The sequence below is a fragment of the Malaya genurostris genome, chromosome 2, assembly GCF_030247185.1.
Source record: "Malaya genurostris strain Urasoe2022 chromosome 2, Malgen_1.1, whole genome shotgun sequence".
In the NCBI taxonomy this organism is placed as follows: Eukaryota; Metazoa; Arthropoda; class Insecta; order Diptera; family Culicidae; genus Malaya; species Malaya genurostris.
The window spans coordinates 29,655,823-29,901,269 of record NC_080571.1 but is presented as its reverse complement, the minus strand read 5'-3'; the positions used below and the strand labels follow the sequence as shown (position 1 = coordinate 29,901,269).

Below are 245,447 nucleotides of genomic sequence, written 5' to 3'. Positions count from 1 at the left end.
ATAAGAGCGTATAAACTTTTAACATTGAGCCTCAAAATAGTAAATAAATGTAAGATATTATTAGTATGTAACCAATAAAAACGGCAAGGCACACACATATTCAAAAAAAAAAATGCTTTCAACGAAACAGTTTATTCGTTACGAAATTTTCATAAAAAGGATAATGTTTATCATAAAGCTGATTTTAAAACCTTCTTGAATTTGAAATCATTCCGAAATAGATTTGACATACGTTTGATGCTTCATTTTGTTTCATAACGCATATGAAAAATGGTCTACTAGGTTGTAATATAATCTCATAATGGTTTTATTACGATTTAGAGGAGTTTAAAATTGTGACTATTGATTTATTGATGTATTGGATATTTATCGTTTATTATTACCACATGTGCATTCAAAATATGAATCATAATGTGTTCTAAATCCATTTCAACAATAAATTTCCTTGTTATTGAAAAAAGAACAATATCTCAAAAGTACTGATTTTATGTGCAAATATGAATATATTGATTTCCTTATTTGTATTTAAAAACTTCACCAAATTTATGATCATTTCTTGGTTTGACTGCTTTTTGAAAATAAGCTACAACGTTGATGAAGTGTATAAGTTTTATATTGCTGGTTAACATTTTCCATAGATTTTTGGTTGTTTATTATTTGATACTCGGAAGAAGGAAACATACACCCTCACTCTTGTTAACCGTATGCGATACGTTCGAAAGTATACCAAATTCGTATTCCCGTTTACGTTCGAATCAATCAATATTTTAAACATCGCACATGCATAAAAACAACGCCCATCCAACTTTAAACTATCAGTTCTGGTACAGATTTTAGTTGTAATTAAAAATCTTTGCTATCATTTGTTATTTGAGTTGTTTTTTTGCCCTGACTTTGTATTATCATTCTTGCTTACGTCCGTATCAACCATACGACGAACACATGCTTTCGAACGAATGCGAACAAGCCATTCTTGTTTTCACTCGAACGTGTTCATACGCGACTCCTGTGCAAAAGAAGGATCGGCAGCGCAGGTAGTTTTTTTATAGGAAGATTCCAAGCATCAAGGAAATGACGAATGCTACATAATAAATAAATATCGTACACAGGACCAATTGTATTCAAGCCGGTAAATGAAATTTTCAAATTAAACTTCGTGCAAAATAAAAAAAGGAGTCCGATCAGCAGAGATGTCCATCTCCTCTGTGTGACGAAGAGCAAGCAAAATTTCTCCCCTCGCACTGACAACTTCAACGAGAGCTCTTCTCTTTCACATTTATACACCACTGTTGTGTAATGCTTATGACAGACATGTGATATCGGAATCACTGTACACCGTGAAATCACATGTCTGTCGCCCTAAATCACGGTGGTATCACGCGAGCATCATGATACAACGGTGATTTCCGTACTACGGTCATTCAACGTTGTACTGCGCAAAATCACATCACTGTTTACTGCTACCAGCGCCATTGACGAGCGATGGTGAACTCAGGAAACAATATTTCCTTCTTCAGAGTATCAAATAATAAACAACCTTTGTTTTATTTTGAAAAAAAAATCTGTAAAATACTAACCAGTAGCATAAAACGTATACACTTTATTAACGTTGTAGCTTATTTTCAAAAAGCAGTCAAACCAAGAAATGTTCATAAATTTGGTGAAGTTTTTAAATACAAATAAGGAAAACAATATATTCATATTTGTACACAAAATCAGCACTATTGAGTTATTGTTTTCTATTCAATAACATGTAAATTTATTGTTGAAATGGATTTAAAAAAACACATAATGATTCATATTTTGAATGCACATGTGGTAATAATAAACGATAAATATACACAACATCAATAAACCAATTGTGTAGTCACAATTTCAAACTCCTCAAAATCCTAATAAAACCATTATAAGATTATATTCTAGCCTAGTAGACCATTTTTCATAAGCGTTATGAAGTAAAACGAAGCATCAAGCCTATGTCAAATCTATTTCGGAATGATTTCAAATTCAAGAAGGTTTTAAAATCAGCTTTATGATAAACATAATCCTTTTTATGAAAATTTCGTAATGAATAAAATGTTTCGTTGAAAGCATTTTTTTTTTGAATATGTGTGTGCCATGCCGTTTTTATTGGTTACATAATAAGAATATCTTAGATTTATTTACTATTTTGAGGCTCAATGTTAAAAGTTTATGCGCTCTTATTTTTATTGTGAATATGCGGGTATAAAAGGAATTATAACTGAACAACTTGAATTTTTTGCGGATTTGGCAAAAGTCGGCATGATTTACAAACAAAATTCGGTGATTAATCACCTTTTCGGTACAAATCAGCTTCGTTGCGTAAAAAATAGTGCTAGTGTTCCGAAAATTAGTTCTGAAAACCTTTCATACTTCCTCCATTTTCTATTTTTACTTGGTTTTACGGTAGAACATCAAAATTGTGCACATCAAATTTTCCCTAATGCTAATTACATTGAAATAGTGAAGGTAAAAATCATGTATCCCAGAACAAACGTGTCAAAAATGTACCTTAAAACCATAAAATTAGATATGAGTGAAATTGTCATCCGAAGAACGCTTACACACAAAATTAGTTTTAATTCAGAGAGGCAATGATTATATCTGTCATAAATCAGTTACTAGGAATACACTTCAAACCGCAAAAATTATTGGTTTCTATATTATCGATCATCGGAATTGGGAAATTAAGTAAAGTTTTGAGTTGTTTCGTTTCACTGTATATTCTTTCTGTGCGCAAAACATGTCTGTCACCTCATCGTTGTACGCATACAGCGTTGTACAGAAATCATTGTACGGAAATCACATGTCTGTCAGTGGTATAAAGTGTACACGCATCATGAGTGCGTTTGTTTATTTCCTTTTACCTCTTCCACTGAATCGCACCAAAGTGCTAGAGCATTAGCTAATAAATTCTCTGAGGTGGATGCAGATACTTTCACAGAGGTGTACACGCCGGTGAGCACTCTGCTGTATGGTTTTCGTAGATGAAGCGTGGACACGCAAAATCAGCAAAATAAAACAATTTATCGTAAAATTTTCGGTTTTCCTTGCAAATTTTTCATAGCAAGGCCAGATCTACTCTCTATTAATTGAAGTTCACAGAAGTGTTCGCTCACCATCACGCACCAGTGGTCACTTGGGTGTATTTAGACGAGAGCGCGTGTGAGCGATTCATGCGAAGAGAATGTGTTTCACTCGCGCCAGCTGCTTTAACCACAAGCACACACTCAAATGCTGTTCATTCGACACTGAAAAGAAGTGCGCTTTCCTCTTTGTGCGATGCTTCGTTTTTTGCATCCTCGGTGTGGACAAGAATCTGACGCCAGCTTGTATCACTCTGGTGAAATGCCATCATTTAATATGAAATAAAGCATATTTGCCCATGGCGCATTTTCCAGTACCTAATAGATGTAAAATTAGAAGCCGTTAAACTTGGAACCGAGCATATATTCGAAGGCTCGCCAGAGAAAAAGAGTATTTTACTATACTGCTATGCTTTCTAAATGTTTTTTGCAAAACACAAATTTATGATTTGATTACAAATCACCTTTAGATTCAAAAATAAGTTTGTTGGAAATCGGTCAAAACTTTTTTCAATGTGTTCGAACGGTTGATTCGCAACATTAAACTGACGAATCGAAACCACGGCATTTCGTCTATTCGTCCGTAAACGAGAATGGGACTTTTCGTTCGTACGAATGATGTTCGAATACACGTATCGTTTGAAGCTAAACTGGCATACATTCTAGTGTTTCGTATATGGTTAATCACAGGAATTGAACTGATTTCATCAAGGCTTAGCATTTATTGGAAGAAGTTTACTGGTTTTTGTATATTTTGTGGCAAACGAGTCGCGTTCGAATTCATTCGAGTGAAAACAAGAATGGCTTATTCGTATTCGTTCGAAAGTATCCGTTCGTCGTATGGTCGATACGGACGTAAACAAGAATGAGGGTGATTGTTTCGTGAGTTCACCATCGCTCGTCAATGGCGCTGGTAGCAGTAAACAGTGATGTGATTTTACACAGTACAACGATAAATGACCGTAGTACGGAAATCACCGTTGTATCATGATGCTCACGTGATACCACCATGATTTAGGGTGACAGACATGTGATTTCACGGTGTACAGTGGCGTAGAAAAAGAATCTAGAGTTAGGATTCCATTGTAAAGAGTCCGGAATCCAAATCCATTGTCTGCAGAGTTTGAAGCCAAGAGTTCAGAGTTTAGAGCCTGGAATCCCGAATCTAGAGCCTAAGGTCCAGAGTCCAGAGCTCAGATTACTGACTAGCAGTCCGATGTTGAAAGCAGAGGTGGAAATCAGCCCATTTTGCGCACGAAAATGTGAATCAAGATTTCTGATTGTGAATCAAAAAACCGAACACCGTGAATTACAAAATTGGGTAACAAAACTAAAATTGAGATTATATTTTTTTTAATTGTTAGAATTGTATATTACACAGAGTAGCAGTAGACCTTATGCGCTCTTTTCATTGCTCTGAGACAAATTTGTTCTCATTCTCAGAAGACAACCATGCACAGGCGAAGAGCTTTAGCTGCTCTCATAAAAACTCGTTCGCGCATTTATGTGCCGCGGCAGAAATGAAGGTGCAACGCTTCGTTCGCTCTCGGCGCATTTAGCCAAGAACGAGGTACAAATGCTCCATTTTAATAAGATTTGCACAATTTTGTAAGAATATTAAACCCTACATTTTTTGGCAGTGTTTTCTAAGACTTGTTTATTTACTTTCCTTGGCGTACGGCACAATTGTTAATAATTAGGTTTTCAAAAGCGGGAAAAAGTATCTGTAACTATTCAATCATTCTAAAGCATTTTTATCTACTTTTTAAAAATCCTTGTGCGATCTTGCTCAACATCACCTTAAGATTTTTTGAAAATTTTTTGCGTGCTCATACATAAAAACTATTCAAATACGATCAAGAATTAAATATAGTAATCTCGTTAGTAATTTCAATTATATAAAACTACTTTTTGAACCTGATGATATCGATAATTAGTGTAATTTTTTACACTTGAATGAATTTTTTTTCCCAAAAAAATATTTTGATAGACATATATTATCGATCATAATTCGTCAAGATAAAAATATTTAGTTTCTATACAATTAGATTAAAATGAAAGGTTCGTCATCAATATCCAGTATTCAAAAATCTTTTAGATTTAAAACAACTTGTAGGTTGAATAGTGTGGAATGAGTCCCGCAGCCGAGGGAAACACGTAGAAAGTTTCCATGCAAAAATCAACACATTTGCTCTAAAAGTACCGGCTAAGATTTTATCCCATTTTATCGGTTATCCCATTCAAAGTTTTTTTTTCCGGTTGTCGCACTAAAATGACTTTAAGCGTTTTCTGCTCTGGAAAGTTCCAGTCCGTTTTTGGCACACAAAATATTAATTCGGTTTTCGTATTCAAAACTACTTAAAGGGGGTAACTCTGCGAACGTCCAAAATTAGGTTAAAGCCGGATATAAATGAACGATATGAAAAAACTTGCAGAGTTTCAATTGTAACGCACAATCACTTTTTGAAATTTGCTTTGTTTCAATATTTTTTTCACAAACATAGATTCAAAGTTTGAAAGGTGCGTTTGAATTGGTGTAGAAAAATCCTGCACTCCTGTTACTTCTGTGTATGATATTCAAGCTAAATAGGGTGCATCGCACAAAGATTGGACATGTTGTTCTTATTATTATAATTATTATTCATTGCAGCATGTATTAGCTGTTTTTATTGATGATATTACTCCACAACGACGGTATTGCTGACGCATGGAATTTCGATGCGACCGACGAAATAAACTCTCCCAACGAGCCCAAAATTATTGATATCCGATAATCCATATCCGATAAAATTGAGTGATAATCAGCTTTGACGTTTACGTCACTTCTACCATTATATCACCGGAGTGACAGCCATTTAAATTTAGCATTAAAACGAGCCTAACTTTGTTGAAATGTTGATTCCGAATCAGATAGTGATACTGATAACGATGAAGACATTTTTAAATTTGAGGTAAAACCAAAATTGATTAATAATAATTTGGTTTCAAAATTCATTATAATATCTACAATAAATATGTGATATGAAAAGATAATACTGACTATTTTTATTTACTGTGAATAAAAAAAATTGTTTATTTCCACCCCTGGTTGAAAAAGCAGAGTTTAGATTTCTGAGTTCAGACTCCAAAGTCCCGTATCCGGAGTTCACAATCCTAGTCTAAAATCCATTGTCCCGAGTCAAGAGTCCAGAATCTCTAATACCAAAAGCCATGGTTAGAGTCAACAGTCTAGTGTCTATAATCTAGTCATTGCAGAGAATTCGGAATGCAGAGCTCAAGGTCCGGATTCCTAGGTCCAGTGTTCGAAGTGAAGAGTCAATATTCCATAACAGTGTTTAGAATCTGGATTCTAGAGATCCGAATCCTGAGTCCTGATCTGTGGAGTATAGAGTCTAGAGTTTAAATGTATACCATTGTTAAAAGTTCCAGAATCCTGATTTCTGTTCTGGAGAGTTTAAAGACAGGAGTTCAAAATCCAAAGCCAAAGAACTTAGAGTCCTGATTTGTGATTAGCAGTGTTAAAAGTGCTGAGTCCAGAGCTTGAATCTGAGTGCCTAGAGTCCCGAGTCAAGAGTCCAGAAACAAGATTACTAGTCGGTAGAACCTACAGAATATATAAAAAATTGGTTTGCAAGACACTTTGAACAACTCAGCACTGTTAGAAGTAACCGAAATAGATGATTTCGAAATGTTTCAATTCGTTTTTTATCAACAACTCCCACACTCGTGTTCTACTTTTTTTTTTATTTGTTTATACAACAGCAGCTTCTGATGACTGGGGATTATGTGTTCATATGAATAAACATATAAATAGTAAAAAAAAAGTATAACAAAGCTCAGTCAGTCAGCTTCTTCTGCATACTAGTTATGTTTTTCAGACCCGACTAACACACCCGACTCACTTTCACTTTGCTAAAATCAGAATAAAAGTGACACTAGCTCTTCCGTGAAGGTTTTCTATTCTAGACTTCTAGAGATGCCTGTTTGTATGCTCTATTCATTCCGGCATTACTAATCAATAGGCTCTAGCTTTGCAATGGTGTTCGATTCTGTAATAAATACAATGATATTTGTGTAGATTGAAGTGACAGGAAATCGTGAGTCTTCTGTTAGTGGGTTCCAAAATCAATGTCATATTCAAGCAACACTAGCCACTTAAACAATGCTAAGTTCGGTTATACAGCGGACAAGTGCTTGTTACTAGTTTTGTCGATAGAATGCTTTGGGGAATAAGAATAAAGAGATTGAATTGGAACCTATACACGATGTTTAATACGTGGCACTGCTCTGCCAGTTGAGCTACTCTGAAGGAGTGATGACTTTGACGGCATTCCAAAGCTTTGTTTTGTTTTAGGTTTTTCTTGTGCTATTTTTTTGTTATATCGTCCAATTAGTCTAAAGTGATGGCGCATCTGACAATTCAGCATCAGGCAACCTCTAACTGAATGAAAACAAGTTTGACGAAATTCTTCTAAGCAACTTCTTGTAATTACTGGGAATGGCAGTGGCAAAAAAACGGAGTAAATACTGCCAGAACAGTAGAATTGTTAGAAAGAGTAGTACGTTTACATTATTACTGGTAGTTTATCAACAACTAATGGTTTATACAATTGTGTAAAAACAAGTCTAACCTTAAAACTTATACTATTTGAACATGTTCACCACCAGGTGAAGTGGTGAAAACAGAAGTAAAATTTACATCAGTCATGGATGTCGAGAAACGAATCAAACTATGATTACACAATATCTTACTCAACACGTTTGCCTTTCTACTACGTAGGTAAATACAAATTACGAACAGATCTTCAACCATGAATGCTACGGTCCGCGGGGTGTCTAAGCAGTGTAGATTGTGCTTCTCCAGATCGGCCGTCGGCTGGTGCGGTTCCGCTTCGATCCACTGTGACTGACGGTGCCACCACCGAAGAACTCACTGCTCTGACTAGGAAACTGTTCCCCACTGCGGAACATTGGCTGCGGCTGGTGATTGTGGTGGTGGTTCTGACCGCCGCCTCCGTTTGGTCTTTGCTGTTGCTGCTGCTGCTGCTGCCAATGTTGCTTTCGCTTACCCCATCTGTTCGAACAAAAAAGATTAATTGCAAATTTGAGCCAAGTATTCAACGTCGGAAGAAACATACTTGATTTTCTTCTTCGGAGTACTGGTCTGCATGGCGTCAAAGTCCGAGAAGTGGACGGGAATGTTTCCGGTGGCAGCTGAAATGAAAGGAGAATTGATTCGTCTTAGTAAAATGCTTGGAATACTTCGTGGAATGAAATTAATACTTAACACTAGAATCAAGCTTTCTAGCTTCCAGATTGATTGATCACTTGGATCTTCTAACCAAACCATAATGTGTCTTCACTGCTTGAAACTTCCGAGTAGCTTTACCATCACATCTAACATTACTCAAGGCAGCCATCTTGCGCCACTATTTTTCATACTTTTCTTAATGACCTATACGATAAACGTATGTCTTTTGAGAGTATCTATTCAGATGAGCTAGACTACATTTCCGGTTCGATCATATAAAGCATCCAGAATGTTTTATTTACTTATTTATTTATTTGGGACAGGCCCGTGCGCAGGGGGGGGGGGGGGGGGGTGTTTGGGGGTTTCAACCCCCCCCCCCCCCCATGAAGAATTTTTTTTAAATTAAGTTTCATGAACAATGGAGTACTTATTATATTAAAGTGCAAATAACTTGACAATTCATATTGTGATGAATATTCAATATTGTGATGATGAAACTTTATTTTTCAAATTTTAGCGCCTTTCCCACTGTAATTTGTAATGAAGACGCGTTTCCAAATGTCCACCAAATGCTTCGCGTTCTGGCAGTTTTGCCGGTAACAACGGCGACGAATGAACGGTCTTTTTCAACATTGCGTCGTCTCAAAACTTACCTCAGGTCGACAATGGTTGAAGAGCGGCTAAATGGTTTAGCCTTACTCAATATTCATCGCGATGTCGAGGTGGATACCCAAAGAGTTCTTGAAAAGTTTTTTTCAGTACCACGCAGAATTAATCTATTGACGAATTGTAACTGAGCACTTTAATACAATAAAATGTCTTCATTTGAACAAAAAAGTACAATTTTTTATCAATTTATAAACTGACATAATTTGAGCCCCCCCCCCCCCCCCTTCCCCCCCACTTTAATGATTTCTGCGCACGAGCCTGACATAATTCGTTTTACATTGTCAATATAGTGGATGAGGCGCCTTTTCGCCTTTTCAGGCACGAGCCTGATTTGGGAGCAGGGATAAACTTTCTGGAGATGGAACTTATCTCTTTCTCCAAAAGGCATAAAACCTCCTAATCTTTTATACCAACAAATTAAAAATATACAAGGTTTAAGGTTTATATTAAACTAATTCATATAAGAAATTAGCTGTATAGTATTCGCTTGACAAACTACTCTAGATTTACAACTCAATCACTCCATGGTAGATTGCGAAGTGCGAATCTAATGAATTTGCGTTGAATAGCTTCTACACGGTCGATGTCGATTTGATAATCGGGTGTTCAAACAATAGCCGCCGGCATATTCGAGTGTTGAACGGATTAGTGCACAATAAAGTGCTTTCAAGCAGTGTAAGCTACGAAAACTTTTAGCAACCCGAAAGATGAAACCTACGAGTGTGGAAGACTTTAAAATTATGTAATCGATGCGATTCCTGAAATCAAGTTTGAAGTTTAAAATAACTCCTAAGTCTTTCACAAAGGGTTCAGGTTTAAGAACGTTTTGCGAGAGATTGAAAGGTTGAGCGCTTTCGAGAGAAGGATATAACGGAACATTTAAAGGCATTCATGTATCATCTTGGCCATTCGTCAGATGATATAGATTGAAATCATCAGCGAATGATAGATTGGAGCCTTTCACCGTGAAGTTGAGATCGTTGAAATAGAGTAAGAATATAAACGGTTCTGAATGGCTTCTTTGAGGCACTCCAGAACTAACAGCAAATGATGTTGTTATCCTGTTTCCTATTTTCACAAACAGCTCCCAACCAGTTAGATATGACTGCATTCAGTCCAGTAGAATACCGGTAAAGCCAAGTCTGTCATGTTTAGCTATTGCTTTTTGATGGGATATTTTATCAAACGCCGCAGTGAAATATGTGTAAATTTCGTTGACCTGTAGACGCGTTTGTAGACATCGAACGATAAACGATACTAAATTTGTAGATGTACATCGTTTAGGCATGAATCCGTGTTGCGTTTCAGATATGTAGTTGAGTTTCCTTACAATGTTCTACGATGAACATAAGACTAAATTTGTCATTAACGTAGCCGCAGAATTGCTATCGCAAGTTGACAGTACCGACCTCCAGTTCAACGAAAGCAGGAACTGATTCATAACATTGAAGTTATCTTTCTTAAAATCGTAATAGATAGTCTCAGAATTTTTCTCATAGAAGGCTGGTTTACAATCCGAAACCTGCTTAAAAAACTGCTCCCGAAACTGCTCCAAAAACTGTTCCAAAACTGCACCAAAAACTACTCTGAAAAAAAGCTAAAAAATCTATTCGAAAACTGCTCCAACGCCAGATCCGAAAATTGTTCAAAAACTGTTCTGAAAACTGCTAAAATCAGCTCTAAAAACTGCTAACTGAAAATGCTTGTAAACAACTTTAAAAACTGCTTTTAAAACTGCTCCAAAAACTACTCTAACAACTACTTAAAGATCTGATCGAAAGCATATAATGATAATAAGTCCAATATCAAATATGAATACCACATAGCGGGAGTATAGGAAATAATAAACAAATTCTTTATAAAAACGCATGCGCTATACAAACTAGTAAGCATTTGAACTAGAGTAGTTTCACAAATCAGTAAGAATATTCTGTGAAGATTATTGATTCGAAAACTACTACAAAAACTGCTTGATAAACTGCTTCCGAAACTGCTCTAAAAACTGCTCCAAAACTGCTCCGAGAATCGCTTTAATAACTATTTTGAACTGCTGAAAAACTGCTCCAAAAACTACTCTAAAAATTGCTAAAAAAAAATCTGCTCGAAAACTGACCCAAAACCAGCTCTAAAAACTGCTATCAAAACTAATTAAAGAAATGCTTACAAAACTGCTCTAAGATTGTTTTCAAACTGCTCCGAAAATTGCTTTAATAACTGCTAGAAAACTGCTACTAAAACTGCTTGAGAACTGCTTCAAAAACTACTCTAAAATCTGCTCTATTCAAAAACTGCTAAAGCCTAAAGCTTTAATACAGATCTAAAATCTATTCTAAAAGCTGCCTAAAACTATTCGAAAATTGCACCCAAAAGTTATCCTAAAACCTGTTGAAAAAATTGTACAAAAACTGCTCTAAAAACGTTTTAAGACTGTTTCAAAGCCGCTCCGAAAACTGCTTCAAGTACTGCCTAAAAACTGCTTTCAAAACTACTTCAAAACTCCTTTAAAACAGCATGAAAACTACTCCAAAATCTACTCTAAAAACTGCTTGCAAAACTGTTCTAAGAACCTGCTTAAAAACTGCTTCAAAAACTGCTTTAAAGCTGTTTAAAACTGCTCGAAAACTGCTATAAAAACTATTCTAAAAACTGCTGAAAAATTTGTACAAAAACTGATCTGAAAACTGCTTAAAATCTAGTCTAAAAACTGCTCGCAAAACTGCTGAAAAACAACATTGAAACTGCTCTAAAATCTGTTCGGAGACTGCTCTAAAAACTGCTTCAAAATTACTTACAAACTTTTTGAAAATTGCTCAAGAACTGCTTTAAAGCTTTGAAAGTCTTTGAAACAGCTTTAAATTCACTCTATAAACTGCCTAAAACTTCTCGAAAATAGCTCCAAAAGTTATTTTGATACCTGTTTAAAAATTTGTACAAGAACTGTTCTAAAAAAAGTCTTAAAAATTGTTTCAAAACTGCTCCAAAAACTACTCTGAAAACTGCTTTAAAATATATTCAAAAACTGCTTGAAATTGCTTATAAACTTCTTAAAAACTGCTTAAAACAGCTTCAAAACTACTCTAAAAACTGCTTACAAAACTGTTCTAAAAACTGCTTAAATACTGCTCCAAAAACTGCTCCAAAAACTGCTCTAAAAACTGTTTAAAACTGCTCGAAAACTGCTATAAAAACTACTGTAAAACTGCTTAAAAAGCTGATTGAAAACTGCTCCCAAAAATGTTCTGAAACAGCTTAAAACTGTTCGAAAATTGCTTCAAAAATTACTCTAAAAACTGTTAAAAATTTGCTTAGAAACTTCTCTAAAAACGTCTGCTCCGAAAACTGCTCCAAAAACTATTCTAAAACTGCTAGAAAAAATCTGTTTAAAAACTGCTTAAAAATGCTCAACAAAACTGCTCTAAGATTGCTCCAAAACTGCACTGCTCCACAAACTACTCTGAAAACTGGTTTGAAATCTATTCGAAAACAACTCTAAAAACTTATTGAAATTGCTTACAAACTTCTAAAACAACTTAAAAACTAGTTAAACAGCTTCAAAACTACTTCAAAGTTAAACAGCTTCAAAACTACTTCAAAATTTACTCTAAAGGCTGCTTGTAAAACTGTTCTAAGAACTGCTTAAAAACTGGTTTTAAAACTGCTCTAAAACTGTTTAAAACTGCTCAAAAATTGCTTCAAAAATTACTCTAATAACTGCATAAAAATTTGTGCAAAAACTAGAAAATTGCTCCAAAGACTACTCTTAAGAACTGCTAAAAAAACTATTCAAAACTGCTTCAACTGCCAGGTCTGAAAACTGTTTTAAAAATGCTCACAAAATTGCTCTAAAACTGCTTAAAAACTGCTCTGAAAACTACTAAAATCCGCTCTAAAAACTGCTTTAAAAACAAATCGAAAATTGCTAAAAACTTCCTCAGAAAACTACTTAAAAATCTGTACGAAAACTGTTTTTAAAACTGGTCGAAAATAGCTTAAAAAAATACTCTGAAAAATACTTAAAAATCTGATCGAAAACTGCTCTAAAAACTGCTTGAAAATTGCTAACAAACTTTTTGAAAACTGCTTAAAAGCTGATCTAAAATTGCTTTGAAACCGCTCTAAAACTACTTTAAAAAATATACTCTAAGAGCTTACAAACTTACAAACTACATAAAAACTGCCCAAAACTGCTCTTAAATCCGCTTTCAAACTATTTCAAAAACTTCTAGAAAACTGTTCCAAGAACTACTCTAAAACTGCTAAAAAAATTGGTTCGAAACTGGTTCAAAACCAGCTCTGAAAACTGTTTTAAAACTGCTCACAAAAATGCTCCAAAATTGCTTAAAAAGTGCTCCGAAAACTGCGCTGAAAACTACTTAAAACTATGGTCATTTAGGGGTTAGCCAAATTTTGTGCTAGGGCACATAACCGTTTTTTACTTAAAACTACTTAAACAACACCATTGAAACTGCTCTCATAACTGCTCCAAAAACTAATCGAAAACTGCTCCAAAAATTCTTCTTAAAACTGTGCGAAATCTGTACGAAAACTGTTCCTAAAACTTCTTCAAAATGCTTGAAAATGGCTCCAAAAACTACTTAAAAGACAACATTAAAACTCCTCTGAAAACTGATTGAAAACCTCTTCAAAAACTATTCGGAAAAGTACCTAAAAATTTGTTCGAAAAAACTGATCTAAAACTGCTTGTTAACTGCTTCGAAAACTACTCTGAAAAATGCCTAAAAATCTGTTCGAAAACTGCTCTAAAAACTACTTGAAAATTGCTAACAAACTTTTTGAAAACTGCTCAAAAGCTGATCTGAAAAATACTCTAAAAACTGTTCGCAAAACTGCTCCAAAACTGCTCTAAATTTATCCAAAAAACTGCTTAAAAATCTGTTCAAAAACTGCTGCTAAAACTGCCCTAAAACTGCTTGAAAATGCTCGAAAATTGCTCCAAAAATTACTTAACAATTTGTACAAAAAGTACTCTAAAACTGCTCTAAAAACTTGGAGCTCCAAACCTATTTCGAAAATTGCTTGAAAACTACTCTAAAAACTGCTCGAAAAACTACTCTAAAAACTACACAAAACTCTGATCGAAAACTGCTCCAAAAATTACTTTGAAACGGTTCTAAAATTGCTTTAAAATTGCTCTAGAAACTGCTCTAGGAACTGCTCAAAAACTGCTCCAAAACTGCTTCAAAAACTGTTCTAAGAACTGCCTAAAACTTCTCGAAAATTACTCCAAAAACTACTCTAAGAACTGCTTACAAATTTGTTCAAAACCTGCTCTAAAAACTGCCTAAAAACTGATCTGAAAGTTGCTTTAAAACTGCTCTAATAATTGCGAAGATCTGTTCTAAAGCCTGTTCGAAAAACTACTGAAAAAAACAAAATTAAAACTGCTCTAAAATTTGATCGAAAACTGCTCTCAAACTACTACTTAAAAATCTGCTCGACAACTGCTCGAAAATTGCTCCAAAAATTTTACATTTTAATTGAACTGCTTGCAAATTCTTACAAAAACTGCTTCAAAACAGTTCGAAAATTGCTCTTAAAACTGATTAAAAAACTGCCCGACAACGATACAAACGGTTTTCCTTTCTCACACCACTCGACTCAGTTCCTCGAGTTGAACGATATCTCTGTGTGCGTATGTGTTAAATAATACCGATCAAATTTCTCAGAGATGGCTCGACAGAATTTCACAAACTTAACGGCAAATAACAGGTCTTATAATTCCATAAGTTGCTATTGAGCTAGAACTAGAGAGTAAAGTGTGCTGAAAATTCTAAACCGCAGGCACTCAAAGCAGTTCAATAACGGAATCAGTTCCAAGATCCAGGCTTGATTGGTTCAAATCGATACGTAGAAATATTCAAACCAAATCAAATCAATTTCATTTACTCCAAATTACCTCCAGTAGGATCCCTGTGATGCTTTCGCTTTCCGGTACCGGCTCCGCTCGCCACCGCCGGCAGTCTCCCATTTGCCGGTAGCATCGGAATACCATCCGTTTGACTGGCCAACCCGTTGTGCTGATATCTCGGCAGTGTACAACTTTTACCACGACAATTCTTCATGTAATCCAAAGTATCGTGAAGGACTGCCTTTTCCTCCGGGGTAAGCGATGATTCACGGTTCTGTGTTTCGAATGGATCTAAAATCGGAAGACGAATTTAAGGATGCTGGAGTGCCAAAAAATCCTTGTTCCCATGTTCGTAACTTACCAATCCGTAAATTATAGTAGGTAACCAATCCCGTCGTAAACTCACAGTACAGGAAGTTGTGCGTTTGATTGATGGTCCGCAGACAGGAATAGGTATTGTTGTTTGCATTCATGCAGAAACAGAACGGCTTATCGTCCCACAGCGGTGCCGTCCGCCAGTGGTTTGCGTCGTGACTGAAGCAGTTCATTCGCTCCGACAGGCATTCCTTCTCGAGTTTAGCCTTCCGGTGCCGTTTCCTTTCCTTCTTCCGCTGCCGTTCTTCCTTCAATCGGCGACGCGTTTCGCGAGCCAGTTCTCTTTCGTCCGGTATTGGTCTACGAAAAAAAAAAAAAAAACAACGGATAAAACTACCAACTTGAAACGCTGGTGACGAACGTGAAACTTACCCTTGCACTTCCGGTTCACAGTAGCACTCGGCTGCCGGTAGCATCGGATCATTTTTCACCACCGGGATTTGATTGTGCGTGATGGCATCGACGCCGAAAATCTCGTTCGCTACCGTTGTCATTTTGTTGGGCGTACTTTCGATGTGGGACTCGGCATCTTCTTCCACTGTTTCCGGTTCCGCGTCGGGATTAGTTGGATCAACCGGACGGGGTCCTGGTGGATGGTGGATGCATGAGAAACGGTTGATGATTAGTGATATTAAATCGGTACAAACCTTCAAAGGACGTTGAAGCTTCCGTAGAGATCGGCCGATGAGTCATCGGTGTGCTACTCGTCGTCAAATCACTTTCAGTTCCTCCAATCGTTGACACGGAACTAGCTGAGCTGGAAATCTCTTCATAACTTACCGTTGTCGTACTAACAATAGATTTAAGAATGTCCTCTGTGATCTCCAGTATGGATTTCCGACCGGTAGGGGAGGTGACATCATCTATCCTATCAGTTCCGGCGAAGATTTCTTCGGTTGTACTTGAACTTGGACTGCTACTGGTAAACTGCGCCGCTTCTGAACGACTACGATTGCGATGTTTTCCGTTGAAACCCACGGATTGACCATTGTTCCGATGTTTATTTTGTTGACTAGATCTGCCATTCGACGGTACAGAATCCGGCAGAACTTCCTCCCGATTAGCACCATCCTCGAAAAGACTCATATCGATCAGCGGTCCTTGATTGTCGTCGGTTCGTGCCGGTTTCTGACGGCGTCTGAAGCCACCATTGTTTTTCGGTCGTTTTCCCAAACCCGTCCGGTTGAACTGCTCCTTTCTTGGAATCACATTTTCAACGAAAGGAAGCAAAGTCGTCGGGACAACGGTCGATGTTGTTGTGCTAGTGGTAACTTTTAAATCGAACTCCAGCTCGACAGATTCACTGTGTGTTTCATCTTCCCCGTCGTCATCGCCATCTTCGCCATCATCCCGGAAACTCGTCGGTTTATGTTCCTTCAAATACCTCCGAATATCTTTCAAATCATTAATTTTACTCTTCAAAACCTTTATCAGCATGTCCACCTGACTTCTACTGCGTTTCCAGCTGCTTTCATCTTCATAAATCACATTCGAACAGTTCACCTTCCCAATAGTCGTGACGAAACATTTGGATCCTGCCCCAGCACTTTCCTCCGTTTCCGTCGAATGGTTGTACCGCTTCAAAATTGTATTCTGCTCAAAATTCCGTTCGATGTTCTTCAACGTGCTCTGCAGTTCCTGGATAATATTTTCAATCTGACTGCCGCCACCGACATCTCTCTTACTTCTACCGTTGCTGTGACTAGACTGCAGTTCACCTTCCAAATCCGCCATCGATTTGGCAACCGACAGCAGTTCGACCATCTCCGGATTAGCCTCGAAAAATAGTTCCACGTGGGAGGTAGCGTCCCGTTTCTGTCTCCGGTGCCGATATCCATCGAATCGTCCCAACACGTGATGTTTGTAGTCCCGCTTAGACTTGATCTTAGTGTAGATCAACCCGTCGGGGGTGAAACAAGCGCAGTTGCGCTTGTTCTGACTAGAAAGTTTATTGATCTCGGCCAGATGATTCTGCAGCTGAAGGTGAAACTTGCACTTGTGCCGTCGCCAGCGACCATCTTCGCTGACGCAGCGCCACTTTTGACCCGGCACGCAGTTCTGCTGGACCGACGGATTGGAACATTCGTTGTTCAGACGTTCCATCTTCGACCGGAACGGTGTCATCGGTAGGCTGTTGTCCAACGAGTCGTGATGAGCTGAAAAAAAAAACAAATTTTTATCAGATTCTGTTTGAATTATTACCGGATCCGAGTGGCAGTTCCGGAGATATGGATTGATAAGCGATGTTCGTTATAAAATACTTCAGGCTCAAATCATTGTAAATTGTTTAAAGTCTCGAAAGTCGTAATTAAGTGGGTCCGAAAAAAGGCTTAACTTTACTCTTGCTTTGCTTTTGCGTTGCTTTTGCTTTAATCTTGCTTTTCTTTTCCTTTGCTCTTGTTTTGCTTCTGCTTTACTTTGCTTGCTTTGCTTGCTTTGCTTGCTTTGCTTGCTTTGCTTGCTTTGCTTGCTTTGCTTGCTTTGCTTGCTTTGCTTGCTTTGCTTGCTTTGCTTGCTTTGCTTGCTTTGCTTGCTTTGCTTGCTTTGCTTGCTTTGCTTGCTTTGCTTGCTTTGCTTGCTTTGCTTGCTTTGCTTGCTTTGCTTGCTTTGCTTGCTTTGCTTGCTTTGCTTGCTTTGCTTGCTTTGCTTGCTTTGCTTGCTTTGCTTGCTTTGCTTGCTTTGCTTGCTTTGCTTGCTTTGCTTGCTTTGCTTGCTTTGCTTGCTTTGCTTGCTTTGCTTGCTTTGCTTGCTTTGCTTGCTTTGCTTGCTTTGCTTGCTTTGCTTGCTTTGCTTGCTTTGCTTGCTTTGCTTGCTTTGCTTGCTTTGCTTGCTTTGCTTGCTTTGCTTGCTTTGCTTGCTTTGCTTGCTTTGCTTGCTTTGCTTGCTTTGCTTGCTTTGCTTGCTTTGCTTGCTTTGCTTGCTTTGCTTGCTTTGCTTGCTTTGCTTGCTTTGCTTGCTTTGCTTGCTTTGCTTGCTTTGCTTGCTTTGCTTGCTTTGCTTGCTTTGCTTGCTTTGCTTGCTTTGCTTGCTTTGCTTGCTTTGCTTGCTTTGCTTGCTTTGCTTGCTTTGCTTGCTTTGCTTGCTTTGCTTGCTTTGCTTGCTTTGCTTGCTTTGCTCGCTTTGCTCTTACTTTCCTCTCACTTTGCTGTTGATTTTGTACTTGCTTTGCTCTTGCTTTGCCCTTACTTTGCACTTGCTTTGCTCTTGCTTTGCTCTTTCTTTGTTCTTGCTTTGCTCTTGCTTTGCTCTTGCTTGCCTTACTTTGCATTGTTTGCTTTGCTTTTATTAATTGCGTTAGCTACTTTACTTACTTTCTAACTTTGTTACTTTTACTGTTTTGCAGTTTCTACTCACTTTCATACCGTTTCTATTCATTTTATAACTTTCCCAATCTTTATTCATTTAATATTTTTCTTATTGAATTCCTTACTTTTCTTATTCCCGTCCTCACGATTTATGTTAACTTTCAAACTTTTTCGCTTCAATTTTTTGTTCAAATCTACTTTTAATCTTATCCGTTTCACTTGATTTAATTTAGAAAATCACTTTGTATTTTCCTCATTTCCTATCAGGTTTTTCTTGTTATTTGCCTTATTTGTTTGATATTCTTTCCTATTTTCTCCATCCACTGTTTTATCTTTATTTTTTATTCTTCATTTTTCTATGCACTTTTCATTTTTCATTTTTTTTTGCTGTTTTTATTATTCCAATTCTGCTCATTATTTTTCTTATCACTTTGATTAAAAAACAGCATTAAAACTATTCTGAATACTGATCAAAAGCTGCTCCAAAAATTCCTCTACTCTGAAAATTGCTGTGGCGGTTCCGGAGATATGGATTGATAAGCGATGTTCGTTATAAAATACTACAGACTCAAATAATTGTAAATTGTTAAAAGTCTCAAAAGTCGTGAGTCCAAAAAAAGGCTTCGCTTTTGCTTTGCTTCGCTCGTGCTTTTGCTTCACCTTGTTTTGTTCTTCCTTTCCCCTTACTTTGCATTTGGATTTCTCTCACTCTGCTCTTGCTTTCCTCTTGCTTTACTCTTGCTTTGCTCTCGTTTCGCTCTTGCTTTGCTTGATTTAGCTGCTTTACTTACTTTCTAACTTTATTACTTTTACTTTTGTACTGTTTCTACTCACCGTTTTATACCGTTTCTATCCATTTTATAATTTTTCCATTTTTTTCACTTTCTTATTTTTACTATTCATTTTCATTCTCATTCTTACGATTTCTGTTAGTTTTCATACTTTTTCGATTCACTTTTTTATTCAAATCTTATTTTAATCTTATTCTTTTCACGTATTTTAGTTTTAAATGTACATTTTTATTTTCCTCATTTCCTGTAATGTTTTTCTTGTCATTTGCCATATTTTTCTTATTTCTTCCACACACTTCCTTATTTTTCTTTTTTTATTTTTCTATGTTCTCTCCGGTCTTTCTAATAATTTCATTCACTTTCTTATTTTTACTATACTGCTTCTTACATTACTTTTTATTTTTCTTACATTTCTTACCAATTGTCAATCTTTTTCTATTCAAACATTTCATATTTTTACTTTCATACTAGTCAACTTAGTTTCATACTTTTTCAATGTGCTTCCTTATTTTTTTTATACGCTTCACCATTTTTTTCTATTAACACACTTCCATTTTTATGTCTGACTTCCCTTATTTTCATTCAACTTTCTTTCTCTCATACATGTATTCATTTTTTTACTTTTCCTATTCATTTACTTACTTTTCCCATTCCCGTTCTTACGTTTCTTTCATGGTTTTAATTTTTATTCAAATTTACCTCTCTTTCCTTTTCACTTTTCTACGTTTCTAATGAACTTTTTTTTATTTTTTCGTTTCCTTCCTTGTTTTTTGTTGTTGTTTATTTTCCTTATATCTGCCTCACACTTTAGCACTTTTTAGTCTTCCTGTTATATCTAATCATTTTCTAGTTATTTCTATCTTGTTTTTACTTTCTTATGCTTTTTGTCACAACCCCCATTCACCATCAAACGTTTCCTTTCAAGGCACGACTACAATACTATTTCTATTTATTTTCATACTTTTCCAATTTACTTCCTTATATTTCCTATACCCTTTCTTAATGTTTTTGGTGACTCTAACTTTCTTTATTCTTAACATATTGAACAAGTATTATAACAAAATGAATGGAATAAGTGTTAAAGTGCTAAAGAAAAACATAGGAAAAAGTTTGAATCTGAGAAGAAGTTATGAAAGTAGTAGCAAAAGTGAAGTGAATGGAAAAGTACAAACGTAAATAAAATAGGAGAAAACGAACGGGAAAACTGAGATACAAAACAAGGAAATTAATTGGCGAAAGATCAACAATCGGCTAAAACCGGGGATAAAATACAATTCAAAGGAAATATGTAAAAAAAGAATGTGCAAAGTAAAAGTAAAAAAGCGAATTGTAAATTAAAAGAAGCACACGAAAAAAGTCTGAAAGTGCCCAGAGAAACTATTCATGTTTACAGGAAAAACGAAGAAGTACATATAAAAGTGAACAAATCAATAAAAAATGGAAGAAGGAGGATGGAGCGAACAAGAAAACGAGTAAGGAAGGTTAGCAAGAGCGAGAAAAAAGACAATGGAAATAAAAAAGAGAAATGAATAAAAAAGAGAAAAAAGACAATGGAAATAAAAAAGAGAAATGAAATAAAAAAGAGAAATGAATAAAAAAAAGTGAATAGTTTTCAAAAACACTGAATAAAAACTTTGGGTCAGAATTGGAAAAATCTGTAAGTGATCTTTATTCTTTCTCACGTTTCATTCTTTCAAATAAAATTACCTTTCTCCCTTTTCCTATTCGTGTACTTACTTTTCCCATTCCTGTTCTTACGTTTCTTCTACGGTTTCATTTTTATTCAAATTTACCTATATTTTCCTTTTCACTTTTTTTCGTTTCTAATGAATTTTTTATTGTTCTCATTTCCTCACCTGTTTTTATTGTTCTTCATTTTCTTGATACTTTTCCCTATTTCTGCAACACACTGTCTTATTTCTCTGTACTAACAAGTCGTCCATTTTTTTCTATTCATTCTCTTGTTACTTCTATTCTGTTTCTTACTATCCTTATTCTTCTTGTTGCATTCCCCATTCATCGAAAATCTTTTCCTATCAATGCACTTAATACTTTTACTTAAATATTTTATCTGTTCACTTATTTATCTTTATTACGTTTCTTGCTTAGTGAGGTAAATAAGAAAGTGAATGGAAAAATTATAAAAGGACTTGTATAACGAAAGTAAGAATTTAAATTGAAATAGTAAGAAATTAAACAAGTAATAACAAAAGGAATGGAAAAAGTGTGAATGTGAATCAGAGAAGAAGTAAAGAGAGTAGCAACAGTAGGAAAGTTGATAATGAAAAGAAGAAAAAGAATAGAAAAAAGTAGTACAAACATTAAAAAAAGAAGTGAATTGTAAATTGCAAGCGTAAATAAAAAAGGAAATCAAGTAAAACAGAAAGAAAAAGGTTGGGCGAACAAGAAATCGTATGAGGAAGGTAAGCAAGAGAAAAAAAAGAATAAAAAACTTCCACCTAGTGGTGTAATGAAGCCTTTCTCATATCAATCATACTATCATATATAATACTGCGGTATTCTTCAAAATTATTTTTCTTCGATTCTTAAAAGAATAACCGAAATCGGTTTGTTTGACCGTCTAGTGATAAAAACCATCAAATTGGAAAAGATTTGAGGTCGATTTAGAAAATTTTTTAAGGTTTTTCCCCATTTTCAGTGATGGTATACAATTTTTAACCCACTTTACCCTATATTTTCGGATCCGGAAGTCGAATCCGCATGAAATTCAGGAATATCGCATGGGACCACAGGACCTTTCATTTGAATCTAAGTTTGTGAAAATCGGTCGCGCCATCTATGAGAAAAGTTAGAACACATATTTTATTTTTTTTGGCGCATTTTACCCCATAACTCCCGAACCGGAAGTCGGATCCAAATAATATTCAGGAATTTTATATGGGACCACAAGACCTTTCACCTAAGTTTGTGAGAATCGGTTCAGCCATCTCCGAGAAAAGTTAGTGCAAAAAAACGTTACGTACACACATACACACACACACTGATTTTCCTTATTCGCTTTCTTATTTCTCCAATCAACTGTCATTTTTTATTCCCTGTTTCACTTTTCTTATTCTCTTTCTTACTTATCTTTTCACTTGTTACCATTTCTAACGAACTATTTTTATTTTTCCAATTTCCTTCCCTGTTGTTCTTGTTATTCTCCTTATTATTCTTATACTCTTGCTTACTTTTGCCACACACTGTCTTATTTTTCCTGTTCAATTTGAACTTTTCCTTTCAATACACTTAATACTTTTACATCAATATTTTTTCTATTTACTTTCATACTTTTTCCATGCGCTTCCTTGTTTTTCCTATACGCTTTCTTATTGTTGTTGGTGTCTTATCTAACTTACGTTATTCCCTTTCTTACTTAGTGAAAGTAAAAAAAATGAGAAAAAAAAGAAAGTGAATGGAAAAAAGTATGAAAGAATTTGTATAACAAAAGTTAGAATTTATATTGAAATAATAATAAATTGAAAATGTAAAATAATCAAACAAAAGGGAAAAGTGTTAGTGTTAAAGAAATGTTGTGAATAAAAAAACGAAGTAAAGAGAGTAGTAACAGTAGAAAAGTAAATAGTAAAAATATTAAGAATAATAAAAAAAAAGAAAGTAGTAAAAATATTAAACAGAATAGAAGAAGTGAATGGAAAATTGCAAAAGTAAATAAGAACGGATGAAAGTGAATGGGAAAAGTGATAGAAAACAAGGAAATAAATCAGCGAAAGATCAACAATCAATTAAAGTCGAGGTACAATACAAAAATACAATTCAAAGGAAATATATAAAAATGAATGGGATAACGAAGAGTGAAAAAGCGAATTGGAAATCTCAGAAAACACATGTAAAAATTCTGAAAATAAACCAGAGAAAATATTCATGTTTACAGGAAAAATGAGCAAATCAAGTATAAACGAAAGAAACCGTTAAAAGAAAATTAACAAGAGAAATATAACCAGTATGGAAAAAACAGAGTGAATTAATAGAAGAATTTTTTCAAAATAAAGTGAATCGAAAATTTAAGAAAGCTAATTGGAAAAATTTATAAATGAACATTTTCTTTTTCTTACGATTCGCTTTCTATCTTTTTTCGCACTCTTACTTTTCCTATTCATTTTCCTACTTTTTCCATTCTCGTTCTTACGTTTCTTGGTAACTTTCCTGCTATAACAGTTTGCATTTCCATATGCAGTTTCTTTTTCTTCCTTATTTTCTCTTAATTATTTCTCACATCCACATTTACTTTTATATTCATTGTTCACTTTCCCTATTCTTTTAGTTATCCCATTTACTCACATGCTTTTCCTATTACTTTAACCAGAATCCTTTTTTTTTTATTTTTATACATTCAATATTCTCATTTGCACTTTTTCGTTTACTTACAAATTTTTCTGATTCTCTTCCTTAAATTTTCTATTTATTTAATTTAGGAAAAAATATCCAGTCGTTTTCTTACTTTTTTTTTTGCTTCTGTTTTCATTATATTTTATTTTCTCTTGCTAGCCTTCTTTAGAATATTTCTTTTTAATCTCATTCTCTTTCTTTAATCTTTTATGGATCTGTTTAATTTTACAAGCATTTCTTTGATTTTCCTGTAAACGTCAATATTTTAACATGTTTTCCAATTCGCATTTTGAATTTTTCTTTTTACATACTTGTTTCGCAACATCCTTGTTTTCTCTTTCATACTTTTCTTTCAGTTGTATACTTTTTCTCTTTACGGTTTTCATTTTTCCATTAACTTTTTTACACTAACTTCTTTTTACTTCTTACTTTTGCTATTCCTTTTTCATATATTTATTATTGTCGTCCTCATGATTACTGTCAGTTTTCATTTTTTTATTCTAATCTGCTTTCAATCATTTCCCTTTCGTTTTTTATTTTCCTTGTTTTCTTGTTATTTATTATGTTGTCCTTAAACTCTTTCTTATTTTTCCAACCCACTGTCTTACTTATCCTATTTATTTTGTACTTTTCCGTGAGCTTTTTAGTCTTTCAATTATTTTTTTTTTGTTTATTTCATTCTCGTAGCAACGTATTCTACTAGATCTCCTATATTAGCGATTCCCAGTTTATATTTTTATCCTTTTCCATATTTTTATCCTCATCACTTTCACGTTTAGAATGCACTTTTCGCTTTCGTAATTCTCCCATCCACAGTCACTTTTTATGTTATGCTATATATTATTCCACTTTTCTTATTCTCTTTCTTACACTTTTATGCTTTTCCTATTCATCTTACAGTTTTATGCATTTCTTACTATTTTCACTTTTATGCTTTTCCTATTCATCATGCATCTTTCTATGCATTTTTTCTGTCCACTCAATTCCACACCTTTTCATTTAATTTTCATACATATTTTTTGTTTCAGTTATAGACGTTTTAACACCTCAAGGTCAGGCCTCTTTGCACCAGAATATCTTTCTGACGCTTTGTGCGGGGTTGGGAATAGAATCCAGGTGAGCTGCGTGGAAAGCATAGACTATCCCATCACGATATACCCCTCCCCATTTTCATACATTTATTATTCTCATTGTTCACTGTTAAATGTTTCTTTGTTCACTTTTTTTCAATTGTCTTTCTGAATTGTTCTGTTCTTTTTTTTGTAAGAACTATTTTCTTTCATAATCACATTCCCTCTGTAACTTGTTTTTTTTTTCAAATTTGTTTTCTTTTCCATCGCTAACTTTCTTTATACGATTTCTAGTTTTTCTTTTTAATAACTTTCCCTCTGTACTTTGTTTTTTTTTTTCATTCTGTTTTCTTTTCTCTTGGCAACCTTCCTCATACTATTTCTTGTTTGTCCCATGCGCTTTCTTCAATTTTTTTATTGTTTTGCTCTCAGTGACATACCTATTCGCCCGGAGCGAAATATGACTTACCGCCCCCATGTTTTCAAATTCACTCTTTTACTTTGGCTTTTCACGTTCTTTTCTTTTGCTATTCGCTTCGTTGATTTCCCTATTTTCTAGCTTACTTTTTCTGTTTGTTTTTTTCTAATTTTCCTGTTTACGTTTTTACTTTTTCATACATTCTTCTACATTCTCTACTTCTTCCTATCTTCACTGTTTACTTTCTTTTTTTTTTCTTCAACACTTTGATATTTCGTTCTGGTTTACATCTTTTTCAATTATTCACTACTCAAATCTCTTTCCTTTATTTTTTGCCTTTCTCACTTCTCGCTGTGAAAACCGACTTTTTAACCGAGGCCCGAATGGCCGAGTGTCATATACCATTCGACTCAGTTCGTCGAGATCACAAAATGTCTGCCTGTGTGTATGTGTGTGTATATATGTGACAAACATTGTCTCTAAATTTTCTCAGAGATGGCTGAACCGATTATTACAAATTTAAATTCAAATGAAAGGTCTTAAGATCCCATAGAAAGTTTTTATTACTAGTCTTCCTGTTTCCTTCTTGTCCTCCAACCTGTCTGCTTTAGTGTTATTCTGTTTTTCCATTTTCTGCCTTGCTACCTTCTTACCGTTTCGGCTTCCTGGACATTTTGTGATTTAGTTTTGTGCGCCGTTCGCTTCGCACGAGAGACAACTGTTGTTTTTTTCGCATTGGAGAAAAACGCAGAATGGGTTCGACCATGAGGTGTTGGATGAATGTGATCATTGTCGTTCTTACGTGTCTTACCAGCTGCGATTATCATTTTTATTTAATTGTATTTTTATCGTTTGCCTCCTTTTCATTTTCACGTTTACGATGCACTTTTTTGTTTTCCTTATTTCTTATTGTGATTTTCTGATTTTCCTTATTTGCTTTCATGTTTCTCCCATCCGTTGCCACTTTTTTATTCACTGTTTTACTTTCCTTATTCCCTTTCTTACTCTCCCTTTCACTTTTCTCTTCCTATTTATCACGTCTCTTTTGAAGCATTTTTTTAATGTTTTTTACTTGTCCTGTAAACTTACATATTTTCTTTATCCACTTTTGTTATTTATGCAGTTCATTTATTTTACTTTTCAAGTTCTCTTTAATATTTTTCCTTCTCGCTGCCTTACTTTTCACTCTAAATTTATTACTTTTCTTTTCAACTTTCCCTGACTTTTATTCTTGATATCTAGACTTTTTATCTTGGTATCTAGATTTTCTATCTTGTTATCTTCCTACCATTTCTGCCATTTTGCAATTCTGTCTTCGTGTTTCCATAGCATCCTATCTTGCTGACTTTCTACCTTTCTATCATCTGGCCTTTCAATGTGCTGCCTTTGCTGACGTCTTGTCTAACTCTCCTCTAGACTTCTTACCGTTCTTCTGGATATCTGAATTCTACTCTCCATAATTTACTGGTTTCCTGCCAATTGCTTCGAACTGGTTGTCTTCTAGTCTACCTGCTTTCCGATCACCTGGCTTAGTTTATGTCTTTCTGTTTGCTTGGCTTGTCTCCTTTCAGCCGTCTTGTTTGCTTTCTTTCTTACCTACCTACCATTTTCCTTCTACCAGTTTTTCTAAGTTCTAGGCTTCGTACCTTCATATATTTTATCGTCATCCTGCCTTTTGGTTTTCGTACTTTTCAGTTCTTGCAACTTCTTCTCGTGGCTTCCTGTCTCCCTGCATTCTTGTCTCCTTAGTTTTCTACCTTCTGTCTTCTCGATTTTCCTACCTTCCTACTTTACAGTCTTCCAATCTTCCTGACCTCCTATCTTTCTGTATTCCTGTTTTTATTAATTTCATTCTCGCCATTCAAAAAACTTCTACCTCCTTAACTTCTTGCTTTTTTATCTTTTTGTCACCCTACCTTATCATTTTCTAACTTTCCAGTTACCTTTTTGTTTTGCCAGCTGCCTACTCACCTGTTAGTCTATTTGTCCGTCAACCTACTTTCCAATCTTCTTGTCATCTCGGTATAATTCTTTCCTGACTTCCTGAACTCTTGTCTTTCTGTCTGCCTATCTTTCTACCATCCTTTGTTCTTTCATTGCTACCTTCCTGACTTCTTGCATTACTGCCTATCTTCTTGCCTTCCTAGCCTTCTGATTTCATGTCTTCTGGTATTCTTAGTTTCATGTCTTTATTCTTTTTGGCTTTCATACCTTTCCTTTTTTCGATCGTTCCGAGTTACAATAAGGAGTGTATCGAAAAGTAGTTAACAACATTGATTATTGAATAAAAAAGCGAAAAAAAAACATATTTTGACATCTGTTTTCGATACATTTTTATGCATTTCACTGATTATATTGAAGAAAATCCTAGTTTCTGTGAAACGCTCGCACTTTGAACTTGACATTCTTCATTAAATTCTGCACAGTTACTTTTGTGACTTTCCTTCCGAAAGTGCCACTTGACAATTGCCCAATACCTTTCAATTGGCCGAAGATTCGGGCAGTTCGGTGGGTTGATGTCCTTTTCCACGAATTGTACATTATTTTTTGACAACCACTGTAGAACGGAGTTGGCGTAGTGGGCTGAAGCCAAATCCGGCCAGAAGAGAGGAGGAGCCTTATGCTTTTTGTACAGTGGCAGCATTCTCTTCTTCAAACATTCTTCCTCGTACACCTTGGCGTTAATTGTGCCCTTCGTGAAGAAAATCGACGACCGCAAACCACAGGTACAAATTGCTTGCCAGACCAACACCTTCTGCCCAAACTTTTCCATCGCCACCGTGGTGTCAGCGTCGTCCAGGTCCTGGTACACCGATTTCGTATAATATTGCGGTCCGGGCAGCGCTCGAGAGTCTTCCTTGGCGTGGGTTTCGTCGTCAATCAGGATGCATCCGTCTTTATTCTGTAGAATCCGGTTATACAGTTTTCGCGCTCTTGTTTTCGCCTGAACTTGCTGTACCAGGGACTTTTTCGGCACCTTCTGTTTCATGTACGTTTTCAGGGAGCTCCGAACTTTGATCCGTTGAATCATCCCGATGCTGGTGTTGAACTGCTTGGCCAGATTCCGCGTCGACGCCGATGGGTTTTTCCCGATGTACTCAACCACTTTTAAGTCCCGGCCGGGCTGGCTGGGGCCCGTTTTCCTACCGGATCGGGGTAAATCCTTCATGGAAAGGGTCTTACCGAACTTCTCGATAATATTTTTGACACTGGTTTGGTGCACTTTCACCCGTTTTGCAATTCCGTTGTACGTGACACCACTCTCTGAGCACCAAGCGTACCGAAACCAATCGATTGTGCAGCTGTTATTGACATGTAAACAAACATGTTACCGCAAAACACGCTGCAAAAAATTGAGCCATTTCAGAGTAAGATGATGCTAACTACTTATCGATACACTCCTTTTCCCGAATTTTATGCCTTCCCGATCACTATATCATATCCGAACTATTTCTCGTTTTGATGCTTGATAGAAAATGTTGTTATTTTAACTACTAACGAAATCAAACCTATATCAGCACTTGCAATGAGGACAGCTTTTTGTTATAAACTTGTTACGGTTTGACGATCGAAATCTTATCTTTCTGTTTTATTATCTTCATATTTTCCTGCCTTATTTATCTATGTCTTCTTGTCTTTCAAATTTCCAGTCCTCTAACCCTCCTGGTTTTCTAAACTCTTGTGCCACTATCCCTCTGCCTTTCTTCACTCCTGTCGTCACGCTTTTCCTGAATTCCGGCATTCTTATTTATTTCTGTCTTCCTGTGTTCTTGACTTGTTATTTTCCAGAATTTTCAAATTTTCTTTTTAGAACACACAATTATCAATCCCAAACGTGTTTTCGCATCTGATTGATGCTGTCCAAATGTCGCGTCATCTTCGTACCTTCGCTCATTCCAAAGTGTTGTGCCTCCTGGTGATCGATGACATAGTCTTCATGGTCCTGCCGTGCCTCAGCATGTTCCGAGTTCAAATCATCACCATGATGATCGTCATCTAATAAAAAAAAACATAAATGTACGTCAATAATCATTGACAGCAAATGCTAAATTAAACCCTTACCCTCTTGATCCGTATCATGATCCTCGTCATCATCGTCGTGTTCGTGCGAACCGAAATCCAGTGTCACGTCCTCCCGCTTTTCGGCTTCGGTTACCGTTTCCAGTGGTGCGATTTTTTCCCGTTCCGACAGCGTTCCCGCCGTTCCGTTGGTTCCCGCATTCAACCGAGCACTGTACCTTGCGGCAGCGGCTTTCATCCGTTGCTCCTGCATCTGCTCGGGCGATTCTCGTCGGCCGGAACTTTCAATGAGGAACGTATCGGGCCATTTATCGACGGCATTCCGGTGACGGTTCAATATCAGCGGCAGAAAACTGCGACCGTCCATGTGCGGCGGTGGAGCCACACCTCCAATGTCCAGGAAAGTCGGTGCCAGATCCACGTTCAGCACAATTTCATCAACCCTAAAATTGAATAAAATAGGATTAAAATTAACAAAAGATGAAAGCACGAACAAAAATGAATTTTACTAACACACTGGCCGGTTCGATGCCGGGACCTCGCATCAGGAACGGAACACGAACGTCAAACTCGAACGGGAAGCTTTTGCCCTTGATCAGACCAAACTGACCGAGGTGATAACCGTGATCGGACGTGTAGATGATGTAGGTGTTGTCCAGTTCGCCCAGATTCTTCAGTTCCTGGTAGACACGTTCCACGGCCACATCCACCGATTGTAACGTTTGAAGACGTTTGGTCATCAGCAGATCCGTGAATTTACGATGGATCGGGGCCATCGGTTGCGTCACCCGCAGAATCCACTGTTTGTCCGGATTGGGAGCATGATCGTAGGCGGGGGTGCTGTGGAAGAAAGAAAAAAAACAGATCGAATTCAGTACCAGTGCAATTCTAATCGTCGTCTAACTAATGAATGAATAAGTAATTGGGATTAATTCCTCGCAGACAGTCCCATAAATCATTCCTCGGCAAGTGGCACGATATGCAAATCCCTCCGCCGTTCGGCCGAGGAGTCGCAATTGAACTGCTTCCCCATAGGCCTTCCGCGATGGCAACGAAATGCTTTAATTCTAGGGAATGCGAAAGGAGATTTACTTAATTGAATGGATTTCATGCAATCAAATCCTGGGGACGAAGCGACTCTAACGCGTCTTTAACTTTAGAAGGCAGTTGTGGTTTGCTGTTGCTTTCGTTTTAACGACTATTAATGCAGACAGAAGAGGGTCAGGGCAGTTGAACAGTTTGATTTATCACTGAAATATTAATGGAGTGAAATATTAATAAAGCGAAAAATACCACACAGCTAGTGAAACTAGAACATTTAACTAGACCGCCACATTTCTATTCGGAAGCTGAGTCGAACATCTTCCGAGGTGGCTCAATTAGCAGAGCAGTTCTACGAATTGAAGGACCATTGCAGGTTCGAGTGTCGTTTTCTATAATTTATTCAAAGAAACATCTCGATAGAAAATCCGAATGTGCTCTTTTCATGATGACTGTGATCACCAGCAAAAGCACCAACAAGTCGTACAATATCATCAATCAGAATATTTTCCTGTTATTCGCTCGGTAAAGATATGTGAGATTTTATTGTACCCAACCAGCGAACAGATACCGAGAATAATTTCATTTATTGAAAAAATAAGAAACAGGGACGAAAAAAGAAGTTTGAGCAATATTAAGGAGCTGTTGATTCTGTAGATTACACCGTGTGATAGAGGTTTCGAGAGTTACGTGATGGCAGCGACAGGCCCTACGAAGCAGATCAGAGTCAAAACCACATAAAATGAAGGATGAAACCGGGGTAAAATAAATGACAATAATAATAATAATACATAAAATAGTAGTTTAGTCGCTCTTTTGTAAGTTATAGGTGTTACGAAGCGTTACATGCGTTACTTTTTTGTGAAGTGTAAGCGTTACGGAGCGTTACATGCGTTACTTTTTTGTAAATTATAGGTGTAACGAAGCGGTACATGCGTTACTTTTTTGTGAATCGTAGGTGTTACGAAGCGTTACTTTGTTGTAAATTTTAAGCACTCCGAAGCGTTACATGCGTCACTTTTTTGTAAATTATAGGCCTTACGAAGCGTTACATGCGTTACTTTTTTGTAAGTTTTAGGCGTTACGAAGTGTAACTTTTTTGTAAATTACGAAGCGTTACATGCGTTACTTTTTTAGTGAATCATAAGCGTTACGAAGCGTTACTTTTTTTGTAAGTTGTAGACGTTACGCAGCGTTACATGCGTTCCATTTTTGTAACTTATAGGCGTTCCAAATCGTTACATGTGTTACTTTTTTAAGCTATAGGCGTTACGAAGCGTTACATGCGTTACATGCATTACTTTTTTGTGAATCATATGCGTTACAAAGCGTTACATGTGTTACATTATTGTAAGTTATAGGCGTTACGAAGTGTAACTTTATTTTTAATCATAGGCATTACAAAGTGTTTACTTTTTTGTGAATCATATGCGTCACAAAGCGTTATTTTTTTGTAAGTTATAGGCGTTACAAAGCGTTACATGTGTTACTTTTTTAAGCTATAGGCGTTACGAAGCGTTACATGAGTTACTTTTTGTGAATCATAGGCGTTACTAAGCGTTACTTTTTTGTAAGTTGTAGTTGTTACGCAGAGTTATATGCGTTACTTTTTTGTGAATCATAAGCGTTACGAAATGTTATTTTTTTGTAAGTTATAGGCATTACAAAGCGTTACACGCATTACTTTTTTGTGAATCATAGGCGTTACGATGCGTTACTTTTTTGTAATATATAGGCGTTACGAAGCGTTACTTTTTTGTAAGATATAGGCATTACAGGGCGTTACGTGCGTTACATGCGTTACTTTTTTGTGAATCATATGCGTTACGAAGCGTTGCATGTGTTACATTTTTGTAAGTTATAGGCGTTACGAAGTGTAACTTTTTTGTGTATCATAGGCATTACAAAGCGTTACATCCGTTTCTTTTTTGTGAATTATATTCGATACGAAGCGTTACATGCGTTACTTTTTTGTAGGTTATAGGTGTTACGAAGCGTTGCTTTTTTGTAAGTTGTAGGCGTTACAAAGCGTTACATGTGTTACCATGTAAAGTTATAGGCGTTACGAAGCGTTACATGCGTTACTTTTTTGTAAATTATAGGCGTTACGAAGTGTATGTTTTTTGTAAACCATAGGCATTGTAGAATATTTTGATAAAATGATGTGAAATTTAATATGCATTTAAAATAATTTTCAATTTTAAGAGTTATAAAAATCTAAATTTGCTTAGCCTATAATTTTATGTACAATTGTCTATGAACTATTGCTTATATACCATACAATGACACTCCGTGATTTGTGAGATCAAACAATTATAAGAGAGATAGAAGATAACTATTGTTAAAACAGCAGAATAGAATTCGGCTTGATGAGTAAATTAAAACGACACAGCCGACAGTACAAGTTGATCACTAGAAGTGTGCACAATAAAAATTGAAGATCGCATAGCACCCAAGTTTATTACCCTCGCTTTGCGGTCCCGCCTAATTGGCATTCCGTAATCTCGTCAAGAAGTAATCTTTTCGATTGTGTCCGTCACTAGCCTCCGGCTAGTCGCTTTCGCGAATTAAGAAACCCTTCGACCCGGCGTTACGAGTCCCGTTGGCTCGAACAGGCATTACAAAGCGTTACATGCGTTACATTTTTGCCAGTCATAGGCGTAACGAAGTGTTACATGCGTTACTTTTTTGTGAATCATAGGTGTTACGAAGCGTTACATTTTTTGTAGGTTACGAATGTGTTACTTTTTTGTAAGGTTCAGGTATTACAAAGCGTTGTAAGTTATAAGCGCTCCGAAGCGTCACATGCGTTACTTTTTCATAGATTATAGGCGTTACGAAGCATTACTTTTTTGTGAATCATAGGTGTTACGAAGCGTTGCATGCGTTACTTTTTCCTGAATTATATGAGTTACGAAGCGTATTACAAAACGTTGTACAAAACGTTGTAAAGGTACAATTGTTACGAGACGTTACATCCGTGACTCTTTTGTAACTTTCGTGTGTTCCGAAGCGATATATGTGTTACTTTTTGTAAGTTATAGGTGTTAAAATGCGTTACAAGCTTCGGCATCCCAATTTTAACATATCGAAGAATCACCTAATTGTAAAATCTACTGGAAATGTAAAAATTATGAAATGCTTAGAAATAATCCTACAATGTCATGGAATACACTGATAAAAATTAGTACGGTGACATATCTTATCGAAACGAAAACTTGTATCTAATTTTGAAGGAATCTGAAATAATGTTCAGCTATTCAGTCCATGAAGGAATCATTAGTTCTGTTCTTGATATGAGAGTATTCAGTAAATTGAAACAGCCACGTACTCAGAGGGGAGAGGGGGGAGGGGTGAACGAGGAGCTCTGGCCCCTCCCGTAATAAGAAACAGAAACTATAAAAGAAGTTTGAGAAATATTATGGAACTGTTGATCCTGTAGGTTACACCATGAGATAGAGGTCTTAAGAGTTACGTGATGGTTAAAACTCCACTGCCGATAAAACGGCGGGCCCTACAAAGCAGAACAGAGTCAAAACCACATAAAATGGAAGATGAAACTTGGGTAGAATAAATGCAGATGTGAAATATCCCGTCGCTGAATCCCGCATATACTTATTTAGGGCTAGAAAGATGAACGCAAGCGCACTTCGAGTACGTGTTTGGCTTCACCCTCGTTCACCTAATTTGACTTCCTCCGAATATATACCAGTATAGCCGAAGTAAATTAGTATGAGCACAAATTTTATTTGAATACTCCATAATGACAGTTCCAGTAGAAAAGTTTAAAGTGTATGTTAAAAATGTCGGTAAAAGGCACACCGAGAATTAGGGACATAAGTAACATTATTTTTGATATCTGAGGGCTTACACGCTATACAAAATTGAACAAGGCACGCTGTGTGCTAGACCGGTGCGTTTTCTTCTTCTTCGGTATCAGCACCTTTTACCAGCCAAGCAGATGCATGCTTCTGTGGCTCAGTCGACTAACAGACGTACTATTTTAGATACAATATGTTCTTCCACATAAATTTGAGTGAGCTGCAACGCTCCATTTATGTGCATCTAATAAGATGTAAAATCACAGGTTTTTTTTTAAAGTGTGTAACTACTTGATTTTTCAAATGACGCAATATTCCACGCACACAGAATTTTCTACGTTCCGAGTGTAATTTGCACTCGGTTACCAATTACCGCTGTATGGATATATGTATCAATTATTCAGCCAGCAGATATGTGCTTCTGTGGTTCAGGCGATTAAACGATGTGCTTTGTGATCTAACGTTTCTCGGTTCAAGTCCCGCTGTGGCTATTGATCTTTTGTTTTTTATTTCATTCGAGTTTAAGATATGTAGTTTTCAAATCACACAATTTTACATAAACATTCTTGAACATAAATTTATGTGAAATACGACGCTCCATTTATGTGCATCGTATAAGATGTAAAATCACACGATTTTTTCGAACTGTGTACCTAAACCAATCTGACTGAATTTATATAAAAAATGGGCCCAAATTCGTGTCAGAGGTAAAAAATGTTTCAAAGAGACTGTGAATCCCGAAGAGATCCCAAAGAATTCAAAAGTTTGAAATATGAAATTTAACTTTAATGGAGAGTTTCATTTTTGCTCTAGAATCTCTAGACACTGTTGAAAGATGAGTCAGTAAACGTGTCCAGTGACTACTCGCATCCCGAACAGACAAATCCCAAGAGCCAATGAAAACCTAAATTATGCATGCGTAGTTGGATTTCAATTTAAGAGTGTTAAATAAATTATACGCTATGGATTACGGTCTGCCCATTCGAGCAAATGGCAATGCTGGCGACAGACACGACTGCAAACCGTTGGAATCCGAAACCCACATCAGGACACCAGACCATATCGTCATCAGCTGACGCGACTGGACCGGGCTTCCCTTCAATCGGATGGTTTTCCGACATGTATGTGACAGTGTGTGTATTCCAGATTGGTTCCACCCAATTAATTAATTATCACAGACTGCCTCCGGACAGGGGGGAGACAGCGAGATACCCACCCGCATGCTGTTTCTGGCACCGAGGATGACCTCCTCGGTCATATGTCGCCATGTGGGTGCTGCTCGTTTTGACCGTTTCGTTCGTTTCGCCCAACCGCCTGTGCCTGTTAATTCGCGAACGAGCCTCCTGTCTGTCGGATTCGTAGTTTGCCCAGTCATTCAATCGACCGACAGCGTGATTAATTTTGAATAAACTAATTTGTAGCGAGTGCCGTTTGCTCGCAGCTTCCATTTTGGTTCGTTGAATTTTGATCCTAGTCCGATCTCTACCACCGGTCACAGTTTGGTTGGTTGGTTGTTTTGGGGGTGGGTTCTGTGACTGTCACAGTAACGACTGATGCCTGGTTTAATGTGACCTCTGAACCGGCATGGATTGTAATCACGGAGATGAATATGCTAAATGGATGTAGAAATAGTGAACTTTGACTGATAGTATTGAGCTCCTAAAGAACTTATTGTTATAATAATTCAGATTTAAAAAATTATTAATTTATTCAAACTTTCCAATGGATCCTGTAATACGATTTCAGTGACCAGCAAATTAAAATCAAATCACTCATTTGTCATTATCACTACGGGTTGCCGATTGCCGCAGGTTTTCAGTCATCGTTCAAATCAAATATATTAGATATTAAATTAGTTCGGTTGACTGCGCGATTTCCATCAGGTCGATGCTTAACATATGCCGATTCGAGACCAGATTATGTAAAGTGGACAACAAATTAATTAAACTAGCATCCGGTTTAGTGGGTGCACAATCACATCGCCCGGAAGATGTTAAGCTGGTTGAATCTATAGATCGAACATTGATGTTTATTCAATCTGTAATTCAGATGACATAATTTTCCCAAAAACTATCATCGGTGCAAATGATGGATGAATGGACTCGTTACTCCTATCCATGGAAATGCAATACCATCGAGCTACCTAGAAGATGCGAGAAAATACTTCATAGAGCGATGGAACAGCGCACCGTTCTCTGTCCAGTTGGTAATATTCTCTTTTTGTCAGCTCTATTGGCTTTACAACTTAACCAATGTTTGAACCACAGTTTGCACTTGTATCTTATCCAACGCAGTTGAAAGTTGAGACGAATTTGGGCGGATAGATAAAAAAGGCGGGTGGATAATGTCACAGACATAACTGGTGGACGTGCGGTCGAATAAAACTAACATGCTTTTATTCATACTTCCGAATATAGATAATCGTTCGTTTGAGTAGATTGTGTGGAGTTTGCGACTTTTATTGATTGTAACGGTACATCTATAGTATACTGAAGCTCGACTTTTTCACGACAAACATATTTTACGATAAAATAAGATTTTCTTACTTAGACACTTCGTACAATCCTGTAAGGGTTTTAATGGTTCTGAAAAAACCGATTTACGTAATTTATCCAATGTTTACTACTGTTGAGTATTTTTGCCATCATTAATTTCTTCAAAACTAAAATTCTGGATTGCTGGTCTGGATCAAATCTGGGACAGGCTCAGAATTCAGATGCAAAATTCTGGTTTAGGTTTAGGTTGGTTTTTCTTCAGAGGACAACACTTAGATTTTATGCTCTTCGATCTTAAGTTGGGCAAGAAAGGAACAATGAAAAAAAAGGTAAAACTTTCATCTAGTGCACGGGATTCCATTCGTGGCGTTACGAAATTGTTCTGATAGTTTGTCTGTTCAAGTTTACAAAAGTGGAATTCCTGCTTTGTGCGCTGTGTCAAAGTTGTTTGAAGTTACCAATCATCACATAACGATAAGTCAAGTAGACTGAGATCTAACGGATCATTTTTGAATTGATTTCGATCATATCATATCATATCACCTTATTACCAAAACGATATCCAACGCATTGAAGCGGTTTAACGCAAATTTGTCAGATTCGCTCTCCGACGGGCTCCGGGTTTAGAAATTCTTTAAAAAGTCCCCGAAAAGTTAATCTAGATCCGACTTCCGATTCCGGCATTACAGCGCGTTAAGTGAAAAATTTAAAATGTCAGTAGTTTTTCACAAGTGATGACGAAACGAGGTGCTTATATTTTCTTATAAAAGTTACTGGTAGTAATAATTTAACTTATTGGTGTGACATTTTGTTGATCTTACACCAATTAGTTAAATTATACAACTGTTCTTGTATGAATTCGGTGAAAGATAATATCATACACTTGATCGAAAAATTTAGATAGTTGAGATACAATAAAAATATAAACGGTCCAAGGTGACTTCCTTGAGGAACAACAAATGGTGAGATTGTAAAGTCTTCTGTTTTCATTATCATTTCACGACCAGTTAGATATGATCGAAGCCAATTCAAAAATGATCCGTTAAATTTCAATCTACTTAACTTGGAGATCGTTATGTGATGATTGATTTTGTCGAACGCAGCAGAAAAATCGGTGTTCATAAAATCTACTTGTAGTCGTGCTTGTAAAGAAGATATGATAAAGAAAGTATTTGGCACGAATCCTTGCTGAGTCTCAGATATGTAGTCAAAGCAACTATGTGTTCTAAACTCCAGAACTATAATTTCAAACAACTTCGACACAGCGCACAAAGCAGCAATTCCACGGTAGTTGGATACTTTTGTAAACTGGAACCAACAAACTATCAGAACAATTTCGTATCACCAGGGATGGAATCCCATCGGGTCTAGCACTAGATGAACGTTTTAACTTATATTAATTTTTATGAAAGTTACTGGTAGTTTCATCTCGTTGGCAGACCTTGTCAGTTAGTCGATATATAAATCTACATTGGGACTACTAGTGCCCGGTTTTCGCTTTCGAACGCACCGATAATAGTGAAGAAAAGCTCCAAAACCCGAACTCACTTCGATTTCTCAGCAACCGTTAAACCGATTTTCAAAATTCATGATTCAAAAAAATTGCTTGTCTTAAAATTCTTTGTCTTAACAAAATTCGTGAAATTTCATCCAGATCCCCAACTTCTGGTTTCTTTTATATATATATATATATATATATATATATATATATATATATATATATATATATATATATATATATATATATATATATATATATATATATATATATATATATATATATATATATATATATATATATATATATATATATATATATATATATATATATATATATATATATGGCGATGAGTGTCAAAGCTTTCAAATCGTCATATAAAATGACGATGCAAAACCGGTACGCATCGGTACGTACCGAAGAAGAAGAAAACACACCGGTCTAGCACATAGCGTGCTTTGTTCAATTTTGTATAGCGTGTAAGCCCTCAGATATGAAAAATAATGTTACTGAAGATTTCTTATGTCCCTAATTCTCGGTGTGCCTTTTACCGGCATTTTTAACATACACCTTAAACTTTTCTACTGGAACTGTCATTATGGAGTATTCAAATAAAATTTGTGATTAGTAGATGCTCATACAAATTTACTTCGGCTATACTGGTATTCCAAAACGATACTCACATAAATTTCACAGGGATAAATTACCGTTTAGAGCACAGATAAAAGTACGAGGATGCCAAATTAGGTGAACGAGGGTGAAGCCAAACATGTACTCGAAGTGCGCTTGCATTCGTCTTTCTAGCCCTAAATAAGTATATGCGGGATTCAGCGACGGGATATTTCACATCTGCATTTATTTCACTCCAGTTTCACCCACCATTTAATGTGGTTTCGACTCTGTTCTGCTTTGTAGGGCCTGCCGCTTTATCGGCAGTGGAGTTTTGACCATCACGTAACTCTTAAGACCTCTATCTCTACCCCTTAATCTATAGCAAAATTAAATTATTTGCCCTTTCAAATTACCAAATAGAAAATACTTAAATCGATATTTAGTTAACTCGTCGCATGCGAGGAAAATGCTCTCAACATTGTTCAACTTCCAAGGCTAGTAAACTGATTCCAAATAACGGTTTTCGACATTTTCTACCATTGATCTTCTCAAATCTGCGATAAAATAATCAGTTGAAAAACATTCCGATTTGTATTTCTTTTTATTAACCTTAGCACCACCTTTACGGATGAATATGCATAGCGACGCGAATATTTAAAATTGATCATTCAGGAGTTAGCCTTATTTTGTGTTTAGGACCCATAATCGTTCCGTATTTGTATTGTGTATTGTTTAAATAAAAAAAGTTTAAAATTGAGTTAATTCCCCACACTAAGCAATGAGCGGTTTACCGAAAGGCAATTTCGTTATGTCGCATAGCACTGTAATGCGGACTTGCGTTCACAAAAAGGCAGTGAAACGATTATTATGATTATTTGTTGTGTACGCTATTCTAACAAAATGGGTAACGATTATTTTCATGAACATTAAGCAAAACCGTTGCTTTTGTGGAAGCAGTACTGCTCTCTATTCATCAATAGAGAAATTTTACAAACCGGCCTTCAGAACTAATAAATGTTTCCCTAAGGAATAAAATCGGAATTAGCAGTTCGCTAAAAATTAGCATAAGCTATTCAAAACAAAAACGTAGTCATCCGTCAAAAAAATGAAAAATCGCACCTAATATTGTTTTTGAAGTACATTTATTCTGAACCAGATTTCAAAGCCAACATTTCGGTATTATCATTTGACTAGGGCATATCGTACGTTTGAATTTTGCGAATTTTACAAAATAATTATAACGTTCATTGTTCGGCTCTACAACTTTCATTCAGACAACAATCGATAGAATCTCGTTGATGGAAGAACAATCTGCGAAGTAAAGCACAATATGTTTGAACTCCTTGTTAAATAACCGAGTAATTTGCATAATTTTTGTAACTTTCAAAAGGGCCTATCGCACGATATCTAATCACATAAAAAGTCTTGGCATTACATTCCTTTTGTGGAATTTGGCCTTTCTGTTTCAACAGACTTCGCAGCCGATTCTTAGTGTACAGAATCATTGCATGGCTAGTACTATGGATCCTACTGACACTAAGAACCCTTCCAGGTCGGGGCTCGAACATACGACAACTGGCTTGTAAGACCAGCGTCCTATGCATTGAACCGCCAACCCGGGGTAAATCTAATCACATGTTACTAACGAATTGACGTTTGATTGATGGTTTTTTAGAATCAAGGTAATATTGGGTATAATTTTAATTTTTCTCGGTTCGATTTTTATATTCCTATAAATCTTTGAGCTTATTTTTTCAAAAAAACACCCGTGCCCGTTTGATTTCTTAGAATGTCTTCTTGGGCACCAATTCTGAACAATTATTAGTTTCCGAATTGTGATTTCAAGCAAGAACGGAACAATTCTAAGAAAACCTGACCTAACTAACCAAAAGTTCCTAAAAAATCAGAATGAAAGACACTAATAAAATTAACATAGAATGTTTGCTACTATAAAAAATTGAAAAAAATTATTGCAAAAACAAAAAGTGATAGGTTTAATTTGTGTTTTTCTAAAAATTGTTCTAATATTTATTAAAAAAAATCACATTTTGCGGTGTATGAAATGTCTAATTGATTTTCTACGAATTTTTATAGAACACCATTTACGAAGAGGGTCATGAAAAACCCGCATTCGCCTTTCTCGGAAGAAAGGTAACAGAATTTTTGAAAAAAATGACTTTCGAACACAGCCTCAAAGACCCACAGTGCTATTGTACCATTCGACTCAGCTCGACGAAATGATTGTGAGTGCACATTTCAAAGGTTTTTTCACCGCTCAATTTTCTCGGAGATGTCAGCACCGATTTCAACAAGCTTAGAGGCTCGTTTGAAAGCAACTATTAAACCATTGTTCAAGTTCAAAGATAAAATTGATGCCACCTCTAGTTTTGAAGATATAATGGTAGAGATAACGTAACCAATGTTTTTTACCAATCAATTTTCTCAGAGATGGCTGAGCCGAATTCAAAAAATCCAGGCTCATTTTAAAGCTTCCATTGAAGATCAAATGGCTATTATTTTCGGTTCCGGAGATACAATGGTATAAGTGGCGTAACCGACAAAATGCGTTGTTTTTTACTACTGAATTTTCTCAGAGATAGCTAAACCGATTTTAACAAGCTAAAACTCGTTTGAAAGTAACTATTGAGAAATCGATTAGGCTCGAAAATCCAATAGTTGTCACTTCCGGTTAAGGAAATATAATGATATAAGTGACGTGACCGACTAACCATCCATTTGGCATCGGCTGAAATTTCTCGAAAATGACTCAACAAATTTTTTTGTTCAAGCAATTTGAAAGCTAACAATGTTGATTAAATTTGAAAGGGTTAAGGCTAACATTTCCGGTTCGAGAGACGTAATGTTATATGTGACGTAACCGAAAAATCTTAGTATCTTTCAACGCGCTGAAGTTTCTCGGAAATGAAAGAATCGATTTCGAAAGACTTAAACTCATTTGAAAGTAATGATAAGGTTATTTGATAAGCTTACAATACTAATGACCGAAGATAGAGTCTTATAAATATTTCAATGATACTATTTGTATGGCAAAAGCAAGGCATAATCACACCACTATGTGGATTAGGAAGGGTTTAAGAGTCATAGTTGAGTCGAGTCGGTCTCTCTATCCAAGACAAATTTATTGATTTGCTATACTGACGACTAGCAACATATTGAAAATCAGTTAAAAATAAGCTGTCGGTGCAGTGTTATTCTAAAATAACTTAACTTTCCATAACATAAAAATAAATAGAAGGAGTTCTCAAGCACCAGTAAGCACTAATAATGGCTGAAAAATAGCCTATTATGAACACAGAAAATGATTATAGCTCTATATCTGCAATATAAAAGCTCAACTGTTATAAATCAATCAGAATCCAGCTTTCTGAATGCGCGCTAGCCATAAATAAACATGATCTATAAGTATATTTTTCCAAAGTCGGCCTGAATTCTGCGATTGTTTGTTGTCATAATGCGAGCGCAACATCGTCAGCAAGTCTCGAACACACAATAGGCGTAGTGTTTGAATGGCGCGTTTGATTTATCATAGCGGTTGTCTGCGCTCCTGTTACTTCTGCGCACGTTATTCAAGCTGAATGGCATGGCAATATTTTCTAATCAGCTGCATGCCATGCTTTGTTATTGTTTGTATTATCATTACAGCTATTTTAAATAACATCGCAATAATGATGTAGTGCCGAATAAATTTCAAATACATCACCATTATTGATCCACTTATTAACCACCCTATGCACACTGAACATTTTCAGAAAGGTTCAGTTTTTGTTCATTGGCGAATTTATTCATCATGTATTCTGCAAAGGGCTGAGATACAACTATGAAAATTATTTCCCAAAAATCTTCTGTTCGAGAATCATATCAGATATGTTCAATGTGCGAATCTTTTTCTTAAATTCACAACTGTTTTTTTTTGCCTCTACCCTGTAACTATCCCTGTAATCTACAGATCAACAGCTCCATTATATTTCTCAAACTTTTTTTTTAGTTTCTGTTTCTTATTACGGTAGGTGCTAAGGCTCCTAGATCAACGACCCCCCCCCCCCCCCCCTCCCGCTTCCCCCTGAGTATGTGACTGTCGGTAACATTTAAAATATTGAAACCGTTGAATCATATGAAACAACATGCAATTTACTGAATACTTTCATATCAAGAACAGAACTAATGATTCCTTCATGGACTGAATAGCACTTGAATAATATTTCATATTCCTTCAAAATTAGATAGAAGTTTTCGTTTCGATAAGATATGTCATCGTACTAATTTTGATCAGTGTATTCCATTTCGAAGTAGAATCATTTCTAATCGTTTCATAGTTTTGACATTTCCAGTAGAGTTAAGTGATTTTCTCGATATGTTAAAATTGGGATTCCAAAACTTGTAACGTATTTCAACACCTATAACTTACAAATAGTAACACATATAGCGCTTCGAAACACACAAAATATACAAAAAAGTAACGGATGTAATGCCTCGTTACGATTGAACCTTTTAAAAATGTAGCACATGCAACGTTTTGTAATACCAAAAAATTACAAAAAAACATGTAACGCTTCGTAACGCCTATGATTAACAAAACAGTAACGCATGTACGGCTTCGTAGCGCTTATAACTTACAAAAAGTAACGCTTTGTAAGGGATCAGGGTCATTTCACCGAAAGCCGTTTCGCCGTAAGCCATTTCGCTGAAAGGGTTATTTCGCCGAATCCTGAAATCGCCTTAATATTGCAGCCGGAATGTATTTAAAATAAAGACAAATGAATGATTATAGCGTTAACGCCCGTTTTGTCGACCTACAATTGTACTTCTTGAATAAAGATTGATTTTTGAACCTCAGAGCGGAGTTCCCATGAAAACATGTTGACTAATAGCTACTAAGCATCAAAGCAATTGCATAGGTATGTGGCAAATGTATGTGGTATTTTCGGTTCACTAAGTGAAAATGAAAAAAAATATCTAATGCGGCTTCGCCACATCGTTTTGGTTCGTGTGCTGTCAGACCTCGCTGCCGCTAGTTCGGACCTAACTAAAGCGAAGAAACTTAGCTCTGAGTAGTTACAGGTTTGTATGCAAGAGACCGCCGCTTCCGACGGCGGTTCGGCGGCCAACTAAGCTGGTGTCGCCACGGCGGCTTTGTGCCGCTGAGCCATCTTAGCTTCGGTTATGTGGCTGCGCCACATCAGTTGTACGAGAGACGTAATAACTTAAAAAATAATAATATGATGTATTCGAAATTACTCTTTTGGCGAAATGTTTTTTTCGGCGAAATGACCTATTCGGCGAAACAACTTTTGGCGAAATGGCATTCGGCGAAACGACTTTCGGCGAAATGGCGTTCGGCGAAAAGACCCGTCCCACTAGAAGTTTTAACTGGAGTAAATCATAAAATATTCAATTTAAAAAAGAAATTAGAGGGTTGTATTCAAGACACGACCGAGCACAATAACATTAAAAATGAAACGTTTCTAGGGTCTTCATACTAAATACAAAAATAAAGATGATAATGATGATGATACACTAAACTTCACTACACTTTAAAGTTACTTGAAAGCTCAATTTTAGATACAAACAACCTAAAGATTTAAACCTAAACAAATGAAACTATTTTATTGTATGATGATAATTTTCGAGAAACGTACAAACTTATTAATTTGATTTGATTTATATCGTTTATTTACCCCCAGTTTTAACCTAATAATGGTCGTTCACTGGGTGGACTTATTAATTTTATAAACAATTAATCGATCCAAGAGAATGTTGCACCAGTAATCTCAGTAATGGTGTAATTTTATTAATCCTTCAAAATCGTCGATAAACTTCGGAAAGTGTCGGTAAATAATATGGCAACAATACGAGGAAGAAAACATGTGAAACAGTCCGCATAAAATATTTAGTTACTTACATTGATTTTCGCTTTGGCATATTAGGAATATACGGAATGGATACGCAACAAAATTCCGAAATTTTTTTTTAACACATGAATAAACATTGTCATAGTTACAACGCGTGTAGCCATCAGACGCTTATTGTTTTGAAGCAAATAATAATTCAACTGAAACGGGTCATTAACTAAATTCTCCGAGGGTTCATATTCAAACGATACATGTAAAATTTGTTCGTATGGGAATGAAGATTTAAGTATGCAAACCGATCCGTTGACAAATTAAAACATTTTTAAGCGTACAATATTGAAGCTTTGGAATCATTTAAATTAGGAAAATCCATTAATAAATCATCGAGGAACAAGCGCTGCAAAATAGATCCGGAAAATCTATCGCCGATAATTCTAAATTGGCCTGATAGTTATCAGAGAACCAAAATAAAATACTCAATTCAAACCAATTTTTCAATGGTATGCAAATGAAATATTCAAATGACGTTATCTTATAAGTTTAAGTTAAATGCTTCCGAATCGATTGGTTGTTGAATTAAATAAATCCATCAACAAATGACTGAGTTATAAGCGTTCAAAATTATGACAGAAAAATGTTACGCGATTAGTTTTGCATATTTTAAACTGACACCCAGCCTCGGGAATAGTTACTGGCTTATTTCTGTAGACTTTAGACTTGACGTAGCCCCACAAAAAATAGTCTAAAGGCGTCAAATCGCATGATCTTGGTGGCCAACTTACCGGTCCATTTCTTGAGATGAATTGTTCTCCGAAGTTTTCCCTCAAAATGGCCATAGAATCGCGAGCTGTGTGGCATGTAGCGCCATCTTGTTGAAACCACATGTCTACCAAGTTCAGTTCTTCCATTTTTGGCAACAAAAAGTTTGTTAGCATCGAACGATAGCGATCGCCATTCACTGTAACGTTGCGTCCAACAGCATCTTTGAAAAAATACGGTCCAATGATTCCACCAGCGTACAAACCACACCAAACAATGCATTTTTCGGGATGCATGGGCAGTTCTTGAACGGCTTCTGGTTGCTCTTCACTCCAAATGCGGCAATTTTGCTTATTTACGTAGCCATTCAACCAGAAATGAGCCTCATCGCTGAACAAAATTTGTCGATAAAAAAGCGGATTTTCCGAATGGACCACCTAAGACGCAGCCGCGGTCAACATTTAAATGAAATTATCTTCAAAAAGTAAATGTCATGTACCAATCTAACGTTTAAAATAAAGAACCGATGAGATTTTGCCAATTTTATGCGTTTTATTGTTTAAAAAAGTTCTCAAGCTCTTAAAAAATCACCCTTTACTTGTTTCATTCACAGTCAAACATCAACTAGGCAAAGAAATATTGTGCAGCCTATATTTATAGATTTCTCTTCATACTAGGCATAACGATACGGTGTTTTTTATGCATGACGCAAAGCCTCCTATGCCGAACAAAAAGTTGACGTCATTTTGTACAACAGGGATTGGTGGATGAAAACATAGGTCGATTCCAACCATTTTTTCAATAGTACGCTATTGAAATACTGAAACGACGTCGTCATACATATTTAAGTTAAAAGTTTCCGAATCGATTGGTTTTTAAATTATAACAATCCATCAACAAATGACCGAGTTATTAACGTTCAAAATTATGACACAAAAAGGTTACGCGACTATTTTTGAAATTTTTAATTGACACCCGGCCCCATATAGTGAAGAGTAAGGCATTTTTAATGCCAAAAACTCCTACTTACTGATGGGTGGTCACATTGAAGAACAAATGGCTGTACTGCGGTGCCGAATCCTCCGGTCCGTGCGGTGCCGGGAAACTCATCGTCAGCAGCACCGGTTTCCGGTGGTTCTGATGTTTACTCTGCCGCAGGAAAGCGATCGAATCGTTCGCAATCAAATCTGGATAGTAATCCTTTCCGTAATCGAACCCGTGCTTAATTTTCTGCCCATTCATGTTGATGCTGTAGTTGTAGTACTTGGAGTTCATGATGAGACCACCCCATTCCCGCCAACCCGGCGGAATGTACGAACCATTGTACTTGTTCAGATACTTGCCAAAGTAACCGGTTCGATAGCCGGCATTCGACAGGTAGGTGGCAAACGAGCGAGTTTCGTGGGTGGTTTGCCAGGTAGTACTGGAGCAGTTGTCATTGTTGGTGAAGACATTGTGGTTATGCACATACATTCCGGTCAGGATGGAGGACCGTGCCGGGCAGCACATCGGAGTGGTCGTGTAAGCATGCCGGAACTCGGCACCACCTTCACGAAGTAATCGCAGCGTCCGGGGCATAAAATTCAGTGATCCCAATTCGACGTCCTGATCGTCAGTCAAAATAAGTATGATGTTCGGCTTACGTTCCCGAGCCTGCCGGATGATGTCGTTGATGGGTGAGTCCTGCGCCAGAATACCCTCCACCACGTCACTCTTCTTGACCCGTCCTCGGCCATCGTGTGGTGCCCGGACTCGCCGATAGGACGATCGTCTCTGGTGACCTTCCCGATAGTGATGACGCCGCCTCGGCTGGTATGGATTTTGGTAGTGACTGTCCATTTGGAAGTCACCGTCGACCGCCAATGACGCAACGGAACCACTTCTGCCTCCACCGGCCGATACTTTGCTCGCACAATAAATTACAACAATAAAACCCGCCAACACTAATCTATATTTAGCACACAGCTTGAGCCAACGAAGCGCCATTGCCGCGTTCTTGCCACGGAGCACCCGGGTTAACCGCACAGATTCTTCTTCTTCTTCTTCTTCTTCGACCTGCCACTTATAAATATCACAGTCACTGGGTGCGAACGAGGCAGCAACGAAGTAAACCACCAAACTCCACCGGTGACCGCCGTTAGTTCGTTAACTTCGCTGGCGGCCCTTCCGCAGCGGAACTCACGAAACTCGCGAAACACTCACCTTCCGGACTTCTTAGGCAGGTTATTATTGAAATATTTCCTCTTCGTTTGCGAACATTTTCCACTTAATTACATTCATAATAATAATCAACTTGATTAATGGCATTATGCGCGCGGAATTAGTCGTCCTCGTCGTTCCGCCGTGGCACGTGGGTTCCGTTTATTGGTGTGTAAAAAACACGAAACGGAACAAAGAACCAGGGCCGGGCAGATGCGATGACCGTTGCGAAACCGAACTAATTTTGTCAATAACTTCCCCGATTCGACGTTTAACGTAAAACCGTCCCTAGTGCTAGCCCCAGGGGCCTCTGAAAGACAATTGATGATTCAGATGTGTTTCCGATCGAGGACCGGCCGCGACTCTCGGGCGAACTCCAAGCTTAGACGTGGTGACGTCTCCCGAAATGATGAAACTGTGGAATGAGAAAATCGATAAAGATTTGAATTAGTTAGTGGAAAGGAACGATTGAGATATCAAATTTCTTTTTTATACCGTAAATATAAGATACTAATATAAGGATTTTAAATTTTATTTTTTATTTATTTAGGAGCCAGGGACAAAACCCGCTGAAGCTGAGATTCTCCTTCTCTAGCAGGCATAAAACCTTCTCATCTTCTCTTCATCTTCTGTCCAAATGATACATAACCTAATCTTAAATGACCCTTTTATTAAGCTACAATGCTAACTAACAACTATTCATATCGACTAATTATCTTAATAAAACAAGTGAGAATAGATTCGGAGAAGACGGTTTCTAATGATGTTACGAAATAATTTGAAATCAAATTCATCAGAGCAAATATTGAATACGCGACACATACTCGAAAACGATCGATGAAAAATTATTCCTTTCGAAAATACACGCTAGTCTTATTTTGGGCTGCCGATGGGGGCTGGGGTCCACTAGGAGATTGATAGTAATTATTAGCTCTCTCCGGCAGGGCTTGCAAATTGAAGCAACGAATATTAACAAAAGGGTTTCACCGACGACACGACCAGACACTCCGAATAAAAACCGGAATAAAATGTGCACTTGAGCAAATCACCACCAGTTACCATAACATTGGATAACCCCTTGGTAATATGATAAAATAAATTCTCGAGCAACACTGTCCTGGTTGCTACAAACTAGTTACCTAGAGACCTCAACAATGCAAATAATAAATAAATTGTTCTTTCGTTAGAAGCAAACCAACAAACCTAACTCAAATAATACTTCAAATTTTAATGTAGTTCTAGGAAAATCTAAAAATTTTAACTATAGTATAGCAGAATCTAACACGCCATATTTATCTTTTTTCCAGACTGATTGATTGTCCTGAGTTGTCCTCTAACTTGAACACTTTTTTCGTCGGTTAACTTGCTTGTACGAAAACTGTTTCTAATAACATTTTCGCTAGAAGTAAAACCCAGGCTTCCCAGCAGTACTGCTCTTCAATGACATCCGCCACGAGATAGCATGAACTGTCTGAGCGCAAAGTCGAAAGCTCAGTCTACAATATGTGTGAAGCATACGCCGAACTGTAATGGCAACAGCGCTCGCATGCCTAAATGAATGCTGTCACTGAGACAGTTTGTACTCGCCAGATTGATGAGAGTATTCTATCCGGAGAGTAGTCAAACAGAACGGGCTGTTTGTATCCTGTTTCTTTATGTTAGCTCATTCGCATGAACTGTTACGGCGACATCCTTTGAAAATCGAAGACATCCTTTGATTTTTAGGGAATTACTGTTACGAAGGGCTGTCGCGGGCCGGCTGTCTCATCAATTTCTCTTGAAGCAATAAACCGGCTGTTTCTGGAGACGTGCTGTGGTTCATAGTGCGCTCGCACTATTTCGATTGCCTCAATGAAACGGGACTAGTACATACGATTGCGTTGTTGGGATTACCTTTGCAGGAAACATTAGGGTTTCATTACACATTACCATTGTGAAATAAAGAAATTGTTTTAGATTTATATATACTGTCGGCGAGGGCAATGAATTTTAATAACTACATTAAAAGATAAGCACTGAGTTTTGTGTAACGGCTCATATATATGAATTTCTAAAATATTCATCCTTAGTGCTTCCTTCTTATTCCTAAAGAAACAGATACACTTCCATTCATTAATAATACTCCGAAAATGTCTTATTCACCCTTATCCTGAATAATGACGTTTGATTTTTGGATCGAATCGTAGCTACTTTTCACAACTATTTAATTATTTAGTGTATTTAACGTTACTCTACCAATTGTCGGCACACTTTGGTACCCGTGCCTCACCGATTTCGTTGAAACTATAGAATATGATACTCTTAACCCAAATAAGATGTTTGGTGCACTTTGAATAGTTTTCGACCATAAAATTGAATGAGCAACTTTTATGTTTATATGTGAACATGTGCTTTCAGATTTTCGATAAAAGTGTTTTAAAAAGAAATATATGATGAAACCATCATTTATCCCAAAAGCATCAAATTTTTTGGTTTACCCCAAACTTTGTTACAAATTTAGTATTCTCAATTGTTCTTTTTCACATAGGAATCAATCAACTAATAGCTTAAATTTATTTAAAATAGCTTAAATTTAGTTGTTCATTTAACATTCACATAGGTTTTGCAGCAGTTGAAGGAATGAGAATATAAAAACGTTGAGTTCTTAATTTGTTACTACCTTTGAAAACCGATCTTCAATAAACCTCTTTTGTTTTCATAAATATCACAAAACTAGAAAAATAGGTTTATAATTTTGTTATATGGAATTCAGTGCCTATTAATATAGCTTCATTGCGGCTGAAATTGACTTTCCCTTTGCTCTCATTGCAAGTTTCTATGTACTCCCCGGACCTTGTAATTGAGCTCTTTTTCGTTGAGATGGTAGATCTTTTAATACCATCTACACAAATACAGGGTCCGCAACCATGAAGTTGATTGGGGGAGCCCTCAGATAAAAAGTAGTTCAACAGATGGTTGTTTATGTGAAGAAAAGTTCAGAAGAAATTTTCAAATCGCAAATCATTTAATTAAAAGCCTTCCATTTAGTTTCATCCATATCCAACTTCTTGTTTCGAAATTAAGAGATGATCAGTACCAAAACTGGGAATTTAAAAATTTAATTTTTGAATTTTAAATAAATGAAAGCCAAATTCGTGTCATATACTTCTGTTTCTCCTAGGATAACTAAAACAATGAGTTTCTTAGGGCCGGAAATGACTGCTACAATATTATTATTATTATTATTATTTTTATTATTATTATTATTAATATTATTATTATTATTATTATTATTATTATTATTATTATTATTATTATTATTATTATTATTATTATTATTATTAGTATTATTAGTATTATTAGTATTATTATTATTATTATTATTATTATTATTATTATTATTATTATTATTATTATTATTATTATTATTATTATTATTATTATTATTATTATTATTATTATTATTATTATTATTATTATTATTATTATTATTATTATTATTATTATTATTATTATTATTATTATTATTATTATTATTATTATTATTATTATTATTATTATTATTATTATTATTATTATTATTATTATTATTATTATTATTATTATTATTATTATTATTATTATTATTATTATTATTATTATTATTATTATGATTATTATTATTATAATTTTTATTATATCTTTTATTTATTCCCGGTTTCAAACTTAATTGTTCACCGGGGATTTACACCTACATTTTTCAGAACATAATTTCTTTTCAGAAAGAAAACTGTTTAATATGTGCAATGAACTCGGCTCTCAGAATGTTTCACTATTTAGTTACAATATTTATAGTTCCAAACGTTTGATTTTTTTTAAATGCAGACACAAGCTACTAAGCCAATTCGATTTTAGAAAATTTTCGACATTATTAGACTTGTAACTGCGGAAGTCGGATCCGAATTAAATTCAATAGTTCGCTTTGCTATTCACGAACAACTTTCCTTTTCCGTGAGAGCCTACTCAAACAGAAAACCAAAAATGTGTACGAGAATTGTAGCAAGCGCATATAAACTGGATGTGCTGTTTGAAATTTCAATGCACCGCATCTTCTTCTGCGTGCGGCTCGTGATTGCAACATCTACATTTCCAAAATTGGATTGAGCGTAAAAGCACATAGAGGAAATGATTGAGATACTTCTAGAAGTTTACATGAAATTGTCCTTTTAACTGTAGATATAAATTTGGGCCTCAGTTACTTTTATAGCAAGTTTTGTGGCAAACAACGACATTAAGTTAAAGAATTCAAAATATACTGAATACAAGCTTCTACTTGATGAAAGATACGCTTTAACCGAGATTCAAATTTTACAATGTAAAGTGACAGTTTCAACGTGTGTAAAAGTCGCGAACTTCTGGTAGCTATGACCAAAATAATGTAATAGTTAATATGCTGTTTCTGGAAATAAGATAATTCTATGCATAACAGGAAGAAAATGATTCAGCAGATTATCAGCACAACCTTATATCATATAAGTAACCGTACAGTACCGATATGTATTTTGGAATATATTCCAGGGTAATAGAAACACTATACTATTCATATATAGAAGAGAACTTGATATGTCTGGAAAGCTTGAGACCACATTACTCAAGAAAGACATTATTACATAACTTGGGGAATTAAAACTTTTTTTTTCTAAATAAAACAAAATAAACATTCGAATCTGTTATGGGCAACCATGCTGCATTCCACGCTTGGAAACATATTTTTTGGAAGAACCGGAATTTTCCATTCAGTTTTTGCATTCAAAGCTTTGTTGTACGGTACCTGAAAATAAGATGTTTCTAAATGATTTTTGCCTTGCAAATTCCGACTCCAAAATTTACACTCAAGGTTTTTATTCGATTGGTGGTTCAATGTATAACGAACTTAACGAGCCAGGTTTTGTATGTTTCAGTCCTGACTTGAAAGGATTCTTAGTGTCCGTAGTATTGCAGCACTGGCCATGCAAAAGTCCCGTAGACTTACAAGTCGACTGCAAAGCTAACACTAACGAGTATCGAATATGGAATCTTTGATTTGAATATATCTTTCGCTACCAACATTTATTTACCGTTAACATATAAATCTAAAATCTGATTCAATTGGCTTATACACTCGTATAAGGAACGATCGCGTCTTTACTACCCTGAAGGAAGAGATAAAGAGGATGAAAATAATGCTCCACGCACATCAGTACGCGCATACACTATGAATGTTACAGCCCACAAACCGACCGCAAACTGCCTGAAAGGAGCACGCCGAACTGTCTCAGCTATTGAAATATATTGCTCTTTAATTAATCGATCGATCGATTCATAGAAGATCGACCAAAATATAAAAATTAACTTTCATTAAAACCAAAGTCCGTTCTTCAATCCGTTTCGTATTAGTAGTTTCGTATATTATTAATTATCAATTATATTGTTATCAATGCCCTAACAACGGTGATTGCTATGTGCAATGATCAACCGTTGCGCAAAGCAATCACCAAAGGCAAAACTAAAAACCCCCATGTTGCCTCGAATCGTCATATCAAACCTAGAGAAATATATTCGACCGCACCGGCTACTGTCGCAGACCTGGTCAAGGGAGAGTAATATTTTGCTCTCGACAGAAACAACGCAGTGACTGATACCCGAAGTTAACTGTTGCAATAGCGAGAACTTCATGCTTCTTCGGCTGTCGTGGACCACGACAAAATGTCTTGAGATGGAATGAACTGTCGAACGAAGTGAATGACGGCAACGTTGGCTGTACAGAACTATTTGTCTAAGGGCTGTCGTGATGAAACCTATCACAAGGCTGTCATGGAAAGAGTAGCATGACATCCTCAATAATAATGTCGCGCGGCGGTACATTTGGGAAGCCTGGTAAAACCAAACCCACTTGGGGTTGGATCTGAGTTTTGACTTCAAGCGAAAACGACCAAATTATTAAGAATCTTCGAGTATTTTGCCCTTTTTAGCAGTCAGCGGGCGGTAAAGTAAGGAGCAACTCATGAATTGTAAATTAATTTAAATCACATTGCTTATGATTTTTATCTATAATTTTCAGATGATAAGATCTAATTCGGTAAAATACACACTACATCACTTTGTAAAACGACGGCACGTCCTCGTTTACACTCGGCGGTAGAACCGTAGATATGATATTCTTGACTCGACTACCGCGATGGTAGATGAATTGAAATTCATCAGAAATGTCCATGGTCCCTACAGAAATTAAGTCTCAGTAATAAGCAGCTTGGCAATTCGGTCCACGATTGTCCGTAGCCGTTTCGTTTTCTTGAGTAGGTTTCAGGTTGACCGTAGTCTAAAAAATTGTCAAACAGAAAATTACTCAATACTTCCACACAAAGACTGCTAATTCTGAGTTCTTCACGTCGAAAACAAAATAATCATTCCGACATAAGAACAAATTATAAGATTTATCTTTCGCCTTTTTCATATAAAAAGGATATTTTTAATTATTTACTCTTTCTTCTATCGCTCTACTCACATAATTGCTTTGCTTTATTTACATTTTTCAATAGAAAAGAAAACGTAACCAAGGCTGTATTATCCAAAAATAAACAATTTACCAATCTGGGTTGCTAGTTTTAGACATTTTCATGGGATTTTAGTTTTGACATTACAAGTTACTGAGGGGTAGTTAAATTTACGATAAAGTTTTAATAAACGAGTGGCAGGTAGTGTCGTCTGTTTCACCATCTGTGCTATTCACACACATTCGTATGTCAGGTAGAATTCATAGCGCAACCCAAGCAAGGAGAGCTGCTTCGTTCGTTCATCAGTTCATAAATATGCCCGCTTGCTGAGACCTATGCTTCATGAGGTTAGCATTTGATGAATGGTTCTCATATTGTAGATGCCTATGAGGAAACTAGATTCATAACTTTTAGTTCCGATGAATATTAATTTAAACAACATTGCTTTTAGTGTTTCTAGGATATATACACAATGTGTAAACTGCCAAGAAACAAATTGATCGTTTTGAAAATGGGCTCAAATGCAAAATTTCTGCTATAAAATGTTTAAAGTATGTGTGAAATGTGATCAAATTTGGTCTTGGAATGCGAACATTATGTTAAAAATGATTCCTATAAACCTACACTTTAAAAATAAATCGTAAACATTGCCTATATGACTTTGCTTTGCGTCTTGTAGCACGCCGTGAAGCAAGGTTTTCTTTTTCGTACAATACTAACGAGAGCGAACCCTTCATTTCATTACAATGCCATAGATTGCTTAGTTCATGTGTTAACTGAGACTGAGAGCACAGGCAATTTATTATAGGCAAGGGATTATTTGATTATTTGATCTGCTCAGTAGCATATACTCTCACGCATCCAGTTTCTCTCTAATATAGGTCTCTTATTCAGCTATGTCAAGCATAGTGTTCACAGCAGATGTTTTTTGTTGCTTCGTTCGTTTGAGGATTCACAAAACAAGCCCTGCTCTCCGGACAATACTAGCCTAGATGCCGTGTGGAATCCGACGGAAAACAACTGTTTAGAATACGAGGTCTGTTCAAAAAGTTCCCGGAATTTTTTAATTGCGCGCGTCTGGAGAGTCCGGTGGTCAAATTTTTTTTTTATTGTGTTGGTACATATGTCCCTAATGTATGGTGAAATTTTCAGCTGTATTCATTGTTTACATTCTGTCTTGTAGCGGCTGGTGTAGACGTGTTTTTTTGAGCTCGGCGATTTTTGTTAGTTTAAACAATGGAAGAATTGAAGAATTTGTATTAAATTTTGCGTGAAAAATGAAATAAAGTGTAACCAAGTGTGCGAAATGTTACAGAGAGCCTACGGTGAGTCTGCTATGAAAAAAAAAACAAGTGTTTACGAGTGGTATAAGCGTTTCCAAGATGGCCGCGAAGACGTTGAAGACGACGAACGCTCCGGTCGACCCAGCACGTCAATAATCGATGAAAATGTGGGAAAAGTGGAAAAAATGATTATGGATGATCGCCGAATCACTGTTAGATGAGTTGCTGATGAAGTTGGCATATCAGTTGGCTCATGCCATCATATTTTTTCAAATGTTTTGGGCATGAAACGAGTGGCAGCAAAATTCGTTCCAAAACTGCTGAATTTTGATCAAAAAAACAAACGCATCACCATCGCTCAGGAGCTGTTAAACGACGTCAACGACGATCCAAATTTACTTGAAAGGGTCATAACTGGTGATGAAACATGGGTGTACGGTTATGATGTCGAAACAAAAGCACAATCGTCCACGTGGAAGCACCCAACGTCACCAAGACAAAAATCGCCGAGCTCAAAAAAAACACGTCTACACCAGCCGCTACAAGACAGAATGTAAACAATGAATACAGCTGAAAATTTCACCATACATTAGGGACATATGTACCAACACAATAAAAAAAAAAATTGACCACCGGACTCTCCAGACACGCGCAATTAAAAAATTCCGGGAACTTTTTGAACAGACCTCGTATGTCAATGCAACGAATCATCTATTTTGTCTAAATACTATTCACTCGTTTATTTTGTATCACGTTATTTCATTTATGAAAAAAATAGGGAAGTTTTTATTCTTCACGCGATAGTATTGCAAATTTTTCTTCAGTTTATAGAAAAAGAGCTGTGAATCAAGACTTCCCGGGACTTCAGTATCGGATATTGTTGAAACGTTCACTCGGGAAATCAGTGAGTTTAGTGGTGCATTCGAGCATCTTGAAACCGGAACATACGGAGTCGCGCGCGAATAATACCAATACTGAAATTTTTACTAACAAATATCCTTCTCTCGTGACACTTGTGGTGTGCGCAGTAGTATATACGGCCTCTAGTAACAACAAGTGTTGGACTGACATCCCTTCCCATTCCTTAGACGATCTACGTTCGGGCCTGGCCGCGCCGGTACTGATCAATGAATGCTGGAATTACCAGAAGATGTTTTACCTGTCCCAGGTCGGATCATCTAGAACCTCTCCGTACAATTTCAGCTAATCCCGATCAGTAACGGAGCAGCAACTCGTATTTGTCAATCAGCAGAAATTATGATGATAGCAGTGCGCAATCCGCCAAGACCAACATCACAACGCAACGGCGCAGTTTCAATTAGTTGAACTCCATATACTCTGGATTTCTTACTCTAGATTTTTGGGCCAAAAACGTGTTGAAAAAAAAATCGACACCCGTACCCGACACGAACTCGACAAACACATCTTTTTATGTACCCGAACCCGACCAATACCCGTTGGGTTCGGATTAAGTTTCGGGTACAAATATACCCACCGGTGGGCAAGGTCAAAAAAAGAATCTGCACAACAGGAGACTTAATTACACCATGATTTGATTATTTCCGTTGAGTATTGATAGAAAGTGTTGCTCCGTTCACCACGAATTTAAACATTCTGCTGATTCTAAGTACGTAATAAAATATGATTTAGTACTACAAGTGAAAATGTTGATGTTGCGATGTATTTGAACTATCGTGTGCAAACCCATTAGTGATCATTTGGCATGCGGTGAGAGCTTGTGAGTATGTGAACATCATAAATTGCATACGTTTTAAATAGGTAAAATTTGTATTTAAACAATCTCATTTGGAGGACCTCTTCGTCGTGTGATTGAGTCAGATATCCTCTCTTGCTGTTATGCCTTGTCAGTAGCTAGCACTAATTTAACTGCATATGAAACTAATTATCTTTTTTTTTGTAAAAGAGACAATCACACTAACGCCTCTTGGACCCCAGCTGATGTCGATATCGATACAGCCGCACATCGTCCCCAACGTGTTTGGAATTAATTTGTTTACTTCCTGTCGAGATCGGTCTCTCTGCAGATTTCGGACTAGTTGACCTCATTCCGTCAGTATCTTGATTTTATTATTTTTTCTTCTTTACTCCAAGCTTCTCTCCGACCGGCTATTCTTGGTCTTGCTCGGCACCGAACTTCGACGACGGGACATCTCCAAGTGAAATGTTTGTTTCCGCATGTTTCCAATTCGTATGACAATCGTTTGTCTGTTAATAATTAACAGTTTTTGCCACATCGCCACCCCGAGCAAAGTCAAACATCAAAACGAGAGCAAATCGAAATCTTATTATGATAGCAACATCACATTGAAATCTTAATTTGATCTCAGCTCATCAATTTTTCAATTGATATCACATTATGTTATCATTTTGCTGTTACTTTTAGAAAAAAAAAAACTTGGGAGGCAAACATTTTGGGAAACTCCAAAAATGATTATTCAAAAGCATTAACTTAATAACTGCATCAAAATAGGACTAATTCCATTAGGCGTTACAAAAATGCAAAAATAAATTTTAATGGAACAATTATTCCTTTAATTCTATGTTGCGTTTTTCAAAAATGCTTCCTGTGGCAGTTGTCCGGAACCTAACCATGATCAAGGAAAAGATTTTTCTCAACACTTTTGCAGATTTTACACCAATAATTCTCTATATTTTTACTTGTGAGATTATTGTTTTAGCACCACATATCTGGAGGACATTGGGTAGGTTGACGATCATTGGTGCCACGTCTATCTGAAGCTAGTTCATCTCCTTTAGCGATCTCCTGGCATACTGGGCCTTCACCAGATCCGGCCAAAAGGCTTCATTCTCTTTCGATAACGAATAGCGGCTTGGGCATTCTCATCTCGCTGATCGTCAGCCACAGAAAGACCTTCGTCAGGAACTTGATATGAAAAATACATTTGACGTCAACGATTTCCTTCTGGTGGGGTACGTTAAATATCAGATTCTCTAACAGTTTTCGCGTTTAGTTAAAAAAAAGATGTTAAATATTCTGACTATTATTTTCGGTTGATGTTTTGACCGTTATTGTCTGTGGTTCAGAATTCGAGTGAAGTGATTGTGAAATTTTGCCAAAGTGATTGTTTTTTCGTGCATCAACTAACAAGTTTTTTGAATAATACGCTCTTCTTTATATCATACTAGCTGAGATACCCGGCGTTGCTCGGAAATGTTTCGTAAATACAAGGCGCAAAAACAATTTTAGGAATTTTTCTGACCATTGAAATACTCAGAGCGTAGTGAAACACAACCTATTTCCACGTAATCACTTAGTTGCTAGAAATATGCAGTACTAGTCAAGAAGTATCATTTTTTCATGAAATACGATCAATTCACTTTATACTTCCCATGTTTGGGGCACTTGCTACACTGCTTCCTTGAAATAACCCTTTAATCTATTTTGATGTGAAGGTAGTATCTGTATTAATCAAGAAGTATCGTTTCTCGTCCAATGAATTTTACATTAAACTCCTCTTTTGTTAGTGAACTTGCAACAGCTCTCTGCCCTCTGAGTAGTGTAAAAAGTATCTGTGCTCGTCAAAAAAAGAGGGGGGGGGGGGATGAAAATTGATTTTCCAGACTCTTTTCGCCTTGTCTATATCCTCCGGCTTCCCTCGTTTGTCGTCAAATAAGATAAATTTAACAATAAACCTCTTTTTAGAGGCACTTGCTACAAACTCCAACCTTTTATTCACCTATGCAATGAATATCTGATCTCGACAAGAAAAAATAATTTTATTACCACCTCTGAATTGCAAAACGTTCCTCTGCCAAGTTTGATGATAATTTGCTGAGTTGTTATGGAATTATTCCGATATTTACAAACAATTGAACTGAGAGCTTCTTCAATAGACACTTGTTATCTTTTCACGCGTATAAATATTCTTACGATCATCTCTTAGTTGTAATAAATATCTGTGTCTGTCGAGAAATTTCGATTTCGTAAAACTCGAAACATTTTGACTCAAATTCCCCATGTTAGCAAACACTTACTGCAACCACCACCTCTCCCACCCCCCTCCTCATATAAATATCTCCTATAAGAACCTATGAAGAGCAAGAATTACATGTGCCAAGAAAGTTAATAATCTATTGAGTTGTTTTGGAGTTATGTTCGATCATATACACAATTTATCCTTTGCATGTTTGAGTTTAATCTCCTGTTGAAGACCCTAGCTAGGCCTCCTTCTCCATAAAAATACACTTATGACCATCTCTGAAGAGCAAGAAGTATCTGTGCTAAATTTGATAGCAATCCGTTCAGTAGTTTCGGAGTTATAACATTAAAAACATTACACCCCCCTTTTCGAAGGCACTTGCTGCATTCACCCCTCGTCAATTCTAAGGTATGCAAAATGTTTCTATGATCTTCAAAACGTGTCGATTCTCGTCAAGTTATGTGAAATCCTCTTCCCCCCATCCCTTCTTTTTGTCCCAACCCTTTAAAACATCTCTAAACAGTTTGAATATTTGATTGCATTTTAGCGCCACCAAATCAAAGAATTTTATTAGCTCCAATCAACAACGTTATAAATCATCATGTTTCAGAGATATAGCGCAATATGTCTTCTATCAGAAACTTTCGAGCGCTGTAGGAGCGCTTGGCGATTAAATTCCTAACTAACATATTTTTAATAATGTAGACCTTGACATCCCGCACAACTTTCCTCAGAAAAAAAAAAGCTTTGGAGATTTCAGGTTCTGAGCTAGATCATATTTTAGCACACCAGCTCCATATAGTACAGCGATTTTGCATTAATATTTGAAAAACTTAGAAAACTAGTTTGAAAACCCTATTCTCCATGATTACATGAATTATCTATGTTTAATCCATTTTATCTAAAGCATGCAAATGAATTGCTTAAGGTGAAATGTAGCGGAATGCGAAAATCGCGTTTTTGATCAATTATTCAAAAACTAGACCGATTTTCGAAAAACCAAAAACACTTAAGTTTTCGAAATCAAATTTATCATAACTAAGTACACTGAAGTCTTTTTTTATGCGAATTTACGTACCGCATAAAAAAAAACCGCATAAAAAAAAACCGCATAACTCTGAAAATTCGAATAAAAAAAACCGCATAACTCTGAAAATTCGCATAAAAAAAAACCGCATAACTCTGAAACTTCGCATAAAAAAAAAACCGCATAACTCTGAAAATTCGCATAAAAAAAGTCGCGTAAAAAAAACCGCATAAAAAAAGGCCGCATAAAAAAAGACCTCAGTGTATTCTTAGAATTTTGAAATGTTGCTTTGCCGAGCCGTAATTGGTTTTTGAAATGTATAAACGGTCACTGTTCCGTCCCACGGGGATTATTTTAGAACTGAAAAGTAGTGTTTGTAGCAGAATTTCACAAAGAATCTCAAAATGCAACTCAAAATTATAAAATTTTAGCTAAAACAACCGAAAATTGAAAAAGTTTAAATAAACTTTTTTGCATTTTTTTATTGCTTGCGCGCTGCTGTTTCGTATTGAGGTGGTGTGAGAAATGCACGGTGGGCACGGTGGCATTATATCGTGAGCAAAAATACATATAAAATTATGACGCGAATTTATGCAGCATTGGGTTTTGTGTTAAAATAGAAACGAGTTGAATACAATAAATTGTAAGAAATTGTTTATTTTCTAAGTAACTGTCATTTATAATACTAATAATGTCCAATTCTGTTGAGTTCAATGCATTGATGTTGCTGAAGCAATAAAGCCTGGCTGTGTGATATCGTATAACAGGTATTATTTTAGATTGTAGCAAGCTACTGAATGAAATGAATACAAGCCAAGCATTATCGTTCATTAACATGATATACAAACAAAGTGATAAACATTGAGGGTAAGCTTCGAGCCAGTCAGCATGGAAAACTTATTGGAATTCATTGGTTTTTCAATTATTATGAATACAATGAATCAACGCTTGATTTTGCTTTCAAAATCGATTGAATAATAAAGAACTACGAAATAATTTTATATTCAATTTCGATCCCCAAATATGTGTTTGAGAAAAGATTCACTAAATAATTTTAACTGCATGGTATGATGAACTATTAGTTATAATTGGAATGTATTAAAAATGTAATCTATGAAATTATTATTTGATGATTTCTGGCACCGGAGGCCAGAGGCTGTTTGGTCTTCGGTTCGTTATCGTTGAAACAGACATTTCTAGACTATATAGTTCCAAAAGTCGCTTCCGGAAAAAAGTTAATGGTAGTTTATGGTACTATAAAGTTTGTTCATTTCAATCTAAGTTCTCACAACCCAAGCTAGTGATGTCCGAGAAAATGTGCCGCTTTTTATTATTGCACACACATGAGTCGGCTTCTTTGGCTTGGTTTGAAATTTCTTCGGCTGTGTATGTGAATATTTCATCATACCGGTTGCACAAACTATGCTTTGAGTGCAAGTGTTAGTAGATCAGGGCCGCTTTTACACAGGCCCCGGGTCAATCGACCAAAAAAATAAATTAAATGATATAACCGGGACCTTTTTTGCTCTCATCACTTGTTCTCGGGGGTTCTCACACAAATATTGCTTGAGCCCGGACCCATTGGAACGTGAAAGCGGCCCTGTAGTAGATGGATTTTTATTCTTGAAACAAGACGCACAAAAGGAAACAGACAGTTCGTCATTTCGTATTCAGCAATTCAGTTGGTCAATACATATACATATAACCTCATGTTAGTCACTCATAATTACTCCTGATTTATAGCTCTAGTGTAAGAGGGATTGAATTAGGATATATTCAAAGTGTGAAGAATTCAAAAATCCATTACGTCCAGTCTTTTTTACAAGCCAATATAACGAGAGCTAAGCCCACTGCGCTCAATCATTGTAAAAAGTTCTTGTTTCCATGTGTCCGTTTTTCGTGGTATGCTTTGTGCGACGGTTCGTTCAACTGAAGCGGATGAAATTTTGCGCGCATTTTATGACGCTACATTTCACCTTAATGTTCGCTCCGAAATTAATCTTCATCGAATGATCCCGAATTTAAGTCTACACAAGAATTAAAAATTTGCTAAATCAGTGTGATGCTGTCTGTGAGCAGAAGTGAGATACTCGTTAATTGTCCCAATTAGTCGAAATAAGTAAGATATTTTTTTGGAATCGAGACAATATATGATCTGGGATTGCTTTTTGTCAGATTCCTAATGCATGTCTTCAGTGAGCCTTTGCTGTAAAAGACTTCACTCTGAAGCACTCGCTCTCCTGAGCCTAGAAATTCGTATTTCAAAGTGATTACATACTCGAGTAGAGTGAGATCAAATAAATAACTCAATTTGTTATTATGATGTTCACATGCTACAGTTTCTGGATACGAGAAAGACAAAGAGCACATTTTCATACCTATCAAATAGCCGCACTTCCATATATGATGGTTGCGGGACGGATGCGACGAAACGAGTGCGCGTCGGCTAAAACTACCTGTATATAGCTTTGTGAATCAACACAGCTTGTCATATGATCGAAAATTCTCCATCTACTTACAGCTTCACGTCACAGTCCATAGCATTCGCAGAGAGTTCGAAATCCAAATCACCTAGGTTCGAAACCCAAGTCTCTCTTTGTGGAGGTGTTGGTGCTTTTGACGCTTTTTTATTGTTGCAAGTAATATCGCCTAAAGGTATACTATCCCTGGTCTTTCGCCCAATCTATTTTTAGCTTATGCTCGCGGCTTGTTTGTTTTCAGTAATGTCTTTTTAAAGCGAATCAATAACTGATTATGCATTCCAGTTTTGTTTTCGTTGTTTGATAATAACTTCAAATTGAAAACTAGTTTTGCTATCAACAAGAAAAATTCTATATCTTATTTAGATTTCAGTTTGCTTTCGCTGTTAGCAAAAATAGTTTTCTTTTTGCTATCATTGGGATATTTTTTTGCTTTCGATTTTGATGTTTTGCCACTTAAAACGACCAAAACAACAGCAAATTGAGTAATCGATAAATGCGAACATCACAACATCAAAATGAGTTTTCTATTTGATCTCACACTCTGCTCGGGACGCTGACCACATCTTAATGTACAAGCCGACAGCTTCGGGATTATGGTTTCAAACTGTTACCGAGCAGTTATTTCCTGCCACATCTTAATTATTGTTATATGTTTACCTGTCATAAGCTGTCAATCCCTCGGGAAATTTACTTTGTCTCAGCCCCCAAATCGGGAACGGATGTGACCAATCCGACAAAAAAAAACATACCCTGTTATGATATGATTTATAATTAGCAGTTCTACCCTTTTCGTTCATCCGACTTCGATTGGTGGGAAATCTAGAACAAATTAGCAGCTGCACTAAATTAATAAAACGGTTGACTAAATCGTCTATATTTCGGTAGCGAGAGAAATTTTGCAGTCAACCAACATCGATCATCAAAAGTGGAGCACCATTCGACGGATGCTGTCTTCATATGGTTGACAGAGATAGCATGGAAGATTATTATCTTCCACGGCTTCTTTTGCTGTCCTTTGAAATGCTCAACCACCGGATAGATCAAGCATGTGAAGTGTTGACACAATTGAAGTACTCCCGTTGGGTTGTCCATCGGATTCGGGCTTAGTATTTGATGGAGAAAATGATTGCATGAGTGTCAGTTTGATTTATTCACCGCCGGGATGAAATAGTAATTACATAATCGAAAAAATCTCTGCACTGTGGGTAAAAAATACTAAAACAAACTCGATCAAATTATCCAATTATTCGGTAGAAAACGAAGCTGCTGTATCATTTCGAGCGTAGATTAAAATAAAAACTATATAGCACAATGTGGAAGAGGTCATTTTCGCAGTTTAAATAATTGATAATTTCAATTTAAATAATTTATAATTTATTAATTGAAAAAACTGCAAATTCAAAACTCAAACAAAAGAGTGAATCAATTCTTCTAGTTTACAGGTCTTGTAAGTTGAAGATCACAAAAACTCACATCGGGTGTATCCGAATACCGAAAGTACCAGAAATAGTGGTCGAAAACTCCCAAACGGAAATAAATCACTTTTCTTCGCGACGGCTGATCCGGTTTTCTTAAACTTAAAATAAAATGAAAGAGCTTATGGTACTTTGTAGAACTGCTGAATTTGATCTGGATCTGACTTCCGGTTCCGGACTAAGAGGGTGATTAGTGTTCGAAATTTTATGCCATCGTATAGTGAGAAGACGCAATAGAGGGAAATCATCATCACACCACTAGGTCGATTAAAACAGATTGTGTTGTATTTGAGATTTTTATAGAACACCGGTTTTTATTTTTTAAACGATTTTTACAAAAATTATTACAAAATTTGCAAAATTTTAGTTTTTGTTTTAGCTGCCCCTCGAACGGAAATTAAATTGGTTGTGTCATACATTACAACGTTAAATGATCTGTAGTAATAATTTTTGTACCCCCAATATATCATGGAACTTGCCGCCCCTGTTTACGTGTGAAATATGAACTGAAAATAAACTGTTTTAACTCGTGTATTCGTGTAAATGGCAGACCACCAGACGTAACCGCCTTCACATACTTTGATACAGAAATTGAAATCCATCCTGATAGTCACTTTGGATTTCACAAGGTCACAGATGTCCATTGCGTTTTCCGTATAACTCTGAGCTAGCTCGGGAAACAACTTATGAACAAATTGAAGATGACGCTTCATATTACTGAACTTATTTGAAATTTCCTTGTTACAATTTAAACACAAAGTCCTTTGGTTCTCTGATTTGAAATGGTCCTGGATGATCTGTGACGATCGAGAAATGTTCTCCTTTTGTTTTTTTATTTTTTGCTGACATCGTAGAAATTGAGAACCATAACTATTTACGTTCGAAGATTTAAAAAAACACGCATGAAGAATGACAGGAAATGTTTAAAACCGAACTATTTATATCTGCGCCCAATGTTGCCAATTTATTCATATGTCAGCAGTTTTTCAAACCAGGGCGAAACTAACACTGACAGCAAATGGAGAAAAACATCGGTGAATGCTTCAAATGTTTTAATTCCTATTTAGAAAATAACGTTTATTATCAGATAAATTTTTCATAAGTCGATGAATTGTTGGCTTATCTTCAAAAGATGAAAATTGAACCGGTTTCATAGAAGGAAACTGAATAAATCAACATAAAAAGTGTTCCGCTCTTTTTCGATTTATTTACTTCTATGCCTCCTGTGTGAATAATGAAATTGGTGCATTCCTCAATTAGGTTTAGCACGATGACGACACAAATGAGCTGTTGATGAATCAAATTCATTGTTGACAGGACGAGAGGCGGTATCGGTCAAACTCGCTATGTTAAAGTTGAAAAATGAAATGCCTTGACTTGACAATTCATACTTCGTTCTCCGAATTTGTTTTATAGTGTCCTCATTTGAACAAGAAAAGTCTTATCAACTTATAACTTATTCAGTATTGTAAATCCTTCGTTAATAGGTCATACTCATTTGAATGCACACGATTATTCATCATCAATAGCATTGTCAAAATGTCGAGTATTGACAATAATATCACCTTATGTGAAAGCCACTAATCATTTGGATTGACAATAATATTGATTTGTGTAGTCCACCTACTGACAAGAGACAAGACAAGAGTGGACACTGTGTGCCTGAAAATGATGTTATATTATTGAATGAAAAAAAATGAACGGACACTCAAGTAAGGAAATGAGCTAGCACATGAGCCAGCTCACGAGCTAGAACCCAATCCAGAAGAATGTGCCAGAAGAAGAGCCAGCACACCAGTTGAATTGCGAGCTGGTTCTACGAAGCACACGACTCTCGATTTAGTAGCAACACGGCACACGAGCGTGTGCTTCAGACTTCGTGTGCGTGTTTTCTGCTAGCTCGCGTGTTTCGTATTTCAGCGAGCTACGAGCCCTATCGATACGGCTCTCTTTTCTTGCTAGCACACGCTCAATGAGTCTGGTTTGAAAAAGCACAGCACATGAGCTTCATAGGCTCACACAGCAGGTATAGAGCAGCTCGTGTGCTGAGCTAGGACATCACTGGCTGGCGCACCTTCTTGCGAACGTTCCTCATTAAATTCCGTACAGACTTCTTGGCGACAAGTTTTGACATTTTTTTCCAATCTTTTTCGAACTGTTGAATGGTTTCGGCTGCCGAGGCTTGTTTCCTAAGATATGCCTTCGTTAATGCCTAAAATTCCTCAATTGGTCGAAGTTGTGGGTAATTTGGTGGATTCATGTCTTTTGGGACGAAAGTGACATTTTTGGTAGTGTACCATTCTACCGTTGATTTCGAGTAGTGGCAAGAAGCAAGATCTGGCCAGAAGACAACAGGATCCTTGTGGCTTTGAATCATGGGTAGAAGTCGTTTTTGTAAACATTACTTGATGCACATTTCGCTGTTCAATGAAGCAGTGGTGATGAAGGGTTTCAAAATCTTACCGCAGCTACAAATTGCTTGCCAGACCATAGCTTTCTTACCAAATTTTTCGACTTCAATCGATGTCTCGGACTGATTTAACACTTGCCCTTATCGCACCGTATAATATTGTGGTCCCGGCAAGGATTTGTGCTCGAGTTTCACGTAGGTTTCGTCGTCCATGATTATGCAGTTTAAATTTCCAGCAAGAATCGTATTGTACAGCTTTCGAAGCCTCGGCCTGATCGATGCTTCTTGTCTCGGACTACGTTTTGGTTGTTTCTGCTTCTTATAGGTTCGAAGATTCAAACGTTCTTTAGCACGAAGAACATTTGACTTCGAAGTGCCCACTTTTTTAACCACATCCCAAACTGGAACCTCCTTCTTTTGCTCGAACGCCTTCAGTATACGTTTATCCAACTGAGGGTTAGCAGGACCTTTCTTTCGACCCGTTTTCGGTTTATCCTTAAAGGTGTTATCCTCACCGAACATCCTGATTGTATTTCGTACGGCTTTTTCACTTACTCCTTCCATTTTTGCTATCTTTCTCAGTGACAGTCCGCGTTCTGTGCACCAATTGTACACCATTTTTCGACGTTGTTCTGCTGAAAGTCCATGTATTTCGAAACAAACTAATGGAAACGAATAAACAACTACACAAGTGGTTAGAGAAGAGTGTAACCAACAGGATGCAGCCATAAAAATTGACAGATTCTGAACCATTGCGAAATGGCAGCGGTTTTTGGTTGCGTCCATACTATCTGGGACAGTCTTTAATTATCTCAAGACGTCAGAGAGTATATGGCACATCGTGAAATATCCCTAAAGTGTCACATAAATTGTGTGAATCTTGCGTCAGCTTAGCGGTCCAAATTGAACTGCTAGGCGGAGATAGCAGTTCAATTTGAATTACTTTAAGCACTGATGAGCCGAAGGTGAAACACGAAGAAATCGAAATGTACTTATTGTACAAACCCTAAAAATTCAATTAATAGTAAATATACTACACGGCGTTGTTAGATCGTTTGAATGCAAAATTCGAAAAAGAATAACCCCATATATCAAAGAAAAAACCAATTTCACTCAGACATTTCAAACTTCTAATTATTTCCTCATCCACCGTATAGCCGAGATCTGGCCCCCAATAATTACTGGTTATTTGTTGAGCTCAAAAAATAGAATGCTCGCCGGTAAGAAATTCAATTCAAATGAAGAATCAAGCCAAAGTACAAATCCTTCTACAAGCACGGCATCAAGAAGTTAGAGAAGCGTTGGAATGAAGGTGATTACTAAGAAATACTCTTCGATTAAGTCAAACTTCATTAGCACGGAACAAAATTGAATCCTGTTTCGGGTTTGTTTTGATTGCTGTTAGAAGTTGTCGGACAAAAGTCGCACTACAACAGGTCCCGCCGGCATGTTTGTGGGTGGCAACAAAATGATCGGACTAATCCTTAGTTATGCTGATGGCTCATTTGCTACGCTCCATCGTCGTCGACAGCCCAAAACCCGCCATCAACGGACTGCCGGTTTGTACGACGGTCGCTAAAAGGCGGCGTAGGAGTTGATCTCGTAAAAGCACTAAATCTGATTATTATCATCGCCTGTGTCCCCATCATCGTTCGCTAACTTTCATAATCTGCTCTCCTTCTGCAACCTGCCAGAAGTGCTTTGTCCGGTCCGGTTCGGTTGCTGTTGTTTAGTAAAAATTTGCTCCGGTCGCCTTTTATGTTAATTTTTTTTCCTGCTTTGGGGTGGCATAATGGAGACAACGGTGATGATTAGCATCTTCTCGTTCTTCTACTGCAGCGAATGTTGTGATTTTTGATTGGATTCGATTTGCAACGAAGGGGACGGGGCAAATGTCCGCCGTACAGAATCCCATCGTCAAACCGACCGGTTGATGACCGTTATTAAGAAACCATTTGTTTAAATTACGCCGCACAGACAGACTTACAGGCACAGAGAGAGAGACGAACTAAGAAACGGCCGGCAAACCTCCCAAGTCGCGTTTAACACCTCATTACTGGCTGTCATGCCTTTCGCATCGCTTAACTTCTTCTCAAGTCATTCCGGTTTGGGTTTTTTTTACGCGCTTTATAGTACTTGAATTACCTTGCTTTGCCAGTTTTGCTTCTGTCCTTTCTTCCTTTTCCGAGACTTTCGGAACATTCCACGATGGAGAGAAATTATCCGGAAAACGTCACCGATTGGGCCTCTCTGCCAGCCGACCTTCGCCCACCTAACCTTCTTTCCCAACAACCGGTTTCTCGTAGGCCAAGTCGCCAAGCCGAAGAATTTCAATAATTCAACGCCTTTATTCTATTATCGCCTGTGTCACTTAAAAAGTGCGAATAACTGTCACTCGCTAACGACTTTATAAGACGTACATAAATTATTCAATCTGCGCGTAAATTTATCCGCAGCTCGCACTCGACAATAGAGCTCAACATCGAATCCGATCCAGTAGCTTCTGTCCTGTCCTGCCCCGGACCTGGATGATGGAGATGAAACTATTTTCGGTGGGTCGTCGAGCGGTTTTGCTTGATTGGCCTTGCCCGCTGTCGGTCGGCAGTTTGATTGGTGAGCGGATGTTTTGCCACCGGTTTTGGTTTAGCTCGAGCGAGCCACTAGCTGAAGCTGTCAGTCAATCAAGTATAAATCAGATTGCAGATAGTTTTCTCTTTTGTTCTGTTGATTATCATCCGGAGGAGGTGGCAACGAACGACAGCGATTCGGACATTTTTGTGGATGCTTCCAGGAAGGTCGCCGGATGAACGTTAATAACACCTATCATAAGAAAGCTTTTGAATAACACCGAAGTAGTAACTGTCTTGATCGAATAATTTTGATTGAAATACGTCAATTAGTAAAATATAAAAATACACCCACAAAACTTATTCTATTGCTGCTTCTATCAAACGATTCCAGCTGCTGAAAACTAAAATCTAAAAACTAAAAACTAAAAACTAAAAACTAAAAACTAAAAACTAAAAACTAAAAACTAAAAACTAAAAACTAAAAACTAAAAACTAAAAACTAAAAACTAAAAACTAAAAACTAAAAACTAAAAACTAAAAACTAAAAACTAAAAACTAAAAACTAAAAACTAAAAACTAAAAACTAAAAACTAAAAACTAAAAACTAAAAACTAAAAACTAAAAACTAAAAACTAAAAACTAAAAACTAAAAACTAAAAACTAAAAACTAAAAACTAAAAACTAAAAACTAAAAACTAAAAACTAAAAACTAAAAACTAAAAACTAAAAACTAAAAACTAAAAACTAAAAACTAAAAACTAAAAACTAAAAACTAAAAACTAAAAACTAAAAACTAAAAACTAAAAACTAAAAACTAAAAACTAAAAACTAAAAACTAAAAACTAAAAACTAAAAACTAAAAACTAAAAACTAAAAACTAAAAACTAAAAACTAAAAACTAAAAACTAAAAACTAAAAACTAAAAACTAAAAACTAAAAACTAAAAACTAAAAACTAAAAACTAAAAACTAAAAACTAAAAACTAAAAACTAAAAACTAAAAACTAAAAACTAAAAACTAAAAACTAAAAACTAAAAACTAAAAACTAAAAACTAAAAACTAAAAACTAAAAACTAAAAACTAAAAACTAAAAACTAAAAACTAAAAACTAAAAACTAAAAACTAAAAACTAAAAACTAAAAACTAAAAACTAAAAACTAAAAACTAAAATCTAAAAACTAAAAACTGAAAACTAAAAACTAAAAACTAAAAACTAAAAACTAAAAACTAAAAACTAAGAAAACTACAAAAATGCAAAACTTCAACACTAAAATCTGAAAAACTTCAAAACATGAAAACACAAAAACAAATTAAAATGCTGAAGAGCCTATCAACTAAAATAGTAAAACCCTGGAAAAATAAAAAAAAATATCTAAAAAAATACAAATCAGAATATCCAAAGACTAATAACTAAAGGACCTAAATACTAGAAACGATAAACTAAAATCTAGAAACTTAAACTAAAAATTTAAAACTAAATCTACTCTAGTAAATAAATGAACAATACATAAAACCGAGCCCATTCAGACTCGATCGTAAAATCCAAATTAATTATAGATATACTAAAACCAAAATTCAAAAAAAGTCAAAGAAATGAATAAAAATATCGAGAAACTATATCTAAACTAACAAAGAAAAAGAACTTGAAAACTAAATAAAAATAATAACCCAAATGTTATAAAATAAAAATTTAAAAAACTAACAACTAAAAACCTAGAAAACTAAATAACAAAAAAAAAACAGATAAATCTTAAAAAAAAAACAGGCAACTAAAAACTGAAAACTATTCACAAAAATCTTATAACTGAAAACTAGAAAACTAAAAGCTTAAAATCTAAAAAACTGGAATAGTAAAAGCAACTAAATAACTTTAAGGCTAAATTAACAAAGAAAAACTATTAAACAAAACTACTGAAATACTCTAATGCTAAAATACTAAAATACTAAAACATTCAAATACTGATATACTTGAATACTGAAATACTGAAAAGCAATAAATTTTTTTTTAAAATTAACAACGAAAAAGATAAATAACAATATATATATATATATATATATATATATATATATATATATATATATATATATATATATATATATATATATATATATATATATATATATATATATATATATATATATATATATATATATATATATGAATCTAAAAACAGACAACTTAAAACTGAAAACTATTTACGAAATCTAATAACCGAAAAACCTGAAAACTAATCATTTCAAATCTAAAAAACTCGAAAACCAAAACCAACTAAATAACTTTAAAGCTACATAAATCAATAAACAAAAAATAGAAAACTATACACTGAAATACTATAACGATAAAATACTAAAATATTCAAATAGTGATCTACTTAAAAACTAAAATACTAGAACACGAAAAATCACAAAAATTGAAAATTACTTAACATAAAAATAAAAAACCGTAAAAAAAATGTAAATAAACAAACTGAGAAACTATAATATAAAAATTTATAAATAACAACTGGAGAACTAAAAAGCTAAATAACAAATCTGAAAAACAGGCAACTGTTCACCAAAATCTAAAACTAGAACTAACTAAACAACTTTAAAGCTAAATAAAGAATAAACCCATAAACTATAAAACAAAAACACTGAAATACTAAAACGCTAACACCTAAAATGTTAACTGATACATTCAAATACTGATATACACTGAAGTCTTTTTTTATGCGAATTTACGTACCACATAAAAAATACCGCATAACTCTGGAAATTCGCATAAAAAAATGAATAACAATGAAACTTCGCATAAAAAAACCACATAACTCTGAAAATTCGCATAAAAAAGTCGCGTAAAAAAATATCTCAGTGTACTTAAAAACTAAAATACGAAAATATAAAATAAAAGAATACAAAAACACAAAAAATATATGTTAAAAACATTCAAAATACCCAAGTACTAAAATATAAAAATACCACAATGCTAAAATGCAAAAAAAAATTAAAAACAAAACTTACCTTCGAAAACTATAACACTGAAAACATAAGATAATGAAACACTAAAAATTAAATAACTAAAACACTAAAGAAGGAAAATATTTAATATATACTAGAGTGTCAAAATTCTGAAATACTGAAATACTAAAATATCCGAAAATACTAATATACACCAATTAAAAAATGCATAAATACAGATATACAGAAATACAGAAATACAGAAATACAGAAATACAGAAATACAGAAATACAGAAATACAGAAATACAGAAATACAGAAATACAGAAATACAGAAATACAGAAATACAGAAATACAGAAATACAGAAATACAGAAATACAGAAATACAGAAATACAGAAATACAGAAATACAGAAATACAGAAATACAGAAATACAGAAATACAGAAATACAGAAATACAGAAATACAGAAATACAGAAATACAGAAATACAGAAATTCAGAAATACAGAAATACAGAAATACTGAAATACTGAAATACAGAAATACAGAAATACAGAAATACAGAAATACAGAAATACAGAAATACAGAAATACAGAAATACAGAAATACAGAAATACAGAAATACAGAAATACAGAAATACAGAAATACAGAAATACAGAAATACAGAAATACAGAAATACAGAAATATAGAAATACAGAAATACAAAAAATTAAAGCACGAAAATTGAAATATTAAACAAAAATATTTAGATTTAAAAGCACAAAAACCCTTAAATTTAGGAAGTTACAGATGAACAAAATATGAAAGAAAAAAACAAAAATATCTATGCAGTATTAATACAAGTATAAAAAATTCAACAGCACTATAATACAAAATACAGAATCACCAAAATTAAGAAATACAACAATTCTAAAATACACAAATAATAAAATATTGAAGTACTACAATACCAAAATACTGAATAACTACAAGTATAAAACAAAAACAGTACAAAACTTAAAACTAGTAACTAAGAAACTAAAATACTAAATAAAACTTAAAACACAACACTTAAAATTAGAATATAATAAATCATTCTTTCAGTATAGAATAATTACATCTTTTTGTAAGAAAAATCAAAAATATTGTTTACAAGTTATACTTGAGAAAATTTATATGTCCAATTTTCAATTCCAAATTTCCATTTCTATGTTTTCCAGTTTCGATGCCCAATATTCAACTTTCAGTTCGTAGATTTACATTTTTCATTTTTGCATAACCAATTCCCAATTTCAACAACATAGTACGATGAAACCCTACGTCAAGACAAACTTAGAACAACTTTCTACGCCAGTAACATTATACGACAACCGAAAGAGGAAAGGCGACAGCGGTTTTAAAACATACTAATTTGAAAACTTTTGTTTCGATCGACTTTTACAATCTTAAATACAAAACTGTTGTTTATCGAACAAACAAAGCATAGGTAAGTATATTAAGTTGTAAAGGAAAATATAGACCTAGATAGATTGCAAGTAAATAGTTTCTTTTATTAATGCAAACCTCATATGTATTTTTCTTGGAAAGTATTAGAGTGAGCATTTCTTGAACACATTTATTAGGATGTGGAATGCTGAACAAAAAAAAATGAATGGTAAAAATGATGGCAAAAATAACTTATCTCATTGAGTAATATGCCGAATATTATCGGATCGAGGTGACTTCCTTATTGTTTTTTTATTGTCACGAATCGATAACACGTTTTTTTCCATTGTGAAATGAGTTTACTAATTTACTATTAGCTTCAGCAATTTCAAACGCTTGACAGTTTGGGTGCGACACGGCAATGACCACTCATTTACCAGGCAGATGCAACAAACAAGCGGCCAAGGGTTGTGCCGTTCAAAGCGAGAACGAACTCTGACACAACGAAAATGAACGATGTAAACATCACGCATACCTTGGTGCAACGGCACCGTCTCTTCTAACCTATATTTGCAGCAACTTGGTGCCCTGATTGCGGCACGATTCCGACAGTAACGAGCCGGAAAGTGTAGGAGTGTCAAACGACAACAGTAGGGTGATGGTTCTGCATAGTGCAGTGACCTGGTTTTTGAAAACCGGTGAACAAACTAGTGCAGTCAAGAGTCGTGAGTGTCAGTGTGAGTGTGTATGTGAACGTTTGTATTTGCAATTTTACTTTAGAGAGGCAAAACAATGCCATGCGATAGTTCTTAGCAGAACAGGTAATTTGTTAATTTTGTAAAGTAAATAGAAGATTGACAGATATTTAAATTCCAATGGCAATTGGTATTGCAAAAAAATGGATACTTCATTGATTGTCATCGTTCCTAACGATACAGCCTACTGAGATCTCCTGAAAACAGTCGCCCGACTAAGCTGTTTCACACTTGACATGTTCCAGCAGTAAATAAAAAGTTTATTACATAAATATCGTTTTTCGTTTGCAAAAACCCATCGAGTGTTAGTATAAATAAACTCCAATCCCAATCGGTTGCCACAGACCGCATCTCGGGGTTCTTGTTGTTCATCTGAGCCTAAGCCCTTCAGCTTTTCGATCAGTATCGATGTGATGACTGCGAAGAGCAAATCTGGTGCTGAACGTCTTGGAAACTAATAATAACAAATCCGGTGACTCAACCTGTTCAAGACCGAACGGTTTTCAGGGTTTACAGTATTTTGTTCCGACTAAGATTCCGTTTGTTTTTGTACGTCAACGAAGAAGTTCGTAAGCGGTGTTTACTTTGAGAAGCAATTGTAAACAACTCAATGTGTTTCCCGTTTTCTGTCAACCTAACAGAGACCATCGGAACCTAATGGGTTCTGAGTTTGCAATCTTCGTTATACAGCATGTAAACTGTGAGCAATCATCACCATAAGACGACTGCGGAATAAAAAATAACATGAGCAACGTGAGCGGGATTAGCATCGATTCGAGGTGTCAAATGAGCTTCACGGCTTTATTGTTGTTGTTGTTGGGTGTCGCGCCGGATTCGATAAATTGTGATTAATGGTGGTCAACTTTCGTAACCGTAGCACGACTAGTGCCCGGCGTGATGCGGATGCGGATGCGTTCGGCACGGGCCTCTCAGGATCTGTTTGACATCGGACACTGGGCTTGTTGTTGTTTTACGACTGGTTGCATTCCTGCGGTTGTTGCTGTTTGACTCGTAAATTTCATTTGTTCGATTGTGATTATTGTTTGTGCTTCGATACAACCATGAAGTTATGGAATAAATTCTTTTGATAAACTCGAACATGGAAAACGACTTGATTAATCTAGTAGACTGTTTACTGGAAATGAATAAATTAGATGTTGGTAATAAAGTTCGATTCGCATAATATCTGGCGGCACTGTCAATGTTCTACAGCGCTCCAAGTGGTCGACACTGAAGCGGTTTTGACAGCGAGTTGTTCGCACGCTTAGAAAAAGTTACTCAGAGTTTGAGTACTAATTACTCATTTTCAAATGATACATGGAAACGTCAACGTATTTTTTGTTGGAGAGATCTATTTCAAGGGTGAGTCGCTTAACACAAAAAACGGAATGATAAACTGTGCTCTTGGTTGTGCAATCGACGCAGATATTGCGTCCAGGAGTGCTCCGTATTGTGCTTCAGAATGGAAACGAATATGCTCAAATGTCATTTATGAGAAATAAGTGTCTGATTGGTGCCTGAGCATTACTAACATGTATGTTAATGTACGATTGATACACTACTCCAAGCGACCGCCACTTGATATGATGTCTCGAAGTTAGAAATCAATTGTAAACGGAATAATAAATAAACACACTAGGGTTATTTCAAGTATTGCGTGTCAATTACTTAATATTTTAATACTATACACTCAGAAAAGGAGCAATTTTGGTATATGTGGAATAATGCTTCAGAATGGAAACGAATATGCTCAAATGTCATTTATGAGAAATAAGTGTCTGATTGGTGCCTGAGCATTACTAACATGTATGTTAATGTACGATTGATACACTACTCCAAGCGACCGCCACTTGATATGATGTCTCGAAGTTAGAAATCAATTGTAAACGGAATAATAAATAAACACACTAGGGTTATTTCAAGTATTGCGTGTCAATTACTTAATATTTTAATACTATACACTCAGAAAAGGAGCAATTTTGGTATATGTGGAATAAATTTTCACTCCAAATTTGAGTACTACATGTACAAATGAAGCTTTACTCAGTAAAAGAGTATATTTTACGAAAACATCGTTTCCAATGGAAGAACTCGATTTTGAGTAACTGAGGAGTTACTCTAAATTAGAGTTGTACAACTTTTTCTGTAGATGAGTGTAATCTTACTCATTTTTGAGTAACTATTTTTAAGTGTACGGATAGTTAAGATTGCCTATAATCACAGTGACGACGATGTAAAGCTGGCCACGACTCCGAGAAATATAACTAGAAAGTTTATTAAAAAGCTTTACAATTTTATAAGAAAGTTTCTCCAGTTCACAATTGGGGACAAACAACATAATTATTGGATCATAGATTCTAGATTTTGAATTGTTGATTATAGATTTTTATGTTTACCTTTTGCCTTTTGGAGTTTGGAATTTGGCATTTGGAATTTGGAATTTGGAATTTGGAATTTGGAATTTGGAATTTGGAATTTGGAATTTGGAATTTGGAATTTGGAATTTGGAATTTGGAATTTGGAATTTGGAATTTGGAATTTGGAATTTTTAATTTGGGATTTTTAATTTGGGATTTGGAATTTTTAAGGGATTAGGAATTTGGAATTTGAGATTTGGAATTTGAGATTTGGAATTTGGAATTTGGAATTTGGAATTTGGAATTTGGAATTTGGAATTTGGAATTTGGAATTTGGAATTTGGAATTTGGAATTTGGAATTTGGAATTTGGAATTTGGAATTTGGAATTTGGAATTTGGAATTTGGAATTTGGAATTTGGAATTTGGAATTTGGAATTTGGAATTTGGAATTTGGAATTTGGTATTTGGAATTTGGAATTTGGAATTTGGAATTTGGAATTTGGAATTTGGAATTTGGAATTTGGAATTTGGAATTTGGAATTTGGAATTTGGAATTTGGAATTTGGAATTTAGAATTTAGAATTTAGAATTTAGAATTTAGAATTTAGAATTTGGAATTTGGAATTTAGAATTTGGAATTTGGAATTTGGAATTTGGAATTTTGAATTTGGAATTTGGAATTTGGAATTTGGTATTTGGAATTTGGAATTTGGAATTTGGAATTTGGAATTTGGAATTTGGAATTTGGAATTTGGAATTTGGTATTTGGAATTTGGAATTTGGAATTTGGAATTTGGAATTTGGAATTTGGAATTTGGAATTTGGAATTTGGAATTTGGAATTTGGAATTTGGAATTTGGAATTTGGAATTTAGAATTTAGAATTTAGAATTTAGAATTTAGAATTTAGAATTTGGAATTTGGAATTTAGAATTTGGAATTTGGAATTTGGAATTTGGAATTTTGAATTTGGAATTTGGAATTTGGAATTTTTAATTTGGGATTTTTAATTTGGGATTTGGAATTTGGAATTTGGAATTTGGAATTTGGAATTTGGAATTTGGAATTTGGAATTTGGAATTTGGAATTTGGAATTTGGAATTTGGAATTTGGAATTTGGAAATTGAAATTGAAATTTGGAATTTGGAAATTGAAATTTGGAATTTGAAATTTGGAATTTTTTATTTTAATTTCTCGAATTCTAAGTTTTTTGAATTATCATTTAGCATTTAAGATTTAGATCTGAGGATTTGAGATGTTGGCTTTTTGGTGTAAATTTTGTGTTTCAAGTTACGGATTTAAAATGTCTGGTTCTGGATTTATTGATATTTCATATAATTTCATATTTTCATATTTTCATATTTTCATATTTTCATATTTTCATATTTTCATATTTTCATATTTTCATATTTTCATATTTTCATATTTTCATATTTTCATATTTTCATATTTTCATATTTTCATATTTTCATATTTTCATATTTTCATATTTTCATATTTTCATATTTTCATATTTTCATATTTTCATATTTTCATATTTTCATATTTTCATATTTTCATATTTTCATATTTTCATATTTTCATATTTTCATATTTTCATATTTTCATATTTTCATATTTTCATATTTTCATATTTTCATATTTTCATATTTTCATATTTTCATATTTTCATATTTTCATATTTTCATATTTTCATATTTTCATATTTTCATATTTTCATATTTTCATATTTTCATATTTTCATATTTTCATATTTTCATATTTTCATATTTTCATATTTTCATATTTTCATATTTTCATATTTTCATATTTTCATATTTTCATATTTTCATATTTTCATATTTTCATATTTTCATATTTTCATATTTTCATATTTTCATATTTTCATATTTTCATATTTTCATATTTTCATATTTTCATATTTTCATATTTTCATATTTTCATATTTTCATATTTTCATATTTTCATATTTTCATATTTTCATATTTTCATATTTTCATATTTTCATATTTTCATATTTTCATATTTTCATATTTTCATATTTTCATATTTTCATATTTTCATATTTTCATATTTTCATATTTTCATATTTTCATATTTTCATATTTTCATATTTTCATATTTTCATATTTTCATATTTTCATATTTTCATATTTTCATATTTTCATATTTTCATATTTTCATATTTTCATATTTTCATATTTTCATATTTTCATATTTTCATATTTTCATATTTTCATATTTTCATATTTTCATATTTTCATATTTTCATATTTTCATATTTTCATATTTTCATATTTTCATATTTTCATATTTTCATATTTTCATATTTTCATATTTTCATATTTTCATATTTTCATATTTTCATATTTTCATATTTTCATATTTTCATATTTTCATATTTTCATATTTTCATATTTTCATATTTTCATATTTTCATATTTTCATATTTTCATATTTTCATATTTTCATATTTTCATATTTTCATATTTTCATATTTTCATATTTTCATATTTTCATATTTTCATATTTTCATATTTTCATATTTTCATATTTTCATATTTTCATATTTTCATATTTTCATATTTTCATATTTTCATATTTTCATATTTTCATATTTTCATATTTTCATATTTTCATATTTTCATATTTTCATATTTTCATATTTTCATATTTTCATATTTTCATATTTTCATATTTTCATATTTTCATATTTTCATATTTTCATATTTTCATATTTTCATATTTTCATATTTTCATATTTTCATATTTTCATATTTTCATATTTTCATATTTTCATATTTTCATATTTTCATATTTTCATATTTTCATATTTTCATATTTTCATATTTTCATATTTTCATATTTTCATATTTTCATATTTTCATATTTTCATATTTTCATATTTTCATATTTTCATATTTTCATATTTTCATATTTTCATATTTTCATATTTTCATATTTTCATATTTTCATATTTTCATATTTTCATATTTTCATATTTTCATATTTTCATATTTTCATATTTTCATATTTTCATATTTTCATATTTTCATATTTTCATATTTTCATATTTTCATATTTTCATATTTTCATATTTTCATATTTTCATATTTTCATATTTTCATATTTTCATATTTTCATATTTTCATATTTTCATATTTTCATATTTTCATATTTTCATATTTTCATATTTTCATATTTTCATATTTTCATATTTTCATATTTTCATATTTTCATATTTTCATATTTTCATATTTTCATATTTTCATATTTTCATATTTTCATATTTTCATATTTTCATATTTTCATATTTTCATATTTTCATATTTTCATATTTTCATATTTTCATATTTTCATATTTTCATATTTTCATATTTTCATATTTTCATATTTTCATATTTTCATATTTTCATATTTTCATATTTTCATATTTTCATATTTTCATATTTTCATATTTTCATATTTTCATATTTTCATATTTTCATATTTTCATATTTTCATATTTTCATATTTTCATATTTTCATATTTTCATATTTTCATATTTTCATATTTTCATATTTTCATATTTTCATATTTTCATATTTTCATATTTTCATATTTTCATATTTTCATATTTTCATATTTTCATATTTTCATATTTTCATATTTTCATATTTTCATATTTTCATATTTTCATATTTTCATATTTTCATATTTTCATATTTTCATATTTTCATATTTTCATATTTTCATATTTTCATATTTTCATATTTTCATATTTTCATATTTTCATATTTTCATATTTTCATATTTTCATATTTTCATATTTTCATATTTTCATATTTTCATATTTTCATATTTTCATATTTTCATATTTTCATATTTTCATATTTTCATATTTTCATATTTTCATATTTTCATATTTTCATATTTTCATATTTTCATATTTTCATATTTTCATATTTTCATATTTTCATATTTTCATATTTTCATATTTTCATATTTTCATATTTTCATATTTTCATATTTTCATATTTTCATATTTTCATATTTTCATATTTTCATATTTTCATATTTTCATATTTTCATATTTTCATATTTTCATATTTTCATATTTTCATATTTTCATATTTTCATATTTTCATATTTTCATATTTTCATATTTTCATATTTTCATATTTTCATATTTTCATATTTTCATATTTTCATATTTTCATATTTTCATATTTTCATATTTTCATATTTTCATATTTTCATATTTTCATATTTTCATATTTTCATATTTTCATATTTTCATATTTTCATATTTTCATATTTTCATATTTTCATATTTTCATATTTTCATATTTTCATATTTTCATATTTTCATATTTTCATATTTTCATATTTTCATATTTTCATATTTTCATATTTTCATATTTTCATATTTTCATATTTTCATATTTTCATATTTTCATATTTTCATATTTTCATATTTTCATATTTTCATATTTTCATATTTTCATATTTTCATATTTTCATATTTTCATATTTTCATATTTTCATATTTTCATATTTTCATATTTTCATATTTTCATATTTTCATATTTTCATATTTTCATATTTTCATATTTTCATATTTTCATATTTTCATATTTTCATATTTTCATATTTTCATATTTTCATATTTTCATATTTTCATATTTTCATATTTTCATATTTTCATATTTTCATATTTTCATATTTTCATATTTTCATATTTTCATATTTTCATATTTTCATATTTTCATATTTTCATATTTTCATATTTTCATATTTTCATATTTTCATATTTTCATATTTTCATATTTTCATATTTTCATATTTTCATATTTTCATATTTTCATATTTTCATATTTTCATATTTTCATATTTTCATATTTTCATATTTTCATATTTTCATATTTTCATATTTTCATATTTTCATATTTTCATATTTTCATATTTTCATATTTTCATATTTTCATATTTTCATATTTTCATATTTTCATATTTTCATATTTTCATATTTTCATATTTTCATATTTTCATATTTTCATATTTTCATATTTTCATATTTTCATATTTTCATATTTTCATATTTTCATATTTTCATATTTTCATATTTTCATATTTTCATATTTTCATATTTTCATATTTTCATATTTTCATATTTTCATATTTTCATATTTTCATATTTTCATATTTTCATATTTTCATATTTTCATATTTTCATATTTTCATATTTTCATATTTTCATATTTTCATATTTTCATATTTTCATATTTTCATATTTTCATATTTTCATATTTTCATATTTTCATATTTTCATATTTTCATATTTTCATATTTTCATATTTTCATATTTTCATATTTTCATATTTTCATATTTTCATATTTTCATATTTTCATATTTTCATATTTTCATATTTTCATATTTTCATATTTTCATATTTTCATATTTTCATATTTTCATATTTTCATATTTTCATATTTTCATATTTTCATATTTTCATATTTTCATATTTTCATATTTTCATATTTTCATATTTTCATATTTTCATATTTTCATATTTTCATATTTTCATATTTTCATATTTTTATATTAAGCAGCTGTGTATCATCTCGGTAAGAAAAGAATTAGTTCGACATAATTTAAAGCGTAGTATCGAAGTAAATCGATCTTGTGGTAACTAAAAATAACACAAACAATTAGCAATTCCGAACAACATTCCTAGAATGGGTAATAAATATTCATTACATAATCATTGTATAAGTTTATGCTCTAACTTGCAGGAGCTGACCGACCCAAAGACCGACTGCGACTGGCAATTATTGAGTGCTAATAGCGCGGCTCTGCCTCTCGCAAACATCGTTGTCGGTCGGTCAGTCGGTCTCGTGTTTAAGAGCGTGTGTCATAACTGAGCATGAAAGGAAAAAAACCTCGGTAAAAGGTGACCACTTACTAACTAGACTAGAGCCGCAAAACAACCGCATCACAAAACAGTTCATAACTTTTTTTATCCCTCGATCATCGACAGAACATAAACATCGGCCGGTCTGTGAAAGAGAGGGGGGTAATGAGACTTGGCACCCGTTGTCGCTTTCAATCACTCGGTACGCGTTTTACTTCGAACGAGAGAGAGAGAGAGAATGAGAAAAAACATACTACAAATGTACGATGGTAATTCGTTTTTCCGCAGACTTTCGCGCATTAATTTCAACGATTCGAAAAATCTAATAATAATTTCGGTATGACTCATTTGCGCCGACGAAACCGTTTTTGCAGGCTACAACCAGACAAACGGTCGAGAGTACCAAAGAAAATGGCATCAACCGGCTTTTGGGATGGAATTTTTCACTTGCAGAATCATGAAATCACGTGCACTGAATTCAGACACTTCTTCGGTAAATTGCAGTCTTCCACTGGCCAACGGATGCACTCCGTTCGATGGACGTTGGATGCTTTCTTTAGCAGAGTGGAAAACGATTTTTTAAGCCATGCTGAAAAGATTTTCTTGATTCTGCTCTGAATTTGCTTGAAAATATGTAAATTATCCAATGACGCACTCGTCAAGCAAAGAAAAAAAAATTAGTAAAAGTAGGTGATAATTTTGCAGATTGAAAATTTACCAATCCATCGACACTTCTGTGATAACAAATGACAAAACGACCCAAATGATATGCATTAAAAAAAATCGAAAACATCTTAATTCCGCAACCAATCATCGGATCCCATGGAAACCTCGTGGAGCCGAAAGTCTCTCAACCGCGCAGCAGTTTGACCAAGAGACTGACTGACTGACTGCTGTCTGCCCACGGGGAAACGGCATCGAATCTTCGGTCTCCTGGCTCTCCTTTGCACCCGGCCGGCCAATATATCAACTTAATGGCAAAGTGTGTCGTCGCGATGTCTGGCCCGATGTCGGAATTAGAAAGAAAGAAAGAAAAGAAAAAAGACAGCGGAACGAAACAAAGAACGCAGCATGCCACGAGAAGAGCCAAACAAACGAAAACTGCTTACCGGGTGTTGAAATTTATGACAACCGAAGTCAGCAGCAAAGCCTGGCACCGTCGCGACGGTTGCTGATGGAAACAAACAAATTGGCCACTGCATTCTATCGGTTGTTTTGTTTTGATCTCAGCCCGGTTGAATCTTTCGATTTCGGCAGTGGGATGAGGTGGAAAATCGAGTAGGGAACTTTTCCGATTATTTTTCTAGCTAACTTTAACATCGAACTTTACAGCAGTTGATTTTACATAAATTTCTCACTACATCGATCAGAATGACACACTTATATTGTATAAACATTTAAAGTTTTTTGTTACAGAGTTTTTTTTTGCAAAAAGCACAAAGTTTCTCATTTTCTTCACTTACTCACTCCCATAGGTTCTAGCAGTTCCTAGCGGTTTATGTCGAACCGTTAGGTGGTGTTAGCAAATCAATATAAACTGCTAATGCCCAGATGAGTCAACGACTCAGTTTCTCAGTGATGACTGAACCGATTTTAAAAAAGCTACTCTTGAGCCAATAATCAAACTCGAAAATCAAATGGATGTCACTTCCGGTGCTGGATATATAATGACATAACATGTTTTTTTTACCGTTAATTTTTCTTAGAGATAACTGAGCCGATTTTCACAAGCCTAGGCTTGTTTGACGCTACTATTTCATTGTAAACCATGTTCGAAGATTTCCGGTTCGAGAGATGTAATGTGATGAATATGATGAATTTCACGCCAAACCGTATTCGTTTTTTCCAAAATTGATCTAGACTGCCTTTCAGAGCTAAAAATTGTCACACACTCTCAATGAAAGAAACCATTCCAACAGTCTCATTTTCAATGTTTTACTGTCTCATTCGTGAATGACCGGCACCAGAACAAACGAAGAGAGACGAAGCATTTTCGTTTATCATCGAAAAAATGAGAGAGTATAATTGCCAACGTCACTCTTTCCCCTGTGACAAGACGAAACCAAACTAACGTCTTCAGGGAGCATCAGCAGAATTTCAATTCTCATTCGATGTATTGAAAACCTGTGACGTTTGGCTATAAATAGTGACCAAAATATGACAAATCGAAGTATTCGCTTCCCAGAACCTCTTTGGAAACCAAAACTACTACAAATTCGAGCACCAACAGTTAAAACTTATTGTGAAACCTTTTTCTGTCATTCTCAATTCTCACAGCTTCGGTTGAATATCGACACTGCATACTATGGGCTTTTCACTGAAAACTGCAAATGACTGAAAGGGCTAATGAAAGAGAAAACACAATTTTGAAACTACTCTACCACTTATGTCATTGACCGGACATGGATTTCGTTCTCATAGTTTGCAAGCGAAGCTGAGAGTGACAGTAATTTCTTGTCATTTTCGTCTATTTTTTAGTCAATGAAAATTACTTTTATTAAGGCCAAACTTATCTTACCAATTTCTTTTCAAAGAGTAGGAAAATAACAAATCTTACAAGAAAGTGTTGTATTAGTAGGTTTTACAAAATCAGTCATATTTTTAAATAGCTGAAAGAGTTCATCAAATCCATCTAAATCAAAACTAATGTTTTTTTTTGTAAATCAACTTAAAATTTTTAAAATCGTTTTTCAAAGTAGTATGGGATTGGTAATTAATCCTATATTTCTTTTTCAACTAATTTGACTTATTGATCACTAGTACAACACGTTGGTGTAGGATTTGTTATTTTTCGACTATAACAACTTCGAAAAAATGATGGAGAAAAATTTGGCCGTTTTCAAAAGAAGAAAAAAAATATGAAAAGCGCTTTCTGTAACAAATCCTACATGTCCAGAAAATTTCAAAAAAATTGAGAAAGTGCCGGCACCATTTGTCCGAATTGCCGCGAAATTAGTTATATGCATTTTCATACATTTTGTGATGCGTTGAATTTTCCATACTCTTGTACATCGGTAAACTGTGCATTAGCAGTTTATGTTAAACTGCTCATACCACCGCAAGATTCAACGTAAGTCGCTCATCAGACGGACGTGAAGTAAACATTAAAGGGTGATTTTTTGCTGGTATCTTTTTGGCAACACTGTTTTTGATAGATCAAACGTGAATCGTGTCGTGTGTCACAGTCAAACTTGTTCAGTTTGGTCTATAGTTTAATCATGAACCATCGTTCAAATCTATAATTTAATCATGAATGGGCGCTGACAAAGTTGGAGGAAGATCCACCTTTTTATCGAAAAATTGTATTCACCGCAATAGCTCATATTTGGTTGAATATGTACGTCAAAAAACAAAATTTCTGCATCTGGAGTACATCCCAAAAAAGACACTGTTTGGTGTGAATTATTGGCCGGTGGCATTATTCGTGACATACCGGCCGATAACAATGTTCCCAAAATTGGAAAAACATTCTGTTTCTCTTTTACTCCATCAGCTATTATCAGAAATCTTGAAAAAATCTTCTGAAAAACTTCTTGAAAACTGATCGAATTGTTCCGAAATCTTCCGTTTTGAGATTTCCAACAAAAATTAAATCTACTTCGGGAACATGTTTTTAATTTTTTGGAATATAAATACGTCCTTCATTAATTATTTGTATTTTCATTTTTTCTACTTTTTTTGAAATTTCTTTTGAAAGCTTTCTGAAATCTTCCATAATATCCAGCCATGTTCTAAATTCTTCTGAATGAATTTGAGTTATTCTAAAATCTTTCAATATCTTCTAGAATATAATTTCTGATTTTTTTTATAAACTTCTACAATTTTCTAAAATTTTATGAAAAATTCAGAAAATCTTGAAATTTTTTGATATTTTCATAATCATCTGAATTTTTTGAAAACCTATAAAACCTCCTTAAATCTACCGAAGTCTTCCAAAATTTTCTTAAATCTTCTGAAAATCTCTGAAAGTTTCTGAAATTTGGTGGAATCTTTCAACAATCTTCTAGAGCCTTCTGAAATCTTCAGAAATCCTCTGAAATTATCCGAAATCTTCGAAAATCCTTTGGAAGCCTTACTAAACTTTCTTGAATCTTTTGAAATTTTCTAAAGTATTATGAAACGTTCTGAGGTCTTCTGAAATCTTCAAAGAAACTTCCACATTCTTTTCAAACCCTATAAACCCTGAACCTAAAAACTCAGAATTTGTTCACAATTTTCTAAGAAATCCGATAATTCTCTGAAATCTTCTAAAGTCTCCTAAAGTCCTCTGAAAATGGCTGGAAAACTCGAAGGATTTTACGAGTCTTATCAAAAATAGCTCTGAAAAATGAGCATTTTTGTGATCTTTCACAATTATTTGGAAAAATAATGCGATGATATGAAATTTTTTTTCAAATGAACCTTATGCTCGCTACAAGAATACATTCAGACACATTTTTGGAAAAGCTTTTCAGGCTTTTCAAGGAATATCAACGAATTTCATACAGCCGATTTCATTGTATTCGGGAGTACTAAATGAAATACATATTATGTTATCTCGCAACGATGCTAATTCAATTTATAAACGGAATAATGTTAGTTTTGTAAAGTTTTTCTAAGTTTTACACAGAATAAGATCAATTTTGCAATGAACTGAAGAAAATCCCCTTAAGTTTGAATACAAAAACACTCATTTTTCAGAGCTATTTCTGAATTCCTTCGAATTTTCTAGTCATTTTCACCCTGCAAATAGGTATAAGTTTTTCAAAGGTCTGTATGTTTTTTAATTGGCAAATTTATCCATATTTACGTCGAAAATTTCCTAAAACCACTCTCGCGCATGGTACTAGGACGATGGCTTTAAAAATCTTTTTCCGAAATCTACTAAAACTTCCTGATATTTTCTGAAATCCTTCGAAATCTTCTGAAATCTTTAGAAATCTTCTGAAATCTTCTAAAATCATCTGGAATCTTCTGAAAATCTTCTTGAATTTTTTTAAATCTAAAAATATTCTAAAATTTTCTGAAATCAGAAATCTTCAAAAATTAAAAATTGTCTGTAAATCTTCTGAAATCTTCCGAAATCAGAAATCATCTGAAATCATATGAAATCTCTTAAAATCTTCTGAAATCTTCTAAAATCTTCTGGAATCTTCTGAAAATCTTCTTGAATTTTTTTAAATCTAAAAATATTCTAAAATTTTCTGAAATCAGAAATCTTCAAAAATTAAAAATTGTCTGTAAATCTTCTGAAATCTTCCGAAATCAGAAATCATCTGAAATCATATGAAATCTCTTAAAATCTTCTGAAATCTTCTGATATCTTCTGAAATCTGAAATCTTCTGAAATTCTCCGAAATCCTCTGAAAATTTTCTGGAATTTTTTGACATCTTCTAAAATTTTCTGAAATCTTTGGAAAATGTTCTGAAAATCTTCATAAAACCATCTGAAAATCTTTTGAAAATCTTCTGAAAATCTTAACATCTGAATAAATCATCTTAAATTTTGTAAAATCTCTGAAAATCTTCTGAAAATCTTCTAAAAATCTTCTAAAAATCTTCTGAAAATCTACTGAAAATCTTCTGAAAATTTTCTGAAAATCTTCAGAATTCTTCAGAAATCTTCAGAAATCTTCAGAAATCTTCAGAAATCTTCAGAAATCTTCAGAAATCTTCAGAAATCTTCAGAAATCTTCAGAAATCTTCAGAAATCTTCAGAAATCTTCAGAAATCTTCAGAAATCTTCAGAAATCTTCAGAAATCTTCAGAAATCTTCAGAAATCTTCAGAAATCTTTAGAAATTTTTAGAAATCTTCAGAAATCTTCAGAAATCTTCAGAAATCTTCATAAATCTTCATAAATCTTCATAAATCTTCAGAAATCTTCAGAAATCTTCAGAAATCTTCAGAAATCTTCAGAAATCTTCAGAAATCATCTGAAATCTTCTGAAACCTTCTGAAAGTCTTCTGAAATCTTTTGAAAATCTTTCGAAATCCTTTGAAAATCTTCTAAAAATTTTCTGAAAATCATCTGAAATTTTCTGAAATCTTCTGGAGTTTTCAAAAATATTTGGAATTATTCTGCAATCTTCTAAAATCTTCTGAAATGAAATGTTCTGAAATACTCTGAAATCTTCTTAAATTGTAAAAAAAAACTGGGTTTGGCTAAAGGTCGTTTTCTTCCATTAAGGAATATAACCGTTTCACTATTCTTTTCGTTTCGTCTTCGACTCGTCAGTGCAGAGCAGCTCAAATTGAACTGCTTAGTGCAGTTCTATTTGAACCGCTTAGCCGCCGTCCAATTTACCAGTCTGCTTAACGTTTCAAATTGAACTGTTTAAGTAACTGCACTAAGCAGCTTAATTTGAACTGCTCTGCACTGACGAGTCGAAGACGAAAGGTGAAAAATAAAACTTTCCGAAATCTTCCAAAACTTCAAAAATCTTTTAAAATTTTCTGCAAAATCCTAAAAACTTTTGAATTTTTTTTAAAGTTTTCTAAAACCTTTGAAAATGTTCTAAAATATTCTACGGTATGTTTTATGACATCTCAAGTATAGTTCAATTGGCAGCTTTGAGAAACCGATCCAGATTCGAGCATACGTCCTACAAGTTTTAATTACCGCAGTTTTATTCAAAATAAAAAATATTGAAGTTTTTTAAATAGTCCATTCATAGTCCAACCATCTGTTTACGTGTTTTACATCATGTTGAATAAAAAGAAAATAAGAATTTCGTTCTCTCATAAAGCATAGTTTTTGAGAGACAATACGGATTATACCGGGAAACATTCATTCCGAGAGTTTTGTGACGATCGAAACTCTCCTGCCGATGAAGTCCACAGCGACCGGTCTTCCGATGTGGTTACACAAGACATTGTCAAAAATATTCATAAAATGGGATTTGGCCCAAAACTGTGGCAAGTGAAGGTGTGCAAGTTAGTAGATGCCAAACAATTTCAAGCAAAAATTATCCTGCCACCGGTTATAACGCATGCCGAAACCAGCAAACGCGAGCGCACTTCGGAAGCGTGATTATTCATTTTGATACGAAATAGGGTAGAGTTTTATCATCGTTTGATGAAAGCGGGATTCACGATTGCACATTAGAAAACAGAACAAATGTTCGGCAATGTAATAAAGTCGAAAGGACATGGAAAACTTTTCATGGACTACTTCGAACAAGGAAAGAACATACGATTATACTTCTCAGATCGAACTTAGATCTTCTAATTGTGTCACATCCAATTCTGTCTAACGCGTAAGAAAGTAATGGCCGAGACGCGATCAATATAAGCAAAGTCTTGGTATTACATTCCTTTTAAGTGGTTTCATCATACAGTTTTAACAAGCATCGCAGCCGAAGCGTACACACACATAGAGCAATAATAATCCTTACAATATGGAGTATCCACAAGCAAAACTCTAGAATTTGTCCGAAAACCTATAAAAAAATTCAACGGAATCGAACAAATTTCGCGTTTGACATCTACGCCTACTGCGATTCCGTTCTCTTTTCACAAAGTGTTAGCAATCAAACTAATTAAAGTAAATACGATAAATTCTTTAAATTGAAATTTCCAAAACCAATTTTTACATCGCGTCTGGTCAAACTCCATAAGTACAGATATAATTAGAACAATCCTAATAAATGCAATGCCATTTCTCCCAACGTTTAACAACGTTCTACTTTTTGAAGCAATAATTCACTAATGAAAGTAAAGAGCGGAAATAAAACAGACAATTATTCCTTGACCTGTGATCCAGTTCTAATTTTAAGCACACACACACACACACACACACATACACAGACAGAAACCGCACAGTTCAGCACAGCATATTTTCCTCGCCACACCGGGAAATGGACTGCAGTACCGAAACTGCGCCAGATCCGTTTTCACCTGTCAAGTAGCGGAAAAAAGGCCACACCAGTCAGCCCCCCTCCGGTAGTGGCAGATTGTGAATAATGAATTATCCCTGCACATTCAAATCGGACTAGCAAAAGCGGTAGCAAAACCCTGAACCTACGTGTGAACCCTTTTTCCGGAAAAATACAGAATATCGGAAGTACAATCGAAAACTTAAAAGCGAACCGACGGAATGTGTATTTTAGAACCGGACACCCAACAGTTTCGACTGAACACGAACTAACAATTCGGTGGACACCGCTGAAAAGGCACCGGAATGGAATGAAATGGAAAAAAAGTCCTTGCGAAAAAGTAAACCATTATGCTCAAGTCTCCCAACGCCTTGCCGGTTCCGTTTTGGGGTTTTCCCGCTAGGCTTGCTTCGACCATCAAATGAGTAGTACGTCGTAGTAGGCTCTAGCAATTGAAATGCTCAAACGAAATGTGCCGTGGTGTGTCCTACATTTCGTGCTAAATAACGGTGGCCAATGTGATTCGGTGCCATCCTTTTTCTCATGTGCAGAGCGCCCGCGGCAAGTAACAAGCCATGAAGCATGCCACTCGACATTACCCGGACCGCGCCCGGTTGGCTAAGCGTTGAAGAATTTAACATCCTTTGTCAGATGGCGTTGGTGATGTGTGTGTTGGCTTCAAAAAAAAAAGAAAAGGATACGGAACGAGGTACGGGTTTCGCACAGTACAATACGATTAGCATACGTGAAGCGAAGGCAGGTTGAATTCATTTCCGACAGCTGCGCTAATTCGTGTCAACCGAAGTTCGGCATGATGCTTTTCCGTTTTGGCTTGGAACCGCGAACGATGTCTGGCTTGAGTGCCACGGTTCGGAAGAGCTTATAAATATTGGATGTGATTTTCATTTGCAAATTCGCTTTCTCTCTCTCTCTCTATCTGCACCAGCAGTTGGAAGGAATTCGAAAGTTCGTTGAATGTGTTTTTCGTCAGCTGGAATTATTTAGATTCCAAGTTCCGAACTATTTTTTGCTCAAAAAATAGTTTCTAAGGAACGGAAATTGTCATGCTGTTCTAATTTATGTTGCTGTCAATCTGTCCTGAACAGAACTTTAGTTTCGATAAAAAATTTTAGTGTGTAACAGAACTTGTTGATGATTGTGATAATCGAAAAATTCACGAATATTTCCAGATATCGGGTTCACTCAGCAGTTACGTACCCAGAGAGTGAAGCGTTAGACAACTATTTTTATGCGGGTGATAATTTACGCAGTACTTGAAAATTCACTTAAATATAATTTAAAATTCTGCATAAGTTTGCCATATGAACACAATAAATTAGTCCGCATACAGCACGTCACTTCGAGAAACCCCATGAAAACGATTCCATTTTTATTCTCCATCTTTTTCGATGTCCTTAGTTAAGGAGCAAGACTTTTTGCAAGCGTATGAGTAATGTCAACAATATGTGCGTAAAACCACTTCCAGCGCTTCTTTTCCTGATTTTAATCAATAAATCTTCCATATGGTTGAAAAATAAACCAATCAGTTCATTCTGCTTAAAATTGCAATTCAAGAAAAGTGTCTTAGTCAAGAACTCTTCGGTTTTCCTTAAAACTGCTCGAGAAAAATTATCTCAGTTTCAGCTTACTTCCACTGACACATTTGATTAGCAACAAACACATTCCTATATGGATTTCCTCTTGCAGAATTTTTTTTCGTAGCTTCTATAAGTAAACCCGTAAAATAGGAACCTTTAATTTAACATGCGAAAGACAATGGAAATGGCATGTTGTAGTAAAACTGTTTATTTTTCCGGAAAACTACTTTTGTAACAGAAAATGTTTAGTTTTGCTTATTTTGTGTAGCTCAATCTAATACAAATCCAATAAAGCAGTGTTGCCAACTTTTTTATTAGGGAATTAAAATCTACATTCATAAAATGTAAGCAATTTTCCATCAAACGTTGGTGAAAAATTGTTCAAAACTGATATTTCATACAAAATGTCAGGCTTAACATTCATTTGAGAATAAATTCTTGTTAAAAAGATTGTTTGAAACTCAATCCTGCAAGTCACTTTAATAAACTCGTTGCACTGCATATCTCAATCTGAACTGAATAAAATGTACGTAATACACAAAAATTACCAACACAAGTTAACTTGGTTTACTCTTGATCCTTAAATAATACTCTCTGATGTACGGATAATGTTACAGTAAAAATAAAAATGCTTACAATTGTGATTTTGAAAGAAGTTAAACAGATTTCACCGAAGATATTTTTTTGCTCTTTGCTTCTTTTTGCTCGGCAAACATTTCCTTCTTGGTAAGAAGAATTTCAAGGTAGACCACATCAGGATGATCTGATTCACTCTTTTTAATTTCAGTTTCAATTATAATAGCGCCTTCTTCTGTTGTCAGATTTTACTCTGAATGTCTTTCTTTTCCTTCTCATATTTTATATTTTTATTTGGATCAGGGAAAAGCCCACTGGAATTAGTTTCTGTCAAACTTGTTCTCCAGCAGGCATAAAATCTCCTCATCTTTTGCATCAATAGATCAAAATCATCCAAATGATACACTTCCCCAAATCTAGTGCTTCTATAGTAACTAGATCTAATGAAACAGTAACATAAGAAACCATTTCTTGATAACAATACGTGATAAATGAAAGTGCGCTTCGTAAGCATGTCGTGTAAATTTTGCTTTAAGAATGCGATTTTTATCATAAACAAAATTTGTTACCATATTATTGAAGAATCGCATTCCATTTATTATATGAGGTCTGTTCAAAAAGTACCCGGAATTCTCATTTTTCTAAAAAAATATTTATTTATTCGTCTACATCTATATGGTCCTCTTCAAAGTAATCCCCCCTAGATATAATACACTTATGCCAGCGTTTTTTCCAGTCTTCGAAACACTCCTGATAGTCACTTTTTGTAATGCTCTGTAGCACTCTCAGCGATTCTGCCTTTATCTCTTCAATCGATGAAAAACACTGTCCTTTCATGGGTCTCTTCAACTTTGGGAACAGGAAAAAATCACACGGAGCGATATCTGATGAATAAGGAGGCTGGGGCATGATTAAAGTCTTGTTTTTAGCGGTTTAGCGTTTGTTTTTTTGATCAAAATTCAGCAGTTTTGGAACGAATTTTGCTGCCACTCGTTTCATGCCCAAAACATTTGAAAAAATATGATGGCATGAGCCAAATGATATGCCAACTTCATCAGCAACTTCTCTAATAGTGATTCGGCGATCATCCATAATCATTTTTTCGACTTTTCCCACATTTTCATCGATTATTGACGTGCTGGGTCGACCGGAGCGTTCGTCGTCTTCAACGTCTTCGCGGCCATCTTGGAAACGCTTATACCACTCGTAAACACTTTTTCTTTCATAGCAGACTCACCGTAGGCTCTCTGTAACATTTCGCACACTTGGTTAGACTTTATTTCATTTTTCACGCAAAATTTAATACAAATTCTTTGACTCTTCAATTCTTCCATTGTTTAAACTAACAAAAATCGCCGAGCTCAAAAAAACACGTCTACACCAGCCGCTACAAGACAGAATGTAAACAATGAATACAGCTGAAAATTTCACCATACATTAGGGACATATGTACCAACACAATAAAAAAAAAATTTTGACCACCGGACTCTCCAGACGCGCGCAATTAAAAAATTCCGGGAACTTTTTGAACAGACCTCGTATTCTTTGCATTATTGAATGTATTATCACTGAGACGATATCTTCCATCTGACATCAATATCCTTGAGTGCAAAATGTTGAAAGAACTTGTATCACTTGAGATCGAAAAGCATAAAATCGAAATTTTGTCCACTGAAAAAAACATTGGCTAGAAGCCCCTTCTAGTAAATTTTAGTTTTATCAAGGTAAAAATTCGGCCATCTCGACCAATTGCTGAAACGCTCGCTTTTAATTTTTTAGGGTTTCGCGCGAAATCCGCGCCATAGCATCCAAATCTTAGCAGAAACCGCGCCAAATCCGCGAAAATCGCGAAATCCGCGAAAACCGCGAGATCCGCGAAAACCGCGAAATCCGCGAAAACTGCGAAATCCGCGCGACCGTAACAACCCTGCATATGCACAAAATTACTCTCGATGGGCCGGGTGACCAGAAAAGTTTCAATATTTTCGGTTACAAGTTTGCATAAACTTTGTCTGCAGCCAATAAAGTTACCGCTTGTTTTGCAGCCTTGCTGAGTCGATCTTATTTCTCTCTCATGTTTCGTTACATTACCAGGACGCTGGAGCAGAGAAAATGGCACGTGCAGAGAAATTGACTTACCTTCACAAAAATAACATTCACTTCAATTTTATCGCGACAACATCTATGTTTTTATGCACTAATCGCATCTAAATTAAATTATCTAGACATTGTCGGGATAGATTTTTGATCCATGCTTTTGAAGGCGAAATATTCAATGAACAAGTTGAAGACGGCGTTTTCAGCTATGCAATTCTTCCTTCAGAAAAAAGACTTTCCCGATCGCTAAAGTCAATGAATCATTCTGAAATTTTCACAAAATAATCTAAACTAATTTTCTAAGTGATTGTCAGTTGGGTTTTATGATATTCGTCACCGTTTCTGAAAGAATCAGATTTTAAGCGTAAAAATAGCACTCTAAAACGCCCTAAAACACACCGCCCTCATCCCTTACAAAACGGTAAAAAGAGTTAGATTCTTGCGGCAAACGAGTTACGATGCGTTACTTTTAAGGAAGTTATAGGCGTTACGAATCGTTACATGCGTTACTTTTTTGTGAATTTTAGGCGTTACGAAGCGTTACATGCGTTACTTTTTAGTAATTATAGACAGTACGGAACGTTACATGCGTTACTTTTTCGTAAATTATAGGCGTTACGAAGCGTTACATGCGTTACTTTTTTGTAAGTTATAGGCATTACGAAGAACTACAAACGTTACTCATTTGTAAGTTACAAGGGTGACATACGTTGCTTCCTATTAGTTTTGAGCGCTACGTAGCGTTACGTGCGTTACTTTTAAGTAAGTTAAAGGTGTAACGAAGTGTTGCATGTGTTACTTTTTCGTAAGTTATAGGCGTTACAATGCGTTACATGCGTTACTTTTTTGCAAATCCTAGGCGTTACGAAGCATCACATGCGCTACTTTTTTGTAAGTTATAGGCGTTGCGATGCGTTAGTTTTTTGAGAATTATGGGCGTTACGAAGCACTACAAGCGTTACTCATTTGTAAGTTACATACGTTGCTTTCTATAAGTTTTGAGCATTACGAAGCGTTACTTTCTAATAAGTCACATATGTTACTTTCTAATAAGTTTTGAACGTTACGAAGCGTTACATGCGTTACTTTTTATGAGTCGTAGACGTTACGAAGCGTTACTCGTTTGTATGTTACAAGCATTCCGATGCGTTACTTTTTAGTAAGGCATTACAAAGCGTAACCTATTGTACGTTACAGGTATTATGAAGCGATACTTTTTGTGTTACTCTGCGTAAGTTTTTGGGATTACGAAGCGTTACATGCGTTAGGTTTTCGAGAGTTGTAGGCGTTATGTGCGTTACTCTCCTGAAAGTTACAGGCTTTACGAAGTTTTAAATACGTTATTTTTTTGTAAGTTAGAGACGTAACGAAGCATTACATTCATTATTTTAGGTAAGTTTTAAGCGTTACGAAGCATTACAAGTGTTACTCATTTGTAAGTTATAGATGTGTTGTTACTTGAATATCAAAAATGCAACGAACGCCAACGATCATCGTTCGCTTCCCTTCGCCTATGTTCGATAATCGCCATGATATTCGGACTTGTTTGTAATTTGGGTTCGAACGAAGCCGACGCTGCTTCGTTGCTCGCACGAAGATCTATTCCTTGTAGCTGTTATTCGCATTAAACATTCCGATGAATGAGTTAACGCAAGTGTGGAACGAATATTCACGCAGCGATCATCGTCAAAACCTAATTCGCGATGATCGTTCGTGCTGTCTTTAAAACAAGAAAGTTAAGACGTTTTCCTCTATATTAGTACCATAGTCTAATGTGTGTGTGTGACGAACCATACCGCAATACCTTATGAGATATGATGAATTCTTTAGATGAAGAATGCTTCGCGAAGAATGGTATCCAACGATCACCGCATCGCATATAACTTCGAAGAGTAAAGTAAATGAACGAATGACAAACGAATGTACACGATGTATACCAGCAGCGAACAATGGATCAGTATATTCGGGTTCTTTACAATTATTGCTTATTCATTCTCACCATTTTCTCTTCCGTGCAGTGAATAGTTCAACATTATTCGAGAAGGGCGAGGGTAGTAGAAGGATATCCGCGTCGAAGATGGATGAATGAATTAGTTACACGAAGAGTATGTGCAACATTGGTTGTAGGGGAAAAAATGACAAATCTTACCAAAAAACAGTTCAATAAAATTTTCGAGTACAAATACTGGAAAGTACTTTGAAAAATTATGTAAAAAATTTAAAATCGATCTACGAAAAAACAAACCATTTTAGATTTTGAAAAAAATTTGCCCATTTTCCAATGTATGAACTTAGGTTGGTAGGGAACATAATTACCTATCTTGGGATAAAATTTTATCGAAATCAAAAATGGCTTTTTTTTTGTAAATCGAGTTCAAATTTTGAAAATCGTTTTTTTTTTCAGTATATGATTCGAATACACTGAGGTCTCTTTTTACGCGGGGTATACGTACATCGTAAAAAAACCGCTGAACTAAAGAATTAATACAATCGAAGATTTTTACAGCGTCAATAAAAATTTATGGAATCGAAAAACCCCGGTAGTATATTATTTAAATCAACGCCTGGCAACGCTGGCCTGCCGAAAAATAATGCAATAATTTATGTACACGGCATGAAATCCAAATTGCTGTTGGTTTATTAATAAAGAAAAATTTACTACAGAAACAGCCCCGAAATGAAACGTAATTTTTATTTCCTGCGGCAAATTATAATTCGAGAACAAGGGCGTAAAGAAATGCATGAAACGTCCAGATCTGGTATAATCTCAAAACAAAAAAAAAATAAAAAACTTCGACTTTAGGACTAAATTTTGAGATTTCCGAGATAGAAATTTGTTTTCTAATGTCAAAGGTCCGCATGAAACGTTAAGATTTTGTGTAATCTAAAAAAAAATTTTTTTTATCGACTTTGAGAGAATTTGAGACCGCATAACTTCAGAAATCCGGGTGGAAAAAATCTGCAAAATTAAAGATATTCTTTTATGTCAAATGTCTTAGAAATGCATGAAACGTCCAGATCTGGTGTAATCTAAAAGAAAAATAATTTTTTGAAAGAAATCGAAAGAGAGTTAACTTAAACAAAAATTCGGGATAACACCAGATCTCTACGTTTCATGCATTTCTAAGACAAACCAAGAAAACCGCGTAACTTCGGAAATTCGCGCAAAAAGCCGCGTGAAAAAACGCGTAAAAAATACCTCTGTGTAGACGAATTTCGGGCCAAATCATGATTGAATTTGGCCACGCCTACTCAGATTTAAACGAAACTTTCTCGACATATACCCAGTGAAATTTGTCGACCCGTATAAGTCCGATCATCGGCCCGATTATCGGACCGATTGAGCACGATATGGGGCCGATCGTAGCGCTTCGATTGGCCCGTCATCGGACAATTCTGCACCATTTGCATCAACCGCGTCGATCTAAAAAAGATTTATGTTTACATTATGTATCGCTAGAGAAACAGAGCGAAGGAATATCAAACAAGGCATTTTCGAGCCAACGTCTCACCGATAGGATGTGAAAGAGTGTTAACATTCTTTGTTTCGATAATAGAGGCTTTAACCTTGAGGTCATTCGCCTCTTAGGGCCAGAAAAACTCTGGTTCTATGTTCGGGGTTGGAAATTCAGCCCCGATATATCCCATCCCCTGAGTATCAGACATCCGCTCTCTGCTTAGGTATATCTTCACTCTTTTGTTCTAGCGATACACTGTGTAAGCTTGAAACGCAATCAAAAGCTTTCGTGCACGATGCGTCCGATGTTCGGATTTACTGGGTAGACTTCTGATCTAGACTGTCTTTTGAAAAGGGCTAGACTTCGTTTTACCAGTTTTTTGGAACAATATATAGACGAAAAATGAAAAATCCTACAACAAAATTGTACTGGTGATGTTCACAAAATAAGTCAAGTTTTTTAAAGAAAAGACTGAAAAACATACTTATCTAATCCTACACAGAAAAAATCTATATTAAAAATTTGAAGTCATAATACAAAAAACACCTTTCTCAATTTGAATGAATTTTCTATGCTTCAACATGGATAATGTTTCCAGTCAACCTTCCATAGCTTGAGCGGAAGAATAGGTATAAAGCGAGAAGACTAGTGTTTGATGGACAGAGAATATGTTTGGATGTATGGTATCGGTCGGGTGACGGCCAGGCTGTAGACCATGATCGATGTACGTTCTACCATGTCTGACTGCGTTTTAGAGTGTCTATAACAAAGTTCAGAGTGGTGAAATGGTAGCGCGTAAGCACGGAATGCATAAGAACGCAGGTTCGAGTCCTGTCTCTGTGCATATCTTTTTTCCACTAAATCATCTTTTCTGTTAGTTTCCATTCATTTGGCTTCTCCAATATTTGTTTCCACTCAGTCATTGCAAAAAACTGATTTTTAAGGAAAAATAGTTTTTAAAACAAAAAACATTTTATTATCCAGCTTAGATACTTTTTTTAATGTCGACAAACTAGCAATAGGGTTTTCAGCAGTATTGGTGATGGCCGATAATTTGACAGAAGCTGCTCGACATTTCTCTACATTGTATACAACATTTTCAATCCGGTAGAAGATGTACAAGAACTCGTGTCTCTCGAGCATGAGACCATGCATGAGCCTCGAGAGAATTTTTCTACATTTCTTCGTTTCACTTCATACTCTAAGTATTTCACGGCCCTTGAAAAAAAATACAGTCTGATATTGATCGGTGCTGTGTGGAATTTACCAAGAGAGAATCGCAAGTTGAAAATCGAATCGATGATTCGACTTGATGATTCTCACACTAGGTTGCAATATTTCAAAACCCTTTTGTGGAGCATTCACAGACATTTTCATACACATAACTTATACAAAGGTTATATGCACATAGTTAGAATAAGCGGCAATGGTAAAATGATTCTACCGCAATTATCCACTGCCCATACAGAATCGAATCGCGAAACGAGAACAAGCGACCGTTTGTTGCTTCAAAGAGAATCCCCACAGCAGCGTGCTAGCTAGTGATGCTCAGACGGGTCATCGAGAGAAATTCGCTTTCGCACTAGTGTTTATTCTATGTTAAATGAATCATGCTTTTATTGCTGCGATGATATCCGTCTCTCTTTGATAGCACTGATTGAATCGTGTGAAGAGTTGCTAAGGAGCGTTCTTTGATATGGCTTTTATCCTTGGTTTTCGGTGTAGTTTTCTCACAAATCGAGTTCCATTGGAACCTTGGATGACTTTCAGTTAGGTTTGGTTTTCGATAAAAATGCACAGGATAAAAAATCAGTTTGGACGAAAAATTGTTTTTATTAGAAAAACTAGTTCTCCATCTTGCCATGTATGAGCTTTTGGTAGAGAACTTGATCGAAATCAAATTATAGTTTTATTTTGTTCTGTAGGAATTGTCGTTTTTCCACGACGATTATTTGAAGAAAATAGACTGATTCTTTTCAAAAGGAAGTCTAAGGAGTGTATCGAAAAGTAGTTAGCAACATTGATTATTGAATAAAAAAGCGAAAAACAAAACATATTTTGACATCAGTTTTTGATATATTGTAGAAAAATTACATTTATTTTGGATTTTACTGATTATATTGAAGAAAATTCTAGTTTCTGTGAAACGCTCGCACTTTGGACTTGACATTCTTCATTAAATTCTGCACAGTTACTTTTGTGACTTTCCTGGTGGCAGCTGTCCAGTTTTTTTTATAACTCCTGAATGTTTTGGGACACTGTACCTTCCTTCCGAAAGTGCCGCTTGACAATTGCCCAATACCTTTCAATTGGCCGAAGATCCGGGCAGTTCGGTGGGTTGATGTCCTTTTCCACGAATTGTACATTATTTTTTAACAACCACTGTAGAACGGAGTTGGCGTAGTGGGCTGAAGCCAAATCCGGCCAGAAGAGAGGAGGAGCCTTATGCTTTCTGTACAGTGGCAGCATTCTCTTCTTTAAACATTCTTCCTCGTACACCTTGGCGTTAATTGTGCCCTTCGTGAAGAAAATCGAAGACCGCAAACCACAGGTACAAATTGCTTGCCAGACCAACTCCTTCTGCCCAAACTTTTCCATCGCCACCGTGGTGTCAGCGTCGTCCAGGTTCTGGTACACCGATTTCGTATAATATTGAGGTCCGGGCAGCGCTCAAGAGTCTTCTTTGGCGTAGGTTTCGTCGTCGATCAGGATGCATCCGTCTTTATTCTGTAGAATCCGGTTATACAGTTTTCGCGCTCTTGTTTTGGCCTGAACTTGCTGTACCAGGGACTTTTTCGGCACCTTCTGTTTCTTGTACGTTTTCAGGGAGTTCCGAACTTTGATCCGTTGAATCGTCCCGATGCTGGTGTTTAACTGCTTGGCCAAATCCCGCGTCGACGCCGATGGGTTTTTCCTGATGTACTCAACCACTTTTAAGTTTTCCTACCGGATCGGGGCAAATCCTTCATGGAAAGGGTCTTACCGAACTTCTCGATAATATTTTTGACACTGGTGTGGTGCACTTTCACCCGTTTTGCAATTTCGTTGTACGTGACACCACTTTCTGAACACCAAGTGTGCAGAATTTTCTCTCGCGTTTCCGGATCAATCATTGAAACGATAAACCGTACCGAAACCAATCGATTGCGCAGCTGTTATTGACATGGTATAAACAACCATGTCACCGCAAAACACGCTGCAAAAAAAAGGCCTTTTCAGAGTAATAACTGTTTGAATGTTGCTAACTACTTATCGATACACTCCTTACATTAATTTTGGAAAATGCAGTGGTTTTTTGTGATGAAGTATCCATGTTCGGAAAGTTTCATTCAAATCTGAGAGGGTGCTGCCTACATTTATTCGTGTTGGCGCAAAAGTCGGCAAATCAATTTAAAAGAGAGGTAATAATTTCACAATCAGCTGATGGAAAAATAATTGCCTTATCCAAACAACTGTGGAATGCCGTTCCGCAAAAAGGGTAAGAATTTCGAATAAATACCAAACCGGCGGAATGTGCAACTTTCCTCTGCCACCCACCTCCCTCCGCAGGCAACTAGCAAAAGGATTTCTAGCATCTCTACTAGCACTTTGCTTCAGGTGCCAAATGGAACAGAAAACACTTCTCTTCCTGTCGACCGCAGCCGGATTCACGAGTACCCTGGTGCTAGTTATGGAGCTATAACTTCGTGGGAAATAAAAAAAATGCATCATAAAAATTCTGCCGGAAAAGTGCCGTACCGCACTTAGCGTCAGGCAGTCGAGGTTAGTGTGCCAGTGCCAAGCCCGAAAAAACAAAGGAGAAGAAGAAGAAAGAAGCAAAAAAAAGCAGGTACATTCAAGTGATTTTTGCTCCAATTCTCAGCGCTGTTGTTGCTACTGAAGCCCATTGAAAAAAGAAAAACGCGATGGGCCAGTTTAGTAGCGAGCTTCACAGGTGCCAGAAGAAAAAAAACACAAGCTCAGGTTCAGAAGTGACACCGGAAAAGCGATTGAATCAGTTGCGATGTGAGCCGTATTGACTCGCACTTTACCTGCCATTTGGGGCTAAAAGGTATTTCGATTTCTTTTTTTCAATTTTACGAGTTCGTCGCTTCCATTTATTTCAAATCATCGGTTCAAGGCAGAATGATAGAAATAAAATTCAATCAAAATAAGAAATGTTCCATACGTGCAAGTCCGAACATCCATCCGACACAGCAAACCCCCCCACGAAAAACGTTCCGAGTAAAAAGTAATCAGTCTAATTACGGGTCGAGAACAAAATAAAAAATTTATCCAGGTGAAAGTTCGCCGAGTAGGCTGAGGTTTTTCCCGGTTGCTATCGATGCCAACGGTGAGCGCATTCGCTGTTCTATTCGGCACATGGATGGCAGAGTTGAGGGAGGGGGAGCATTGCCTCGGACGTATCCGGACCGACCGAAAGAACTTTAAATGATTCGGAATGCGGTCGTTCTTGAGGCGTAGTTAGTTGATCAAGTTTTCTTTCGCGTTCACGTTCGACGGGCCTACTTCGACTATCTACGAGCTGTCAGGCTGGACTGCGGAGTTGGTGGTGTTTACAATTTTACCTCCTCCGAAAGTGGGCTCGTTTCCAATGTGGGCACTCGTCGTCGTCGTCGGAAAGCGCATTAACTTGATTAATGTGAAGGAGAAGAGCAATATTACCGATGGGATGCTGCCGTTGGGCTAAATTGGGCACGAAAATAGCACAGAACAGCATTTTGGATTGTGGGGCTGGGTGGCTTCCTTGAGAAGGGCGATAGTGCGGTTGATTCCTATTTGTTGAAAACGGGTCTGACATTAAATACATTTTCGCTTGGAATGTCGGATGAAAAATTGGTAAAAGAGGCCGGAAACCGGAATGATGTTAACTGCTAGTACACGTTTAGTAACTATTTGATCGAGAAAATTATTAGACTCTCTAAATAGCTCTTCCACCAACTCTGAATTTCTACGTAGACTTTTCGTTTTCACAAAACATGATAGAAATTATGGTAAATATCGGTGACAAATAGTGACGTCATTCGCTGATGGCTACACAGTTCGAAATGGGTTGAAATCGAATTAAATAAAAACCAAAAGATCGATAGCAACAGTGCGACTTGAACCGAGAAACATTAGATCAAAAAGCACGCAAGTTAACCGACTGAGCCAGAGAAGCACGTACACGCTTAATAAATAATCCATACGACGGCACTTGATAGCCGAGTGCCAATTACACTCGCAGCCTGTAAAATTCTGTACGAATGGAATGTTGCTCCATTTGATAATTTCAGTAGTTATGATTTGTATCGTTTGTAGAATAATGTCACCTGTCAGTAATGTCAGTAATGTCAAGAGTTCAAGAGTTCAAGAGTTCAAGAGTTCAAGAGTTCAAGAGTTCAAGAGTACAAGAGTTCAAGAGTTCAAGAGTTCAAGAGTTCAAGAGTTCAAGAGTTCAAGAGTTCAAGAGTTCAAGAGTTCAAGAGTTCAAGAGTTCAAGAGTTCAAGAGTTCAAGAGTTCAAGAGTTCAAGAGTTCAAGAGTTCAAGAGTTCAAGAGTTCAAGAGTTCAAGAGTTCAAGAGTTCAAGAGTTCAAGAGTTTTTAGAGTTTTAGAGTTTTTGAAGCTAGAATTTTGTATTGAGATAAGTTTTGAGTCTTGAATCTTCAGCCTCGAGTTTTGAGCTCTAACTTTGAAAGTAATGATTTTCTTACTTTCGATTTTTGTGAGAAATCTTCAACTCTTTATCAAAGTGATTCCCACAAGACAAAATAAAGCAAAGCACGTTCCCCACGGCTGTTAGGTCTTTGTGTTGCACTCATTTTCCACCATAATATCCGTTTTCAACGTCGTCGAACGGTTTCCGGCAATTATCTTCCTCCTTTTGCGGAACTATTTCTTTTTTTTTGTTGTTTTCTTCGTCCCTTGTATGGATTTCCACTACCGCTCGAGCTCCACATGATGAACATAATTACTCGAAAGACATGTCGTGAACAGAAAACGAAAAAAATAAATACTTGGTTTCTTACGTCGCATATTGCAACAGTGCCTAAGCCTAGAAACAAGGGCGAATTGAAGTAACAAGTTCGAGTTAAATTTAATCCTTTACAACGAAGTAAAAGGACAGAGAAACTTTGTAATCCCTCGAATAAATTCCAAGTACAGAAGGTTGGCAAACTGCACAATGAACCGTCGCTTGAAACTACGACGGCGGCGATGACCACGGCATTAATCCCGTGAGAACTCCCTCATCCTATCCAAAATAAAATACTAGTCCAACTAGTCCTCCACGGGTTGCGCTTTCATTCCGACATCGTACGAACGTATTAATGCCTTCTCCGGTATAATTGATGCCCTTTTTGGTCCCAACTTCGAATGAATGAACGAACGGAAGGCAGCATGAATGGCTGTGACTTCGGTTGGCTTCAGCCATCGTTTTCAGCCAGCCGAACCGGTTGGTGGCTGATTAGACAACAAACCCAAACCGGGCACCGGAGACAAACCAGTTTTTCCCATGCCGAGACCGAACGAGCTGAATGAAAAATATGTTCGATTTAGTTGACAGTAACGGATGAAATGAGGAAAAATGGTGGTGAGAGTGACTGAAAATTAGCTTCATTCACAGAGATTTCGACGACCACCGGTCGTCGGTCACACAATACTTGTCAACTGGGACACCACTGGGATGATGATGATGATGATGATTCATGAAACGGAATGAACGGCGATGTCACGTACCCACGACGCAAGGTCATCGTTCGGTTCGAGTGAGAAACAAGACGTCCCGGTTCACGTTCACATCTAAGTACTGTGGTTTTGCAACTGAAAGCCCGGGCGTCATCCTCCGGAATCAGCTAGGTAAGGTTGAATGATGGTAGGTAGAGTACAAGTAAAAGCACTTGCCCATGCCAAGCCGGACCCAAATAGACACTTACTGGCAACGAAAAATTGTTACTTTACGAAACGAATGTTGATATCTGGATGGAAGCGTTCAGCACTTAGTAAATCCGATTGCCGGATTCGTGACCTACCTTTATCTCGATTTCATTCCAATCGCGTGACAACATCAAAACAAGATCTGTAAAAAAAATAAATAAGAAAAAGATCCATAAACATTGCATTGAATGAAAACATAGGTCAAACGAAAAACAAAATATGAACACTAGATTATCAATAAAAACATTTGGCGCGTAACGAACTGTTTTGGGTGGAAATTTTACTAAGCCTACTACAGCCTGGTTCGAAATAGTGAAGCACATGGATCTCCACTATTTCGAACCACATGCCTTCATTTGGTTTGTAAGGAGTGTATCGAAAATAAGTTACCACAAATTTTTTTTTCAAATTATGATAAAAAACGATATTTCATTCAAACTAAAAATTGATCCTTTATTATACGAGGTTAAACTTGACCATAATGAAAACCGGATGAAATTTAAGTTATTCCTTAATGAATTTTCGAACTTTTGATCAAGTTCCGGACAAGTGTTGCATCGCATTTTTTTTTTGGCATTAAAAATGCCTTACTCTTCACTATACGGGGCCGGGTGTCAATTAAAAGTTTCAAAAATAGCCGCGTAACCTTTTTGTGTCATAATTTTGAACGTTAATAACTCGGTCATTTGTTGATGGATTGTTATAATTTAACAACCAATCGATTCGGAAACTTTTAACTTAAACATGTATGACGACGTCGTTTCAGTATTTCAATAGCATACTATTGAAAAAATGGTTGGAATCGACCTATGTTTTCATCCACCAATCCCTGCTTTACAAAATGACGTCAACTTATTGTTCGGCATAGGAGGCTTTGCGTCATGCATAAAAAACACCACATCGTTCTGCGTAGTATGAAGAGAAATCTATAAATATAGGCTGCACAATATTTCTTTGCCTAGTTGATGTTTGACTGCGAATGAAACAAGTAGCTCGTCCAGTGAGCTGACTGGATTGTATATGCGTTCACTTGCTGGATTGTCGCTTTTGCATTATGTGTTGGTGAAACTTCCTGCTGTCTGCACAACACCGCTTCGTGTTTGCTTGAATATCTTTTATATCATCTAGCTATTGAAGAACCGAACCAGCATGGTTATCGGTTCTTTTGAAACATCCCATGTATTTAGCAAATTGTTGGTCGATTTTGCCATTAAAAATGCCTTACACTTCGCTTCCCGAGGCTGGGTGTCAAATTAAAACATGCAAAACTAATCGCGTAACATTTTTCTGCCATAATTTTGAACGCTCATACCTCAGTTATTTGTTGATGGATTTATATAATTCGATTCGGAAACATTCCAATCGATTCGGAAACATTTAACTTAAACTTATGAGAAAACGTCATTTGAATTTTTCAATTGCATTCCATTGAAAAATTTATTTGAATTGAGTATTTTTTTTTTTGTTCTCTGGTAACTATCAGGCTAATTTAGTATTATCGGCAATAGATCTAATTCGGATCTAATTTACAGCGCTTGTTCCTTGATGATTTGTTAATGGAATTTCCTCATTTAAATGATTCCAAAGCTTCAATATTGTAAGCTTAAAAATGTTTTAATTTGTCAACGGATCGGTTTGCATACTTAAATCTCCATTCCCATACGAACAAAACGGTGGCGCGAAAATGGATTCAGTATAAAGTTGTGTTATTATGATAATCATAGAAACTTCTTCTTCATTATATGTGACTGAACAAGTTGTTGTCCCACCAGGTATTAAACGCTTCAAAAGATTCAAAATTAAATTCTGAAACTTATTTAAAAGCGGTCTCCTTGGTTTAGTAGTGTAAATGAGTTCCACAGGCTCACATATACAGTACAATTAGATACAATATCATATAGTATCAAAGATAAACTAAAGGTAAGTTTACTTGCGATTTTATATGTATCGTTTGAATAGCAACCCTCGTAGAATTTGGTTAACCGCCAGTTTCAGTTCAATTATTATTTGCTTCAAAACACGCGTTGTAACTATGACAATGTTCATTCATGTGTTAATAACATCAAGTTACAATATGAACAAAATTTCTGAATTTTGTTGCGTATCAATTTCGTATATTCCTAATATGCCAAAGCGAAAATCAATGTGAGTAACTAAATATTTTATGCGGACTGTTTCACATTTTTCTTCCTCGTATTGTTGCCATATTATTTACCGACACTTTCCGAAGATTATCGACGATTTTGAAGAAGGATTAATAAAATTACACTATTACTGAGTACAACATTTTTCGTTAAAATAAATAAAATCTTCTCTTGGATCGATTAACTGTTTATAAAATTAATAAGTTTGTATGTTTCTCGAAGATTATTGTCATAAAATAAAACAGTTTCATTTGTTCAGGATTAAATCTTTAGGTTGTTTGTATCTAAAATTGAGCTTTCAAGTAACTTTGAATTCTAGTTAAAGGACGTTATTCAAAATCTTAACAATGTAAAAAATTGTGGAAAGGGATCAAAATTGAATATAATAAATTATCAAGAAAAAATCTAATTGTCAATTTTATCATTCGCCAACAATCTAAGCGCTTAAACTAGAGCAAGTTTGTAATTAGTCAATTGAAAAAGTTTTTAGTTTAGTGTATCATCATCTCTTTATTTTTGTATATATTATGAAGACCTTAGAAACGTTCCATTTTTAATGTTATTGTGCTCGGTTGTGTCTTGAATACAACCCTCTAATTTTTTTGACGCTTGAGCTCACATTTTTTTGAGCTTCTGCATGTTCCCAACTTCCTTACCAGTCTTCTTGAAGACCCTCTTCACGATTGCACAGTACCGTTCGATGGATCGAAGCTGAGAGCAATTTGGTGGATTGATATTTTTCTCAACGAAATTTATACCCCTTTTCCGCAATCCAATTGAGAGTGGTTTTGGCGTAGTGAGCCGACGCTAAATCCGGCCAAAACAGTGGAGGTGAACTATGCTTCTTGTATAAAGGCCGCAATCTCTTCTGGAGACACTCAGATCGATAGATTTCTGCATTTATAGTTCCGGTAGTGTAAAAAATGGTTGACTTCAAACCACAGGAACATATTGCTTGCCATACCAGTACCTTTCGTCCGAATTTTTCTACTTGAATCGACCTTTCCGCATCGCTCACATCCTTCCCAGTGACGACAGTAAAGTATTGTGGACCTGGAAGGGTTTCTGAGTCCTCCTTTACATAAGTCTCATTGTCCATCAAAACGCATGCATCCGGACACTGCAAAAGACGCGAATACAATTTCCGGGCAATTGTTGCTGTTCGCTATTTCTGTTCTACACTTTGTTTCGAGATTTCCTGTTTCTTGTAGGTCATGCACACGTTTAATGTCCAGCTGCATTTGCTCCTTAAAATCCAGCTATGCATTTGCTCCTTAAAATCAACAGAAATATGACTAAACCTCAACATGATTTTTGCTCAAATCAACTATCAACATAAGTTCAAATAAAAAAAATGTTATAATGTATAAATAACGACTTAGGTCACATCCAACATTTTTATTTAGTTGTAATCATTAAAACTCAACATCAACAAATATAATTTTTAAAATCTACCAGTAAATACTGTTGAATTTATGAACACCTTCTGTTGAAAACAGCATTTTATTTTTCTATTTCAACTAAAAAATTGATTGAATGGATTTGGAGTGTGTCTTAACTAAGAAATGACAGCACGTTTAGTTGGTGAATTCAACTAAAATATTAGCCATTTCAACTAATATTTTATCATTAACAATTTTTCTCGCCAAAATGCTGATTTCGGTCTTTCCGTGTACAAACTCATCAAATGCGCTCAAAGTTTTCAAGACCTTTCACCTTGTGATTCCGAAGCCGAATGTTTTCTCAAACTTTTGGAAACAATGAAGAAAACTTATCAGCTTGTTTGCCTTTCTCGGCGACGACGATTTCTAGATAGTCAGATACGAATCTGTTCCAATGTTCAACTGGATTAGTATGAAAGGTAAACCATGCTTGAATATCGATAGTTTATTCTTGTGCTTCACATGGAACTGGAAGTCGTGATGAGGACCTAGGGTTACCACCTTATTCAACTTTTCTTGTTATGCCGCAAATATCATAAAATCGTTGTGATGTAATACCTGATGCTAGATTTCACTAGTGTAAGTTTCATTTCTACACTGCGGATGCATTCGGTGGGCTCCACACAAAAAGGAAAGGGCACTTCTTCTCAGTGTCCATTGAACAGACTTTGAGAGAGTGCTTGTGTTGAAAGAAACTGGTGCGAGAGAACCACATTCTCTTCGCATAAATCGCTCTCGCCTGAATACACCCAAGTGATAACTGACGCGTGATGGTGAGCGAACACTTTTGTGACTTTCAATTGACAGAGAGTAGATCTGGTCTTGCTATGAAAAACTTGCAAGGAAAAACGAAAATTCAACGATAAAATGTTTTATTTTGCTGATTTTGCGTGCCCACCGGCGTGTACAGCTCTGTGAAAATATCTGCGTGCACCTCAGAGAATTTGAGTGCGCTGCTCTAGCACTTTGGTGCGATTCATTGCTGAAGGAAAAAGAAAATAAACACGCGCACTCATGATGCGTGAACACTTCATACAACAGTGGTGTATATATGTAAAAGAGAAGAGCTCTCGTTGAAGTTGTCAGTGCGAGGGGAGAAATTTCGCTTGCTCTTCGTCACACAGAGAAGATGGACATCTCTGATGGAGTCGTACTTGAGTGTTCATTACAATATATTATTCGCACTTTGCCAGGGGTTTACGTTTTCTACTAGGGAATCGAATTGCCTAAAGATCTATGATGCTTAGAAGATCCGCATGATTCTGTCTGAGTGGGCTAATTATGTTCTCGATAACAATTTTTCATCCGATGGGAGTTATGATATTTCATCAGATCGAAAGTTTTATGTCGCTCACTTATTGTAACATTGATCGAATATTCCGATTCATTCGAGAAGGAAGCAATAACCCAAATAAGAGCCAAGTAGGTTGTTCTTCATTTTAATAAATTAACTTAAAACCAATAATCTTATTTTCAACATGCCTTTAAAAACCATAATATTTTGATCAGAATTAAATACAGACAAAGACATTTTTCGATTTTTTAATTGAAAATCAACGTCCCCATTTTGGAAGCGAATAGCTGTAACTCAACTACAAGAGCAATGACAAATAAAATCAGTTTTTATGTTTTTTTCTAAATGTCTTTATCGGGCGAACGATAGGAGCAAAAATATATCAAATATTGCGTGTAGTTTGTGGATGCTTGCTTGTGATATCAAGATATGCGAATATTATATAAAATACAACTACATATAAACAAAAAAGACTTCCTGTTTAGTCGAATTGTTTTCTGATATGTGTTTACTCGCAACCTAGGATAGTTTAAATAATATAACTATACCATTTATTGAAAAAGATTTGCATGCTCGAGTCCTGTCTCTGGAAAAAATGTTTTTTTGTCGTGAATACGACTTACTTTACTATGGGGTGCCTTTTCAAAATTTACCCTCTGAGAGAGTGATAAGTTTTTGATCGTGAATATCTCTCGTTGTATCTAACGAATCAACATAATTTTTGCTACATGCCATTGGAAATATGATCACAATTTTATGATAAAATTTTCAGTTGTGTGGCATAATCTCAAATAGTTCAAAATTCAACTTTTCTGAAATGTTTGGTATAAACGAGTATCAAAGAGGATAATTCATATGGCGCGTTTGCCTTTCTCGTATTTTGAAAGCTCATAGCTCAGTGATCTGTGGAAGGATTTATATAATCATGTCAACACCAGCCAATCAGAACGCGTTCTGAGGAAGAGAACAACGTAGCTGCTGCTGTACAACAAATCGTCCGAGAAAAATGTTCCGAAAAGTGGTGAAAATCGCAGTGAGTTCCTCAATTTGGTCCTTCTGAATGCTAGAAACGAATCCCTACAGCATATTGATAGTTTCTTTCAATAAATTATGCAAATCCGAAATGAAATAATCGACTTTAAAATTCTATATGCGGCTATTTTTATAGCCGTTAGGACCGCCCATTAGTGAAAAAGCTACAAACGAAATCAGGTAGAAACAAGCCTCTCAACAAAACTTGAATCAGTTTGGATTGTATCGCCACTAGGGATGGGTATCGAGAGGTAAAGTATCGATACTTGGTATCGCGATACCGTTTTGTAATTTCAGGTATCGGTATCGATACTATAGAAAAAGGAATCGATACTTATTATCGGTATCGGTATCGATCGAAAATGCAAGCTAGGCCGACTAGTCTTCAAATAATGACCTCCCCAAAGATCCAAAACGCTGTTGATTGGTTTTGAGATCCTTTGTTCACCTTTTGAGCTACAGACAATTTCAGTTATTTGAGAATATCTTTTGCAATTGATCAAGAACTTTTTTTATATTTCAATACCTCGCGAGAATACCTTTCCAACGAGATATAGATGAATTTTATCAAACAAGTTCGCGCTTGCGGAGTTATTAAAAACGGTATCATCTCACTTCTTAGTTGATTGAGTCTGTTTCTTCAATGAAAACCAAAATTTGTTATCCAAACTGGATAAGAACACTCATTGAAAGTGAAAGTGAAAGACGTCAAACGACAACTTTTGTCGCACATTATCCTACTGACTAATGAAAATAGGCGTACTGATGGTACTGAGATCCCCAATACTGAAGTATTTTTTTTCTAATTGATATTAATGAGGAAACTGATGGCAAGTCGATTCCCATGTATGCAGAGGGTTGCAAGTTCTTGGTACCGGGTTTCTGTTAAAAAAAACCTTCATTCAAATTATATGTTTTAATAGTTAGGTCGATTATTTTAAATTATATGCTCTTACAAAACTTCGATACATACATCAGAAATCATTTTAACAATAGGAATGATCTTACTAAGAGTTGTATACTTTTCTTTGGACATTTCTTTGGTTGCCAGACAGAATGGGCGCTTTTGGTGTCGCTAGTTGCTCTTTGATTGACTATTAGAGTGGGATCTAGATAATGTTTACTTTAAGCTAGTATCGACAGGTATCGACCATGAAAATATCGATACCACGCGATACCACTTTGCACGGTATCGATCCTAAAAAATCGATACTTTGGGCTTAAGTATCGATACCTTGAAGTATGTGTTTTGTGTCGTCTGCACAACTAGTTTCGCTTTCGACAAGAGCGATTACGTCACAGCTGCCAGTCATTAGCATTGGGAAAAAACAACGGTGGAAAGCATTGCACAATATCAGCCGTTCTAATGGCTCTAAAAGTTTTCTAAAGAACTATTAGGATTTGTTGTTTGCAAATCGTAGGGAAATATCCTCAGTTTACTGCAAATCAAGAACAGTTTCCTTAGATTTGTGCACTTTTCGCTGTGTGAAATTCACAGTAATCGAGATCAAGTGAAGCTTTCTTTGTTTTTGCGAAAAATGTGAAAAAGGGGAATGCGTGCATAATTCATACAATTGATATTCGGAAGTGTTAAGGAACATGTCAGTTGTTTTCGTATTCACGACATCCAGTTATGTCTCTGACATTACCCACCCGCCTTTTTTTTTCAATACCATCTTATCATCGGTCGCATTGCAGCCCGGCAGATACTACCGAGCGAGGCCCCTATGAGGACCTGCCACCAACAGTAGCAACAACAGACCTTCTGTGTGGTTGAAGCATCAAACGCTCAGGTTGCGCTCTCATTTCCTTCTCGGACGTCGTGGCGAGCAGTCGTTTTCAACTAGTAGCAGCAAAAAACAGATTATCAGACATTCAACTTCTGAATACTGGATTTGGATTCGGGAACTAAATTTTGGATTGGATTTTGGAAAAAAAAATCCTGATCCACCTGAATGTGAGCTTAATTACAGGTTTAGAATTTTCTTTCTGAATTTAGTTCCAGATTACAGATTAACTATGAATGACTCTAGAACTGAATCCTAATTCTGGATTTTGGACCTGCTTTCTTGACTAGATTTTGGAATTTAGTTCCGTAATTTATGTTGGAGATTCGAATCCAGAATTCTGAAACTAAATTCGAAATATGAAAACTCTGGAACTGAGTGTTAGATCTGAACTCCGCATCAGAATTTTCAATATTTAATTCCTGAATTTAGTTTCAGGATTTAATTCCAAAGTCAAGTGTCACAATTAATTTCTAGAACTTCGACTCTGGAGCTAGATTTTGAATCGGACTTCAGTTCCTTTATTCAGGTTTAAAGTTTGAATTCAGAATTCATTTCAAGAACTTCTGGATTCTGAAAATGACTTCAGTTTCATAATTACAGAACCATTTAAATATTTTCAAAACCGGAATTCTAACCCAGATAATATTCAGAAACGTTGTATGAAACTATAAAACTTTTCATTAAAATCTTAGTTTGTAACATGGGGTACAATTGTTAGCTTCATTGATTCGTCTTCCCAATAGTTAAATGCTATTTTCTCAGTCGACAGGTTCATTGTTAGCAGCAGCGGACATACCTTGTTGTGCAATGGTTGTAGATGATGGTTTCGTTGATGAGAACGTTTTATCGTGGTTCTAACTCACCAATATTGGGGTTACTTGCAACCGAAGACGAAGTATCTCCATTGTCCTTGGGTGTAGATCAGTTTTTGTCCAGTTTATCAAAAGATTTACCAGCGTGAACGACTTTTCGACAAAATTGACATTTTGCCAGCTGATTGTCGTAGGTGACCAGCAATTCACATGGAATCTTTGAATTCTGACATAGAAGCAATTCCGGAAAGGGCTGAAAGCCCTTAAGTTTTCACGCGAACCCAGATTTGGATAAAACTTGACACACGCGTTCAGCATTGCAGACAAGTTGTTTTGCACGACGTTTTTTTTTCAACCACACTAGGCTACATTAGCAAATACTGTCAAACAGATGTTAAATAAATAAGGTAGACTAGAATACGATCAAAATTGATCAGTTTTATTCGTATTTAAATCAATGCGGCTGTCGCACACCTATTTCGAGGTTTCGTCCAAAGTTTCCATGAAACTGATTACATCGAAAGACTAACTGTATGATAATTTACTAACAGCCACGGTTCAAAATTTTCGATAGTTTCACCGTCATTTATTTTCGTCTTTCCATTTTATCATCATTTGTCATTCTGAGCACTTGAAAATTATTTGCACCATCTTTCAACAGCACGGAACCAAACCGGTAGCGCAGGTAGCCGAGTTTCTTGACGTTATCACATCGAAAAAGCGGAAGCAGGATGATGCATTTGTTGGTTTGCGCCATATTTCCGGTGGTGCAGTTGGAAGAAACTGCACGTGCAAACTGAACACGATCGAGTCAGAAAAAAACGAAACGATGAACCGAGTCGGAGACAAAGACAGGGAGCACACAGACAGCAAATTGATGCCAGAGCTCGTTCGTTGTGCCAGCGGTGAGTAAATTGTTTCATGAGTGCTTTTTGCGCAAAATGCTTTAGTACATTTCGTCCGTAATTAGAGAATAAAATACACATTTTACCAGCAAACGCCTTCCCCACCACCCTTCCATCCGGATCCCTTTTTCATCCTTTTTTTTTTCTTGCAACATCATACATTACGGACAACATTGCATCGTCTCGAGAAAAGGTAAATACACTGTCATTACGGCAACCCCGTCCCCAACCGAGTAGGTATTTTATCTAGGAAAAGGGACTTGAAATTCTGGCACTGGCAACCGGAGAACCGAGTGGTCGGTCAACCGAAAACGGTGCCACAGTCCCACAGAGCTGAGACGACGAACTGACCGATTCCCTCCGGAATTGAATAAGTAATGTGCATTCAGGAAACCCAACACGTTTCGTTCGTTTTTACGGTGGTTCATTTCGGTTCATCTAACTTGAGAGCTCAATGGCAGGATCGATCGATTTTACGAGTTGTGTTTTGCTAGCTTTGTGTATGAATTTCCGTTGCCGTCTTTTTCCGGTTAATTTTATAATACTCTTTTACCGAGTCTACGTTGCTACAGCTTCGGACACTGAGTAGCTTCAGAAATCAAGCGATTCACAGTGGAAGAATTGCACAGTCAATGGTGGCCAAATACTTGTTAATCTTTACCATTTCAACATCTAAAAATTACGTTTTATCAACAGAAGTTGATAACTTACGCGACTAATGTTCAACCAGACACATTTAATAACTAAAATAGTTACGTTTCACTTTCATGCTTAATATGATCATGCTTCTTCGAAGTATAGTTAGGGGGCATGCAGCGCCCCTTACTTTTACTATTATGTTGCAGCTCCAATTTTCCAAGACTAAAAACTTAATTACCTTCATTAAAATGAAGTGTATTACATTGCAGTTATCCTCCATAAGAAGACTTAAAGTCAACGGCTTATTCCTAGGATATTTTGCTTTGCATTTCGCGCTTCGCTAGTTTTTGTGTAAAACTTAGAGTAATTTGCACACGCATTTGCAGATTTTGATGAACAACAGTCAGCATTCTCATTCACCCGGAAGACGGTGGGAAATATTGTCCCTATAAAGCTGAAATCCATCAATAATATGAAAGTAATTTATTCATAACTACAATACTATTCAATAGAAGCGTGTATTTCACTCCTACCCTAAACACCATTAAAAATATTGCTTCTTAATTATTGCAAGTCACCAATCATATAGCACAGAGTCAAATTTCTAGCCTGAAATCGAATTCCTGAATTTTATCCGGATCTAAATACCGCTTTAGCAACTACAAGGTGAGTAGTATGACTTTTTTCGGAGGTGGCTAGATTGATTTCTACAAATTTGATTGTAATGATAGGGCCCAGGATCTCGGACTCTATCTCCGGTTCCGGAGTTGCATGGTAATAAGTGCAAAAAAAAGGCGGGTGGGTAATGTCAAAGACATAACTGGATGTCGTGAATACTAAAACAACTGACATGTTCCTTAACACTTCCGAATATCAATTAGTTGATCAATTGTAAGAATTATGCAAGCATTCCCCTTTTTCGCAAAAACCAAGAAGGTTTCACTTGATCTCGATTACTGTGAACTTCACACAGCGAAAAGTGCACAAATCAAATCAAACAGTTCTAGATTTGCACTAAACTGAGGATATTTACCTTCGATTTGCGAGCAAGAAATCCTAGTTCTTTGGAAAACTTTTAGAGCCATTAGAACGGCTGATTTTGTGTGATGCTCTCCACCATTGTCCCCTTTTCGTTGTTTTTTCACCAAAGCAAACGACTAGCAGCTGCGACGTAATCTTGTCGGAAGCGAAACTACCTTTGCAAACGGCACAAAATACATCTGCTCGCAGTGGCGATAGAATCCAAACTGATCCATTTTTTAAGAGGTTTCTTTTTACGTGATTTCGTCTGTATCTTTTTCACTAATGGGCGGTCCTAACGGCTATAAAAATAGCAGCATATAGAATTTTAATTTCGAATAATTCATTTCGGATTTGCATTTCATTGAAAGAAACTATCAGGATGCTGTACGGGATTCATTCCTGCCTTTCAGAAGGACCAAATTGTGGAACTCACTACGATATTAGGCACTGTTCGGAACATTTTTCTGGAACGATCTCTTCCTCAGAACGCATTCTGATTGGCTGGTGTCAAATGAGAAAGGTTTTTCAATAGTGAAATACTTCAATGCTGTACACGTTTAAGTTGAAAATTTTGATTCTATTGGTAGTTAGATTATATAAATCCTTTCACAGATCACTGAGCTATGAGCTTTAAAAATATAAGAAAGGGAAACGCGCATCATGAATTATCCTCTTTGATACTCGTTTATACAAACATTTCAGAAAAGTTTAATTTTGAATGATTTGAGATTGTGTCACACAACAGAAAATTTTATCATAAAATTGTGAACATATTTCCGATGGCATGTAGCAAAAATTATGTTGATTCGTTAGATACAACAGGAGATATTCACGATCAAAAACTTATCACTCTCTCAGAGGGTAAATTTTGGAAAGGCACCCCATTGTAAAGTAAGTCGTATTCACGACAAAATTAATTTCAGGAGTGATTTTCCATAATTGACTACATATTCTCTCACATATTCTCATATGTAAATGTAATGGTATTCTTCAAAATAAACTAGTATAACCTACAGAGTGAAACAGTACTCAGGTACTTCCGAAACCGGAATCTGGGAACTGGTATAAGCGAAGTTGGTTCAAGAAAAGCGACTGGGATCCATTTTGGAGTCTATGGCTACAATCTTCGGTCGTTCTTAAAAAAAACCCAAGAACAAGGAAAGCCAAATTTATGTTTGGCCGTCTACTGACAATGACTACCGATCGGAATAGTTTCAAGGCAAGTTAACAAAATTTTTTACGTGTTTTGTTCCGCCGCTTCAAGGGGTATCCAATTTTAAACACATTTCACCATATAATTCCGGAACCGAAAGTCGGATCCAGGGGAAATTTGGAAGTTTTGTATGGGACCATACTTGAAATCGGTCACGCCATCTCTGAGAAAATTGAAGAAGTAATTTGAAATAAGAACTTTTTCACTAATCACCCTGTAACTCCGGAACCGAAAGTCGGATCGAAATAAAATTCAAGAACTTTGTATAAAACAATTGTATCTTTCATTTGAATCCAAGTTTGTGAGAATCGGTTCAGTCGCCTCTGAGAAAAGTATCAGGTGTACAACTTTACTTCCGCCGTTTTCCGATAGGTGGCTGTACCGGCTGAGGCTGGTTAAAATAAATAGATGATAATGCCTTTAAAGTGAGTGTGTACAGTGCCTAACGAGTTGTCATCGCCGTTTCAGTGACAGTTGTTCTTGTTTTCGTATTATTCACGCTCGAAAAGGTCTGTTTATGTGCCCAATTCTCGCTATTTGCGGGAAGTTTTACTTTTCTGTTACAATTCGAAAAAAAAATGCAACTGAAGCGCATCGAATGCTTTCAGAAACTTACGATGATGCTGCTCTGAGTAATAGAACGTGTCGGGAGTGGTTTCAACGTTTTAAAAATGGTGATTTCGATGTCGAAGACAAACATTATGGTGGAAGAGAAAAAACCTTCAAAGATGAATAACAATTTACTGCGAGCTCTTAAAACCGGGTGAAACCATCACAGGAGATCGCTACCGAACGCAACTGATGCGCCTTAGTCGCGCGCTAAAAGAAAAGCGGCCATAGTATCAAGAGCGACATGGCAAAGTCATCCTCCAACACGATAATGCTCTGCCTCACGTCGCAAAAGTGGTCAAAAAGTACCTGGAAACGCTGAAATGGGAAGTCTTGCCCCACCCGCCGTATTCCCCAGATGTCGCCCCTACTGACTTCCACCTATTCCATTCGATGGGACACGGCCTGGCAGATTAACATTTTCAATCCTTCGAAGAGTTGGAAAAATGGAGTGCTTTATGGATAGCGTCAAAAAAGGACTCCTTTTTTCGAGCCGGGATCCGAAAATTTCCGGAAAGAGGGGAGAAAGTTGTCGCTAGCGACGGACAATACTTTGAATAATACATCTGTAAGAACTTTTTCGCAATAAAGCTTTAAATTTTGGAAAAAACGGCGGAAGCAAAGTTGTACACCTAATAAGTGCACTTATTTTCATTTTTTTTGCACATATCAACCTGTTATTCTGGAACCGGAAGTCAGATCCAAATAAAATTCAGGAACTTTGTGTGGGGTTACAAGACTCCATCCATTCAGCCATCACCGAGAAAAGCGATTAAAAAAAATGTAACATACATAACACACACACACAGAGAGAGAGAGAGAGAGAGAGAGAGAGAGAGAGAGAGAGAGAGGCGTTTTGTGATCTTGACAAACTGAGTCGACTGGTATATGACACTCGGTCTCGGTTCAAATGTAGGTTTTCACAGTGATTGCATAACCTTTCCATATGAGAAAGGAAAAACGGATTTTACATAACTGATAAGCAAAATTAATTTAGTTTGTTGATGGCCCTTCAAACTTATTTCTAGGTTATGAATCAGCTTTTCAGTTTCATTTTATTTCTTCCAACGTTTCGGTTCTTATTGGGCCTTCTTCAAGGAATCTGTGATAGTTATTTTTTAAATTGTATTTACTATTTTTTACAATTCATATAAAAATTATGGTGTTTTCGTCTTTTAGTACTCGCTGAACATAAAGCTAGGACTAAGAAATAAAAATGGATAAAACGGAGTTTAAACTGAAAAACCTGTACATAACCTATAAACACCCGGTTCCCGGTTCAGAGAGTACCGAAAATAGCGATTAAAAACTCCAAAATTAAAAAAGCTTCGATTTATCGACGAAAGTTAAACCGATTTTTACAAATTTCGAAGAGAGTAAAACCGACACAACACAAACAAATAAATATAATTTTATTCGGTTCCGACTTCCGGCTCCGGAATCACAGGGTAGAGAGTGTTGAAAAAATCGTACTACCATGTACGATGGCGATGCAAAACGTAAAAACTCCGCGAGACTACTAAAAATATTCCAATATACTGCTGACCAAAAAAAAAGGGTTTTGGTATTCCAGTCTCCAGTGTTCTCTTCTGGAACTATCGGAAAAAAGCCTAAAGCATCTGTTGGAGTAAAGATGCCTTTCTCATATTATTATTTCTTTCCTGTATATTACAGTAGAATTTATCAGAATACTACAAAAACAAAAAGGTTTAGGAAAATGATTCGAACATTTCTTTTGCATAATACTGCTACATTTATATACCACGTTTGAATTTATGTGAGTGAAAATCGATTTGAGTAAATTGAGTGAACTCCATTTTAACCACTATTCCGAAATGGTACTTCCGAAACCGAAAATTTGATACTGGTATAGTGAAAAAAGGTTCATTCAACCTTAGTTGATGGAAAATACAAATTGGAAAAAGTTTAGAGCCGAACTTAGCAGATTTTTTTATGATAATCTATCAGGAATCAGAACAAATTGGCTCAAATGGCACGTTCCCCTTGATATTTGGAGATTTGTGCCTTGCCATCAATTTGTTTTTAGCATCATTTTCCCGATATATAAGAGGGAAGGATTGAAAGGAAATGGTAAGGGTTGGACTAGGAGGATGGGAAAAATTGACGACACAAAAACACATAAAAGCAGAAGTAAATTCTGCACCCCTAAGGGATGCTGAACAATCTGCTGAGGATAACATTTAGTGGAAGCAGAAGGAAATTCTGAACCTCTACGAGGTCCCGAACAGTCTGCTGTTAATAAAACCTCCAACCCCCGAGAGGATTTAGAGATCTTACAAAAGCGACACCATTCTCGGAAGAATGCAGAACGACTCGCAGTATGTACGAGCAGAAGTAAATTCGGTACCCCCCAAAGTATGCCAAACAATCTGCTAAACCCTATTTAAGGTGAATACAGAAGGGATTCATTCACTCCAGGAAGAACGATGAACCCTTCTGACTATAGCTCCTTACCACATTGGGTGAGAAACGAGAGAATATCCTTCAATTTTAGCTCCGCATACACAGACTCAACCATGTATGGAGAACCAAAAACCCGGATACGTAGCTGCGTCAATGCGGGACAGTTACATATCAGATGATATGAAGTACCATAATCGCATTCACACAAATCACTAGGTTCCATAAAAGTGGGGATAGTACACCACCTTGAGGACACCCACGGACACTCAGCTTTCTAATCTCTGCTTGCCGAAGCGATGAACAAAGAAGTCGATTGCTAAGCATTGCGTGTATCCAGTAAGGGAAAAACCCAAGATATTCCGTTCACGACTGCATTGTTTAACCTCCTGCAGCCATTCAGCCATCGGCACGGAAATACACCTTGACTTAGGAGTTCCTATTTTTGTGGCCTTTTACGACATGGAACAGGAAACCAGTGGATCAATTCTTGGTAAAAAATAATTCCGCCGGATGCCACACGGCTTACCTGTTTGGTGGACTTATACCATCGGTACAGGTGGACCGTAGCGTTATTCTTAGCCAGTTGGGAAACCGCTACCGACACTACACGGCTATCTAGGCTGCTCAGAGAGGGAAAGTTGACATTGATGGTCAACTTCCATGGATGACCGAGCAGCCGAAAATTTGATACTGGTATAGTGAAAAAAGGTTCATTCAACCTTAGTTGATGGAAAATACAAATTGGAAAAAGTTTAGAGCCGAACTTAGCAGATTTTTTTATGATATTCTAAGGAGTGTATCGAAAATAAGCTATCCACAAATTTTTCTTTTAAATTACGATGAAAAACGATATTTTATTCAAACTAAAAATTGATCCTTTATTGTACGAGGTTAAACTTGAGCATAATGGAGAACGGATGAAATTTAAGTTATTCCTTCACGAATTTTCGAACTTTTGATCGAACGCTCTTCATTAAGTTACGGACAAGTGTTGCATCGCATTTTTTGGACGCTTGAGCCCAAATTTTTATGAACTCCTGCATGTTTCCAGCTGCCTTAACAGTCTTCTTGAAGATCCTCTTCATGATTGCCCAGTAACGTTCGATGAGTCGAAGCTGAGGGCAATTTGGTGGGTTGATATTTTCTCAACGAAATTGATACCCTTTTCCGCAAGCCAATTGAAAGTGATTTTGGCATAGTGAGCCGACGCTAAATCCAGCCAAAACAGTGGAGGTGTACTATACTTCTTATATAAAGGCAGCAATCTCTTCTGGAGACACTTAGATCGATAGATTTCAGCATTTATAGTTCCGATAGTATAAAAAATGGTTGACTTCAAACCACAGGAACATATTGCTTGCCATACCAGTATCTTTCGACCGAATTTCTCCACTTGAATCGACCTGTCCGCATCGCTTACATCCTCTCCAACGACGACAGTAAAGTATTGTGGACCTGGAAGAGTTTTTGAGTCCTCCTTTACATAAGGAGTGTATCGATAAGTAGTTAGCAACATTCAAACAGTTATTACTCTGAAATGGCTTAATTTTTTGCAGCGTGTTTTGCGGTGACATGGTTGTTTACATGTCAACAACAGCTGCGCAATCGATTGGTTTCGGTACGGTTTATCGTTTCAATGATAAGTCGAATTGATCCGGAAAAGCGAAAGGAAATTCTGCACACTTGATGCTCAGAAAGTGGTGTCACGTACAACGAAATTGCAAAACGGGTGAAAGTGCACCACACCAGTGTCAAAAATATTATCGAGAAGTTCGGTAAGACCCTTTCCATGAAAGATTTGCCCCGATCCGGTAGGAAAACGGGTCTCAGCCAGCCCGACCGGGACTTAAAAGTGGTTGAGTACATCAGGAAAAACCCATCGGCGTCGACGCGGGATTTGGCCAAGCAGTTCAACACCAGCATCGGGACGATTCAACGGATCAAAGTTCGGAACTCCCTGAAAACGAAGGTGCCGAAAAAGTCTCTGGTACAGCAAATTCAGGCCAAAAAAAGAGCGCGAAAACTGTATAACCGGATTCTACAGAATAAAGACGGATGCATCCTGATCGACGACGAAACCTACGCTATGGGAGACTCTCGAGCACTGCCTGGATCGCAATATTATACGAAATCGGTGTACCAGGACCTGGACGACGCTGACACCACGGTGGCGATGGAAAAGTTTAGGCAGAAGGTGTTGGTCTGGCAAGCAATTTGTACCTGTGGTTTGCGATCGTCGATTTTCTTCACGAAGGGCACAACTAACGCCAAGGTGTACGAAGAATATTTGAATAAGAGAATGCTGCCACTGTACAGAAAGCATAAGACTCCTCCTCTCTTCTGGCCGGATTTGGCTTCAGCCCACCACGCCAACTCCGTTCTACAGTGGTTGTCAAAAATAATGTACAATTCGGGGAAAATCAATCCACCGAACTGCCCGGATCTTCGGCCAATTGAAAGGTATTGGCAATTGTCAAGCGGCACTTACGAAGGAAGGTACAGTGTCCCAAAACATGCAGGAGTTCAAAAAAAACTGGACAGCTGCCACCAGGAAAGTCACAAAAGTAACTGTGCAGAATTTAATGAAGAATATCAAGTCCAAAGTGCGAGCGTTTCACAGAAACTAGAATTTTCTTCAATATAATCAGTGAAATGCATAAAAATGTAATTTTTCTACAATATATCGAAAATTGATGTCAAAATATGTTTTTTTTTTCGCTTTTTTATTCAATAATCAATGTTGCTAACTACTTTTCGATACACTCCTTATATAGAACAAATCAAAAGTAACTTATTGAAACATGCGGCTTATTAAAATAGGTTTGTGTAGGATGTCAAACCTTCAAGGGATCACATTTCGGAATCGTACTGGTAAATAAAACAACATTTAATACAAAAATACGAATTAGAATAAATCAAACCAACTAGCAACTCCATGGAAAAGTCAGCGAAAACAACTTGAAATACCCAAAGTGTACCAACAGTACAGCAAACAGTTTCTCGAGCAAAAATTTTCGATACTCTAGGGAAAAACCGCCGGCACGGTCGCCGGGTGACTGAAGCTCTTAGTTCACTGTCAAAATCGAAGCAACTATAAACAGGAAGATTTACGAGCACTTGCCGGAGATAAACGAGGGTCGTATAACAGAGTTCTTTTTTCTTTCGTTCCTCTCGTTTTTCCCCCAGTGGCTTGTGCCGTGAGCGCCTAGTGCCATTTGAGGTTTTTCACTCGCTAGCTACCACTGCGGCTAATGGAGTTGTTCTGGGGGTACTTAAAGCTTAATCGCATTATGGCGTGAATCTGCGTACCCCCCGACCAACGGTTTCCGGATTTTATTATGGTAATTGTAAACGAGTCCGGCACGATCGGTTAGGTGATTCTCTAAAGGTTCTGAATTCAATCTTTTTTACCACATTACATAGCAGTAAAATTTTGAACTCATTGCCTGTTTAGCAATAAAACGCCGTTCAATCATTAAAACATTCAATTGCAATAAAATGCAATCGATTTAGGCATGTCGTAAAATGACACACAAACCCAAAGCGGTTCCATTCTAATTCATCTGACAAAAAGATGCATAGCAAGTCATGAGTCTGGTGTTTAGGTAGAAAAACCATAGCAACGGCATCACTGTGAGGGAATCCTTTCCGGTGAATAGTGAAAACAATGTGCCAAATGGACCTCGAACCGAAACCGGTGCTAGAAGAAAGTGCTACGTTAATTTCGATCCCTCACTGTGTCAAAATTTTAGTGGATAGAGTGCAATTTGAGAGCAGTAGAAGAGAACACTTTAGACAGTTCTTCATTCTCCATTCAGCCAGGACGGCTCTATCAGATAAACAAATAACGTCTTGATTGCCATAGCGCTGTCCAAATAACAACTCGATTCTTCGTTGTCAGGTCCGGAAGAGTGAAACGATTCAGTGATGAAGTCATGCTTCACAACCGGCAATATTATTTGGGGACGTTTGGAACGACGAAAGCTATCCTGTTTCGGGCCATCTGCCACCGGTCACTGGATGAAAACAAAATTCAATAAAGAAAGCTCTACAAAAAAACAGCATTGGATCTCCGACCCTGACTCCAATGGGAGACTATAGTCTGGTCGGGGGGACATGCGAAACCGATAACGACAAGATGACGCCAGAGTCGAGAAGGCTCCGCTTCACTGGAGATGACTGAATGAAGCGAACCCGGACCGGTCCGAGTCGATGGTGGAACGAGTTCATACATCACACAGAACCACCGACGGCCGACGACGTCACGGACGAAATCAAGCGCGCACAATACGATCGGCGACACACGCCGATATTGATTTAGTAGTTATGGATGTTGATGCATCAAGTCGGGCGGAAAATGTGAATGTGGCAAGGGAACGAATCGGAAAATGGGTTTACACTCCGGCAGGCCGGCTGTGGAAGTTGTTCTGCACTATTGCCTATTCGTCTAGCTAAATGAACAATTGATTTATCGAAAACGGTATTATTTCTTAACGAAAAATTCTCAAGCGTGCCAAGAGCAAGCTGCAGTGCGTAGGTAAAGGGTGCATTCGATAAAGCTGACACACCGAAAATCTTCTTTAACCCATGAATCGTATGAGCGAAAACCATATCATACAAACAGTCTCATTGAAACATACTTTTGTCGTGAATACGACTTACTTTACTATGGGGTACCTTTTCAAAATTTACCCTCTGAGAGGGTGATAAGTTTTTGATCGTGAATATCTCTTGTTGTATCTAACGAATCAACATAATTTTTGCTACACGCCATCGGAAATATGATCACAATTTTATGATAAAATTATCAGTTGTGTGACATAATCTCAAATAATTCAAAATTAAACTTTTCTGAAATGTTTGGTATAAACGAGTATCAAAGAGGATAATCCATAAGGCGCGTTTGCCTTTCTCGTATTTTTAAAGCTCATAGCTCAGTGATCTGTGAAAGGATTTATATAATCTAACTACCAATAGAATCGAAATTTTTCAACTTAAACGTGTACAGCAAAAGCATTGAAGTATTTCAATAGTACACTATTGAAAAACCTGTCTCATTTGTCCCATGTCAACACCAGCCAATCAGAACGCGTTCTGAGGAAGAGAACAAAATATCTGCTGCTGTACAACAAATCGTTCGAGAAAAATGTTCCGAAAAGTGTTGAATATCGTAGTGGGTTCCACAATTTGGTCCTTCTGAAAGGCAGGAATGTACAGTATCCTGATAGTTTCTTTCAATAAATTATGCAAATCCGAAATGAAATAATCGACATTAAAATTCTGAATGCGGCTATTTTTATAGCCGTTAGGACCGCCCATTAGTGAAAAAGCTGCAAACGAAATCACGTAAAAAGAAAGCTCCTAACAAAAATTGGATCAGTTTGGATTCTATCGCCAATGCGAGCAGATGTATTTTGTGCCGTTTGCAAAGTTTGCAAACTAGTAAATAACCAGTTCTTCTTAGAATTTCAACATAAACTGTTGAAATTCGCTGTAAATTAACAAAACGGCCTACTTTAGTCAGCATCATCCATTCCTCTAGCTATAGTGTAGTAAAATGGCTTAAGTCGCCTAAATTTTACACTAACACATTCATAATAATAATAAACTTAAGAAAATGGTTATGTGCACCTAGCATAAATTTGGGGGTAAAAACAAGCTTTTTCCCCTTCAAATTACCATTCATAATATTCAATTACATTTATAATGTCACTGTCAATCGGGTCGATCGAGCAGCCAACTCAGGCGAAAATTCTAGCACAATTCCCCAGCCATTAGTACGAGTACGAGTTTAAACGAGTGTAAGTCTTTCGAAATCGATTCTTTCGTCTCCGAGAAATTTTATTGCATTGGAAAACATTGAGTTTTGTCGGTTACGTCACATATAACATTAAATCAAGTTTATCGAAATTCGTTGAGTCAATTTTGAGAACATTCAACCGATGAAAAATGTGCGGTTACGTCACTTCTACTATTCTATCTTCAGAACCATTTGATTTTCGCACTCGATCCACAATTCAAAAATAGTTTTCAAACGAGCCTAAGCTTGTTGAAATGGGTTTAGTCATCTCAGAGAAAATTGAGCAATGTTTTATTCAACGCGTTTTGTCGCTTACGACACTTATACCATTATATTTCTGGAACTGGAAGTGATTTGATTTTTTGTTATTTGATCTTCGAACTTGATCCACAATTCAATAGTAGTTTTCAAGCGAGGCTTGTTAAAATCGGTTCATTTTCACGGATCTGAATTCAGATATAAAATCTAGTTCCAGAATCCAAGTTTCGAATTTAATTTCAGCATGTCAGTTTTTTTTTTTTCAGTTCTGAAACTGAATTAAAGAATTTTAAAACTGAGCTCAGAAATTCAATTTTGTTTGAGGCTATATATATCTCTTATCTGTGACTAGATCTCAATAATTTTAGCGTTTCAAATGGATTATTAAATACAAACCAATTCACACCCTCTCATTCCGCTACTAACGCAGAAGGCTGTAGCACCCAATCGAGACCGTAATATTAACCAAATGTCATCATAGACACACGGGGAGACATGAGATAGGAACATGTTATCTCACCCTTTGACGATCTCCAGAAGTCTGAAGTTGAAATTATAAATAAAAAAAATTGTACTCTGATCACTCTTCAATTGTCGAATCAAAAAAAAATTGATTCGAGTTTCGAGTTGTTGTTGCTGCTGGTTGAGAAGGCAACTGCTCTCCACGAAGTCCGAAAAACGAATGAAAGGGTGACTTGAGCGTTTGTGGCTGTAGATCACACAAAAGGTCTGTTGTTGGTGCTTTTTTGTGGAAAGTCCCCATAACGACGTGCAGTTCCATGTAAAGCACAAGAAGAAATGATTGATTTTCAGTTTCAGTTTAAATTATGTCTATTCTCTTTTGACGTGAATACGTCTTACTTTACTATGGGACGCCTGTTCAAAATTCGTCCTGTCGAAGAATGGGTAGAACTTAATCGTAAATATTTCGAGTAATATTAAACGCAATGGCACAATTCTTTCTCCATGCCATCAGAAATATGAACAGCAATTTACGTTTAAATATTCAATTGTGTGAGATATTCACAAATAGCTACAAAATTAAGTGTACTTAAACTATTGCAAACAATGAGGAAAGCTGATTTCGCTTGAAACTGAAATTGTGGAAAGACCTTCCACCAACAGTTGAATTGGATTCTGGAACAGAATTCAGAACCTGGACTCTGGTCCACCCGAATTCTGAATTGGTTTTTAGGCTCAGAACTTAGTTCCGGAGTAGAGGTTCAGAATTTAGAACTAAGACACTGGAAACTCTCTTAACTGAAGCTAAATTTTAGTTATGAACTCGAAATCTGAATTTTGGAACTCGAAGCAGTAAAAGTAGCAAAACTCACATAATCAATCAACTACAACGAACGATAATTGATATTCGGAAATGTGAAAGAAGCATGTAAATTTTATTCGTATGCACGTCTTCCAGTTATGTCTGTGACATTACCTACCCGTTTTTTTTTTAAATAAGATAATTTCTGACACGGATTTGGGATCATTTTTGACAAATTCATTAAGATTGATTCGGGTAGTTCATAAAAGTGTGCTTCAGCGCTTACGTCACATGTTCGATCACATTCTCCAAACCAATAGTATCAGCAATAATGCATTTGAGCTTGATCATTGGTTATATTCTGAAAAAAAGAAGTGCGGATGAAGAAAAAAAAACTTGGAATAGGTAATGTCAGAGGCGTTGACAGATTGACGTTGGACTGCATTCGAAATGTGTATAGATATTGGCCCTTATCACGGGGATCACTACACGGTGAAAATTGAGTGAAGTGAATTTAGGTCCTTAGCACGGATATCGCTTCAAAGACAAAAGTAATTATTTGGATGAACTTGATGTAATTATGAACATCACGCCACCAACATTTCGTTGAAAAAATGAGTTTTTTTTTTCACTACAGTGATCACTTCACTATGCGTGGTACTGGTAATAGGTAAAATCGAGTGAAGTGAGACGTAAGTGAAGTGAATGTGAAAGTGGAAGTGAGAACAGTAATAAGGGCGTCTGAATAAAGACGTATCGTTTTTTTCGATCGTATTTCATTAGTATTCCTAATAACGCAAGCAAAATCAACGGTAGCTAGGATTCGACCGAACCATATTCAATCGAAAAACCAATACGTCGTTGTTCAGAATAAGGGCGAATTTTTGAATGAATAAACTTTGAAAATTCTGTACGGGACTCATTTCCGGTTTTCAGAAGGGCCAAACTGTTCAACTCTCTACGATATTGAACACTTTTCGAACATTTTTTTCGAACGCGAAACAGCCAAATGCTAGCTTTATTAGTGTTCGTTTGGTGCGAATTTCGCACTGCGTAAAGTGCACAAAGCTAAAAAATTATTCTCGATTTGCACTAAACTGATGATTTTGCCTCCGATTTGCAAAGAAGTAATCTTATTAGTTTTTTAGATAACATTTAGAACTATAAGAATGGCTGATTTTGTATAATGTTTTCCATCGTTGTCCACTTTTCTTTTTCTCCAATGCAAACGACCAGCAGCTGGATGAAACAATCGCTCTTGTTTGAAGCGAAACTCACACTGTGAACATCTAACAGTAGATATGCTCACAGCAGAACTAGTAGTTGTTATTCTGCGTTTAGTTTTTTGTCATTGACGGAAGCACCAGTTGAGTGATGCCGGGTGTAGTTCCATTGTCTTGACGTAGATGGGGGCCGGCACACTCGATGTGTCTCCGTTCATAGATTAACACAGACTGAAGCTAACAAACCCAAACGTCCAACAGGGTATATTTATAGATTCGATTGATTTTGATGTTTTGTGTTTGGATCTATTTTTTCACTATTTAAACAATGTTTACGTAATAAACGTGGTATTAACGTATTAACAACAACCTTACACGTTCTTCCATTCGTTTCGCGAAAGAATTAGATAAAATACTCAAAGTTATTAAGAAATCAAATCTGGACTAATTTCGTTACACTTCCGTAGCATAGTAAAGAAAGACGTAGTCATTCGTAAAAAAAACGCGTTATGTCGGTTACGGCGCTTATGCCATTAAATCAGCGGAATCAGATGTGACAGCAATTCGAACTTGGTCCACAACGTAAAAGAAGCTTTCAAACGAGCTTAAGTTGTTTACAGGAACGATGATCTGGTCATCACCATTAACTAACTATACCCAGGGCTTGAAATTGTCACGCTACAGCCTGTCCCATTCGTAAATGACAGCATACAAAACAAACGAAGAGAGACGAAGCATTTTCGTGTCTCATTCAAACAAAAAAGAGAGTTATTGCCAACGTCATTTGTTCCTCTAAGACAAGACGAAACCAAACTAACGTCTTCAGGGAGAATCTCAATAGAATTTCAATTCTCATTGTTTCCCCGGTTTATTGAAAACCTGTGACGTTTAGCTATAAAGAGTGTTTAAAATATGATAAATCGAGATAATTACATCCCAGAACCTTTTCGGAAACCAAAACTACTACAGACTACAGGTAAAAATCAGTGTGAATCGTTTTCTGTCATAATCGATCATCAAAGCTTTGGTTGAATATTGACAGTGGATAATACTCGGTCTTCACTGAAAACCGAAAATGACTGAAAGGGCAAATGAAAGAAAAAACACAATTTTGTAAGCAAATTCCTACAAAAATCGATGCAATCTTCAATTGAATCGATTCGCTTTCTGTATTAGTTAGTAAGTTAGTATATAAGTTCCTTTTCCCCATTACACAATACAAGTAGGTTTAGAATTTTCCCTACACAAAAATCTCAGAATTGCGGAAGCAAATAATGTCCTCATGGTAATAACCAAATCATATATATAATAGGGCTGAAAAGTAACCACTTGTGGCTGAACACCCAATTTAAATCTTAATAATTTAATTTTAACTCATATTCCAATAAATAGTTATTTAAAAAAAAACACAATTTTGAAACTACTATTCCGCTTTTATCGTTGACTGGGCATAGATCTCGTTCTCATAACTTGCAAGCGTAGCTCGTCATTTTCATCTATTCCGAGTAAAAAATCATTTCTTTGAATATTGAATAAGAATGAAAATGACTTTTATTAGCTCGGACCATATCTACCTTCAGATGAAATTCAACTCAATAATTGGTGAGTGAATACGTGCGTGCCATTTTTATCGAATACACCCTTTAGTCCAACTCGAATCGTTTTCTCACATTCGAAAATTCATTGCAAATCACAGTAGGCGTGGGCGTCGGACGCACACTGGTCGCTCATATAAAAATCTTAAATACGAGAAATCTTTGCATCGTCTAGAATCTAGCCAATGGTTCGGGTTTTACACAGCGTCCAGAAGCTTTCCATGACTAATTTTTTGAGTTATATAAATGATACGGGAGACGAAAGTCGTTTCTACGAAAGGGTCATTTTTTTGGGTCAAGAATATTTTTTGGCTTTAAATTTCCGGACAAAGCCGCTGAGGCGACGCCAGCTGAGTTCCGACCCGCCGTCGGAAGCGGCGGCCTCTTGCATACAAACCTGTAACCGCCTCGTTTGCCCGGTCTACTCAAAGCTGTTTTTTTTTACTTCAGTTAGGTCCGAACGAGCGGTAGCGAGGTCGGATAGCATACGAACAAAACGATGTGGCGAAGCCGCATTACATATTTTTCCATCTGCACTCAGTTATCGGAAAATACCGCAAACAATTGCCTGATAGCTACACTAATAAAGTCAACAAGTTATTTTGGGAATTCCGTTCTGAGGATCATGAATAAACCTACAAAAATTATTCATGTCTCTGGATCATATCAGAAGTACGATAGTAGGTCAACAAAACAGGAGTAAACATAATCATTTTTATTTGTCTTCTTTTATCAATTCCAATTACGATATTAAGACTAATGACGAATTCGGCAAAATTACCCTTTCGGCGAATTGTCTTTCGGCGAAATGACCCTGATCCAAATTATACATATGAACACCAAATGAAACATATGTTTTGACAGGGTCAATTACGTCGTAATCACTAGCCTGAAAACAGTGGAATAATGCCAAATTCTACTAAACAACGTATGAATTACACTTTGGAGCCAAATGAAGTATTTCGAATAAAAGCAGGGCCGACTTCAATCTTGATTGTTGTTTCAACCATTCGTTGAATCAAATAAGAAATTTTATTATTATATTATTCCATATAAAAAATCGTTTTCGTGACCTAGCATTTTATTTCGACTTAGTTGATGAAAATCGTTTACGACATTTTCTCGGTAATACGTTCCGTTCAACGCACCCAACAAACGCACTTCATATGCTACCCGTGTTTGCCGGTTGACGTGATTGACTGTGGATTGTTGTCAAAATAAATGCTGTCTCTTATGTCGTTTTCGCTTGATGCCAAACCTAACCCAGTTTCCACTCTAACTGCTGTCAAACCGTTTGTTTGAAACCAGTTTCGAACCTAGTTTCAACGCTGTTGAACTGAAAATCGAGTCAGTTTCGAACCTGGTTTTAATATTAGGTTTGCTTAAACCCTCGTTGCTAATGTCGTTTTCGCTTGAGAAACCCGAAACTGACCCAGGGTAGTTTCATCAAACAAACAGTTTTCGCCAAACGGTGTTGATTTCGCACTTAGCAACGGGGGTTTGAGCAAACCTGATATAAAAACCAGGTTCGAAACTGACTCGGACTTCCGGTGAAACCCTCAACGAGTGAACACGTCGTATCGTGTTAGTGCGGTGAAAATTCGAGTATTTCGCGAGAAAGAAAGGATTTTCATCCGTACTTCGGTGACTCCACGTTGTCACATAGCGAGGGTTTCACTTGTAGTCCAGTGAAAAGAAAGTCCATTGGACTATAAACGAAAGCTAACTGGCAATATAGCTAAATCGCTGTGCCATCAATCGGCGTCATCTCAAGTGAGGTGACGCCACCAGAAGTGAAGAAGAAGAAACTGACTCGATTTTCAGTTCAACAACGTTGAAACTAGGTTCGAAACTGGCTTCAAACAAACGGTTTGACAGCAGTTAGAGTGGAAACTGGGTTAGGTTTGGCATCAAGCGAAAACGACATAAGGGCGAAATCAACACAGTTTCGTGAAAAGTGTTTGTTTGATGAAACTACCCTGGGTCAGTTTCGTAGGTTTGCAATAAATATAACTGAATGACAATGCCAGCGGTCGGAGATTTAGAATGAGCAAACTGCGTTTGCCATTTACCGATCGATCATCGATTCATTGCGGTTGGAATGGATCAGAACAAACCATAATATTACAACCTCGGCGATTCACCGATGTTTATACATACATATTAAACATTTTTATTGGCCCTGCAACTCGTAAAACAACACAAACGAAAAAAATAACATTGGAGTAATTTGATCAGCACAGCAACCCGAACACAAAATAATCGAAACGGCCTATGCGTCGCGGCTGTTCTGAACCACAGACAAACGGACGTGTTGTCTTTTGTGATAAATTTCTATTGGTCCCAGTAGAAAAAAAAAATGACAGTGACTCAAGAGGAGTAAGAAAGGACCTTAATGGAAACTTGTGAGCTAGAATGGTGTGGCAAAGTAGTCCAAAGTGTGCGAAGATTTTTATTCAATAATTTTAAATTTATTATATTAATTTATTTACAGTTTTTTTTCCTTATTTACATTTTTCCTTTTATGGGCTACTCTGTCCGAGGGCGGGGGTTCCAAGGAATATCTCAAACTGATAGATAATCAAGCATAAAGGAATTATAATAATAATAACAGTAATAATAATAATGATAATAAAATTAGTACCGATACCGACCTGGATCGGAAAGGTTTGAAAGTTCTTTAACGGTTCATAAGGTGTCAATTAACTCTTATGCCTGATAATAATAGTCCTCTTTTTTGATTTTAATTCACCAGTTCAGGACGAATGTGATACATTAATATTCATCTTAATTGGATCCAGATAATTCAAATTGGTGACCAATTCCAGGCATAAGAATGCTCGAAACCACCTAATGACCTATTGTCAATTTCAAGCAGTATTAGTCCTGTCCACTCCGGGATCGATCCAGATAACATAATAATGTTCATTTTTTTACATTTATAAGCGAACGATCGATCTCGGTAGAATACAAGTTGTATTCGAGACACGTTTCTGTGATGTTATGATGATTAGTGCATAGAAACATAGGTGTTGTCGTGATAAAAAGGCGGGTGGGTAATGTCAGAGACATAACTGGATGTCGTGAATACGAAAACAACTGACATGTTCCTTAACACTTCCGAATATCAATTGTATGAATTATGCACGCATTCCCCATTTTCACATTTTTCGCAAAAACAAAGAAAGCTTCACTTGATCTCGATTACTGTGAATTTCACACAGCGAAAAGTGCACAAATCTAAGCAAACTGTTCTTGATTTGCAGTAAACTGAGGATATTTCCCTACGATTTGCAAACAACAAATCCTAAGGGTATATTCAGGAGTGTTCTAGTTCTAGATGCATAATTTATGTCAGTTTTAAAATTTAAATCTAGAAATTATAACAAAATAATCTGGCAGCCCCAGCAGAGTTTTATCTGTGTTTCAAATATAGAAAAAATAGAACGGCAGTGTATACCAGTTTTAAATTTGACAGTAGAACTGGTCGAATAAATAAAACTGAAACGGATTGCTGGGGATACGTTTGTTTCAGTTTCATTTACATTATAGACCACCCATATGAATCTGGCAGCTGCTGAATTTGCTCTAATAGTTCTTTAGAAAACTTTTAGAGCCATTAGAACGGCTGATCTTGTGCAATGCTCTCCACCGTTGTTTTTTTCCAATGCTAATGACTGGCAGCTGTGACGTAATCGCTCTTGTCGAAAGCGTGCAGACGACACAAAACACATCTGCTCGCAGTGGCGATTGAATCCAAACTGATTGAATTTTTGTTAAGAGATTTCCTTTTATGTGATTTCGTTTGTAGCTTTTTCACTAATGGGCGGTCCTAACGGCTATAAAAATTGCCGCATACAGAATTTTATTGTCGATTATTTCATTTCGGATTTGCATAATTTATTGAAAGAAACTATCAATATGCTGTAGGGATTCGTTTCTAGCATTCACAAGGACCAAATTGAGGAACTCACTGCGATATTCACCACTTTTCGGAACATTTTTCCCGGACGATTTGTTGTACAGCAGCAGATATTTTGTTCTCTTCCTTAGAACGCGTTCTGATTGGCTGGTGTTGACATGGAGCAAATGAGACAGGTTTTTCAATAGTGTACTATTGAAATACTTCAATGCTTTTGCTATACACAATTAAATTGAAAAATTTCGATTCTATTGGTAGTTAGATTATATAAATCCTTTCACAGATCATTGAGCTATGAGCTTTAAAATTACGAGAAAGGCAAACGCGCCTTATGAATTATCCTCTTTGATACTCGTTTATACCAAACATTTCAGAAAAGTTTAATTTTGAATTAATTGAGACTATGTCACAAAACTGAAAATGTTAATCATAAAATTGTGATCATATTTCCGATGGCATGTCGCAAGAATTATGTTGATTCATTAGATACAACAATAGATATTCACGATCAAAAACTTATCACTCTCTCAGAGGGTAAATTTTGAAAAGGCACCCCATAGTAAAGTAAGTCGTATTCACGACAAAATGATGTGAATGTTATTTTTGTGAAGGTAAGATTTCTCTGCACGCGCCATTTTCTCTGCTCCAGTTTCCTGGTAACGTAACGAAAAATGAGAGAGAAATATAATTGGCCCAGAAAGGCTGCCAAACAAGCGGTAGTATTATTGGATTTTTTTGTGATGTAGTCAAACTTGTAACCGAAAATATCAAAACTTTCTTGGCCACCCGGCCCATCGAGAATCATTTTGCACATATGCGAAAGAACATGGAGAGAAATGTAATATGCAGAGCGACATAAGGCTGCCGAAGAAAAACTGAAATAATTTCGATTTTTGTGTAGTGAAAATTCTAAACCTACTTGTATTGTGTAATGGGGAAAAGGAATTTATAAACTAATTTACTAACTAATACAAAGAGCTAATCGATTCATTTGAAGATTGCATCGATTTTTGGGAGGACGCTTCAAAATCATTTTCAGAATTTTATTCTGAATCCTTTGAAGCGTTTTCTTCCTGGTGAAACAACAACTTAACCAAATTGGTACTGCATAAAGCATGGCTGGCCTGAAAATTTGTTTATAAATTAACAATTTGTTTTTTAGATAGAGCTTACAATTTCTGTTTATAAGAGAATATAAACATTTAATATATTTATTACACTTTGCCTGGATTCCTTCAATGTGATCCTTGAAAGTGAGTTTTTTGTCATACGTTAAACATAAGTATTTAGCTTGATCAGACCATGTCAATTCCAAGCCATTCAATTTGAGAATGTGATTATTGTTTGGTTTAAGAAAAGAAGCCTTTGGCTCATGAGGAAAGATAATTAATTGCGTCAAATCGTTGAACCACATAATGCGGATTGCTTTTCAATTTGACATTTGGTTTACGAAAAGTTTCTGTCACAATGGCAATATGGATTTTGTGAACTTTGAGGCAATCATAAAATTCATCTTCACTCGATTTTAAAGATCAAGCTTTCGAATTTAAAATATTCAAATAATTATTTAACATCACTGTTAAATTTTAAATTCATTATAATATTATTTGCAAATTGCCATCCGATTTGAAATGCTTCAAAAAGTGATGAAGTCGAATTCATTCGGATGATCATTTGAAAAAGTTGATCTTGTAGGTAGATCATTTTATTTTCAGTTATATCGCCTAAATCGACTTAATTTAAAGAAGCGAATGGCATTGAAGGAATATTGGTAGGCAGACTGCCATTAGAACTGCCACTAGAAGAAGATGATTTGGCCGATCTACCTATTAATAAATTGTGTTCGTTAGAAGATGAACTGGAAGGCGTTCCTGTGTTTTAATTATTTACATTACAAGAATTAAGAGATATTTGTCTACCTGTTACCAAAGCGTAACTGTCATTATAAGAAGATGATGACGAGGTCGATCTACCTGTTAATAAACTGTTTTTCGTTAGAAGACGAATTGGAAGGCGTACCTGTTTTTTGTTTTAAATTCGAAGAAATAAGTACCTTAGAAGAATTAGGCGTGGCAATTGTAATGGTTTTTTGATTTTCAGGTATGTTCTGTAAATTTAAGGTCATTGATTTGACTTGTTGTCTAATCGAACGAGCGTTTAAAAATTTTTTCCCTGACAGGACATTTCAAATAATTCGATTTATGATTTCCATCGCAATTTGAACATGAAAATTTATCAGTGGTTTCATTCATTGGACAAACGTATTTCGAATGCGATTTACCACAATTCAAGCATCGTATATCCATATGACGGAGTAGAAAAACTTTCCGGTCCTATGTGCGGAGTTAGGAATCGAACCCATTTAGGCTAAGACTTTCCCATCTAGCTATTCCCGTCTCCAAAACAATTGTTCAAGCGAGTATCGATTATCATAACTTATTCGTCTTGGCTAGATGTATCAGACAGAAATTCGAGTAATTATTCACATGCTGAAAATAAGAATGCTTGAATTTCTGATTAGGCCAAATCCAGAAACGACTTTATCTTGCCATAGAACAGTCCATTGTAAGGTATAATATCCCTTCATGAAAAACGATCATCCCCATCGAACACAAGTGAACTAAAGACTGTGCCAGAAAGTATGGACGCAACCAAAAACCGCTGCCATTTCGCAATGGTTCAGAATCTGTCAATTTTTACGGCTGCGTCCTGTTATTTACACTCTTCTCTAATCACTTGTGCAGCTGCTTATTCGTTTTCATTAGTTTGTTTCGAAATGCGTGGACTTTCAGCAGAACAACGTCGAAAAATGGTGTACAAATGGTGCACAGAACGCGGACTGTCACTGAGAAAGATAGCAAAAATGGAAGGAGTAAGTGAAAAAGCCGTGCGAAATGCAATCAGAAAGCTCGGTGAGGATAACACCTTTGAGGGTAAACCGAAAACGGGTAGAAAAAACGGTCCTGCTAACCCTCAGTTGGATAAACGTATACTGAAGACGTTCGAGCAAAAGAAGGAGGTTTCAGTTCGGGATGTGGCCAAAAAAGTGGGCACTCCGAAGTCAAATATTCTTCGTGATAAAGAACGTTTGAATCCTCTGTACAATACGATTCTTGCTGGAAATTTGAACTGCATAATCATGGACGACGAAACCTACGTGAAATCGATTACAAATCCTTGCCGGGACCACAATATTATACGGTGCGAGAAGGGCAAGTGTTAAACCAGTCCGAGACATCGATTGAAATCGAAAAATTTGGTAAGAAGGCTATGGTCTGGCAAGCAATTTGTAGCTGCGGTAAGATTTCGAAACCCCTCATCAGCACTGCTTCAATGAACGAAATATACATCAAGAAATGTTTACAAAAACGACTTCTACCCATGATTCGAAGCCTCAAGGATCCTGTTGTCTGCTGACCAGATCCTGCTTCTTGCCACTACTCGAAATCAACGGTGGAATTGTACACTACCGAAAATGTCGTGTGCCATCTAGTGGCTAGTAGTCACTACAGTGTAAACGATTTTTCGGTGACAGTGCGCCATACAGCTGCAGACTGCAAAAGCCAATTCAACCGTTCATATTGGTTGAAAACAACATTTTATTTTTCTAATTCAACAAAAAAAATTGTTGAATGGTAATGGAGTGTGCCCTAGCTAAGAAATGACAGCACGTTTAAGTGGTAAATTCAACTAAAAAAATAACCATTTCAACTAACATATTATCAATTTTAAGGGAATGAGAGTTAAAAAATCTAAATTAGCAAAAGTAAGATTTTCTAGTTGTCTTACAAAATAACTAGCTACAATCAGAAAATCAACTGATTTTTTGTCAAAATGCTGGTTTTGGTCTTTCCGTGAACAAGTATTGCTACAAGAATCACCACCCCTTCGTGAATGAATGATAGGTTAAAACCGGGCTAAAATAAACAACCAACTAACTAATGTGATGAGTCGTCATCCTTCTGTAGAGTAGGTAAAGCATGAACATTTCATATTTTTTGTATCTTATATTCTTTCCAAGAAACAACAGTGATGATAGCGACCAGTAAAACGTATTGACGTGACGTGACATTAAAAAAAAACCAACCGATTTCAGCTTTCATTTTCAGTGTTACGTCCATTTATCTGTACTCGTTTCCATACAGGGCCTACACACAAGTAAGGGAAGGGTCATAATAAAATAAAATAAAATCCGTCCGTGTCCAGTAGCACATCGCTCACAGCACGCGCCACGCTCTGGGGGAACCGCGCTGGATACCACTTCGCAAAAGATACGCCAAACTGCACCAGTTTTCGGAATAGCTTAAACCGACAAAAAAACAAACAAACGACCGGAGCCATCATAAATCGAAATGAGTCGCCAGCGTGTTTTGGAAAATGTGTCGTCAAGAAATTTGGCCATCCCGTGCCGTAGAACTACGCACAATCGTTTAGCTGGCAATACTCATGTAAATGTCTTGTAAATCACCTGCAGTACAAATTTGAATTCATTTTTTTTCCAGACAGTGCATGACAGTGACAGACTTGTTTTGCGAAATTTTATGTTGTTACGTTTGATTTTGGATGACTAGATTGGTTCTGTTTAAAATTTGGAACAAAGAAGTCCTCAAGCTAAAGATTTAGCCTACTTCGTTCCTCGATCTTATTGAGTCATTACAACTGATTTCGATCGTGAAACACGTGGTACGGAATTGGCGCATAAGTTCCGTCGATTCCGAACCCGAATGCGGCATTCGATGATAAAGCCTGTCGGCACAACACTATCTCATGGGTTTCGCCCGACACGGGGCGGAACTGACAGAAGTGGAGGTGAAAACGAGTCGAAAAACCTACCGCCGTTTTCTGACGCGGAACGCCCGAAGACGACTTCGTCCGGTGGAGCAGGTGCACCTACAACGTCTATCTGTCTGTCTGTCTGTCTGTCTGTTCGTTTGTTCGTCCGTCCGTCCGTCTGTTTCCGAAGGGGTTCGGACACAGACCGAGCAAGTTTTCTTCCCTTTTTCTGCGGTGCAATTCCCGGACCGGACTGAGGAGAAAACTGCAAACACGAAAACGACAAACGGCAACAGCAAAATCCACGCTGGCGTCAGGAAACATGCCGGTCGAAAAAATGTTATCCAGAAAGAATTGTGTGGCTTGCGGGGGCCCCGATGGGCTCTTTTCTCTCTCTCTCTCTCTCTCTCTTTCGGTCCGGTTCAGGTTCGCCGCCAGACAACAAAGAATTGCACGTGACGCGAGCAACATTGAAAATCAAGGAAAAAATCAAATAACCAAGCTGAAGATCCGGAAACAGTTGGCCAATTTGTTTCGCGGTACTGCAGGAGAAGTTGTTTTTTATTGATTGAAAACTTTTGATTTGGTTAGGAAATAAACTGGAAAAATTGGTTTTGAGCTACGGTTCCTAACATATCAATTTACCTCCAATCAAATCCAATCCGCGATTAGTTCGGATTTTCAATCGGAAACCACAAATAAACAATTTCGGTATGGCCTTACTGGGCTCAAATTTCTAGCAGTGTTCTTACTAGTTTAAATTGATTTCCACCACAACCTTGCCAATTAAGGACTAACTATCCGGAGCCCAAGTGAAATCAACGGAACTGTTGAATTTGAGAGATGATGAAGACGGCAATGCTATGATTGAGGTGTTACTCCAACAGTACGGTACCACATGCCACGTTGCACGCAAACCCATGCAGCAATTAAGAAGTATTCTCATTCAGTTATACTGTTCTCGAAACTCGTCCCTTCAGAAACGTAAATTGGATCCAATAAAATCATTTAAATCGAAATTTGACCAAATCTCCAATAAAAGAAAAGGATGATGAGGGCATAATGAGGATCGATTCCCCAATCCACCCCATTCAGTCTGAAAAAAGTTTTTCGGATCCACAGGAAAGAAAGAAAAGAACTGTTGTTCTAAATTTATCGGCACCAAACGAAGCATAGATTCAAAAATGAAGAATTAAAGGCTATTACGAAAAACCAGTAACGTGCGAAAAGCTATACTTCAGCGATTCGAACCGGCAAACCACCTCCAAGTCGTGGAAACGTTCTACCAATTAAACTACTCCGGGTGTAGTGAAGTACAAGTTGATATCCTCGAGGCAATCGTCAATTGAATCGATTCGCAGGATAGTAAATTAGTTTATAAATTCTTCTTCTTTCCAAATTACAAAGAGGTTAATAATTTCTCGTACAACAAATATCCCAAAGTTATGGAAGTGAACGATGGAATCGGCTGAACACTAAACACCAAACTCGAGTTTGAACAGTGTAAAATTAATTTATTGTCTAAAACATACTTCTTATCGTTCTTTCTTATATTCCGTTTGACATTTGTTTTTGTTCTTTTTTCAATTAATACTGTTTTCTGCAACTTTTGCTATTTTGAAGCAAAAGTGAAGAATTTAGAATTACACTTTGATTTAGATTCACCCGAATATCGTGATTTTTTTCAAAATTAGAAAAATAAATGGTAAAGTAGAAGTAAAATGACACATTTTGGAAGTTGCAGAATTTGAAAATTTATTTGCAGAAGTTGCAGAGTTCGAAAAGTTATTTCAAAATTATGAGGATTAAAAAAACCTTGATTTGATCATTTTGAAAAGTCGTGGAGAACTTTGCAAATTTAGATCTTTTGAACAAATATTGATGATTTTTTTTTGTAGTTTTGCAATTTTTAGCAAAAGCAATTGTTGCCAGTTGTGCCAATTTTACTGTTTTATGTTATGGCTCCTATTTGTTCTATCCTTGCCATTTTTGTTATTTTTGCTATTTTTGATATTTCGCTATTATTGCTAGTTCTACTACCTTCACTATTTTGGCCGTTTTTGTTATTTGTGCTATATTTACTGTTTTCACTACTTTTGTCATTTTGCTATTCTTGATATCTTTTGCTATTTTGGCAATTTCTTAAATATTTTCGCTATTTTTAATGTATTCGATATTTTTGTGATTTCTGATATGCTTACTTATTTTATTACTTAACTTTTACAATTTCTGCTATCATATTTTTTGTGAATTTTTTCTACTGACGCTATTTAGCTGTTTTTTGAAGTTTTTGTAACCGTGCTATTTTAAAATTTTTCGTTTTTTCCCAGTCGTGCAAATTTTACTAAACTTGTTACCTTCGTTACATTTGTAATTTCCACTAATGTTGAAATTTTCGTATTTTTTATGTTCGCTGTTTCTGCGATTTCCGGTATTTTCACAATTTTTACTACTTATACTATTTTTGCTATTTTATGTTATTGCTACTATTTGTTTTATCTTTGCAATCTATTGTTTATATTTTGGCTACATTTGCTATATTTGATATTTTTACTCTTTTCGCTATTTTTACAAATTTTCGTTATTTTTGCCATTTTCGCTGTTTTAATGTTTTTTTTTTATTTTTACTATTTTTACTAATTTTCGTTATTATGATTTAATTATATTTGTGATTTATGATATGTTTATAAATTTTACCACTTTCGCTATTAATTGAAAATTTACTATTTGCGCTATCTTTGATTTTTTTCGCTGCTTTTACCGTGAAACTATTCTTGATATTTTCTATTTTGGTAAATTAAATATTATTTCTAATATTTTTTGTTTTTTATATGCTTACTTATTCTACTGTATTTGCTATATTGACTAATTTGGCAGTTTTTAACGTTTTCTGCTATTTTTGGTAATTTTGTCTCTTCTCAATTTTTGCTAGTTAGATGTTTTTGAAATTTCGGTTTTTTGCAGTTGTGCTATTTTTGAAATGTTCCCCTTTTTTAATGTTTCTATTATCTTAGTTATTTTCGCTATTTCTGCCAATTTTAGTTATTTTAGCTACATTTGCTATATTTGATATTTTTGCTCTTTTCGCTATTTTTGCTAATTTTCATTATTATGGTTTTGTTATTTTTGTGATTTATGATATGTTTACTAATTTTACTGCTTGCGCTATCGTCGATATTTCCGCTGCTTTTTTTTCTATTTTGGCTTATTTTATGATTTCGCTTTTTTTAATGTTTTCGTGTTTTTTCATATGCTTACTTATGTTACTACATCTCTATATTCGCTAGTTTGATGTTTTTGCAATTACGCTTTTTTTACAGTTGTGCTATTTTCGAAATGTTCCCGTTTTTTCATGTTATAATTAATTTCGTGTTTTTTCATATGCTTACTTACTTTACTACATTTGTTATAATAACTAATTTTCCAGTTTTTACGTTTTCTGCTATATTTGTTAATTTTGTTTCTTCTCAATTTTCGCAATTTTGTTTTTTTTTACAGTTGTGCTAATGTTCCCGTTTTTCATGTTTTAATGTTATTTTCGCTATTTCAGCCATTTTTGGTTATTTAAGCTACATTTGCTATATTTGATATTTTTACTCTTTTCCCTATTTTTGCTAATTTTCGTTAATATGATTTTATTATTTTTGTGATTTATGATATGGTTACTAATTTTAATCGTTGATATTTTCGCTGCTGTTTTGTCTGTTTTGGCTTATTTTCGCTTTCCTTAAATATTTCCGTGTGTTTTTTAATTGCTTACTTATTTTACTACATACGCAACAATGACTAATTTTGCAGTTTTTACGTTTTCTGCTATTTTTGTAAATTTTCTTTTCTTTATTTTTGCTAGTTTGGTGATTTTGCAATTGAGGCTTTTTTGCAGTTGTGCTATTTTTGAAATGTTTTTGATTTAATTATTTTTGTTACTTTCGCTATTTCTGCAATATTTTGCATTTTTGCAATTTGTACTAAAAATTGTTTCATTTTTTTAAATTTATGTTATTGATCCTATTTGTTTCTTGTTTGAAATTTTTGTTATTTTTGTTACTAATGCTATATTTGCTATTCCCGCTATTTTACCCATTTTTGCTACATGAACTATGTTTGCTATTTGTGACATTTTGCAATTTTTCGAAATTTTTATATTTTCTATATTTTTTGGCTATTTATGATATTGCTACAACTTTCGCTATTTTTGCTACTTTCTGATTTTTTCTTACTTCAATATTTTTTGTCGCTCGATGTAATATTATTGCTATTTGTTTTTGATATGCTCACTAAATTTACTACTTTCACTATTATGTCTAGTTTAACTACTTTCGTTATTTTATGCCATTTTTGCTGTTTGTGCTAATTTAACTACTTTTAAATATTTGCTATTTTTTGTGACTTTTGATATGTTTACTTATTTTACTACATTCGTTATGTGTTTACTTATTACTTATTTACTTATTTTACAACACTTGCTATTTTTGCAACTTTTAAGATTTCTGCTATTTTGGCTAATTATGTTTTTTTTTTATTTGCACAGTTTGATGTTTTTGCAGTTTTTTCAATTTCGGTATTCTTGGGCAGTTATGCTATTTTTGAAATTTTCCCGTTTTTTTTTTATTTTTAATTATTTTGTAATTTTTGTTATTTCTGCAACTTTTGGTATTTTTTTGTACTGATTTTGCTTTGGTTGCCAATTGTGTCAATTTTAATATTTTATGTTATTGCTCCTATTCGTTCTGCAATTTGCATTTTTTGTTATTTTTGCTTTTCACGCTATTTTACCATTTTTGATACTTACACTATTTTCGTTATTTTTGCCTTTTTTTGCTATTTTCGACATTCGACACAAGGTTTTTGCTATTTTTGTGATTTTTGATATGTTTACTTATTTTACTACATTCGTTATGTGTTTACTTATTACTTATTTACTTATTTTACTACCATTGCTATTTTTGCAACTTTTAAGAGTTTCGGTGTTTTTCCAATTTCGGTATTCTTGGGCAGTTGTGCTATTTTTGAAATTTTCCCGTTTTTTTTAAAGATTTTTAATTATTTTGTAATTTTTTTTTATTTCTGCAACTTTTGGTATTTTATTGTACTGATTTTGCTATTGTTGCCAATTGTGTCAATTTTGATATTTTATGTTGTTTTTTTGCTCCTATTCTTTCTGAAATTTGCATTTTGTTGTTATTTTTGCTATTCTCGCTATTTTACCATTTTTTATACTTATACTATTTTCGTTATTTTTGCCTTTTTTGCTATTTTTGACATATGGCATTTTTTTTTAATTTTTGCTTCTTATACTTTTCCTATATTCAATTCTAATTTTACTACTTTCACTATTTTTACCTTTTTGCTGTTTTTGCGATTTTTTATATGTTTACCTCTATTAAAGCGAAAGTAACCGCTTTAATAGCTAATTTTGCTGTTTTTTTTCTATTTCTATTATATTCTGCTGTTTTGGCAAGTTTAGTAATTTTTTGAAGTGGCACTATTTTTGAAATCTTCCCCTTTTTTTTCAAGGTTTGCTAATTTTACTGCACTTGTTATCTTCGTTATATTTATCTTCACGATTTTGGCAGTTTTTGCTCATTTGCTATTTATGCCATTTGTAACATTTATGCTATTTCTACTATAAATGTTAGTTTCGCAAGTTTTGTTTTGATATTTGGTTTTAAATTTTGAATTTTCTCAAATGGTTTCAATGTTTTCAAATTTTACTACTTTTATCATTACAATTTCCACAATTTTCCTTTTTTCTTTATCTTTGCAATCTTAGATATATCAGCTATTTTTGTTACATATATATTTGATAATTTTGCTCTTTTCACAATTATTGTTATTTTTCGGTATTTTGATATGTTTTTGTTAATTGTTATGATTTTATATGTTTGATTTATGTTATGTTTACTAATTTTACTACATCCGCTATTTTTGATATTTTCGCTGATTATTTTTGCTAATTTTCATATTTTTCGATTATTTTAGTGGTTTTGCTACTTTTGTGGTCTTTGATATGCCTATTTATTTTACTACTTTCAATATTATTTCTAATCTTATTACTTCCGCTATTTTTTGACATTTTTGCTATTTTTATCATTTTTACTACTTTTACCCTTTAGCTATTTTTGTGATTTTTGATATGTTTACGATTTGTGTTTCAGTCTTTGTTTAGACGTAGAGCCGTCTTGAGCTAGTTTTAAATATGATCAGTATCTAATGGGGAAAATAGATTGAAAAATTGGCATGCGAATACAATAATATAATGAGAATCGCGAAAATGTTATCGCAGAGACAGGATTCGAACCCGTAGCTCCTAACTCCTAACCTTTGCCCATTAGATACTGATCATATTTGAAATGTTTACTTATTTGACTACTTTCGCTTTCATAGCTCATTTTGCTATTTTTTCTATTTCAACTGTTTTTGCAATTTTTGCAAGTTGTACTACTTTTGAAAGTATGGCTAACTTTACTGCACTTATTATCTTCGTTATATTTACCCTTTTTTTAATTTCGTATTTTTTTCACAATTCTTTTCTAATTATACCATTTTTAATATTTATGCTATTTCTACTATAAATGTTATTTTCGCAAATTTTGTTTTCAATTTTGAATTTTCTTTAATGGTTTCAATGTTTTCAAATTTTGCTAATTTTATTATTACAATTTTCACTACATTCTTATTTGTTCTATCTTTGCAATTTTAGATATTTTAGCTACTTTTGCTACATTTCCTATATTTGAAATTTTTGCTCTTTTCGCAATTATTGCTAATTTTCGTTAGTTTTGCTATCTCGTTTTGCTAAACATAGCTATTTTTTATGATTTTATTTGATTAATTTATGGTATGTTTACTAATTTTACTACTTGCGCTTTTTTTGAAATTTTCGCAAATTCTACCTTTTGATATTTTGCCTATTTTCGCTAATTTTAATATTTTTTCGATTATTTTAATATTTTTGCTATTTTTGTAGTTTTTGATATGCCTATTTATTTTGCTACTTTCAATATTAATTCTAATCTTGCTACTTTCATTTTTTTTGTATTGTTGCTATAAGGGTCATTTTTTCAACTTTTACCCTTTAGTTATTTTTGTGAGTTTTTATATGATTGCTTATTTTACTACTTTCGCTTTTATAGCTAATTTTTTTATTTTCTTATTTCTGCTGTTTTTGCAAGTTAAGTAATATTTTGAAGTTGTACTATATTTGAAAGTCTAATAAGGTTTGCTAATTTTACTGCACTTGTTATCTTCGTTATATTTATCTTCGCGATATTCGCATTTTTTGTTCATCTATGCCATTTGTAACATTTATGCTATTTCTACTAGAAATGTTATTTTAACAAGTTTTGTTTTGTTATTCTGTTTTAAATTTTGAATTTTCCTGAACGGTTTCCATGTTTTCAAATTGTATTAATTTTATCACAACAATTTTCACTATTTTCCTATTTGTTCAATCTTTGCAATTTTAGATATTGTAGCTACTTTTGATACATTTCCTATATTTGAAATTTTTGCTCTTTTCGCTATTGTTGCTTACTACTTTCGCAATTTTTGTCACTGTTGTTATTTGTGTCATTTTTACTACGTTTACCCTAATTTTGATATATTTTCTATTTCTGCTGTTTTTGCATTTTTTGCAATTTCGGTAATTTTTTATGTTGTACTACTTTTGAAATTATCCCATTTTTTTACTACACTTGTTATCTTCGTTATATTTATCATTTTTTTCTCAATACGCTATTTATGTCATTTTTAACGTTTATGCTATTTCTACTATAAAAATTATATGCGCAATTTTTGTTTTGATATTTTTTTTTAATTTTAATTCTATAGTTTTCTAAAATGTCACAATGGTTTAAAATTTCACTTATTTTATCATTACTATTTTCACTATTTTCAAGATTTATATTATTGCCTTTCTCATATAGAAAGGTTATGCAATCACTTGAAAAACCGACTAGTGAAAATTGGCCCGGAGGGCCAAGTGTCATATACCATTCGACTCAGTTCATCGAGCTGAGCAATGTCTGTGTGTGTGTGTATGTGTGTGTGTATGTGTCAAATAATCTCACTAGGTTTTCTCGGAGATGGCTGAACCGATTTTGACAAACTTAGATTCAAATGAAAGGTCTCGTGGTCCCATACGGATTTCCTGAATTTCATCCGGATCCGACTTCCGGTTCCGGAGTTATAGGGTAAAGTGTGTTCAATATTGTACACCGTCACTTAAACCGGCGAAACAAAAAACGTAAAAAATTTTCTAAACTGGTCTCAAAACAACACAAATCGATAGTCATTATTAGTAGGCAACCGATTTCGGCTATCCTGGTCCCCGGTATCCGGTTCCGGAAGTACCGGAAACAGTGGTCATATAAACCAAAATGCATCTCACTCACTTTCCTCAGCGATGGTTTTGTATGTATGTATGTTTTTTCCACAAAAAATGGTCTCTGGTTAGGTCAATATCGCATAAAACAAAAAGAAATATTGACTACTATACTTAGTCGTTAAAAAAAAAGAAAAATGGGTTTCTATCGGGTAGTGGTGAGTGGAGCGCTACCGAACGCCGCTTACAACCTAGACTAAACAGCCAGCACGCTGTGTCTCTGGACACGTAAGCAATAGTTCGAACAAACCTTTTATTCCGATGTTCAACTAGCCGTAGAGAGATTAAGAAAAAAACATCCATGCAGTGAAGAACTCATTGTGTGTGAGAATGCCGTCGCAAGTAGAAAGTGAAATAACACTAGAACTCGAAGTTCAAGATATTTTAAAGTCATTGGCATGAAAAAAAAAGAATTTTCGATTTCGGAAATCTCAATGTTTTTTCAAGTTCCAGAAAATCGATTTGAAAAATAATTTAATTTTATATGACACTAGATCTCGATGTTTCACGTAATTCTATTACATTTGGCATAAAAATTTCTTCAACCTCAAAATTTTCCTGAATTTTAGAGTCGAGTTTTTTTTAAATAAATTTTGAAATTTTAGATTTCGATTCAGGAAAAAAATTTTTTTTTTGGAATTTTAGTTCCCGAAGTTTTAAATTCTAAGACATTTGGCATAAAAAACCATATCGTTCTATGGTAAAATTCGTAAAAATTTTGATGAACTGTCGAGGAAACAATCAAATGTTTTACTCCTTATAAACATCGCACAACTATCTCGACAGCGGAAGCGTTTTTTTTGGGAAACGTGTTATTTTACTCTGGATCGCTTTTTCAAAATGAGCCGAAACTGCATAACATAATCATTTTAACTCTATACCATTGGAAATATGTTTAGCTATTTTGGATCAAATTTTCAGTAGTATGAAAATCGTAAATAACAAAAAAAAATTTCTAAATCTTTTGGTCCTGGTTCAGATTTTAGCTCTGGAACTCAGGTTCAGAATTCAGTTCCTGAATTTGGGTTTAGAATCTAGGTTCCAGAATTCATTCCCAGAATGCAGGTTCAGATTCTAGTTGCCGAATTCAGGTTCATAATCCACGTCCAAATTCATTTCCAGAATCCCAGCACTAGGCGAAAATCTAGAATTCATGTTTAAAATCCAGTTCTATTATTCAGATCCAGAACCCAGGTCCAGAATGTTGGTACATAAGGAGTGTATCGAAAATAAGCTATCCACATACATTTGTGTTGTACGCATGTATTTGTGATGGTTTTTTATGCTCAGATCACAGCATGCTGTGCGTATGGCAGTCAGCTTTCGTTTGTTTACTTGTTTGTGCGGTTGAAATTCTGCTTTTTCAAAATGTCGCGTATCGAAAAGGAAGTGTAAATTATAGTTCTGGATACATGGCTAAATGAGAAGGGTATTATTATGCGAAAATTGGCGAAGCGGTTTGGAATTCATCATGCCAGTGTTAAAACCATCGTTAATAAGTTTGGGGAACACTATTCTTTGGATGAGCTTCCAGGAAGAGGTAGAAAACCCGATTCTTCCAACCCGAAACTGGACCAGAAAGTGGTATCTCTAATCATGAAGAACAAATCAATGTCAAAGTATAGAACAGACGAAGCGAGCAGCAACAAGGGCGCGCCTTCTGCAGTGTCGTCGTTGGGAAGGATGTGAGCGATGCGGACAGGTCGATTCAAGTGAAGAAATTCGGTTGAAAGGCAGTGGTATGGCAAGCAATATGTTCCTGTGGTTTGAAGTCAACCATTTTTTACACTACCGGTATTATAAATGCAGAAATCTATCGATTTGCGTGTCTCCAGAAGAGATTGCTGCTTTTATATAAGAAGCATAGTACACCTCCACTGCTTTGGCCGGATTTAGGGTCGGCTAACTGTGCCCAAAACACTCTCAATTGGTTTGCGGAAAAGGATATACATTTCGTTGAGAAAAATATCCATCTACCAAATTGTCTCAGCTTCGACCCATCGAACGTTACCGGGCAATCGTGAAGAGGGTCTTCAAGAAGACTGGTAAGGCAGCTGCAGGAGTTCAAAAAAATTTGGGCTCAAGCGTCCAAAAAAATGCGACGCAACACTTGTCCGGAACTTGATGAAGAGCGTTCGATCAAATGTTCAAAAAATCGTGAAGGAATAACATAAATTTCATCTGGTTTTCATTATACTCAACGTACAATAAAGGATCAATTTTTAGTTTGAATAAAATATCGTTTTACCTTTCTCATATAGAAAGGTTATGCAATCACTTGAAAAACCGACTAGAGCTGAGCAATGTCTGTGTGTGTGTGTGTGTGTGTGTGTGTGTGTGTATGTGTTAAATAATCTCACTAGGTTTTCTCGGAGATGGCTGAACCGATTTAGACAAACTTAGATTCAAATGAAAGGTCTCGTGGTCCCATACGGAATTCCTGAATTTCATCCGGATCCGACTTCCGGTTCCGGAGTTATAGGGTAAAGTGTGTTACATATTGTACACCGTCACTTAAAATATTTTCGGATGAAACAAACATTTAAATCGTAATTTAGAGTGCGTACTAGTAGAGTTTGTGTGTCATGTTAGTTGGTGGCCGTACGAACCGTCTTCGATTATACCGGTTTTTGGGTTCCGGTGCCGGAAGTGCATATAATAGTGAACCCACTTCGTTTTCTTAAGGATGACTTATTCAATCAAAGCACTGTTTCTGTATGTTATACTAGTTAATGCACAAACAATCTCTTGGTTTCTTTCAAAAATCGAAGAAAAAATTTTTGAACAGAATACCACAATATTCTACATGAGAAAGGCATCATTACACCACTAGGTGGATTAAAACAGGTTTTTTACTAGTTTTACTTTTGAATATTTTTACAATTTGTTATTATTTTTATAAAGTGAACTATTCTGGTCCACTATTTCTACTATTTTAATTATTTCCATACTATTTTCACTACACTTTACTATTTTTACTGGTATTTGCTAAATTCATTCTATAGACTTTTGACTATATCCACAATTTTAACAATTGGAACTATTTTTACTTTTTGTACATTTCACTTTTACAGTTTTTTATTATTTCCATACTTAACAATTTAGGCTGTTTTGTCTTTTTCTACTATTTCCACACTATACCATTCGAATCAGTTGGTCGAGATCAGAAAATGTACGAACTAAATTTTCTCAAAGAGGCAGAGCAAAGTTTTGATATTACATTCCTTTTATGGAATTTCACCTTCTTTTTCAACAGAACCCGACCTGTAGCGCGTACAGAATCATTGCACGGCTAGTACTCTGATCCTACTGATACTAAGAAAAATTCCAGGTCGGGGCTCGAACATAGGACAACTTGCTTATGAGACCAGCGTCCTATGCATTGAACCGCCAACTTATATTAAAATGTAAGGTATTATTGTCACAAAACTCGTGAATTTCATACGGATCCGACTTCCGGTTTCGAAAATACAAGGTGATGAGGCTTAAACTTTCAAACTGTCGTTTAGAAGCGACAATGTGCCAAAATGAACTTTGTCATTTTTATTCAAGATTCAATTAAAAGTTTTTCGAAGAATACCTTAGTAATAATTGTGAAAATACGAGTAAAACAGTTTTTTCTTGTTTTATCGTATCGTCAATGTCAACGAAAAACAGACAAAGTTAAAAATATATTGAATGAAACAATGAAAAAATGTAAATATTCGGAAAAGTATCGCTCTGAAGTAGGACTTGAACTTACCACCTTCTCGTAACTGTGGAGCTACTCTACCAATGAGCTACTCTGGTAGCTTTTTGGAATGTGTTTCTTCGCATCCTACCAGAGTAGCTCAGTAGTGAAGCAACTTTACGGTTAGGTTCGAGTCATTCTTCTGAACAAAATGTGTCTTGTTTGATACTGACTTCTCATAATTGAAAGACTCATTTGTACGAAAATATATAAATTAAAGTTATGATAAAGCTATGGAATTTCTGTAATGACAACTCGCTTGTACCTGTTAATTTTTAATTTTTCATTGACAGTAGATAGAAACATTATTTCTTCTGTGCACGATCAACCAAACACGATTAGATCGAAGTATTTGTTCTCCCAAGACAATTCAATGACCCACATCTTGCTCACAGTAACAGCGATCAGTTTATGTGAAACTTTGTTTTTTTCTCACACTCGACGGTGGCGAAGAATCCCACTAAACTAGTATTTCAGCATCGCACTTACCATTAACACATCTGCGCCAAGTCGTACTCGTCACCGCCGCCCATCGCGCCAATACTAAGCGATATCAGAAGTTCAGTATGTTTTTTTTTTGCTTCTTCCTCGGCCAACTAGATGTTCCAAATCCGAAAACTGGTTCCCCTTCTCACTGGTCTTTTATTTTTTTAATTCGATATCTTCTTAGCAATGAACTGCGGAGCATAAATTATTTCAGTAGCACCGCATTAATAAATTCACAATCTATTCACAAGTTAATTCAACGCACTTTCAGTGGAACCGCGGAACGGAAATCTTATAGGTTTTTCATTTCACTCGAACAACAATCACTGGTTTCTAGGGTTCTTCTTAGTTTCACTTACTGCTTCGCACTGCTGCAAGCTGCTTCAGATGAAAGGGCAGGAGAAGAAGAAAATAATACACATTCGATCAAGCATGAAATTATGATTGGAATACAAATAATATTTACTACTCGCACATTAATTCACAGATCCGATAGACGTGGCAGCCATATCCAACGAGGGCGTTCTTCTTATTGATATATTATTATTATTCAATATCGTTAAAATCAATAACAATTGAAAATGTTGTCGGATGCCTAAAATATCCAGCTTCGTTAATTTATAATGAACATTACAAATACAAACACTATTCAAATTTGTTTTAACCGTATCTCAAAAATAGTTCGTTCCAGTTTTGTGACTTCTTACGTGGTTTACCTCATCGACCGAGAAAAAATAAACAGCAACACACCTCAGCATGCCGTGTCTTGACAACGAAGAAAAAACACGCGTTTTCACTATCAAAAGCCGTCATCGTTCTTCTTCACCGCAACCCTTCATTCGCCGGTTGTTCGTTCTTAGGTTAGATGATTCCATTTGGTTTCGATGAGCAAAATGCTGAATTTGAATACTGCCCGGTGGTTTGCTCAAGAAATTGAAAAAAAAATAAGATTCTTTCCGATGGAGCCCAGAGGAACAGCAGAAACCTACTGTTACCGAAAAGCTTTAAGCTACGTGACAATAGGCTGCTCGGCTATTATGACACATAAAAATTCCCATTCGGTGGTGTCACACGTGTAGTCGTCGTGTCAATGATTCTTTCTTATTGGATAATTTGAAGAAGGTTTGAAGAAGTGCTCGGATGTGACGCATGAGTCAAGGCCTGCTGTTAAATTCTTCGACAAATAGATTTGCTGGGCAGTTTTCTGTACTGAGACACCATTCGTTTGCTTGTGGAAGCCACGTGAGGGAACGAAAGAAGCAGAACACGGAATAGATATTGTCAATTTTAACGAATGGATCACAAGACGTTTAGTGACTATTGGTTTTAAATTTGAAACAAAGTATTGTCATTACATTCCTTTCCTGGAATTTGCTCTTTCTGCTTCAACGGACTTCGCAGCCAATTCTTAGCGTTCAGAATCATTGCATGGCTAGTACTACGATCCTACTCACACTAAGAATCCTTCCGGGTCGAATGCCATTTCGCCGAAAGGGTCATTTCGCCGAATCTTGAAATCGTAATTAAAATTAATTTAAAATAGAGACAAACGAAAGATGGTAGCCTTAACGCCCGTTTTGTTGACCTACCATTGTACTTCTTGAATAATGATTGATTGTTGTACTCTTGAATAAAGATTGATTCATGAACCTCAGAAAGTAGTTCCCAAGAAAACTTGTTGACTACTAGCATAGGTGTATCTACCAGGCAAATGTAGGTGGTATTTTCCGTTTATTAAGTGAAAATGAAAAAATATCTAATGCGGCTACGCCACATCGTTTTGGTTCCTGTGCTGTCCGACCTCGCTATCGCTCGTTCGGACCTAACTAAAGCAAAGTAACCTAGCTTTGAGTAGACCGGGCAAACGAGGCGGTTACAGGTTTGTATGCAAGAGGCCGCCGCTTCCGACGGCGGGTCGGCGGCCGACTCAGCTGGCGTCGGCTCGGCGGCTTTGTGCCGCCGAGCCATCTTGGCTTCGGTTATGTGGCTGCGCCACATCAGTTATACAGGAGACATAACATGCAGGAGATAGACCCTTACGGCGAAATTACCCTTTCGGCAAAATGACCCTTTCGGCGAAATGACCCTTTCGGCGAAACGACTTTCGGCGAAATGACCTATTCGGCGAAATGACTTTCGGCGAAATGGCATTCGGCGAAACGACTTTCGGCGAAATGGCTTTCGGCGATATGACCCGCTCCCCATTGAACCGCCAACCCGGGTTGTGAATTTAAATGATTCTATTATTTTCATTACAAATTTAGTGACATTCCTAACACTGAGCTTTCATGAAAGTCAACATGTACGAGGTAGGGTAACGGCTCCCTATTTCATCTCATTTGTAGGGACGTTACCTCAAAAATCAGATTTAGCCACTAAAATCACTATAACTATATCATAATTCTGCTTAATTCGCCTTGCTCCACATTGGAGATTGATTCACATATGTTGGAAATCGAACTAGTATTCAAAACCCTGCTAAAAGCCCTTCTGATATGTTCACTACTCTGCTCCTAATTTCATCTCAATGGATTTTTATTCATTCAATCGATGGTCCTTTATTCATCCTATAAAGCAATGGCGACAGCAATCAAAGCAAAATATTGCACTATTACACTTTCAGGTTCAAAATGTCAGAACTCTAGTGAGAGCGGCAATGACTTACGGAGATGAATAATTATCTTTTAACATCATTTTATTATAGAAATTTCATTTTTTTAGTGAAAACAGATAGAGCAGATATAGACTTTTTATGAAAAGCAATACATGAAAGTATCTGGCATCTCTGTACACAGCCGATGAAACACACACACACTGAACAGCGTTATGTTGACATATAGCGGAAATAAACCAGTGCCAGTCACGTACCCAGAGAGGGGGCCCGAGGGGCCCTGGCCCCTCCCGAAATCAAAAACAGATATATAATAATTTAGAAGGTATCAGACATGTGTTACAGAGACAACAAGACAGTAAACGTAAAGAAATGTAATACAATAACAGTTCCATTAGAACAGTTTAAAGTGTCTGTTGAAAACACCCGTAAAAGGCACACCGAGAATTAGGTACATAAGCAATCTTTAGTAGCATTATTTTTTTTATCTTTGGGCCCCTCCCGAAACGAAATCCTGGGTACGGGCCTGACCAGTACTATTTGGTAATATTAGAATCCGAAACAGTTTTATTATTATATAAATATCAATGATATAATTAAACTAATGTCACGGAAACCAAAAAACACTTGTTCATGATAATTTGAAGAAGAAAAACATTTTTTTTGTAACATTATGAGAAAACTTGGCAACTTGGCGAAACCAAGTGAGATGAAATCAAAGCGCAATCAAGTGAACTAAGTGAACGACTTCCTTCTCATATTTTTGAAGACTTTTCTTGCTTGTCGGGTGATTTTTGAAGTATTTAATCGTTGATTAAAGAAGTGGAAAGTGAACATTACTAATTATGAAGCCATCCTGTATTCAATAGTAGTGTAATTGTGTGAAATAGTGATCATGTTTTGAGACGAATCGATTAGTAGATATTCAGAAACATGGCGAACTGTAAATCTTGAGACGAAAATGTGTCCTAAATTGAAAAGTGAGTTTGTTTTAAATGAAAAAAAAACGACCACCGAAGAATTTAAAACCATCTCTTCCAATGGAAAAGGTATTGTCAGCTTTTATAATCATTTTAAAACATTTCACAGTTTGATTCAGGTACGTTGTAAGATATTATTCATGTTCAAAGTAATGAAATGAAGGGATGAGACGGAAATAGGAAGCCGTTATGCTATGAAGACTGTCCCAGAAAGTATGGACGCAGTTTGATTTCGCTGTAAATAATGCACAAGTGTTAGATATTCAAATTTTATTCGATATACTGATAATATTAGACTACAACAACAGAATATTATTCTCAGCATTTGCCACTTAGCCATTGTAGACTAGCTGGCGCACCTTTTTTTCATTAAATTCCGTGCAGACTTCTTGGCGACAAGTTTTGACACTTTTTTCCATTTTTTTCGAACTGTTGAATGGTTTCGGCTGCCGAGACATGTTTCCTAAGATGTGCCTTCGTTAACGCCAAAAATTCCTAAATTGGTCGAAGTTGTGGGCAATTTTGTGGATTCATGTCTTTTGGGACGAAAATGACATTTTTGGTAGTATAGCATTCTACCGTTGATTTCGAGTTAGCAAGATCTGGCCAGAAGACAACAGGATCCTTGTGGCTTCGAATCATGGGTAGAAGACGTTTTTGTAAACATTCCTTGATGTATATTTCGCTGTTCATTGAAGCAGTGGTGAAAAAATCGGTTTCGAAAGCTACAAATTGCTTGCCAGACCATAGCTTTCTTACCAAATTTTTCGACTTCAATCGATGTCTCGGACTGGTTTAACACTTGCCCTTCTCGCACCGTATAATATTGTGGTCCCGGCAAGGATTTGTAATCGAGTTTCATGTAGGTTTCGTCGCCCATAATTATGCAACTCAAATTTCCAGCAAGAATCGTATTGTACAGCTATCGAACCCTCGGCCTGATCGATGCTTCTTGTTTCGGATTTCCAGCAAGAATCGTATTGTACAGCTATCGAACCCTCGGCCTGATCGATGCTTCTTGTTTCGGACTACATTTTTTGGCCACATCCCGAACTGAAACCTCTTTCTTTTGCTCGGACGCCTTCACTATACGTTTATCCAACTGAGGGTTAGCAGGACCTTTTTTCGACCCGTTTTCGGATTATCCTCAAAGGTGTTATCCTCATCGATCCTTCCTGATTGCATTTCGCACGGCGTTTTCACTTACTCTTTTCATTTTTGCTATCTTTCTCAGTGACAGTCCGCGTTCTGTGCACCGTTTGTACACAATTTTTCGACGTTGTTCTGCTGAAAGTCCACGCATTTCGAAACAAACTAATGAAAACGAATAAACAACTGCACAAGTGGTTAGTGAATAGTGTAAACAACAGGACGCAGCCATAAAAATTGACAGATGCTGAACCATTGCGAAATGGTAGCGGTTTTTGGTTGCATCCATACTTTCTGGGACAGTCTTTATTCGAAAGGTAAGGGCCGTTAGCTTATGTTTCAAAATTAACAACTCGTAACACGTCTAAACTCAGGCAGTTTTTTTAGGTGTTTCGATCAGACGCGTACCAAGAGAATATTTTTGTGGCAAGGGACTCAGAACATGTTTATCAATTGCCATACGTATGGAAATATGTAGTTTCCATAATACAGGGGAAACCGGGGCTAAACCGGACACTTTTTGGAAAGTGGAAAAAACATCCATTAAAACTAAGTTTTTACCCAAGTTATCTCATCGGTTGTTCAAATTAAACCTTCAACTAAAATTCCCAGTTAGGAATTTGGAAAAATATGCACTGGTTCTCATACCAAGTCGAGCAGAACTGCCGAACCAAAAATCCAATATTTCTGGAACCACGGGGCTAAACCGAATTCGTTATGGAGCCAAATCCAGACTGTAAAGCTTCACGCAAAAATTAAGAACGAATACAACGAGGTGCCAAATCTCAAGATACCTTTCGTGGGACTGACGTCTGCCTGTCACATGAAAGCGCTTTTACAACGTCAATCCTTGGATCGAAAAAATTGCAGGTTTATAAGATATTTATGCTGTCCGGTTCGGCCTTTGTCTCACCTAATAATTTCTTGAGTTTCGGAAGAGATGTCACAAAATGTCGAGATCTTGTGTTATCTTGAAACAAAAAAGTTTCGGAAGAGATGTCACAAAATGTCGAGATCTTGTGTTATCTTGAAACAAAAAATTTTTGAATAGATTCGACATCTTCTCTGTTCACCAAACACTAGTCTTCTCGCTTAACGCTTAATTTAACTTTGCTTCCGCCGTTTTCCGATAGGTGGCTGTACCGGCTGAGGCAGGTCAAAATACATAGATGATAATGCCTTTAAAGTGAGTGTGTACAGTGCCTAACGAATTGTCATCGCCGTTTCAGTGACAGTTGTTCTTGTTTTCGTATTATTTACGCTCGAAAATGTCTGTTTATGTGCCCAATTCTCGCCATTTGCGGGAAGTTTAACTTTTCTGTTACAATTCGAACAAAAAAATTCAGCTGAAGCGAATCGAATGCTCTCAGAAACTTACGGTGATGCTGCTCTGAGTAAAAGAACGTGTCGGGAGTGGTTTCAACGTTTTAAAAATGGTGATTTCGATGTCGAAGACAAACATGGTGGTGGAAAAGAAAAAAAACCTTCAAAGATGAACAACTAGAAGCATTGCTTGATGAAGATTCGTGTCAAACCCAAGAAGAGCTTGCCGAATCGTTGGGAGTGAGTCAGCAAGCCATTTCAAAACGTCTCAAGGCTCTGGGCATGATTCAGAAAGAAGGAAACTGGATGCCGTACGAGTTGAAACCGAGGGACATCAAGCGCAACTGCTTCAAAGACAAAATCGTAAGGAGTTTGTACATCGAAATCGTAACCGGTGATGAAAAGTGGGTTCGATACGATAATCCTAAACGCAGAAAATCATGGGGAAAGCCCGTGCATGCTACTTCGTCGAAGGCAAACCCGAATATTCACGGCGCCAAGGTTATGATTTGTATTTGGTATGATTTATTACGAGCTCTTAAAACCGGGTGAAACCATCACAGGAGATCGCTACCAAATGCAACTGATGCGCCTTAGTCGCGCGCTAAAAGAAAAGCGGCCACAATATCAAGAGCGGCATGACAAAGTCATCCTCCAACACGACAATGCTCGGCCTCACGTCACAAAAGTGCTCAAAAAGTACCTGGAAACGCTGAAATGGGAAGTCTTGCCCGACCCGCCGTATTCCCCAGATGTCGCCCCTTCTGACTTCCACCTGTTCCGTTCGATGGCACACGGCCTGGCAGATCAACATTTTCAATCCTTCGAAGAGTTGGAAAAATGGTTTGCTTCATGGATAGCGTCAAAAAAGGACTCCTTTTTTCGAGCCGGGATCCGAAAATTTCCGGAAAGATGGGAGAAAGTTGTCACTAGGGACAATGATGCTCATCAAATTGTTGGATTATAAAATGTACAAATATGGTAAAAATCTTCGATTAATTTTATTGTGTCAACCATTCGAGATAAGAAATATATTTTCCGAAACCGTCAATCGTGTTCCCTCAAAGATAATTCAAATACATTTTCAGTTTAGTCGCTGATTCTACACTTCAATGTTTTCTGTGCTATTGCTTTGGTATTGGAAATACCTCGACCGACAATTTATCGACCTGTTTAAATCCACTCAGTGGTGTAATGATGCCTTTCTCATATCACTCTTATTCTCACATATAATGTCGTGGCATTCTTCGTAATGATATTCCTTACTTTTTGAATAAAAACAAAATAGTGGGTGGGTAATATCAGAGACAAAACTGCGGGCGTTAATACGAATAAAATTGACTTACTCCTTTCACACTTCTGAGTATCAATAACCGTTCGAATTAGTTGATCAATTGGTGATTTTACTGCTTTGTTTTCAAAATTATAACGATGTATCTATACTATGATGATAGTATGATGATTTACTGACGAGAAACATATTTTACCACTCAAACAACAATGAACAAATAAGAGTAAAACGATAAAATAAACAATATTGTAGTCGTTTTTTTTTTGTAAATTTACATATTCAGCGGAAGAAAGCTTCGCATAACGGCTCTGAAAAAAATCGTTTTGTGAAATTTATCCCATGTTTACAACTATTAAGTACTTTTTGCCATCATTCATCTACACCAGAACCTGAAATATGGACATTCGGAACTTGGTACTGATTTAAGGAAATAAATTTGTAACTTGGCTCCGAATTCATATCGAGAAGTCGGTTCATGAACATAATTCTAGAATTCTTGAACTGAACTCATTTTCAGAATACAAGGTCAGGTTCTTTCTAGAACTAAATACTGAATTTCAATTTCGAACCTGAATTCAGTTCCCAAATCGAGATGGCAGTTCAGTTTGAACTGCTTTAAGCACTGACGAGCCGAAGGCGAAACGCGAAGAAATAGTCCCAAATCTAGTTATGCGAAGTTACGAATTCAATTCCAGCTTGCAGGTGCTGAATTCTGGGAATGATTTACGAAACTAAGCTAAGGAATTAAACTCTGGTTCGGAATTCAGTTCCAAAACTATGGTTAGGAGTTCAGATACAAATTTTTTGTTCCAGAATCCAAATCTAGAATTTCCCCGGTAATCAATAAGCACATACCAATGCCGTATTATGACAGCAAAAAATCGCTAATTGTCATTTCAACCGCAACCGAGACTGAATTCAAAGATAATTTATGGCTTGTGTGCATTCTGAAAGCTGAATTCTGATTGATTTACAACAGATGAGCTTTCAGATTGCAGATATAGAGCTATAAGTATTTTTGGTGCTCATAAAAGGCTATTTTAATGCCATTATTAGTGCTTACTGATTACCTGGGTTATATCTTGAATTTTGTTCCTGAGCTCTAAAGTTGAATTCCTGAATTAGAATTCTGAATACGAATTCCGAATTCAAATTAGAGTATAAAATCTAGTTCCGGAATTTAGAGTTAGGATTCTGTTACAGAGTCTTGGTTTTAACTTTTGATCCTGTAGTCCGGAACTAATTATTGAAACTAAATTCTAAAAACCCTTCTTAATCCACCTAGTGGTGTGATAATGCCTTTCTCTTCTTTCATAACAGTCTCATGAAAATATGTTTCATACTTTTATTAAATAATTTTGGATACTAATTTTGACACCAATTGATTCAGATTGATTCGAGTAGTTCACAAAAGCATGCTTCAGTGTTTATGTCACACAGTCAGCATCATTTTTCCAAACTAGTGCTTGACATTTGCGTTGCCTATTTGTATGAGAACAGTGATGCTAATCTAAAATAAAAAAAAGCCTTCTTAGTCCACTTAGTGAAATTTTCATATATCTTGAAAAATCACCATAGGGGGGAGTACATGAAATTTTCGAAATCGAAAAAAAATTTTTGATGCCAAAAGGCTTAGAATTGCATGAAACGTCGAGATTTAGTGTCATCTCGAAAAAAATTTTTTTTGAAAAAATCGACTTTTTGGGACTTAGAAAAAATATGAAAATTTTTCTAAGTCCCAGAAAGTTGATTTTTTCAAAAAAATTTTTTTTTGAGATGACACTAAATTTCGATGTTTTATGCAGTTTTAAGAGTTTTGGCATCAAAAGAAATTTTCGATTTTGGAAATTTCATGTACTCCCCCCTATGGTGCTTTTTCAAGATCGATAATTGTCAAACCTTTACCACCGGGCAGCACCCCTTAAGCATGTCCGATTTAGGTCAAATTTTGCATGAAGGCTTTTTTCGAGGTGCTTAAACTTTTGAGCACTAGAACTTTACGAAAATAGAGTTGATCCCAAAATTTTGGCACCCTTATATATATAAGAGCGGTAAAAATCAACGTGTTTTGTCGGTTACGTCACTTATACCATCATATATCTGGAACCAAAAGTCACAACCATTTGATCTTCGAACTTGATCAACGGCCCGACAGTAGCTTTCAAACGAGTCCAAGTTTGTTAAAATCGGATCAGCCATCTCTGAGAAAATTGAGCGCGTTCAAATACAACGCTTTTTGTCGGTTACGTCACTTATACAATCATATCTCCTGAACCAAAAGTCACAGCCATTTTATCTTCGAACTTGATCAATGCCCCGATAGTAGCTTTCAAACGAGCCCAAGTTTGTTAAAATCGGTTGAGCCATCTCTGAGAAAATTGAGCGCGTTCAAATATCTTCGAAAAGTGCACACACATACACACACACACATACACACACACACACACACACACACACACACACACACACACACACACACACACACACACACACACACACACACACACACACACACACACTCACATACATTTTCCGATCTCGTCGAGCTGAGTCGAATGGTATATAACACTATGGGTCTCCGAGGCTCCGTTCGAAAGTCGGTTTTTCCAGCAATTCTAATACCTTTCTATAGAGAAAGGCAAAAATAATTAAACTAAATTAAGAATTCAGGTAGACCAGCATCCAAGCTCTGAATTCAGTTCCGAGAATCTGTTTTAGAATTCAGTTCTAGAATCAAATCGAAATTACGCTTTTTCGTATTATTTTTGGTTATCAAAAATTACTGATAAAATTCTGTTGTTGTTGTGCTTCAACTAGTACAATCTAGAAAATAAAATAGTTCCACTATTTCCGGTGCTCTGGAATCGGAAACCAGTATTTGGCCTTCTACTGAAATTGACTATCGAGGGGAATAATTTTGAGATTTGTTTAGCACATTTTTTCGCTTCCCCGCTTTGAGCGACGGTAACAAAAACTCTTCCACCCCGTAATTCCAGAACGGAAAGTCGGATCCGGTTTAAATTCAGGCATTTTTCAAGATACCATAAGACTGATAATTTGAACCTTAGTTTGTGAAAATCGGTTACGCCATCTCTAAGACTAAGTGACTACGTAGTTTGAATTTGAAATGTTTGTTACTAACCACCCTGTAATTTCGGAACCGGAAGTGGGATTTAAATAAAATAATTTTGTATGGGACTTCAATACCTTTTAATTGAATCTAAGTTCGTTAAAATCGGTACAGCCATCTCTGAGAAAATCGAGTTCACAAAAAAGGTTACATGTTCGATGAATAGCCAGTATTTAAATTTGATGTAGTGTTCGGCTCGTCTGAAAATTACCAAACCAAGAGACCGCTAGACTTAAATGCAAATATTACATTGCATTCACGATCGTTTTCTCATATTTAAAATCTAATCAATATTTATGTTGCGTTCCTGTTGGTGTTGAAAAACCTTTTCGGTAAAATTTCTTTTCGGCGAAACCACTTTTGACTGAATAGTACTCGGCAAAACGACGTTCGGAGAAATGATTTCGCAGCTGATTCTGTATAGGAAAACTGCGCGATTAAATCCTACTGATTTACTTTACTATGGAGAGCCTTTTCAAAATTCGCCCTGTTGAAGAATGAGCAGAAATTAATCGTGAATACCTCGAATTGTACTAAACACAAAAGCATAATTCTTTCTTCGCGCTATCAGAAATATATTCAGCAATCGATGATAAAATGTTCAACAGTGTGAGATAACCATAAATAACTCAAAACAAGGTTTTCTCAAACTTTGGGAAACAATGGCGAAAACTCATCACGCTTGCTTGCCTTTCTCGTACCAGCGACGACGGTTTTGAGGTAGTCTCAGTCCCGATGCATAACTAGTCGATGCATAATTAGACGAAACTGAAAGTCGTGGTGAAAACTTTCAACCAACAGCAGTAAAAATTGACCTTCTGGGAAATGGAAAGCCTCAATTGGATTGGATTCAGAAACTGAATTCTAAAATTGAAGTTAAGGTAGCGCTTCGCCGTGGTCACGGGAGTTCGCTGCCTATCCCGGGGTTTCACGCACTTTACCCAAAATTGTGAGAAAACGGGGAAGAAAACGGAAATTCCAAGAACATACGATTCTAGATAATTAATTTTTCTATCGATTCGTATATAAATTGTGCCTGATAAACATTTTTATCGAAAGATTTCGTGCGAGTTATAAAAATAAATGAGTTTTTCCTTATTCTTTCGCACGCACACAATGTCAACGCATGCATTGGGGTGTGCAAAATGCTACATGCGGTAGACGCTAACAACATTTCTTTTGTTTTCGTTGTCCGTTCTCTCTGCGTAAACGTTGAATATAGATGAGTAGAAAATGTAAGTAAGTGTTACTACTTTGTAAAATAATTTCTATTCATGTTTCAGTAGAACCAGAAATCAGTAATGATTTTCATCGCTACTAGCTTCGACGCTTTGTTGAAAACGTAGCACATCCCTACATATGCGAGTTGTTCATAGCGAGAAAAGGAAAAAAGAAAACCAAATTTTAACAAAACTCGCACGAAATCTCGCGAAAGAAAAGCTTTCTAACTGATATTTTTCGCCAAATACATAGTAAAATCATTTACCTACAATCGTATGTTTTTGATTTTTCGTGAATCGGGTTAGTATTTTAGAAATTTGCAATTTAGGGTGAAATTTCGGCGACAAAGCAAGAGGAAGCAGTGAGTTGTCTTGCTTCGACCTGACCACGGCGAAGCGCTACCTTAAAAACTAAATTCAGAACCTGAGTTCTGGTTTAGAATTAAATTGCAGAATTTAGTTCAAGAATACAGGTTCAAAAGTTGAAACTATGACTCTGGAACTGAATCCTAATTGTAGATTCAGAAACTAGATTTTTGGAACTGAATTTAGTGTCTTAATTTAAATTCGGAATTCGTATCTAGAATTCAGATTCACGAGTTCAGCTTCAGAGTTCTAGAAATGAATTGTAGATCTGGATTCTGAAACAAAATTTTAGATCTGAACTCCGAACCAGAATTTCAAAACTAATTGCTGAACCATTACTTAATTACAGAATTCCGTTTCATAAAATAATTCCTGAAGTCATTTCCAGAATTCAGGTTTCAGAACTCAAAATCTTCATGCTGTTTTGGAACTATAATTTAAAATTGAATTCAGATTTCAGTTCTAACATTAAATTCGGAAGCTTCAAAGAAAATTCGATTTGAAGTGGCAAAGAGTTCAGAAACTTACGTTTCAAACGAACTGTCCTCAGCCCTTGAGAGCACTAAAACTAATTTTACGATATGAATTCTAGTTCTGGATTTGATTCCTGAATTCAGTTTCAGAATTAAATTCCTAAATTCCGTTTCAGTATGATTTTCCAGAATTCAGATGCATAGTCTGGAACTCGATTTTGAAATCGAATTCGGTTCCTTAATTCAGACTTAGGATTCAGTCCTAGAACCTAGATTCAGAATTATACATATAAAATCATGAACTGAATTTCAAAAATCAAGCTTGAGTCGGCCCTGTTTCCGAACCTGAATTTTGCAACTGAACCGTCCCAGGTTCCTGAATGTCAAGAATTCAGATTCGCTGCGAATATTCGCATCGCTTTAGTAAAAAGCTGTCAAATTTACAGCAATAAAAATCTATATCAATAAATCTTATTTGCTTTGAGCACATAAACATTACGAGCCAAGAATCACCAAGCCTTTTCAGTGGTACATTATTGAACTCATAAACTCAACCAGCACCAGTTTTTCTCGGCGAGCAAACCAAAAAATGATTGAGCTCTGCTTTACAAGTCGCAAAGTTTTTCGTTGCGTGTGACACGTTTGTTGACATCATAAAATCCAGCACTCAGTAGGCCATGGTAGTACAGAAGCAAACCGATTCCATGGCACCCACAAACTCTAATCGTAACAACAAACATCACCGTCAGTCAAAAGCAAACAGCCGCCTTCTCTACCGTCGATGGATCATCCGTCGTCCATCGGAATCTTTACCGTTGTCGTCTCCTTGATTCACAACAAACACACACGATCACTCTGCCCATGAGTCCCGGATCCACCGGGCAGACCGATCAGCTTCAACTTGAGCAAACCACCGGCAGCTTCGAGCGAAGAACTCGAACGGATGAAGAAACAAGCAAGATTTGTGTTTATACACACGCACACACAGTATCAACACGAAGCCCAATATGCCAGCAGCCAGCCGCCCAGCTCCGAATCATGATTGCGCATCGGTCTAAACCGGCCAGTCTCCATTCCTGAGCCTCGAGCACACTTTTCCGGCAATCGATCCTCGAACGAACCGCGGCAGAGCAGCTGCCTTAGCTTCGATTTTACCTGCCGCAAATCTGCACGCGGTCACTTTCTACTAATAATTGTTTTCAAACTTCTGGCTAAAAGTGCATCCCGCGAAAGGGCCAATATACTAAAGTCCAGCACTGCTACAAGACACCACACATGCTTCTGATCCCTCGTGCTAATGACACTTACTACGAGAAGTGACCATCGCACCCCCCTGTTCCACTCACAATAAATATCTTCAGGTGAGAGCGTCTTTCGGGTCAAACGCACACGTTTCAAAACACTACGCGACTGCACTCGACCACGGCCGCACGACGACTGCGGTGATGCACAGACAGGATTCCGCACATCTGGTCCGGTTCGGTGATGCCGCTGGAGTAACTTCACAACCTGTTTGGTATGCCGACTCTGTCCTCGTATGGTCTGTGTGTGTGTGTGTGTGGATACGTTCCTGCGACAACACCAATACCAATGGATAACGGAGGCGGCTTCACTGCTCTATCGCAAGCTTTTGGCGGGAAAGCATAACCGCTCGCTCACAGATGGCGTTGGATTAGACGTTGCTCAGTTTGTTGGCGCGTTTCTGTCACCAGTGTGGAAAACAACAGCATGAGGGTTTTTTCGATGGGCTCAACAGTTTCAGTACATAACAATTCATGTTTAACCGGATCAAATACTAATGGAAAATTTAACTCAAACTTATCACGGACTAACAACCAACCTAAAGAAGAAAGAAAAAACAATCGCAGCAGGCGTGTGCGTCGGACACGAAAAGTTTTCGCTCCCGTCAGAATTTTTCGTAAATTAACTACCGGTCGTTTTAATAGAATTCTATGCTAAGTAAGAAGACGCGTGATTCGACGGTAATATTACAAAACCTGTGTTGTATTCAATCAAGTGGCTCATTACTACTATTCTGTGTGTGACAATCCGTCCCTGTAAACTATTATTAGTCAGCACAGCAGAGACCATCGTCATAAGGCAACGCAAAATTATACTCGCTTGACGCCGAAACTTTAGGTTTACTTATGGTTGCTCAAAATTGGGTCAAATCTTCAAATTTGCAAAAATCATAGCTTCCCAAATTGGAATAGAATTGATACTACTTAATTTTCGCAAAACTGTTTTCTACTTTTAACTTTCCATTCACATCTGAGCGGACATAAGACTGTTCTCAAACAAAACAAAAAAAAAGCCAAATTGAGCAATGCTATACCCGGCAATATACTATCTTAGACAGGTTACGAGGAGGAAATGGATCTTAGACAGGTTACGAGGAGGAAATGGAGAAGATAACTGCAATTGATGACTCAGTAGATCCCTTCTGGGAAACACAAAACTGAATTCCATCCTACTCACCACGTATCAATTGTATAATGAAATCGTAAAACTAACACGAACATTGTTTCGAAAACAGTTGGGTTGATGCATTCCAGAAAATATGCACAAAGCGAAAAAAGTATTGCATCGAAGGGCAATGTCTATTCTAACGTCTCGGAAGAAACTGGTAGAAGTCAGTCAATGTGTATGCTTTTACACGGAAAACCCATCGATCACAATATTGCTATATGGAAGATGTTGATTCTAGCCGTGGTTGTTTCAACTAAAAAGTTGTTTATACGACCAACATTTCTGAATTATTTTTTTAATTTGGTAGTTGACTGTTGAGATGGTTATTGGTTTTGTGATATTCTTCCTATAAAATTATTTATGAAAGCAAAAAGATCCATCAGTGTTACCTATAATATCGTACAGTTCTGTTGATTGTACGTTTTGTGGACTCATTCTGCCACTGTTCGGTAAAATTGACCAATAAAGTTGCTGATATACAAATGGATGAGATCAATCTTTTTTATCAGTAGTGCATAATTTCTATATATTTATTTTTGACTCCAGTCCAGTTCGTAAAACTAATAATGAAATTGCTTTGGAGAAAACTGAAAATTTCAAATGCATCGCTTCTAGTCACGTCCACCGCATTTTTAGTAAGTACGAAATAATTACTACTTACGAAAATCGGATAGAATGGTTCACCAGATTCAACGTTATTTTCAAGTATCATTCTTACGCACAGCGACGGGACTAGGCATTTTCGGTGAAGCAAAAGACTTAGTGGAATTATCAATTTGCGAAGCACTAACGGTAACAAATTTATCTTTCGAACACCAACATTCACAAAAGTCGTCAAAACTAACTTACTGTTATGTGAAGCATCAAGCACGTTAAGAACAAGAGAATTAAGGCGAAGCTAATTAATCGAAAACGCTATACCCCCCAATTTATTTCGCAATTTCTTACCACTGAAACAGTCAAAATGAATTCCAAAAGAAAAAGATCGATTGTTATCTCTCTCATGTCATTTAGTTCCATAGATGGTTATTTAATTTTGTCCACATTCCACTACCGGTTCCGGCACAACAGAGTCATGAGTTTTAAAACCATCAACCAACCAACTTTTTTGGTATTTGTTTATCAAAAGGATTTACTTCGACTGTAACTGTTTCGGAAGTACCAGAAACAATGATCAAAAACATCGAAATGGAACCGATTTTTCAGATATTGTTAAGCCGATTTCCACGATCTTCTATTCCCATGAAAGGTCTTCTATCCCAATAAAATAACTAATTTCATCGAGACCCAACTTCCGGGTCCGGAAATACAAGAAAATAACTGTTAAAAGTTTTCTTAACTTGACCTAAAACTGTTTTCATTTTAAGGCCTTGTAGCGGGGCAATTCAGCCAAGGTAATCTTTGAAATTACAAATTAAACGAAACACTTTTGACCCCTTTCTATCAGATACAGTGGCGTCTCGTCCTTAACAATCGGCTGAAAAGTTCGTATCGTTTCTATGAGACGGCGCCACTAGAATTAAATCCATACCATTTCAGTTAGTACCAACCTTCAAAAGATACGTGTATAAATTTGACAGCTGTCTGATTATTAGTTTGTGATAAATTGCATTTTGAGTGAAGCTACTTTTGTTATTGTGAAAAAAAATGGAAAAAAAGGAATTTCGTGTGTTGAAATACTACTTTTTGATGAAAAAAAGTGCCGCCGATACCACTTGGTGAGTGTTATCCGGGCGAAGCAACAATTCGTAAGTGGTTTGCAAAATTTCGTACAAGTCATATGAGCACCGAAGACGATGAACGCAGTGGACATCCAAAAGAGGCTGTTACCGATGAAAACGTGAAAAAATCCACAAAATGATTTTCAATGACCGTAAAGTGAAGTTGATCGAGATAGCTGACACCCTAAAGGTATCAAAGGAACGTGTTGGACATATTATTCACGAATATTTGGATATGAGAAAGATTTGTGCAAAATGGGTGCCGCGTGAGCTCACAATCGATCAAAAACAACAACGAATTGATGATTCTGAGCAGTGTTTGGAGCTGTTATATCGAAATAAAACCGATTTTTTTCGTCGATATATAACGAAACATGGCTCCATCACTTCACTCCGAAATTCCCACTTCACACACGAATTTCCTTTTTTCAATTTTTTTTTCACAATAACAAAAGTAACTACACTCAAAATGCAATATCTCACAAACTAATAATCAGACAGCTGTCAAATTTATACACGTATCTTTTGAAGGTTGGTACTAACTGAAAATGGTATGGATTTACTTCTAGTGGCACCCTCTCATAGAAACGATACGAACTTTTCAGCCGAACTGTTATGTGCATCTCGTGCACTGCACAACCGGTCAAATTGAAGGAACTAACTGCATCCCCGCATTCTAATATTTTTTTTAACTTCTCTGTTTATTCAATGAAATCAGGTCGGATGGTACCGAATAGAAAATAATGAGCGATTTTATCTACAGCATAATATGCAAAAATTCAGCGTAATCTGCTTGCGCTTGCTGGTCAAACGATCATATCGCATTGCCGTGGCTCTCTGAACTTGAGCACTTTACCTTGTGCACCGAGTTCTTGTTGCTGTGTTAGTGTCCTTTCCGTGCACATGAGTTACTGCACAAATTCAAGAAGAGTGGGAATTACTCAGCTCAGCTCTGAGATCTCTTGTTCTCTCTCTCTCTCTCTCTCTCTCTCTCTCTCTCTCACGTTTGGCTCTGTGAGAACTTGTATGCATGCACACCTTCAGGAGAGGCTTGTGCTTATGGCAGTTAAAAACAAATCGTGGTCTCCAGAGATGTCAGGTTCACGGATTAATCTGAGCTTCACGTATTCTGAATATGCTGCACAGATTTTCACAAATTTCTGAAGTCAATGAGCCTTTAAAAGTCTTCAAATTGCTAGGAAAAAACAGAGCGCTTTCTTGCTCAGACTGATTTTGGTTCCCACACAGATTTAAAAAAAAAATTACCTAGCATCCTTGGCGATTGGTTTTGTTGATGATATTATTGACGGATTTGCAGGACGTGCAGCGTCCGGTTTCCTCCTCTGTTCTATCGATGATATGAAAAAGGTTTAATAAAAAAAATCTCATTCGAAAGTATGTCGATATGTCAATATATTGAAAAACACAAGCGAATATCAATTCCTCAATCTTTAGTTTTCGCTTAAAACGAACTGTTATATCTAATATAATCAGTGCACAACCCGTAAATTTTGCCACGAGACGTCACTGATCAGATCGTTGTGAATATTGTGATACGGGCCTAAATTGCAACTCCGTATTCCAGGAAACAACATTCAAAAAAAATAGAGCACTTCCACGTGAAATCTTGTTTTTTATATGAATTTCTTATTCCTTTATCTAAATTCGATTCGGAAACATTTCGCAAATTGATTGTTGTTTTATTATTTTGTAAACTATTTTAATCATATTTTCTGTTTTGTTGCCCACTATGCAAAAAGTAATACGAAGCATGGTTTGCTTGTTTGTTAAGGGCAACTTGATCTATGCTGCGTTCCCACAACGGCAGTTTATGCTACAAATAAACAAAATTACGCCTGAAGTTATACCCGTCAATCTAAGATGCGTTACGCTTCGGTCCAAATAGTGCATGATCCGAGAACATTTAATCATGGTCTATTATTATAACATAAAAACACACTCTTTCCCCGAAATCATGAAATTATTTTGCTCTTTTGTGTAATCCGAGTTCTGCCCTTGTATAATTATAACTTATAAACTTTACGAAATCAATTCGAGTCAGATATTCGTGTAATCGCGTGTAATTTTCTTGTGTGCTTTGTGAACATACACTTCCGATTAAGACTAAATCATTAACCAATCATTGATTTGACACAAATATTTCTACGGTGCCATTAGCTCGTATGGCTTTAGCCAACTTATCCGCGACTACATTTTGTATTAATACGTCACGTTGCATGAGTTGAAAAAAATCCAATGCAGCCGACGTCACCTGGCAAGCATTTTTATAAACTAACAAACCAACGAAGCTCACTTTATTAACATTATTTTGTTCCTATTTCTAACTTCAATCTCAACACCGTAGGGGATTCAGTTCGTGCTCGCATCGCATCCGACACAGTCGAAAATTTCTTACGGTCGCGACGACAGAAACAAAGACAATACAGTGCAGTGAACAATAGAGTGTACAAAATGGGCAAATACGATTTAACAAAGCCTGAAACTTGGCCTACAAGACCAAATTGAATTTGTATTGATTTCAAGAGCTGCAAAGTTAGACCAGCAGCAACCGAAATTGAAATCTTGCTTAAAGAACGAATGCATGTAGACGCTAATGATGTAACTGAGATTCAATTCAACAAGTCGTCTAAAGAGATGCAATTGCATTTGCTTCGGTTAATAACGGGATGCACAGTGTTGATCATGACAATGTTAAATATAAAATCCCTGTGTACATGGTGGACAATGCAATAGAAGAACGCGAGCATGACCTTCCCCCGCAGACCAGTGATGGGTTCGTTCGGGAAAGTATGTCGCAGTGCGGTGAAGTTCTTTCCATCGAAAGGGAAGTATGGCGGAATTTTTTCCCGGGTATCCGGAATGGCGTGCGAGTGGTGATTACGTATGAAAATCAACTGGTTACATGTCAGTTTTGTGAACAACCTGCACACTACGGCAAACCTTGCACTGAAACTGCGAAAACAAACAAAACAAACAAAAACAAGGACAACCACCCAACAACGGAAACTAGTGAATGCAGTGCTCCTGTTTCAAAAACACCTTCACCATCTAACCAACTATCAACTGCAATCAATGTACAAAGCGCATCTACAGCAACTGCAAATGAACCCAAGACTGCGATCAACAATGAAAACAAGGAAACGAAAACCACTCACAATTCCAACGATGTAGCAATGGATGATATGAGCAACGGACAAAATGACCTCCAATCTTCGCTAGAAGGAAATGGAAGCTCCTCTCCCCCTAGAAGAAGGGTGACAACGAGATCCAACAATAAATAAATTATATTATGTAACAAAAACATGGGTAAATCGGCCACGTAAAGCTATACGCAAATTGGTCGGAATAAAAATTGTTATTAAAAAAAAACACCTTAGGGAAATACTTGCATGTACTAAGCGTCTTTAGAACTAAACACCATGCGTTTCCATCCAATCGGAAATCGATGGAAAAGCATAGTTATTGCAGCTGGCTCCGTCAATTTGACGGCGTTAGGCAGCGGCAGGCAGCGATCACTTCGTTTCGTCTAAAATTCATTCTTCTGGATTGAAATAATTTCAAAACTTCACCCGCATTCCTTTTTTTTTATATCATTTATTTTACCCCGGAGCTTTAACCATTTTGGTCGTTCAATCAAACGTCAAACGGCTGCTGTTGTTTACATTTCCGGCAAAACCTCAGTCGCCCCATACTCACCTGGATGCTCGTCGTTGTAGTCTTCCGACGGATGGCGATTGCCAATTATTACCAGTATCAGGTTTCTTCCTGGAAAATTTGGTTGTAGAATGAATAACAATGGTAACTGTGAAGGTAAGATGTGATATTAATGAAAACAGACAGAATTCGACAATCATACTTTCTGTTTTTTTTATTTGTTCAAACAATAGCATTAACTGACAGATAAATCCTTACATACTTGGGTTGTGAAAATGAAAGAAACCTTTCCAACTTATTCTAGTCCTTATGCCTTATGACATAAACATGATTTTCCATATATCAAACAATACACTATTTCTTCCTCTCTGGCAGCACCGGCCATCTAGAGCTATTTGTTTATTTATTTACTATAACTATCGAACATAACTGAGTAAACAACGCCACCGGTTACAGAAAATCGCAACAAATATTAAATATATATTAATATTAAATATCTAGTTTCTAGTCAATTTAGAGCTGTCATTTCCAATTCGACAATCGATAAAACCATGTTGCATTCTAAACGATTTGTTGTCTTGATTATGGCCCATGTGCTTCTTTTACAGGAACACAGAAAATTACCTTACTTTTACTATCGTTACTTTGGACCATCGAATACCACATAAAATATTCTTTTTTAAATTGAGTTTTTTTTTCTAATTTTTATCGCATTAGAGTACAGATAACGTTGGTTTTCAATGTACTTCACTTCAGGAGAGAAAATCAACGCTTTTTTTGTTGTTTGTTTTTGTTCTGTAAGCACAACAGTTAATTCGAATGTAACTTGCTTAGTCTATTTACTATTGTTCAATAGTTTTATTCTCTCTCTTTCTTCATAATTTGATTACATTTTCTAATACACTGTTCTCAATTTTATTCTACACAAATCAGTTGAGAAGTAAACGTAAAAATCAATGTTGCATCTTTCACTGTTTGAATGTTGATTACCTTTTAAAATGAAATCTTTAAAGTGACTGTAAGTAAAGTTACCGCGATCTCATTCGTAATATTGGAAAACAACTTGAAACATTTACTCCGAAATGTGGCCAGTTTCGTGTGTTCAACGGTCGTCACTCTATTTACAAGTACTCTAACATAGATATTTTCGATGTCGCACACTAGTTCTTGTTTAGACATTGTTTACGGTAAGTCTCGGTTGATGTTTCAGAAGACGGTGACAGCAAGTGACAGTTTCTCTTTGTTTACTTTCTCTTCTATAAATTACCAAGCGGTTTCCACGTTTATCACTCAACTCTGCATAAAATGATATTCGAAATTTTCGACTTTCAAACAGAACTGTGAAACTTAAGAAAATCTTTAGAATCACATCACAACAATCGAAAGAGAAACTGTCACTTACTGTTACGGTCTTCTGAAAAATCAACCGAGAAGTAACGGGAGCACAAAAATCTGCCACGTGTCACAAGAGCAAGTGAGGACAACGCAGTAGGCCATCGTTTTCTCTTCTTCATTTTTGTTCGCTAGTTTGTTTACCACGTTTAGGCCATCTGGAGAGGAAGTTAGAGTAGAATAAGTTGTTTTAATTTAATTGTCAATCGAATTAGTGAAAGAAATAAACAACTCATAAACCAACGTGACGCTTTCTGGTTCCAATAAATTGGGGTCCAACACGATAATGTTTGGAAAGAAAAGAATTGTGCGTTTGTGAGAGATTCGGTTAGAATATAGACAAGTCAGTTTGACAGTCATGGGAGAAATGAAATTTAAATGATCAAACTGTTCCCATAAATTTCCGTCCAGAGAGTTCCAGAATTCTGGAACCGAGACCGACTTTCAGAGCCTGAATTTTGAAATCGAAATTTGTAATTGAGCTCAAAATTTTGACTCTAGAACTAGACAATGGAACTATATGTCGGAAATGAACTCTAGACTTGGATTTGAATTTTCAAACTGAAATTGAAGTTCAGATCAGAATATAGTTCTAAAAGTTCTGTTCAAAACCCAGTTTCAGAATCAGAGTTCTGAATCTGAAGTTGTGAAACTTCAGATCAGACCTTCCGGTTATGACTCTGACATAACCCAACCGCCTTTTCAGAAGTGAGTAAAACGTGGAACCGAATGACTTTTTTTCGGGCCCTAAAACAAAAAAGGGGGATCAAAGGAACCCGTTTTGAGTCGATTACAGACGTCTAGGCGACCATGACGAGAATACTCGCCGACATCTTAGTCGCGGAAGCGTTCCAGAAATGATAAGAAGCGAGAAAGACGCGCTGGAATCGTTTCTATAGTTGCCCTTACCCTTAGATAATTTTTAAAAAAATAAGATTTAAAGCTTTAGTTAAAAACAACTTAAAAAAACAGAAAAAAGCTTCTTTCAGAACCTACCGAAGTAGTGGAATTTTTACTAACAATATTTTCAACGCAGTAGAAAAAAAACGAATTTCTAAAACATATCCGAAAATACAGTGGTTTGTAGTATAAATATTACATACATCGGATAGCTTTTCACAAAACTTGAGGAAATGCAAAGTCTCATTTTCCTAAATATATCGCACCATTTACTGGAAATTTCCGAGATCGCAAATTGTTTAGAATTGCATGAAACTCCACTCAATACATTGTATCTCGAAAAAAAAACCAAAATTTTTGGAATTTTGAGGACCCTTTCGCTTTCGTGGCTCGTTCGATACGGCCACAAGTAGATTTCGGTCGTTCAATAGTCCAAAGAACATTTGTATCAAACCTGATGAAGACTATATTATCATATTTATTCGCAGTTTTATTTACAAAAATAAGTATTAAAAAAAGGGTTACAGGATCAAGGATCCAGGAAACAAAGTTCCAGACTTCTGCTTGATGAAGATGAAGATGAAAATAAAATCCAACAACTCTCAGAAAATCTGAGAGAAAAAAGTCAAGATGAAGCCGTCAGATTTGCATGTGTGCAGAGTTAGTGAAAGTGTAGTGACGTGACAGTGAGTAGTAGAATTCAATGGTGTTAATCAAAGTGACCGCTGAATAATTGTGTTCTCTAGCGAACAATGTGACGTTTTCGAAATGAGCAAAACCCAATTCAATTTGCATTGATTTCAAGCGTTGCCGTATTATTTTAGACATTATCTAAATGCCCAAGAAAAAGAGAGAACAAAACGAAAAAAAAACATCTAAATTATAAACAAGTACGCAGTCATCAGGCTGTTGGTCGTTTGCATTGGAGGCACTTGCCCTCAGTAGGGTTAAATGAAGGAGAAATTCTACAAATCGACCCTTCTGAAGTCATTTCCTCATGGAGCGATTATAGGCAGCGGTAAAAATTTACACTAAGTTCAATAGAAACTACAGTCACTTGCCAACGTTCATTATTGTTAACGGGCCTGTAAAAGTGAAAGCATCTTGATTTTCAGCGGACTCTCGAACTCTCAAAAGTAAGGGGGCATGCAGCACCCCTAAGTTTGTCTGTAGATAATCTAGATCACAAATCATATCTAAATATCTTCCGAAATCAGCAATTTTGAATTATTAAACTGTCAGCCGACGAGGAAAGTCAATTAGGTGCAGTCTCCAGTTGGATTCCGGAAAAGTTTCTTTTTTTTTAAATTCAACACCGACTTGAGTAATGTAATAATAACTGGCACTAGGATTGGTGTCCATATAGAAAGCATGAAATAATTGTCGTAAAAAGTAAAGGGTGATTTTTTAAGAGATATAGGATTTGATAAAAAAAAATCGATAGAACGATCAATATAATTTAATATTTGGAGAGGATTTCATGCAAATGATGGCCGCGGATCCCATTTAGATGGCTCATGCGCACGGTCCAATTTTGGCACACTCTCTCCAACATATCGGCCGGTATTTCACGATTAAATGCTTCAATATTGGCTCGTCAGTGCGTCAATCGCTGCTGGTTTATCCTCGTGGACATGAGCCTTTCATGCGACCCCAAAAAAAAGTAGTCCAAAGGCGGCGATAAATCATCGGCGATCTAGACGGCCGATTGACGGACTCTAAACGTAAGACAGTTTCACCAGGCGGCTCTCAATTTGGTAATTATTTCGCGTGCCGTGTGGGATGTGGCACTGTCTTGTTGAAACCTCATGTCCAATTCTTCCATTTTGGACCAAAACAAAAACGGTATCCCTCACCATTTACAGTAACGTTTCGCCCTTCGAAGTACGGCCCGTTGATGCCATAATCCACACCAAACGGTTACTTTTTTGGGATGCAAAGCTTCTAGCTGGTCTTCACTCCAGATGCGGCAATTTTGCTTGTTGACGTCATTCCATTGAACCAGAAATGAGCTTCGTAGTTGAACACATTTTTTTAGATAAGAAAGTGTATCTCTTAATCTCCTAACCGGGCATGATTTTTTATAGTAAAATTCGTAAGTCGATCCATGATTAAATAATAGACTCAACTGAACAAATTGGATAACGACGCAAGACACAATTCACGCGTGTTCTGTCAAAAAACGGTGTTGCCAAAATAAATACCAGCAAAGAAATCACCCTTTATTAATCAATTTTTTGGTAGATTTGAATCTCAAAAGTAATTAGATAGATTTAAACAAGTTAAATGTGGAAAGTGGAAAATTTTTGTTTATTTTGTCAAGCCAAGTGCGAAAAGTAACAAAATTCCTAAGGGGGCTGCAGCGACCCCAAATTAAATTCGATATTAGGAAGTTTATTTCTTCAAGATACAAGGCAATCCAGTTTAGGTGCTGACAAGCGTCAGCATGATCCAAATGCCGGCGGAGACGAGGCCTGTTAGGTAGACAAAAACAAGTTCGTTGGACTTGTAGTTCAGGAAGTTGAAAAGAAAGGGAAATCATCACCGTTCTATATACAAGGATTCCCTGATACTCGTCGTACGGACATTAACAACAATCCGTATGTGTGCCAATGGATACAGAATCATATAAATTCACACATGGAATCGCATCCAGTAAACCGTACAAGATAATTCTTCGTGGCCTACCGGATACGTTGATCGAATAGTTTCAAAAAGAAGCTGATCGATAATAAACTGAAGCCATCGGCAGTGTACAATATAAAACGGCACAACCAGAACGATAAGATAAGAATAAATAGGTAGGAGTATTTTAATAAGTTAAACAAACAAAAATCAAAACTTTGAAAAACAAAATTAAAACTTAAGTAGCTGGCTTTTCAGCCGAAACACTTAAAATAAAAACTTATTCGTGTAGAACACAAATTCAAGATAAATAAACATAGATTTATAGAAAAAATAATAATCATTCGTTGTAAAACTTTAAACGATTAAGATGGGTAGTAAATATAGTTGTGAATAAAACCTAGCCAGTGTTCTTCATAGCTTTTCAGTTCGGCCCGAGCAGTCCGAAACGGCTCTGACACTGACTTTAGCAAGAATTTAAGGCTTCTTATTCTACATATTCACCTGTTAGAGTGTTGATCCTCAAACTTGAACAACAACACTTATCAAGACTTTATATTGCCGTGCGGTCTACGCACCGCACCGCACCGTTATTCGACTGATCGCGATTTTGTTGGAGGAATAATTTACACTCAATTGAATAGAAATTACAGTGGTTGTAACTGGGAACAGAGCCCCTAACGGGTAAATACCCAGTCTGCTTAGGCGTCAGAGGCCGGCACTAGGAACACCAAAAAGAAAGACAAATCTGTGAGTAAACATCAATTTTAAATACAACTAGGCTTTCATAACACGGAGAAGCTAGCTTAAACCAAAACAAGAAAGCTTACCGTCATTCCAAGTAAAAAAATCTAGACCCCAAGATGTAACGTTTTTAAATTTAAAAAAAAATTGGCATAAATTGTCAATTTTTCATGGATTTATCTTTACCCGCACTGGCAAAACTACCCTTTGCAGTCGCAATCATAGTAACCCATGAGCCGCAGCAGACGAAAGCCCGACAGCTCTATCAGTCGAACTCTAACCGTCGTGATGGCAAAAAAATAAACAATGAAACAACTCCGCTCAGAAGTTTGAAGAACGGCACTCCGCCGCGTCGAAAACGGACATCGTGCGGAACTTTGTGAACGCCGGAAACGCCCGTGCCGGCATCGACAACATCTTGGCACTATTAGACAACAATCAGAGCATCGAAAGAAAGGAACGCCCGATTCACGCATATGCCCCGTTTACACTTCTGCTGGCTGCCAGCATGCTGGTGTCAGTGTACTGTCCTCTTAGGAAAAAACGTTCAACTGTGGTCCAATGATCCAAAGTATTAGACCAACGAAGGACCACCGTTGAACGTTTTTTTCCTAAGAGGGCAGTACACTGACACCAGCATGCTGGCAGCCAGCAGAAGTGTAAACGGGGCAATAACCACATTCGGGTAAACGAAATTGCTGTATTCGAATGCTGTCACTTGGCGTGCTGTCAGAACGAAGACAGTAAAAAGCAGAACAAAAATCCTCCTCATTGCACCAGAAACGTTTCATAGTGAAAATTTTCAATGACAAATGAACGTCATTTAATTCAGTTAGGCAGTGGCTGTTTCATATAAAAGTGAAAGTATGCCGAAGAATTTTAAAACAAGTTTTCCATGTACTGAATAGATATTCCTACAGTATAAATGTTTTAATTTCACCTGCGAGTAATGTATTTTCGGACAGTTTCTGTCAACGTAACTAAAAACGCTTAACGCTTAAACATTAGTGCTAAAGTAAAGTGATGGTATTTGTATTTTTTTGAACAACGGAATCAAATCTTCCAGCGAGCCATTCTGCAAGTGGAGGAAAAATTTCTCTAAATGCCCTGTGAACCTTTTGCTGGTGAATTCCCTCTTGGGAATTTTAATCTTTGGTTGCATTTCTACACGGTTAAATGACGCTACTCATTAATGAGTACCGAAAAAACTCAGATTTTGAATCAGTGTTCTAGCTGTCACAAAATGAGTACTTTTCCAATTAGGGGACAGGGGTAAAAGAATCAGTATTGCTGTTCCGCAAATAAAATGGTTAAAATTCAACTAATTAATGGTTGAAAAGTTTCTAGCGGCTTCAGATTCTGCGAATGTCACGGTGTTTGTACATTGTTAATAGTTGAATTGCAAAGGCTTCAACGCTATCAGCTTCAATCAGGAAGTTTCTTAAAAAAAACTTGAAAACAGTATTCGCCAAAGGTAAGCAGTGAGCAGATATAATTGAAAATAAAGAATGAATCAAACCTTATTTGAAACATTGTCATTATTATTCCAGAGTACAAAAAAAAGGATTTCTTCGTATAATGATGAAATTAACTCGCAAGGGGATGAAACCTAAGAAGAATATGGAGCCTAATATTGGCATAGAAGCTGAGCTCTCAGTTCCAGTTAATTAGAGGGGTTTCGGACTCCATCAATCCATCCAGGATTATAACGCTTCAGCCAAATACAAATAATACAGGGTCCGGCACTCGAAGTGTAACCAACTTCAGACCTTCAAGCCTGGCGTCAAGGTAAATGCGACATATTATCGGGAAAGTATTCTGGAGGTTGCTTTGAAGCCGTGGGCAGACAAACATTTCGGTGGCAGACCATGGACGTTTCAGCAGGACTCGGCACCGTCTCACAAAGCTCGAGTGAACCAAGAATGGCTGAAAAACAACGTTCCGAACTTCATCACGTCCACACAATGGCTCTCGAATTCACCAGATGCGAATCCAATGGATTATTCTCTTTGGGCCATTTTGGAGAGCAAAGTCCGAACTAAAAGATACACCAGTCTCGAGGCGCTGAAAAAAGTTATTGTCCGCGAGTGGGCCAAAATACCTGCAAGTCACATTCGGGCAGCTTGCGATTCGTTTTTTGACCGTCTAAAGGTCATAGTCAAGGCAAAGGGTGGTCATATCGAGCAAAAGTGAATTGATTCTGAATTTTGTATTATTTTTACACATTTTGTACTTTGAATTAAGTAAAAGTAATTTTCCAAACTGAATTTATGGCCTTTTTAATTGGTTACACTTCGAGTGCCGGACCCTGTAATACCCCTAAGTCCCATATAAATGAATCGCCAATGTTTGGTTCACAGCATGAACAAGTAAGCCTAGCAAATATCGCCCTTTCGTTGCGATAGTGTGAAAGTGTGAAAGGAGATCGTTTCTGGCAACGCTTTATGCTAGTTGCAACGGTGCAAAACAAACTTGTTTGTTTATCGTTGCTGTATTAAACTGCAACAATCAGTCTAAATATCGCCGGCTAATAAACCGAGAAGCTTTCGAAATGGTGAGAAGTTGCTTAGTAGAGGGATGTGACACACGAACAGGGTCGTCCGAAATTACACTCCATAGTTTTCCTATGGATCAAAATATGTAAGTAATATGTTTACATATTTTTCACTATAATAAACAGTAACTATAGTGAACTTGTTCTTACCCTTCCGTGTTGCTAGTTTTATAGGAAATTCATTAAAGTACATTGTCACTCTGACAGTGTATCATGACAATGTACCGCACGATGCAAAATGTACCCTTGAAAATTTGTCGGAGTACTCCGTATTATAATTTGTATTTGCTTCAGCATCGCATATTTTTGTCAAAAAGACAAGAAGATTGTTCATTGAAAGTGAAAAAATGAAGAAAAAATCAGTGTAACGTTTAAACCACCTACTGGTTCTATATTCTATTATAATATTCTAAATTCTTTTGCTTTTTTCCATTCTTATCGAGTTGCCAGCATTGAGTAATATACTTTCATTTAACCGTGTATATCATCTGTCAGTTTAGTGATAAAGGTGGATCAAAAGCATTTTCGTGTTTTAATTTTACACTGCTTCTTGATGGGAAAAATACCGTTCAAGCGAAGCCATAGCTTGAAAAGTGTTTTGAAGCATCCGCTCCATCAGAAACAACAATAAAACGTTGGTTTGCTGACTTCAAACGTGGTCGCAGTGGACGTCCAAATGAGGCGGTGAATGATCGAAAAGCGAAGTTGCGTGAGTTAACTGACATCGTAAAGATACGTGTTGGCTTTATATTGCATGAGTGTTTGATTATGAGAAAGCTCTGTACAAAGTGGGTGCCGCGTTTGCTCACTGTTGACCAAAAACCAGAACGTGTTGATGATTCTGAGCAGTGTTTGGCCATGTTTAAACGTAACAAACCGGAATTTTTGGCATCGACATGTGACAATGGATGAAACATGGATTCATCACTTCACTCCGGAATCAAAACGATCGTCATCTGAGTGGACAGCAACTGGTGAGCCTCGTCCGAAGCACACCAATCGGCTGGAAAGGTTATGGCCTCGGTATTTTGGGATGTGCGTGGTGTAATATTTATCGACGGTCTTGAGAAAGAAAATACCATTAACAGTGAATATTATATATTTGATGGCTGAAATGAGCAAGAAACGACCGCATATGGAAAAGAAAAAAAATGGCACAAATATCCAAATATCAAGGGGAACGTGCCATTTGAGCCAGATTGTTCTGATTCCCTTCAAGCGTCTTTGCAACTCGAAATCTTCCTTATAGTCTTTGCAACTCGAAATCTTCCTTATAAGTTATTCAGTTAATCAGTGAATATTTGCTAAATTTGACTAATGAAGTACGTACGTATGTCTTTTTGCTCTGTTGCAGCCTAGTAGAGAATCTAATTAGAAGTTATTATATGATCTAGGTAAATTAAACCAAATAGCATTTCCTCTTCGATCACACGAAGCACATTGAACGCTTGAACAACCCGAGTTACTAACCCAGATAAGTAATAAATCCTAACTAATGCCTCATTGTGACTTATTGGCATTATATTATAAGTTTACATACGAAGCAATATAAATACCTTCAATTTAAAGAACGAGAAGAAACATAAAATTCAACGCACAATGATAACGAAGAGAAATTGAAACGATGAACTAGAAAACCAAATATCAGAATTTTTCGAACGAAAAAAGCATTGCTGGAGTTACCCCAGAGAAACAAAAAGAATACTAGTCTCAGTCGAAGAAGTCAAAGAAGCCTTCTTTAATTTCGAAGAAAACAGCCTTTTTAACCTCGGGGCTTTATTGTTACATGACAAAAGCGCAAGTGATGGCCCCAAAACCAAAAATTCATGACAATCTATCCACCAGAGTTTGAATAACAGACGAGTTCTAATTTTCATCGAGCTATGGAAAAAGCCCCCGTATTCTCCAGACCTGGCCCCCAGCGATTATTATCCATTTCCAAACCGGAAACCGGTTTCTACAGGTTATTACAGAAGCGGAAGTTTAATTTTGAAGGCATTGACAAGCCTCTAGATGCAGATTATACTGACGAATAAAAACGGTTTTCACGGTAAAAATCGACTGTTTTCTTTGTTAGACCCGGGACTTCTCATTCCATGTAGTACCATAAAAATATAATTGTGGGGTTGTGAATAATTGCCATTTTACCAAAGTGAAAATTAATTGGGGCTCTTCCAGAATGGTGTTTGAATTTGCGGTGAGGGTTCGGTGAAATCCGAACGCATCGGTTCCCTTCAAACGTCTTTGCAACTCGAAATCTTCCTTATAGTCTTTGCAACTCGAAATCTTCCTTATAAGTTATTCAGTTAATCAGTGAATATTTGCTAAATTTGACTAATGAAGTACGTACGTATGTCTTTTTGCTCTATTGCAGCCTAGTAGAGAATCTAATTAGAAGTTATTATATGATCTTCGTAAATTGAACCAAATAGCATTTCCTCTTCGATCACACGAAGCACGTTGAACGCTTGAACAACCCGAGTTGCTAACCCAGATAAGTAACAAATCCTAACTAATGCCTCATTGTGACTTATTGGCATTATATTATAAGTTTACATACGAAGCAATTTAAATACCTTCAACTTAAAGAACGAGAAGAAACATAAAAATCAACGCACAATGATAGCGAAGTGAAATGCAAACGAAGAACTAGAAAACCAAATATCAGAATTTTTCGAAAGGGAAAAGTGTTGCTGGAGTTGCCTCCGAGAAAAAAAATGCATACTAGTCTCAGTCGAAGAAGTCAAAGAAGCCTTCTTTAATTTCGAATAAAACAGCCTGTTTAATCTCGGGGCTTTATTGTTACATGACAAAAGTGCGGTTATTCCAAGTTTTTCAGACATCGAATTTAGTTTTAATCCGCAGGCGATTGAAATTATGATAGGGTGATGAGCGCTACCGTGTGGAGCAGGGATTCTTTCGTGCAATCCAACCGTAGCGAGATTGAGCAAAGGGATAAATCTAGCGCATTTGGTCTTGCTGGTGGTGCAAGAATCCGTGTCATTTCTCCCGTACAAATATCATGGATCATAGCTGAACTGTTACCATCGTGGAGACAACCCCATCCCGTTCCGTGTGGGTGAAGGTCTCCTAAAACTAACCTCGGTGCGGAAGGGAACTCCATGATATCGCTGAACCGCCGAGGCCCAATCGAGACTCTTGGAGGACTTATCCATCGAATGATGCGATCGCTGAAAGAAGGGGCCATTTTGCAGTCTACTGTTTCAAACATGTAGGAATGGAAACCATTAGCAGATTTTTAAGAATTTCAGAAATATTACAGATAGACATGATCCACAATATCAGAAAATTTTACAAACGCAGTATTTTCTAATTGATCTTTAGAGATCTTTTGTGGGGTTTTTTGGAGTCCCAGGAAGTGGTGGATTTTGAGGATGACACTACATCTCGACGTTTCAGACAATTCATGAGAAAGATCGAGAAAAGATTTTTATAGCTGTCTACCCTGGGAAAATGTCGTAATTATTCCTTCTGAAAACAGTCAAACCTTCAAAACTCGGTGGATAGCACACCATCGTAAGCGTGCAAAACACTTTCAAAATTACAATTGATAGAGTTGATCGCCTGTGGAGATGAAGAAATAAATTCGTTAGCTTCAAAATATTCTGTATTTTTTCCAAAAATTGTTTGGAATTGGATTGCGCATTGGAGGAAAAAAAATGTAAGTCTTTATTCTTTATTTCTTTTCATGAGAGTAACACCTTGTTTTTGCATGACACAGCAATTAGAAAATATTGCGTTTGTGTGAGGAAAACAACATCCAGAAATGGGAATCTCTTGTTAATCGGGACTCGTTTTCACATGACGTAAATATAGCCTTTGGAACTGGAACAATTCCAAAAAAAATGTACGCAATATATAAAAATTAGGAGAATATGACGAAAATTTTTCCGCATATGATGCTACAGAAAGACTTGATACAACGTTTGTTGTTAATATGGTTCTAACATAAAATAGTTCATTTGGCTTTATCATTACATCCTTTGTCTTTATTGCCACAATATCAGAAGCAGTGTTTTTGAATAGAAGTTTAATTTCCAAAAAATGTGAATCGATTCTCAACGTGGAGCAATTGGTTGAATGAAAGTCGATATATGTGAAAATTATAGTGATTTTAGTAGCTATGTTTTCCGGTTTTCGAAGTACCAATGAGAGATGCCTATTGGGGCATGTACCCTAGATAAGGAACAAATGGTAAAATCGAAGGGTGGCACTCATCTTTAAGAGAAATCTCTAGTCGTCTAAAGAGAAAGATTGTCCAGAAAAAAAATTTAAGCTCAAATGAAATAATCAAATGACAAACAAACAAAGTAAACGAAAAAAATTGTATTTGAAAAAAAAAATCATTTGAAAAAAAACACGACATTTCAGAAAGAAAAAGTAAATACAAAATAAATACAGTCAGTACAGAAATCATGACACTGCAGTATTATGTTCAATTGTAATGTATTTTTTTTTTTTTTTTTTTTTATTCATTTTAATTGTAATGTAGATTTAACGACAATTTAGAGATAAATAACCAAGATAAGATTAGAGTGTATGATATACTGATGAATTACTAGGTTAGAAGAAGCGTGTATAGCAAACCGGTTTCCAGCAATAATGTTCCGGAAAGAGATCTGCGCATACATTAAAATAATGTAGAAACGAAACAATGTAATATAAACCACTATCGAAGTGAACGCGTTGAACATGTGTTCTGTGTTCTATTGATGCATCGTGTTAAATTCGATTCTGAAGAAATTCCCCTACAATACATAAGTAGTAAAAGGTAATAAATCACATTTAGTTAAACTTCCGAACAGTACAGTTTAGTTTTTTTTTGTTAAATCAGATCCGTCGTTAGAACAATTCAACTCACTATTTTTGGAAAGAGACTGAAAATCTCTTAAAAAACTCATAAATTTTCATATTGGCATCACTGCCAATATAAAAGGATGGCACTACCAGTACTAAAGCCGCCAATCTTTAGATCGCGTATTTTCGGAAAGTAGCAAAACCACAAATATGAGTTTTTCAAAGGTTTTATAATAAGTTTTGTTTAGATCAGAGGATAAGTTTATCGGTGAAGAACAATCGTTTGGTGTTTCATATAGATTGGCATAAGCAAAAGAGCTATAAAAATCGGTTGAAACGTTGGAGTAAGTGAAAAATAATAACATTCTAAGAAGAAACTTCCAATGAAGGTTCGCGGCTATGGCAATTCATCGAATGAAACGTCGAGAAGAAGACAAACGCACGTATCGAGACTTGATTCACTTCAAGCTGTGAAATTGCGGTGGTTGAAGATCGCTTTGCGTTAAAACAATAGAGAACTGAAATTGTTTTCTGTTACGGCAATTGATTATTTCCATATTCCTGCCGTTTGGCAAGCGATTTGTAGTTGCAGACTGATGCATCCAAGCACCCAGAAAATTCATGAAACAAATTCTAAAAAAGTATCCGGTAGAGCTGATTAGATCTGTGCTGGAAAACAACAACAAAAAAGAACAGAATTCTAAGTTCAATAGAGGCTCTCCGGTCAACGAAGCCAGAGAAGCTTTCACCTGTACTTCCGGGGAAATCCTAATATTGTTTGAAGGTACTACAATCGGCGGTGGAATTACCCGTTTCTGGGCTCCATGGTCGATGGACGGATCAAATTGTGATACAAAATGCAACCAAAACGATACTTTTAAGATATTCTGCTAGGAGCTGATATTTAACTGCAGAGATATTAGCAGTTGTTACAGCACCTGGATATATCAATATTCCTACGGTTTGGCAAGCGACCTGTGGTTGCAGGCTGAAATAAGTACCACGATGCACTCAACCATTCATCAAGGCAATGAAACAGAAAATTCATGGAACAACTTTTGAAAAAGTAGCTGGTAGAGCTGAAGGTAAGAATTGTGCTGAAAAACAGCAAACAAAAATAAAAGAGAATTCCACTTGTGCATTGAAAAATCGCTTCAACAGTAGACAATTTTTAACGACATTCGGTTGATTAGTTTGTTAGTTATTGTGCTTTCAGTGACAGGAGCAATGGAGAACTAACGAATTTCGTGTGTAGATAAAATACTGTTCCTTAAATGAAAAAACAAAAACACTTCAGTGTGGTATCTTGAATTATGTGATACCTACAATGAGATTGACTATGTTGATGTTAGTGTGTAAGCGTGGTCTGAACGGCAGTGATGAGTGCTTGAGCAGATATGGATATTTGTTATTAGTGGAACATCACATTCAGTATCCGTTCAGCAACGTGGAGAAGTGTAAGTAAAGTTCTTAGTTTTGGGAGAGTAAACCTTTTTTAATTTCAATTTAATATACATCAAATTGTTGACTTGGTAAGTTGATGTGAAATCGCAACCCTCAATTTCAAATGCCAACAGATCAATTTGTCCTTCCTCCATTGATTCCGGAACTTTTATCTCGTCAATGCTACCAAAGAGAGCTTAGACGAAAAAAACAATTTGTTCTTTCCATTTTTCTTTTTGTAAAATCTGTATTGATTTTAGAAAATCTGTACAAAATCAGAATTGTGTATGAAGTCTGTAGGCGCATGTGAAAATCTGTGTAGTACAGATAAATCTGTATAAATGGCATCCCTGGTCGTGTGTCATGGCTCTACACGGAAAATAAAAACTACATAAACCGAAGTTAAATCTTTTTACTAACTTTTGAGTTCCTTTGAATCTTTTCTTTCATTCGCTCTTTCCATTGTTGTCAAATTACAAAAAGCAAAACCACCCAACAGCGAAGGTTTCGTTCAATAAGCTTGAATTACGTAAACCATATCAACTTGAAGTTGAGTCAATACGACTCAACTGTAGAGTAAATATAACTTACCATTGAGTAGACATAACTTATCTTTAAGTATTTTTTGCACGTGCTTTGACGGAAACTACCTAAGTTGAACGGAACCCCCAAATTGGGTGGAATGTACTTAAAATTAGGTTTTTTTGCGGTTCCGTGTAATGATTGCACGCAGGGTTGCCATTTATACAGATTGATCTAAATTTTACGGATTTTTCAGATAAATTTGTGACCAAGATTAGGAGATTTTGGACCAGAAATAAAGATTATCATTTTCATATACAGACTTTCAATACGGATTTTTGATCCCCTTCTTCAAACAGACTTCGCCGGAAATATACAGATTTGAATGTGGTAACTCTGATTACGCCTCGCTCTAGTGGCTTAAAATATCGAAGTTTCAATCAAAATGGTTTTTGATTTGCTCAAGTAGTTGAAAAATGTGTTGTTTTGTATGTTTTGAATTTCGAATGTCGGTCACAAAGTTCAAATTTAATCGCGTCGCTTGAGTAATGTCAATGAAAGCGACATCGATGGTTATCGATCAACGGTTTGGTGATAATTTTAACCCTGCTTGTGATGAGAGCGACATTGTGAAATTCAAAAAAAAAATCATCACAAAAACTTCCAGATTTTCAGAAAATTGATTCCGAAATCAATAACATAAAATAAGAACCGTCCGGGCGCTTAAGACTTATGAATTATTATTCGAGCACCGTCATTTCCGTAGTTAATAATGTTCCTCGATCTAAAGCAAGTAAATTTGCTTCAACTGAACGAAACGAACAGTGTTGTGTACATTCAGTTCTTTCTGGGAAACGGTATTCAGATCGCATAAAGCCTGGATAATTATTCGTTTGGGTCCCCTCGCATTGTTTCCGCGGATACACGGAAAACAGAAGGATACGACCACCATCGATAAGTAGTAACGTCATCTAGCTAATCTCCATGTAAGATCCAACCGTGAAACTTCCTTGTAATGTTGGTCAACGAATAATAAAAGCTATTGAAATTATTGAAACTGCGGTGGTTGGAACGCCCGGTTTTTTAAGGTTCTATGGTTGATGGAGGGATCAAATTGTGACCCAAGATGCAACCGAAGACTTCAACTTCAAAACAACTAAGAACTGGCAGAATACGGCAAATTTAATGGAAGGTTTGTGTAGTGGGAACATAGCAGAAATTTTACAGAAACCCTAGAACGAGGAATCGTCTGAAGCAACTGAAAAGACGGTTGTGGCAAGGCTGATAATTATGTAGATTGGATGCAGACTCTGTCTGTTGGAATAACCGTATGGCCTAAGTATGGCGAAGTGCGGTGTTTGCAACTGTGCACTGAACGACAATTCTTTACAGAAATGCAGTGGAACCTGACGTCTTTGTTATATTTTGGAATTATATTTTCTTATAATAATAATATTAATAATAATATTACACAGCAGAATAAGAAATAGGAACTTAATATTACCCTGCAATCTTTTTTGAAGCAAATGTATTTCCGAAACGAGCAAGTTTTGAAGAGAGAAGCAACCTCGTTGCTAACAATATTTAACCTACACTCCAAAAAAGGCAAACGAAACGCACATTTAAAACATATTTGAAGTCACTGTTTAACTTCTATAGGTTGCAACTTGAAGCAAATCAGGTACCTTTTTTTTACTTTTTGTATATAAGCAGAAAAGAAAGTCCCTCTCTGATACCGACCAATGAAGGTATCACATGGCGACCGTGACACAGATGACGACCGTCTAGCCATCTATACGGCAACAAGCGAAAAACAATTCTAACGCCAGAAAATAGCGAGTGAAATAATAATGACACCGCGAAAAAAGCCCCTATCCTCGTTGAATTTCGGACACTTTTCGCTCAGTGTAGATTTTGAATTATTTCACGGATCGCTGAAACGTTTCACTCATATGAGAACTGAAACTCTCCAGTTTATTTCATGGTGCCGCATGTTTACATTCTCAGTAAAATGACGTCGAATCAAGTGGATTTGTATGATTTTATACGAACAGTAAAAAACGTACCGTGTTTTGTGTTTGCAAATCATTTAACCTGCGCTTGACTGTGGATCGGAAGGTTGGTAGTGAAACAAATCGAAAAGTATGCTCCCGACAAAAAGGCCGAGAAGTTGGAAAGACGAAATAATACGAACAAAAAGTGACGCACTAAAGGCGGCGAAGTAAAATGGGCGCTCAGTGTCGACGATGACAAGCAAAATATATACAGAATCAGAAAGATTCGGTCACCATCGATAAGTACCGACGTCATCTGGTCAATCCCCATGTATGGAATAATAAAAGTTATTGAAATTATTGAAACTACGGTGGTTGAATCTCAGATTCGGCGGATGAATCCGTGGTTGATGGAAAATTGTGTTCTAAAACTGCAACCCAAAACGAACTTCTACGCCATTCACAGCAACTAAGAACTGAAATTTTAGGATTGCAAGAGACACTTTTCTGTTACAGCCACCGTTTGGCAAGCAATTTGTAGCTGCAGCCCGAAAAGTGACGATTCCGTAAGTACAATACTGCATCGGAAAATTCATCAAACAATGCGCTTTCCGAAATAATAGTCACTGGTAAAGGTTGATAGATCCATCCTAGAAAATTTACTATTTGAATATCTTCGGATTACATTTATTCGATTCAGAGAACTTCAGAAGAGAAGGACGATTTCGAACTTAAGACAGCGGTGCTGACACACAACAAAAATTTATCCAACCATGTTTCCGAAGCGAATGCACCTCGATCTAAAGCAAGTGAATTTGCTTCAACTGAACAAAACGAACAGTGTTAGATGCATTCAATTCTTTGTCAATATTCAGATCGCATCGCGTCCGATCCAGTCTATTTGTTTCTTTCACAAAATGAAGCAGAGCTCCATTTTAAAGAAAAATTCTACATTTGTTAATAGAGGAGATAGTTATAATCGTTATAATATAATTCGAGTCAATTAATCAAGAATAAACGTGTACCAGTTTATTTGTTAGGATTTTTTGGGTGGTGTCAAAACAATACCGCACAGAAACAAAATCGTTCGTGTTAGAAGTACTCGATTGCATTCGATTAAACACAAATATTCTAAAACGACCTAGTTTTGAAGAGGTTGGCAATCTCATATTAGTTACACTTTTTTTTCCAGAAAAAAGAACCATTCAATAAATTCGAAAGCGTAAGCTGTACCAAAAACAAACGGACTTCTAAATCATCGACAGATCGAAGCCCAAGCTAGTGACGGTTGCGAAGCCGTAGGATTATCGTACCGGTATCGAATTCATGTAATAAATCGATAAAGGTATTCAGTTTTCATCTGTGTCCATTATTCGTTGAAATGAAAAAAGACTGACGAATGGAACAGCCGAAATGAAAATTTGCGAAAAAAAAGTGTTTCCATCGATACGAGACTCGAACCCTCGATGTTTCCCATCCAGAAATTTCGGAAAAAAGGTCAATCAAACTAGCCGAATTACCCACGTTAATGTTATCTTAATCTTCGGAACATTACATTAATTACAATACATTTCTTGGAAAATACTTCATAGCAAGCATTTTTAACATATTCAGCGGAGCGTTTCACTTGAGCCAATCATTTATTATTTCATTTAAATTTTCATTATGTTGAAGAGAAGCTGTTGTCAGAGTTCAAAATGTCAACCCTTCATTGGTTATGGCCATCTACTTACCATATGGCGACCGTGACGTGAATGTAAATTTGAATACGTCATAGTAAAGTGGTCAAGTGTCAAAGCATGGGAAACGGCTAGATCCAAAACGGTTCAAAACAATTATCAACATTTTTAACAGACTTGTTTGAAGTGAACGAAGAGTGATTTGTGCACGAAGATTGGTTGTTTGACCGGATGAGACTGTTCTTAGGATGAGTTCCCGATCGGTCAAGATCTGCCCTATTATCGAAACTTATTAGACGAAGGACTATTCGAAAGCGGCTTAGGGAACTCAGCAAAGAAGTTATCAACTCCATCGGCGATTATTTCTTTTTTAATTCTTTTCGATGGAGCAGAGTCCGGGTAACACTTTTGAAGCTACTGTTTGGTTTGTACAGTATTTTGTTTCATCGAGAAGCAATGATAAATTAACAGATTGTTTTGAAAATGACTAAAATAACTAGTCACTTTTGTCTGATCAATCGAAATTTCATTTCAATTTGTTATTTACTGTGGCAACCGGGCTAACTTCAAATGACACTTGCTTTGATACAAAAAAAAAACTTGAATTCGTGTCGGTATTTGGTTTGACTTTCTAGAAGAGTGAAAATATAAAAGCATTTAGAAGTTTGCTGCTAAATTTTGCAAAAAAATCCTTTTTATAGAACGTATACCGTTGTTTCAGCGATTTTCTTGAAACGCAAATTCAAGAGATAAATGGGTGAAATTTTGTAAACTTCATTTCAACGAAACAACAGAAAATATTTCAATTATGAAACTACGTTGAACTACGAATAATATACCACAAGTACAGTGAAAAGTGACTTTCTATCCCGTCCTGAGAAAGATTTTCTTATTCAGCTGTTCGTCGTTTGTTCTGGTTTTTGTGAAGCGTCCTACGAAACACGCTTACTCTGCTCATTTTTTTGTGTTTTGCTGATTTAAAAATAATCTAAAAATCTAAAACAAGTGTTGTGATTTCGAAATTAGCTGACCAAACGAAAAGAAGACGTCATTACTAGCCCAAAAAAAATACTTTCTATTGTGTTTCCGGAGCAAATGCTCCTCGATCTAAAGCAAGTAAATTTGCTTCAACTGAACAAAACAAATAGTGTTGTATACATTTAATTCAGATCGCATAAAGCATCCTCAGTATTTCCTGGTAAAAATACGGGAACATTTGAGAGCACACTATTTTCTCTTCTAAAATCTAAGTTGGCTTTAGTATAAAAAAGCCAAAAAATGAGAAAATAAAGTCAGTTCTGGTCGCGTCATGGCGACCGTACGTAGAGTCTGATTTCGAACAAAATAAAGAAGATAAATTTGGACAGCCAAGAACGCATCGACGACTTCGCATTGTTCCGTCAGGATAACCGCTGATACAATAGTTGAGTGTTAAGCGAGTTCGGTTGTAAAAATCAAATGTAACATATGAATTGTGAACATTTTAAAAGTTATTGAAATTATTGAAACTACGGTGGTTAAATCTCCGAATCGGCGGTTGAATCGCCCGATTTTTGGTTCTATGGTAGATAGACGGATCAAACTGTGATCCAAGACGCAATCAATATGATACGATTGTACGTAGTTCATGAGACTGATGAGTTAATCGATAATATCACATAGATCCAGAATTTCAATGACACTTCCTCACTGCCCTGAGCTAGTTTGAAATGAGAATGTGTACGACCGGTTAGGCGTACAATAAGAGTGGGCTCTGTGGCCAGTTAGGTAGATACGAACGACCGGTTAGGCCGTCAGATTGAGAGAAACTAACTGACAAGTTAAGAAAACGTACGGCCGTCTAGTTTGTTTTTTTTTCGTGTTAAGTTTATCACACTCATCATAGAAGTTAGTTGAATAAACCAGTAATATTGTGGCCTCGCCACAATAATCATTTTTCCTTTCTTTTGTGTCATTCAGAAATTTCGAACAGAAATACAAACGAAGCTCTGGAAATTCAAATCACTGAATTTTTCAATAGAGAACAACATTGTTGGAGTCGCAAGCGTCTTTGCAACTCGAAATCTCCTTTATAGTCTTTGCAACTCGAAATCTTCCTTATAGTCTTTGCAACTCGAAATCTTCCTTATAAGTTATTCAGGAAATCAGCGAATATTTGGAAAAAAAACAACATAAAAATTATAGAATGATAATTACGGACCGATGAAGTACGTACGTATGTCTTTATTGCTCTATTGCAGCCTAGTACAGAAATTAATTAGAAGTTCTTATATGTTCTTCGTAAATCCAACTAAACAGCATTTCCTCTTCTATCATATGAAGCACCCTGAACGCTGAACGCTGGAACAACCTGGATTACTAACCCAGATAAGTAATAAGTCCTAACTAATGCCTGATTGTGTCTTATTGGCATTATGTTATAAGACTCTCGGCCTTACAAGTAGAAAACCGAAGCAATGTAATTGCCTTCAACATAAAAAAGAGAAGAAACATAAAAAATCAACGCACAATGAAAACGCAGCGCGAAAAGAAACACAAACGAAGAACTAGAGTGACAAATTACTTAATTTTTCAAATGGAAAAAGAATCAAACTCTCCAAAAATTACGGAAGAATAAAAAATATATAATCCTAATCACCTCCTCCTCTCTAGCGTGAGCAAAAAAGATCCAATAGACAACAATTAATATTGACAAAAAAAAAACAACGCAGACCTCGGTCCATTTGTGTTTCTCACGCTAGTATCTGGATGATAGCTATTCAAGCCATCACCAAGCTCATCAGTGAGTAAGGGGACATGCAGCACCCCTACGCAAAGCTGCACCAAGAATTCTTAATTCTACAAGCAAGAAGTTGGTAGGCTAACACTAATATTTTGCACGCTTCGTTTCAGATTTGCAGCCTAGTACAGAGTTCAATTGGAATTTCTTCGTAAATCAAACCTGGGTTACTAACCCAGGTAAGTAATAAGTCCTTCAACCAAAAAAAAAACAAAAGAAAAAGAAAAATCAACGCTCAATGATAGCGAAGAGGAATGCAAACGAAGAACTAGAGAGTCAAATTACTGAATTTTTCGAAAGGGCGAGGCAATACTGAAAAACTTGAAAAAAATGGTTGTGTTCAATTATTGTTTGAAGAACAACTTAAAGTGCGCGAATTTAGAATGTAGTACCCAGACACATTTTTTGCTCAGTCAACGCCTGGCTGTGAGTTTGACCAGTGAGTGGATGACAAATCCGAAAGTTAAAGACATTCACTGGCTGGATAGTCGCTTTAACGTTCGCTTCAGTGTCTCGCACATATGTCTGTTTTTGTGCTATTGCATACCGCATTGAACGGATAATGAAACAATTTCTTGTATGAGCTTCGTTAATCAAACCAAACAGCATGTCCATTTGGTAAGTAATAAGTACTAACTAATGCCACATTGTTACATTGTTATTTACAAGTAGAAATACAAAGCAATAGAATTGCATTCAACTTAAAAAAAACCTAACAATCAAGGAAAACACGAAGATCTTGAAATGCAAATTACTGAATTTTTCGACAGGGAAAAGCATTGCTGAGATCGCGTCACAAGAAAAAGATCACAGTTGTCTCTTTTCGTCCATCCCAAAAAAAATGGATCAAAAAATTTGTGTTAAATTTTGTGTGAAGAACAACTTGAGAGTTTGACTAGCGAGTGGATTGTACATCCATTCGCTCGCTGGATAGTCGTTCTGGCACTGTGCGTAGATGCTATTTTCCATCTGCAGTACGCCATGTTCACTTGAGTATATTGGATACCAGTTAGCTGTTTATTTCCAGTAACAAAATTATATTATATTATAGAATGATAATCATAATTTTCAAGACTCATACACAATAAAATCACAGACGGATGATGTACGTACATATGTCTTTTTTGCTCTATTGCGGCCTAGTACAGAATCCTCACGTTGAACACATTGCATCGACCATGAAACAATTTCTTTTACATGTTCTTCGTAAATTAAGCAGCATTTCCTCTTCGATCATACGAAGCACGCTGAACGCAGGAATAACCTGGGTACTAACTCAAGCAACAAAATAAGTTTTTACTTATGTCATATTTTGACCGCATAAAATCATTTATTGGCATTAAGGCTCTTGGCTTCACAAGTAGAAATACGAAGCAATATAATTGCCTTCAACTAAAACAAAAACAAGAGAAACATAAAGTGATAAAGTCCTGTTTCTGAACTTCCCACCATCGATGCAGAGTGCATTGATGCAGCAGTTAGGGTCAGTTAGGGCGCGAATTTTTTGCGTCGACGTGTAACAATGGATGAAACATGGATCCATCACTCTACTCTACGAAACTAAAACGAGTACTGTTCCGCTTCTGTCATTCTTAACCTTTCTCCGTCTATTGTAATGAAAATGACTTTTATTAGGCTTTGCTGGTCAAAAATATATCGGCTTTTTGAGATCGACCTACACAACGTACAACATGCTGCCGTGGGAATATATAGAATTTAGTACAATTAAGTCAGAAGAATTATTAGTGACAGTAGTTAGTTCTTTTCCATTAATTCTGCTGGTCGTACGTATGTCGGCTATTTGTGACCGACCTATTCAACGTACAATATGCTTCCATGGAAATAAATGGAATATAGTTGAATTAGTGTTTGAAGTTTTACAAAGCAATTCAAGGAAAACAAACTGTGGAATAGTCGACAGTTTAGTGAAGCAGAATCACTATGACTTTTGTATGAAGTCAATAAAAGATTGAAACTACAAAAATGTGTTATAATTTTCTGAATTCCCATCACTCTCTCGTTCCACTCAACTTGAACTGACGGGATACAACCAAAGCACTCGGTTGGGAGCTTCTACCCCACCCGACTTGATCGCTTCCAATGGAACAAGTTGGACATTCGGAATGGAATGCCACCGATAGATAAAGGTTCCATCTAGCTAAAGATACGAGCACCAAACAGGTGAAAATAGTTGTGATTCGTCTCCTGTCATTATTCGTCATTTTTGCCTACCTTCAGTAAATGAAAATAATTTCTAAAAGCTCTGCTGGTCGTACGTATGTCGGCTATTTGTGACCGACCTTTTCAACATACAATATGCTTCCGTGGTAATAAATGGAATTTAGTTGAATTAATTTAGAAGAATTAATAGTGGCAGTAGTTAGGTGTTTTTTGAAGTTTTATAAAGCATTTCATGCTTCTACTCTACCAACCGCATTCACCAGACTTGGCCCCTTCCGACTTCAGTTTTCAGTCAGTGAAAATGACATTTATTAGATAAGCTGGTCGTTCGTATGTCGGCTATTTGTGACCGACCTTTTAAACATACAATATGCTTCCTTGGGAATAAATGCAATTTAGTTTTTGAAGTTTTATAGAGCAATTCATGCTTCTACTCCACCCATCGCATTCACCAGACATAGCCCCTTCCGACTTCCATTTGATTACGTCGATGCGTCACGCACTGACCACTGAGGATCAAACTCATTCTATCTTCACTATATAATATTGCTATAAAGAGAGACTAAAATATGGTAAATCATAGTAATTACAGTCTAGAACTTCTAGAGCTTACAGGTAAAAACAGTTGCGAATCGTCGTCTGTCATAATTCCTCGTTTTCGTTTTATTTCAGTCAGTAAAAATGACATTTATTAGCTAAGCTGGTCGTACGTATGTCAGCTATTAGTGACCGACCTTTTCAACGGACAATTTGCTTGGAATAATTCACACTAGAATGACACGGCATTTCCTGCAGAAGATGATATTAGTGGCGAAGTTTCGTTTTTAAAACGGTTACAGGTCAGATGATTGCAATTGCAAATATTCCCAAACGACTGTTTCCACTGTGTGCATAAAGTTGACTTTAAAATAACTGCACATTCGCTTTTTTCTCACATAGAAAATCAATGGGAGACGGGACGTTACCCACTCACTGTATTCACCAGACTTGGCCCCTTTCGACTACCATCGGTTTTCATCGATGGGCCACACATTGGCAGGTACAGACAGGGAAAAGAGTTAGTTCAGTTCGATTTCAGGATTCCTTGCATTAAGAAGTGAAGTGTAATGATTTTTAAAAACACGAAAATAAAACATAAGTCAACACTTAACTATATAAGTTAACGAAATGCGCTCACTTTGTCACCAACCGGCAATAGACATAACATAAACATAAAGTACACCAGCAGCAACGCCAGCTTACAGCATCGGATACCAGCTCAGCAGTTTACCATGTTTATATAAAGTATCTTTTCCAGAGAATTTAGGGACAAGTGAGGCCTCTGTAAACCTTTTCTAAATTGTCATAAATCACTTTTAGTCTAACCGACGACACGACCAGGCACTTCGAAGAAAAATCAGCATTAAAACTGTTCGCTAACGATTCACCGCCAGTTACCACAAATCTAGCGACCCCTTGTAAATGATAAAAATAATCTTCTCGAGCAACACTGTTTAAGTTGCTATGGACTAGTTACCAAGGAACCCCAAAACATATAAACATGTTTTGAAAGCGGTGGAATAGTTCTATTAGTGTTAAACTTTGTCCAAATTAAGCAGAAATGCATTTAAATGAACTCGATTTTCGGAATTTAATCGAAACTAAGGATGAAACCAACGAACGAGGACAATGATCTGCTTCCAGCGATTCACCCGTACACTTCAACTGCTAGCTTTTCTGGGCAGTAGGATTCGGTGTAATATACCGGTGTCAAAACTGTTTTGTGTCGGTTGATTGCGCAGAAGTGGAAACAGTATTTCACCTTGTTGGCCACTATTCGAGGATTACTAGTGGAATTCCACAAAGAAATCATTTTACCGTACGTTATACAGGTACCGCAGAGCACTAGCTTCGCTCAGCTCGTTGTCGGTCATTTCCATGTCTTCCTTCTCACACAACGGTTTCAAGTCAAGACCTGAATTTTGAACTTGGCTTTATAAAAGGCTCCTCATTTTTAAAATTCCGCTCGAGTCAGGTAAATCCATTAAAATGTTCCGTAATATAATAGCCGATCTAAAATTTATTTTGTTTACATTCATCTTGCCTTCGATATGCAGTAACCAAGGTTATGGTGACTGTTATTCAAAATCAATAAATATATAAACTTGTGCTGCCAGTTTAAAAAAATTCACTAGCGATTTCGATTTGACATTTCCAGTTACTGAGGGGTAGTTAAATTTACGATACAGTTTTGATAGACGAGTGGCAGGTCGTGTCGTCGGTCTAACCGTTGAACAGTAAAGTTTAGTTTTTTTTAAAACCAGATCCGTCGCCGGAATAATTCAACTTATGAATATTGAAAATCTGTGAAATTTGGCTATAAAGAGTGACTAAAATATGATAAATCGTAGTAATTACACTTTAGAACTTTTATTTTTTCATTTAGAAGAAAAACAGTTACACTAATAACAGACAGGAAGCCGCTATCGTGTTTAATCTTATCAAAATAGAAAGTACAATCGCGAGTTTTCCGGCAGTAGTAGTGTGCCATCCGGTGACTATGGTAACAATTTTTCGCCGACAGTTTTTGCTGTTATAACCAAACAAAAAGATTTGACAGTTCTCCGATTTCACCATTCTCCGACGAAACCGATTATTTTCGACTGCTTTTATTTCGATACTCTCTGCAAAAATGAATAATACTGATTTCTGTTCTAATTTTGGTTTAGAAGCTGCGATTTCAAGACTATATGATCAAGAATATTTCAAATGTATACAGTTTTGGGCGAAATAACCTATAGATTGTATGGTTATTGCAGAACTGTTAATTTTATGAGGCAAAGTTGATGCAAAAGAATTAATGGAAGCTTCCGTAAAGCAGGTACTGGATTGAAATTGTCTGTACCAAAAATAGAGAGACGTTGAAGGGCAGTTTTCCTTCCGAAAAAGTGTTTTCTTATCCTTAAAAACTCGAGTTATATTTTTGAATTATTGATCATTCATTTTCACGGAGGAAGAGTATACTGAATCCAACATTCAATTCTAGTTAGTTAAACCTTAGAGTGTATTTAGCAATAGTTCAGCGCTGCACGCAACACTGCTGTCATTTGTTGAATTTCTAATAAAACCAGCTAACACGCAGAGAAATTGAGCTTGATGAAAATAACAAAACAGTCAGTAGATTTTAAGATATGATTTCTGTTGATTTCTCAAACTAGAATAGATTGTTTTGAACCAATTTCTCCCTTCTATAGTAACAATTATATCTATTTGATTTGAAGACAAATTCTCATCCTGGCTATCGAAAAACTGTTTTGTTTCGACAGATTTTACCATTGAAATAAATCAGCCATTTATTACATGTCAACAAAAGTTGAGTTGAAGTTATTGGCAACGTATTTGTTGATTCAATCGAGTTTTACATTTATATCAAGAAAAAAAATGGTTCATTTTATCTATGATCTTATTTGTGTAATGACAACTAAGTTTATAGTTTGAATTAACCGTATCAGTTTTGTTTCTTATAAGTCAGACAATTTTGCTCCCGTGGATGATCAAAAAAAGGTTGCACGTGTTTTAGAAGGAAAAAATTTAAGCGTTTCTTTCGTTTCCTTGAGGTCTTTTAACAGTTGAAGTGTATGTATGGATAATTCAAAATATTACTAAACTTGCATTACATTACATAACACGTTTTTTACAGAACATATTTGATGCAGGAATTCTATCTTGACCAGATTAATGGAGCACCGAATCATTGATTGTTACTTGTGAAAAATTTTATCGTCCCGCGACAAAAGGGACCAACAGCTATTGAAAGCAATTAACAATTTGAAAAATGATAAAAATCGAAATAAAAATAGTTTAATTGTTTTAGGTTCGAGTCTTATCGTTCATTTCAACTGCCAAGTTTATAAATTCCAAGAACTATTAATATTATCTTTATCTAAAGCTAGTTCATTTTAAACTTATTTTGATAGTTAAATTTACCATGAAATTGTTTGTCAAGAAATTGACATAAATGCGCAAGTAAAATATTTGTTATTTTTAACAAAATATTTCTTGAAACGAACTAATGCACTGAGCAAAATCAAATATTTTATTTTGTAGCTTCAAACAACAATTTTTGCAATTTTAAACCAGATTTTCTTTTGTCACTATTTCAACAAAATAAATCGTTGTGTGAAACCAAAATTTAGTTATTTTTACAATATTTTTCTCTGCGTGAAGACTCTCTTCTGTATTTACACATTGAACGAACTAGACGTAAAGTTCAGGAAAATAAATTTTGAACAGAAGTGCACGAGCTTAGCAAGACTTTAAAATATTGCCCACAAAATTTAATATTCAAAAAAGCTATCAAAGTTATCCAACCAATAAAAATTTTAGCCGAACCAGAATGTAAATCCGAGTTAAGTACGATTCAGACGGTCCGGCTTCTTCCGTCACCGTCTCCGGAACGTCAACGTCCGTCACCGTCATTCTGATTCACACGATCCGTCATGTCATTTTCTTACACGCAGAATTTGAAGAACTTAGTTTCGCACAATTTTATTCCACTAATACAAAATATTGGAACCTTTGAAGCCAATCGATCTGTTGTTTGCCTACCTTTTAATCGAATAAATAACTTTCAAAATTAACTAGAAAGAGGAAAAAACAAAACAATCAGTTCCACTCAACAACGTAACGTACTTTGCAAATCTACTGATAAGTTTAATTACTTATATGTGGTATATTTCGTTTAAGAGTGGGATCTTGACACCGCATACATACATAACAAACGTCAGCTTAATACCGTAATCATATGAATCGTGCATGTGTGCGAAAATCACAGTCCGTCAAATATTCTTTCGGAGAAATGTTGACGGAGCTTGCCGTTGACGGACGTTGACGTTCCGGATCTCTGCTGGATCGTGTGAATGCGCAAAGGGAAAACTCATTTGACTAATTTTGACAGAGGCTGACGTTCCGGTGACGGTGACGGAAGAAGCCGGATCGTCTGAATCGTACACTAATCTTTTCTAAGGCAGCCGAAACTGCCGTAGAGTTCGATCGTAGTAGGCGTGAGTGTCGGTCGCGAATACACTCCGCTCGTGAGTAAAAAGTTTGTCTTAACAAAATTTGCATTTGCTTAATCAATGTTTTTATTAGCAAATAATTTTGTTACGGAGCGATTTTTTTATATAAAAAAACAATAAAGCAAAACATCGTCGGCTGTATTGGTTTTGTTGTGCTTCGTTTTTTTTTGTCGCTTCGTATTGTACTCGGCCTTCGCCTCCCGAATTGATAAAGTTTTCAGTATCGGAGTTATTTTTTCAAGTGTTTGCAAAGCAAAGATGGCGATTAATGTTTTGCTAATTTGTGTTACAAATAGTAACACAAATCAGCTACAGTGCATCAGCTACAAATAGCTAACGTCTAGAAAACAACAACCATGAAAATCAATTACGGCGGCCACCATCGATAAGTAACGTCAAATTAAAACATGTTTTCCCGAAATAACATGATATAATTGTCAGTAAAGCACAACCCTGCTAGCATTTTCCTTCACTTTTCGACTATGTCAATTGACAAGCTGTTCAACAACGGCAGTTTTCCATCAAAGTAGCCATGTAATCATAATAAAACAAAACTGAAAACTGGTACCAACGTTGCCAGGTATACCGATTTCTCGGTATTTATACAGATTTTTGCCGTCTATACCGCAATACAGATATGTACTCCCGAAATACCGATAACTCGCGGATCACACAGATAAGTACCGATTTTGGTTTTGAGCATGAATAGATATGAGAAAAGGTTGTCGTGGGACCTTTTTTTTGCTCACCTCTTGGTGACATTTTCTACTACTTATGTAGAAGAGATTCTGATACCGATATAATACAGATAGATTTTTGCGCCGAATACAGAGTTTTGGACAAATGACCTGGCAACGCAGATAGGTACAACCATTTTTCTTAGTGTGAACAGTGTGGTTTTAGCTTTATATTACTATCGTTAAAACATGTTATTTTCGGCCGGTGTGAACATAGTATAAGATCCAAAATGGTAAATTTAAGTTATTGAAATTATTGAAACTACGGTGGTTAAAACTGCGGTCCGTTTCTGGGTTCTATGGTTAGTGGACGGATCAAACTGTGATCCAGGATGCCATTCAAAACAAACAAAGAACTGAAATGTTACGGTTGCAAAAGGCACTTTCCTTTACAATCACTGTTTATTTCAGTTTGGCAAGCAATTTGAAGCTGCAGGCTGACAAGTATCGCTTCCAGATGTACATTAATGCACCGGAAAATTCATCAAACGATGCGCTTTGCGAAAATAATAAGTAGCCGCTGGTAAAAGTTATTAGACTCTTCGTAGAAAACAAAAAAACACCGAATTCTACTCGCGTCTCAAGATACCGTTTTTATTTTCCGAATGAATCATTATACCTGGACTACTATCTTTTTTTTCAAATGCACGTGAATAGAGTATTCAAAAGAAATGGTACTTGATTGTTCAACATTATGGTACTTGAGACGGTTGCTATATTGAAAATTCTCTCCGATTAGAAACTAATTTAAATCGGGTTTACACATTCTTTTTTTCCCAACACTGGTACCAATTACTTTTAAAATCAATTGTCCTCCAAAGTCTTGTTTTATTGAATTACTGAATAAACGGTAAAATCATGGCCGATAAAAAAAAATTGTCGGGAAAATCACGTCGCTATCGACGAAATATTGACTACATCACTCCTAGGCGAAGAATTGTGCACCCCGGGGCGCTTGAAACCGTTAACAATAATAATAAAATGAAAGAAATTTGCGAGGAGATTAACACATGGATCAATAAGTCCCGAGACTAAAGCAGAGATGGCGCTCGTAGTAAACCAGTTACCACGTCTTTCTAGAGTACTAACCTTTGCTTGAAACGGGTCAAAATTTTAAGTCGATCCGACCAGAAACAGCTGAGTTATCGAGGTTGGAGTAAAGTCGTTTTGTAGTTTGTTTAAAAAATGGAAAAAAACCTAGTTTCGTGTTTTGATCAACCATTGTTTTTTAATGGGTAAAAACACCGTGCAAGCGAAACAATGGATTGAAAAACGTTATCCGGACTCTTGTCCATCAAAAGCAACGATTTTCGGTGGTTCGCAGAGTTTAAACATGGTCGTACCGACACAAATGACGCGGAACGCTCGGGTAGACCTGTGGAAGTCGTTACACCGGAAAATGTGAGTGAAGTGACAAAAATTATAATGAAAGATCGTAAAGTGAAGCTCCGTGAGATTGCTGAGATGACACAGATATCATATGGAAGTGTATTTACTATCCTTCATGAAAAATTGAGCATGAAAAAGGTTTTCTCCAAGTGGGTGCCGCGATTGCTTTCGATGGAACAAAATGCACAAGTCGATGAAAACAATGGCGAAATTGAACGAATTGGGCTTTGATCTGCTTCCCCACCTCCCATACTCGCCAGATTTAGCCCCCAGTGACTACTGGCTCTGCTGATCTTAAAAAATGCTCCAGGGAAAAAGATTTGGCTCCAATGAGGAGGTAATCGCTGAAACTGAAGCTTATTTTGAAGCGAAAAATAATTTTTTTTATAAACATGGTATTGAAAAATTGGAAAAACGTTGGAACGTTGATGAATTTTTATTCATCGATCGAAATTTGCAAAAAAAATGTTGTTTCCATTGTTAGTCTCGGGATTTATTGATCCATGTGTTACTTTGATCAATTAAGAAAACGGAATTCAGCTCGTAATTGACATTAGACAAAGTCGGCACATTGAACAAACTGAATTCCGAAATAAAAACCAATCAAATTTCATTCAAACCAGCAATAAGACTATTTCGAAATAAGCAAACCAAACAATTGTGCGCTTCCGGAGTGAATGCTCGTCGATCTAAAGATAGTGTGTTTGCTTCAACTGAACGAAACGAATAGTGTTGCATACATTCAATACTATCTAGAGAAAAAAAAACAATATTCAGATCACACTAAGCATCCTCCGTATTTTCTGCGGAAAAAATGCGGCAATACTTGAGAGCTTTTTCGGATCGGACTTATGTGATCCCCTTTAGTCTGGGTCCCCTCGCATTGTTCCCGCAGATCCACAGAATCAGAAAGATACGGTCACCATCGATAAGTACCGACGTCATCGGGTCAATCCCCATGTAGGTTAATAAAAGTTATTGAAATTATTGAAACTACGCTGGTTGAATCTCATGCCGGATATCTCCAGTCATGAAACGTTTCAATCATCCGAAGAAGTGTTTTGAGTTTGAGCCCCACCTAGAAAACAAAGACGTAGTCCTACGTTTAGACCGAGTAAACGAGTAGACGAAATAAAGTGATTGGTTATCTAGTTTTGTAAGTGTATTCTAGCATGTATTTTACACGCACATAAACAGGCATCCGAAAAGTTAAACACATACTTTGAGAAAAGTGAGCCGATCAAAGAAATTACAGTGGGTCGAAAATCAAACGGATATCTGCAGTCATGAAACGTTTCAAGCATCCGAAGAATCTAGAAAAAAGACGTAGTCCTACGTTAAAACAGAATAAACAAAAAAATTAAACAATTCGGTTTAAGCCAAATATTGCCAAGCACAAATCAAAGTTGGAAGCGGTTAGCTAACGAGAAGGTGGACTAACTCTGGACAAATGCCACAGAATACGGTTTTGTTCTTTTGACAGAGAACATAACAGATAGAGATAAACACGAGCAAACACGAAACAGGGGCTAAACAAAAAATAAACAAGTTTTATCAGATAACCAAAGTTTCCGAAAATATTTTTCTGAAAAACATGGTAATACTGAAAAGTAACCGGTAGCGAAACAAAATAAATATTGTTTTCCCGCATGCTCGGAAATTAAACAAATAAAAACGAAATAAAAACAAAACGATTCAAAGAATTTGCCAACCGGACTTAAACTGAAAGAAACACAGGAAAATATCAAACCGACATGGGTTGGCTTTCATCGGAAGAATCTTCAGCCGCGAACACACCGAGCGTAAGCAGTGGAACCCAAACCCAAACCCAAACGACAAAACGAACTCGATCAAATGCACATAAACATAAACAAGCAACAGAAATGTTGCAAACACTTTGAGAAAAGAACCAATCAAGGAAATTACAGTGGTTTGAAAATTGAACTGGTATCCCAAATCATAAAACACTTAATTGATCCGAAGAAGAAACCGAAATTTTCAAAAAGAAAAAGATTAGTTTTAGCCCGGATACATAAAATAAAAAATGAAGTCTCACGTCAAAACACACACACGATAGAGAACCAGAACGAGAAGCAGAGTGAGTTGTCAGAAGGATGACACGAAACAAAGAGTTTGATCATTTCAGACGTTGAAATAAACTCAACTTTTACATTCTCGTTACATTCAGTAAAATAACGTCGTATCGAGTGGAAGTGCAAATTTATCACGTACACGATATCTTACCACGAAACTAAAACGACCGACAAATACGGTGTTTTGTGTTCGCAAAGCATTTAACCAACGCTGAACGCCTTTTCGAACGAATTCCCGAAAAAGTATTTGATTTGGCAGGCCATATGTAGTTGTGGTCGAAAATCTAAAGGTTTTCTTTTCTACCGGCACTATCAATATAAGGATGGGTACGAGAAAGAATGTCTGCCAAAGCGGTTGCTACATAGTCTCAGTCGAAGAAGTCAAAGAAGCCTTCTTTAATTTCGAAGAAAACAGCCTGTTTAACCTCGGGGCTTTATTGTTACATGACAAGAGCGCAAGTGATGGGCCCCATACCAAAAATTCATGACAAGCTATGCACTAGAGTTTGAATAACAGACGAGTTCTTATTTTCATCGAGCTATGGAAAAAGACCTCCGTATTCTCCAGGCCTGGCCCCCACCGACTATTATCCATTTCCAAACCGGAAACCGGTTTCTCGAGGGAAATAAATTTTCGTTAAATGCTGAGGTTATTGCAGAAGCGGAAGTTTAATTCTTGAAGGTATTGAAAAATCTCTAGATGGAGATTATACTGACTAATGAAAACGGTTTTCACGGTAAAAAATCGACTGTTTTCTTTGTTAGACCCGGGACTTCTCATTCCATGTAGTACCATAAATATATAATTGTGGTTTGTGAATAATTGCCATTTCACCAAAGTGAAAATCAATTGGGGCTCTTCGAGAATGGTGTTTGAATTTGCGGTGAGGGTTCGGTGAAATCCGAACGCATCGGTTCCCTTCAAGCGTCTTTGCAACTCGAAATCTTCCTTATAGTCTTTGCAACTCGAAATCTTCCTTATAACTTATTCAGCTAATCAGTGAATATTTGCTAAATTTGACTAATGAAGTACGTACATATGTCCTTTTGCTCTATTGCAGCATAGTAGAGAATCTAATTAGAAGTTCTTATATGATCTTCGTAAATTAAACCAAACAGCATTTCCTCTTCGATCACACGAAGCACGTTGAACGCTTGAACAACCCGAGTTACTAACCCAGATAAGTAATAAATCCTAACTAATGCCTCAATGTGACTTATTGGCATTATATTATAAGTTTATATACGAAGCAGTGTAATTGCCTTCAACTTAAAAAAAGAAGAGAAACATAAAAACCAGCGCACAATGATAGCGAAGTGAAATGCAAACGAAGAACTAGAAAACCAAAGAAGTCAAAGAAGCCTCCTTCAATTTCGAAGAAAACATCCTGTTTAACCTCGGGGCTTTATTGTTACATGACAAGAGCGCAAGTTATGGCCCCAGTACCAAAAATTCATGACAAGCTATGCACTAGAGTTCGAATAACAGACGAGTTCTAATTTTCATCGAGCTATGGGAAAAACCCCCGTATTCTCCAGACCTGCCCCCCAGCGACTATTATCCATTTCCAAACCGGAAACCGGTTTCTCGAGGAAAATAAATTTTCGTTGAATGCTGAGGTTATTACAGAAGCGGAAGTTTAATTTTGAAGGCATTGACAAATCTCTAGATGGAGATTTTACTGACGAATAAAAACGGTTTTCACGGTAAAAAATCGACTGTTTTCTTTGTTAGACCCGGGACTTCTCATTCCATGTAGTACCATACATATATAATTGTGGTTTGTGAATAATTGCCATTTCACCAAAGTGAAAATCAATTGGGGCTCTTCGAGAATGGTGTTTGAATTTGCGGTGAGGGTTCGGTGAAATCCGAACGCATCGGTTCCCTTCAAGCGTCTTTGCAACTCGAAATCTTCCTTATAGTCTTTGCAACTCGAAATCTTCCTTATAAGTCATTCAGTTAATCAATGAATATTTGCTAAATTTGACTAATGAAGTACGTACGTATGTCCTTTTGCTCTATTGCAGCATAGTAGAGAATCTTATTAGAAGTTCTTATATGATCTTCGTAAATTAAACCAAACAGCATTTCCTCTTCGATCACACGAAGCACGTTGAACGCTTGAACAACCCGAGTTACTAACCCAGATAAGTAATAAACTCTAACTAATACCTCAGTGTGACTTATTGGCATTATATTATAAGTTTACATACGAAGCAATGTAATTGCCTTAAACTTAAAAAAGATAAGAAACATAAAAACCAGCGCACAATGATAGCGAAGAGAAATGCAAACGAAGAACTAGAAAACCTAGGGAAAAGCATTGCTGGAGTTACCCCAGAGAAAAAAAAGAATACTAGTATCAGTCGAAGAAGTCAAAGAAGCCTACTTTAATTTCGAAGAAAACAGCCTGTTTAACCTCGGGGCTTTATTGTTACATGACAAGAGTGCAAGTGATTGTGAACTGTATTATCGAAAACTGTGTTTCGTTTTTATTTGATGTAGCGGTGCAGGAGATATTCTGTTCCGGAACTGAGTCGAGTGGTGCTATGATTGCGCATTCGTCGGGTCAAAGAGTTCTCGTCGATGTTTCTTTTGTTAACCCGTCCACAAACCGGAGCCCGTAACCGCGTTTCTTTGCTCTAATCAAGCTTTTCATTTCAACGTCTAATGCCGCGTAGTTTCTATAATTATCAAGTGTTTCGTTTTTTTTTTCTAAACTCTTTTCGCGTTTAGTTCTGAGCACTCCTTGAGGGGCTAGGGGGGCGAATGCTAGTTTTCGCGCCGGGTGCATGTTTCGTCTGTGTTTGATTCGCAGTATCGAGAATCGAGCCAGCCGAAAACGTGTACTCTTCCTCCGGAGGAAGTTCCCTAGTGTTGTACCTAGTTTCTTAGACATCGGATTTTAATTTTAATCCGCAGGCGATTGGAATTACGATAGGTAGATGATCGTTACCGTGCACCTTCCACGTGCAGTTCGACTGTAGCGAGGTTGAGCAAAGGGATAAATCTAGCGCATTTGGTCTTGCTGGTGGTGCAAGAATCCGTGTCATTTCTCCCGTACAACTATCATGGATCATAGCTGAACTGTTACCATCGTGGAGACAACCCCATTCCGTTCCGTGTGGGTTAAAGTCTCCTAAAACTAACGTCGGTGCGGAAGGGAACTCCATGATATCGCTGAACCGCCGAGATGGAAGCACTTTTTGATCCCCAAAAGTATTCCTCCGCGGGGATCTCGATTCAGGTAAACAATAATAAAATCGTGGATGCTTAAGGGTATTTCAGAAGTTAGTCACCTTTCAGGTTATTTAGTTAAAATTTCTTTTTTTTTTTGAAATGCTACATTTGCAATTCCACTGTAGGACAGTGATTGAGTTCGTAACCCCGGTGATAACTTATCCATCGAATGATACGATCACTGAAAGAAGGGGCCATTTTGCAGTCAACTGTTTCAAACATTCTTAAAACATGTAGGAATGAAAACCATTAGCAGGTTTTTAAGAATTTCAGAAATATTACAGATAGACATGATCCACAATATCAGAAAATTTTACAAACGCAGGATCTGGTAAATTTTCTGATTGATCTTTAGGAACTTGTGGGGTTTTTGAAGTCCCAGGCAGTGGTGGATTTTTAAGATGACACTACATCTCGACGTTTCAGACAATTCATGAGAAAGATCGAGGAAAGATTTTTATAGCAGTCTACCCTGGGAAAATGTCGTAATTATTCTTGATTGGCAGCCTTTGTCCGCAGGATTTTACCCGGCTGGCTCTACTCCTACGCCAAATCTACTGGGCTATCATTTATCCGAACGTCTGAGACCGGAAACCATCAATATACTTACGGATTTACGATTTTATAATGACAATACAATATTAGGTAGATTGTGCCATTGTCCCGAGTTCTTAACCAGAGTTTCAGCTGCAGTAGGTCGTGAATCACGCATTAAACACCCAAAAGCTGCGCGAAACTATGACAATGGGACCGCAACCTTAATATTTAAGCATTTATTCCATACATTATTGATCACGAAGAACGCAGAAAGAGAAGAGAAATGCAAACGAAGAACTAGAGAAACATATTACAGAATTTTTTAAAAGGGACAATAAAACCAATAATCATTTGCTCCGGAATGCTCCATTTTACAATTCGCACGAATCGTTTACTACCATTGTTGCGATTGGCAAACGTTGACACATTATCATATTATATTATATTATGTTATATTATATTATATTGTATTATATTGTATTATATTATATTATATAGCGTCGGTCTCTAGTTTCCCAGTTTGGCGACGCATAACATGATACCATGGGAATATATAAAAGTTATTGAAATTATTGAAATTACTGTGGTTGGATATCCCGGCAGAGGCGTAAACGCGAATAATTCAGAATAATAATGACGCCGAAGTTTCAACAAAAGATAAGATTATGGTTGTAAAGTTCTGTTGTTTTTTACAAAGTTGCAGATACGATACTAACGAGCTATGGATAAACGAGAGACGATTAGTGAAGATTTTAGGCGTCAACCAAGTGAATATCAAAAACAGGGGCTCAACAAAAAATAAACAAGTTTTATCAGATAACCAAAGTTTCCGAAAATATTTTTCTGAAAAACATGGTAATACTGAAAAGTAACCGGTAGCGAAACAAAATAAATATTGTTTTCCCGCATGCTCGGAAATTAAACAAATAAAAACGAAATAAAAACAAAACGATTCAAAGAATTTGCTAACCGGACTTAAACTGAAAGAAACACAGGAAAATATTAAACCGACATGGGTTGGCTTTCATCGGAAGAATCTTCAGCCGCGAACACACCGAGCGTAAGCAGTGAAACCCAAACCCAAACCCAAACCCAAACGACAAAACGAACTCGATCAAATGCACATAAACATGAACAAGCAACAGAAATGTTGCAAACACTTCGAGAAAAGAACCAATCAAGGAAATTACAGTGGTTTGAAAATGAAACTGGTATCCTAAATCATAAAACGCTTAATTGCTCCGAAGAAGAAACCGAAATTTTCAAAGATGAAAAGTTTAGTTCTAGCCCCGATACAAAAAATAAAAAAAATGTAGTCTCACGTCAAAACACACACACGATAGAGAACCAGAGCGAACAGTAAAGAGAGAGAGAGTTGTCAGAAGGATGACAGTTTGAGCTGAGTAACACATTTTTATTGCGAATGTTTCACAAACGATAGGATACAACAAAACGAACTTGATTGCGCACCTGCTCATGAACAAGCAACATAAATGTTGCACACTTTGATAAAAGAACCAATCAAGGAAATTACAGGGGTTTGAAAATTGAACTGGTCAAAATCATAAAACACTTGATTGCTCCGAAGAAGAAACCGAAATTTTCAGTTTTAGCCCCGACACACAGAAAAATACAAAATGTAGTCTCACGTCAAAAAAACACACACACACGACAGAGAACCAGAACGATCAGTAAAGCGAAGTAGGACACGGCAACAGTTTGAGCTGAGTAACACATTTTTATTGCGAATGTTTCACAAACAAAAGAAAACGACAAAACGGTTTCGATCAAATGCACATAAACATAAACAAGCAACAGAAATGTTGCACACTTTGAACAAATATCATAATACACTTAATTTCTCCGTAGTAGAAACCGAAGTTTTATTTCAGCCAAAACATACAAAATAAAAATTGGTAGTCTCACGTCAAAACACACACCAGAACGGGTTGCCAGGAGGATGACACGGCAACACTTTCAGCTGAGTTTTTTTTTGCGAATGTTCCACAAACGATAGGAAACGACAGAACGAATTTGATCAAATATGCACAGGATCATGAACAAGCAACATAAATGTTGCACACTTTGATAAATGAACCAATCAAGGAAATTACAATGGTTTGAAAATTGAACTGGTCAAAATCATAAAACACTTAATTGCTCCGAAAATGTAGTCTCACGTCAAAACACACACACACGATAGAGAACCAGAACGAGCAGTAGAGCGAGTTGCCAGAAGGATGACAGTTTCAGCTTTTCATTACATTTTTATTGCGAATGTTTCGCAAACAAAAGGAAACGACAAAACGAACTCGAATTCACACATGCTCATAAACAAGCAACAGAAATGTTGCAAACTTTGAAAAAAAGTAATCAATCAAGTAAGTTACAGTGGTTTGAAAACTGAGCATATATATTTAATCATGGAACGTTTCAATCATCCGAAGAAGTTTGTGCGGTTTTATTCTCCAGTTTAAGTTTTAGCCTCCACACAGAAAACAACGACGTAGTCCTACGTCAAAACAAAAAAAAATCTGGAACAAAAAAATAGATTATCTAGTTCAGAAAAAGAAAACTACATTACAAGTGTTGCTACCGGCATTAACAAACCACTTTCACTTACTATGCAGGCACCGGAATTGGCTGGTACCAAAATGGCGACTCCGGGTACGTTACGAGTCATCTTTTCAAGTGACGTTAGGTAGTGCATAGCATAGTGGTTAATGTTTTAGACAAACAATATTATTGAAACCACTGTGGCAGGCAGAACCCCGTTCGTGGGCAATTACGAATTCATTTCAGAAGGGGAAAAAATAAGATTCCAACCAATGGTCGAAAACGTCGGGCAGCAATAAAACTTTTGCTTAACGAGAGATATCACATGGCGACCGTGACATGATGACGTCACGGGCCAATAGTCGGAAAAAGTTACATAAGTTCAATGAGTGAAATGATAACAGAAGGTAATAAATATCACTCATGACTTCGGGTGTGTCCCGTAGGAAAATTTATATTCGATGGTTTCATTTGATATTACATGGCGACCGTGACAGGACCCTTCGTCATTAGTTTGACACCTATATTGAATGTATATGGAAAAATGAACGTTCCACCCGCTTCTTTGAGAAAAGCGAAGGCAACTGAAATGTTGGTTTATAGTTATGTAAGAAAAATATGTATAAATATGCATAATTTTTGTAAATAAAATTAGTCTCAACCTAGAATTCAGCGTGAAAGTTTCTTTGTCCCTAAAAGTCCACAACCATTCGACTGCGTCATTCGTCTGAAGTCCAGAGAAGTCCTAACGTAAAGCAGTCGAAGGTGTATTTTCTATTAGTTAAATCCAAGGATTAAAGCTAAGGATATATTATATATATCCTTAAGTATCCATATAAATACATGAGAAAATAAGGCTATAGAAAGGTGAATTTAACCAATAGAAAATACAGGCACGGGAATACAAACTAGATTTTATTTTCGTGGTGATTTTTCTCTACTTGCCCTGAGTCACAAACGAAGATAAATACAAAGATATATTAATGAAAAAGGATGAGGCACAAGCCAATTATGAAAAAAAACATGGAAACAAGAGAAATATAATACTAATTAAAGTATAGAAAACAGGGAAAAAAACACCGAAGACATTATGCCGACGTACGAGAAAGAGAAAGGAATTTGAGACCAAACTCAAGAGGGATGAAGCTACAAACCTTATTGTTGTAAGTTCGACGCATTGTAATATAACACATTATCCCATCCTAGCATGATCCATTCTAAGTACAGTTTACATTCAATCCCAAACCAAATACGACATTTCCACGTATTTGGATATCCCGGTCATACACCTTACAGAAATGCGCGTTCGCATTTACCTCGACCTAAGTCCACCGCGCAGGCAGCTAGCAATATATTTCGTGATTGCTTGCCCTGCATAAAGCGGAGGTCGATAACCAAATCTATGACATCACAGCTGGGCCACAGCTGTGAACGTTTTTACCAGTCCTTCTCCATTAGCATGACATTCTCTCCCTCTCTATAGTTTTTCCGATTTCTCCCGCTCCAGGTACGTCCGGTAGGAAACGATAAGTTACGGTAAGAATAATTGTACGGCTAGAGATAAGTAGAAATGAAAATACACATTCATTATTGAAAAACCAGTCAACCACTCTGGTTCTTAATCCGAAAGCACTACAGCATTCGACTTGATGTTCACCCTTCAGATAACATCAAGCGCTAGAAAGTAAGGGGGCATGCGGCGACCCCAAGAGAATTATTGCAATTATGAAATTTGGTAAAATCGGTTGAAAATTATGATACGATACGTGGGTGCATCGACATCGTGGTTAGGTAACGTTTTTTTTTCATGAGATAAAAACGTTACATCAGCTTGCGAAGTACATGTGCTTCAAGGTTGGAAAAATGATTTTAAAGATAATAATTATGTTAATATTGTTATGACTGCGAAATTCAAACACTCTTCACTATTATAGGTTTTGTTCCCACATTTAGGGAAACATTCGGTTGAGTTAAATAATCATCAACATCATCAATTGACCCAACCAATCAGAACGCGTTTTGAGAAAGAGAACAAAATATGTGCTGCTCTAGCGATATAAAAGCTGATTATTGCACTTTTTCTATCATTTTGCGAGCAACAGTTATAGAAGCAAGACACACACGAGAGTAACATCGGGCGGAGCACACAGCGAAATCACACCAGAAGCCTGCCAGCTAAAGTCATCAATGTACACGCCAAGAATCATCTCGGATCTAAATGCAGATTCTGTTGGTCGTGACAATTCAAAGCACTTTTCAGAGCTACAGATCATCATAAAGAATTAATTGAATTATCTCTCTCGTACAAAAAGCATTAGATTTATCAAATTGGAAGTAGACAAAGCTGGCACCATCGCTAACACATTCGATTACGACTCACACTATGCGAAAATGAAAGTATTGATGTAGAACATATCTTTATACTAGTATGGGTGTCGTTTGGAAATATGCCTTGCGAAACAGGGATTAATCTGTATTTTTACTATAAAGAACTATAGTGGTTATTTCATAATATTTAATTGTGTTTCAGAATGTTTATTGTAACTAATCTGAACTTTAGTTAAGGTGCATCGTTTCAAATTCTAGTAGTGCATAACTGACGAGTCTAAGGCGAAACATAAAGAAATGTTAAAATCGGTAATGTGTGCCTTCAGCACAAAAATGAGTTTCAACCAAAACCCCTAAATTACCTGAATATTTAATGGTAAAAAGCAGTTTTCTGGAAAAATAAATAGTTTTACGACAAGCTTCCATATCAATTGCCTTTCGCGTGTTAAATTAAAAGGTTCCTATTTTGCGGGATTTTACTGAAAGAAGGTACGTAAATCTAGATTTCGCAATAATTTCTGCAAGAGGAAGTCCATATAGGAATGTATGCGTTACTAATCAAATGTTTTCTGCTTCTTCGGTTGCCTTGGTGATCGCAGTAGCTGTTTGCAGAACCCGTTAGTTGCATCGTTTATCGCAGTGCGTATGCAAGTAGAATATCCTGGTGTGGATTTGAATATACACAACGTAGGGTCCAGGCTAGCGCCATCGTATAACATTGTATCATATTATATTGTATTATATTAAGATGATTTTACAAAAAAAGTAACTCACTCGAGTTCAACTTACAACAAGCTTCCGTGGGAATGTGAGGAATTCATTGAAATTATTGAAATTGCCGTGGTTGAATATCAGCGTGAGAATGAATAATCAAGACAATAATGACGCAGAAGTGCCAACAAAAGTTGCCTGGTTTGCTGGTTTGATCCACTTCAGCACCAACCAATCAGAACGCGTTCTGAGGAAGAGACCAAAAGTATGTGCTGCTCCAGCGATATAAAAGCTGATTATTTCACTTTTTCTATCAATTTGTGAGCAACGGTTATAGAAACAAGACACACACGAGAGAAACATCGGGCCGAGCACACAGCGTTACTACACCAGAAGTCTGTCAGCTGAAGTCATCGGTGTACACGCCAAGAACCATCTCGGATCTAAATGCAGATTCTGTTGGTCGTGACAATTCAAAGCACTTTTCAGTGCTACAGATCATCATAAAGAATTAATTGAATTATCTCTCTCGTACCAAAACCATCAGATTTATCAAAATGGAAGTAGACAAAGTTTGTACCGTTACTAACACATTCAATTACGACTCACGCAATGCGAAAATGAAAGTATTGATGTAGAACAAATCTTTATACTAGTATGGGTGTCGTTTGGAAATATACCTTGCGAAACAGGGATTAATCTGTATTTTTATTATATAGAATTATAGTGGTTGTTTCATAATATTTAATTATGTTTCAGAATGTTTCTTGTAACTAATCCGAACTTTAGTTTAGGTGCATCGTGTCAAATGCTTGCATAATTCATACAATTGATCAACTAATTGATATTCGGAAGTGTTAAGGAACATGCCAGATGTTTTCGTTTTCACGACATCCAGTTATGTCTCCGACATTACCCACCCGCCTTTTTTTTACGTTCGTAAAAAAAGTGAAGTGACATTTTTTTAATTGAAAAATAAATAAGAAAGTGATAAAATGTTCAAATCAAACCGAACACACTTGGGTTTGAATCTTTTCCACTTGACACAATTAGTGCTAAATAGTTTTGTGATTAAATAAATAGATAGGAGATAAAAAAACACAAAATCAACAGATTCTAACTAGATTACGTGTAATGGAAACAATACAGATGACAGACGAAGAAAATATCAGTTTTATGGATCACGTTTTAATATACCAAAATCCGGATGGATCGCTTGTTGATCCATCATGCATAAAAAAATACCAGATCTAATAGAAGAAATACCACCAAGAATGTATTTACCATGATCAAAAATGTATTTTCATAAATCTCCTCCATTATTCAATCAACAATTATAAAATTGACAAGCCACAAATATACCCAAAATTTCCGAAAATTTCACAAACCCGAACCCATCTATCGAATCAAAGCAAATCAATTATGCTGTTAGACCGTCGGATTTTGCCAAGGCTCCAAAACAATTCAACATTCAAACACAATCATACGATGAAGAAGACATAAATCAATACGTCAAACAAATACCATTTTTGTCATAAGAAATAAAAAAAAGAAATACTTTACAACATTAGATCTTGTTTCCGGTTTTCATCAAGTTCTTATGTCGGAAAAAGATGCTGCTTTTTCGGTAAACAATGGGAAATACGAATTCACTCGCATGGCGTTTGGTCTTAAAAACGCCCCGAGAATATTTCGAAGAGTAATGGATGATTTTCTACGAAAACTCCGAAAGAAAGTTATACGGATTAGGAAAGCACTAACTTAGCAACCCAGATAGGATCCACACAATCGTCTCATAGTCTGTGTCTCTCAATCTCTCTTATCACAGGTAGTAATCGATCGGGCATGATCGTGCACTATATTCACCACTGGACCGTTGCAGCGGTCAGTCTGCTAGGTTAATAGTTAGTTCAGTTCCGACATTCCGTCGCATCACGTCTGTTTATCTCGTTCACATAGATAGCAGAGCAAATAAAGTTCAAAGTCAGTTAAGTGCATTTTTTCTCCGTAATAAAGTGTTTTATTTAAACGAAAGTGTGACATTACCTTTACGGACACCGAAATATCCGTAACCACAGAGTGGGCACATGAATGCCCAATGGGCAAGTGCCACCATACCATTCCAGATCCTGATCAACAAAATTAATGGACGTTAAAGTGATTCAACACATTCATCTAAATTCCGATCGAGAACATTGGTCCTTCGAACCGGATTTGAACCAGTGACCTATGGATACAGTGGGTCTGCTGTGTGTGGTCTCACTTGCGCTGGTGGAGCGGTAGATTTAACTGGACGAGTACCACCGATTGTGCTTTCATAGTGCAGCAAAGTATGATGTTTATCACCGCACCGGTTACAGGATCCTCTTAAACAACTATCAGCATAATGTCCTGATGACAAACAATTTCGACACAATCTCTTTTGATTCACATCCTCCACAAGTGATCCAACGCCACCCAGAGCCTCCAACCCAACACCGCCACCCGCCAACCCACAACCCCTCGCCAGGATTAACATTAGCGCCGCTGGAGTTAGGTATGTTTGGACGCCTCGACTCCGACTTCGCGGTAGTCAACCACGTCCTATCCATTAACGCTCACGACGCACTTCCCCGCGCCGTTTGGCGTCAACTACATCAGTTGACTCAAGTCGACCTTCCCATCAATGAAGGCGATTATGTCAGAATGTGGAAGACGCTTATGCTTAAGCGAGTTGCTGACGTCTTCGAACAAGAGAAGCACCGTCATGCCGATCAGTTCATACGACTATCTCGCAACATCACGCTCCCAGCGCCACTTGCTGATCTCCTCTATGCATTAGGATCCTATTTTGATCCATGCGAGGGCGTATACCACCACATCATTCCACCACCAGCACCAGCCAACCTTGAACCCTGGCGCGTCGTCGACGCGCAGATCTCGCAGGATTGGACTACGGCACACTACCGTATGGCACAATCATTCGTGATGAAGGAGTTCCCACCTCTTTCCATGAGTAATGGTAGCCCATTAATCCACTGCACCATTGATGATGACGCAGCAGGCGTCAATCGTCGTGTTAAGGCTAGGTTCCGAGGCCCCACACCAGCCGATGCTTACATCCGTTTCCTAAACGATGAACTCTTTGAGGATCCCTACCCTCCAGGAGATTGCCATTATGCTTTGACCGAGCAAATGAATAGAATAAATGTGACACGAGTATCTCCGCAAATATTATCGAAATGCAACAAATCTAGTATAGATTGCATTTTATCTTTGAATTATTTACTTATCTACTGACAAAATTAAATTTCAATCATGTACATATATTTATTTTACTCACGTTAATAAAAAAATTTACAGCTTCCGTTCTTGCTGTCATCACTTTCATTTTAATTATCCCAGATGAATTCGATTCCGCCCCCAGGCGAAGACAGAAATGTGACATAGTTTAAGATCATCTATCTCTCTCTTTTAGACTCTTTCCTATCCTCCTCCCCTCTTCTTTTCCAACGGGCATAAAGGATCCATCAGTGGACAAAATTAATGGACGTTAAAGTGATTCAATACATTCATCTAAATTCCGATCGAGAACATTGGTCCTTCGAGCCGGATATACCCGTTAATTACTCGATTGGATGAAGATTTAAAGTAATGATTGTAATATCGAGCGAATAAGTTTCCACGCGGTGTGATGTCACAAAATACAATAGGTGGTATGAAATAGAATGGCCGCTAAGTGGTCATTGTTTCGACAACGTGGTTGCTGCTAACCGGCATCGCTGGATGAATGTACATGGATAGAAGTTGCTGCTAAATTCAACAGTTCAGGAGTTATCGCTACACATGAGGAGATTTTGCTGAGTTTACAAAAAAACTCCTCAGAATTTTGAAAAATTCATGGCTTTAGAAACCAAGTACAAGAACATACTTCGGGCTATTGGAGACATTCTGTCGAAGGTTTGTCAAAAGAAACCTCAATGAGCACTCTTTGGAACACGGCCAGACGAATGAGGAATCGCAACGTGGGCAATGAGAGTGATGAATACTCGAACCGATGGATATTTGATTTTGCGAGGAAAGTTTGCCCAGATTCTGTTCCTAAGCAGATGGTTTTATTAATAGCTCCTTTTCAATGATGAAATTTTCTATAACACTCTTGTCTTGTAACAATAACGCTTCTGGGTTGGACAGAATTAAATTCAACTTGGTGAAGAATCTGCCCGACCTCGCAAAAAGACGTTTGTTGGAATTGTTCAACAAGTTTCTTGAGCAAAACATTGTTCCACCTGACTGGAGGCAAGTGAAAGTTATCGCCATTCAAAACCCGGGTAAACCAGCTTCCAATCACAACTCATATAGACCCATTGCAATGTTGTCCGGCATCAGAAAATTGTTCGAAAAAATTATTCTACGACGGCTTGTTGTCAGATACTCAGTTTGGTTTCCGTAGAAATAAAGGGACGAATGATTGCCTTGCAATGATTTCCTTTCGTCTGACATCCAAATTGCCTTCGCTCAAAAACAACAAATGGCATCTGTATTTTTGGACATAAAAGGAGCATTTGATGCAGTTTCCATTGATGTTCTTTCAGATAAGCTCGTGTTTTGTCATCAAAAGCAGGAATCGGAATTGGTGGGGTAAATCAAATTTTCAACTAGATTTTTTTTTTATCAAAGCTACATTTTACAAATGGAAAAAAAGTTGGATGGTTTTACTAATGTTGCATCGATAAAAGTTTCATATGAATACGTTGAGGTGAAAAAGTGAATCTTCCTTTGAAAACCGAAACATTGGTTCCGAAATCCAAAGGTATCTCCTAAATTCAATGTCCAAAGCACATCGTCATTGTGTACGCTTCCGTACTTGCTTAAACGCTTTTTTTCAGAACATGTTCCCTCTACCTCGGTTGCCAAGAGATTCTCGAGCTTAAAAGCGAAGTGTGCGGTTGTTTAAAGTCAAAATTACGATTTTGCTCGAAAAAATCCGCCATTTTGTAGCTGTAAAACCTCCCCAAAGTAACAAATAACCAAAAAGGAAAACGTTGGGGTCTGGTATTACACAAGTAGAAAGTGTGTGCAAAATTTGAAAAAATTGGTGCAGTAGTTTTTGAATGACGGTGGACACGGACTTTCAAAACCTGCTTTCGAAAAAAACGCGTTTAACGTTTTTTGTCTAAAAACCCGAAGTAAACAAATCCTCACTCTAGGGAGCTCGTGGGATCTAACATTTTCAAAATATCATATTTTTTCTTTTGAATATAGTTATAATGAAACATTTCAAGAATGTTTTGCCAAGCTTTTAAGTCAATCGAAGCAGAAATCTTGGGCCTACTTCGCAGTATGAGATAAGCAAAGATGAAGGCCCAAAACTTGCTGAATTTTGCTCCGATTGGCTTGAAAATTACACAGAATATTCTTGAAAGAAAATAATTTTTCAAAAGGGTTAGACCCAACCCACCGCTTAATGAAGCGATTTGTAGCTTTCCGTTTGATGACAGGAGAGGATAAAAACCAACGCAAAACAAATTCAACCGCAGAAGTATGATTTGTTTTTAATTGTTTTTAACCGTATTAAATAACAAAACAAGAATGCTTTCATCAGAACATTTTTCACCTTTTTATTTAAAATCCCAAACCGAGCCTAAAAATTTATATTATTATTTTTTTCTTAGTATAAAAACTTAAAAAATCTGCAAATATGGCAACACTGTAGTCAACACGTAGATTAGATAGCTTTGAACATTGTAGATGAAACTAGAGATAAACTAACACAGTAGAAGAATTCAATTGCTTACCACATACCAAACTAAAATTAAAACGCTTACAACTAAAAAGCGATAAAAAACAAAATTTCAAACGAAATGTTACTAAAGAATATAACAGATGTAAATTTAACATGCTTTTTACTTCAGTGCAAGTTGCACAGGGTACAGTTTTAGTACAATCGAAATATAACAGCTGGACCATAAATAAACATTAAACACCTCTTGTGGAAAGACCGTTAGAGCTTTGTACGTTAAACAGGAAAGTTAAACATTTTTGTAAGCCGATTAAGAAAACTCTTGAGCAACTTCCAGAACTGGTCCAATTGATGTCCTGCTGGGAGTCGTTAATCGTCTAGTGAAACATTGGGACGATTGATTCGCTCTGTGGCTTTACAGCCCAATGTAAATTTCCATTTTTCTAAAGGCGGGAGTCTGCGGAATCTAAGTGAACTGGTTTTAACAGTTACATTCTTAATTTACGCTTAATTTAAATACGACGGTGATTCAAATTAAAATTCAAATTCGCTATGACAAGATGGAGCGATTATTGCAGCGGTGAAAATTTACACTTTGTTCAAAAGAAATTACAATCGCCGTCAAGCTTTGCCATTGATTATTGTTATGGTCGGCAAAAGTAAAAAAAAGTTCAACAACTGACCCTTTAATGTATCACCAAGCTCAGTAAGTAAGGGGACATGCAGTGCCCCTAAGTTTATATGAAGATAGCTCATATCACAAATAATATAAAAAATATCTTCCATAATCATAGTTCGCTATATAATTACCCTTTAGGGCCAGCTAAAAACGTACAAACATCCCGATTTTTTTTTTGAAAAAGTATCGACTTTGGGACAGAGATTTCAAAAACGAAAAAATGCGAGAAAATTAAATTAAGAAGAGTAAGATTCCGATTGCAGGATTCGATTTGTGAATAGAAAAAGAGATGAAAGCAAAAATTTTTTTTAAAGAAAGAATTCAAGATAAATTCAATCTAGAGCAGACTGAAACCAAATTGCCAGAATGAAACAAACCAGCAAATCCATTCAATAACAAATATAAGATATTTGTCGAGCGTAGTGTTAGCTACAATTGCATTCATCAGATGCTGGCATTAATAGACTTTATTTATCAACCGAAAACGGTCAACTTTGAAAACAATTAACATGCTCTTCAAGCGTATAGATAAGGTGCCGCATATGTTTAGATAGGACGGCTAAGCAAGATTTGAACTTGTAACTTGAGCCTTCTAGGAAGGCACTTGCAGCCGTTAGGGAATAGCGAAGGATAGCAAAAAAATAGAGAATAAAAGTTAGTGTTTGGATGTCAGGTTGCTACCAGGTAGCATCACATCTCATCGTATTCTATCGCTACAGCGAGCTCCAGCGTTGTATCAACGTCCAGATACATCCAACAAGAACATCTAGAACAACGAGGATCTACACGGCAGTGCAACGGAGATAGACAACAATTTCAAGGTAGAAGTTTTTTTTCCGTTTTGATTGAGTACTGTGTAGTGTTGGTTTCATTTTCATTTTGAAGTTTGATTAAAAATTTTAATGTGATGGATGAATCCATGGACGTAAATCCTAGCATGAATCCTATACCCCCACGAACGAAAAAATATCAGGAGAGCTCTTCTGGGCCTTGGATAGTCTTTTTTAGACGTAAATCAAAGCCATTGAACATTTTACAAATTTCTAAAGGTTTCTAAAGACATCACGATTCTCCTCAATCAAAGAGATCATAAAAGTGAATAACGATAAAATTCGTGTTGTGGTAAATAATTTGAAACACGCGAATGATATTGTCTCTTCGGAACATTTCACTAGAGAGTATAAAGTTTACATACCCTCCAAAGATGTCGAAATTGACGGTGTTGTTACCGAAGAGAGTCCTTTTGATTGAGTACTGTGTAGTGTTGGTTTCATTTTTTATTTTAAAGTTTGATTAAAAATTTTAATGTGATGGATGAATCCATGGATGTAAATTTGATTCAAAATCCTAGCATGAATCCTATATTTCCTTGAAAGAAATTCTCGAAGGACGTTTTGCTATTTTGGATGTAGAAGAAAGTAGTTAAAAGAAAAATCGGTCAAAATAGAAAATACAATCGTTGGATAGTTTTTAAGAAGGTAGTAGTTCCCTACTTTCATTATTACTTGCTGTGACACAAACGGAAACGCACGGGTGCAAAGGCACATCAGTGCAAAACTGCAGAAACATCCACCAGGAACCAGACTTGGTACGGTGTACAGTGCCTACAGCAAGCATCACTCACCAACCACACACACACACCACCACACACACACCAGAGAGGAGCCAAGAAAAAACTGGTCTCTAACGCCAGTAACAGTTATGGTCGGCAAAAGTAAAAAAAAGTTCAACAACTGACCCTTTAATGTATCACCAAGCTCAGTAAGTAAGGGGACATGCAGTGCCCCTAAGTTTATATGAAGATAGCTCATATCACAAACAATATAAAAAATATCTTCCATAATCATAGTTCGCTATATAATTACCCATTAGGGCCAGCTAAAAATGTGCAAACATTTTTTTTGAAAAAGTATCGACTTTGGGACAGATTTCGAATGCGAAAAAATTAAATTAAGAAAAGTAAGATTCCGATTGCAGGATTCGATTTGTGAATAGAAAAAGAGATGAAAGCAAAATTATTTTTTAAATAAGAATTCAAATAAAATTCAATCTAGAGCAGACTAAAACCAAATTGCCAGAATGAAACAAACCAGCAAATCCATTCAATAACAAATATAAGATATTTGTCGAGCGTAGTGTTAGTTACAATTGCATTCATCAGGTGCTGGCATTAATAGACTTTATTTATCAACCGAAAACGGTCAACTTTGAAAATAATTAACATGCTCTTCAAGCGTATAGATAAGGTGCCGCAGATGTTTAGAAAGGACGGTTAAGCAAGATTTGAACATGTAACTTGAGCCTTCTAGGAAGGCACTTGCAGCCGTTAGGGAATAGCGAAGGATAGCAAAAAAAATAGAGAATAAAAGTTAGTGTTTGGATGTCAGGTAGCAGTAGCATCACATCACATGGTATTCTATCGCTACAGCGAGCTCCAGCGTTGTATCAACGTCCAGATACATCCAACAAGAACATCTAGAACAACGAGGATCAACACGGCAGTGCAACGGAGATAGACAACAATTTCAAGGTAGAAGTTTTTTCTTTTCCTTTTGATTGAGTACTGTGTAGTGTTGGTTTCATTTTTTATTTTAAAGTTTGATTAAAAATTTTAATGTGATGGATGAATCCATGGACGTAAATCCTAGCATGAATCCTATACCCCCACGAACGAAAAAATATCAGGAGAGCTCTTCTGGGCCTTGGATAGTCTGTTTTAGACGTTAATCAAAGCCATTGAACATTTTACAAATTTCTAAAGGTTTGACATCACGATTCTCCTCAATCAAAGAGATCATAAAAGTGAATAACGATAAAATTCGTGTTGTGATAAATAATTTGAAACACGCGAATGATATTGTCTCTTCGGAACATTTCACTAGAGAGTATAAAGTTTACATACCCTCCAAAGATGTCGAAATTGACGGTGTTGTTACCGAAGAGAGTCCTTTTGATTGAGTACTGTGTAGTGTTGGTTTCATTTTTTATTTTAAAGTTTGATTAAAAACTTTAATGTGATGGATGAATCCATGGATGTAAATTTGATTCAAAATCCTAGCATGAATCCTATATTTCCTTGAAAGAAATTCTCGAAGGACGTTTTGCTATTTTGGATGTAGAAGAAAGTAGTTAAAAGAAAAATCGGTCAAAATAGAAAATACAATCGTTGGATAGTTTTTAAGAAGGTAGTAGTTCCCTACTTTCATTATTACTTGCTGTGACACAAACGGAAACGCACGGGTGCAAAGGCACATCAGTGCAAAACTGCAGAAACATCCACCAGGAACCAGACTTGGTACGGTGTACAGTGCCTACAGCAAGCATCACTCACCAACCACACACACACACCAAGTTCAGCGAAGACCACCGAAGGATGATTTACGGGGCCGGGAATGTCGAGCGCATTGCTAGCCAATTGTTTTTTTTAGTACCGTCCGGACAAAAAAAATTAAACGAAAGCGCACAAAAGTACGCTGCGGCTCGCGGTGGAAAGTGTTTCAATTGAAATGATTGTAAATAACAATGTATTTACGTTGAACAGGTATTCAAGACGCTCCTCGTTTTTAATGTTTTGGATGTAGGGGAAGATACTAGAAAACCTGTCAAAATATAAAATACAATCGTTGGATAGTTTTCGGTAACAGTTTCCTCCTTTCATTATTAGTACTAGTAAAAGTGAGAAATAGAAAATTGATCAAATTCAACTGAAGTGACCTTTGGTGATTATGAACACGAAATATAATGTGTGTTACTTGTTCAGACGAGATAAACCATGACACAGAGATGCGTACGCATAGAAAGTACGGAGAGGAGTAAAGAACTCACACACCAACAGGAAAGGGTCCGCATCAAGGCAGACGATTCATAGAAAGATCTCTTTTAGAAGACCCGCAACAAGAAAGAGGCACGTTGGAGAACTGCACAACGATTCACAGGAATAAGCGCAGCGATAAAAGGAAATCGCGAAGCATTTAGTAAATACTCGAAGAAGAGAAATAATAACACCTACAAAATGTCCAAGTTCGGTATCGTTGAAAACCCGAATTGTAATATAAGAAATTATCCCATTCTAGCATAATCCATTCTAAGTACAGTTTACATTCAATCCCAAACCAAATGCGACATTTCCACGTATGCCAAAGTCATTAGTGAAAGAAAAATTCTCAATCTCTAGAATCAAGCCGCAACAATTGTGAAGCAGTTCAAATAATTGTGCGAAAACAAGTGAAACTTTGAAAAAGCATATACGCAAAAGCAGTTAGATCCAGCGGCAGACGGAGGTGCCGAGATTGATAAGGGCGTAACAAAAAAAATGGGAAAGTGCAGCTCGAAGCACGTAACGCAAAGTGGGGACGCACTGAGCTAGAAACTCACACAGAGTTTCACGAGGCTAATGAACTAAAAATAACAACTATATTAATACTAGTGGCAGTGAATCTGATAGTTAAAAGACACGCCCGAGGCCAGGCGCTAGAAGCTGCGAGGTCAATCGCGCAGCTACAACAAGTTTGAAGTGTGGAACAGTGGTCCTACGGGACGAGAACAACAAAACATTAGCATACCGACTTTGTATGGGTCCATGGATAGTCTATTTTCGACGCAAAATTTCAAATTTCCAAAGACTTGACATCACGATTCTCCGCAACCAAAGAGATAGCGAAGACAAGATCTGTGCAGTAGTAGAAACCCAAGTAGTTAGTTGTCACCGAAGCGGGATTTTTAGTTGATACGTTGCTCATGGAGCATGGAGTTGCTGTGCCGGAAGAAGTAAGGATACTCGAGTGCAAGTACTCAGCATCTCGCGAAGGAAGAAACAAAATTTAGCGCCCTCCCCTCAGATTCGTTTCAAGTGACATTCGCCGGGTCTGCGTTGTCTAGCCATGTCCACATCGATAGAGTTCGGCTTTTCATTATTATTGCAGTAAGCAGAAATTGAAAAACGTATTCATTGTGCAAAGAATAATCACGATCTTGTACTGCAATTAAGTTGCGTAAAGACAAAATGAAGCACATGCATATACAGAAATGCTTAAAACAGTCTGACCCAAAACTATAAAAGATAAACTGAAGTAAACACATTGGTGGCTCCAGAGAGGGAAAAAACGAATTTCTAAAACATATCCAAAATTAGAGTGGTTTGGAATATTTTAAAACAGACATTATACCCTTCTTTTCTACGGTTAAAACACTTCCTCTTAGATGTAGAAGTTATTGAAATTATTGAAACTACTATGGTTGAATCGAATGGTTTTGGCGAAAACATGATGAATTTGCACCACAAGAATAAGGGAAAAAAATCAACCAAAAGACGCGAGATTTTTGTTTAAAACAATGCAGATCGTACGAAAGATCGCAAATACCCCAAAACAATCAAACGCATATAGCGAAGAGTCTGTGACGGTACTCAAAACCGCGCAGGGATGGTGGTGATAGAGGATAGACAATAAGAGGACGATTCCCGCTTCGTAGCTTTGAAGCTTGAGTCCGGTTAAGCTCTAACTTTGATCATTATCAAATCATCAGAAATCATATTCTAGTGTAGGAAATTTCACTGTGGAAAGAGTCCTCAAGATCTTTCAGCATGTACTGCACATAAGTTGCGTAAAGACAAAAAACGAATTTCTAAAACATATCCGAAATTATAGTGGTTTGGAATTCGAGGTTCCTTTTCTTTAAAACTAACTTTTTAAAATCACGTAAATATTCTAAAACGACCTAGTTTTGAAGAGATAGGCAAAATCGTTGTAAACAAAATCATAAAGAGAAAGAATATCATTAGAAAGCAACATTTTGGTGGCTCCAGAGAGGGAAAAAACGAATTTCTAAAACATATCCGAAATCATAGTGGTTTGGAACTCGATATCCGTTACTTCGAACGTTTCATCGCTGACTTGATCCGAATCAACGCAAATATCTCAGCTATTGGAGACTTCATTTTCCTACATACAAAATATTTCGTTCGAAATTAAGAAGTTATTGAAATTATTGAAATTACTGTGGTTAAATATGATGGAAAAAGAACGTATTTCTAAAATTCGAAATTATAGTGGTCTGGAATTCGATATCACCATTTTGAAGATTTCTTTAAAATATAAAAAAATTATTGGAACCACTACGGTTAAATCAGATTTGACGAAAACTATTTTCACCAGAAAAATAATGAAAAAACAACTTAATACGCGATCAGTAGCGAGGTCCTTGTTTAAAACAATGCAGATCGCATGGAAGATCGGAAATATTCTAAAACGACCTAGTTTTGAAGAGATAGGCAAAATCGTTGTAAACAAAATCATAAAGAAAATATGTCATTAAAGAGAACGATGAAGAAAGCAGCAACATTTTGGTGGCTCCAGAGAGGGAAAAAACGAATTTCTAAAACATATCCGAAATTACAGTAGTTTGGAATTCGAGGTCCCTATTTTAAAATACTAACTTTTTAGATCAACGTAAAATGTTCTAAAGCGACCTAGTTTTGAAGAGATAAGCAAAATCGACAACAAAGTTAATTCACTACAGTGAAAGGAAGCAACATTTCGGTGGCTCCAGAGAGGGAAAAAACGAATTTCTAAAACATATTCGAAATTATAGTGGTCTGGAATTCGATGATCCTATTGTAAAACTAACGTAACAACGTAAATATTCTAAGACGACCTAGTTATGAAGAGATGCATTGAACAACACAATTCAATACCCAAATAAACAAAGAAGGCCACGTATTCTGTGACCGTCTCGAGATGGGTTAAAACAAATCCGTAGCTATAGTGACACTAGTGATAATCTAAAGCGATTTAGTTTTGAACAAATAAACCAAATCACGCCTAATGGTTATCCTTAACCGAAGCATATCCGATGTTACCGTGATTCACGTTCTGATCCTGCTGAAAACTACCTGTGTGTTACTAGAGCGTCCTAAGCAGCGATCAGCATTGAGGAAAAAGACGTTAGGAACCAGCTCCGCTGATGAAGTCCTTCCCGCAAAGTTTCCTGGAGTTGCTTTTCTGAAAACATAATCGATGTTAGAATGATTCACTTCTTGATTCTACCTTTAACTACCTGAATTACTGCATCTCTTTAAGCTTTCGAGGAACAATACAGAATGTTCGATTTCTTTCTGAAAACATAGCCAACGCACTGAACTGCAGCACCTCAGGTATCGATCGAGATTGATAGGCGTGTCGAAGCAGACCACGTGAGCCCATAAGTGAAGCTGTAATATTCAGGAACGACCTAACTCCAAAAACGACGCTCGAATTCACTTTTCTGAAAACACAACCAACGTTATCGTAATTCACTTAAAACAGCGACCTGTCCGGATCATGTTTACCTGTATTACTGCATCACCTCCCTGCATCGATCTATATTTAGGTACGACGCTACCGAAAGAGAATGCTGCGTATGTTCAAAACCCGGTGTGCGACGTTTGAGCGTGACATCCTTCGCCGGTTCAATCTAGTTGCATAATCCATTAAAAATAACTTCGAGATTTCAACCAGCCGGAACAGCAATAGCAATATTAAACGCTGTTTGAAAAAAATCGAATGAAATGAAAAAACACAAAATCAGTAATGCAGACAGCGACGCATTCACATCACTAGATTGATACGGTCACATGTACAGTTTCAAAATGGCTAACTAAACTTCATCCAATATCGATTTCTAAACTAAGTTTACCTTTTGCACAAACATTTAATTTAGTAATAACTTTTTTTCTTGAACTTTTTGGTTGCCTCTGCTTTGCGGTAGCCATCTTTGACAAAAGCTGCCAGCATGTTTCTGGATTTTTCCATTTCACAATCCCATTGTTGTTGGTCGAACTTTTCAACATTTTTATCTATTAATAGCACCAACCAATTAAAATTAAAACATGTTCCACACAATGAGTTTTCTTTTTCCAAAATCAATCAATCAATCAACTAACTCTCAAAGCCTACTTTAACTCTTCTGCTGCCTTTACTACCGAATGCTCACCGTCGAATGATGTAGAAACCGAAGCCGGCCGGGAATTTATTTCGATTGACGGGTGAAGTCAGCAGAGTGTAGGTACACAGAAAATATCACACGAACACTATCATACTTTGCTGAATTGTTACCGTTGCGTACCGTGTGTGTTGTGTGCAGTGCAGTACTGCATTCTTCCTATTACCTGTTACACTGGCTTTGAATGTGTTAGTGCTATTCGTACTGACGGGCGCGCATTTAGCTTTTATCCCCTATATTGCTACCTAGGCCTTCGTTTTACCTTTTAGACATACCGTATTGTTCTAATCTTCCGTTTTTCGGTATGGTAGCAAATGTTTTGACGTTTGAATGTGTGGAAAATTTTGACGGCAGATGTTATTTTCTTACGTTCGAATGGGGGAAATAAGTTTACCGTAAAAACTATTCAAGAGAAAAAATAAAACTCTTGCCTGTAATTCTGTACTATTTTGCTATGAAACAATGAAAATATATGTTTAATTGATAGTTACTGCAAGTTTCGGTAAAACCTGATAATACACTTAATTTTATAATTTTCGTACTATTTCATATTATAACACTGTCGATTTTTGTAAAATTATAATACTGATACTGGAGTAAAGTTCCAGTTTATGGAGAATATGTTTCACCATGGTAATTCACCTAGGGGATATTCATTTTAATCTAAACTTTGTCTGCAGATTAGGTGAGCTTATTTCGGAATGGATGAGTTTGTCCGAGTTGATCTCGAGTCTAGTGATATGCCCCTTGTAACAAAATATAATTTGGTAGCTCGAAAATGAAATTAATTTTGATTACATCAGATTCTGAACGTTTCGCCACCATTACATCGTTTTCAACTGATACGTTTTAGCCGACCACCGAAGAAATGAAAATTAAATATTTATCCTCAATATCAAAGTAACCATTGTCACATTGCGCATGTTGCGAAACCGCATTTGGAACCGCTGAAATACTTTCTTGCTGAATTCACCACTTTTTGTGCTTCTTTATTTCTGTTCATTGATCGACGAAAATTCTTTTAACACAACGAATACCATGAGGGAAAAAAGTTACGCGGACTATCAAGGGGATAAAATAAAGTGGGAACGCTAATTTTGACTGGTTATATCCTAACAAGTTTTCAACGGATTTCAATTTTTTTTCAAGCCATTAGAGAGGTGATCTAATCGAGAATGAAGGTTGTAAAAAATAATTGTCTACCAAAATTATCAGAAAATGACAAACCAAAGCCTTTAAAAAAATGAGAACGCTTACTTTGATCGACTCATATCCGGTTTTGACAGTTTTATGATCATTTTACAAATTCATCTGTCACAAAATAAATGAACTGTGACATTCTTCAATTACACATAGCCAATAATAATGGAAAACTCCGCATTAGTGACATATCTCTAAATTCAAAGCGATGACATATGTATTTGATATCAACTACAATAAATTTGTATTTTGAGTTTTCGCAACATATTGAGAATGGTCACCTCGAATGCATCCCTCGCCCGGTAGCAATTTTATTTAGCAAGAAAAGATCCTGAATTTATAGTTTATTCTTTTATCTTGCCGGCTTATTAAGGAGTGGGTAGGGTCTAAATCATTCATTTTTTCTTATAGTAACACACTTGTCAAATTGTCAAGCTTATCGGAGCAAAACTCGCGAATTAATGGGCCTTTATCTCTTCTTATCTCACATTGCGAAGAGGAAAAAGCTCGGCACACTGGCCCAAGAGTTCTGCTTTGATTGACTTAAAACTTGACGAACAGTCTTGAAATGGTTTATTATTTTTCGAAAGTTTGCTTCCTAGAAAATTTAAATTGTTTCCCCCTCAAGTTAAAGAATTAAAGCATTTAATTGAGTACGTTTCATTTCCCACATTAAAATTCATTGGGAACATTATAAACGGCATAATCGTATTGCAAACTTAACGCAATGTCGTCGTTGCCAAGGCTTCGGCCATGGAACCAAAAATTGTCATATGGATATACGGTGTTTGAATTGTGGTAAATCGCATTCGAAAGACGTTTGTCCAATGAATGAAACCACTGATAAATTTTCATGTTCAAATTGCGATGGAAATCATAAATCCAATTATTTGAAATGTCCTGTCAAGGAAAAATTTTAAACGCTCGTTCGCTTAGACAACAAGTCAAATCAACGACCTTAAATTTACAGAACATACCTGAAAATAAAAAAAACCGTTACAAATGCCACGCCTAATTCTTCTAAGGCTCTTATTTCTAACGAAAACAATTTATTGACAGGTAGATCGATCTTGTCTTCATCTTCTTCTAATGTCAGTTATGCTTGTATAACAGGTAGAAATCTACCACTTAATTCTTCTAATGTAAATAATCAAAACACAGGACCGCCTTGCAGTTCATCGTCTAACGAAAACAATTTATTAATAGGTAGATCGGCCAAATCATCTTCTTCTACCTACAAATATTCCTTCAATGCCATTCGTTTCTTTAAATGAAGTTGATTTAGGCGATATAACTGAAACTAAAATGGTCTACCTACAGGATCAACTTTTTCAAATGATCATCCGAATGAATTCGACTTCATCACTTTTTGAAGCATTTCAAATCGGATGGCAATTTGCAAATAATATTATAATGAATTTAAAATTTAACAGTGATGTTAAATATTTATTTGAATATTTTAAATTGGAACGCTCGATCTTTGAAATCGAGTGAAGATGAATTTTATAATTTTATCAAAGTTCACAAAATTCATATTGCCATTGTGACAGAAACTTTTCTTAAACCAAATGTCAAATTGAAAAGTAATCCACATTATGTGGTTCATCGGTTTGACAGGTTTACTGGAATGGGTGGTGGAGTTGCCATTTTTGTTCAACGGCAAATTAAACATCGAATTTTACCTTCTTTCAATACTAAAGTTATTGAAAGCTTGGGAATCGAAGTTGAAACCATTCATGGAATTTATTTGCCATTCCAATGCACCGGCGAACAATTAAATTTCTTTAAAGGCGATTTGGAAATACTCACAAGATATCGACCGAAATTTTTCGTAATTAGGGACTTACACATGCTGACTTTGACTCAGATCATCTTCCAGTAACATTCCAACGAAGCTATGATTAATCCAATTAGTTCTATATTCAACTAACATAGAGCTAATTGGTTGGATTACAGATCTCACATTGAAAATCATGTGGATCATGAAACTATTTTAGAAAATTCTGCGGACATCGAGACAGCAATTGATAATTTGAATCATTACATTATCGAAGCTAGAAATCTTTCAGTTCCCAAAGCTCAAACTAAAATAAATTCTTCTATCATCGATGACAATCTTCAACTGCTCATTCGGTTGAAGAATGTTCGTCGACGACAATATCAACGTTCTCGTGATCCTGCTATGGGGCTGTCCATAAAAGACGTCACACTTTTTTTGACGATTTTTTACTCCCCCTCCCCCCTTTGTCACAAATTGTCACAGAAGCAAAAACCCCCCATCCCCCCTATGTCACATATCACGAATTCAAAATAAATAAAATTCATCTCAATACATTCTCAATATGTATGACAAACCATACAAATATGAGGGAAAAATCGATATAGATATATTATTGTTTTAGGTAAAGAATAATATTTCCTTAGTGTAGCATACAGGGCTGAGAAAATAAAGACCAAAACCTCATCAAAACGAGATCACTGCCAGAGAATATTTTCATGATCAGTTGATCAGTGAAATTTAAATCACATCGATCAATATCGGTACTGATCTTCCGTCACACAATGGGTAGTGATTTTGAGCTAAAATGATTCTTGATTTATGTAAGTTCAATCATTGAATGATTCGATAAGCTTTGATGTTGGTGGAGGAAAATCACATATGTTCAAGATAAGACTCTACGTCTGAGATCGTTGATCTCCCGCCCTTTTTCAAATGGAGTACAATGGAATAAACTGCATCAGAATCAGATAAGAGAAATTCTTATGATATACTATTATCAATGCTAGAAAATCAAATTACTGAAAAAATTGTCAGTGCATAACTTAAGTTAAACCGTTTGAAGGCATCTTTTTCGTTTTTACTCATATTTGGCAAAATTTATTAATTTCGCTAATTTACTCGCTCCTCCGTGCACTTTTGCTGATCACAGCAGAAATGATATCCTGCATCACTCATTTCCGAATTTACAAGAAGAAGCTTTTACATAAAAAATACACGTTTTCCTATAAAATGTAAACGTTTATTGTGTAGATTTTTTCAGGAAATAGGGCAAAGCAGTAATATAATTAGGTATTTCAAAAATGCGCTCATTGAATATATTGGACGTCATATTCCAAAAACCTCCCCCCCTCCCCCCTGTCACAAAAGGTCACGTTTCATGAAACACCCCCCTCCTCATTGCGGCGTGACGTCTTTTATGGACAGCCCCTATGAAAAACACAGTCAAGGATTCACAAAAAGAAATTAAACATAGATTTACTCTTTTGCGAAATGAAAATGAAATGAAAATGAAATGAAAGCTCAAAAACTTGCTCAGCAGTTCGAGAGTGTATACAATTTTAATTTGAACGTTGTGAGTCCTATTGAAAATGAAGTCTCACTGAAATATGAGCATATTTCAACCCAAGTGTTATCACACGATGACATTATTGAGACGAATTTTGATGAAATTAAATCAATTATTAGGAAACTCAAAAACATGAAGGCTCCTGGTAATGATGGAATTTTTAATATTCTTATTAAAAATCTTCCCGGTGTTGCCTTGAGACTCCTGGTTAAAATTTTCAACAAGTGTTTTTCATTAGCTTACTTCCCAAAAAGATGGAAAAACGCTAAAATAATTCCTATCCTTAAACCTGATGAAAATCCAGCAGAAACATCAAGTTATCGACTAATTAGCTTACTTTCCTATCAGTAAACTTTTTGAAAAAATTATCTTGTTGAGAATGATGTCTCATATAAATGAGAATTGATTTTTTTTACCAGAGCAGTTTGGATTTCGTCATGAACATTCAACTACTAATCATCAGTTGGCTCGTACATCTCATCCAAGTTAGTCGATAAAACAAAACCGCTTACGTTCAGGACAGAAGAAACCAAGTACAGTATTGTGTAGTTAACAATAGAACGACCTCGAAATGAGTGAACCAAACGAACAAAAGCTACCGCCGACACGAAAGAATACAATTATTGTTGACTTCAGACAGTGCAAAATTCGACCTTCGATACGAGAACTTGAAGGTTTGCTTAAGGAGCAAATGCATTTTGACATTAAACGTGTGCATTTACTTCAATGCAATAAGACCATGTTGTTTATATCCAGTTCTATAAAGAGTTGGATGCAATTCAATTCGCTAAAGACAATAACAATGTTCACTATGTGGAGCATGAAAACATCAAGTACAACATTCCAGTATATATGGAAGATAGTGCTATAGAAGTGCGTGTGCATGATCTTCCCTCAAGCGTCAACGATTCATATATTCGCAAAACTATGTCCCAATACGGAGAGATTCTCTCTATGGAAAAAGAAAAGTGGAAGAACTTTTTCCCCGGTATTCTGAATGGCGTACGTTTGTTATGCATGCACTTAAGAAGCCTATACCTTCTTATGTGATTTTCGGTCAAGATACAAGAATTCCGTGCAAATCACTTGTTACCTATGACAATCAGATGGCCACATGTCAATATTGCCAAAAAGCTGTTCACTACGGTAAGCCATGTGATAAACTGAACAAGAGACAACCACACCAAAGGACAATGGTGCTTCCTTCACACCAACCCCAACCAACTCCAGTACACCTGTAACAGCCACCAACAACAATGAACAAACACCACCAGCTGCAGTTAACAACTTACGCTCCAACCAACCAGCCACTGCAACCAATATACAACAAGGTGCATCTACAGTAACTAGCAACGGAATGAAGACGGAAATTGACAACAATACCATCGATGCGGCAATGGATGACGAGACGAACCTAGAAAAAGGGTGACAACGAGATCCAACTCAAAAAAAAAACCTAATAAAACCGGCTCAATCGGTCACGTAAAGCTTGTACGCAAATAGGCTTGAATAAAAAATATCTTTTAAAAAAACTACTCATTAACTTGTCAGAGTGACGAACATGATAAAAGCAAATAAATCTTCTGGGCTATCCACTGGAGTTGCTCTTCTAGACATAGAAAAAGCATTCGACAGTGTTTGGCACAAAGGTTTAATAGCAAAAATGTCTGATTTTCAGTTTCCTATTTATTTGATCAAAATGATTCAAAATTATTTAATTGATCGTACTCTTCGGGTTAGCTATCAGAATTGTAAATCTGAATTGCTACTCGTACGAGCCGGTGTTCCGCAGGGTTTCAATAAATAGTTATTAAAAAAAAAGAATGGCTTGTTCGCATTCTTTCAAAAGTATGTGTTCGTCGAATAGTCGATACGGACGTAATCAAGCATGATGATACAAAATCAACGAAAAAAAAAAGATTTTTAATTACAAGTCTGTACCAGAACTGAAAGTTTTAGATAGGCGTTGTTTCTATGCATGTACGATGTTTAAAAGTGTGATCGCTTCGAACGTAATCGGGAATACGAATTCGATATACTTTCGAACGTATCGCATACAGCCGTAAACAAAAGTGAGGGTATATAAAAAATTGTATACTTCATAGAGAAACACTCACCCTTATTCTGAATAACGACGTATCGTTTTTTCGATCGTATTTCATTCGTATTTCTAATAAGGTAGCTAGTATTCAAACGAATCATATTCGATCGAAAAACCAATATGTCGTTATTCGGAACAAGGGCGATTGTTTGATGTTTAGAATTAGGTTTGACTTGTTTAAACGACGGTAATCAACAAAAAATAGAGTTCTTTGATTTTCATGTCTAAATATCCATAACTATCTGTAGAATTATATTCTAGTGTCTAAATGACTAAATTCTATTGCAAACTTTAAGTTTTGTAAATATTTGTAAATTCTTTTAGCTGTAACTTCGTCATTTTTCAATTCACACTAACCAAATTTGCACCAAATTGTGGACTATAAGTTAAGGTAAAAATAAATTATTTAAAAAATATTAAAAAGATGTTTTCTGTTTGATTTTAATTGCCCTTTTTGAAAATCAGTCTTGAGTCGAATTGGTGTCTGCATTCGTGCAAAAAAAAATTAGTTATATTGGAAACGTGTGAGAAATTTTATTCGAATCGGAAGATATGAATTCTGATTATTTGCTAATCATTTCTGGAATTGCTCGTAATCAAAGATGCCTGGATGTTAACTTCGCATTCCTCGTTAAGCACCGAATATTCCTAAAACGCCAAAATCTTTATGAAAATAAATAACTTTTCTTGATTCGGTAGCGAATATATGATTATTTTACCTGGTGCTAGCTTCGATCGATCGATAAGCAAAAATTCCTGAATGTTTTCTTTTGAATCTCACATATGTGCCTCAAACTTCAACAATTTTGGAATTTCTGTGAAAAAATACCAATTTTCTTGAAACCTTTAGTAAATATACAAGTACTTCACTCTAAAAATTTAGGCTAATGCTAACTTCAATTGATCGGTGCACAAAATTTCTCAGATGTTAGCTTTGAAATTCCCGTAAATGTCAGAAACTTATAAGATGTTTACATTTCTGGGAACATCTATTTATTATTAGATTTTTGGTAAATATCACATTATTTTACTTCACGAAGTTTAGCTTGTACCGAATACAATCGATTAGTACCCAAAATTCCAGAGACGCTCGTTTTATATTTTCCGTTCCGAATGCATCTTAACTTTTTGAAGTTCTATGATGATAATTTTTTCAGATTTTGGTGCAAATATGAATTATTTCTCCTGTTACTAACTTCAATCGATCGAACATGAAATAATTCTTCCATAAATTTTAGCTGAAGCAATATTCATTCGATTGGTGAACAAAGTTGCTTAGATAGTCGTTTTAAATTGCTAGCAGAGTCAAAAATACTTTCTAAAATTTGTGTAAACATTTTGATAATTTTTTACCTGATTTGAAATGTTTCTTGTGTAAATTACAATCCGTATCAAAATTAATCGATCCAAATACAAAAGTAGTTAGCTGTCTGCTTAGCATTCCTTAAAAAGTGACAAGTGTTTCTAATATTCAAAAATTTCTGTGAAAATATCCATTTTATTGAGACTGCCTACAACACGTTGGTATTTTTAGAATGGGAACGACGAACAGGTGTTAATATTTTAGGCAATTTTTAAACCCAAGATGACGTCTTTCTGAATTATGAAGTAGAGTTGGAAATTTATGTTTCAGAGTATTCTAAAAATGAAGAAGGTAATTTCCGATTAGTTGATATTCTTCAAAAATCTCACATTAGGTTTGCCCAACAATTGGTTAATATGATTGACCATCCTTTGATTGCTTAACTCAATTGCAGAAAATAATCTGCATCTCCAAGCTCCAGTTTCATGAGCTAGTAGACCACTGTACAATTAACAAAAGGCGCAATACTATATATCAATGGTAGATGGTACGATTATAGATTATAGATTTCAAGAAATAGTATTCTTCACAGAATATTTCCATTGGTTTGTAAAACAACTCTAGTTTATATGTTTTATACTCGGGTAGCGCATGCGGTGTTATGAATAAATATTTCTTCTATTTCCTATACTTTCGTTGTGTTTTATCATATTACTCATATTGGACTCATTATTATTATATGTCATTCATTTACACCCAATTTTAACCTGTATTTGTCGTTCACCGGAGTTGATATCGTGCTTTATGAGGCATAGTGTCATTTTCAGCAAGCCAATGTTATTTACTTCAATCCGGTTATGTCTCTGACATTATGCACCCACCTTATTCGGTTCCGATTTGTATTTTTTCATTACGTGATACGTTTATTTTTCGAGAAAGAATTTTCTGAAGTTCCGCGTTCACAAAAAGAGCCTTTTTTCAATAGCCTACACTGTAAATGCTAATGAAGACATGTAACGAGTGTCCTTAATTAATGACTTCTTAAAGTTAAATCTGGCCAGTAACCTCTTTCGAAATTGGCTCAACCAATTTTTATCATCTTAGATTCAACTGACTGATTTTTATCATCTTAGATTCAACTGACGTTTATTCAGATCCAACTTCCCGTTCCGAAGATAGGGTGCTCAGAGTAAAAATGTCTAGTTTGCAGATCAAGATAGTCCAAGACCAAATAAACTTATATCAGATTTTCATAAAATCAAACTTAAATTAACCCATAAATAACCCATTCCTACTTCCGGCTCTATTTATTTTAAACCGTCGTTTAAATCGAAGGTACAGAAATTGTGGAAATTCTTTTAAATTGTGCTTGAAACTGTTACTGTTCATAGTTCATATTGTCTGATGGATTAACGACCTGAAACTCCGGCTTTCGATACTGGAAATAGTGGTCAAAATCTTTAAAATGGAGCTCACTCCATTTTCTCAAATATGGTTGAATCGATTTTCACTAACTCAAATTCAATGGTAGTATTTGAATGTGGTAGAACTATGCAAATGATGTCTTGAAAACTGGATTCTAAACTTTTTTAATTAGTAATATTTTGATTATTCTTGATGTAATATATAAGAAAAAATGAATAATATGAGAGAGGCATCATTACACCACTAGGCGGATGAAAACAGGTTAGATTAGCTACTATTAGATTATCGATCGAGCTCGAGCTTCCGGTTCTGTAGATATAATCGTATAAGTGACGCAACCGACAAATAGCACTATTTTCTATCCAAATACTCAAATGTATTATTTTCCTTACAATTGGTTTGAGGAATGTGGTGGAATATGTGATGTTAGCACTGAAGCATAATTTTGCTGTTTACCCGAATCAATCTGAAGGAAGGAAGGCATAATCGAATTTGAATTTGTCATCGCTCTGAATTTACAGCTATGTCATAAATACGAAGTTTTTCATTATTAAAAAAAATGAAAATATTTTATGAATATACACCTTTTTTCATGCACGTATTTGAAGTCGGAAATCGAATATAAAGTTACTTTGCAGTACCTTATTTTTAAATGCACATTGTAAGCCAAACTAAGTGGTCATTTAAATATAGAGTCCTAATTGAAAAACCAATGTGTTTCTATTTCGATTTACATAGATAATGGCTATCAATCAAATTTTTGATTCAATCGCTATTTCAGATTACTATTAATTTATGTACGATCATAAAACTGTCAAAATTGGACAACTAACGACTGAGATATGACTAATCAAACGAAGCATTTTTAGTTAGGTCAAGTTAGCACTTTTTCTGATAGCTTTGGATAGGCAACTCTATTTTCCATAACCCTTTGTACATTTCATTGTCGATGAATTCATCTTTCTAATGGCGATAAACCTTTTGAAATCGGCTATAAATTAGCGTTCCATTTTTTCTACCCCCTTGGCAACACTTCACTACTGTTATGATACTTCCACACCTATGAAACTCACTGAGTAGAAACCGACTGTTTTCCTTATGTCTAACGAGGCGTCTCATCACTCCCAGAAATCATAGATTTTGAATAGTTACCTTTGTTTTCTTTAACTCTTGTGCTTATTATTATGACATTTTTCTGTCCGTTGATTATCCAACATTCAAGCTGCAATATAGGAAAATGTACAACAGAGTAGGCATAGGTGAATTTGAATTTACGTTTCTTTAGTTTCTGAAGTCATCGATAATCTTACCCTTTGTTGTTCGTTTGCGCGTTTGCCGATAATCGGTGGTTACTATTATTTCAATCAGGTAGCTCTTAGGAACTCTTTGACTTGTGCTTTTTTATTTATACATAGCATCAATAACTATTTTTCTTACTTTAAACCTGTAAACGTGTAACTTGCGAAATATCATTGAGTTAACCGTTCATGATTTCAAATATGTCATCATTGCATTACCACATATAAAAATAATACTCGAATTAAATTGAAAATGTATTTGAAATTGTATTTTACTATCTACTTCCGATATTTCATAAACATTTGAATTAACTCATACTCACTATAAGTAGTATCCTCCTATTCAGCATGATCAGTACGATGTTGTTGTGGTGAATCTACTCTTTTAAGATTATTTTTATTCATTCATTCGAATCTGTTGTTCATTTATTTCACTTGCTATGAAGTTCAATCGACAAACGTGAGAATTTTACGGTAAAACGAGAATGTAGAATTTTGTTTTTTTTTTGAAAAACATTTCAGATAACAACTGCTATTCCAGTATTTCTATAACCAAAATGTTCACCAATAATTAAAAAGAAACACTTGCTAAAAGTGACACATTTGGCAGAACATTTTCACCGCACATTTTACCTCAGTGTAGTATTCAACTCACTAGTATATTTTAATCGATTCACGGTATGACAGGACCCAGGTAACCAAAAAGCATGAACTGAAGCCACATTATGGCAGCTGATAATCGTTAATAGACATTTTAGTCGCTCTTATAGCTACTTAAATGCTTACTTAGTGAAAATATACGGCTATTTATTGGTAATGCTTATTTGTGGCTAGCATGCGTTAAGGAATTTAATCGGTTTATAGATGACAGATAAACTTTCAGATTGCTACATGTATGGCTATTTTACTGCCAATATCAATGCCTTTCGATTACCTGGCTAAGAGAAACAATGGAACTGTCTTATAACACGCTATCCAAAACTAGAATACGGTTTCAATCACTCTTCATAGTTCCACAAACTGCTCAGAAGGGGTAATTTCGTTCGTTCATTCAATAAATGACAGTGTTGATATTTATATTTGTTATTTTAATTCAATTATTTACTGCAAGCTGTTTGCCGTTTTTTTGTTCCCTCTCACGTCGTTCTGGGCCTTACCTTAATCTGGAATGCTGTATCTGAGTTTTCCGGGGCACATTTTGATCGTGAAATTCTTAAATATTAGTTTCTTTCCTTGCATAAAGCTGTCAATTGTCATCACGAGAGTGAGCGAGCGACCTATTAGAAATGTCATTTGACATGATGGGTATAAATATGGAAGTTTGATACGCAAACCATTCAGTACTGCTGTTCAGTGCGTTTGTCGGATTATGATGACGGTTCATCCGATAACCGACCGAGTTGCAGAATTTTTACTTTACTTGTATAACCAACGATTGCTCTTGAATCTATCAAGAAAAAACGTTTCCGATATTGTAACTAATCAGATCATAATTCTACTAAATGTATGATTTTATGTTCGCTTCAACTTACATAATGGTAACCATTCAAAATATTTTAAGCTTTATAATGACAGAAACCGCGTTCGTTTGTGATATTCTGGATACGACTATGATGTTTGAAAGAAAACTTTAAGAGCTTTTCAATAGCAAATAGGGCTTTTATGTCATTGCTGTGTCGTTTTTACGGCTAAGACCAGCATCGGTCCATCGCATCGAAAAGTGAGTTTTAAACAGTATTTTGGATAAAATTATTCATTACAGAAACCGATATTCTCGAACGTCAAAAACTGTGATATATTTTCAAATGTGGTAATATGGAAACTTTGCATGCTTGCGTGGAAAGCGGGGTATGTTCACAACAGACGTTTTTGTACATTCCAATCGTTTGATTTGTGTATTTTTCTTTTTTTTTGCAGTTAACTGATACATAAAACATGGTATTGGAAACGGTTTCATAGAAAATTCGATTCGATGTAAATTTCTTTGATTTTTGAAACGATTCGAGAAAGTGATAAAAATTGAATGTAAATATATCTGTCTCCTGGTATGTATCAATATACTTTGGAAATTATTTCAAAATGAAATTTTCAGTTTAATGAATACGATTCGTTTACGGGCTCAAGTCATCAGTGTAAAATTTTGTCTTCTCTTTAGTCTGTTCTTCAGTACTTTAATGGAACAAAAAAAAAAGTTCACTGTTCGAAAGGTTCATCAATTCACTTAATCGTTGACTAGTCATTCTGGTTATGTCTCTGACATTAACCACTCCTGTTTTAGTTTTATTAGATTATTTATATTTAATTAGAGCTGGCATTATGCATCTCAAATTCGATCACCGACTTTCGTTCGAGCTCACTCGAAAAGTTTTGACATTATGATATCAACACAATTAAACTCTGAAGCGATAACAATCCGATGAGCAAAGTTCATAAGCGGACGTTTTTGAACTCGTGTTTTCGATTTGGGGATAATTATCGATAGTATCATGGATTGGCATCAACGCATGGGTACTGGTAGTCTATTTTATGCATTATTTGAATATATCAATGCTTATCGACGTAGGACTATGTTTTAGGTTTTAAGTTTTTATTTTTTTTTTTGAAAATGGCTACACCCGGGGAATTTTTTATGCGGTTTTTTACGCGGATTTCCGAAGTAATGCGTTTTTTTTAAATATGAACTTTCAAAGTATTGCAGTTTTCTTGTTTGGTCTTAGAAATGCATGAAACGTAGAGATCTGGTGTTATTTCAAAAAAAAAAATTTAGTCAATTCTTTGACACTTAGAAAATTCTCGATTTTTCCAAAAAAATATTTTTTCGGGACTTCAGCCGATCTCGGCGTCTAATGGACGATTTTTTTTTTCAAACAAATTTTTGACGAGATAAAACCAGATCTCGATGTTACATGCATTTTTGAAGACATATAGAAACTAATTTTTTCCTATAGTTTTGCAGATTTTTTTTCACACGGATAATAGAAGTTACGCAATTTTTTTACGCGGATTTCCGAATTTACGCGATTTTCTCTACGCAGATTTCCGGAGTTACGTGGTTTTTTCCTCAGTTTATTATGTGGTTGACCTCAGTTTATTATGTTCAAATCTGACAGCTTGTAAAATAGGATTTCAACTTAATGCAGGGTATTATTAATTCGAAGGCAAGGTTTGCCCAAAACTTTTTATAAAAATAAAGTGTCACCTACTCAGCTTGTACGTAAATTTAAGGAACATCATTCCACTCAAAACTATGTGAGAAGTCAAAGATTGCATAATAGTAATATGGAGGTCTTAGCTGCGTTCCATCTAAATCTAGGTTATGTAGGATATGATAACAATTGAAAACCATTTAGATGAGATGCTTTAGTTTACCTCTTCTACTAGAAGACTGAAACTTGATTACACATACTTTTTAGCTTGATCGTATTACCTTTTTCGTGCTTCGTTCCATACTTTATCTCCTGAGCAATTCAGACCTCGCACACTCCAATTCGAATAAAACTTTGCCCTCGTTTCCAGTACGGCAAACCATTTGTTTTGCATGGATGGAATCAACTTAAAATTGATTTGTAAAAATGCATTTATATTTGCATGACCTTTTTTTTTAATCGTTGCAACTCGGAAGCCAGAATTTTGAATTGAACAGAATAGAACATTTTACATCACAAATTTGAAGTGCAAATGTCAATAAAATGTTTTAGTTGTAGACAAGGACATATTTTTATAAAATGTTCCAATGAGACTATTTGAATAGCATTTTATCACACCACTAGCTGGATTGCGGAGGGTTTATTTGGAATTTATTTGACACAAATTTTTCAAAAGCATTCTGCATAACCAAAGAGGACAATCTACATCATCAGTTCGCAATTGTTTGACTATAACCTAACTGTTGAGGAAGGGCCTAAAACAAGAATCTCTTGACAATTTTCAAAAGCATCTATCTCAAAGACCGGTTGGTCCGTTTGATTTGGTGTCTTCGGGACTGTTATAGGTACTTTTCACATGTTGTAACTAATAATAGATTAAGTATTTTGCACTCTAGATCAAGATGGAGAAAATGAACAAAAATTTTATTTTTCGAAAATGCGTGGATTTTTGAAAAATTGTTCGACTCAACTTGTGAAAATACATAAAATTTCTATTACAAAGAGTGCTAATAAAAGTTTGACTAAATACTACAATTTTAACTTGGGACATTTTCGAAAGCAGGGCAAGTGAATTGCCGATTTCAATTTCCCGTTTTTTCCCGGTGCGCGAGACAAAAAATTCTTGGGTTTTTTAACAGGCTCAAATCGCCTATGTTCAGAATATTTCTGGAAATCCCATATCCAAAAGAACTTCGAGAGTTGAGAAATAAAGTATTTATTGGGTATCTCGATTTAGAAATAGAAAATATTCATTATGCCAAGTGCACATAACAATGGTAAGAAGTCTTTCTTGGCTTTCTCATATAGATAAGTTATGCAATCACTGTGAAAACCGATTTTGGAACCAAGGCCCGGAGGGCTAAGTGTCATAGACCATTCGAATTAGTTCGTCAAGATCTGAAATTTTTGAGCGAGCCATTTTTTCAGAGATGGCTGAATCGGTTTTCCGAACTATTCAGTCCTTTGTAAGACTACCACTAAATAAGTCTTATTTATTATATCTTATCTTATCTTATTATTAGGCTATCTGGAAAATCAGTAGCTCTTAAGACTCTTAGGATTCAAACTACGAGTGTATTCTAGAGATGGGCAAAACCGTTCATTACAAAGAATCGCTCAAAACTTGATAGTTCTACCGAAAGAATTAGTTCTGTTGAACCGTTCTTTCGTTCTTTTTTATATATCATTTGTTTTATCTCGGTTTTTACCTTTTTGATTTCGTTCTTCTGAAACTTTGCACGTTTCTTCGAAAATAATATGAGAGATACAGATTACATATTCAATAATAGCGAGCGGTTCAGTAAAACTTCATTCGATTCAATTGAAACCTAATGTGGAACACATTGACGATCACCAATATTTGAATAGCAAAGGTGTATTACCGATATTACATGTAATAATACCACATGGGACTGATATGCAAGTATGGGCAGAATAGATGAAAGACAAATTAGATAGCTGAAATATCAATTACAGAATACACATAAATTAATAGTTTCCTCTCTTAGTTTCCATTTTTAATGCTTTACTCCATTTATAATTCTATTCATTCGCACTTGCTCACTACCAACAGCGAAGACAATGACGCAGCTAGACTACTTGGCAATGACCAGGAAAACTGACGATGAATTCTGGGAGCTTCACTTGAAAATGGCAGCAAAAGTCAAATGCATTAGTAAGAATATGCTGGCGGTCAGGGCCATAAATTTTAATTTCATCTTATATTATTCGATTGAAAATGAAATTTTACCGCACTGATAGTACTTTTTGCATGTATTTCTACCAACAATCATTCTCGTTTCATACGTTAACAAAGGTCAAGAATGTGTGTAACTTCTACCGGATTCCTCGGACCAGCAAACATTCCCAAAAACGCAACTAACTTGTATACATCATCAAAGAATTCGATTACTTTCATTTCTATATAGAGATCTATCATTCTTGAATAAAAAACTCCAATTCACTCACTTTTCGAGGCGATATAACTCGTTGAACTGTTCGTGAACGGATTGCCCATCTCTGGTGTATTCCAATACTATATTAGCCTAGTATAGTCTAAAAAAAAGTATACCTAAGGTTAAAAATGAACCAGAAACAATTCTCCTCCCGATTCCATCTAACAACATATACGATATTCTTTCAAAATTGAATTTTGGCGAAACAGAGCAAAATCCTTCTAAAATTCTTGAAATGGACTCTTGTCGCTCTGGAAAAACA

At 35.9% G+C, this 245,447-nt stretch overlaps 1 protein-coding gene and 1 long non-coding RNA gene across 8 annotated transcripts; both read right to left on the bottom strand.

The window, feature by feature from the left end:
- Positions 1 to 6,836: 6,836 nt before the first annotated feature.
- On the bottom strand, positions 6,837 to 165,866 carry LOC131427084 (extracellular sulfatase SULF-1 homolog). 7 transcript variants are annotated; one of them, XM_058590005.1, is made up of 14 exons: positions 165,730 to 165,866; positions 152,316 to 152,435; positions 151,844 to 152,218; positions 105,172 to 105,218; positions 46,352 to 47,935; positions 29,739 to 30,065; positions 29,268 to 29,668; positions 29,091 to 29,201; positions 15,919 to 17,427; positions 15,644 to 15,857; positions 15,258 to 15,571; positions 14,945 to 15,187; positions 8,246 to 8,321; positions 6,837 to 8,181 (listed from the first exon to the last, which is right to left on the bottom strand). In XM_058590005.1, the coding sequence occupies exons 5-14, from the start codon at positions 47,305 to 47,307 to the stop codon at positions 7,944 to 7,946; spliced, it is 4,389 nt and encodes a 1,462-aa protein (XP_058445988.1). In that variant the 5' UTR covers positions 47,308 to 47,935; positions 105,172 to 105,218; positions 151,844 to 152,218; positions 152,316 to 152,435; positions 165,730 to 165,866; the 3' UTR covers positions 6,837 to 7,943. The 7 variants fall into 7 exon arrangements, with proteins under 7 accessions (XP_058445988.1, XP_058445985.1, XP_058445986.1 ...); XM_058590002.1 differs by lacking the exon at positions 152,316 to 152,435 and having other exon boundaries at positions 151,844 to 152,221; positions 165,539 to 165,866; XM_058590003.1 differs by lacking the exon at positions 152,316 to 152,435 and having other exon boundaries at positions 165,539 to 165,866.
- A 61,093-nt stretch (positions 165,867 to 226,959) lies between these two features.
- LOC131427763 (uncharacterized) lies at positions 226,960 to 229,394 on the bottom strand. The gene is made up of 4 exons (XR_009229309.1): positions 228,604 to 229,394; positions 228,257 to 228,452; positions 227,986 to 228,192; positions 226,960 to 227,930 (listed from the first exon to the last, which is right to left on the bottom strand). It is a non-coding gene; the product is annotated as an uncharacterized LOC131427763 (long non-coding RNA).
- Positions 229,395 to 245,447: the final 16,053 nt, after the last annotated feature.

Coding starts and splice junctions, on each gene's coding strand:
- LOC131427084 (XM_058590002.1), bottom strand. CDS start 47,307: ATGGCGCTTCGTTGGCTCAAGCTGTGTGCTAAATATAGATTAGTGTTG. Junction 29,669..29,738: donor GGCATCGAACCGGCCAGTGT/GTTAGTAAAATT, acceptor ATTCAATTTTAG/GGTTGATGAAATTGTGCTGA. Junction 29,202..29,267: donor TCATGATACGGATCAAGAGG/GTAAGGGTTTAA, acceptor TTTTTTTATTAG/ATGACGATCATCATGGTGAT.